Source organism: Phoxinus phoxinus (assembly GCF_949152265.1).
Source record: "Phoxinus phoxinus genome assembly, chromosome: 17".
NCBI classification, from domain to species: domain Eukaryota; kingdom Metazoa; phylum Chordata; class Actinopteri; order Cypriniformes; family Leuciscidae; genus Phoxinus; species Phoxinus phoxinus.
The window spans coordinates 18438621-18692499 of NC_136892.1; the positions used below are offsets into that span (position 1 = coordinate 18438621).

The 253879-nt window shown below is 38.0% G+C and overlaps 1 protein-coding gene across 10 annotated transcripts; it reads left to right on the forward strand.

Annotated features, from left to right (window-relative positions):
- Positions 1-24639: 24639 nt before the first annotated feature.
- On the forward strand, positions 24640-238174 carry ncam1a (neural cell adhesion molecule 1a). 10 transcript variants are annotated; one of them, XM_079586214.1, is made up of 22 exons: positions 24706-24896; positions 165712-165786; positions 167026-167235; positions 168114-168257; positions 169573-169710; positions 170745-170862; positions 171739-171899; positions 173519-173751; positions 185161-185190; positions 191628-191778; positions 194954-195138; positions 196359-196455; positions 198261-198428; positions 202055-202180; positions 205137-205151; positions 212721-212768; positions 218810-218934; positions 219740-219920; positions 227573-227771; positions 229120-229236; positions 229548-230033; positions 235300-237692. In XM_079586214.1, the coding sequence occupies exons 1-22, from the start codon at positions 24845-24847 to the stop codon at positions 235421-235423; spliced, it is 3183 nt and encodes a 1060-aa protein (XP_079442340.1). In that variant the 5' UTR covers positions 24706-24844; the 3' UTR covers positions 235424-237692. The 10 variants fall into 10 exon arrangements, with proteins under 10 accessions (XP_079442349.1, XP_079442341.1, XP_079442346.1 ...); XM_079586219.1 differs by lacking the exons at positions 205137-205151; positions 229548-230033 and having other exon boundaries at positions 24699-24896; positions 173519-173661; positions 235300-238174; XM_079586216.1 differs by lacking the exons at positions 205137-205151; positions 212721-212768 and having other exon boundaries at positions 235300-237686.
- The last annotated feature ends 15705 nt before the right edge of the window (positions 238175-253879 follow it).

Here is a 253879-nt window from a genome sequence, read left to right on the forward strand (position 1 = left end):
ACTCAATTTCTTTGTGGATGGAGCTTAACTGCCATCAGTTTAAAGAATATCTTTTGCCTTTTAACCATGATAGGAAAGTATTAAAAAAAAGCAAAAAACGATGACCCGGGACCTGTCGTCAAAATCCCAAAAGTATGAAAAAACAAAAACATGACCCGGGACTTGAACTCAATTTTTTTGTGGATGGAGCTTAACTGCCATCAGTTTAAAGAATATATTTTGCCTTTTAACCATGATAGGAAAGTATGAAAAAAAAAAAAAAACGATGACCCGGGACCTGTCGTCAAAATCCCAAAAGTATGAAAAAACAAAAAAACAAAAAAAAACATGACCCGGGACCTGTCGTCAAAATCCCAAAAGTATGAAAAAAAAAAAAAAAAAAAAAAACATGACCCGGGACTTGAACTCAATTTCTTTGTGGATGGAGCTTAACTGCCATCAGTTTAAAGAATATCTTTTGCCTTTTAACAATGGTAGGAAAGTATGAAAAAAAAAAAAAAAAAAAAAAAACGATGACCCGGGACTTGTCGTCAAAATCCCAAAATTATGAAAAAAAAAAAAAAAAAAAAAAACATGACCCAGGATTTGAACTCAATTTCTTTTTGGATGGAGCCTAACTGCCATCAGTTTAAAGAATATCTTTTGCCTTTTAACCATGATAGGAAAGTATTAAAAAAAAGCAAAAAACGATGACCCGGGACCTGTCGTCAAAATCCCAAAAGTATGAAAAAACAAAAACATGACCCGGGACTTGAACTCAATTTTTTTGTGGATGGAGCTTAACTGCCATCAGTTTAAAGAATATCTTTTGCCTTTTAACAATGATAGGAAAGTATGAAAAAAAAAAAAAAACGATGACCCGGGACCTGTCGTCAAAATCCCAAAAGTATGAAAAAAAAAAAAAAAACGATGACCCGGGACCTGTCGTCAAAATCCCAAAAGTATGAAAAAACAAAAAAACAAAAAAAAAACATGACCCGGGACTTGAACTCAATTTCTTTGTGGATGGAGCTTAACTGCCATCAGTTTAAAGAATATCTTTTGCCTTTTAACAATGATAGGAAAGTATGAAAAAAAAAAAAAAAACGATGACCCGGGACCTGTCGTCAAAATCCCAAAAGTATGAAAAAACAAAAAACAAAAAAAAACATGACCCGGGACTTGAACTCAATTTCTTTGTGGATGGAGCTTAACTGCCATCAGTTTAAAGAATATCTTTTGCCTTTTAACCTTGATAGGAAAGTATGAAAAAAAAACAAAAAACGATGACCCGGGACCTGTCGTCAAAATCCCAAAAGTATGAAAAAACAAAAACATGACCCGGGACTTGAACTCAATTTCTTTGTGGATGGAGCTTAACTGCCATCAGTTTAAAGAATATCTTTTGCCTTTTAACCATGATAGGAAAGTATGAAAAAAAAAAAAAAACGATGACCCGGGACCTGTCGTCAAAATCCCAAAAGTATGAAAAAACAAAAACATGACCCGGGACTTGAACTCAATTTCTTTGTGGATGGAGCTTAACTGCCATCAGTTTAAAGAATATATTTTGCCTTTTAACCATGATAGGAAAGTATGAAAAAAAAAAAAAAAAACGATGACCCGGGACCTGTCGACAAAATCCCAAAAGTATGAGAAAAAAAAAAAAAAAAAACATGACCCAGGACTTGAACTCAATTTCTTTTTGGATGGAGCTTAACTGCCATCAGTTTAAAGAATATCTTTTGCCTTTTAACCATGATAGGAAAGTATGAAAAAAAAAAAAAAAAACGATGACCCGGGACCTGTCGTCAAAATCCCAAAAGTATGAAAAAACAAAAAAACAAAAAAAAAACATGACCCGGGACTTGGACTCAATTTCTTTGTGGATGGAGCTTAACTGCCATCAGTTTAAAGAATATCTTTTGCCTTTTAACAATGATAGGAAAGTATGAAAAAAAAAAAAAAAAACGATGACCCGGGACCTGTCGTCAAAATCCCAAAAGTATGAAAAAACAAAAAACAAAAAAAAACATGACCCGGGACTTGAACTCAATTTCTTTGTGGATGGAGCTTAACTGCCATCAGTTTAAAGAATATCTTTTGCCTTTTAACCTTGATAGGAAAGTATGAAAAAAAAACAAAAAACGATGACCCGGGACCTGTCGTCAAAATCCCAAAAGTATGAAAAAACAAAAACATGACCCGGGACTTGAACTCAATTTGTTTGTGGATGGAGCTTAACTGCCATCAGTTTAAAGAATATCTTTTGCCTTTTAACAATGATAGGAAAGTATGAAAAAAAAAAAAAAACGATAACCCGGGACCTGTCGTCAAAATCCCAAAAGTATGAGAAAAAAAACAAAAAAAAACATGACCCGGGACTTGAACTCAATTTCTTTTTGGATGGAGCTTAACTGCCATCAGTTTAAAGAATATCTTTTGCCTTTTAACAATGATAGGAAAGTATGAAAAAAAAAAAAAAAACGATGACCCGGGACCTGTCGTCAAAATCCCAAAAGTATGAAAAAACAAAAAAACAAAAAAAAATATGACCCGGGACTTGAACTCAATTTCTTTGTGGATGGAGCTTAACTGCCATCAATTTAAAGAATATCTTTTGCCTTTTAACCATGATAGGAAAGTATGAAAAAAAAAAAAAAAACGATGACCCGGGACCTGTCGTCAAAATCCCAAAAGTATGAAAAAACAAAAACATGACCCGGGACTTGAACTCAATTTCTTTGTGGATGGAGCTTAACTGCCATCAGTTTAAAGAATATCTTTTGCCTTTTAACCATGATAGGAAAGTATGAAAAAAAAAAAAAAAACGATGACCCGGGACCTGTCGTCAAAATCCCAAAAGTATGAAAAAACAAAAACATGACCCGGGACTTGAACTCAATTTTTTTGTGGATGGAGCTTAACTGCCATCAGTTTAAAGAATATCTTTTGCCTTTTAACAATGATAGGAAAGTATGAAAAAAAACAAAAAACGATGACCTGTCGTCAAAATCCCAAAAGTACGAGAAAAAACACACAAAAAAATATGACCCGGGACTTGAACTCAATTTCTTTTTGGATGGAGCTTAACTGCTATTTAAAGTGATGACTGTTGATGCCTAAGTTTCCCTCATTTCTTCCTGATTTGGTCTTTTGAATTGTACAAGTGTTTTGGACATACATACAGTAACTCGTGTATTAAGATTATTTTTGAAAGTTATTCAAGAGTGTGAAACTTTGCATGACAGCGGTGTGTCATACCCCTAACAGAATATGTTGGCGTGTAAAAAATAAACACACACACACACACACACGCACACACACACGCACACACACACACACACACACACATGTTTTGTGTTCTGGCTTCACAAAGATATTTCTTGAGTATTGCATGTTTGCATTGTACCCGAAACTTAGGCATCAACATGTATCCCTTGTGGTTGTTACACACCTCAGGTATAATTTGAAGTGTAGGTTTGTCAAAAGAGAAAAAGGTTCAGTCATACATTAAAAAAATTCTAAGTGAAAATTGTGTTTTACTCGTGCGGAAACTGCGCGGCTAAAGGATGCTGGTCATCAGTCTGTTTTAAAGAATAAAATAAAGTAAAACTTTCCTTACTTTTTGGGTCAAACAAATGTATTAATGTTTGAACGGTTAGAATCACTATGCGTCTTATTTTACTCAGAATTTTAAAAGTAAAATATGTAATTTGTTGTTTTGCAACACACACACACACACACACACACACACACACACACACACACACACACACACACACACACACACACACACACACACTATGGGTTGGGTTAAAAACTAAAACATATTCTTTAAAAAATACTAAAATAACAAAAGTAACGACCAAATTTAAATACACTAAAAAGATGTTTTTGTGTGCAAGCCCAGAGAATCACAAGAAAGCTTTTGATGACGTGTCATTCTTTAAACATCTAGGCTAGCCTAAGCAACTGTCGTAAAACCATTAACAAACCCCATTTAGGAAGCACTCTTCCCCCGCCAGTTCCACTCGCAAACACCTTCACTGTGAGTCAGATAAATGTTCAGATTATTTGTCTTTTTAACACTGATCCTATTGGTGTCGGGAAACAGATAGCCTAGAAAAAACCACCACATTTTCTTGTTGAGAAGAATATAGTACGGGTGTGTGGGTAATTAGGACTCTTTGGCTTGATGAACATGTCTGATTCTTTGTCTTAGGCATTAACATAAACCTAAAGTTCAGGTACCACTGATCCTACTGAGACATAGACACACACACACACACACAGTCTGAGCTCTCTGGCTCTCTCTCACACACACACACACACACACACACACACACACACACACACACACACACACACACACACACACACACACACACAATATGTAGACTAACATTTAACCTGTTAACGTTCAGCCTGAGCGAGGACGCACTGAAGCGTTTTTTTTTAATAGTTCAAAGTTACAATCAGATTTAATGTTATTACCTTGACAAACTATACATCACACCAGTCGCGTCACCTGAAGCGCGCAGATAAACCTTAAGTAACGCGATAGAACAGTGACTCTCATATAAATAAATAACGTTTCTTAATAATATTGCTAAATAATAAAACACACTTACTGTTAAGACAGGCATCCATCTTGCACTCACGTTTCCAACAACACAATTTGCCTTGGAAAATAGTTTGAGAACGATGAAAAAAAAAAAAAAAAAAAAACCCGGGTGCAGTAACTGACATTGCGTTCTACACGAATTCATACACGCAGCTTTTGGTGAAGTGTGAACTCGCGACAGCCCAGCAGACATGATACACACGGACATAACAACCTATCGCTCAGGTACAATGGCAATAAAACACCCAGGAAGCCTACAGACACCTTTCTTTAAAAGTCCCTGGACATCACCTCCGGCCGCGTCACACGTCACGCGGCGCCAAAGTTACTAGACACGCAGGCACCGCTAACCATCATAAATCAGAAACAAATTCTGGAGACACAGATTCCCTGTCAATCATTTGTGACAGGGCAGGGGGTCATAAATCTATCCAAAAGTGACACAAGGTATATGTTATAACTACTTGTAGCATTATAGCGTGACATTTGTGTCAGTAATCGTCAAGCACAGGTGACTCCGCGTGGTAGGAGGGGCCCCCAAAATCAAATTCTGCTTAGGGCCCCCAAAAGGGTCGGGCCGGCTCTGCTGATTTGCCAGAAAACCCACAGTGAAATGTACCAAACAAACAATTAATGCTCAACTGTGCAAGTTTTTACTATTGTTGATGTTAATAAATAAATAACCACATTCCTAGCATGAGAATCCATTGGAAGGTAATGTTACTTTTAGTCCAGTGATCCTGCACTTCTCTCCTCGTCATCTCACTAACACCAGTGGGTCTGGCAAAAGTTGTTGTTGATGATGATGGGGTTGTTGTCTTTCATGTATTCCCTGTGTTTTTGGACTCTTTGGTTATTTCCTGTCTTGTACCATGGTTTGTAGTTCTTTGTAGTTGTTCATGTTGAGTAGTTGTTGTTGTTTCTCCAGGTGTTTCCTATTAGCCACTCCCCCTTGTTAAAGGAGAACTCCGATCAATTTTAACATTGAGCTCATTTTTTTGTAAATTTGGAGTGCTGTCAATACAGAGAACAACGACAAAAATCGGTGTTGCCTACACCGTGTTATCCTCTTTTTAAAATTTGCACCCTGTTGACTTCAATGGGGCACGTTTTAAACCTGCTTTGAGCCTCTTAACACCCTTAATGTGTCATTACAAGTGCCCAGCCATGTTGAGTGATTCCTTAAGAGTGAACACCATGAATCTGACTGCATTAGATGTGAAAGATATAAATAAAAATGATGTTATTTCAGCCAGCGCAAATACCTGTATTTACTTCCTGTTTTCGGTCGAAGTCCAAAGTAGTCGATTGTCGAGTTCACGCGCCTGATCATAGGTAACTAAACCTATGCGCGTGAACTCGACAATCGACTACTTTGGACTTCGACCGAAAACAGGAAGTAAATACAGGTATTTGCACTGGCTGAAATATGATGTTTGTCGTTGTTCTCTGTATTGATAGCACTCCAAATTTACTAAAAAATGAGCTCAATGTTAAAATTGACCGGAGTTCTCCTTTAAGCTTGTTTCCCTGTGTGTATATTATAGCACTTGTGCTCTCTTGTACTTTGTCAGTTGTTGATGGTGTTCGGTCGGGGGTGTTTCGATGTTCTTGTTTTTGCTGTGTGTTCTTTGGATTGCTGCTGTTATTCTCATGTGGACGATTTACCCATTTCCCAGTCTGGATTACCAATCCAGTTTTTGGCTTTTATTATTAAAACTGCGTGCACGTGGATTGTCTTTCTGCTTAATCCCTATGCATCTGTTACAAATAGAATGTAATTTAAAAAAAGTTCATATAATATACATTTTGCTCACTCCTATTTTTTTTCTGTAGCTTGTTGCAGTGCATTACTAGATTCCTTTACCATGAAGATTTCATGCCATAATAAAATGAGGTACTTTAATAGGCAGCTTAATTAAGATGCCTAAGTTTTGGAAGAGTTTTCACACAAGAAGCGGATCTCCATAGGCAGCTCGTGAAATCTAGTAACCGAGCATATGTGTGTTCTACTATAAAAGCAGGAAGTTGAGAAAGTGTCTGGGTGAAATTCTACGAAATGTTGATCAAATCCCAGAGTAGCCCTCCAGCCGGAGAAGGGAAATAAGCAAGATTTTGCCTTGAACCAGCCATCTCTTGAGTAATGACTCTGTCTTATTTGTAGCAGTGGTAAAAAGGATTCGCTGCAGGGCTCACTGTTAGCAGGGCAGAGGTTTTCTGTTGGGAATTTGTGCAAATGAATGTATATTATGATAATTCCTGAAGCTTTACTGTGTGCAGAGTTCTCACAGAAGGCTTGTCATTTGGAGGGATGATATCCAGCTGACTTCAATCGACTCTGTGTCAACTTGCTGAATGTATTGTGAAAAATTTCAATAATCAATGTTTACATGGTTCCAACACTTACTGTTGAGTCATGGGCACAACATGTACTGTATGTGAGGCAGGATTATTCTCATGAAATGTGGGCAGATTAGGTCAGCCCAGGTCAGATGACCTCAAAAATACCCAGCATAACCCATTGCTATACTTGTGGGTTTCTGAGTACCCAAGTGAGCAAAGTGATTGACCTTTCTGAGGCTTTGATAAATTGCTAACCATTATTTTCCAGGAAACCCACCCAGTAAAAACACAATCTGTTGCAGGTGGGCTGCACAAAATCCTAAAATATGTGGACAGCTTCTTGAATGTCAAAAATGACAGATTTACTTGATTTAAACCAAACAATAACCAACAAAGAGATAAAATGAAGTAAGCACCCAGATATGTTGGAGGAATTATTAGATAGTTGGAGATATATTAGATAAGCAAAGGAAGATTTTAGCATAGGAAAATTTATTGGAATATACTGTATTATGGGGGGGGGGGACTCGTAAAAAAATTGAAGACGCATAATGGATAAAAATATGGCATATTGTGTATATATTATTGAAAAGTTTTCACAGTAAACACATGCCATGCATTGCAATTTTCAGAAAATACTTGAGACAGTGAAAGAGAGAATTCTTTGTCTACCTGTATTGCATAATGTATGACGTTTCTAATTCAGTTTAAGTGCACTTGGCTGAATTGGCTGCGTTTTCGGCTCAAACGCCATCTTCTCCTACTTGAATCTCTCACACCTTGACTGCAACAGATTTTTATGACTTATGATTAAGATTTATGTGACCACTGAAGGGAGACGAGCCAATATCGAATCCAAAACCAAGGTCAAGCCTTGCCAATCACACCAAGTTAAGCCAGAGGTTAGAGGTCTGTTTGCTGTTTTTTTTTTTCCTTTTCTTTTTTTTGTGTGTATTGACATCCATAATGTTCAGAACAGTTGCTTTAAATCACTTCATCCAGCTCGAGGAATATTCTGCTTTCGTCGCTCCCATACATTATCTGCTTCTGCGCGAAAAGCTTTATCATGTCTACATGGTGGGTTCTTTGAAGTGAAAACACCTTGGAGAGAATTGTTTGTGATAACTCAGTGTTGAATAGATGTTTCCTTCCAGAATGATCTATTCACATGACCTCCTGAAGTGAGGTTTACCGATGGTTTATCAGGCTCGGCTAGGAACACATCCAATGTCTTTGAATGCGGAAAGGGATACGCGACCACCACAATAAATAAACATGGACATAGTTTCAGACATTTATCTTGCTATGTTAGACTTCATTTCCTAAACTCCCCTCCACTTCTGCAAGAAATATTGTGGAATATTCTACAGTGTCTTTGTCAAAAATGAATGTGAACTTCAAGTAATCTTATCTTGGCTCCGAAGATTTCCGTCCAGTGTTTGCTTTTGCGAGGTGAGATTACTGAATGTACTGGTTCCTTGAAATGCAAACCCGTTTAAACTTTGTATTTCAAAGATCTGGAGGGCAGATATCTTGCGGATCTGGGGTAAATATTCTGCCTCCAGTTACTGTGGCTTTGGACTAACAATATTTTCCTCAATATGTTCACTCAACTTCACTAGCTTGAACAAGAAGAATCATTTTACTTGTAAATAAATATGAATCAGTTTGGCTTGTTTTTGTTAATGCCCTATGCTGATGTCATAACAATAGATTTGGCAGATTTAATATAGTTTGTATTAACAACCCCATTCAAAGACCCTTACTATGATGTATTGATAATGAGATAGTCTACTGTACCTCTTATTTGGTGCAGTTATTAGTTTGTTAACCTTAGTTAATGCATTAAGAATAATGAACACAGAATTTATGGATGCTGAAAATTGCTTTGCCATCAGAGGAATAAATATCATGTACACACACACACACACACACACACACACACACACACACACACACACACACTCACTCACACACTCACTCACGCACATGTAACCTTATTTTGGAGTGTCAACTGTTGTTGTTATTGGTCATGTAATAACTAGATGTTTGAAATGAACCCATTTAATGTTGAAATAATTTGCTACTGGAAGTCTCACTGACATGGATGTACATTATGCTGTTACCATGGTTACACCAGGTCCTTATGTTATCATGGCCATGGGATGCAATGCTCTTTGTGAATTCTGGTGGTCAGTAGTTGACCAGCAGTGAGTTTAATCTAACAGCCCACAGGAGTAGAGCTTGAATGTCATCAAAAACACCTAACTCACCAGATGACAGCAATTGCCCTTCTGTGACCTTTTCCAACATTGATTCCTGCGTAACTTTCTTTAGACAGGTTTTTATCACTCTGGCTTTGAGGCATGTGCTATCTCGCTATACTCTCCCACAAGCTGATCAATACAGAGATATATATTTTTGGTTCAGTGAGTAAAAGACCTTCTGGGCACAAAGAATATGTCAGACAAAGTACCATTTGAATAAGAGAAATGTGCGGTTGCAGTTATAATTTTCCCAAATCCATGATTACACTTAAACATAGTAGATTTGCGCTTTTGGTGGGAAATAAACTATTGTTTCACTTCTTCATGGTTCCATGACAATCACACCCAGTAAACATTTGTTTAGTTGCCAACAAAAAAACATCAGCACCTTTTTTATTTTCACCTCGTCAACCTGCTTACCTTAGTGTCTTTACATATAGAAAATACTTTGTCCAGTTTTCTCCCTGAACGTTGATGTGAGTTGCCCTTAACTCACTAGCAGAAAGGATATAGCGCGATATAAACACGTCGTGACAGTATATTCAGTATAAAAATCGCTCCTCTTCATACCATAAGGATCACATCCAACTTATGTTGTGATTTTCTGTTTATACCTTTCACTTGTAATAGTGTAGCACTGTATACGGACTTTCGCCCATTCTGCTTTTCACTTCCTGCCCTTCAATTTCGTGTGTCCTCAAAATCACATGACTGCAAACAAACTATATGTCACCTGTTCGGGCAAAATGACTCGCAACCAGCACAATTATTTCTCTATTGTACATTCTCTATTAAGAAACCTTCAAAATGATGTATGATTGGTTGCAATCAGACAAAAAACAAACAAGCTGCACCTGTTTGAAGTCGATAGTCAGCAAAGTCAATTTTGAGAAAAATCGAGTTAAAGGTTTTGAAAGTTACCTTAAAATTCCTGGTAATAACACCAAATTTGAAACAGACCAAGTAAAAAACAAATATCCATAGGAAATATATATTCACATTTATTTCCATGATACCACAACTTTAATGAAACCGAGAAGCCTACAGTATATATTGAGACCTACTGAGGCGTCTTTTTGAGCATGCTTCGGATGTGTCAGCATCGTTTTGTTTACATCAGCATTAGTTTGAAAAATGCACATTTCATTGGTTCAGACTCATGCCATAGAGAATGTTAGGATATTAGCACATGTTAGGATTTTCTGATCAACAAACATTCCTTATTATCATCATGGTTGAAAACAGTTGTGCTGCTTAAAATGTATTGTAGAAACCGTTATACACAGTTATAAAAAGTATAAAGTCAAAACAATGTAATAGTCATTATTGTCACGTTTGATCAATTAATGCACCCTTGCTAAATAAAAGGCATAGTTATGTTACCAATAAATGTATAATAACACTGTAATACATTTATAATTACACTATAAAAAATAAATGTATAATTACATTGTAATAATTGTATAGTTACACTGCAACAAATGCATAATTACACTGTAACTAATGTATAATTACACTAACAAATAAATGTGTAATAACACTGTAATAAATACATAATGCGTTTTTGCTGAATAAATAAAATATTTTTTTTAATATATGTATTTTACTGTATATAGACTACTTTTCAAACGTTTATGCATTTGTCAGATGCTTCTATCTAAAGAAAATGAAAAAAAAAATCTTCCAATTGTGATTTTATATCTCATAATACAATGTGAATTTATAATTCTCTTTCTAACTTTCTCTTTCTGATAGTTGTGACAATTTCAACAACATGGTGACCAGCACCACTTTTTCCACCAGCTGGGAATATGTGTGTTGTGAGACAGGCCTTAAACATGTCAAGGTTTCTGCTCATCCTTGGATTGACAGAGTGGCTGTCAGGCGGCTGCATGAGCAGTAATCAAACAGACTGCTGCTCTAGCTTTATAATTCACAGCTTTTTACCATATCTCAATGCCACGCTGTCCTTCCCAACCCTTAAACTGTGTATGTGCCCTTAGGTAAAGAAGATATCAGCTCCTCTCCTCTGTAACATTCTCATAGTCTGCTGTCACAAACACACGCACACACACACATGCAACCTGACTCTTCACCCTCCTCCACTCTCAGAGAGAGATGCTTGTTTACTGCGAGTTGCCAACTTGTCCGTGAAAGACTCTGTTGGGAGTTTGCTGTAAATATGGTGACAGGCTGGAAGCACTTCCCCAAGAACTGCTCTGAATAAAGGGTAAAAGAGGTTGCAGTGGGTGTGGACAGAAAACAAAGTGAAGCCTTCCCTGATGTGATGCCATTTTTAAGGGGTTCATGGAGTGTATCCTTGGATGTTTTGCTATATACTGTTTGTTTGTTTATTTATTTAGCATATTACTCATGTTAAGGAAAGCATAATCATAAGTATTGATTGTCCTGAGGGTATCCTTTCATGTTACTCAAATAGCCTCACAGATGCATTTTAAGTGACCTGAGTTCGAGTCCTGAATCGTCCTTTTTCTACCTGTCACGATTTGGCTTTGTTTCATGTTCTTGTTTCATGTCTGTCATGTGATCCCCTGTTTTAGCCATGTGATCCTGCCATGTGTTCTCATGTTGTCATTGATTCATTGTTCACAGATGTCCCTTGCATTGGTGTAGTATCTTTAAGCCCTCATGTTTGCCATGTTTCTTTGTCAAGTATTGTTACCTGTAACCTCTGTTTGGTGAGAGTTTGCCACGTAATGCCGCGTGCTACGTAATGCTTAGTCAAGTCTTTGTTTTATGTTTGATCTTGTTTTGAATAAACTGCACTTGGGTTCTACAGCTTGCCTTCAGTGGACTAACTTACACCATCCCATCCCTCTCTTTCTCTCCCACATTGCTTCTTGTTCACTCTATTCTCTACTATCTAAATAAATGGTAAATGGACTGCATTTATATAGCGCTTTAACAGACCCATGGCCACCAAATCGCTTTACATATTGCCTCACATTAACCCATTCATACACCGACGGCGGTGTCAGCCATGCAAGGTGCCATCCAGCTCATCGGGAGCAGCTGGGGTTAGGTGTCTTGCTCATAGACACTTGGTCAGATGGAACCGGGGATAGAACCACCAACATTCCGGTTTTTAGACAAACTACATGAACCACTGAGCCACTGCCGCCCCGCTAAATAAAGGTTAAAATGAAAATAAAAAATCATATATATTAAATGATTCAATGCTGTATATACAAAGACATGCAGAAAACAAGATGTATTCTACCAACTGAACTGCCCCGCCAACCACATATAAAAACGATAGCATTGTCGTTTTGCATGGACAAGCCAAGCAACACTCACATTTTTTGTTTTGTTTTAAAAATCTATTTTTTTTTATTACTGTATGATTTCAAATGATGTACATACCTGTTCGTCTCTCATGACTTTAGCATTGGGTAGCAAATGTGCATGTACAGTAATGATTGAAGACAATGACTCTTTCAATCTGCGCTGAATCAGTTTCACTGAGCGCTGAAAACAAATCACAGCAGGTCTGGCAGACACTGGTTTATGAAGAAATGTCTAAAATATGTTTGTGAAATATGCAGGCTCCTAGTGGTAATATTTCACTGACAGTGGATGAGACGGCAGGGAATGTTAATGGAATTTTCGATAGAGAATTGACTATATAGGAAATAGAGAAAAGACAAACACCTCATTGGGCAGGGTGTAGACTGGGCTTATACTGGCAGCTGTAGACTGGGTTTTATAGCTAGATTTGTGATGTTTATTTTAGCCTTTTATTATGTATCTTCATACTTATGTATTTGTTCTGAAACTGTTTTATGCTAAGTTTAAAAATATAGTTTAAAATGTCCAAATGCATGTAACATTTACATTTACATTTATTCATTTAGCTGATATGTAACATAGGAATTTTGATGAATCATTGAATTGTTATAGACCATACTGCTGTATTTACAGAAAAATATATTTCACTAAAACATTATAATGCACATTTTTGAGTGATAACACATTTGAATATTTTATTCAAATGTTTTGAATCAATTCAATGAATACTTTTTGTGGGGGGGGGGGGGGGGGGGGGGTACTTTAGTTTTAACTTTAATTGCATTGTTCACAGTGTTGTTAATTATATCACTAGCAAAATAAGCTCTAGAAGGACAAGGGAGCGGTTTCTGCTTTCTGATTTCACTTATGTATGGCTGTACTCCTTTCTGGGAGATATCCTGCAAACAAAATCAGACACTTGGCCGTAGGACATCTTATATCTCACATTGCTGTGTCTTTATTGCCTCTCAAGTTCACTCATATATCTTGGTCCACTCCTACATGGCTCCACAAGGTATCCATGTCAGTTCAGGACTCATCATGGAATTTAAGTTCCGCATTAATGCTTTAGCTTATAAAGCCATTCTAGATAGAGATAAACATTAGCACAGTTCTTTGTCATATATTTGTCTGTATCTATCACTCAACAACTTAGCGATTCTGAGCATGTAGTTGCCCAACAGTAGATTAGTAAACAAAGTCTTGCCTTCTATTTGTTTACTTGCAGTTTCAGCACACTGTCTGTACTGACCTGTGTCTGAATACTGCACATTTCCACTCCACTAATTTGAAAAATAATGGCATTTTACAGCTTACCCAGTGTACAGCAGATTCAATTCCAACCATATTATGTCATGTAATATGTAATATTTCCTAACATAAATACTGTTTATTGGTAATTGTAAATTCAACATCACATTATGTTTGTTATAATTATAATGATATGCATATAAATGAGACTAAATATGTCCCCGAACGTGATGCATAATCAAGGTGATTCAATTTGGATTTCATCATGGGAGTTTGTGACAGCACAACATTGTCGATTTTTTTTCCTCCAGTGCGGCAGCTTGCGTTCAACTGGCTGTTGGCGGTCAGTGTTGCTCATTATATCAGAGTAAGCAATAACTGTAATGGAGTGGTAAAAACAAACAATTGGCCAAAGCGAAATGTATGTTGGCAGCGAGCATTGCATCCAAAGGCTGCGCAGCTATCATGTTAACTGCATTGCGCCAGACACTGAAAGCTCTGACTGGGCTCAAATTGTACAATTTCAATTTAAAACATCCCGAATGCATGCCAGTAGTTTTATGGAACAATTCCCCAACTATTTTGATCAACCAACCGCTCCTCTTCGCATAAAACAACCACAATCGTCAGCAGGTTTGGTGTAGCTTAAAACTTTATATGCATCAGTGGACTGGTAAAGGCAGAAATAGTCATCTTAATCACTTACATTATCAGTTATTAATTCAGCTAATTGAGCTAGATTGAGTTGATGATATTTTATAGCCTGATGCCCAAGGCCTGACCGCTGAATGTTTACCTCTGCTTCAATGCTAATGCATGATCCCTCGAGAGCTCCTCAGCTCTGCTTAGATCCATCACTCTGCAGGAGCACCACAGACCTGGAGTTGTTCCATGGAAACTCTGTGCTTCATCTACCATGCGCTGCGTCAGTTTTGAAGTCGTTGCAGCAAACAAGGTATTTACGTAATTGTCTCAAATTATAGGCAATTTACCTGTTACTAACTTTTCCCTGTAAATTTCTCTGACTCTGCCTAGACCAGCACCAGATAGAACTTACTCATAGTTCTGACCCAGTCAGTAAAAGGGAAAATGCACTGCAGTGTTTAATTAAGTCTGTCGTTAAATGTTGAGCTCCTCACATAAATCACGGTCTTGTTTCATCAGGACAAAATTTTTGCTTCCTCATGCTTACAACTCATAAATGTTGGGGTCAAATCTCCAAAGTCAAGTCTTCCTTTGCTTTTTTTGAAGCCAGAAATATTTCCCATCGTACGCTATTAAATGTTGCTACGTCGCTACAATTCTTGAATCACAATAGATTTTAAAATTTGCATTAGTTTCATTGTGACATGTTAAACAGCTTTCGGAATTTCATCAGATGTCGTGGGCAGATAAAATGGCTCATTAATCAGTCAATATAAGGAAGATGCAACAAATGAGGCAATATGGAGGCCATGCAAACTCCACTGATTGCTATCCAGCTGAGTCGCATTACAAAAACCCCTGCAGTCTTATTGCAACCTGTTATTAGTTTTGGATGGGGTTTCCCTCTAGCCTCGCGTTGAAATGAATTGGAAAACGATCCAGATGTCTCTCTGAAAATGCTGAGGCTTCTTCTTTGTCTCCTTAAAGGTAAAGTGGGTCATTTTTTGAGCTATCAAGTTAATATGGAAAGACAGCAACAAAGAACCTTTTGTAGGTTGATTTTCCTTGAAGGTTGTAGTCACTAGTGGCCATATAATTGTTTTTTTTGGACAAATAGTGTGAGACTATCAAAGCTCTATTATTTTCATTTTTATGTGGAAAGCACAAAATGAAGATATTTCGAAGAATGTTTTAATTGTTTTTGGTCCATACAAAGAAAGCCAATGGGTCCAATGTTGTTCATCATTTTATAGACAAACACATTCTTCTAAATATCATCTTTGTGTGCCACAGATGCAGGAAAATGTATCTTGTGAAATGTTAGCCATACTGGTTACATGGTTACTCAACAGCAAAGCTAATAAACATTTGCTAATCTGCTATTATATTCATCTAAATATTGTATTTTGGGTTAAAATGTTGTCAAACATGTCTTGGTTCACCTATTCTTTCACTAAAATGAGGACATCTGAGTAACATAAGCAAAACGTGTAGTAATTTATTCTGAAGCGGCTGTATTGAAGAAGCCACACTTCACTGATCTGTACTTCCAGACTATGGAGGGGGTTCCCTGGTGTTCCTGGATGTGCTTCACGTTGAGGATGGGATTACACTCAAGTCTGATGAACGGGCCCACTGGGACCAGGAACTTGAGACATCTGGCGGCGGGGGTGGGGTGGTCGTGTGGAGTAGTCCCACCCCCCATCAGGCACCATGACAGCCCAGTGACAGATAACAGCTGCGGGGAAAGCCTCCCACCGCTTCAAGCTACTGTTCCGTGAGTCTGCAGTGTCATTTCTTCAGCATCAAACTTCCTCTTTTTCAGAAAGCTGTTATCCTGATGCAAGACTAGTCTCAGTACAAAAATACATTTGCTAATTTCTTTCATTGCAGTCATTATGTTGATGACATACGGGTCACTAACAATGATTTTAAAATGCATTTTAATTATTCAATGTGCATTCATTTTGTCATTTTACTATGTTTTGCTGTTAGAGGAGGAAGGGTAGTTTATGGACCAACTTTACATAGGTGAGTTTATGATCTCACTTTATGATGTGATTCTTCAAATTCGATTAGCTTTGTTCCAAGAGTGCTAATATGTAGCATAACAGCACTGGAATGCTTCACTGTTTGGATCACTCTGCTTTTCTGCGTTTGCAGCTTTCCAGAGTATGTGATCAGTGAAGAGTGGATACAGTGCCAAGAATGAGTTTTTTGGAAGTCCGGTGTCTGTTTTTCCCCCTGCAAAGTTTCTCTTACCATTGAAGATAGAGGAAATGGAAAACCTGGAGTGGATATTGAGCGATTGAGTGCTTTGGGTGGAGAGATGAAATGTATATAGAAATATACAAACTAACTAGCCAATTTTTGTCTAATATATATATTTCTTTTTAAAAGGTTAGAGGCTTTTTTTATATATATAATATTTTACCAAGGCAGTAGATTGTTGATTTGATACAGGGAATTTCTATTTCAAATAAATGGTGTTCTTTTGAGATTTCTTTTCATTAACGAATACTAAATAATTGCCAAGATTTCCACAAAAATATTAAGCAGCACAACTTTTTTTTTAACCTTGATGTTTCTTGAGCACCAAATCAGCAAATTGGAATGATTTCTAAAGGATCTGGAGTGTTGGTTGCTGAAAACTTAGCTTTGCCATCACAGGGAAACACAATTACATTCAAAATATATTAAAATAGATAGATAAAATAGATAGCTATAAAACGGTTATAGCTTTAAATTGTTATAATATTTCACATTATTGATGTTTTTACTGTAATTTAATCAAACAGATGCAGCCTTGGTAAGCATAAGAGACTTCTTTCAAAATCATTAAAAAAACTTTTGAACAGTAGTGCAAGTTGCTTGATGATTATGCTTAATCAGTTTATTTAACTGCTGTAAGACTGTTGTACAGTATAAAAGTAAAATCATGTTCTAATCGGGACTTCTGTACTTTTCAATAGAACAGCTGTTATTCAGGTGCAGGCCCAGTAATGCAGGCAGAGTGCTGCAGGTAATCGCAGGCCTACTAATATTAAAGCCTTCTTTCTTGTGTGACACTGCTTCATTATATCTCTTGTTATTCTATTCTAGTCCTATCTGGTTATGGGTGTAGTGCCTTTGGAGATACTGGAGCCTCTGGAGATATAAACCTGTAGCTGCCCAGCTATCTTTTTCCTGCTTTGTAACAAGTGAGTTTTGTTGAATGTGTAGCTAAAATCAACTCTGAAACCACTAAACTGGAAGAAACTCCAAACCTTGAAACCGTATTGCAGTATAGAGCTGTAAAATCTAACAAAGGGACTGGCCAGTTATTGTAAATCCATTCTATTTGTTGTGTTTATTATTCTGTGGTAAGCAGGATGAGGCCGAGGGCCGTGACAGAACGATGCGAGGCCGGTTGATGACAAGGGACACCTGCGCAACGCACCGGTCTCGTATCTCTCATGGAGGAGCGGAAATATAAAAGAAGCAACGACAGTGAAGGACGAGAGAGGAACAGGCCTGGAATATTTAATTTATGTTATGTTTTGTTTATATGTGACGGCAGTCGTCCGTGAGGGGCAGTCACCTTTACTTTAATTTAGTTGTTTGTTCATTTTACATTATTAACGTCTTTAAATGTTTACCGGCCTTCCCACAACAACTAACTTCGTTACACTGGTGCCAAAATCCGGCAGGAAGGAGGAACGCGCTGTCTAAGAACCTTCACCGCAGTGGGGAATCCGTGGTGCCATCGCGCATGGCTGTGCAGAGTCTATCGCCATGGACACTCGAGGCGGTGCGCTGGAGTGAGCTGACTGTTAGTGAACTTGCTGCCAGCCGCCTGGGTTCTGGAGGGGTGGCTGCCATCCGAGAGGAATCGGAGGATTCGCCACCATTTGCCTGAAGCCGGAGCCTGCTGCCGTCCGCCATGATGGGGTGGAGCAGGGAACTCCTGCCGACTGCCCGAACCCCTTGACTGGGTGGAGTAGAGCGCAGTCTCTGGAGTACCCCCTGGCCTGTGAGGGGCTATGGGGGTATGTGGCAAGCAGGGCAAGGCTGAGAGCTGTGAGGACGGCATGAGGCCGGTTGCGTGACGGATGAGCGACACCTGCGCACTGTCTCATATCTCTCACTGAGGAGCTTCGGGAGCATAAAAAGAGGAGCGACAACAGTGAAGGACGAGAGAGGACCAGGCCTGGACTATTTATGTTATGTTTGTTTATATGTGGCGGCAGTCGTCCGTGAAGGGCTGATGCCTTTACTTTCGTTTTGTTGTTTGTTTATTTTACATTATTATTAAAGTCTTTAAATGTTTGCCGGTTCCTGCCTCCTCCTTCCCACAACAACATACCTTGCTATATAATTATTTATCATGAGCGTTTTTAATAGATCTTTTTTTCTTTTTTTTACCTAAATGGGTTTCTTTTGTCTGGTTTCATGGGATTTTATAAAAATAAAATTAAAAAATAAATAAAAAATATCAGAAGATCAAAAATGAGTTAATTATAATACTACTTCTATAACCAGAAAGGGTTGTGTATAGAGAGTATGCAGTATTAATGGTACAGTTCACATCCAGTTTCGATATATTCTGATAATATATTTTTATGAGATGGTCAAATTCATATCTGTCAGGATTCTCAAACTTTAATTTCCTGCTTAGTGAGAGCAATGTGCTAGAGCCTAGACTAAACCAGCCCCCTAAAGTTTATTTATGGATTATGTAAAACATCCTCTCAGCTCCTCCTTAAATTCACTTTAAAGTCTCTGATTTATTCATTTGAGACCCCCAGAATTCCACTCGTGTGCTATGGCCATTGTCCCTCTCCATCCATCTCCTGAGGAAGTTCATTCATTACCTCTGATGATTTGATGTCTTCCAGAATAAAACCAGCATCTGGATTTATGTGCCTGCTGGAAGTGAAGAGTGAGCTTTTTCATCATACCTGCGCTGTGAACGGCTGCAAAAAGTACTATAATTCTAGTTCATTTATTGTTTATGGTCATTATAAATGAATGAGACTGTTCCTCATGCGAGTTCTGCATAACTCTAGACTATGAAATCTGCTATGTGCTTCGGCAGATTATAAAGGCCTCCATTTCCTCGGCGAGACAGCGGCGCTTTCATCAGCGATCGGCCATTTAATAAACATGCCATTCATATTATTTCAGTTAGCTTAACAAGAGGCACGCTCGGTCTGTAGCCTTTTGTCGGACCCGACGGATGTCCACAGAAGCAGAGCTTTATATGAAGCCCAAACTTGTGAACCGCAGTATTATCCCGCAAAGCCAAACACAGTTCACTACACCGAGCGGAAAATTTCAATGCTCAGTTGTACCAGATTACAACAAAACAGACGCCACCAGCCATTCAAGACACAGATAAATGCGTTCATAATTACCGAAGTGACATACAAATGCCACGACGCTCAAGTGTGAGGATTATGGGGTAGAATTCCTGGCAGAGCGTGCTGGGATACAGAACATTAGTGACAGAAAGGAATCGATGGGTATGGGGTAGACACTCTGCAGCCTGGGAATGCAGTCAGATGGCTCTGATTTCACAGCCCAGTGAGCAGGTTCCCAACAAACACACACAAAGTCGGTGTAAGCAGGCTCAGAGAAACTGCTGTCCCCCCATAATTCATTCTAATTACCACCCTGTCAGGGATGGTTACTTATCAGTACAGTGAAAGCTTATTATTGCCTTTCTCTTTTATCTATTTCCCACTGGCATACTGATAGTCTCTAGAACATTTCTAGGAGTTTAGAAGCCTCACTGGCTAACACCCTCTGCTGATTTCTGTGTGACAGGTAATTAGTATATAAAGCGCTTTATTTGAGGGACTGGGTTGTGCTGCATTTTTCATTTTAAATGGGTGTTAATTGGGAAAATTGCCAATGGTCGATTTAAAGCCTGATTAACAGGCTCTTGGTCTAATAGAACGTTTAGTAGAGCTTATTGTGAGTCAGGCCAAGTTGCACCAATATGCTGCATTGTTTTTTTGCTGTGCTTGTAACATGTCTGTGGGTGCAATAACTAAAAATGCTAATCTGAGAGAAAATATAGCTTTTGGTTTGGAAAGAGTTGGTTTTGGATGGATGGAGGAATGAGTATTTACAGATAGACAGACTGATAAATAAGTACTGTATGGTAGATAGGTAGGTACTAGACCGATAGAGAGGTAGATAGATATAGATAGATATCAGATGGATGGATGGATGGATGGATGGATGGATGGATGGATGGATGGATGGATGGCTATTTAATGATAGATGTGTAGGTAGGTATAGGTAGGTAAGCATGTATAGACAGATGGAGAGGTACATATGTATTTGTTGATAGATAGGTAGATATTTATAAGAGATGGAGGAATGGATGAGTATTTATAATTTGTCAAAACATAATTTAGTATTTATCAAAACACCTCAATCCAAACAGATTTTTTGTGTGACTAGTTTTGGGGAAATTCACTTTTAAATTGCAAAAGACAGATCAGGGTAAACATTTTTATACAACTAAAATGGAATTTAGTCATTTTGAAGAGGTGCATGCTTGCAAGGTGGGTCCTTGAGCATTTCTTTTAAGTTTCTACTCGCTGAAACGTTGTTAGTGACTTGCAAGTATAATGATGTTGTCACATGCTGTGTCTTCACATGTTAGTGTTAGACTTTAAAGCAGATTCACTTCTGTATGATGAACAAAAAACAACAAAATGAGATGAGCACATTGTTTTATGGACTGTGATGTGAGTGATGTTACACAAATGGATTTAGGAACATGCGTAAAATCTTTCCATCCATCCATCGATTTGTCTGTCTTTCTGACCATAAATATCTATCTCCGTACGTCTATCTATATTGAGAATTTTTTTTCCCTTGTAAATTCTTCTAAATTTTCTTCTAAAATGTCTTGTAAATTTTGTAAGCCTAATGCTTTTTGGCTTTGGGTTAAACTAACATGTACAGTTATATATTATATATAGCATTCTCAATTCATCAAAGCTACATTTGAGTTCTCGGTGTCACAAAAATAAAGCTGTGTTTGCTCGGTGCCATTTGGCACAGCTCAAGCATTTTAACATTAAGCATTTATGATCATACAGGGACTTGGAGCTCATGCCACAATGGTTTAGTGCATTATTACATGTGTAATTTAGCAGTTCAGAGTAATTAGATGAGCCAGAATATAATGCCTTGCCCCCATCTGCTCAACAGCCTGATAACTTCAGTGCTTAACTCATTTGCTTATGAGTTGGAACTGAGGTATACATATGTTTTCAAGAGCACTGAAATCTGTTACCAGCAACTTTCTGCACAATAATGATGTTAACAAGGATTGTTATTGGTTATGAATAAATGCTTTTATTGACATGAATGAGAAATTAGAAGGAGTTATGGCTGTGATGGAAGGCATGATTAGAAAATCATTTGTTGTGAGACTACTGTACAAGGCTAAACTTTGATTATGCTCAAGTCTATTCAGCTGGTGGGCCATTGTACTTGAGACTCAAGGCCTTGTTAGCTCTGAGAGATGAGCAAAGATTGTGAGAAACAAAAGTGGGGCCATCACTCATTACCAGCCCCTCAGTATAGCTCTATACTGCTGGCTCTCATCTCGAAACGTCCCCTGCAGGATGTGCCTTCAAACACCATGCGCCTTGTTTATTGAGAAAGGGACAAGTTTGAAATGACAAACAGAGGGGAACAAATAGGACCTCAGAGAAGCGCAGAGATTAATCTTTACATCTGTGTTAGAGCACAAAATAAATCGAGCAATGACTTGACGGAGGGAGGCACAAGGAAGTGCATCTGTCAGTCATCTGTCCTGAGCATAGTGGAATCAGTCTCAGGATTAAGCGTGCTGTTAAAAGATATTGTGAATACTCAGACAGTTTCATTGCCTGTCTTTACACTGCTATTAGCTATAAATAAACAGTATACATAGTTCACGGCGTCTTCTAGTGAATGAGATTTGAGGTTAATGAGATTTCCCTTGGGTAGTGGTTTGTTAAATGTCACATTAAGGAATGAGACACGCACATGTAGGCCTACTGTATAAGGTGAGCATGCTGTTTTTGTTCTTTATTTCAGTATCAGAATTTACTAAATAAGTCAAGAGACTTGACAAAATGTCAAGTAAACATCATATAAAAATAAATAAAAAGAGTAACTGAGATGAAGTGCGATGGTTATTCAACAAATATATATGTCTGTCTGTCTGTCTGTCGTCCATCCACCCATCTGTCCATAAATATCTTTCTACCTCTCCATCCATCCATCCATCCATCCATCCATCCATCCATCCATCCATCCATCCATCCATCCATCCATCCATCCATCCATCCATCCATCCATCCATCCATCCATCCATCCATCCATCCATCTATCTATCTATCTATCTATCTATCTATCTATCTATCTATCTATCTATCTATCTATCTATCTATCTATCTATCTATCTATCTATCTATCTATCTATCTATCTATCTCCATCCATCCTTCTGCTTACATGTTTCTCAATAACATATTTAATATTTTTGAAGTCTCTTATGCTTAAAGTATACGTTTATTTGATCAAATATACAGTAAGAACAATAATATTGTGAACTATTAATATGAGTTTGAATTTTATAAAAAAATATGTTTATTCCTGTGATGACAAAGCTGTATTTTCAGCAGCAATATTACTTCAGTCTTCAGTGTCACATGATCCTTCAAATATCATTCTTATATGCTAAATTGTCTTTTCCTCGCTGGGTAGTGTTCTGAAAATGTTGATTCCCCGTCATTTATATAGAGGAACTGTACATCACACTGAAGTATAAACAGTGTGTTTATTTTCTTAAAAACTGTCCTTAATGAGACGTTCTGAAGTTTAAAACATAAACAAATATTTCCACTGAAGAGCTGTAAACTCAGGCTGCCGTTTTCCTCCCCATCACTCTCTGTGATGAAAGAGGCTAACTATGTCTGCATTTTCCTCTTTTCTCTAGCGTGCAGATGGGCAATTTAAGTTCCCTATCCTTAAAAGGCTCATTCCATATATGTTGATCCACCATAGCAGTGTGTGGAAGAATTTGCAATGCTTTCACCTCGCCGGGTAGAGTTCTGATTGAAAACGGAGATGGAGGAGCCCTCTTCTCTCTAACCTCTGACAGTTCATGGAATGCAGTTTCACACTCTGCCACAAATTACTGAGATAAGTCTAAAACAATACTCTCCTCATGCAACTTCTGTCTTGTCTGTAGGGAATTATTGCTATTGACTTTTTCACGGGATAAAATCAGGACATTGGCAAATCACAAACCATCTTTTCTTTCACCTCAAAAGAGATCTGAAACCAACAATAAGAACATTGTTGAGTCTTTAGATTTCTTCAGACTCATGTATTCTATTCACATAAATAAATCAAAAATAAAGAAAGCAGTCAAATTAGATTAAATATTAAAACAAAATAAAGAAAAATAAATGTCATGGTTGAGTTAATCAGTTTTTTTTTTTATCGGCCTCAATAAATAATATAATATTGTATTAATTGTTTAAACATATGCCTACTGTTAATTTTCTTAAGATTCTACTGGCCAGACTATTCAGATTTTTTTTCTTCCAAATATTTTATTTTATGAAATAAGAAAGAAAGTCGTATTAAAAGTAAATTATGCCAGAATTTCCTCTTTTTTAGGGGGGGGGGGGGGGGGGACTATCTCTATATTTCCACATTCAGAATTTAATCCAGTTTAAGCACCATCTTAAAAGTAATTTGTTAAACTTTCACGCAATATTTTGTACGTAGGCAATTTTTTTTACAATTTTTTTATTATTCTTATAAAAACAAAAATGCAGTATGTGCAGTAAATCAAATTTAAGAGCGAAATAGGTTGCATTCTATTTTTTGACCTATTTTTTTCTTGTTGCAGTTGCTTGAGGACGCTTAATAGAACATATTGTGATTAAAAATAGTAGGCTACTACCAAACAGCAGCACACATTCGCTCATTATATCTCATTAAATGAGTATGGTAAGGGGAAACAAAACCTGCATTTGAATACCGTTAACCTAACCATTGTCAAGTTTATAAGAATTCGTAATTCAAATAACCCCAGCAGTCCATGACGAGGTTTTCCGAGCGCACCATCTGCTGTTTGTGATTTGCAGTGGCACCACACCGAATAAAGTGCGCGCACTAGTTTATGCCTGCGCGCTCCATACGCTCGTGCCGGCGGATGAATTCGTGTTGCGTGTGCTGCGGCTCTTGTCACTCATTCGCTGTGCCGCTCGGAGCGCATTCTGTGTCAACGGCTGAGGACCAATTCATGATATCACAGCAACCTGAAACAGGGACAAAGCATCGTAGTCATTTAGATAATTACTGAACCAAACTCTCCTTACATATTCTACACGGAGCCTACCTTTGGAAGAGATTGCAATGCTTCAGATAAGGGATCTCATTTGGACACTGCTTTTCTTTGGTTATGCAGGTAAGATGCACTTGTTTCAGTTGCACTGTTAGACTGTATCCTTTCGCATCCTTGTTTCCCCCCTCGCCGCTATCCTGTGCGTTGTCTCCACAGCACATAACAGTTATAGTGCGCGTAAGGATGAGGATGCAAGGTAGTTCGCGCTGGGTCATTCAGTGATACAGCTTTACGAACTGCCTCGGTTTATATCTAGCCGTCCGTTTAATAAAACAAACTCTGTTATTATCATCCCAGCCAAACTGGTACATGTTTCCAAACTGGCTCCAGTTATGTGGGATATGAAGTCTCGCATCTCTGCGTAAAAAGAATAATACTTTTAAGGGGTGATTCTTGACATCCTAAGTGCGCGAAATCGTGTTGTTTGTATGGTTGTGTGGACATTACTGCGCACTGGCTCTTTTGAGATTTGTGTTGGGGATACTGAAAAAAACACCAACCCGCTGGTGCGTTGTGTAAACATATCACCATCAACCCGTCACAATAGCCGTTCGAAGTGTATTGTTTGGCTTTTTAATGTGCGTTTGTGTGTTCATCCGTGTGTTTATATTCGGGATGGTCGCGGTGGTGCTGAGGCGCAGCTGAGAGCGCTCGTTTTAACTTGTGCGACTTGAACATCTCTGCATTAACCTTGGATGAGTAATAGTTCAATAAAAACATTTTGAAAATTATGTTATTGATTCACCCTCAAGTTGTTCAAAACCTGCTTACTTACCTAGTTGATGGAACCATAAGGAGATATGAGGGAGAGTCACTATTCAATCTTATTGTATGGAAAAATATGCAATGTAAGTGAACAGTATGAGGCTGTCAAGACAAACATTTTTTCCTAACCTCCCCTTTTGTGTCCTAGTGCAGAAAATAAGTAGCCTACTGTAAGTCAAACGGGGTTGAAATAATATGAGGATGAGTAAATGGGTGAACTGTCCCTTTAAAGACTGAAGTTACACTTCTCATGCATGTATTATGAAATATCCATGCTGTTTATAAGAAGGCCAGGCAACCAATTAGAAAACCAAGTGAGAGTTTAATTTATGAGTGCATGCATAAAGAAGAATGAAAATCTGTAAATGATTTGAAAGCATGGATGATAATTTCCAGCCAATCAGACACTAAGGCTTGGGCGGGAATGAATTATATTGTCACCCCTCCCCCTTCCCTCCTCCCCTAACCTCCCCCTCTCTTTCTCATGGCAAAACGAAGCTTTACATTGCCACATGATTGGCATTATGCATATAGATATTTGCACACATACACAGTATTTAATAATAATAATGTGGCAGTCATTTATCATACTATTTGCCCAGATGTTTATAGACATACACAACAACAACATTACACAGTACCTACATAGTGCAGTGGTTTTGTGACAGATATGGAATATAGATTTTACACAATATAGTATAATAATGTACAATGTAAGTCCATTATATATTTAGTCAAGTGCACGGTGAAATGGAATGGGGTTGTACAGTTGCAGCCGTGTTATGATGTGATTTGTATGCATGATGCACAGGGATGATGATATTTTTCAGTCGGTGGTCCTGTCCCACTGGTTGCCCTTTTGTCATGGCAGGACTTCACAAACCTCGCAGCAGGTTTGAGGTCCCTCCTAGCAGCTGCGAGACTTTGTCCTGGTGTGTTTGGCGTGTAATAGAAGGTGTCCCTAATTTGTGTGTAATTAGGGCAGGATGTTAAATGGTGCAGTTCTGTACATGGTTGTACTCTCTTTTATTTAAACCTGTGTCCTATTTGAAGAATGATTGAGTTTATGAATTTACCATTAATGTCTACTGTGTTTTTCCTTTTTAGCGCATGTGTGGGTTTAAACAATGCTGTTTTGAGGTGTAACGGTACTGAACACCTGCATCTGTCATTCTCTTTTTCCTCTCCCTCTACGCCACTCCTTATCTTTATATCACTAAGGGATTGTTGTAGTGTAGACTATATTGTTGAATGGTGCTGACATGTTGATGTTGACAGAGAGCTGTTTGTGTGTGCTGAATACAGATAAATATCCATAAACCCACATCACAAATAACTGTTTCTTCAGGCTGTGCTTCAACATATTAAAAGTATAAAGAGGCAAGGGAGTCTTAAACGTCAGCCTCTGAAGTACTTTAAAAAGAAATAAATGAAGTTTGGTGAGCTTTAAACATTGCACATGCCCCTGACCTCAAGAGGAGGGCAAAGTAGAAGATTAGTTAACACTTGAAGAAAAATAAAGAAACAATTGCAAGATGGTGAACATCTGGAAATCATCCTTCTGTGGCAAGCTAGTATGAAAGTACTGGGAGAGATTAAAATGACTCTGCTCTCCACTTTCCATCTTTTGGCTGAGTTACAGTAACCATGACGAATATATATATAGTGGTTCACAGGCTTACGTAATTAAATCAACTGATTTCAACCCAAGGCCTCAATGTATGCCTGCTGAATGATGATTTGTTATAATATAATTAATGTATCACTCCTCTTAAAAGTCTTATTAAAATTGACCAGATATTTTATCTCTATGGGTAGGGGTCCACCACTGAACCTCTCCTCTCAGAAAAAAGACTCAGAGTCCTTCTGTATGGACATTACAGGGTGGATTTTATAGTGGTATTGCTTTACTAAGATTAAGGCCAATGAAAACATGAGCGTCAAATCAGAGCTGAAAGGAATGGAATCTGGTCCAAAGATTTGCCCCCATGCTGTAGGATCTATGGATGTTTCTCCATTTAAAATCAAATAAAATAACATTTTAATGCTTTCTATACTGTTCACACTGTGACTCCTCGTTGTAAAATGTATTAATTGTATTTTGCGCAAGCTGACTGAAATCCAATCATCCCAAATGTTCTCCAGTTGTTTTCCATTTTTTGCTGTTTGATAAAGATGGGCCGTCTATGCATATTAATCACTCTCTGAAAGGGGCTCAGACTGATTTGCATTGTGTAAGCTCCGAAGGCGTCCTGTAGAGTGTTGGAGGGAAAAAAAGAAGAAAAAAAGGATGGAAATGGGTTTGGTTTTGTCATGCTGAAAAGCCACCCCCTGATCCCTGCAGCCCATCTCTGAAAGGATTTCTCCTAATTCAAGTAGAAGGGCCTCCTAAAGTCGCAGGCTGAGAGGCAACTTTGAGGAGTGTAAACATTGTCTTACACCCCCCACATTTAAACCAGAAACACAACTCTTGCTATTTCTCAAACAAGTACACACACAAAACTCGCTGCATTGGATGAGTCAATAAATGCTTTTAAATTCATTAAATGTATAAATTATAATCGAGCTGCAGTAGGTTTTTGCATTGTTGAGTCTAGATGTGCCGGTATACGGTACAGTAATATGAAATATCATGATAATGCATGATATTATTATCGTGGGAACTTCAAAAAAACTATTCAGATTTTTAGAATGCATTTTAAGAATACTTCTCCCACCAACTGGTTAAAACGACACCGCTGTATTCTGCGTCAAAGAGGCGTTCACACTCTGATGTAAACAAGTGTAACGGAGGCCAGCTAGTAAGAGCTGTGCAGGTAAACCTCACTCCCCTGGCCTGAAGAGGCGCACTAGCGACTGACTGATGACTTCGGGGCGAGTAGAACCGGAGGGGTTACACTGGTGCCGTGACCTGGATGGGAGTGAGGTTTATGGGGGTGAGTGTAACAGAGGCCAGCTACTGTAGTAAGAGCTGTGTGAGTAAACCTCACTTCCCTGGCCTCCAGAGGTGCACTAGTGGCTGATACTAGAGTTAGGGTGCCCGGCTCACACACCGGAGACGGCGGTTCGAGTCCTGCTCGGAGCGGGGCGACTAGAACCGGAGGGGTTAGTCAAGCCCAACACGGATGAGAAGTGGCGGAACAAGTCAATGAGACGCACTGAATGAAACTGCACATTCAGTTTCTGAAAGCAGATGGTGCTTACGGAACAGCAGACATGCAGCAACTTGTAACTTGTTTCAATTTCATGATAATACCGAAAGCTTCAGTAATTATCGCAACATGAAAATTCGATACCGTCACATAGTTGAGACATGGTTGAATTCTGATACATTAAATACAGAACTAAAGTGCCCAGACAGAACTAAGTGCCCATTAGCAAAGATGACCGATTTCAAATCACATACTGTACATTCAGGGGAGCTTGTGCTAGCTGAGAAACTGACATTGAGATGAATGTGAACTCTAATGCATAGCTTTCTCCAATTATTATAGACTTACTTGGCTCAAACAAACAGATTGCAGTTTTGTTTGGTGTCTTCAGGGGCACAGAAATGACACCCTTCACCTTTGAGGTGAAGCTTGAAAATCCCTTAATCCCATTGAATGACTCATCTGTTATGATGTAATGCGTAGCAATGGTCATGACATCATCGAAAAGTGACTGTGTGATAATATAGATAGACTGCTGTATTTGAATGCACCACTGCTGGTTCTTGCATTACGCATTATGATGCATTATTTTTGATTGCTAGAATTTTAGTCCATATATATATAAAAATATATTTGTAATATAACATCATCCATTTTGCTGTAAAAAAAATATATTTGTAATATAATATCATGCATTTTGCTGTAAAAAAATATATTTGTAATATAATATCATGCATTTTGCTGAACTTTAAACATGGTCTCGCTATTCTGTAGGCTTTTGTAATGGTAATAACATTCAGATGTTGCAGCCCAGAGACGTTTGTATCTAAGATTCAACTTTATTGTACCCCAGTTCAAGGAATTTGGAGTAGATTTCCGGTTAAAACCACCAAAAACAAAGTCTGCGCATACTTTGAGTTCCTTACCACACTGTGTTCAAACAAGAGCAGCCCAAAGCACTTTCACAAGGTTACAGTTTCCATCTATTTGCGGTAAGCGGAAAAATGATAGGATTATTTTCACAGCTTTATCCATTCAGAGTCAACCACTTTAGTGAATGTCGAGATGAGATAAAAGTTTTGTTCTAATTTTGTTATGCCAAATGAATGCAAAAAGCAAAGCTTCAAAAGGTTGGGATATCAGAGTGATTTCTGAAGGATCATGTGATGCTAAAGACTAGAGTAATGATGCTGAAAAATCTGTTTTTCCATCACAGGAATACATTACATTTCAACATATATTTAAATAGAAAACAGTTATTTTAAATTGTAATAACCATTTGTATGGTAGATTACATAATATATAGAAATAATGGTTGGAGGCCAAGAGCAAACATAGACAGTAGCTTTGAATTATAGACATGGCTTGAAGTCCAAATAAAGCAGTGTGATATGAATATTTTTAGCACTTTTCGGTCTTGATTTTCAATTTGAAATCTAAAAATATCCTCCTCCTCACTGTGTTTCCAGTTGAGTGTTTTAAGTTTGGACAAGGCTGCTTGTATGTCTCCCACTGCTTATCAAGCGCAGTATTGCATCTGATTCTGCCACAGGCGTGCTCATGTAATCGGACAAACCTGATTCTAATTTAAACTGCAGAGATTTTACAGCCTTCAGACATATGCTTTACTCACAGACCACCATTCATTGCAAATGTGTATGGCATTCTAGTAGTACTGTACCCGCTCTCATTACTAATCGATGTTCCCGAGCTCTAAACTACACGCATCCACATCTTTTCTCTCATAGGCATCAACACAGTGAAAATTATGGGATAGCTGATGAATCCACTTGGAAAAGAGCATTCTGGTCTCCTGGGCATTTTGCAAGAAAGTACCATATTTCAAGCACAAATATTTTCTGCCAAGATGCTTTTTTTTTTTTTGAGTTGTGGTCAGTTTATTGGCAAGCTTGATCCATTGCATTGTTGCCCATGTAGCATGCCAGTTTTCTCCAGGTGGGATGAATCTGCGTTCTCTCAGCTGTGTTGAAAACCTCTGTGTGTTTTGACTTTTAATTTGCATGTTTGTATCCATAAATCTAGTCACAGATTGCAAATGTAGTAATACATGGCCTTGACATTTGATTTGCTACTTGTATGAAATCGTAGAAAGAGACTCGGGGCATTCAGAGTGGTTCCACTGTGCGGTAATTCATTTCCTGCCAACAGTTTCCCAGTACAAAGCCATGTGGCTGTTGACATAATCAATTGCTCCCATAGTAAGCAATTCAGTTGAATATGGAGAGTCTGATGTCGCCACTGTGATTGCCTCCTCACCTTTGATTGCTTTTCCTGTGCTTTCGTTGTTCTCGTCATTCGTCTTTCCTTTCACCTGAATCACAGCCAGACCAAAGTGCTCCTGCTTCAATACCTCTGTTGGGGAAGCTGCTTCGAAACTGTAGTTGGCCAAGCTATAAGCTACACATTATTTAAGAGAGTTATACTACAGTCAAGGACACCCTTTTAGAAAAGTAGATAAATATAGTTAATATAAAAAAAAGTAGCTCAATATATAGAAGCTGTTTAAGAAGGCAATATTTACATTCGCTCAGACATGACAGACAGTCCAGTAAGCGAAGTCCAGCGTTTTATGTGCATAGCAAAATATGCATTAAAACAAATCCTATAATGTGCTTTATTTATATTTACATGTACATTTAAATTCAATATACAAATCAAATGACTCTTAATTTATGGAACTAAATCATAAATATAGCAATAAAAGTAGTATTTAGTATACATTAGCTACATTATGGCCTCAGATTAATTTGTGAATCATGTATTAAACCAGTTCATTTCTGAACGAATCAATGAATCACAATGAAGCAGCGACATGAGTAAAAGAGGACCGTTCAGAAGAGATTTTATTGACTGTATTTGCTTGCAATAGAGCAGTGACAAATTAAAAGTATAGTGTTTTGCCACATTAGTTGTTGAAAAAGTATCTTGTTACTGGCTAAACTACTTCTTTTTTTTACAGTATTGTTACACTACTGAAAAATATAGATGTTTTGCTGCTTTTAAGTCACTTACTCTCCATCAATGTAAAATGTATGGGATTCAGTGTTAGTCTAAGAGGAGAAGAACGTTCAATCTAACAGTAGTTGCTGTTTTTTGAAAAAAATGATCGATAGGTTTGTTTCTTTGATTACAAGGCCACTGAGGTAACAGTCTTGATGTGTGCTGCCAAACATCCATAATATTTAGCCTATTAATCTTGGCCCTGGGCCAAAAACAAGCAAGGTGATTTATTCACCCATCCTTTCATTGTGTCTTCCTGTTTTGAGGGGATGGAGGACTGGGGCCTGTTGATAGTCTTCTCCTAGGAGTTTAGAGGTTTTAGGTGATAAAGAACAAAAACAGTCTTCTCTTCCTTTGACTCGGCTGAACCGTAGTGCTCTGATCAACCAAATTTAAGGATTTAAGCAACGACAAAAAAAGTGTCTGCTCTCTCAACACAGTCATTTTTCTTACTCCCCTTGATCATGGATGTATGAAATTACCTTAGCTGTGTATGGAAACATTACTGCGGATAATGAATTCTGAAAATATGTTTTTATAGCAAGGGTTTACATTCTTGCGTGTATCCTGTGGGTTACAGTAGCTGAAGGGGCATCTGTTAGATCACTAGCACAAGCCCCCTGGTTTTAACATCTGTTTAGGTTTTAAGAACAAAGGAAAGAGAAGCCAGAGATAACCGATATATGTTCTCAGTTCTGGCAGCAATGCATACCAATTCTTGAGCCAGCATTCTCAAGAAGCCAGCATTAGGTTTTCTTTCACTGTATTTTGTATTTTTAAAAGGGTTACACTTACTTCACACAAAATTGAAAATAGCTGTCATTATTTACTCCATCCTGTCATTACAAACCTAATTGACTTAATTTCTGCATCGGAACACAAAAGATGATATTCTGAAGAATGTTGGTAACTAAACCGTTTTGATGATTATTGTCTTCCATTGTATATATAAAATACATATATATTTTATCTTCCACAGAAGAAAGAAAATACAGTTTATTTATGTAACTATCTCTTAATTTTTATTTATCTGCTAATTTGCTAAATAGCCACACACCTTTGAATCACTTTGGTCCAAAATCCTTCTCTGTGTAAATGTATATTATTAAATACCTTCTCATTGACTTAGATTGTGTCATGCCATGATGCAGTTACATTCTATCTGTATCTTTTGTGTTGCAGTAGTTTCAAGTTCACTATGCTTTTTTGTTATGACAGATTAATCATTGATTAATAGGAAAGATTGATAATTTAAAAAGTAAAAAGAAACATTTTATATGTATATGTGACCCCTGTACTCGAATGGTGTTTCCGGCATGGGAGGTGGCGCCATAACAAGGATAATGCCATAACAGTCGCTAGTACACCTTCTGAGGCTAGGGGAGTGAGGTTTACACACACACAGCTCTGACTAGCTGGTTACATATATATGATTAATCTCGAAACTATATATTAATCTTGATTTATATATTATTTATTTGTTTTGGATGGGGAAGGGAAGAATCATGATATTTCCTCTAACCATTTCTGACTTTTAAAAAACATTTTTCTATTTTTTCTATTTCAGTCTGAAAGGTCAGATGCTATAGTAGGTTCTTGCTCTTACTTTAGGACTAACATGATATTTCCATTTTAAAAACTCCCTTTTCAGCTATAAAAGATGTGTCCTATCCAAGCTTAGACAGCACAGAAGGCAGATGGGTTTTAGGGTGTATTGAACTGATTATTTTTTTAAACTTGGTCCAGGTGGGTAGAATCTATGACGATTGAAAACCATTTAGTGCACCATCAATGGATGTGCAGCAGATTGCTGTAAAGGCTGAAGGAGGTGATTGTTGATCTCTGTAGCTAGGAGGCCTCCTCATTTGTTTGTCTGTCTCTGGCTGGGACAGATGGTGTGGAGTGGCTGCGATGTAGAGCCGTGTCAGAAGAGTAACAACTGTGAGTTTAGTGTTATTCACCTCATCTCTGAAGCATGCTGTTGAGAGGAAAGCACAGAGCAACATTCGTTTTAACCTTCCCGTGGTGCATAAACAAGGCCGTCAAACAGGTGCTCGGGTCTAAAATGTATCGCCCATTCAAATTTTTGCACTTCTGCACCTGGTGTATCAGCATACAGACAGAATTAGAAAGGAATAGTTCACCCAAAAATGGACAACATTTTGATTAGGGTCCAAAACTCACCAATAACTAACTATCAACTACAACTTTTGCCTCAGTAAACTCAGTTAGTAAGGTAGTTGGGTATTGAGGGATGTAGAATAAGTTCATGCAAAATAAGACATTAATATGTGCTTTACAAGTACTAATACACAGCCAGTACCCTAGTAATATGCATGCTTGCTAATAAGCAACTGATAGTGAGAATTGGACCCTAAACTGAAGTGTTATGATGGGTTTTGAATTAAAAAGGAACAATATGAGAGTAAGTAAATAATGACAGTTTTGTAAATAAATTAAACTATTTGCTTGTTCATGTTATTTAGTTGTTCATGTTAAATCATTTTAATTTTGGGTAATATATTTCATCAATGACCCAATTTTTGTTTTCCACTTTAAGTTGCTTTACCTGCTACAAAGCAATTATAATATAGTCTGAAGAAAGCATCTTCATTTTGTCTCTATAGATGTGCGACAATTGCGGTGCCATAGCACTGAAACCTAGCCTGGTTTGAGACGGCTGTAATCTCTGTTTTTCGCAATCTCCACATCTAGAAGCCATGTTACCTTCATTAATCATTCTATTAGAACTGCAAGTTACAACCGGAACAATAATTAAACATCATAGAAAAATGATGGCATCCTTAGGAAGTAAGTGAAGTGAGTCTCTCAAAGAGCTTCCGCTAGGTTGATCACACCCGCCGTAACTGGTGAGAATTCAGTGTTTGGCGGGTGTGGCGGCAGATGCGGCATGGCCAGCTTCCCATGGGCAGGCAGTTTTGAAGGCCTCTCATTAGAAGAGCTGCTTCTATTGTTTATGGATCCTAATGAGCATCACAGCGAGCAGCCAGGGAAACAAAGAGGGGAGGCATGGAGAACACAGACCCCGCCGTCAGAACAGAGCATGTCTACTCTTCCAGAGAACCGAATACACAGCTTCACCCTCGCTTTTGTAAAAAATGAAGGCTCCTCATGGCTCCCTAGATCTCTTCGTCTCATTACTGTTATTGGGAAAGACAGTCTCCAGACAGTATTTTTGTCCAAGATGTGGAAAAGCCTCAATTAGTTTCCTTCCTAATGTGCTTATGCACCTCGGTGATGTCCAACAGCGACTTGAAACCCGTGCCTGATATACACAAATATAGTCAAGAGGCGGACACAGTTTCTGCAGTAATTAGTTTGTTTTAAAGCCAACAAACAAGCACTCACATTAAGCTGAAATAAATGTTTAATGTCTTTTGTTCTTCTCTGGAGACAGATTTGGGGAGGCAGTGAGATTCTGGGGACAAGCAAAGACCGATTCAGTCAGATAGAATGCAAGTCATTTGGAGAAGTGACTTTTTGACAGCGATGTTAGAGGTTTGGTTGAGTTTTTTGACTTGAAATTAATTGAGAAATCATAAAACACTGACCTAGGCAGTCATGCATAGTGCGCGACTGATTGATGCTATCAAATATTCTCCAGCCTCTAAGGGACAGTAGCATTACAAGAATTGGAGGGTAGGGAATATATTCTCTAATTTCTTTTTAAATAACAAACAACATTATAAATATTGTGGGGATTTTAATGCACTTATATTAGGCCATAACATTTCCTAAAGAGCGTTTTATTATATTTGTTTTATGATCCGTCTTCATCTTGTGACATGAATGGTGTTAGAGTTGAAAAGTTCAAATTAGTACAAACTATCTATTTCACATTGATACAACTATGATTTATTTGAAAACAAATGTTGAGAAATGTTCCTTGAAGATATTTCTTTCAAAAAGTTTTATAAAAAAAAAAACAATGTATGCTTTTTCAGAGCAAATGCACAAAAAGGAAAATAATAATAATAATTTGATATCTACATTATTATATATATTTAGCTATATCACCCACAGCCTGTTGTTGTATTAGGTTTCAGTGTGATTCATGATATGATCATCATTATTCTATTATTCATGACAGCTTTTCATCCATAAGCCCTTTATGGTGCCAAATGAAATTTAGCCACTAACAAAATTGTTGATTTGGCCGCCTGCCTTCAATGCGTCTGGGAAATCTGTGGACGGCCCAGATGACCTCATGGTCAGAACTGCCTATCTACTGTGAGATTGAAAAGCGTCTGCGTAGGTATTAGGTTTCTGGGCAACAGAGTGACAGCTGTGCATTTCTTTGTAATGGAGGGTATGCAGATAAAAGGCAAGTGTCCAGGGGCGAGTGAGAGAGAGACCAATGGCTCAGGGTATGGATGCAGCTGTGTTTGAACACTCACATTACTGTTTCATCACTGAAAAGACTCCACCAGAAGAAAAGTTCACTTTCCTCGGTGCATTGTTCCTGGGCTCATTTGAAATGCATTGTGAAGTTTTCCAGGAATATAGATATTGGATTTTGAAAAGATCAATCACAAAACTGGGGGCGAAAAAAGATGTCTTCTGTTTAATGGGCTGTTTAAAATCAATTTATTGAAAATGTTAATTTCACAAAACAAAAAAATCATTTCTTTAGTGAGAGAGGGCGACCCAAGCATAGAGAGGTTATACATGAGACCAACATGTATAAAATTCCAGTAATGCAGCCAAAAATCCCAATAATATGGATTCTTTCTTAAAATTCTCTCCCAGCGATTCATGACACTTATTCATGACACTGCAATTATTCAAAACACATTAATCTGTAACGTTTTGCAACATAAAAACTAGTAAATATTGTCAAATAATAAACATGAGATCGTCAGTGATCACATTATAAATTATATGGTACTCCATTATTATATTAGAACAGACCTTTCTGTCATTTTTTTTTTCTTTATAGAGTGTCTTTGTTACATCCAGTATTAATTTTTCCATAAAACGTGATTATAGACTTAGTATTGTAACTATACTGGGCATGTAAGCACTTATTGTCACCAACGGTTGCAGGAAGATCAAGTATAACATCTTTAATAATCCACTTGTAATACAAAACAAGACAAGCAAACAAAACCAACCACTCTGCGGAAACGTGACTGGACAAATGAACACTGAAAAGACTGCAAATTAAATACAAAGCAAATGAGGGAAATAATGACAAACACCTGCGATGATTAATGAATCTCCATAGTAACTAAAAGTGGCGAGAAACTAAACAAAGAAACACGTGACTGAAAATAACAAACTGAAAGTCTATGAAAATGAAACTGAGAACAAAATAACAGTATGTTTGTGACACTTATTTACATTGTTTTTAATTAGATATTTTCACAAACTTTTTTTTATTTGTTTATATATATATATGGTATATATGGTTTTGTTTTACAGAATATCCATCATATATTGGAGATGTACTGATGGGACTATTTTTCATATATCTGCATTAATCCAGGGATGGCCAAACCTGTTTTTGGAGGGCCACTGTTTTCGCGTATTTTAGCTCCAACCTACTTCTAAAGACCTGGGCTGTCACCCCCTATACCCTCATTCACTATTCCCTACATTAGTTCACTAATATAGTTCTCTTGAGGGAGTGAATGAAAATTATTGAGCAAATTCGGAAAATGTGCCGGAAGGGCTACTGCTTTTGCATAGTTTGTACTTGCTTAATAATGATTTGAAACTTAGCAGACTGGCAGCTCCAGTAGTAAGATGAAAATATGTATCTTTAACTGTCATGGAAACTATGTATAAAACTAAATTAAGTTAATTATCAATTAAAAAGGAATTTATACTGTATATTACGCTGTAACCACATTTGACCAGCGATTTGGAAAATGGATGGATGAAGATTCATTTGACATAAAACTCTCATAGTACATTACGGATTTTCTCTAGCCGTTGAACGTACATCGGTTGTACACTCGTGCATTGGTGCATTATGGGATTGAATGAGTACCCTTGTTAATGTTCATATGGTTTCGGACACCACTACAAATTGCTGTCCTCTTCAAATAGTGCCCTATTGAAGGATATAGGAGGCGATTATGGATTGCCCTTGATTACCTGGTTCAGATCTGAACTCAGTTGGCTTCCCAGATTGTGTACACTCATGATCTAATGCAAATAACAAAATATGCAGTAAAGTGAGGATAAACAATGAATATATTGCCAACCATTATTTAGACACAACAAACCCTCGCCAGGAAACTCTCCAGCACCTCCTATGGGAAAACAAGTAACTGCGCTCATTTTTTCCTGTCATTTGCTCTGATTAATTGGCACAAAAAAAAAAAGATATTCATTCATATTGTTTTGCAGTGGCTCCAGTGTAACAACTAGTTTGGGCAGGTTGTTTTAGTGTATGAGAAGGTGATAGCTCTTCCATGATTGATAAGGGGGTTCTTTGTCGATGCCACAGCGCATTGACAGCTCACATTTCATATGAAAGGACAGCATTCCCATTTCAGAGTGATAATCGATGGCTAGGAGATTAAGAATGACTGTCTTGTGCACCTAAGCATAATACTTTTTCTTTGAAAACAAACTGCGTCGTTTGTCAGTAATCTGTCATTAAAGCAGTCCGGTTCTAATGGACTTGGAGAGGGTTGGACTGCAGAGCACACAGGCCTCTCACCACAAATAACCTCATTAATCGTTGACCCTCGATTTATACCGGAGCTGGCAGGGGACTTTAAAGCTTCTCTAGGAGACTCCACGGTTGTCCTTCATTCAACTGTGTCATTAGGCAAACTCCTGGTTTCTAATCGGTATCCAGTGATGCACATGATCTGTTTGCCACTTTACTGTTTGTGTGTAGGTGTGGCTGTGTGTGGGAGTGTGTGGATGCTGCTGTAGGTGTGAGTCTAGGTAACTATAGTAACCATATGGGCATGCTGGCTCCATTGACTTGTGACGTCATTCTTAAATCAGAAGATGCTGATATAAATGGCACAAAATTACAGTAGTTTTCAGCATTGAGTTTGAATGACAAGAAAGCTGTCTTCTAGCACTTCTCCCCTTCTTCACTGTAACCTTCATTGCTTTCTCCCCTGCTTGTGGTTTTAACTCTTTCTCTTCACCCCCGTGTGCCTCCTGTGCCGCGTCACCTTCTGGGAGGTTTTTACTGCGACCATGTAACTCTATCTTGGTCATGAGCCACTTCCTATATTTATATTACTCAACGTCTGTAAAAGGTCTACCTTTATAGATTCAGGAGGAGTCAGGTAGACATAATATTCTCTTTTATGATTATATTATCTCAGGGTCTACTCTGATCACTACCATGCCCCCTAGGCCTACGGTTCAGATAACAACCAGGCCTACTTGGGTGGGGTGGGTTCGCCTTCCGTTCAGTGCACCACATCTGGCTCTTCGCCCTCAGAGGACAGCTTATGCCTGCTCATGCAATCCCACAGCCCACACTATTTCCACTGGTTGGCAACCTTGACTGACTTTGTGAAATCCGTCGGGATATCGCTATACAAATTTATCTTTTTCAGACAGTCATTTCATGATACCCCAAAAGGATTCTTACTCTACAGCAATAAACAGACTGGGATAATACTTTTCAGAGTTTTGAGGGCAGTTCTCTTTCTCAATTTATTATTTCTTGCAGAGGCAATAGCTAAATGCACCACTCTACGCCAGCTAAGCTGGAAGTTCCATTGGCCAGATACAAAATTACATTTTAAGGCTCAATATATATGCGCTCTCTCTAAGAAAATCAGGTGTCTTCTGAAAATCTGAAATCAGATTTACCAAGATATGCAATTCTCTGCTTTTTATTATACATTTTCTTATAATTTAGATATTTTTCTAATGGTTTAGAAGAGAACACTCAATTTCTCTTGACGCCCTTCGTTGACCTTTGTTGTTGTTTACAAACAGTAAGCACATGCACTTAAGTTTCACAGATTTTCCTCTTTTTTTCACACCATAATAAACAAAGGAGGTCAAATGCAGCTGTGCATACCCTACATCTATGCCATGAAGTATTTTAGGTACTTTCCACTCATATAGCATTCAAGCATTTTTATATTTAAGCATATATGTCATTACTTTAAAAGCAAGCAAAATAACATTTCTTTAAAACAGGCAAATAGCAATATCATTATCCAAAACATCATGAATGGCTTTTGTTCCCTCACATTACTATTTATTACATTACATTATGTAAATTGTGGGCCTATTTTCACAATTTAGAAATTAGATAAAAGGTTATTAGTTTGCCTGGTTATTTTTGTCGGTCTTTTAACATTTCTATCCTAAAACAGCTTTAAAATATGAAATGTTTAGTTTAGCTACTTACATCTTATCTCGCTCTTTATGACTGAAGTGCCACAGCTTCTGTGAACATAAGGCCCGTCTACTTTGATTTAATTGGTCTTCTAAAATATTTTGACAATGTCAAGCGGTGATAGGCCGCTGAGGCAGCTCAGATGAAAAGATGTTCAATATACTTGCAGCACTAAAGTAGAGTTAATACTATATTAGTAAATTATTTCACAACCTTTATTATGTACACCGCATAAAAATACTGAGGTCCGGTTCTTGGTGACCTCATAGCTGGCTATATATGGCCATGGGTACAGTACTGTAAAGAGAAAATACAGATCTTTCTACACTCTTTCCAACTGCAAATTCAAAAATGTTCATTGTATTCATTGCGAAGGATGACATAGCTGCTACACACTTATCATAGTCAAGCTAAAAAGAAAGCAAATCAATGTATTCTTCCTTAAATCCCTGTTGCTCTGGAGATAAAAAATACATCATGAATGTATGAAATGCATGATTGGAGAATTCAACTTTACAAGCACCAGCAGAGCTTAATCCACCTGCTTACATTCAAACAAAAACATGCATCACTGTTGACATTTTGCTAGAAAACATATTGTAGACACAGAATGCATTAGGAAAAATATGCAGAGAGATATCGCTTCCCTCAAGGATCAGGTTGCCGGCGCCAACTAACCTGTGCGTTACGCAGAGGTGCTTCTCTGCCAGTGCCTGGAGAGTACACAGACTTATGTGAGGATGAATAATTAACTGTTTTTTTCAGACCATCGACTGGGATGGCGTACAGACAGCGAGTCCTGCTGGGTCTGGGTGTGGCTTTGGGTAGAGGAAGGAACAGCCCTGTGGTTATGATAGTGGCAGGTGAGACTGTGGCATATGGCCTGGCGCCAGACTAGCGGGTGAGATTTACTCTCGGAGAGATTTACTTCGACTGCTCCGCAGGGAGCTCCGCAGTCTGCTAGACCCGAGTCATGACCCCATAGGGCCCAAAGGCTTTCACCAAACCTCACCTGCGACACACTGTCTGTTTGGCACAGTCTGGGATGAGCAAAACACTGAACTTTGACAGAGCGTGCAATAATGAATGAACATTCAAACTGTTTCATTTTTTTTAAGACCATAATATCTCATAAGATTTAAGAAAGCAGAAAATCTAAATAGACACTTTACTTTTAACTTTATTAAATGTTTTTTTATGCATGTTTTATCAGTGAGGGCTTCTGTATTGTAACAAAATAATATAAAGTTGAATTAAAACATAATAATAATAGTAATCATCATCATCATCATTGTCATTATCATAATTATAGTAAAATTACAAATAATCATAGCCATAATAATTATTGTAATCATCATAATTCTATTTATTATTATGATGACGATGATATATATATATATATATATATATATATATATAGACTTTTTTCAGCATTTCAGATTTTCAAAATTAATAGTAATCATAAATGAATTAGTGTGACTATTTAAATATTACACTAAGACAGTCTAGGTTGGGGTAATTAATATTTTGTTTCATAGCTTTCTTTTTGCAGTCCAATCAAACCCCAAGCTTAAAATCAAGTCCTATCCTACATCATTTTCTTAAATATTAATTTCATTATGAAATATGACATATAACAGCTGTTAAATGCATTTAAATGCCATTTCATTTTGTCTTTAACTTTATGTATGATTGATTCCCGTCATCCTAGATGGCTGGCTTTTGGGAGCACCAATGGGGAGCGAGAAAGCTCAGTGGCGGCACAGAGGCTGCCTGGCGCGGGCGGCACATTCTGAGTGTGCATGAGTTGTCTCATAGGGACAGCACACTCTCTCGGGCATTGCTTAGTGGCCTTGTTTGCCCTGGCTTCTCACGCTACCTGTTATTAGAAGATACAATCAGCCCTCAGACTTTGAGCTCCAGCTTTATCGCTCTCTCTTAAGTCCATCTCACAGTGGCAACCTTTCCAGCTTTCTCTACTAAGGGCTGGAAAAAAAGAGGAACAAAACAGAAGATTTGGTGCAGAAAGCAGAAGAGAAAGTCAAAGGGTGAGAAATTGAGCTGTTGGTGGAACAGGGCCATAGAAACGATTTTTTAAGGCAATGTAGAAATATCATATTAGGGCATGGGTATTGATTATCTTCCAACAAAGACGAATATTGACGTTTCTGCGATTTCAGAATAGGTAACAATGTCAGTATCGACTGCTTGGGTAGACAGGGTTGGTCTAATGCAGCTTCTGTTGGAAGCAGATTATATCAGGGCTTATTTTTCTATTTCACCAGCAAAATTCTTTCTGTACCATGTTATAAAAATACTAAACTGATCTTTTCTATTGTACAAAAAAAGTGTTTCAATGTCCAAATGTTCTTGACGTTTGTAAAAAAAAAAAAAGATTGGAACAAGATATTATTCATCATTTCATCATAATTGATCCCTACTAAATGGTACAGGTGAATATAATGATTAAACAATTATTAAAAATACGTATTTGATGATATACGTATGTGATGATTTATTTCTAAATAGATTAGTCTAATCAGGCCAGACAACCATTTCCATGCTGGCCTGGCTTGGATTTTGCTGGTTAGTCCTATTCAAGCAAAAGTTGCTGGTTAAGCTGGTCGACCAGCGTGATCTTTCTCATGGGATGGTTGTGATCAGGAAAGTCTTGATGGTTAACCTAGTTAGCAAGCCTGCTGGGTAAACCATGTCCTTTGATAGAGACCAAGGGATGTGTGTATTACAGAAACTTCCTATCTCAAGCCTTAAGTTAAGAGATGCTTACTGTTTTAAAAGAGATCTTACTTGAAATCACCATGGTTACTAAACAGATAAAGTACGATTCTGAGTTAGCGTGTTTATGTTTCTGTGTTTCTGTTCACTAGATATTTGAAATTGTGTTTGCTATTATGATAGTTAAGCCCCAGTTCCTGGATACATGGTAAGATGGTCATTGAATCAACTGTGCCTGGCATCTCTTGGTGTGGAGATCTGCGGGTCTGAATCACGTCTTATCTAGGTTGATGAGCAGTTTATCCACAAACACTCAATGCGATCTCTGTCTAGACTAATTAAGATGTCTGGCTTAATCAAATGTTTAGCCAATTTTATGTCCTGTATGGCGGATCAGGGTCTTACAGGAAAGCTGAGCACATTAACACTGCTGATAAATCAGATGTACAGCCGAGATACAGTTGTAAGTAATCATTTTTACAGAAAAACCTACTCAGCGGGTCACTGTTTACCTTTTTGAAATGACTCACAATATGCCGTGCAGCATCAGCGGTCTTTGCTGTTTGGAGAGAATGTTGAGATGACTGAGAGAATATCCGAATGGCTAAGAATATCTCCTTTGGCATATTTATGCTGCTTGCATTGTCATGAACGGTGTAAAAATATATTTTAGAGACTCGTGTCTCGCTTATAGTTTCCCTCAGCCTGTTTAGTGAAGATTTCAATTTCCATTCAAAGTTTTGGGTCGGTAAGATTTATTTTTAAGTGCCCCCATTATGCTTTTTCGAATATTACCTCTCCGGCAGTGTGTAATATATAGCTGTTTGTGAATGTAACATTTCTGCCAAGTTTTAAAGATCAAAATGCATATTGTCTTCTAAAAGAAAGGATCGATTCTAAACTGCTGAAATGAGTCGTCATTCCAGTTTCACTTCCTGTTACAAACCTATGCGTAACAATGTCAAAAAATTAGCATAATGCCAGCCTATGGTCTTCATTGATTGCCAGTAAATAATATCTGACCCGCCCTCAAATATTGTAGTTAGCTGAGGCCTGAAAGAGTTTGGTTTGTGGTTTTCGACATTTCGAAAATACACTGTTTTCTGCTAATCCACTTGAAATAATATTACAGTTTAAAATATCTATTTTCCTATTTTAATATATTTAAAATTGTAATGCATTGTAATGTGAAGCCAAAGCTGAATTTTTTTGTGGAAACTGTGATGCATCTTTTTAGGATTCTTTGATGATATAACGATGCAGGGTTGAATCAAAAGTGGAAGCAGGATCCACGTGCAGCGGCTTTATTAGATAAACTCAAAACTAGACAGACAGACTAGGGAACAGGATTCAGGAACCGAACTAACAACATTACAAAGTCAAGAACCCACAAACACTGAAACAAGACACAGGGTTTAAATACAGAGACTAACAAGCTAAACAAGATAACAAGGGGGCGTGGCTAATCAGAAACACCTGGGGAGCTTAATAAACAAGAACAACTACAAGGGAGGGACTACAAAACATGGTACAGGACAGGAAATGACAAAAGTCCACACAAGACAAGGGGAACATAAGATAGGAATCATAACAGATGAAAAGAAAGCATTAATTTAAAATAGATTATTTTTGTAACATTATAAATGTCTGTAGTCACGTGTAATCAATATAATACATCCCTTTCTGGACATCTTTTTTTACATAAAGACCCCATAACTGTTTTTTGTATATGTATTGTATAAACTCTTTAATTCAAGAATGTCCAATCTTGCTTTCCTGCAGGGTTTAGCTTCAACTCTTATTAAACACACCTCGACTAGCTAATCAAGGTCTTCAGGATTACCAAAATCTCCCGGCAGGTGTGTCGGAGCAGGTTGGATCTGAACTCTGCTGGAAAGTGGCCCTCAAGTGAGCTCAGGCCATCTCCAATGATTAATTCTGCATGCTCATTTTCACTACTTTCACATTCAGATTTCCTTTGCCGTCATCTATTTCACTTAAAGTTAATCTTTAAAGACTCGAATACTGTAATAACACCGTTAAATGTAATCTTTAGAAAATCTCACAATGAATATGCATTTTTCATACTGTACATTATAATGTTGTAATGCCTAAATTCACTTGTAGTTGTTTTATTTTTGGGGCGTGAAAACAATTATCGCTAGAATTTGAATATTTGTACAACCCTGGAGTCATGTGATCCATAACTAGTTGGCACAAACCCAGCGTAGCAGAACTAATCTAGTTGGTGCAACCCCCTAGGATGTGATAGAGTAGGTGTGGCTCTGTTCTCTATCTTCTATCCCTCTTTTTTCATCTCTCCCAGGAGTGTTGTACTGCATCAGGTTCTGTCCTAGCTTCTTGCTCCACTCCTAAAATAGCGACAAGGAGAAAACAGGAAAATGTGTCAAGGTTAGAGTGAAACAGCTCACCCCCTCCCCTGCGAGATTAGCATACATGACTCTACTCCACTTTTAGAGGAAGTGATAAGGCATTCACAGCAGAAACAGAGCAGAGAAATTAAATGCTGGAGCTACAGATGAGATTTAACCTGGTTTCGAAGGAATTGAAAAAAGGAAAAGGAAGTGTGAGTCATCAGCACTCAGTGTCTTATTGTCAAGCAGGATAAACAGTATTAGCAAAGGGTTCAGGTGGTTAGCAAGGTCCAGTTAGCCCCTGCTGGTGTTGTAGATGTAGAAACTATGGCACAAAATAACACATTGCAAATGCTCTCTGTGAGAAGAATAGATTGTATTTTGCTCAAGGTGTGCCGATAATGGAGTCCACATAAGTGTGATACTCGCTCCTTGTGTGGTCTTAAGTCCCGCCACAAGTGTTTTGCTCTGGAAAGCGCGCCAAGGGAGTGTATATTCCTGTGGCCAGCCTGTTTGGACTGTGTGGAAAAGTTACAACTGTCAGCCGGATTTATTTTTCATTTGGGATTTTCTGTCGGTCTTGGGAATTACTAGCTGTTTTTGCTTCAATTGCAGCTACGTTTTTAGCTTGACAACGCTTTGTTTTTGAGAGGTGACATTTATTCTCTGTTAGAAAATATACAAAGAAACTAGTGAAGTCTGATTTCCCCACGGTTTCCCTCTGTCTGTCTTTCCCTGATCTCTCTCGCTCTTTCTCTGACTCTCACTTTCTCTGTGTTTGTCTGCCGATGTTAACCGGCATCTCCCTCTGGAAATGGCAGCCTGTTGGTCCTCCTGGGTCACAGTGGGTTGCCCTTACCCGTAATGACATTTTCATGGCTATTGTTCTTTTATGACCAGATGTATTTGGAGTTCTGGTACTTTGGGATTTGAACTTATCCAGTAGATGATAGTCTACAATAGTCTCTGTAATACTGCTCTGAAAATAACTCTAATATTTAACATTTCATGCTCAGAGAAGTAGAATAAACATTATTTATTTATTCTGTGAATGGGATTAAACGCACAGTTTTAAGCATGTACACAAGGAGACAGTGTGCTGTGTGCATAAGCAATGGAGGCTTACAGTAATGACTTTCTTCTGAACTGCTTTCATGTGTAGCGAATGGGGTTGGCTAGATATCAAAATGTTGGCTTTGGTGCAATACCAGCCCCTGGTATCTTGATAACAATAATAAATGGACTCCATTGATTAATCATGATAGATTTGCATATCATGCAGGGAAAATTTTATTCTATGTTTTATCTATTTACAATGTTATATATATATACACGTGCATATGTTTGTGATTGGCTACACAGCTCAACGCTGCAAAAACATGTTGTAAATAGAAACCTTTGACGCTATTTACAGGGCACTTACACAAAGTTTTAAAGCAACTGGCTTTCATCGGTTATACCATTAGTGAAGAACGGCAGGTATTGTCACGATAAATTATCAAATATATCTCCGGCGGGACAAGGATTTATTTCGGTAGCCGCCAAAATATTCTCAGTACAGTAAAAACCCAGCATTGTAATTGGATACTAAGATTTGCTTAATTTTAACCTTATTACCCATCTGTTCAAATGCATTTCACATTAGTACCACACTTTTGTGGGGTTTTTTCCTTCTAATTCATTCTGGTTTTCATTATCCTTGTACTCTACTAAAGCACTTTTATTGATTCTGGGCATCTTTAAGCAATCATATATTTTTAGACCGCTTGAATGGAGTCAATCTTCACGCAAATTACTTCCCTGAGGCGTCAATAAAATTGCTGGGTCAGAGTTACTCACCCGGTTGAATAGGATGGCTTATTTGTCTAGACTTGTGTAAGCAGTCCATATTCTAAAGACGTCACTTAGCAACATTAGTTCGGTGAGATTGTACGACTAGAATGAGAGGAAGGTGGTCTGATTCTCGGCATGTGTTTATGGTCCCGGTGAATGTATACGGGGAGGGCCGTGCTCACAGTTGCGACGGAGGGGATTAAGTTGCTTTTTGGAATGTTTTGGAAAGATTTACGATTATTTGTGCAGCACGTTCAGATAGCTAGTTTAATCACTTTGTCTCTATTTGTTTGACTTTTTTTGCACAGATTTAATTTCCCCCATGGCAGAGGAATTAGCTGCATGTATACTTGTGTTTTATGGACACTATCCATGCACATATACCAAGGTGGGATTTTTCTTACAGTGCAAAAAATGCTGCCAAATGCAATATATAGAAAACGAGGAAAAAATATGTCAGTGCCCACTATCATTACATTATTTAAGAGCAGCCACGGCAGACAGCGACTTTGCGGGAATGCTAATGTCAAGTTATTTTGCGCTCAAAGTAATGGTCCGCTTATCTGTCTTTACCATGCTTACACAGTTTAAATGCATTGTGTAAAAGCACTTGTGATATTCTAAACTCGTTCTCAAATGTCTGTCCACTCCCTCAGCAGTTGTTGTGCTGCTAGAACAGTACATAAGGATGCCTTTGAGGGCCTGGACAACAAGACGACCATTGAAAAGCAATTGGAAAGGACAGTCTTCATGCAGCTGTTGGCGAGACTGCTGGTGGTTGTCAGTGGCAGGCCTTGAACATGCCTCTCCCTGTGTTCACATTTCAGCCATTTTAGCTTTTCATTTCTGTACCTTGACATGGCTGTCAAAACACTGTCACACATTGTCCATTAACAGTCTCACTGGAAGACACAAAGGGTACCTAAGGTCTCAGAAGGACACAATCACTAAACTTTAAGTGAATGTTCTTTGCTCTTCTTTATACTGGAGTGAAACTAGATAGGACTATATTCCCTCGAAATCGGCCAATAGTAAGTGCTCATTAAGCAAAATCTATGGAAAAGAGTAATCACAAATAAGATCTTTTTAATATTTCAAATGTGTTTTCAGAGAGCTGTGAGATTAAGTCGAGAGCAAATGGAGTCTTAAGTTCCTAGATTTTCCTCAGTAATCTCGCATGTCTCTCCTATGGAGATTCTAAAATGTGCATGTGTGTATATGTCTATATATATATATATATATATATATATATATATATATAGTGCTGTCAATCCATTAAAACAGTAATGGATTGACATTAATGGCACATTTTTCTGTAATTAATCGTGATTAATCGCAGCTAACATTAACGTTTTTAATATATTTTTATATTGTAATTTCACATTTAAACTCCAAATCAATATAAAAACAACATAAAGACCCTAGTGAAAATACTGTACCTACACCAAAATGTATTTCGAATCATATTTATTTCATACTAAGTGTGCTACAAATCCATTGACATATTAATTGAGACTTGTACTCACTGGTATGAATATTATAGAACTTTATTTTGAGTACTTCTTTATTGCACAATGCACATTTCTTAATATTAAACCTAAAATGTGTTTTAATATCACTATTAGTAAGGATAGTATGATCTCTGTATAATATCAGTCTTTAAATGCAAGATATATTTAAAGTGTACCTAACGTATACTCGCAATAGTTCCACTTTAGCACAATCAAATACTGTATACTTAAACCATTCAAGTACGATTCGTTCATAAAAATATGCTATTAAACAAATATTTAATGCATTTATTTAATGCCAAGTATACTACTAATACATTTACATATTTATGTACTTTATATAAATACACTGCAATTGTACTTTTAGCATGCTAAATTTGGATATTTAAAGTCTGCTAATTGGAACAACTAATTTTGTACTTAATGCACTTTAGATATCCGTAAATAGTGCTGAGGTCCAACTAAACAACTTTAAGCATTTGCATGAATAACACAACAGTTTGTGTATATTTATACATACACTAATATATGTATATATACACACACACACACACACACACACACACACACACACACACACACACACACACACACACACACACAGTACATATATATAATAACACAAACTTTTATGTTTCACGATAAACTGATTTGACAGCACTCATATATTGTATTATATATTATGTGTATGTGTGTGTTATACATACACTATTATTACTTAAAGCTCCATTCCATGGAATTTATGGAATCCGACTTTTAATGACATATAACTTAATACGCCATTAAGTTGAGCAATACACTTTTCCTGTAGGTCAATATTCAGAATTGCAGTACTAGCAGGTTTTCTGTTTGCTGCATCTGTCATTTTTCTCCAGATTGTTTTTGCTTAGCATTGCATTGCTTTACATTTACGCTCAGTGAATTTTAGTGTTGTTAGAACAATAATTTATCATTTCCCCAGTCAGGCAGGGCAGCCTTTTCATTTGCCAGAATTGTTATCTTCTATCTGATTTTCTCCCAGTGATGGATGTCAAGCCAATACATACATTTGTTTTTGTATACTGTATATTTTTTTCAAATGCTTGAGGAGTTTATATACATATATATTCATAAGCTCGTTGATGATGTTGAGAGCTCTATGCAGCTTGTAGGAACTATATCTGCTCTTTCTAACAGTCAAAAGTTTAGATTGGCTCTGGGTTTCAAGGTTTCCGGGGCTATAAAAAAAATACTCCAGTTCCTGCTGCGTAACCCAAAAAAAATGGTCAGAGGTGATCTACACTTTCCTAGGTGCTGGTGAGATTGATGGCATCCTCTAGTTTTGTCTCAGTTTTCAGCCTTGTGTTTTAGTAAGAATTAATTTATAAAGGCATCTGAACTTTCTTTGCACCACTGTTGATCAGCATGACTTCAGTGTGATAGGACATACAGTGTGTGCAGCACTCTCTGGATGTTAGTGCTCTGCTCTCCACAGGAATCTCAGTGTGAAAGGTGTTATGTAACCTGGCCGCCACAAAGGGTCACATTAGCAGAAGTATTTGCATGATAGGTCATTTATTGCCACAGAATTAGGCACAGATCTTCTTACAGGAGGAAACAGGCACTGGTACTTGTTTTCACTTTCACATATTACAGCATTTTTTATATATAAGATGCCACAATGCTCCAATTCCCTTTCTGCTTTTAAAACTAGTTTATTTTATATTAACAATGCGTTTCCACAGTGTGCTGGAGAACTGTGATAAATGCTGTAGAAGTCCCGGAGTTTAATCAGCACTTTAGAACTCCAGGGGCTGATCGGAGTCATCGGACCCCTGTCAGCCTCTTGCACTAGACCCTCTGTTAAAACGCACTCTGCGTTCAAGAGTGGTGTTCTGAGTCAGAAATGACCCATAAAGGTCCTGAGGGATGCCACATATGAGGTCTATGAACCGGACGGTGATGTGACACTGAGGTCCAGGGGATTCAGTCTGACTGCTTTCTCTTACCCATTGCTGAGTGGGCTACGGTCATGCTATGAGAAAAGGATAAGTGTAGGAGGATTTCTTTTCTGGGTGACTGAAGAGGTAGTTACTTCTTTGGCCTTCTCTTAAACACTGTTTCATTTTCGATGGACTCAGCGCTTCTGCCCATCCAGTGTTCTGGCAAGCCACAATCAGCACTTTTCAAGGACAAGATCTACTGGTCTGTTTAGATGACAGGGGTCAAAGACCTCATTTGACAGCAGGTTTCAAAGCCTTTTCTGTCTGAAGATGTATGTCAGCGTCAGTATCCTCAGCATCACTGTTTTCAATCAAGTTTTCGACACTCCCCCTGTCTCTCATTGGTCAGGAAAACAGACTTCCATCCCAAACTCACAGTCATATAGTCATAGTCATATCTGTATGCATGTGTGTGTGTGTGTACAAATATAAGTTTATATATATATATTGGGGGAAAAACTCACAACATAGTTCAGTTCAAACTAACCAGGTGTTTTTTTAATATATTATATTTAACATTATAAATACAATTATTTTATGTTTATAAATGCAAGTAAAGTTTGATTTTTTTATATATGTGTAAACATTTGCATTATGTATTTATAGCCTACATTGTTTTTAAAAAAATTTTTTTTTATCAATTTATGGAAGCTTCAATAGGAAATGATAGGAAGAAGGGACAGGAACGTCATCAGGACACGATGTGGACCAGATCTGAACCTGCTCAGTGTGTCTGGAGCATGTGTGCTGCTAACCACTAGTTTTGACCCAGCATGCATTTTGAAAGGATGAATTACAATAATTGACAAACTGTTTTTGCATAGTTGCACAATTTGAGCTTTTCACAAAGTGCAGCGTTAATCTATTATTTCTGGCAGTCCTCAAACTCTTAATAGCACTCGACATGTGGACCGGCCTGCTCAGACAGCAACAGAGATCGTCCAATTACGTAAAACAACGGAAGCTCTATTATAGCTCCTCAATTTGATTGAGTCCAGTTGCCATCTCACGCATAGTAATAGGTTAGGAGGCATTACTCCTAGTAGCTGCAAGTCAATAGGTCCAGTGAACTACAGCTTTTGCTGCCGCCCTCCTGGTGTTGAGAATGACAGTGAAGTGTTCTAGCTCATGCTAATCAGTAGTATATTGACGTGCTTTGCTGTGTGACATGACTGCCCTTGCGTTACCCTTCCCCACCTCCCTCTCTACACCTCGTCAGTCTCTCCGAGACTCTAGTTGGCAATTGCTCAGTGATTAATGGCAAAAATCTTCATCCACTCAGGGGCGCCTCATCATTTTCCGGCAAGGATGGGGAAAAAGCCACTAACATGAATAAGTAGTTTTCAGTTAGTTAGTCTAATTATTCCATAAAACCTCTGAGGTTTCAGGGATGCGTATTAAAGAGAGACGCTCGGAACTTATTAAAAATTTAAGCTTACTTATCTCAACAGGAGTGACTTGAGCAGAGTGCTTAATTTGCAGGCCTTAATGAGGAAATGATTCGACTCTTGTCACTTAAAGTGCCTGTCAGCCTTCTTAATGGCCTTGTTTTCCGGAGGGCTTGAAGAGGACTCAAATTAAACGATGGGACCATCATGGTTCTTTACCTTTTAATGAAATGGTGGCGGGTTGCTTTGCACAGCCAGCTTGCATTCAAGGATTTCTGTTCATGCTAAAAATGTGCGCTTGTTGTATTTAAGTAGTATCACATGAGTGTTACTAAAAGCGAATGTTTTTAAGTGTGTTATTAATATCAAGTAACTTTTTAGATGAATTCGGAAAATTTAGTGTCATTAAAATCTCTTCGAAAATACGCAAAAGCATCATTGTGTCCTCGAGAGAACCCTTAAAAGACTCCACGAAAGAATACAATAAAAATCTCCATACAAAGTCAATCAACTGTGTTCAGTGTTGTTTTGGACCCCATTGACTTTCATTGTTTGCACAAAAACAGATGAAATATTCTTCAGAATATCATCTTTTATGTTCCATAGAAAAAAAAGTCCACCATAGGTTTAGAACGACCTGAGGGAAGATACTTTATGTGACCTGTCCCTTTAACTCTACCAAATTCTCTAAGTGTGTATTATGGCTCCTAAATCAACATCCCAGCGTGTTCTGCACTGCATGGCCAGGTTTGTCCCTCTGTAAATAACCTTTCAAAACATTATATCCTTCCTGATTGGTTATTATTAGTCTGGAACTCGTAACATGCCAGCTCCTCTGTAATGAAATATAGCAGGCAAACAGAAAAGGATATTAACTTGTATTGAAATTTTTATTTGCGGTCTGGAGTTCCCCCCACCAACGCTGCGTCAGATTTGAATGACTGACCTCAACATCTGGAAGCTTTTATGAATCTATTTTTTTCCATTCGTTTTTTGTTATTTAGAAATGTACTGAACTGTACAAGTGTAAAAGATGTGGAATATCTGAATCGATGGCATTCTCCAGTGGTTTGTTGTAAAGCTGGCTGCATGTGCAGAATCAAATGCAATATTTTTCGCTGTAGTCTCTTTGCGTCTCAGAGGATATCACAGGATCAGTAGTCTGTGTTTCGGTTTTACTGGCTTCTGCTCTGCAGGCTCTCATATTTATTTTCGGAGTGGATCAGAGGAAAAAACATCTGCGAGTCATTGAGACAAAATCGAGAGAGCCCTTTAAGTCCTTCAGACATTACACACACCATAGCTTCTGCTTTACTGCAGGAGCATGCATTTAAATATAGGCTAGTTCGTCCCAAGCTGATGCTAATGACCCTTACATTTTTTGAAGACTACAACCATTGTGGCACTGAAATTATTACTCTATTTTGCACAAATGGTTTCTTATTTTCTGAAACCAGAGCTCGTTGACAGGTGCTATTTAAGGGACGTTTGGAGGAATCTAGAGAAAGTGCATTGACTTGGCATTGGGCTGTGTGGACCACATAAGCAGACATGTTCACCCCAAAAATGAAAATGGTTCATTCCTTGGTGAAAGCATGAATTGTGTTAGAATATCCTTGGGGATTTTTTTTTAATAAATGGGGACCAATACTATCGAGCTCCAAACATGGCAAAAAAAGCAATATAAAAGTATCATAAAAGTCATCAATTTGAGTCGTACACTATATTTCAAGTCTTCTTAAGACACTCAGTAGCTTTAAGTGAAGACATTAATTCTAAAAGAAAACGTTCTATGTGGTGCATGTAGTTCACAAATCAAATCGGACACCGATGACATTTTGTCACAAGACACTAGACCAAAGATATTAGATGTTGATTGTGTATGTTTTTTGTCCATACAACTTTAGTTAGCAAGAGCTTCAGAGAGGAAGGTAATCAATGAATCACATATAAATGTAATTAATTGCAGACTGTCTGGTCATGTCAACCACATTTATTATGTTTTTTTTTGTCATTTTGGAGCCTGATAGACCCAGTCCTCATTTTATTTCATTATACTGAAAAGAGCTAGGATAATCCTCGGAAAATAACCTTTTTTGTTCCACAAAACAGTGAGTCATTCAGGTTTGGAACAAATGAGTGAGTGAATCGATGTTGAGAATGTGCAATGTGAGCTTATTTGGTGTCGAATCGTGTCTCAGCAAAAATGACTGTCCGACGAGTGACCTTACTGTACTAAAGATTTCACAGATATGCTACCAGGGGATAATAGACAACAGGAAATCTAAAGTTTGTGTGGATACATTGTGATACATTGTGTGAATGTATAATACACAATGTTATAATACACAATGTTTTTTGCAGAAGCGCTATTAGGACACAGGGCATAAAGCTTTCTCTTTTAGTCATAGGCATCCCTGTCTCAACACAAGCGGGATAACAGACACTCAACACCTTTATTTTATTTAAAAAAATAATAATAATGTATTGCCAGAATGCTCACCAATGGCCAATTAATTTCCATAAGTCTCCAACGAATTTCTGACAGTGAAATTTGGACTGTCTGCCTTGGCTTTTACCCAAGATCTCACTGGGATCGTATCATGCAATCTGTTAAGCAACAGTCTTAAAAGGCAGAAAACAATCACACAGTGTACACACGGCTAAAGTCGGCATGAACTCCCTCCCGTAGGCTAGCAGCAGGGTGTTGTGCATGTTTGTCCATCACTTTGTAAAACAGTCTTCTCTCTTTCTGTTGACTTAAATTGCATCAGTGTACAAGTTCTTCAACTAAATAAACTTTAGAAGTGCGGTGAGCATGTTTGCTTTCATCCACCGAAGAAACAAATGTTTCATTTAGCTTCCTCTAAAATATTCAGCAAATTTAAAACTGTGTTCTCAAGTGATACAGTTCTTGCACATGATTTACAGCAGAGTTGACATGCTGACCACATGAGGTATTTTTACATTTGGAAGAAAGTTGAACTGTTTTTGTCAATACAGTTTAAGTCCAAAACCATAGTTGACCCCAAAGACTTTCATTCTATGGACAAACAAACAAAAAAACTTTTTTTTTTTTTTTTTAATTATCCTCTTCTGTGTTCCACAGAACAAAGAAAGTCATACAGGTTTGGGACAACATTTTTGGGTGAACTATTATTTAAAATATGAGCATTGACAGCACTTAATAATGTAGAATGTCTTTTTTAAAAATATGACACAACTTTGATTGGACTTCAATAAGTTAGATCGATTGTCTGTTTTTGGTGCTTGATGTCGTGGTGGATAACTTTTTCAAAGATCATTGACCTTGTATACATTATACAATATATACATTTCAAAGTGACCAGATTTGCCCATATCTGCATAATAAAAAGATAAACATTTACTATAGCTGGGATATTGAAGTGTGAGAAGGATTTTTACCAAGATAAGTAAGACAGAGCGTGTCCATTAGGCCGTTGGCAGTCTGTTGAATATATTGTTTTGGGTAAGTGACTTGAAGAATTATATTCATTGGCACAGGCCTGTTTAAAGAACCTCCATTACCCTTATCAGAGAGGAATGATTGCAATGTCTTTTCAAATGATTTAATTGAGTGATTCTTGTTGGACGGCGACAGAGCGATAATGATTAAAAGTTTACGATTATGAATTAAAGAAATCCCTTTAATTAACTTAATCATAAAGAGGATAGTGTGCCTCTGTAAAGTTTGTCTTCAAACATCCATTAATTTTCACTGTCCAGGGACATTTTTTTGTTAATAAAAGTGCTCATATTTCAGAAGATCATTTATTTTCACTTTGGCATTCATGAACTTTTTATTTTGGCACCCACAGTTCATTAATTATTGAGATGCTGGAGCACCAGCATGGCACAGTTCGATCAAAAGCACTCTGGACTGAAATCAGAAGAGCACCACCGATATCTTGCCGTCCCTTCCCCCTGTTCATTTACAGAGCTGATTATTAATCGTGATAACTAATTAGCGGCTCTCTCCCGTCTCGTTTCTCTGAAATCTGGCATCTTGTGTGGTGTCAGACCTCCAAATGAGGTCGGCTAAAGCAGACGGGCTTGTTTAGCTCTTTATTGACCACTGATTTAAAAGAACAAGATTATCCACTACCGAGATTTGACTGCGTCGACAGCGGATCTCGCGGAATCCATGCAAAGTTTATCATGGCGAGAGACTGGAGTCAAAAGAACACAGACTGTTTGTTCTTACAATATGGAGTCAAGAATAATTGGGTAATTAGAAAATGTAGCCGTTTTGTACGTTTGGACATTGTAAGAACTGGCACCACTTCAAAACAGCGTCTGATGCAAACAGAGAGGAAGTTTACCCAGTTTGGTGCGCGGGTACATATCGCTTTTGTTGACATCAAAAACATTGTGTTTCATTCCAGATATACAGGCCGCATGTTCCAAAGCTCTCATAAAACACTACCTCTGCGGTTTTCATTGTTTGCTGTTTCAATAAACCTCCTGGTACTGTGTGATATGAGCGTTGTGGTATTACTATGGCAAAGCAGCTATTCTGTTTATTCCTTGTAGGTTGACTAAAATGGCATTAATGGTACATTTTATTGCGGTGTAAAACCCTTCACTTCCTAGCTTTGGAGCCTATAGCGGCTTTGAATCATATTTGTTCATCCATTTTCAATGCTACACCTGTGAAGTATTTTTCTTCCTCCCTACTTAGGGTTTTCTGCCAAAATCTCCCATTTTCCCAGGCACTTTTTCTTAGAGACAAATAATCACCCAGACTCCCGAGATGCACAATTATTCAGACCCCGGTGTTGAAGAAGCTACATTGAAACTGTGCTTTGCCAAGCTAGAAAGCTAATCATAATTCACAGGTGCTCTCTTAAAAAAATAATTTACTACACTATGAGGGTTCTGAGTGAATGAACGATCTAGGTGACTTATTTAACTTGACAAATACATTTTTAACTATTTTTTTATTGAAAACCTACTGTATTAGTATGTAAGCATGTGTAGTGTATACACAGCAGAGTAACACAAAAGTAATTTTGACTCTATAATTTGACTTAATTTTCCATAATTGCATATTTATATCTCACAATGTGACTTCATATCTCATAATAGCAACTTGATTTCTTTTGACTGAGCTTTTATTTCTCACAGTACAATCTCATAGTGAGTGTTTGACCTCACAATTATGTTTTTTTTATAATATTTTTTTAGGTGGAAATGAGCCTAAACAAGTGTTATAAATCTGAAGTGCTGGATGTCTAATTATTTTAAAAGATGATGTAGATGACACACAAGAAGCCAAATCAGTGATTTTTTTTCTGAGAACACAAAATAACATATTTTGAAGAATATGGGTAACAAAACAGTTGATGTTACCCATTGACTTCCATGTATTATTATTTTCATACTATTAAAGTCAGTGGGGCATGTCAACTGTTTGGTTACCGCCATTCTTTTGTGCTCAGCAGAAGAGAAAGAATCATACAGGTTTGGAACAACCTGAGGGTGAGTAAATGATGACATCATTGGTGAACTATCCCTTTAAAGACACTTAATACAAAGTGGGACCACAATCCCTAATCCCAGTTGTAACACTCCAGTTTGTGCTCAACATATGGTAGCCTACTTTAAGAAAAAAGGTTCTAGCAGGCATCACGGATGGATACTTGTGGTCCAAGTCACTGCTGTGCAGCTGTCACAATGAACTATCAAAGTGAAGCACGTCTTGTGTCTCGACCAACGGGGCATCTGCATCCGCTCCATGAGGTCGCACAGAACCTGAGTGCGCACACAGAGCTAGGGTTAGAGATGCTTGAGGACGGCTTTCATCCCGATTCAGTGTCCTCATCTCGCTCTTCTTTTGAATTGAGAGTTTCTCTTAGCTCCAGTGGGGCCACGCTCCTGAATTACAATTGAAATCTCTTAAAGCACTGGGTTTTTTTAAAAGACCCTTTATCTATATCCAGCCGTTTTTATAATGAAGAAAGATATGAATAACAAAAGCAGAAAGTGTTATTTATTTCCAGCGTCCTTTCAGAGTCGATAGTTGAGTTGGTTCTCCATATGTCACGACACACAACAGGAAATTCTTCATATCAAATAAAATGTTTAATTGAAGTGCTTTGCCGACTTTTCCGCGGTCGCAGATTATGTTGTGTAATTTCCCCGAATCTCGAACCTCTTTTAAATTTCCCTGATAAAATTGTTGTTACTTTATGCACATTGCTTTGTTAACAACTAGGTTTGTTAGACTGGTACAAAAAATAAGGGGAGCCAAAGATTTAAAACGCCACAAATTTTGCACATTTCTGCATCTGTATCTGAATCTGATTTCTATTCAACACACTTCACCAGTTAGAAAATGTTAATTAAGGGCACCGGTGCTTAATTTGAGAATAATAATGTAATGCTTTGATCAAGGAATTTATATATTTATTGAATGTACAAGATTTAGAATTAATGTATTTCATGAATTTAATTTATGTGACTAATATTTAATTAATTGGATGAATATTTCGATCTACTGTGTAATGAATGATTTAGCATTTCTATTTAATAGATCAAATATTTGTGTTACAGAGGCCATCTCAGATTCTCAGATGCATCTGATGCTGAGCGTGTGAGACTACAAAATATTAAGAAAGCGCTTTTTGAACTGAAGTGTCATTATTCATATTCACATATCTATTTGAGCAACATATTTTAGTTGTTATTTTCCTGTTCATTTATGATGTTTTTGGAGAATTTATTTGTAAATGCATTGTGTGAAAACTTGTACATGCCGTTAGATGGTTAGTTGTTGTTACTTGTTGATTGAAGTTATATCTGTCTGTAGGCTACATGATTGATTTTGTGCATATTTCAGTTATAAGTTAGGTAAATGTTCCTGTTACAAGTTATGCACAATTATTATGCATATTCGATGGTCAAACTATCATCTGTGTGTATTGAAGTATTCATTTAGTGTCAGTGCAAGGTATCAATGCATTTTTTATTATGTATAAATGGCAACATGTGTTGTCGGAAACTCTTTCAGGTCATGTTTTTCCCATACAGGCCAACTTTCTCCCCTGCCCTTTTGCACTGCACATATTCACCAATGCTGTACTAATTACAGCTTGTGCACTGGGTCACATGTATGACATTCTCACAGGGACCTGTTCACCCCTCACATTTATTATGACCTGCTGCTCTGAAAATGTCCCTTGATGGACTAACTGTGCTTTCTTTCCCCCCTTCTGTTTTCTGCCTGGTTACCCCCATCGCTCCTCCATTCATTCTGACTTCATTAGATGAATGAGGAAGTGTTCTGTGCTGTTGTCGGTTGGAATTCTCTGTGTGGTCCGTGATTGGTTTTGGGGCTCTGTATTATTGTGGCATCCTCACCACGTACTTGGCCCTTGTGTTCGATTGTGTTTTTTTTACTCATTCGATTGTTCAGCACACATATTGTTGAAATATGAAAAAATATCAAATATTAAAAATATTAGAGAGACTTGAAGGGACAGTCTGGTCACAGCAAAGAACACAAAGAATTTAATCTATTTCTATGCTCATAGGCCTGATAATTGTGTGACCTTTGTGCAGAAAGGTTGAGATGTAAGCTGAGATAGTGATAATCTTTTAAGCCAACACAAATTTAATTACTGACGGGCAAACAGCCTGGTTCTTCTCCTGACAATGTTCCGAATGCCTGCTGACAATAAAAACATAACGATACCCTTGAAACTTAAAAAAAAAAAAAAAACTTTTATTTCGTCTGTCATGGTTGATCAGGCCGTCCTTTTCATCAGGATGGCGATGAATGTGATTATATGATTACTTTGCTTGAAAACCATATGTCTTGTTTTCACTCCTGTTCTCGTTGAGAGTGATTTATTGCCATGGATTACACATGAAAGATATCTCCTTGGGGTACCTCTGAGTGCAAGATCAAGACAACTGTTTAATTTCCTGTAGGCTAAGGTTTTGTCTAGAGTCATTTCTGGTTATGTGAGGATTAGGAAACATAGCATGTTATTTTCGCTGTATAATGTTTCATGTGGCGGCATATCAATTAATGTTTTCGTTCTTTCTTTGTCTCTTTTTCTTTTTCCGGCCTGGCCTCCCCCTGTGAAACACCTCTTCGGTGACTTCCCTCTTTTAAGGTAAGGTATTAAAGTTCTCAATAATTGTACAAAAGCTGAATTATCACCATGTTTCTGTTGCTACTAGATAAAATATGAATGTATTAAATCTTTAAATGCATCCAAAAAATATAACTCTTTTGGCTCTACAATCAAAATAAATACAATTTTATTTGACATTTTGGGATGAAATGTGACCTGGACGTGTGAGATTCACTCGCGTGCTGCACTTTTTTTCAGTGCTCATGAAATTGGTTATGGATTTTTAATTTAATTTAATTTGAAAAAGATTTATGGAATTAACATCACAATGGCCACATTGTGACATATTCTCTCACACACAGACGAACAGAGACAGACAGATCCGAGTAGCATAAAGTTTACGAACTCCCAGAGTTTTGTTTCTGTTTTAATGCTGCAAATCTGGTTGTGATTAACCAGCTCAGTGAGTATCTTGGATGCTGTCCATTAGCTGCTTGTCTTTCTAAACACAAGCATCTGCAAGTTGCATGGCCAGAGCCCTGCTCCCCTAGAGAGCAAGAGCAGAGGTCCACCACGCTGTCTGCTGACCGGGGTCAAGGCCAGGCCTGGAAAACAGTGGCAGCTACCTGTCATTCCCCTGATATGTCACATTAGGCAGGAGCTGATGCATTAGAGTGAAGCAAAAGGCCTAATGAGAGAGAAACATGACCTTTAGTACACTCTCTTTACTCTGGAGGTTTCACAGGGGAGTTGGCGTCTTTTTCCAGCGCTGTATGGCTTGAGGGAAATGCTGATTTGCTGTTGAAACCATTTATTTATTGGTATTATATATTTAGTTATATCTGAAACCTAGTTAAAAAAAACAGAAAGGAGACAAATAGGTGAATATCCTGTTAGCTAGTTCATGTCAGTGATGATCTATCTATCTATCTATCTATCTATCTATCTATCTATCTATCTATCTATCTATCTATCTATCTATCTATCTAATCTATCTATCTATCTATCTATCTATCTATCTATCTATCTATCTATCTATCTATCTATCTATCTATCTATCTATCTATCTATCTATCTATCTATCTATCTATCTATCTATCTATCTATCTATCTATCTATCTATCTATCTATCTATCTATCTATCTATCTATCTATCTATCTATCTATCTATCTATCTATCTATCTATCTATCTATCTATCTATCTATCTATCTATCTATCTATCTATCTATCTATCTATCTATCTATCTATCTATCTATCTATCTATCTATCTATCTATCTATCTATCTATCTATCTATCTATCTATCTATCTATCTATCTATCTATCTATCTATCTATCTATCTAGTAATGGGACCGAATAATACTGTATGCATTTCTCTCTTTTTTGTTAACAATCCTCTTCAGACTGTGATGCCCAGATTGCTCTGAAGCATCCTACTCACTGTTAGACAGTAATGGATAGGTTGGACTAGAGCCTTATATGTTGAACTTGTTCCAGAGCTGTAGAGGTGCTTGTTTTCGATAGTGTTTTTTACCACAGGTTGAAGCACAGTGTCAGAGAGTCGTCCTCAGTGTAAGATACCACCTGAAAACGGCCGCCAAGATCAGGAACAAACAACTGCACTAACGGCACAGAGCCAGACAAGCGCTGATTTGTCATCAACACACACCTGTCTACGAGCCACGCTGGCTGATGCTGGCTCTTCTGTATGTCACATTTGATAAAAATGCATTTTAAGCCGCTTGCCATCAGCTGCCACTTGCAGCTACCATCGAACCCTTGTTTTTTTTTTCTGTTTTTTCCCCCTACTGTATCAGTGTTCATTCAAATGCACCTAAAAAGTACTACAACATTGAGTGGCCCTTGCAAAAGCTCTCTAAGCTGCATGAATTTGTTTAATGATACATGATGGCAAATCCTGTCTGCTAGCTGTTATTATTGTAGGCCAAATTGAGGAAAACTAAATAAGGCTACATAGGAAATGCAATAGCGTTTCTTATCCTATCCTGCACCTTTGAGCATTAAGTTTGCTGAAATGAGAGTCATTTGCTAAAAGTAAAAAACAAAACAAAAACAGACCTAGCATTTGAATTGTGTGTTTTTGTAGACCAAACGCTTAGTGGCATGTGACATATTGATCTCACATTTTCAAAAAGCTCACAGATGCATTTCCCTGTGGCAGATGCCTGTGGGTGTCTGGCAGCCATGTTATCAAGCACTTTCAGCAGCGAGAGTTCTCTAATTGGTATAGACATTTTAATTTGGCTTGTGACAGAACGTGAAAGCTACGGCATGGTCATTGGAGTTGTCACTGTTTGTACTGTGGTCTCTGTCAGTAAATCACTTACAAAATGAACACTTGTGTACCTTATAATATCACAAACCAGTGTCTGTAGTCAAGTCTGTAAGCGTATGGGACTATAACAAATGAGGGTGATCAAGGTCATTTGATTGGAGAGTGACTGTTTGAAAGAAGGTGACTCTGCCGATGTAAACGCATCTGTTAACAATGTACTCAACTCAAGTGTCAGGATATTGTTTATTTCAACTCCAATTGTGTTTGGCTAAAAGAAGAAAGTCATATACACCTAGAATAGCTTAAGGATGAGTACATTATAGGATCATTTTTGGGTGAACTAACCCTTTAATTAATGCATATTATCAATACATTTAAATAAATACACTAACATACACAACCCCTAAGAATTGTATTCAGCTAGCTAACCCAAACCAGTTTAATTGGTTTTGGTGGATTAGTCGACTAGTTCTTCAGGCAGACAAGAATCTAGTTGATTTTACAAAGATGTCGTTTTGCACATCACTGGTCTATTCCTTACACTTTCCACCTTGACAAGGCTCAGAAATGAGAGGTCCCTTGCGTGGTTGTTGTCTGCCATAGCCTACGCTCTTCTCTACCAGTGTTGGTCAAGTTACTTGGAAATAGTAATTAGTTACTGATTACTGATTACTTCTCCAAGAAAGTAATCCAGTTACTTTACTGATTACTTATTTTCAAAAGTAATTAGTTACTTTACTAGTTACTTTACTAAGTTACTTTTCAAAAACATGATGCACGACCTGAATACGCTATAAAGCAATAGACATTTCACCCTAATTCTATTCTTTCTGCATATTCCATCATCTAAAATTGAATCACATGAAACATTCTCTTTTTTAAAACTTGTTTTATTAGTTTCAATATTTTAACTTTAAGCAAAAATTTAATAAAATGCAACAGTCTCAGACTTTTGAAAATTGTTGAACATTTAAACCTATTTTCTGCACATTCCACCATATTTTAATAAAATAAAGTCATTCTTCTGTTAACTAATATTTCTGCATATTCCAGCATATAAAATACAAATATTTTGTAAAATCCTTAATTCGAATAGATGTAAATAAAATAACAGTAAAGTAAATATTTTAACAGTACAGTGCAGAGAGGAGTAAAAATGAGTTTACCAAAACAGAAAATGCTGTTGCATGCCACATTTAGGCTTTTAGTCCAGTCTCATTTTATGGCTACCCTGACAAGGCCCTATGTTTTTTTGTTTTCTTTCGGAGTGAAACGGTGGTTATATCGCATCAGCAGAAGCTTCTCAAACCTCCTATCACACAGTCTGTTCCTTTTCGGGGAAAGCACCAATCCACCTAAACTGAACAGCCGTTCCACTGGTGCACTGGATGGAGTTGGAGTGTTATATTTCATGTACATCTTTTTGAGGTTTGGGAACTGATTCAGAATCTCAAGCTCATACCCTGACCTTAAATAGTCAGTTACTTCTTTTTCTGCGGAGAAGCTTTCTGTGGGCTGGTTCTCAAAATCAAAAAAGTCAATTTCAGCTGGGCTGGCTGCCAGTTGGGACACATTAGCATTGTCAGCTGCAGGAGCAGCTTTACGACACTCTGTTGTCAGAAGCTCCTTCAAATGCTCTCTCCTACGCTCATCTCTCAGCCATCGAAGTTTGAACTTGGGACAAGTGGCCGCCGCAAGAAGTCCTTCTCGGCTATCCAGTACAGCATCAAAACGAATCTTGATGGCCTGTAAAATACAATATGGTGTAACTAAGAATATATTTATTTTACTATATAAATTGGCTATTTTAACTTTTGTGGGCTCTACTGTCCTAAACCATCTCATGTGCTTTCAATACTGTATGATATTTAATTTTGGTTGAGGCTGTTTTGACCTCTTTATTTCAATCTTCTATTGATGTTAAGAATAAGATTAATATTCATGATTAATGGTGATCAATATCCCTGATATTGAACAGGGGATGAATAATTTATCTTTTATTATATTCTATCATTTTAATAATTGTACTCACTGCTTAAAACAAACAAAGTGTAAGATCTGCCCACCATTAATGGTATAATAAATTCAACAGATCTACCCAAATCAATTATCAAATAATAATCTTACCTTTACAATAACATCTGGAAGGCTGGCTGTCATTCTAGAGAGGTCATCTTTCAGGGCAAGTGTCTTTGACATCAGGCTTGTGAGTGTTGGTAGTAAAGCCCCATAGGTGCACTCATCCCCTTGTAAGATGTCCAGTGCTACGGTCAGGGGCTTCATCACGGTGCAGTACTCTTGTAAGAATAGGTACTCCCTTTCATTAAGGCACTTGATTCCCAGTTTTACGCACAGGGGACTCAGCTCATTCATCGGAATTGTGATGATTCTGGAAATGGCCTCGTACAGGGAATTCCACCTTGTGGATGTGGGTACCATTAGTTTCCTGCGGCTGACTTCCTCCACCTGTTCAGAGGCTAATGTTGATCGACTTGCTTTAGTCCAAAGAGCAGAGCATTTTGCAATGCTACTCCTATATACAGCCTTGGTGTCTGTACATGAATTTAGATGTTTGTCAACATCACTTGTTGAAATGAGGTTAATTGTGTGTGACGCACACCTGTAGTGTGGAGGGAGGCTAAACTGTCCATCACCAGATGTGGTTGAAAGAGCTTCTATGACATCTGTAAAAGTCGGTTCCTCATCATCATCATCACCTTCTATTTCATTTTCAGATTCAGACTCCAAATTACTGGGCTGACACACTCTGAATGCTTTGGCAAAATTAGATGCATTATCAGTTACAGTGGCAACAACTTTACCATGCAGTCCATATGATGAATGGATTTCTTCAATCTCTGCTCCAATTACATCATAGGTGTGCCTGCCTCTAATTCTCTTACATGCTAGGGCGGCCTTGTTGCGCTGTAAAGTGGAATTAATCCAGTGAACTGTTACACCCATAAAACTTTTGTTATTCACCGTCCAGATGTCAGCAGTGGTGGAAACAAAGTCTACATCTCCGAGTGCAGCCTTCAAATTAGCGTCCATTATGTCGTATTCTCTCTCAAGGTATCCTGCAAATGACTTTCTATTCAGCAGGTTGACACCGCGTTGGGTCGGTATTTTTTCTACCATGCGTCGGAACGATTTAGAGTCAACAGTGGAAATTGGCAGCATGTCCTCGACAATATAGCCAGCGACGAGCTTATTCAGTTCAGCGGCACTGAGTAGTCCTCCTGTCGCTTTTAAGTCTATTTTCACCTGTTTAGCAGGAGAGGGGCCCTCGCAGGTTCGCCCGGTGGAATTGGATGTAGCCGCAGCGGTCACGTCAGTTCGGGGTTCAGGGTTTTTTTCAGTAAGTTTCACATTCCTGTGCTGGCTTGCTAGGTGCTTTCTCAGATTTGAGGTGGAATTTTTCGCTGTAGATAAAAGTTTTCTTCCCACGCAGAGTGTACAGCGGACGCTGATGTTTTTGTCACCTTTAACAGAGTCAAACTCAAAGTAATGTCGGTACTTCCAAGCATTAAACGCTGCATGATCCTGCTCTCTCCCGCGCTCCATGTTGTCTCTTGTTCAACACTACACACCACTGATGTCGCGGGCGCGGCGCTCATACGTCATCACTGTCAGTCACTCACTAGACTCGCGGCGCTATACGTCATTGTCACTCACGACAACACAAGACAGTCTCACGGAAAACATTACGGCTAAGTAACGCAGTAACGCAGCCTGCTTACGGGGAAGTAACAGTAATCTAATTACTGCTTTTGCTATTGTAATCCCTTACTTTACTCGTTACTTGAAAAAAGTAATCGGATTACAGTAACGCGTTACTTCTAACGCGTTACTGCCCATCACTGTTCTCTACTGATGACTATTATTTCACACTGTGCTCTGTGGAACTTCCAAATTGTCTCACTGAATACAAATAGAGAAATTTCGGAGAGCTCCAAATAGTTGACTTAAGTGTCAGCGCTACCCGGTTCTCTAATTTGGCGTGTCAAAAGGATCGCAATTGGTTGTGTAGAACGTCAGAGAGAGTGAAGGACGAGAATATTTAATGGCTCTGTCTGCTCGCAGAAGGATCCGCAGCACTGACATCCATCTATTTTTACAAGCTGTCCTCCAATTGGCCGCTGGGGGCTCAGTATCGGCTGGTTGGGACTTGTGCTAGTGTATGCCATATGTCGAGCAATTTTTGAAAGCAGGGTGACCTCTTTACAGCGAACAGAGCTAATGACTCTTCTCCCTTACGGTGTGACACTTTCATACATTTATTGCGGCCCTATTCCCACCCTTTTATACCCTGCCCTAGCTCAGCTGCCATTGAGAGCCCTGAGATGGAGGTCAGACATATAAAGAGTCTGTAGTGTCCGCAAAACACAGCCTCACTGACATATATAAGCAGAGCTTTGGTTCAAAGACGACCACACTCGTGTTCCCAAAAACAAGAACCATAGTCCTACCCTCGAAATTACACAACAGCCCACAATTACAACCCTGAGAAAGCTCGAGTTTTAAAAAGAGTTATGGGCGGAGTACTGCGTGAGGGAAGGAGTCCAGTAAAATCTGCTTGAGTCACGGATTTCACTAGCCTCGATTTGGCTTTCATCTCCATGCCATTTTTAGATCATGTTATTACTGGGGCAGTTCATAAGTTGCGCTCGCAGAAGACTGGCTTGAAGAAAATTAATATTCACCACAAGGTTTTGTCGCATTTTACCGCACAGGAATAAAAACAACCTGCGCCTTTTCCATAGGACTGCCATTGGTGTCTCAGAAATCAAATTAATTATAACAAAGATGTGATTTATCGGACCATTTGATGTTGTGGCATCTATTTCATATTGTGGAACAGTGTTCCTAAGTACAGAATGTGATTAAATGGTGGGGGGATAAAATGTAATTGTTTTACACATGGAGTATTAATATCTCGGCTTTAGCTCCGCCAGTGTTTTAATCTTCTTGCCGTTATAATATACTTAATGTAAGCCTGTACACTGTACATTATAGCATAGCTTATGAAAGGCCAGCATCCCAGACCCCCTTTATATTTGACATTAGCATATGTTTTTGGATTATAATCGGATAACATTTGATCATATTAGAAGCCAGATGTAAATGCACCCCCAGACGCATTGTGATTGGCTCACTGAAAGCACATTCAAATAAGGTATACATACTAATGCATTGTTATATATTTGCATACAACTAGGCAATATGTAATACAGAGAATGTACTGTGCTACAAATAACTATTATCTGGGACTTTTAATGCAATGGATAGTAAGTTACTTGGACTCTATTTTTATGCATCAAAATGATTGTAACTAAAGACAACAGACATTGATAAACATTTTACACGTGGTCTGTTTTCACCAGGTGCTTAAAAAAAATCTCCTCTTTTTCTGTATTTTTAGTCCTATTAGAAAGATTAGATATATAGAGTATAATTTACTGTGGGGATTTTTACTAAGAGACACAATACACCAGATGCATTCCTTCAATCTTTTCCTCTATCCTTCTACTTAAAGAAGGCAGTTGTTCTGCTAATATGCATCGACTTTTGTAAAAAGAAAAAGTTAAATAGTGTACAATATTGATGATTGAGCACTTTGTACATGTATTCCTCCTTATTTCTGGTGTTAATCACCTCTCCCTTTTGATTTTGTTTTAAAACCAAGGAAGCAGCTTTAATTTTTTTTCCCTGACTTATTTTTTTAAACATCTGTATAGTTATTTTGTATTTTTTGGATATTTACATTTAGCAGATGCATTTACAGTAAGCGATACATTATGTTAACGTAGTCTCTATGTACAGTAAGTGTTGTTTTTCATTTTGCGTGAGTAAGTGCAATCGAATCTCCATCCTGTTTGACTGTTTGAGCCATTTATACCCTGACCAGAAACATTGAATTGTGTCTCTGCCTTTAAATAGCTGCGGTTCAGCCTATTCCCGGCGTGTCTGGGAGCTTCACGTTTAAGCCTTTAGCTAGACCTGTTCAACCTGCCTTTATATTGTAGCAGCATGTCAAATTATTATTTCTAAACTCTCCACACTCTTAGTTTTATGATACATGGTGTTTTTCTGATATTGTTATTTGTGGGTAATGTTTTCCCTGGTTGCACACATGGATATTTTTCAGTTCTAATAGGTTTTGCCTCCTTAAACACTGACAGCCGACTTGATGACAGCGCAGCACTGATGACTGATTTCACTGCCGCCGTTTTTTCAGCATAATCATATATGCACATGTTTAATGCGTTTTTAACTAGAGGCCAGCTCGATACGAGAGGTGGAGAGAGTGGTTTCGAACATACGTGCTAGTGCACACCAAAGAGAGTGCAGCTTGGTTTAATTGCATCAAGGCTTTTATCAGACTAATAGAAAGCAGCTGCCTACAGGCTTGACAGGCAGAAAACTGTTTGACATTAACTGCTTGGTTGCCTGACATGGAAAGCTTAGACTGCTACGGGCTAGGTTATTCAGCACTGCGGTTTGTCATTGCTCAGGCAAAGAGCATTACTCCGGAAAGATCTCCAGAACAGCATCCAAAGAAAGCTGGACATTTTTAGTTCTTTATGTGTTACTGTGTGAAATCATTCGAAGTTCACATTTTTGGGTATTGAAAGGGTTCTGTCATATTCTGTCATAATTTTTTTCACCCTCACGTTGTTTTTTAACCTCTGTGACTTTGTTTCTTGTGTGGAACACAAAAGAAGATATTTTGTAAAATGTTTGTGGTACATGTTGTTTTGGACCCCACTGACTTTTATTGTTTGGACAAAAACAGTTCTTCAAAATATCCTATTTTATCATTTACATTTTTTGAGTTAACAATACTTTAAGGCAAGCAGTTTGTACGTTGATTCCTGTGGACACCTGTGGACACTGAGTGTTTTAACTCACTTGAAGAACTTTGGCTTTACACTTGCATGAGAATGAATGGTCTGAGCTAATTTTTCAGCACATTTCTTAGGAAACTGCTGGTCTAGTTGATGGTTCATGTAAACATATGGTTCTTGACTGAGGTGTCTGGGATCAGTCATCACAGATTAGCCCTTTCAGTAATGGTTTGAGAGGCTTCCACTCCTTTCATATCAAAACAAGACCTGTCGATGAATGGCTGGATGCTTCGGTGAACACTCAAATAAAGATGCGCACATGGGTTAGACTGAAAGAGGAGGAGAAATCGAAGGAGAATGAGGTGGATGCTGGAGGTCCTGAGGGGTCTGCAGCCGTATGGTTTGAGCTAGGTAATGGTAGAGATCAATGTGTTGAAGGAGAGTCTGTTCTACCATTTTGCACAGTGCTGAGAGGAAGTGGGAGAGACCGCCTCATCCATCACAGCTCTCCCCTCTGCACCTAATCAGATCCCCCCATCCCAATCCTGCTGAAACTCAATTACACTTCTGACAGAGGCTTTTACTGGTTCTCTCACACTCCCCTGCTTTGCTTTTGTCTGCTCCTGGAACACTATCCTTTACCGTAATGTTTATTCATGCATTTATTGTCGATACTTTGATCCATTAAGCCTTGGATATGCACCTGCACCCCCTCTTTTATGATATTGTCATAAACAGATTTGCCATTAGCACCTTACAGACAGTATACTGAGAAAGATAACATTACACTGTGTCCTAACTACTAGACGTGAAGCGATAAACAAGAGATAAAATCTAGTTATTTTATTTAAATATGTCATTTTTTTCAAAAAACAATTTTATGTCAGTTAGATGCAAGGCAACATATACATTTTTTAAGTTTAAGTTAAAGTTTTACGTCTAATATTTGTTTTATTTTATTCTAACTTTATTTCAATGTTTAGCTGTTTTTCTTTCTCAATAAGCCTGGTGAAATGTCTCATTTGCTAGACATTTAAGAACCGTTACCAGCATGTTCCTTACAAATAATGGCCATTTTTGTTCTGTCACAATTTAGCTTGCAATATTGAGCAACATTTATCTTCCTTTCAAAGTGTTTTTTCGAACCTCAGTTTTTCGAACCTCAGCGAAGACATTGTTTTGAGGGGACAAAGAAACAGACATGTGGTTACTGATTGTCAGAGTGACTGTGGAAAGCTATACATTTTCATTTGAAGGCAAAACAAGATCAGAATTTAGCTTTTCACAGCCTCCCACCAACAAACCACAACATAAAACTGATGTTTGCAGAATCAGTAAAGTCAAACAATGGAGAATAGGGAGTCAACACAACCAAACACGCAATGTTATAAGCAGCGTCAACTCAGGATTCTTACCAAACTATGACTTTTTAAGTATATTTCTAAGTATACTTTTGTGGCTAACAGTGTCACTGTATTTTTCAGAGTGAATAACAATGCTTTTATGTGGAAATGGAGTAATTCGATAAACAAGTAAGAACAAGAAAAACTCCCACAAGTAGAAAATCATTCTCACTTTAATTTTCACCCTACATCAAGTTGCCTTATTCTAATAGTCTCAATTAATCTCTCGAACGGTAATCCACCATCTATTGTCAGCACTCGCTAAACCTGCTTATTCAAGAGGAACGTTTTGCATGACTTCCATTGACTTTGTACCATTAATACTCACAGGGAGCAAATGCATTTTTTAAAACAGCAGTTTATTTATTTCCAGTACGATGAATAGAGCTGGAGCTCAGGGTGGGAAGGCATTTGCATGGAGTAAGATTAGGTTAAGCCACAAAATTGTGTTCGTGAAGAAAAACTGAAAGCTGTTCCATTACTGAGTGAGATTTCATTAGCGTGATTCACACTCGCTACATCACATGCTGAGAATCCAAGAAAATGGAGAACTTTCAGAGGTTCAAAATACAGGTTCTCAAGTGAGATGCCTGCAAACATGTAATTAGACTTTCAGCTTTTAAAAGTACAGAGAATAAACCAGAAAAATGTGTAACTTAGAGCACCTTCCTTCTTCAGACCTACAAGGAGAAAGCCTACAATAGACGATTACCTCATTCAGCTCCCTGTGGTTTCAGTGAGAATTCGCTAATGTGAAATGCAGACGTGCAATAATGAAAGAATGACTATTTGAGGATGTATATTAGACGTTTTTCATATGCTTAGTACATCTCAGGAACATAGTTTTGACAGGTGCAGTGATTATAGCAGAAAATCGTGCGTATCGAGCATGTAGATCATTTAAAGCACAAAACAGTAGAGCATTCCTTTATCCTGAATCATTCTGCTCCTTGGAGAACACATGGATCACTTTCCTGGATGCGGCTCAACAAATACACATCAGCCTATTTTAGCATCGACGTTCCACTTATAGTGGTCATCTGCGTTGTGTTTTTTTCCAGCTGTGGTCTTGACCATGGCACTGTGTCAGTTTTCCTACTCTTGTGCACGGTTAAAACATTCTTGTGCTCTTTTTTATCATCTTTTTGTTGGCTTGGAGAACAAAGCACTGAAATCTCAGATTACGGACCTTAAGGTAACCCAAGCGGCGGTGCCCTCCCTTTTTTTGTGTGTGTCTAAAGAAATTATACAAATACAAAGGCAACCTTTTGTCCTGGACAAATGTTAATTCTGTGGTCGACTATGTGCTACATGTACTTTTTAATATAAATTACAGATTAATATAACAATGCATATGTAGACAGGCTTCAAAATGGACACCCTCTAAACTTCTAAGCTAAGCACCCTTTACTTTTTTTAGGAACAGCAGCATAATTTAAATAGTCTGACTGGTTTTTTTTTACCTGACATAAGTGAACAAATCAAATGAAGACATGTTAGCACTTTACATCTAATATTTATGGAAGTGTTTGTTACTAAGAGTTCTTCTCCTCAGTTTTTTTCATTCTGTCATAAGCCCATCATGTAAATGTCAGAAATTATGTTTTCTAAAAGCATTTAACCTACCTCAGAGGAAATTTAACCATCAGAAGTTTATCAAGTGTGAGTAACTTTTTTATAGTTGTAAACTAATCACATTAGCAACCAGAATATGTCAAAACTCATGTTTTATGCGAGGTAATGTTTCACATAGATTAAAATTTGTATTTAAAAAATAGAAAAATATTGATTCAACTAATTAATTAATTATTTTAAGAATTAGCCATTCTATTATGCTAAATGTTATTGTTTATTATCATTATATTTAGCTAGTAAAAATGGTCAAATCACCTGCACAAGTTTGTATGTGTTCATTTATGGCTGTAACCACCTTTTGTAAATTTCATTGGGCCAAGTACAGACACTTGAGCCACTCCATTAATAAAGAGACATTTCCTGCCAGCAGCTTGGAAGACGTTACCTCAGATGGATCACTCATCAATGACTTAAAACAGATTGGTGGGGTTTAGTGCAAGACTAATCTAATAAAAGTCATGTAAGTGCATTATTGACCCCTGACCATTTTACTGATTTCCATTGTCTCTGACCAGAACACCATGGCCAATCTAATTACAGAGGAAGCGTAATGGACTTACATGCAGGGATTACCCTCTTAACACGATCAGCAGTATGGATTACCTTTTCTACATCTGTGCATCCTTGAAATTGTATACTGAATGGAACTGGATCTACCAGCATTTCAATTACCATTGCAGAGCGTCAAGGTGTCCAGTCACTCAAATGTGAGCCATATTTGTGGTAAAAAGGTAAATTCAATACTTCTAAGTGGCTCGCCAGCTGTACAACGGTCCAGTCACTTTTCTGAACACAGCACGGATAAATCTGCTGTTGTTGGCTTCTTTTGAGCAATTGTTTTGCGTTAGTTTGGTTTTAGTAGAGCAATCATTAAGCATGAGTACAACTATTCTCTTGTCCTCATTTGCTGTCCTCTCAGATGGGTCTCTCATATTTATTAACGTTGGAGGCTGAACTGTAACCCTTAAATGCACAGGCAACACCAATTAATCCCAGCCTCTGGCTGTTTTGTTGCTCTATAAAATACAGCCAAAGTCAGATTTACTCTGACTCATGGAGACTGTCACCAAACTCCTATTTGTACTGTAGGCTACTCTTCTTTTTACCCATACATTTCTAAGCTGAGAGCATCTATAGCGTTCACTTTTCCTCTAATTGCCTCCCTCTCTCTTATTTCCCGCTTTTTTCTTCTGGTTTCTGGACAGCTGTATGCAGCGGGTCTCTTTGTGTTTTTGCCAAGCACAAAACGTTAGTCTGCAGAGAGTCAGACAGACCATCATATCCGACCAGCTGTCAGGTACATTGCTCAAGCTATTGTGGGGGTATAAAGGCAGAATCTGAAGCCTTTGGTGAGTATAGCAGTCTCAGCAGCCTTATGAAGCGGCCTTATGACACTTTGAGTTTTTCCAAAAATTGTGCGTGACTGTTCCAAATGTTGAAAAAAACTCCTCTCTGTTTTTGCACAAAGATTTTTTTTCTGTCATTTGATGATCTTTAATAGTAAAATAGTACAGTATTTCATACTTCATACGATTCATGAGTAATGACTTCATATTTTTTCAACTTTCCATTTGGGTTTGATTTTATAGATCAATTACAGAATGAAACTGTTATATTGTCAAATTCTGTAAATCTGTTAAATATATTTAATTGAATCTCACACGTCAACACATTATGCTTCAGATCACACTACTTGGGCAGCAACCAAAATTGGCAAAATCATCAAATTTTGTTGTGGTACTTAGTCCTGGTATAATACATATATACAGGGGTGCACATAACTTTTTCAGTGAGTTACTCAGATGAGGACCAGGAGATGGTGTTTGGTACTCACCCCATATGTAGCGTTACCACAGCTGTCAATCATGACGTCACATTTCCGTTTTTATAGCATAAAATAACTAACTAAAACCAAACTTATAAAAAAAAAAAAAAAAACGAACACTTAAATTTACATCAGCGTGAAAAGAACGACCTAAAATGATTGAAAACACCTTTGGAAAAAATTTATTTGAAGTGTTATTTGATTGTTCAGATATATTTATTTGTATAAATTAAATATAATTAATCCTTATTAAAGATAATAAAGAGCAGTGAATTTTCTCTTTTTATTTTGTTGTTTGATCAATATTAAGTGTACAGAAGGCATTAGGTTTATTACGCACTGTCACTTTAAGAGTGTGCAGATCCAATTGCACTGATGCACGGTACGTTCTGTAAAGACATAACCGACTGTGTTTACGTGAATACTCTCCAAAACGGACATTTAGACATAATGTTGTGTGCATTTGTCCATTCAGACGCGAAAGAGAGCTCGATTCAGTCCTTGCGCGCAGCGCGCTGTGTCTATGTGCAGGACTGCACGCTTCGCGGTCGTGTGTGTGTGTGTGTGTTCGCACAGAAAAACATACCGAATAAAGCTGTCTTTCGCGTCGTCACTCTTATTCAGATATATCCATATGTCTGCTCTTCTCTTTCTCCCAGACGTTTACATTTTTTAACAATTTGAGACATGCATGAAGCGCATGCCGACTCGGTAGATCTGCACGTTACAATTCAAATGTGCGCATCTTCCACAAACGCAAATCAGTTCTGACTGGATCACTTCCCCAATCGTCCCTCCCTTACATTTCCGTCTAGTTTTTATTCGTCATAGTGGTCGTCATTTAAAACAAGGTTTTTATTTAGTTATCGTCTCGTTTTCATCTGTGAAAAAATTAAATGAACACTGCCTAGGTTGCATTTTGGCGACAGTACGCAAAGGCGCGTAGTAACACAAGTGGCATTACGCATTCCTGATTTTTGTCGCGCATGCGTACCTGCGTACCAGTTATGTGCACCCCTGCATATATACATTCTTGTGTTGTAATTGACAGAACTTGGTGCTCCCGATGTGTAAAACATTTACGCTCTACCGCGACTAACGTACATTTAATTTAGAAACGTTTAGGGCTTGGCTCATAACTATTGCAGTAGTTTGTGTCTCGTGCTGTCTGTCAATTCTTTTCTCCTTTAAATGCTTCCGTCTTTTCAGAAGCACAAAGACATGTCTTTATTTATGGGTCCGGGTGGGCTGTTTAACTGAGGCAGTGATTGGAAGTCTTACTAGAGAGGGGAGTTAACCATGACTCTCTCTCCCTGGGCACATGCTGTCTGCTTTCTACAATCTTGAGAGCTGCTGAGTGCCTGGTCAGCTCAGTATATAGCAGAGAAAGCTGTCTCAGACATTTTTCCGTCATTTATTTACACCCCAGAAGATATCAGATTAGAAGTTATGCCTTTGCATATTTCATGACCTCACAGCTTTTTCTAGGTTAGATTCAAGATTGAATTACCCTGCTTTTCCCTCAGTTTATTACCAAAATAATGCAAAATGTCAGGGAAGATACTGTATAAGACGTAAGACAATCCCAGTGTGCATCTCATTGTCATGCTAATGTCCAGCATTGTCCGGCTGTGGCCCCGGTAATTTCGAGGCTTCCTTGGCAACAGGCTGGAATCCAAAAACAAACCGTTAAGAGAGGATAATTGAAAATGCTGAATATGCACATTTATGTCAAATGTGGTAACCTTTAATATTCCAGACAAAGCGTGGATTAGCATAAACTGATTAACACAGACACAGTACATTATTGAAACTGAATGATCGTTACAGTCTTTGAGTTGATAATGACTGCTTTTAAAGCGGAAGATATTTTCTATGTCCCGCAGTGATTATGTATTTAGAGAAACATTTGAAACATTTGCTGATGTTAATACATTAGTCAACAAAGTGCTCATATTTTTTTCTAAATATCAAATATGTCTTATAAAAGAAACCATTTACCCAAAATAAAACACCTTTCCCTCTGCCATAGCTTCTAAATTGTATTTGCTTTTGCACATATTGCCACATAAAGACATGTCACACACTTGTCACGTCTGTGATAACTCCAATGAATTGATCCCAACTGATTGTGATGCGCCACGTTTTAATATGTGGAACTGTGAGTGCTGTTTGACTTTTTATTGAATCATTTTTTAGTCTGTTCCTCACACAACGTTCCCATGAGGATTCAGAAGAATGTAGTACAATATAGTAGAATACAGTGCATAAAGATAACTATTATGATGCTTTTGTTTTGGTTTAATAGCCCCATATAGTTGTTTTTATGTTGTTATATTTTATATATTTTAAAATCATTTATTTTGTGTTCACACTAGAACGTCATGCAGGTTTGGAACAGCATGAGGATGAGTGAATTATTTTCTTTTCTTTTTTCACTTTTGAAATAGTTTTTTTATATGGAGGACAGCATTATAGCCCTAAAATATGGCAAGATGTCTTGCAATGATTCCAACTATTCTGACTTTTTCCAAATGTGAGAATTTGTTACCTTAGACTTTCCTAGGTTCGACAGCTTTGCAGCCCAGACTCTACTTGGGAATGGGTTTGATTCAAGCTGTCTGCCAGCAGCAGACAGAATACTGAGACTGAGTCTATTTCATCTTTGACTGCAAGGATACTGTTGAGTTTTTTTTATGAGTTTCCGCTGTCGTTTCAACTTTACAGCTGCAGATACTTACCCGTTTCAGCGTCACCCAGATGTGGGTTATATGACGGAAGAATCCAACTGGAATAAACGTGTCAGGTCTAGAGTAGTATGAGGATTTTAGCAGATGACACATGGAAATAAAATATGTGTCTGCTGCTGTGGTCTGGGAACTTGAAATGAGACGTTCCTAATCATTTCTCCAGCACATGAGCAGAGCGACCAGCCACTGCGTGGGCAGCTCTGAGTGCTTACCCTACGGGAACCCAGGCATATGAATGAAGTGGCATAGACTAGGCTGGTATCGAGGACTCGGGGAGACAGGAAGTCACCCGAAGAGACTTGAAAACCCAGAGTCTCTTAACATCTGTCTAGACAGCATTAACATTCCTGGGTGCTAGCCTGATATAAGAGTGTCATCTGAAATACACACAGACATGCTCACTCTTCATCTAATTGGAATTTGGAGGTTCTAGATCTAGATATAGGTCGATTTAACTGGATAAAATAGAATAGTTCAGTTGAAAATGAAAATGATTTACTCACTCATGATGTTCCAAACCTGTATGACATTATTTTTGTTCAGTGGTATACAAAAGGAGAAACATTATTTTCCAAGCTCTATTCCATCCAATTACTGTGAATTGGGACTCAAGCTTTCATGCTCCAGAAATGGGGCAAAAGCATCATAAAAGTGGCCCATATGACTCTTCTGAAGTGATATGATAGCTTTGTGTGGGGAACAGACTGAAATTGAAGTAATTGAATAAAAAAAAATATTGTGTCTGCTCTCCTTGGCAGAGTATGTAGCAAGAAAGTGGCTTAGTCTGATTTACAAACAAATCATTCTTTTCAACTAATTTGTTTATCTGTTTCCCCACACAAAATACCCCTCCCCATAAATGATTCGGCCACAAATCAGATTGACGCTTTTGCATGAACTGGGGCTCGAGCATTCAAGCTTCAAAAATTGGGCAAAAACTTCATAAAAATGGCCCACATGACTCTTCAGGAGACGGACATAATGGGCCCTATTTTAACGATCTGAAACTCAAGTGTCAAAGCGCAAAGCGCAAGTAACTTTGTGGGCGAATCCCGGCGCTGTTGCTATTTTCCCGGCGGGATAAATGACTATTGCGCCTGGCGCAAATCTAAAAGGGGTTGGTCTGAAGTAGCTTCATTATTCATAGGTGTGGTTTGGGCGTAACGTGAAATAAACCAATCAGAGCGTCCTCTCACATTCCCTTTAAGAGCCGGCGCGCTTGTTCCATGGCGGATCGCTATTATAACGGCGGATTTGCCAGCGCACGCCAGGAGCAGTTCACAGCCGAGGAGGCCGACTTTCTTGTCAGGACCATAAAACACAGAGAAGTGACATTGGGGATGATGGGAGAAACCCACCCAAATTAGCTTCGGTTTAACAGGCGTATAATTTGGGTAAATGTGTAGCCTAATCTAGATTTTTTTTTTTTAAATCTAGATAGATCTTTTTCCACATCTTCACGGACACAACAATGATTTCCCTCGTGTGTTAATATTTTTCCTTGTCATAATGTATGATTTGCAAAAATGAAAACTGCTGCGTCTGTTTATAATTATTAGAGAATCAAAGTGGATGCGCGTTAACATGCTACATTATGGCCAAGCACGCGCCGTTAAAATACCATATCACTAACGCGCAACGCGCCACTGTCTTTAGACTGTTTTTTTCCTGGTCAATGGCGCAATTGCTTTCTAAAACTGGAAAATAGCACCAGGGCAGTTTTGCGCCGGAACACGCCTCCTCTTTGCGCTGAACCGCCCCCGCGAGCGCAAGTTCATTCCCTAATTTACCGACGTGCGTCTGTGGAGGGAAAAGTCCGCTGTGCGCGGGTGCAAAATAGGAATGATACATGCGTCGGTGTACAAAGTCAATTGCGCTGGGTGCAAGATAGGGCCCAATATCTTTGTGTGAGGAACAGACTGAGATTTAAGTAATTAAAGGGATAGTTCACTTTAAAATTTAAATTCTGTCATCATTTACTCACCCTCAAGTTGTTTCAAACCTGTATTAATTTATTTCTTCTGCTGAACACAAAGAAAGATATTTTGAAGAATGTCGGTAACCAAACAGTAGTCTGTACCCATTTACTTCCATAGTATTTTTTTTTCCTACTATGGAAGTCAATGGGTACAGACTACTGTTTGGTTACTGACATTCTTCTAAATATATTTATTTGTGTTCAGCAGAAGAAATAAATTAATACAGGTTTGAAACAACTTGAGGGTGAGTAAATGATGACAGAATTTAAATTTTAAAGTGAACTATCCCTTTAAGACCCGGTTTCACGGAGGGGGCTTAGACTAAGCCACGATTAGGACTGCGTTCAATTAGGGCATTTAAGTAGCTTTTATAAACATGCCATAGAAAGAAAGAAAACCATTACTGGTGTGCATCTTGAGACAAAACAATGGCAGTGACATATTTTAAGATATGTCAGTGCTAGTTGCTTTCAGTTAAAACATCTCAAACATGCATTTTAGTCTGGGTCTAGGCTTAAGCCTTGTCTGTGAAACTGGGGGTAAAAATCTGTGGCAAAGTAGGCAATGTATAATTTATGAATGAATCATTCTTTTGAGTCGGAATGAATCTGTTTATCTGATAAATGATTCTTTCACAAAACATTCTGGTTCATTAGTTCAGCTCACTTGCAGGGGTTAAATACTCAGTGATTATTGTCAGTCTTTTAGTAAAATTTCAGTCTGAAAGTTATTGTATGATTTTAGAAGGCTTGGAATATAGTGCACAAGTCATGTTGACCCCTTTTATGGTGCTTTTATTGAGCTTTTTTTAAGCTTTGAAAGCTTTAATCCACGTTCATTGCAATTGCGTGGAAAAGAATAACCAGAAAGTTTGCCAACTATGGTCGCAAGTTCCGTTGTTATCAGCATAGTTCAACAAATCGGTGTTTCCCGAAACCATATTTCCAACGCACACTAGCAAACAGCATCACAGAGTTGTGTGGTTGGAAAAACAGATCTTGACCTGGTTAGAAGCAGAGAAAAAGCCTACGATTGAATCTTGAAAAAAAGCTAAATAACTGAGAAAAATTTTGAATTAGTCATCAGATGCCATGTCCTAGATTATAGCAAAACATCTAGCATTAATTAAATCTCAAACTGATTCATTAAAAGAAGTTATTACTCCACCACCTGCGTGACATCATTAACCAACGTGGATGAACAACAAATTTGCGACAATGAGGTTTAGGGAAACAGTCGTGACTAGCTAGTTGATTTCTTCAACGATGCGTCGTACTATAGTTAAGCAGCGAGTTATGTCGTTGTACAGGAAACACACCCCAATTCAGTTTTCAGAATGTCCTTTTGTATTTTGAAAAAAAATATGAGATTAAGTAAATGATAAACAAATTAGCATTTTTGTGTGTACTGTTCTTTTGCCTTGCGTTCCGAACATTCTTTCTCTTGCTGCCTTCTAGTCTAGCCAGCTTGAATTTGGATCACATCTTGTGGCCACTGCATCTGCAGTTTGTGTTTTGTTGCTCTGCAATTTGTCAGCTAGCTTTCTTTGATAGTATCACCTGATAATCATTTACAGCATGAAAGCAACGTGTCCTTCCTTTCCACTGAAGGACCCAAAGAGCTTGATCCCTAAACTGCAGAATAATTTACATTTTTGCAACACACCTACAGTGTAGCACATCGTTCATTTTCTCAGAAGATAACAGCACAGAGGACTTAGATCGTTACATTCCTCGCCCTGAATTTGATGTGTCTCCTTCAGGAGGACTTTATCGTACGACAACAGATAAAGAGGTCAGACAGATCCCAGAAGCACGCAGCGTACAATTTTTGACCTTCAAGTGTAGCATTTTGCCAGAGCGCTGTGTTAAATGAAAGTGTATAGGTGAGTGTGTGTGTTTGTACGGCTGTGGGCGCTGCTTCTGCTCCTGGACATTTCTTTTGTCTGTGTGGTACAGAAAAGGGGAAGGCATCTTCAAAAGCTCTCAGAGAAACCATTAGCTGGGTCATCTAAGGGTCAATAAACCCAGGACGCCCAGGAACCCCTCTGAATAAGGGAGTCATACTTGAACTAGAAAAAAGGGAGTAGTGATGGTAAAAACATAACAGCTATGAATTATTTTTGACCTGGCGCGATTCCATTTTCACTTGCTGTTTTCGTTGGCCTTCTTCTCTAGCGGTCAGAGTAAACTGTTTTCATTCTCAAGCGGAGATATCATACAACGTTCTTCTTGAATGGGCAATTTGGCATCATGAGCGTCTTTTGATTTTGCACTGCCATGCTTCCCGCAAAGGTTTTTGAAGCATGGCGTGTTCAGATTATACAAACTGAATAAAAAGCCTCATGAATTGTTAGTGCAGTTTGCAGGCAAAGCATCACTGAATACACTGGGACCAAAGTGTTCTTCGACTCTCGGCTTACATTGTCCAGTATGAAAAGCCCAAAGCCGGTGTAACGGCTATTAAATATTAAATAGAGACACCCTAGATCAGAGTAACGCCACAGAGCATGCTTGACCAATTTGCTACATGTCTGGTTACATATGTAGCCATGGAATCATGGATTCTTCTTTTGCTAATCCATTGGAATGGCCATTTCCTTTATATGGTTGTTAAACCCGGAAAATCATACAGACTGGCACATGTGAATACAGATTCTGTACAGCAGGGCCAGCTGACGAGTGGACAGCATGTTCAGCCTCAGAGCAGACACGAGACACAAAGTAGGCCAATTCTCTGTGGAAAAGCTCTGTCTATCTGAAGCCTTGCTGACCATTTCATCTGCGTCGACAAGAGTCTTGAAGTGTCCACTGTATTTCCATTAACATGAAGAAGCTAGCCCATCTGATTTCTTCTTGTTATTTCAGTTTTTAAACAGAGTTTAAAACTTTTCATTTTTATTCCATCAAAAGTGAATTGAACTGTATTCACACCACTTCAGTAAAAAAAATGGACTGGAAATTACCTACTGTTTATATATAATTTTGTTGAATTAATGAGAACTAAATTTATTGTGTTGTCTTATACATCTTCATTTTGGATAACATTTTATTGTATTTTATTTTTAACATTTGATTGTATCCATATAATTAGTTAATGCAAGAACTAACAGTGACCAATACCTTAATTGCATTTATTAATATAGGCTAATATTGATTTTCTACATGTGCTAAATCATTTTTACATTTAGTTTATAAATAAAATTCTATTTACTTTTTTAATTTGTAGCAATATTACATATAGGCCTAACTGTTTTATTAGTTCATAATACCTAATGAATTTATCTTAACATATTGAACTTAAAGTGCTATACAATGTACCAATAAAATAAATAAAATAAAAAGGGCTCCAATCTGTGAATGCTCATAACAGCATATATAATCATCACATATAATCATATTAAACGATTAAATTGCCTTTATATGCATAATTATACAATCAGTTACATATATAGGTTGCATATTAGTACCTTAAAGGTACATATATGATTAACTAAAGTGTACATATTAGTACTTAAATGGCAGATATTATTACCTTTTGAAAGGGTACTACCTCAGTGAATAACAAAAATTCTGCCAACATTTGCTCACCTCATCCTCTTGATGTTCTTTTATGAGAAACTTGTAATCTCGGTGGAACACAAAAGAACATATTTTGTGATTTTTTTTTTTTACATAAGCAAATTTTTTCCCCAAAATATCTTCTTTTGTATTTCACAGAAGAGATTCATACAGGTTTTGAACAACACGAGGGAGAGAAAATGATGACAATTTGTATTATTAGATTAACTATCCCTTAAAATAAACTTTAAATATAAAATAAAAGTTGTTGCTTTCACTATATTTAAGTCTGGACATTGGCCCATTTATAACAGTTTGTGGTTCACATTTCCATGTGTTCGAGTAAACAAATAATGTCTACTAGATATCATCAGCACCTGCCTCTGAGGTTTCCATGGACCTTTTAATCAACATGGAAAAATAAATGGTCTCAATAGTCTTAGTATGATATATCAGAAACCACAATGGGGGAAAAAGCTGCCCAAAGAAACGATTTGCACAAAGTATAGCTCACAGCTATTGGCTATTTTCCAGGAAAGCTCAGACAACTGCTTGTGTCTTAGTCAGCGTGTATCTTGTGGATCTGACTGTGCTCTATACTTTTTTGTTTCATTATTTCAGAGACTGAACATTGTGTTTGCCTACCATCACAAATGTGCAAACAACACTTACTGAAACTTTAGACAGAGGTCGTGGCAGTTCTCAGGCTTATGACTTGACATTCTGATCCATGAATTCAGATCAGATCTCAACTGTGCTCAGATGAACAATATGCCGATCACAGGGATCCACTTTAAAATCCTGCGTAGAATTCAAATAGGAAATGTCATTAGTAATTGGGTATGCCGTGACCTTTTTGATCGGCAAGGTGTGCCATGGTTCTCTCCTTTTGCTGCATCTCTAATTGCCTTCTGGATAATTTTTTTTTTCTTCCTGAACACCCACTCCAGAACAAGACAGTTAGAGATACCCGTTGAAGAAGCTGCTCAATGGATTTGGATTTTCCCAGGTTTCTTGTTATTCATCGTATAGTCGCCATTCCCAGATTCTACAGGGCTAGGGAATGGATGACACCCTGCTGCTTTATAAATTGTAATGTTAGCTGGAGGTATGAATAATGCTTGACACGGATGCTGTGTTTCAGCACACTGGTAGTGCATTATGGACTAGCAGTGATGTTGAAAGAGAACTTGAAGACAGATCCATCTTTACTGACAGGTCGGATCTGGATGGGTGAACCGTGATGGAGGCTTTGGGCTTAAGCTCACAGTCCTGTCTGGGTTGGATGATGGCCAGTTAATACATTTACATTCAGAGAGTCTTTGAGTGAGATTGAGTCTGAAATCTTGAATTTTCAGCCGTTTATCATCAATGTTTTTTTAGTGTTGCTTTTATTATTTCTCTCCATTATTTGTACTGTTTGCCAATTTGCACCTGATGCCACATATAGATTTTTTTGTATGAGCATTCAGAAAAAAAATTGGTGTATCAGTGTGCAAATTGTGTGCAAGTCAAATACAATATACAATACAAATTCAAATACCCAACATTAACCAATAATGTAATTATTGATACATAATAGAACGACTAGTAACTGTGAATTATCTAAAATATCTCTGTATTGGCAAAGCTTATATCCACGCTGTACACACAATTGCTTACAAATCTGGATATGGGAGCATTTGTAAGTTTGACATTTTGTGGATCCACCACTTTTATTCATCTCAGGCTGCCTAGGGGTCATGATGCCCTTTCTGACATTGCTGAACCATTGACCTCTGCTAACCAGTGACCTCCATAAAACCTCATATTCGGCCTTACTTGTTGGCTTTCACAATATTTCTATGTGTCCTCCCTGTTAATTTGAAAGAAATCAATGTTTAGATACTTTCAATGTCTTGCTGTATTCACCATTTATCATGTACTTGGTAAACAAAGTCTGTTTCTGAGTTCAAGGAACCTGTCTCATTTATATTTGAAAGATAAAAAAGCACTATTTATGCACATTCCTAAATCTAATAGCATAAAAATCGCCAGATGTAATCAGTAACCCTTGGACAGCCATTAAAATAACTGAGGTTGGAAACTTGAGCTGAAGAAAGCTTCTTTTCTTTTTTTTAATACTAAACATTTTATCTCAGGAATGCATAAAAATAATAATAACTTCAACTTTCTTAAAATAATAGTGTAATCAGTTGGTAATGAGGTGAGTCTGTAATTACGAGACCCCTGTTCTAACTCACTGAATTACAAACAATAGTATTAAATTAGTCTCATTTATTTTGGTTTTCATCCAAGCATTATTTGAGGCCTTAATTGCCAAAAGAGAAAGCAAATCTTGAGAAATACTGCTTTTTCACTTTAATTCTGCAGATGCTCAAAGGAATCTGCATTTTTGCTATTTAAATGGTGTGTAGATTGAATCTCCATAGTTTCAGATTATGATTTTGTGAAATGTTGTGTTATTGTACACTAAGGGACCAACAACACCTCCGTGTCTCTTTGAGGGCTGATAATATACTATGAATAAGAGCAGATTGGCCAATCACAGTTTGTGTCATTGTGTCTTGGATGTAATTATCTGTGACAGTGGCAGCAGTGTCTCTGTCTCTCTGGCTGTGTCTGAAACCTGAAAAATACTGTTTTCTCAGACTGGAGGATGGATGAGATCAGTGCACATCCGAATCCAATGTTTGTGAAAACACCCTGTCTCCTGTCATCTGGTTGATTTTTGCTGCCGTTATGTTTCTGAAATACCTAGAAATAAGTAGTAGTCATTAAATATTGGCTTGTTTTTCTTCTAAAAATTTAATTATTTTCCTTCAGATCATTAGATATATGTTATGATATAGTGCCTTGTAAATTAGTCTAAAATAGCTTTTTGAGTAAGACCATTAACACTTAAAGAAGAAGATTGTGACCCTTAAAGCTTTTCTTTCTACACCACTCCCTTTGTATATTGGTAGGAACGGAAGTGCTCTGTATTTCAAAAGGGCACCTCACAGTAGTTATGGTCCTGTCCAATCTTTAAATCAGTAAACAACTGTATATGTGTCAATAGATGAGTTTCATTTCTACATCAGAATTTGAGGTTCTTCATGGCCTGATGTACTTCAGCATCTCCATTCAGTGCATATCACTTAGAGTGGTGTTTCTTATTCAGTTAAGCCAGTCAGTCGAGTATTTGCTCTGTAATAAAACACATGCCAGTGTTAATAAAGGTGCGTGTTGGAGACATGCTGTGGGAAGTTGTTTTGGTTGCTGACTGAGCGCCATGAACAGAGCAGATGGAGCGTATCTGTAAAGCAGATGAATGCGTCATATCGACAGTAGTAGATGTGTCTTCATTACAGTATTAAAACGTTGAAACGTCATTAAATCATTTCCCCAAAACAAGTCAGGTTGAATGGGAGGAGGTGATCATGTCTGTTTCTGGTGGACCATTTCTCCAGTCAATTGCAAATATTATGACTACTTTATTGTGCGTGTGTGTCCTTTTTATAGCTTTAAAGTAGGGATGGACCATTATCAAAATTGTCTTCCACACAGATAAGATAATAGCTGTTATACATGTTATGGCAAATAACAGATAAACAGAATAAATGGCCAGTATTAACTTGTGTACTATTATGTCTAAATAAAACAATACAAATAAATTGTTTAAAATTTACACATCACAAAAGTATGAACATACAGATTGTAATACATGAGAAAAATAAAAATTAATTAGAAAACGTTCTCCAGTAATTGTTATTAAAGATTAACTTGCGTGAGTCTTAGAAGAAAGAAAGAAAGAAAGAAAGAAAGAAAGAAAGAAAGAAAGAAAGAAAGAAAGAAAGAAAGAAAGAAAGAAAGAAAGAAAGAAAGAAAGAAAGAAAGAAAGAAAGATAATGACACGAGAGTGACCCTTGCCTGAACATCGGCCTGTTCTGTTTTTGTTACTTTGAGAGGGTGCATTTCAATCCGATCCATTAAAGCAAACAAACAAGAGACCAGATAATGAGAAACAGAAGATAGAGACAAACACTCAGGACACATTTGTCTGTCCTTGATAGCGATCATGTCGTTTCGAAAAGTCTGTACCTCTGAGAAAATGGGTGTTGAATTAAAGTGTAACCTGGAGAGCAGGCTGTGACCCTGGGGTCAAAGTAAAGGAAACACATTAGTAAGGGTCTGTTCTCTTTCACTGTTCCTAAACACAAAACATGTCCTTGGAATTAGTAACCTGATGGTTTGTGTTGACATTTTGACACTCAACGTTTGCGTTTAAGCGTTGTTTGGGGTCTAGCAGTTGCTGCTGAGCAGTACAAGCTGTGCGGGATGCGCTGCAATTGTACCTTATTAAAGTAATTGAATACGAGGTAAAAGGGTGGCTGGTTTTACCTCAGCAAATCTGTGAGAATCCTTCTGGTGGTCTGCAGATGCGCAAATGATTGTAAGGACAAAAAGCCTTTAACAGATTTTGTGGAGACATTGAATATTACTTAACTCACTCCCTTTTGACTTAACTAATTTCACACTCAGTTGCCCAAAGTAAGAACATGGGATCTAATCTTTAGACTCAGCTGTTTGTATCAATGACTGCCACTGGGGTTTTCTTTTTCTGTGAAAGTATAGTAAAATGTTGAGTGGTGAAGGTGTCATGTATGAGTGAATATCCTTACCAAAAAGAACTGATGACTGAATATTGTTGATGTATTTCAATATGATTTCTTAAAAAAAAAAATACTAACTGTCATTTTTCATTTCTCTTTTCTTTGATCATGCACTTGCTGTCATCTGAACCTTTGTTTGCTTCACACAAAGGTAAGACTCCCTTCCTCTCATATTGCAGTTTGTGATGCAAAATACACTGGGGGCCGTATCAATATATTGTTTTTTCTATCTATCTCTATCTATCTATCTATCTATCTATCTATCTATCTATCTATCTATCTATCTATCTATCTATCTATCTATCTATCTATCTATCTATCTATCTATCTATCTATCTATCTATCTATCTATCTATCTATCTATATCTGAAGCGTAGTTGTTTTTTAAACCCCCAATATGTTTGTACATTCATAATTGTATACTATTCAGCTACGGGGTGGCAAAACGGCAGTATTAAAGATATTAAACTCTGTCAATGTGAAGGTCTAGAATTCTTTTGATCATTAGAAGAAAAATTCCACAGAAATCCCACAGGAGCCTTTGATTTAAAGATCAGGTAGGTGTGAGGTATTGTTTGGGTTGGATTTTTCTTTTTATTCTTGAGGAAGTGCCAGGTAATGATAGAAGAATTGCTTTCTACAGCTCCCCTGGAGCTTGACAAGCTGGATATTGGGTGGGTGTTTGGTGTTCAAAACATCCATCACACATTATATGGTTCTAGTAATAATCTTCCTCTGTACTCTCTCCTGTGTCAGACACTGTTGTTTCAGTTTATCAGCACCGTAAAATAGACAGAAGAATTTTCTTTCTAGATTGCGTGCATTTGAGTGTGTGTAAATGTATTCGTGTTTGAAATATTTTTGAGACGCTGATAGAACTGTTTTGTCCAAGCATCGACTGCCTTGATCGGTTTTAATTGGGCCTGACGTTTATGTCAGGAAAACAATTAAAATAACAAATCAGCCTTTAAAAGCTGATTGTAGATATTACTGTAAAGGGATAGTTCACCAAAAAATAATAATTTCGTCATTACTTACTCACCCTCATGCTGTTCCAAACCTGTAAGATATTTTAAAGAATGTTGGTAAACAGACAGTTGACGGCACCCATTGACTTCCATAGTAGGACAAAAAAAATACCGTGGAAGTCAATGGGCGCCATCAAATGTCTGGCTACCAACATTCATTAAAATATCTTCTTTTGTGTTCAACAGAAGAAAGAAACTCTTACAGGTTTGGGAAAACATGAGGGTGCATAAATGAGGACAACATTTTGGGGTGAACTATCACTTTAAAGTGAATAGGGTCTAAAACAACATCTGACCCCTTTGACTTTCATTGTATGAGCTAAAACATTTCAACATATCTTATTTTGAGCTCCACAGAAGAAAGTCATATAGGTTTAGAAAAACTTGAGGGCGAGTAAATGACCTGAATTTAAATTTGTGGATGAACTATCCCTTTAACATGAGGGACATATGCATGACAGCTATATGGATGGATCTTACGCATATTCTACGTGCTTTAGGCCAAGACTTAGTGAAGCAACTCACGTCCCGCTGGCCGATAGAGCAGAAAGCCGCTGGTGCTTTATTTATTTATTTCTGCAGCTTTTTAGTCTTGAAGATTTATGACAGGACATTTGCAACATTACTGAGGCTGTTTACACAGGCCAACACGAGTGCTGAGAAGATGATATTAGTGATGAAAGGCCTGAGGTTTTCTCATTATAGCACCGTGGTGCAGGTCCGTGCTCGTGGGATCTCTATGAGGAGTCTGCCGCCTACGACGTGCCCTCACAGGTGCCTGAGAGGGGGTGGGACTTTGGCTGCCACTGCTCTGTGATTGGCCAGAGCAGATCACCATCTGATGTTCTCGAAGGGTCAGTACGCAATAGTGTGGGTGTGATCACGAGTGTGTGACAAAGCAAATGTTACAAATGCACTCTCAAGGTCGGACAGACAGCATTCAGCGCATTCATCCCCGACATGCTTATCATTTACTCTAATGCTCACAAAGCATATCGTTCCACAGGTGCTGAGCGGTTCATATTCACCAATTCAGTATTTGGGATAGCTGGGGTTACGAAGGGGTGTGACTCTCAAATCGTCCTGTTCCTACATGAGAAACAGGATTTGAGTCAAGTAAAAGTCAAGTCCCTAGGTTGTATAAACCCTAGGTTGTATATATATAAAATATTTGTAAAAAAATTAATAAAAAACTTCAATCGCGTGCCATTATGTGTAATAAGTTGGCTGATTAATGTTTTGTGCTTCAGAACTTCCGTAAAGAGAACATAGTAAGCATCGAGGGCCGTAAAAGACAGAGAGGTGACATTGGGGATGGGAGAAACCCACCCAAATTAGCTTCGGATAAACAGGCGTATAATAATTTGGGTAAATGTGTAAGCTACATTTTATAGATTACATAGATTACATAGATTTATTTTTTTCACGTTCATGGACACAACAATGATTTCCCTCTTGTGTTAATATTTTTCCTTGTAATAATTTATGATTTGCATAAATGAAAACTGATGCGTCTGTGTAGATGAGAGAATCAAAGTGTATGCGGGTTGTGCACACGCTACATTATGGCCAAGCATGCACCCTTAAAATATCATATGACTAACGCACTACGCGCCACTGACTTTTGACTAGGTTTTTCCTGGTCAGTGGAATTGTGAGTGAACAGTATTTAGCACTCCAAACAGACTGTCTCAGAGTTTTTCTAGATTCCCCAATACAAAACCTTCTATTGCTCTAGCAGCTATTGGTCCCCCCTTTTGTGCAAGACAAAGGGCCGCTCAGTGCGTGACACGGCCAGGCTTTGTCTTACTAGAAAAAGTGCATCCCATGAGCGGTCTCAGTGCATGAAGGCCTCCCGGCGCAGATGTTAGGAGTCTATTGTTGATCGTGATGTAGTGCTTGCTGAAGAGACGGGTGAAGACCAGCGCCAGCCAGACGTGGAGGACGAGGGTGGGGGGCGTGCTGAGATGATAGAGACAGCATTACCTCATCCCAATGCTGACCTCAGGGCATGAAGACATGGCTGTTCAAGGCACATAAAGTAACCCCCCCGCGTCCCTCTGTGCATCATAACACCCCAGGGGGTCTGGGTATGGAAAAATCCATTAGATGATACAATGAGGAGGACTATAATAAAGACATCACTTAATCTAATAATAACACGTGAAATGCCTTTCCCTGTCTCCTACCTGCACCCTAGCAGCAACACTTCTGTTTAATTTCGTAAACGCGGAGGCTTCTAGCTATGCATATGTTCTTTTATATTGTGAAATAGCAGTGGAGTCACATTAGAATAATTTCTGCAAAATTTCAATGCGCAAAAAGGCCCATTGTCTGTAGCAATGTACGAAACAGCTCAGACAGAATTCAATAACAAACCAAGCATGTTTCTGTTGGTCAACAGCAGCGAAATAGCACAACTAAACTATTTTATTTAGGAAAAATTAAAAAAACGCTTAAAAATGGTTATAATGAATAGAACATTAAGTACATATTTATTTATTGGTTTCTCTTGTTTTGATGAAATTTGTATTTAACCAGGAAAATGTGACAATATTAAGTGTAACTGGGACATGAACACATACATACTGTGTTGATTTATTAAACAAACCGAGGTCTTTGCCTGTTCATTTCAGAACACCACTGCACACCACAAGTTCTAATACTAAATAGCTGATTTGAACTGATGGTATATGGTAATCTCAGTATTCAGACAAGAATATATCCATAACATTTTGCTGGGGTACAGCTATACAGTATTTCACTAGGGCTCATGTGTCTAGTGATGCCCATGAGGAAAATTGAAAGGTATCATAGTATGCAGTACTGCAAAATTCTTATTATTTTATTAAGACACAATGCTAATAACCAAACAAACTTTTGTTTTAAAATCTCAGAATCACTAATTTAACAGCTTTATAACTTATAAACTAAACTAAAAACATTCAGCAACTCAATGACATTATATAAAAGTAACAGATGTTGATGTACAGAGAATTACAGAAAGCCTGACGGGGTAAATAAAAAATGTAGTGTTTGAAACAGTGTTTGAGGCTGAAACAGTGGGAACCTTTTAGTTTTGTTTTATTCATAAAATATTTTATTCATAAAAATGAAACCTTGCAGATCCATTTCAACATTTATTTTTAAGTATAACATTTTCCCATATTTAATCAAAGGACAGTGTCGTGTATATCCACAGAGGCCTGAAAATCTGCGGATCTTAGAACTGTGCCTGACTGCCACAGTAGAAGCGCTTGTGTAATGCGGCGGCCTAGCATTCACATCTACATTTGTGCACTTGTATAGGGTATGTCTCTGGAGTAAACAACATGTGGAACAGGTATATGACTGCGTTTAAAGCCCAAATCGCATCATCACTGTAATGACGGGGCTGTGCCTTGCCACACAAGTGTTCCCCAGATACTGATACTAATAACAGCACAGCACACCCATCTGAGCCTGTCTTTTAGGGTTGGGCAACAGAAGTACATACTTGATATTCAAAGCACAAGTGGCTGGTTGCCTGTGATCGTCTTTGACTGAACAGTTTTTACAGCTTCAACTGTCGATTATCATTACGGGTGGGGAGCCATGGGATGCATCGTAAGCACCGTGTCAAAAATGATTATGTTCATGAAATAAGTTACAAGTCCAGGTGGCCGGGACTTTTTATTAAAGTTTATCAATGCGTTAATGGGACTTCCACGTAGAAATATTATTTTATTAATTTAAGGTTAATAGACATAATTAACCTCCAAACCCCTTAAACTGATGTGTGTTTTTAATGAATTAAGGCACCCTTTTTTAGCATCCCTGATATACCGAAGGCCTTTAAGCGAGAGTGAAATGTTTTGTGGAGAGTAAAATGGAAAAATCTATCATTTATTTTAGGATGGATGTACTACACAGCAGGGATGGTGTGATAAGTACAACAGAGAGAGAATGGAGAGAATGGAATATTATGTCAGATGCTCTATCTATCTATCTATCTATCTATCTATCTATCTCTCTATGGTGTCTGTCTGTCTGTCTGTCTGTCTATCTTCTCGTTACAATTGAAGTTATACGAATTCAGTTTACTTTAATGCAAATTGGAACATCATTTGGAATTTAAAAGGCATTCTTAATCCAATTCTAAATGCGACCAACTCTAGAAGTTGTATGTTAGCAGGTTCTACGAGTAGGTTTTCGCTCCTGTACCGCAGTCGTATATAAAGAGACTTGCGCCACAGACAGTAGGAGGGCTTCCGGACATGGCTGCCTGTCTCAACAGTCGTCAGTCCTCCATGATAGATCGTCTAGTAGACTCGAGCCTGGAATGTTCCCCAGATTAATGGCCGCCTAAGTTTAGCGTGAACAAATGGAGGAGGCTGCACAGTGTGAACTAGAAGTCACTTAGACTTCCTCACCTCCCAGACACAACACCGCCCTGTCATGGCATCCAAATTCACAGCATGGTCCAAATGCTGTCACTCTCTTGTTTGGTGTCGAGCTCTGTGCAGCAGATTAAATTGTAAGCTGAGTGGAATCTTGCAGCATTTGAGTGGCCGCCATAGCCTCTTAATAGCCTGACGGTCTAATCTTTCCTTTAAAGCCGTCTCAGAGGAGACAGGAAGTTCGTTTGTCAGGTCATAAATGAAAACCCAAGCACACTGGATTCATTTCCAGCACCAAGGCCAAGTTCCTTCCCTTCCCCTCCCCCCTTCCCTCCTGCTGCATGTGGCCATGGAGAGAAAGAAAGTATTTGTAAAAGTCTCCAAGCAGCTTTGATGGGCACAGTGGCGGCACAGCGGAAAGAGAGAGAGAGGGAGAGATGAGCTGACATGTCTGTCTTTCTCTCGGGAGCTTTCTGGAGAGCTGTTGAGTGGCCACACTGGTCCCATCTCTCATTGCGTAGGAGAGGTTTCAAGAGAAGAAAAAATAGGGTGAAGTAGATTTGTCCTCACTAGTGCTGTCATGTCCTCCCTGGGCCTGACACCTTGAAGTTCTGAGTAGGACGGTGCATAAAAGTGCAGGGGGAAAAAACAGCATTGTTGGAGAGTGGGCGATCCCATCAGCCACATGATGTGATTTATTGCTGTCACAGTGAGGACTCATGCAGCTTTGTTTATGCACATTATTAGTTAGATCAGTTTCAAAGTTTGTTTCAAAGGGATAGTTCTTACAAAAATTCAAATTCTGTCATCGTTCCTCATGTTGTTCCAAACCTGTATGTCTTTCTACTGTAGAGCAGAAAAGAAGATATTTTGAATATTGTACTGGTCGCTCTTACTAGTAAGATGAAAAGAAACTGGAGCTTCCAAGCTTCAAGAAGTACTCTGCATTTAAATCTTAATCTTTAGGTGTACATATTATAATGTCATAAATGTTAAACATTAAAGGTACACTTAGAGGTGGGCGATGTACCGGTGGACATGATTAACTGGTAGAAATTTGTCAAATGGTAGAGATTTTGGATTATCTCTTTCGTGGTTACACTCACGTGACGTTGCTGTGCTACACTGTCATGAAAGCTTATCGTTTGCATGTGTTTTTAAGTATTGTGGTTTAAAAACAAGTGATTTTAAACCATTGAAGCACAGACAACTAATTTCGCTATAAATGCGTGCAGTCAGAGAGACTTCTCAGCACTGTATGAAAGACGCACGCACATGAAGCCGCGGCTCATAAAGCACTTGAGAACTGAACTAGGCTTGAACACTTAAATACACATACTTATGTGTCAAAATGACCCTGTCTTTGCGATTAAACGGTCATTTATGTCTAAAGGAAACGTAAACAGTTGAGAAAGAAATTGAGAATGTAATAGTTCGTAATAAAACAAGAATCAACATCGGCTTGGCTTTTAGGAGATGGCGAGAACTAAGGGATTTGAAATGTTGTAAAGGGGCTGCCAATGAAAACTAGCCTTGGGGCTAATTTGGGTAACATCACAATAATAATAAACATAAACAACTTACAGAGCTCTGGGTAGAACGTCACGGTTTGCAGTCTCTGAATTACGGTTACGACATGGCGTGAATACAGCATAAACTCCTTTCAGGGGGCGTGGAGGTAGACATGCGCTGACAGGCATCTGATTCGATGATGCAATGATTTGATGAACATTTTTTGGTCATGAGACTTGCACAGACAATATATGTGCATTTATTTATATTAAGACCACTTATATTATTGATTGCTATCAGGATGTGAAGAGAGTTTAAACCAGAAGAAATTAAAAGTGTTAAAAAATAATAATAAAAAAAAAAAATATATATATATATATATATATATATATATATATATTAGGGCTGTAACGATTAATCGCGATTAATCAAAATTCAAAATAAAAGTTTGTGTTTACATAATAAATGTGTGTGTATTGTGTATAATTATTTTGTATATATAAATACACACACATGCATGTATATATTTAATAAAAATGTGTTATTTATATATAAAATAGTTCTATTTATATATAATATAAATCATATAAAAATATATATGCAGTATATAAATGCAAATATTTCTCAAATATATACATGCATGTGTATGTATTTATATATACAAAATAATTATACACAATACACACACATATATTATGTAAACACAAACTTTTATTTTGAATTTTGATTAATCGCGATTAATCGCGATTAATCGTTACAGCCCTAATATATATATATTTAAATGACATTTTCACTTTCATTATATTGAACATTTTTGCCAGGAAACAGATTCATAAACAGATTTAAAACAACTTGAGGGTGACTAAGTGATGACAGAACTATTCCTTTAAGCTACGACCCATTTCTATAGGCATAGCTTCCACTTCCCACCAAAGATTTTATTTAACTCCTTTACGTTATTTTAAAGCCCCATTGAACTTAAAACATTTTTTCAACACACCTCAATAGCAGGGTTGAAAAATGAAGGCTGTCCCTCCCCCCGGTGAGTTGGGAAGGTGTTGAAAGGGCCGATGAATGTATGGGAAAAGTCTTAACCTTGTTAGTGTAAGGATAAAAGAGGCTGGAGTGGGAACTGGCGCTACACTCTTTCACAGGCCTCTCTGTTGATTCTTGACCCGCTGCCTCCTCGCTCAGTTTGGCAGGCACACTAGTCCCACTACTCTCTGTGTGAGCGTGAGGGGTACATCATCTTGTCGACATCGACTCGTCTCCCTATGGTAAGTTCACAGGTTCATATTAAGTGCTGTCATTTCCCTGGACAAGGCCTGATAATTATGTCTGCTAGCGTTGTTGTTCCTCATAACAACCGCGTCTCAATTATTGCATACGGTTGCGTACTTACACATTTTTCACATATTGTTTTCCAGAACCTACTATGAAATAAGACTTATTTGTTGAATTTTATATATATGCATACTGATATATATATTCATATATTCATTATGATATATATATATATATATATATATATATATATATATATATATATATATATATATCTTTTAAAGTCTGCAAAATGTAATCATAATTTTTAAGTGAAAACACAGGTTTTTTTCGTACACACTTTTCTTACTTTTGAGTCCCGTCCCGTCCCGTTCTGTCCCGTCCCCCCCTTTTCCCCAAGGGAAACAAACGATTTAAAAACATTTTAAGATGAAAAGCCAGAGAGGTGGTAAAATTAGAATCATTAATTTTAACGAGTCCACGTTTGTTTTTAAAGGGGTGGGGAAAGTGGCCTATGGTTTATGATGGTGGCTCGCATCTTGTTCAAACAAGACATATCTGTTGTACCATCGAAGCAGCAGACCGGCAAAACAGAGTCTCATTCTCAGCCTTGTGAGAAATCGTATTAACCTAAGTGCTACCTGTCGGCACATCTCCCTGCGTCTGCTGTGATGTTAAGAACCTCTCAAGCCCAACTCCTCCTAACGTCACAGTCCGACGCGCCTCCATTTGGCCCTGCTCGCAAGATTCATTACAGTGTCGCTCGCATTTACACACTCTGCTTCATTGCTACGTTCAGCAAAAGACAGGAACTGTCACATCATTTTTCCCTGCTGCTGCTAAAAACGCTCAGGATACCGCTACAAGCCATTTGATCTCATAACAACAGTTGAAACAAGAGAGCAATTTCCTTGTGTGTCTGTTTTTATGTTCTAGAAAATATTTACGCTAGCAGCGGCGGATTTTCTCGTTTCGCTCTGACCTTTTCCAAAGCCCTGCGATTCTGTCAGCGGCCCGAGAGGTTTGCGACGCCTTGTTTCATTTGATCTCTTTTTAATCACTTTAATATAAATTGTGTCAACACGAACACTAGCGCACTAATGTAACACACTAGGGGAGTGAAGGAGATCAGAGAAGGGAACATAAAAACGTCCAAGTTAAGAAACGAGCGCTCTAAACTTTCTCTCAGAAGTCGTATATATCTTTTCCTTAAAGCGCCCATTTAAACTTTGCTGATGATTTGTTAGTCTGTTGAAAAATGGCCGGCTATTTTTTTTTCTTAAGTCAACGGCGGGGCCATTGTTATTCAATACGCGTGTTCCCGGCACTCTCAGCTGCAGAATATGTTGTCATGACAACCGGTTGGCCTCCTGTTGCTGATGTTGATCAAGACCTATGTGTGTGAGTGAGTGAGGGAGTGTGTGTGTGTGTGTGTGTGTGTGTGTGTGTGTGTGTGTGTGTGTGTGTGTGTGTGTGTGTGTGTGTGTGTGTGTGTGTGTGTGTGTGTGTGTGTGTGTGTGTGTGTGTGTGTGAGGTGAGAGCAGAGAAGAGCTTTCATTTTGTTAAAGCAAGGCAAAGCCTGTGGGAGGGCCATCCGTGCCGCTTTTATGGGTGATGACCTGAGACAATTGCCGGTCTCGAATAAAGCTGGATTTGGTTCCATAACAAAAGCGATGACGGCAAGAGAAATAGATTATTACCACTTTAAAGAGACACAGATCTGAGACTCTGAACTTTTACACTTCAGCTAAAGCAACTTGTCTGAAACTCAGCTTAGAGTATTTTATATCCGTAGTCCGTACCGAGGGTTTTTGTATGTTGCAGCTGCAGGGTATGTGTAACACAGTATGTTGCTCAGGGAAGAGGGAGGTGGGAACCGGCGAACATTTCACAGACTTTAATAATCATAAAACACCAAACCGGAAGTAAAAGCGGCAGCCCCTCATGGACGACTGTATTGTTTTATTATTTTTAATATTGATTCATTGAAACTTAGCATTTCATATCCCTACCAAACACTTCAAATATTTTGCAGGGTATGATTTATCAGTTTTGCTGGTGCATTTCAACATTTACATTTATTCATTTAGCAGCCGCTTTTATCCACAGCGACTTAGAAACGAGGAAAACTAGGACTAGCATTTCATCATACAGGCGTCAACAGTTTACAGAACTGAATTGAATTTGCTCCTTGTGTGTAATTCAGACCCTGATGTGGTGAATTTAAACAGGATTTACCCAGACAGAGACATTTGCAGAATTAATCTCTGATGTTTGTCCTCATTAACAGTGACAAACAGACTGTCTTCTACAACAAGAGCTAATGTGTGTGATTTATGTCACGTCAGTGGATTCAGACCAGACCACAGGGCTTAGGAAAGTGGGACTTTCTGTTGCAGGAGGAAACTGCAAATAATTATTTCCCCCTCTCTCTTAATGCCCAATTGAAATGTTCTAGAAATGATGATGAGTTGTTTCCTGGCCTGGAGTTATAAGTCTGAGCTGCAAAATGTTCAAATAATCCAAATCTAATCAACGGCACATTTGCTTTACTGTCAGTGCAGCCAATTAATCATCTCCACTCACTTTTCACACAATATATGCACAAGAATATCGAATGGAAATGAGATAATTTGATTTGTCTTCCAGTTCACTGATGGTCTCTGCTGTCAGTGAGCTTCAGAATTGAGGAAGAGCTAAAAAAAAAAAAAAAATGCCAAAAGTTAAATATTGGAGCATATGGAGATTTTAAATAGACAATAAATGGGTCGGATGTGAATGTACAGGGGCTTTAGGGTATGATCAATATGCAATATGCTAATGGTTCAGGGGTGACTTGCTTCTCTTCTTTCATCACTGGTGCTACAGTTGGATGCTTTATTTATTCGTTCTGTCAGAACGATCAATAAGATCTCATTCCACCAAAGGCACAGAAGCAGATCATCTCTCCACTCTATTGTGAGCTCCTCATTTATTTCAGCAAAGAACCAAATCTGATGAAAAACCCACTCAAACTAGCACCAGTGATGAGCAGAATGCTTCTGCCAAAGCTCAAGTTTGTACACCCCTCTCAGGAATTCCTCCTGAATGGAAGGACATACATTTTGCAACAAAAAAAGAAAGAAAAAAAGTATTGTTTAGTATTTTAAATTAAACATAATTTTACATTATTTAAATATACTTCTTTATTTAAATCAGGTATATATTTTTTTACTTTTTTTATCAGGGGGCTCAAACTGCATCTGAAAAGATTAGAAGGGCTCCAAAACGTGTCTGTTAATCAATTTTCACGTTTGGTTTTGTTGGGAATGCATTATATATTGGTTATTGGCTTATTTGCTATCAGATGATATTAGATTTTTCTTTTTAATTAAGTGGTAATATTGGTAGTATTGTCAATATTGGATATAAATTACCTGATATATTTGATATGTAATTGTACATCCCAATTTCCCCAATTTTTTTTACATTTTATCATCTTTGTCATCTAACACTTTAAAAACACAATTTAATAACACTGTTTAACATAACCTTTGGCAAATCTCAAAATGATTTAAAATGGTTCATACTGTAGCCTACATTATAATGTTGTGATATCTAAATTCATTAGAGGTATTTAAAATGGCTTATTTTAGTGTCTAATGTTTGATTTTTAATTTACTTAGACAAGTTAGTATAGAATTTTAATATTGGCCATTTATCCGTTGACTATAGGATATCATACAATACAGTATAAATAAATAAAAAAATACTTAATGGTAACAGACAGAATTTAGTTGATTTTTTTTTTCATATTTCCTATGATTCATATTTACTTCAGCCAGAAGAGAGAAAAAAAAAACATATCACTCTCATAACGAACTGGGACTAAATAACTAAAAATCTGTGTCAATAACTGTAATAGTTCAAATGCATGGTTGTTAAAACAATTGTAGCCTATTTGTTTACTCCTGATGGAGAGCAACACCTGGCTAGTGGCCTCAATGTAATTTGAGACCGTTGATTTAAATACTGTATTTTTCTACAGTGGGGTGTGAGTTAACAGCTCAGGGTTAAGCATTATTAATGGACACTTTGTGTTACTTCATAATGGAAGTTACAACACCGTGAGCTTGGCAGGATAATAAAAAGGAGGTATGTTAAAGAGAGACAAAGTGCAATGACACCAATAACATTGACACTTAACACAGTTGTAGAAGCCACGTATTGAACACCTACTCACACATTATTTCACCAGCCAAAAACCAACACAGAAGAATCAGAACAGAAGTTTTAAAACTGTGCCTAAAGGTCCAACAACTCTGTTCTTTCCATTACTGTGACAATCGCTCAGGGAGGTTTTTATAGCTCTCACTTGAGTGTTTCATTCACGCTTGTGTGGAAGGTATATAATGTCTTTCCTGTTGAGCTTTTGGCCTTTTTATCGATCTGTCCACTGCTCACGCGTTTAGAGATACTTGTCAGGGAGGCTATGGCAAACGCACCACCAGAGGAAGGTCCAGAGGGCGGTCAGAAAATACACAAGATCCTCTGAGATGTCAGAAGATGAGTTTTTGTGGAGTTTTAGTAAGTCTGCTCAAGGTTAAAGTTTGAAGATGAATGTAAGCAGCTGTTCGTTCTTCGTTTCGTCTCTGCTGTCTTCTCACCACTCGCCCACAGAATGCAGTGGAGCAAAAGTAGAGGAGCTCATGGCAGCTCTTATGGAGCGTGACCGAATGTCCCCGAATCTCTGCAGAGAAACTCACACAGCTTTGAGAAGAGCTTTTTAATCGGTATCGGTTATCTTATAATGGCAAATTCAAGTTCATTATACTATGAAACTACACTGGGGGAATATTTGCCCAGAAGTCCCAGTTCTGTTTGAGCATCACATTTCTGCATGAATTGTTTTGTGAATCTATCACACTGTAGACAGGCTTTTGCATAGAGGCTGTTATTGAAGTATATATTTATATATGTATAAATCAGAGACCTTAGGAGGGGACATGAAGTGTACTCTCATTTATTTTATTTGGCACAGACAGACCAAACATAGAGAAGAACTTTTGTTAGCATGCTGTACTTCTAATTCTGCCAGGCAAATAGCGCTGACATGTCTGACTAAAGCTCAATTTATAAAAAGTTTAATTCACAAAGAAACCAGGTGTGTTTGTTTTGGGGAGATGACAATGCAATGACAGCGCTTTTTCTGCAAATCTCGTGCCTGCTTAAACTGGATTGCACGTGCATAGTGAATATGACAGGTTTTCACGCTGGAATAATACGCTAAATTGGTGCCACTTTTTAGTTAATTCGCCCCATGGTCTCTTTGAAAAGCTTGAAGGCTATGCTAAATAAGATCCTCTACAGCGCTTCCCGAGCTTCTTCCTCAGTCTTCTCTTGCTTTTCATCTGTGTTTCTTATCGCTTAATCATATCTCATTACAGTAGAAGAAGAAAAGCTTTGAAGTCTAACACTGTGCCGCATTTTAAGCAGCCATGACACTTACTCCGTAGCGCAGCACATGTGGCCATGTTAGCGTGAAGCGACAATGGTGGTATGTAGCGCTACCACACAGAGGGAGTTCAGTGAGCGCACTTCCCCTCTCTGCCTGTTTTTCTCACTTCAGACATGGGCCCAGCGGATCAATACTTTCCATTAGCAGCAATGTGATGATTGTGTGGGTTCAGTCCACAAAGGCATCGGCTTTAGCCTCTTTATTAATTACGAAACAGGCCGCTGCTGCCTCAACTGAGCGGTCCCTGCACTGGGTGCCACACTGATGTTTTGTGCACTCCCACAAACCATTGTTGTGGGTCAATTGGTTTTGTTAGTTAGGGTGGAAAATATAAAGAAAATAAGAGTTTCCTTGCTCTCTTTTTTTCCCCTCCACGGTAGAAACTCTTTGCTCTATTACATGCTCTCAGATTGACTTCTGGTTAGATAAGCAGGCCATTCCACGGCTGAGATTGTCTATATAAGCAACATGAGTTGTGGAGCTTCCTGCAGAGCAGAAGATGCCTCTGTTCTTATGTGCGTTCTCTCTGCACTACATTCCTTTTAGAATTTACATCTCAGTTATGCCCGTTTTACCTTTCTCTAATGCAGAACCGCAGAAGGTGCTCTTTCAAAGTGCATAATGATCTTAATTAAACAACAGTCGCCCAAGGTTATAAAACTGCTGAGCAGCAAATGAACAGGGGAAGCTTGCAATCAGCAAAACCTCCTGCAAAATCACAATGAATTTACAGTGTACCGAGAGGGCAGAGTTAGTCTGAAGTGCAATTGTTGGAAAGAAATGAATAGTCACGTGGGTCGGTGCCTTTATGAATTGTTCAGGAAGAGGCACCATCTCACTTGTCGTTTCCCTCCCTTCCATTCATACGCATTTGCATGCAGATAAGTTTTGAGGTCCAGAAAGTTCAAGTTTGTTGAACTCTGACCTGTGAATTCATTTGCTGAGAGACATGTGAGCAACAGAGAATCTAAATGTCACAGATTGAAGACAAAATTCTGAACTGCAGTTTTGTAGTGTTGCAGTAAGTTGTACAGTATATTTTATTTTTTTAAACCTGTTATTATTTAGTTTATGTGATTTGTTTAAACCAAAGCTCTAGAGTTTGAAATCATGTTTGTTTCTGAAGAAATTTTTCGTTTTTGCCTTTGTGACTGAAATCACAAAGTCCATTTTAATAAACGGTGGCCAATATTATCAAACAGTACTCTTAAAAATAACGGTTGCTAGCATTTCATTTCATTGATATTGAACAGTATAATGCCCACCCCTACATTTAAAGATTGGTTGCCAGTTGGTCAGAGACTTTCTAAACTCAAATCTCACCCCATCAATAAATGAGTGTGCACTCCAGCTGAAATGGAGAGCAAGCAATCCTTTATCTGACATGAAATCTCTGCACAGTGATGAAACAGTTTGGATAAAGGAAGAACAACGATTGTACAAGTTCACTTCAAAATTCACACCTGCTGAATGGGGAAGATGGACTGTAAAGCATACTTTTTTTTTTCTCCAACATCTTGCACTTATCCCGACTCTTTGTTTAATCACCACTTCCAGATCGGTCTGTACTTGCCTTACTGCCTTGTGTCTGAAGGTTCTGTGTATTTTCTGCTGAATGTATGAGAAAGACCAGAAAGTGCTGGGTTGAGCATTGCATTTCTTTTTGACTGTACATTGAAAAGTATGTAGTATGTAGGGACTGCTGAAGTCTGCTTGTTTAACTTTGGGGAAAATAGGAAGCGGTTGCAGCATGATTCCTGTAGAATTTCAGCGAGAGATGAAAGCTTAGATATGCAGCTTGAAACTTGTTTGTCTGCACAGACCTGAAGTGGGAATATTTTCCAGCTCGCTGTGAAGTATATTGCTTTGATCAGTTGGTCTCTCATCCATGTAGTTCCTCGTGGTTGGGAATCACCTCTTAGGTACATCCGTGAGACCCAAAACTGTAGGGAACTATTGAAAGATCCTCATAGCAATGGAATGAGTTGAATGAACGAGTCCAGGACCCTTTCAGAAGCACTCTGCTGATGCAAATGAATGATGACATCTGCTGACAATGGAAAAATCACCTCCTAATGTCGGCAAAATGGGCCGTCCTGGGAAAAGAGAGCAATTTGGAGACAGCCGTGCGAGCGGTGACAACGACTCCTGCTGAGTAACGCATTGTATGTTCCCATTCGTTCGGCCACCATCCATTTATTGTCTCTTATGTCAACGTTAGATTGCATGTTAGATTTCTTATTCAAGAATACAGTTGGTTTGAAAACAGAGACGTGCTCTTTTAGTTCTCACATTTCAGTGCCAGTATGCCCAGGTTTGCCGCCACATGGTTAACACCTCCATCTGTTAAAATACAGTTCCCTAACTTATTGTGTTTTCACTGCGCTCGTTTGTTGTTATAATTCCCGCTTACAGAAAGCAGATGGGCATAATTAAAAACAAACCAGTGAAACTATTGAGGTATAGAGCGCTAATCCAGCAGACATAGAAAACCATAATCCAGAGACAAAGAATGTCTTTTATCGCTTCAGGTAGGCAAGGGATAATAGCTTCTGTTTGTTTACGTTTACTGTCCGTCTTCATCTCCGGCTCCCCACATCCATTTATTTTTCATACTGAGCAGGTTTAGCTTTCTTCGGCTCGCAGATCCACACTGAGCCTGTGCCGTAGACGCTGTTTATTCACAACATCTGGAGCCGCAAAATCTTCACAGGCTGCCTTTCTCATTCATCACCCAACGGTCACGTTCCCCTTAGAAATCCCCTCAGAGCCCTGAGTTTTCCCAATATTGATTAAATGATGTTTAGAAGTCGCTCGACAAGGTCTGATTGCTTGCGGACCACTGTGATTTGGATGGCTTTCTCGATCTTTAATCGAAAGAAATTGGACTGAAGCAGGATTCTACAGAAGGTGACCACGTTAATCTAGTCAATGAAATTCCTTTAAATGTGAAAATTTAATTATGCTCTGTGAAAAGGTTGTTTTTAAATGGCCCGATTGTAAAACCACAACTAAGGGTGTTTTGTATTCTTCCAGTAGTGGTTTCAAAATGCAAAATTGTGCATTCAAAATGATGGCTTCTTTTTTTAAAGGTCAACGCTCAAAGAGCATTGTATTCTGATTACAATCATTTAAAAAGTCCAATCTGAATGAAAATTCTCAATGGAAACACTTCAATCGCAATAAAAATGCCTAGGTTTGAAAAGGGCGTGATAAACTTTTTCCAATCCATTTGATAGGACATGTAAACACTTGATCGGATTGAAAACCAAAACTGGAATGTTTTGCGCATGTGCATTGTGCAGTGACGTAGAAATGGCGTAATGATGTAATGACGCATGGAACGAGCGGATGTTGCTGTTGGATATGTCGTGTCAATCTAAAATTATCTTTCCACCCATCGTGAAGTTGCCCTTATGAAAAGAAAATATATTTCCCATAAATGAATTATCAATATATATAATGGTTTATCAGATTATTTAAAAAAATATACAGAATAATATATTGGGTTAATATATTACAATATATTAAATAATACATAAGTAATTGCAGCTTTTCATATATTTAAAAATATGTGACAATATGTTTACTAATAAAATCATAATGTATGTAATTTTATAATCAGTAATACACTTCATAATATATATAGTAGATCTATATGTGATCAGATATGGAACTGCATGTGTAATACATTGCAGATATATTTACTCATGCAACATAAACATACATATATAGAGAAATATAAAGTAATGTAATCTATCTTATATTATTTTAATTATTTACATTATAAATGTTTCATATTTTCAAGCTAGTTAACAAAAGTGCAAGCACACCTGCATGTACTAAAGTATTTAGCCTAGAGACTACCATTGTGCTGAGGAGTGCACAGCCATTACTTTTTAAAATATAGTAATTATAGTCTTAATTGTGTTCGGCCAATCGTCAACCTAACCACAGGCTCTACTCTTCAGCACATGGTAACCCCAAAAATTCACACATACCAGAAACATACATTCACATTTATATGGGAACATATATGTCCAATATATGTAAACAATAAAGCATAAAACATTCATGCACATGAATGCTAGTTGCTAGAGCTAGTTTGTTTGTACTTATTCTGCAATCTGTTGTTTAATCATTTTACTGTGTCCAAACTATTATCACAGTCATGATTCATGAACATTGAATGTGATTGTCTTCCCTATTGGTTCATTTTTGGGTCGGTAGTTTAAATTTTAACTGACCCTGAGGCAGAACAGCAATTCTGCAAGCACACATACCGATTTGACAACATAAATGCAGCATAAGCCTGACTTTCAAGTGACGGTTGCATCCTTAAGAAGTCCCTGTTTCCATCCGCTAGATTTGCCAGACCTGTCATGGACTTCCTCTATGTGGAGTCATTTGTAGCCGTGTTGAATGAGGCCTAACATTTTTCACTGGACCGTGTCCTGCTCCTGTTTTATGTTCAGATTCAAAACAGAGTCAAATTACCCATTTCCCCAGGACAGACATTACCCACGCCACTAGAGAGTGGAAGGAGACTGTTCGCCAAGCTGCCTTCTCGGTCTCACAGTATGCAGAGAACTCACTTTACTGTATTCACATCGGCTCAGTGGCATCAGGATACTTACATTGCAGTTTTACACCCTAAAGCTGGGTGTATTTTCCCTTCTGTCTTGCACAATTGTTGTGTCAGATTATATGTTGTGTCCCCAGTGCGATCTTGGGTAAATCAACGTCAGATTGAACAAACTCAAGGTAATTTGTATTGTATAGCTAGAAGGAAACGCTAAATTGAAAGACATACAGTATATGTCACATATCATATATAATCTCACTATGTTTCTATGTTCCTATAGACCCCTTTTCAATTAGTAAACATGGTGACGTTTTTTGTGGGTGGAGCTTAGGTGGTTGCAGAACGATCTCGCTGGCCGCTTCACTAATTTTAGTTTGCTAGTTTTGTTAGCTTGTTTTTTTAACAATGACTGGAGAAAATCCGATTTTATCTTAATGTGCAAGGTCACTCACTGTCCAGGACCACGATTATTATTTGCAAAAGTTAATATTAACGGACGGAACCAGATTGGCTGACCCGTACACGCTCAGGCAATGGATGGACGATCTGACAGGATTTACATTAACACTACCTCCGGTTGAGTGGCCTGACTTCTACACCTACCCGATAGAGAAACTGAGGGCATATCAATCTTTAGATGCCTATAACTATGTGCTAAATGGCCAAATACAAGACTTGTGTGGCACAATCCGAAGTTCTGCCTAGTCAGCACCAAGGCCAGAAGAAGACAATATAAAGAGTGACATTACGGTGCAATTTTAATGATGTGAATATTTTCTAGAAATACAGCATATTCCAGATACAGCATATACATTTTTTAACTATGTATTTGATTACCATTTCTTACCAGGTTCTGCAAAAAGTCTTGTCACAATCAATTAAAACAATGTATATTCATAGAATGTTTAATTGGACCCTGTACTCTGTCGATTCTTGCACCCAACAGCACAACAAGATGAAATTTAATAATAATTTAAGGTCCTTATTATGTAGTGGAATATGTGCTGGTTTGTATTGGCCACCTCCAGTTTTCACTTTGTTTTGCTACCAGCTAGCGCCGTGACGTAATTGTGACTTTGGCGCAAAAGGGGTTTATTGGTTCTTTATTAGACAGTTCAATGCAGGACAGCCTTTTCTCACGCTATCAGAACTTTATAGGATGCTAATAATCATTGTTAATTGGCCATTTGTGAGCGTGTCACACAAAGTGATCCAGGATTTTGCCTTATGGCGAAATATGTCTTACGATCCTCTAAATTTGTCTCTGAGGCAAAATCATGGCGCACAGTGTGCATCCAGCTTTACTTGATCAATCAACTCTGATCTCTGGGAGTAATCTGCTGAAAAACTGTTTGGATTGTACAGTGAGATAAATGACTGTGCCTCTGTTCAGTGATGATACAGGCCGGTACAGTGCCTGCAATCTAATCAGACATGTTTGAGGATGTTTGCTCTTTTCTGACAGCACTTCAGGGCTGTCAAGATGCACACTGTGAGCTGTCTTCTAATTAGTTTTTGCCTTAATTTATTTATAAACATATCTGCAATTTAAATGAGCTTAAAGTATAACCAATAACCAGTGTGTGAGCATGACTTTGAAAAGTCCTTTCTGCTTTGCCAAATTTATCGTATTTCCCAGCCAAGGATGACTAGAAAATTCAGTATGTATTTTCCTGAAGCACTGCTTGTTTGGATGTAACAAAAAAGCTTTATTTGTTTTTTAAATGAAATGCAGTGGCTAGGCATCACAGGAACCAAGATATATATATAGTCAGAGTCATTTAGTCGTTTGCATGTCAACCGAATTCTTATAAAAAACACTCTTAATCATAATAATTCTTATTCAAGTGGGTCATTTTTATTTGCAATGCTGGTTTTTAGTTTTCTTCTCCATCAATTTGAATTCCAGGTATTGTGGATTTAACTGAAGAATTTTTTTTTTTTAGATGAACGAATGAGAGTTATGTCAGAGATGAAAGTGTCACATGCTTTAACAACTGTTAGTTTGTGCTCTCTTTATAATTAAAGAAAACTATAGAGATATCTCAGGAAATGTGTTGGGAGAGATCAATTAACAACGGAAAGATTTGGCAAAGACTGTAGTGCAATTAGTGCCACGTAATGGGCATTTAATAAGCACCATGCCAACTGAAAGTAGGCTAATGCTATAATTGAACTGTGCTTCAAAACACAGTTCGATATCATAGTCTTCACAAAGCTGACTAAACATGTCTATAAACATTCCTCATATAACAACATGAGATAAAACGTGAGAAGAGAAGTCAACAGAAACTGGTTTTAGCAGTTGAAATGGTAGCGAGTACACCATCCACAGTAAAATAGCCACTTTCAGCATTCAGGCCTGAACATATTGTGCGACTGAGCCATTTGTTTTCACAGCATGCATTTAACTTTTCAGTAAATGCCGTTGTGTGATGCCGGTACTGCAGGAGTGTTAGAAACATTATGGTACTTAGGTAAGGAGTCTAGAGTGCACGCTTCTTTTTGTTAAGAAATTTGGATTGCATCCTATCAAGGGTTATATTATAGCATGCCACTTTATACCGGTATTAAGATATGTATTAAGTATTTCTACATACGTGTATGTTATTTGTAGAATAACATAATATTCTTAAACATTGGTCAATAATGATTTGTCATGATTTGATGAATATTATTAAATATATAAAACCTATAATATATGAATATGTGTAATAATATTCATCAAATCATATTTCATAAAAATATGTGACTCATTGTGTAAATGAGTCAGAGGATGATTCTGTAAGCATTTTGTCTGAATCAGGGAGTTCATTCAGTGAAGGGTTCTTCAAACTGATTCAATTAACTCCTTAGTTTGTGAGTCATTTCGATTGATTCATTAAAATAACTGGGTAAGAGTCATTCGTTGTAATTCAGACTACACATTCAATTTAACCTGCAAAATCATATGATTTTCTTTTCTTTATTTCTATGGTTCTGAGTATCTAGCAGCACAGGAAACACTGCCGTGATCTCGACAGACACAATATGGAGGGGGAAAAAAGAATCCTTTCGTGACTTTTTTTAAAATGACAATGCAAAATATTAAGAAAATTTGAATGAAAATACTTTTTAATATATTAACTGGATGCCATTTTTTAAACAATACAGGTTACAGTATATGTTAACTAGCATACTACTGTTCAAAACATCTTAGCATAATGCTTTCTTTTTCACATAATCTTACCTAATAATAGGCTGTGTACAGTATATACTGCTCAGTATTCTGTGAGAAGCAAAGTTTTCTATTCAGAACACAGCCACAGTCATATTAGAATATCTGACACACAGTGTGTCATACTGTAAGATGACTCACAATATGTCAGAAAAACATTGTCATGAATAGGAGTATATATTTGAGTGATATTGTCGCATATAGTGAGTACTGAACTCTTCAATTCTTCACTTAATCTGCCTGTTCTGCAATAATCCCCTTGTGAGCTTGTGTAGCACTTTAATAATGTGCGCACATTTCCAGACATTGCATGTAAGTGTTCGCTTTCATATGGGAGGTCGTCTTTGCGAATGCTCGGTTCTTCTAACCAGAGGCCATCCAAAGATGCTCCACTAAAAAGGCTGGAGCGTTTGTTTAAGCACCCTACCCTGATTTCACAAGAATAATTAGCTCTGTTGCCATGGTGCATTGTAGGGCCCTGTCGTTTTGTGACCGAATAAGCACAATGACATCAGCCATCCGTGTCCCAGGGGAGCAGAGGTCCAATGAAAGGCCTTTGTTTTCCCAGTGTTCATTAGTGTGGTGGGCGACACTTGAGGTCCCTGAAGGACTCGCTAAATTGCCTCTGACTCATCAGAAACATGGAAAGGCCTTGTGTTTTCTAACCGCCACCTCGTGCCACAGCGAAGAGCGAGTTTTTCTTCGAATGTAGGGGACGAGAGACAGCTGCCTACTTGTTATCTCTAAGATGTTGCAATTTTTTGCTTACGCTTCAAACACAAGATGGTGTGTTGCCCCATATAAATAGCTCGCTGTGATTCGTCACTTCGTGCAGACATCAGACCATCTCCTGTTGATAAATTGCCTCTGCAATAAACAGATTATTTTTAGATGCGCTGCATCCTTCTTTACCCTTGCGTACTGGACTTCACATCTTTTTCATCTGCTCTGATGGTTTTGATTCATCTAATCATTACTGACTCAATCAGTAAATCTTTCTGTCAAATTGAATCTTTCCCTGCTGTGAAGCTTGATAAACACTCACCATTCTGTGATTCAGTCTGCACCTGTTTTAGGGTTTTGCTGATAGAACAAGCACTCGAAGGGTGGGTGTGTGTGTGTGGGGGGGGGGGGGGGGGGGGGGTTAAGGGAATGTCACAGGCTTGCTGAGACAAAGGGATGTAAATAATTGTCTGGTGCCCGGCTGAGGAAATAGGGAATACGGATTCAGTAGGCCGGTGTTTGTGCCAAGTACATTGTCCCAAAGGATCACTTCCACAGCAGATGCGAGAGCTTGACACTTGTCATCATGTAATGTGTGTGCACTAGCATGTTTTATTGAGAGTATATGATTAATTGCATAAAGACGCCTAAATTCTAGAGAAAGAGAGCTTTCTGGATAGGAATATATGTTTTGAATGTTTAAATATTCCCTAAAACTGTTAGGTTGCTTAGTGTGTTACTTTTGCAAATATTTGCGGGAGTTTTTTTTACCATTCTATGGAAGCCTGATTCAAGTTTGTAAGATAAAAGAGGTAAGATAAAGTTGCATTGTGAGATGTAAAGACAAAATTTTAAAAAACATAAGATATCCCTTGCAACTACACTCTTTAAAATGAGGGCTCCAAAAGGGGTTTCTCCATGCCATAGAAGAACCATTTTTGGTTCCCCAAAGAACCATTCAGTGAAGAACATTTTAAACAACCTAAAGAACATTTTCCCACTATGAAGAACCTTTTGATCCATAGATGTGAAAGGTTCTTCAACCATATGCCAATAAAGAACCTTTATTTTAAGACTGTTCAATAAATAAAGTTGCATTTGTGAGATGTAAGGTTAAGATAAAGTAACATCACAATGTGAGATCTCTCTCTGGAGCTATGATAAATAAACAACTTGCAAGTTGTGGTTGTGAGATGTTTATTTATTCATTCATTTTTGTATTTTAAGGTATAAACATCCACACCATTCTCACTGAAATCAATGGATTGGCAGCATTCTGTGATGCAGCGTAAACTGTGTAAAAAGTGCATGAGAGAGAGAGAGGTTGGATTCTGGCCAGAAAAGCTGATTTGTGTCTTGTTAACATATGAGGTGAATTGATGGGGGAAGGGAGGAAACTGTGTGTGTGTGCTGGTCTACAATTCTTGTTTATGGTGTGTGGAAATCCCACCTCTGAAAAATAGTGTCCTGGGTACAGAGAGGCTAATGAGATGCAGATGAGGGCGGCTTTAAACTCAGTGTCTGGAAATAAAGTAATCGTATCGGAAGCTGTGGAAGTTGCCCGACCACAGACTGACTCTACACACTTCCCTAAGCAGTCATCAAGTGCGTTCTGGTGTACCATATTTCACAATATCAACTTTACTCAAATGCCAATGCAGCCCACATGATTGAAACGTACTGAAGACAAAACCAATCATGTGATCTTAGTCCTGCATTTTTGTCAGTGTAAATTATTCATAAGTTCTTAGTGCAGTGTAGGTTTTTAATTAAAAATCAGATAAACGATCACTGTTTACATACGTTTTCTCATTTTTTCTTTTGTTGAGTCAGTCTGCCTCGGTCGGACTTTGAATAAGCTATCTTAAGAACAAAATGACGAAGCTTGTTATTTTTCCATTGATTTGGGCTTATAATCTTATCTTGAATAAAGCTGACTGTGAAGAGGGTTTAGCTTTATTGTGAGGATAATCAGGCCGCTTACTCCAAATCTGCTCTCTTTAACACTGTGGGGTGAAAAAAAGGCCCTCACGTCTGGGTTGCCCAGATTTACTAAGGGTTTTAGGGCTGTATTAAGTTGCTGTTGAGAGTGTTTCTTCAAGTACAGGCACTTGTAAGTCCCAGAGGTTTGTTTTTACTTTTTCTTTTCAGGCTTTTTTTTTTTTTTTTTTTGCACTTAAGGTGACTTTTTTTTTTTTTACAATGCCTTCTCGATTAATTTTACTACTTTTATGTAGTTATAGTTATGTATAATTAATTTTTATATATTTTAAAGGGGTGGTATAATGCCCTTTTCACAAGATGTAAAATAAGTCTCTGATATCCCCAGAGTGTGTATGTAAAGTTTTAGCTCAAAATACCCCACAGATATTTTTATATAGCATGTTAAAATTGTCACTTTTTGAAGGTGAACAAAAACGCACCGTTTTGTGTCTGTCCCTTTAAATGCAAATGAACTGTTGCTGACGGCACAGGGGGCGGAGCTTCAACAGCTTGCACTCACACACACATGCACTGAACATTTCAAAAACTTTTAGCCTTTTATGTTCAAACCGGATTCAGACAATGATGGAGAGACTCAAGAAGAAGTGACAACATGTAGAATGCAACTGGACATTTCTGAATGGTTAGTAGATTAATTTATGTAGCTTACGTGTAGTCTAGTCATTGATTAGCATATTCGGTCATGATAATCTATAAATCATGTTCAGGATGCGGATTTATGTAAATTCTAGGGTTGGTGATGTCACTAACCCGGGAGGAATGTCGTGTAGTCCCTGCCAGCCGTTTGTTGTAGTAATTTCTTTAAAAGCAAATATCTCCCTTTGCTTTGAACTTTGAGCGTTGTAACTTTGCAGATTTTGTTTATGCTCAAACAGCAAAATTACACACTAACTAAAGTTAAAAAAGTTAAATCATGATCAACCACCCCTTTAAAAATGTAATTTATTCCTGTGATGGCAAAGCTGAATTTTCAGCGTCATCACGCCAGTCTTCAGTGTCACAAGATTCTTCAGAAATCATTATAATATGATGATTTTCTGCTCAAGAAACATTTCTTATTATCAATGTTGAAAACAGTTTTGCTGTGTCGTATTTTGGTTGAAACCTTGATAAAAAAAATTCATGATTATTTAATGAATAGAAATTTCTAAAGTGCAGCATATATTTGAAATAAACATATTTTATAACATTAGAAATGTCTTTACATTATAAACGTGCTACTTATTCTACTGCAGAATTGCTGGTATAAATGTGAGGTTAAGCAACTACAAAAGCTAGTTGTTTACCTCCAGTACTCACCATCTATAAACTCACAACGGTAAGTTTATGCCACCCTATGTAGAAATGAACTTTTACAAGCAGTGAGACACAAAGGTTTGTACCCCTATTTTGGTGGTGTTTTGATGAATTCTCTTAGACTTGCTATTGTTACTCACAGTGGGGTTTGTTCCCTCTTCGTGACAATTGACGGAGCACAAATGGAGAAGAAGAATAGGAATTAGGTATAATGGAAGAGTGGCGCCCAATTCTGCCGCCCATTATGATGGTTCACGAAGGGCTGAACTCTTCCTAGTGCTGCTGTGTGTGAAGCAGCTGCTGTTGTGTGTCTGTTCTCTTTTTCTACTCTACCAAGCATCCTTCATCCTTCTTGAGACTTAAGCTTTGCTCACACCACAAGCATCCAATGCCCCACCCCCCATCAACCCATTCGCTACACCTGCCTCCTTCCTGCTCCATCCTAACATCCCTATTCAGTAAACGCAGGACTGCCAGTACTTGGAAAATGGCAGGATTTGCATTCGCCAGATAGAGCAGGCGGTGGGCATTGTCACATGCAACAATTCCTTTGATGCAGAGATGCAGAAGCTATACCTTGAAGCTTGTCTGAGATTATCACGTTCTTCTGTTTTCATAGAGAGAACAGCATGATCAAATTAATTTGTTATTTCATGTCTGTTTGAAAACGACTTTGTTTTCAAACCAATTTCCAGCATGAAGTGCTTGCTAATTACAATATCAATGACTTGAAATTAAAATTACGCTGATATTTCACACCTTATTTAGGAGTGTAATCAGACACATCTAATTGAATCAAATCAATAATTTGGTCTAATTCACTTGCAATAAGGTTTACAATATATAAAACTTTAAATATGTAATACACTTTTATAGCTCTGAAACATGAAATCCCCAAGCAGCACTATAAGATGCTGTGATATATTAAATGTTGAATAATGTACAAGGGCAGTTTGAATCTAAAGCGACCGGCAGAAATGCACAATTACAACATACAGCATAACTGCATAAAAAGAGGGGTCTAAAAGAGCTTTCTATTATTTAGGTGAAGTAAATTTAAGGGAAAAAAATAAAATGTCTTAAAAGTTGATTAGTCATTATTTTGCTTTAACAGGGGTAATTTAGTTTCTGCAAAACTTGCTAAACCTGATTGTCCTACAACTGTTTATTTCCAGGTTTAAATAAGATCTGTAATCCCATTTTCTGTGTGCGCTCAGTTTTGGACCCCCTGTGTGTGTTAATCGTATCCCGCCTTATGCAATTCACACAATTAGAGTTTCCAAATTAAGAGAAATCATTAAAAGCTTCGTCTGTATTTCTTGAAACACAATAGCTTGAATAAAGATGACTGGGCTTCTCGACTGCATTAAAAGCAAATGCCACCAAAAGGGGACACCTGAGACCAAATCTTTTAAATGAGACTTTAACCATGGTATGAAAGCTGCACTGCACACAGCTGGTGAGCAGCAGAGATGAGATACTGGATAGATGTAGCAGTAGCACAGTAGGAGATGTTATTCAGCGTAAGGGCTTTACTGAAGTGGAGGTTTGATATACCCGCGGCAAAGCAGCTGCGTCCCAGTACCGCACTGAAATGTCCTCCACCGTTTGCTGTGGTAGTGACGCTCAGAGTGGCAGACTAGTGCATATTTCCTTCTGTTGCTGCAAGGATGGAATTGTTGAGGATATCAGGTAGCACAATTCTGCACCAGATTGGCATGAAGAACTTAGACAGCTAATGCAGTCTGTTACCTGTAGTTGATTAAATGGTTCAGGAGACTGAAAATTAATTGCGAGAATGCAAAGTGAACCTGCTGTTTCTAATCTTGCTGATTAATCATTATTTAATTATCGCCCCAAAAGAGGTGCTTAGCGATGGAGGACCAGGAAGCACAGTTTAATAAAAACAACAAAAAAGCATGGAACAAGCAGTGTCTAATTAACCAAGCAAATCTACCATCATCCCTCGGTCAAAAGTACTGGAGCTTTAAAGTTCAGACAGGTTATTATATGTCATCTGCAGATGTGTATACGAAATACAAAATGAAAATGCAATGTCAAATAATACCATTGCTTGGAATTTTCTATTCATCAAAGAATCCTGGATTTTTTTTAGCACGGTTTCCAAAAAATATTGTTTCCAAAATACAACATTGATACAAATGTGAAAGAAAAATCTAGTGCCATATTTTATATATACCAGTGTATATATTTTACATTATATTAATAGTTGGAGTGACAAGGTGGTTAGATAGTGTCAGAATTATAGTTTAAAGGGCACCTATTATGACATTTAAAATGTTCCTAATGTTGTTTAGGGAGTCCCCAACAACAGTTTTACGTGCATGCAATGTCAAAAAACACTTTTGTTTTCGTATAATATGCATTTATTTTTACCTGATTTGCTCACCGACTCCCAAATGATTCGTTCAACGACTCATTTTTCCAAACCCCTCCTTTGCGCGACGCTAATCTGCGATTGGTCAGATGACCCAGCAGTGTTTACAGAGATAATACTTATTGTTTAACACGGAGTACAATGATGCTTTTATCAATTAAATCGTGTTATAATAATGATTATAGTCCACTGCTTTGTAGTTTGTAGTAAAAAACTAAAAATAAGATAAAGAATTGAATGTTATGTTAGCGAGCATAGCCCAGAGTTCATATTGTAAAAGCACAATCAGTCTTTGTTTGCATTAGCCCGATGCATTTTACAAAAAAAAAATTCAGTTACGTTACTACGAGGTATTACTCTGTTCTTTAAGACAACTCCGAAAACAACGACAAACACTTCACATATCTCAATACAATTGCCATTGAAGACCTAGAAGCTAAACGGTGCTTACACAACAAACAAAATAATAATTAAGCATGCTACATAAAACATAAAAGCAACAATTATTAATAACACTTACAGGTTGTGATACGGAGGAGGAAGCTGATGCAAATACACTTAGAAATGAACCTTCCTTCAATATCAGCCGGCTCGCGAATCCAAGTTTGAGTGCATTTAAAAAGCAATCGTCTTCAAAATGGCGCGAACAAAGCACAAGGCTCGGACTATACTTCTGTGGTATAGTTGTAGATGAATTGTAGCCACTTAGTCTTCAAATGCTCCTCCTTGGGCAGATGAAAAAAGTTGGCTTTTGAGTCGCACTTCAGAACACAGCGTCTCGTCGCCATGATATTTTCCCTGGCCTTGGAGCGCAATAAGTTGGCGTATCGTATTCAAATATAACTTGACAAGTTGACGTCATCTAGTCAGAGAAAAAGCTTCGGCCTTCTAACGATTCATAAAAATGACTCCGAGTCGACTCTTACTTTTGAAAGACAATAACTTTATATACGGTGCACTTTCATATTTCAAACTTTGCAGGATGTTTTTGTTCACTTAGGTCTATGTTACACACTACATGAAAGGTACATTTCAAAATTCCATAATAGGTGCCCTTTAAAATGAAAAAGAATTTAATGTAAGATCTGCAGTAGGTGTGACTAACTTGGATTAACCAAATTTAGACAGTGTGATGTCTGCCACAGAGTTTAAAGACTTTATAACTTAATTGTGTAACTTAAAGGTGGGATAAGCGATATTTGAAAAACGGTGTTTGTAAACAACAACAAATGTGTACAGCTAATCAGCATTAGGTGGCGTATATGGCGGTGGAGGAGAAAGAACGAGCAAGAGGGAGATTTGAAGAAAGACTGCAGAAATAAAGATGAGACAATAAAAAAGAGAAAAGCTCAGAAGAAATCACTGGAAAATGAAGGGTTATGACTGGGCACGAGCTTTAGGACCCGCGTTAATATTAGAAAAGCTTTCCAGCGCTGGAGAGACCCTAGCGAGAAGGCCTGAAAACTGACACGGAGGTTGCTTTGGTTCTGCTCCACACACTGGGTTTGAGTAATATTGTTTGACTGGAGCTAATGTGCTGGTGGCAACTAACAACGAACTCTTGTTTGTAATTACTATTGTGTACTGTACCTTCATTTTTTTTTGTGCTTCCTTGTCATTCGTTCATCATCTGCGCTTTATTTTCCATGAAGCATTATTTTGTTGCGCTTCTTCTATGATAAACAGACATCCACTCTTAGATTGCATGCATGACGGAGGCCAGTTAGTAAGAGTCGCCTTGGCGATTGTTAGTGAATGCAGTGTTTTGGGTCATTGTTAGTGGATTAACTTAATTTAGACATGTCAAGGTGTGATTTCGGCTACAGAGTTGTAGATAAAGAATTTAGATGCCTTAATTGTGCAACTTAATAATCAAATATGTGACCCTGGACCACAAAGCTGAATAAATAAGCTTTCCATTGATGTATGGTTTGTTAGGATTTGACTATATTTGGCCGAGATATGATTTGAAAATCTGGAATCTTAGGGTGTAAAAAAATCTAAACATTGGGAAAATCGCCTTTAAAGTTGTCCATATATGTTTGCGATTGTGCTGCATTCACTCACAAAAATAAATGTTTTATATATTTACGATAGGAAATTTACAAAATATCTTCTTGGAACATGATCTTTATTTAATATCCTAATGATTTTTGGCATAAAAGAAAAATCAATAATTTTGACCCAAATAACCTATTGTTTGCTATTGCCTCAAATATACCCATGCGACTTGTGACTTGGTTTTGAGATCCAGGGTCACATATATATTATTTAAATTTGTATTTGGAATCCACTGAGTGGCCACACTCAGTATGAATGGCCATGACTGTTCTGGTTCCACATTTAGATTGAGCTGTGTTTTTGCCGGCGCACTGCTGTGCAATGTCGTGCATTTGCTCTTTGCACTCACCTTGTTGCAGAGTCTGCGAGCCATCAACAAAATGACTGATTTGTGTCGGGACTTACAGGCTTCATGCAGGCATCAGTGGCGCACTAACACGGTAGGGTGAAAGCGAGAATAGAGATTAGTAAAAGAATTCATCCACTTCTCTGAGTCAGTGGGGTGAGGATTTTCACAGCAGCCGCTTTTTCAGCCTACAGTTTGAAGCGAATGATGGATATTGTAGGGCTTGACGAGGCCATTTCCCCCAGTTATGAGTTATTTCATGAAGAAATGAAATATTTTCTTCTCTTCACATGTGTTGGAAACTCATGCGGTGATCAGGGGCGTAGGACTGATTTGAAAAGTGGAGAGAGACCGTAGCAGCCTGACTCATGAATATTAATTAGCTGATATTGTTCAACCAATAGTGGAATCTACAGTACTTTACCACACTAAATATATGGGTTAACATGCAACTGTTTGGTTTTTTTTCAACCGCAATTTTGGTATCGTCACTAGGTCCTGAACTATAACTAGTCGAGAACCACAGAAGTAGCCATAGTAGTCATTGATCAGTGAAGCATCTGTCATTGAAGCAAATCTCTGGTGTTTATGATGAATAATATCCCCCTCTTCCTTCCTGGAATGACTCTGACTAAATGAAAATGCCTTTAGATTTCGAGGTAGTTTAAAACCCCTTACACCGAAAGAAACAGGAAACATCAAAGAAGGCCTGGGTTGAGTTAAAAGACCAATCAGCCAGTCAATCTGTGAATTGCAAATTCAATAATTCAGAGGGAAATTACTCCAGCAGAGGGAATGTGAATAATTTAGAATATTATGACTTAAAAGTTCCTCCATGCGAGTGGTTAGGATGATTAATTCAACATCTGGACTAATAGAGATTCAGTCAGAGCTTGATTTACGCGGCACAGTGCTTCTGCTCTCACATGGCGTCTTTGTGTCATACATCCTTAGTCAGAGCGCCTCACTGTAGGCTATGAGCCACTGAATATGCTTCAGTGGCAGTTTAAAGAAAACAGTGGGTAATCTCCGTTCCTCAGCATTCATGCACCATTCAGGGCTTTAACATGCAATACAAGTCACTCTGCTTAGCTTAATGCTCTATGACGGAATGATCTGATCCTATGATAATTATAGGCAACATATGCTGTCCTGTGGTTGCTGAATGATGGGATGCTATGCTAATTATGTTCCCTAGAATGGCTTTAGATCCTTAAGCTCATTAAGTCATGGTCTATAGCGGTGGTTTTGTATCAGAAACCAGATTGTTCATGATTACATTATCATCACATACTACCAAAAATGTTTATTGTTCAGAAGTAGCCTATACAAAATGGTTAAAAAATCACAATGAATAAAATTAACACAGCATTAAATAACATATTATATATAATATGCATTGTTATTATACTAATGTTGTTGGGGGTTTTATGAATTACTGTATATATTTATTTCATATTTTGTTTAACAGTGTTAATTGTGAATTGTTATATTTTAATTATTAATTTTAATACTTTTTAAATAATTGTTATGTTTAATATCATTATATTTTTGATTTTCATTTTAATTAAATTTGATAAAATATTCATTAATAATAATTATTAATAATAATATTATTGTTTATTTTTATTTAGTTAATTTTTAATAAACATTCTAAGAATTCTTAATTGTTGTCGTCTTTATCATCATCTTCTTCGTCATCATCTTCAACTTTTCGTTGTCTTCTTCATATATACTGTATGTATGTATATATATATATATATATATATATATATATATATATATATATATATAGTCCAAGAGTCATGTAACCTATTGTTTACTTTGCATAATTTTGTTCGTGCATATATCGAACCTATCCATGTTGATGTTTTATTATTATTTAGTTTTGTATTATTGTTAGCATTTACATTTTTTTGCATGTAGCATAATATTCCACACAAAAAAATTAATTAAATGGTGAAATAGTAGTATAGTGCTGCCCTTGGGTTTAACTTTTTACTGAGTTTGACTAAGTATTACTTTCAATGTTTTGTCCACTACAGCTTTGAAATGGGGTTTTTTTTCTCAATAACAATGATGTCTGACCTCAGGCCTACAGTATCATAATAGTGCCAGGTTTTATCCAGTCATGGCTGATTCCATCAATATCCTGCTGAAAATATTTCTTGTGTTGAATGTAGGCAAGCACATTCAGAGAAATCAAGACATTTTCAGGCAAAACATGTATTGATTCTGCTTCATTTAGAGGATATTACAGAGCAACAGTGAAATGAATGAAGGTTACAGTTGGCCAGACACACATTATGGCTCCGATTGATGGGATTTTTTTTCACGACTAGAGAAATCGATGGCTCACTCGTCTCAGAGTGAATGTGTGATCTGTCATGTAGAGAGAATGCAGCAGTGATGTAGCGCTTTCCCACGCTTTATACGGACCAGTCACCTGCCTTATAGAAGCAAAGGTCATTGTATGACAGAGTTGTCTGCCTGAACTAACTATACTTTATAAAGTGAAAATGTGCAGCTTTTACCTGATCTGACCCTTAAAGTCATACCAAATCATTACAACAATTACAAAATTTGTAGGTTAGTTTTTTGTAGTGTATACATCAAGATGTATCACTCTCTAACAACATTTAATACACATAACATCACATACACAAATAACAAGACAGCACTACAGAGTGTTGAGGTAATGACATTTTTTGGCCAACCCAAAAATGTACATCACCCTGGTGTCCTTTGATAAAAACCCAACAGGATTTTTCCATTGGCTTTTAGATTGCGGAAAATAATCTCTGTGGCCAACAAAAGTTCCCGATTCATAGACGTTTTTTTCCATCGTGATAATTGTCACCTAAATAGAATTGTAATACATTAATAATTTTTTACATTTATATAGCGCTTTTCTGGCTACTCAAAGCGCTTTACACAGAAGGGGGGAATCTCCTCAACCACACTACCAATGTGCAGCATGCACCTGGATGATGCGACGGCAGCCATATTGCTCCAAAACTCCCACCACACACCAGCTTACTGGTGGAGAGGAGACAGGGATGAAGCTAATCAGTATATGGGGATGATTAGGAGGCCATGATAGACAGAGGCCAAGGGACAAATTTGGCCAGGATGTTGGGGTTACACCCCTTCTCTTTTTCTAAGGTCATCCTGGAATTTTTAATAACCACAGAGTGTCAGGACCTCAGTTTAACGTCTCATCCGAAGGTTGGTGCTCTTTGACAGTATAGTGTCCCCGTCACTATTGGGGCGTTAAGACCCACACAGACCACAGGGTGAGCGCCCCCTGCTGGCCTCACTAACACCTCCTCCAGCAGCAACCTGGGCATGGTTTCCCAAAAGCATCGTAAGCTTAAGTTGATCGTAGAACAATTGCCACCAATGGTCTCTACGATCAACTTAGGCTTACGATGCTTTTGGGAAACGCAGCCCTGGTTTTCTCAGGAGCTCTCCCATCCAGGTACTAACCAGGTTCAGCCCTGCTTAGCTTCAGTGGGCAACCAGTCTTGGGCTACATGATATGGCTGCTGAAAGCAGACAAGTAGATAAATGTACCTGTTTAGTGTAATGACGTTTAATGGCCTGACAACCTATGTAGTGCTTTTTTCCCCATTTAGTCGCCTTTTTCAAGACTATTTTTTAAGCTTTTACTTAATTTTTTACTCATTCAAAACACCCACTGACTTAAAAGATGTGTCAGCCCTGCAGCACTTCACCATTAAGAATAATGGGCTGTGTCCAAAAACGTAAAAATGCTGCCTTCAGGGGACGCATTCCAAGGTAGGAACTATGTAAAAAAAAATTTGCTTTTAATTTGTAAGTGCAATCAACTTGGATGATTAAGTCATTTCAAATTAAATGACTTTAAACTGACTTTAAAAAAAAGTTTAATCTTGTATAACTTCACTTTTTGTCTCCTGAGATACCTTCATTTGATCGATTTATGATCTGTGCGTTCAATTCTGTGACAGTTGTACTAAAAAAGAAAGATGGCGACAAAGTTGCGGTTTCTGGTCAGTTTTTATGACCAACATTTTCCACTTCTGATGTAATTTGTGAAAAGTTACCATAGTTATAACCAAAAGCTATAACCAAAGCTCACTCTATTCTTCTGTAGATCATTAAACCATTACACTGCCTTAGAAGTCTGTCCAAAATCAGTTTCATGAGGTACCTTTGTGCGCAAACGTTGCCTGCAAAATCATTGCCTGATAGGGCAGTGAGCCAACAAGTATGCTGCCTAGATTTTCGGATGCAGCCGTAGTGTCCACTTTGATCCCTATAGATGCCAATTTCACATTACACCATGTTGTGTCGCCCCGGTGTGCAGGGTTAAAAAAAGCCAATTTACTGGTAAAGTCTATAGGCTAGACACAGTACCCTAACAGAGACTTTTTAGTTTGATCTCAAAGAAGACACAACAGTTGTTTCAGAAGTATGCTACTGTCAGGAAATCTTTCTAATGTGTGTGCCGCAACAGCCGCCAGCCCCTTTTAGAGGTGAGTGGGTGTATAGTGCATTGACTGGACCCTGTTAGGGCGCCGACACAAAGAAGCAAGCGCGCGTGGAGCCCGAGGCGTCCGTTCTAAAGTTAACCGGGGCTCTTTCTGTTTCTGGTGTTCAGCGCAGCGCCGGGAGATGTTCCAGATAAGGAAATGAATGAGTTTGTCTTGCCCTGTGTTTCATCAGTATGTTGTCTATTGTTCCTGGTAGATCTGTCATCTCGCTATCGTTCCCCCCGGAGACTTTCTCTTTATTCCTCAGTCTCAGACCAGATTTTCTCTTAGCCGAGGCCGCGTCTTTCAATACGATTGCGCGCCTGTACTGAAGTCAGCGGAGACTGGATGGGACTCTGATAAGTTGATTGTTGCATTTTGCGAAGGATGTTGCTGACTTTTAATTCTCAGCCTTGCTGTGCTCGCTGATTACATAAAAATAGATTGTATTACAGGTATTGCTTTTCCATGCCGTGGCTGAATTATTTACAGCTGACCTCATTGGTTAGATACAATGCAGCAGGTGTGGGAACTACACTGTGTGGTTTTATGTGCACTCTTACACCTGAAGAAGTTTAAGTGTAAACGTAATTCAAAACAATCACACGTTTTGAAGTTGAGAATGCATGTGACCACATTGCATTTGTATTCTAAGCACTAATCTATGCTAATGCGTCTCTGGATAGCAGTGAAAGACTGCTTACTCATCTGTCAATCAACCATTAGTCAACCACAGCTGCTTGTCGTAAATAACAATGAGCGTTCTGCTTGAAACATCACATTTTGAAGCAACAGCTTTTCTTTTTTTCTTTTGGTTTAGTGTATTTGTGTTTTGTCTTTTTGTTTCATTTAATTATTTGATCTTATTATTTATTAATTCATTTATTATTTATTATTTACTTATTTATTATTTGTTTTAAATATATTAAATATATTAAAAAAAAATATATATATATATATATATATATATTTGTTTTTTGGTCTTTATGTTAAACATGTTTAAACTTGCAGTAACACTGATGTAGTGACAGACGGGCATATGTAGTCGTATAATCAGAGACTGTCACTGTCCCCTCGAAATCCGATCACAGGTCACAGGAGGCACATTTGATATGCATGTACCAGGATGATGTATCTCGTCTGGCCACTCATGATCAAATCCCCTGAGATGAATCTAAATACAGGTGCAACAGGGCTTTAGGTCAATTATTTGAAGACAACATGAGCTCAGCTGCTCTGTACTGCAGATTCTTGATTTTGCTCACATAGTCGAACAGACAACCAAAAACCTGAACAACGTCTGCCGACCACACGGGAATTCATTGTTTGGTTATAATTCTTTGAATAAAAGTAAACAATTATTATGCTATGTCTAACAAATAGCTTTTTTCTCATAGTATCAAATACAGTATGCAGCCTGAGGGTAAGAAGATGGTTGAAATGAATGTGATGGAATTGTAAACCTAAGGTTCCTCAGAGAGTCAAAACAAACATTTTTAAAGCTTCAGTTAATTTTGTAGTCTTATCTGGATGTTTATCACTATTCTCAATGTAAAGTCACGAAATGTGTCTATTTGGAAAACACTGTTCGCGTAATTCTTTCTTTTCACAAATGTTTCCCTTTTAACAAAACCGACCACTCAATAACAGATCCATATTGATGCTTCACTATCAACTGTTTGCTTGCGATATAATACTGCTTAAAGTGTGCAAAACCTCACTCTTTGACATATTTGATTGTGATTGTCAAATTATTATGCCGTGATAAACCATATAATTGACTGTTGTCCAGACAACAGATTTCCTACAGTAGCTGTGCTAGTTTCATGTCTCTCATATTACTCTGTGGTCGCTGTCTTCCCACATAATGAAATAATTTCACTCAAATCAATATTTCATATCTCTGTATGTATTATTTGATAAGTAGCTGGATAATAAGGGGGTAATGCACAGTCAGCCAACCATTTTTACACAATAAAAATGTTGGGGTGATAGAAGAGCAATCACCCCTTTTTGGGTGACTCAATCACTTCAATCCCTTAATTATTGTCATGCTTCAGTCGTATTATTGTGGGTATAAATATAACAAAAGAAATCAAACCCACTATTGAGTCAAATTTACAGTCACCCATAGAGACCCCCTTGCAGCAGTGTTTACTATGAAGCCACTGCAAAATTTATCGTTACATATTACATTGTTATTTTATAATGCTATCATATTCTGTGCCGGCAATTAGCTTACTGCGCTGTAAATAGAAAAGCCTGACAAGCTAAAGAGACTCACAATGTTGTTTGGAAGTTGTATATCGATATCAGCACCACGATATATTGATGTATCAATATTGAATATCAGCACCACGACTGCATAATCACAAGTGGCACTCGCTCTACAGCATCGTACGATTCGTACCTATGTGATTAGTCCAACTCGCACTGCTCCAGCGTCACTGGCACACTAACAAGAGCGCTAAAGACCAGAGCCTCTAGCATGTGGCTAGTGTGCTTCTTGAGGCCAGGGGAGTGAGGTTTACTTGCACAGATATTTCACTACACTCATCTGGGACACGGCACCAATGTGACTGGTCCTACTCGCATCGCTATGACTGGTCACTGGCATTGGGAAGCCTATCTAAAACCACACTGAAAAATGAAATATTTAATATAACATCAACATATTATTTATTTTAAAGAATTTTTTTTAAGCAAAACGTTTCACAAAAGGACACTTGTTTCACATTTTATAACTATAAAGTGTAACACATTTTGTGACTGCATGTGTGTAGTTCCTCTGCTAGGACAACTGTGTGATTCCACTATACTGTGTATATTTTTAAGTTGGAAACCAACCTTAAAAGATTTATGGTGTGGTATTAAATGTAGAGACTGTACAGTAGCTTTTTGAGCTTCAGCTGCTGTGGCTCACTGACCTTGAGTTCATCTCCTGCGATCTACATGGATCACTTATGCCTTTTCACTCGCCTCTTGTTCTGACGTAGTGAAATGGGCTGTAATGTTTTATATGGGGAGGAATCTTATTCTGCACCTTTACAAAGACTTTTGTTAGAGTGATGTTATACTCTCATACACTAATTATTATCTCTCTCTCCCTCTCTCTCTCTCTCTTGCTTTCTCTCTCCTAATGGATCCTGCACCTGATTTATATCTTCCCCCTTTGGCTGGTTAAAGGTAAGTCCCAGTTTCACCAATCTTTTACTTATGAGAATAAGTGTCATATTCAAATGCTGCACTGATCACACAAGGGAAGGTAAACAAAACGCTGCAGTAGGGGAAATAAATACTTTTTTTCTGAACATAGTATCAAATACAAAATATTATAATATTTTTTTCCATAAAAATGCATATGAAAACATATAAAAATGCGCTTTTGTCAATGTGAAGAAATAGCGCACTGCAAAAAAAAAAATGCTTTACTTACTTAGTATTTTGTCTTGTTTCCAGTCCAAATATCCAAAAATTCTTAAATCTTGCTTTTACTATATAAGTAAGATATTATGTCTTGTTTTCTCATAAAAAAGGTGTTTGTTTTTTTCCCTTAAAACAAACAAAATGATCTGCCAATGGGGTATGACAAAAAATCTTGTTTCCTTCTGAATTGTTATTGGATATCCGGTGGCATTCATAAATGTGCCACATAGAAAGTAATAAATTCATAAATAACCATCAGTCTTCTGCGTTTGCCAAACAGTCCGCTGTTGGCTGTGCACAAGTGCTAAAGCTTTGTCACAAAAACAACACAGCAACTTCATTTTCAGCCCTGGCTCTGTTTGTTCACATGCTTGTCAGGTCTTCTCGCTCTCATCATACAAAAAATAAACAATATTATACTGACACAAAGGCAGGACTCAATTAGTTCTGATGCAAGCGAACAGAAAAGATGAGAGGAGAATGTGAGAAGGGAAATATGGCTCACTCTTTGTTCTTTATCTCCCAAATGCTTGCCATAGCGGCCCTGTCTCTAATCTCCTCTTTGTTTCTCCCTTTTTGTCCCTCCATTCATTCTCTCTCTTTATCTACAGTTTAGGAAAATCTGTGCAAAAAGAGAGCACATTGCAACTGTGAAATTCAAACTAAAAAAGCAAACACAAGGTTTTGCCCACAGGGATATTCCAGTCTCTACGTATTTGAGCCTATTTCAGGCAACAGCTCACGATGGAGTAGGTGTCTGTTTTTGAAGTCAGGTAAAGAAAAAGCCATAGCCAAAGAAAAGCTCCCCTCCTCAAGCCTTTTGTTTCTCCATCATGACTTGCGTTGATGAGCACTTTGTTCGCCCACAGTCTGTGATGCAGAATGCTTTTGTAGTAACTAAACCACGTCAGCCTTTACTGTACTGGCTGAGAAACCCAAGACGTTCTCCAAGCTTTTCACAGTGCAATGCCATCATTCTTGGCATCAGTCAGCGAGTTTCCAGCATTAAAGGCATAGTTCACCCAAACATGTAAATGTTGTCATCATTTACTCATCCTTGTGTTTTTTTTTAGACCTGTATGACTTGCTTTCTTATGTGGAACACAAAAGAAGATCTTTTTTTGTCCATACAATCAAAGTTTATGATTTCAAGAGTATATGGGCATCAGGTCAGTTTTTCTGTTTGGCCAGTAAGTGAAAAAACGCACATATTCCATGCATGACGGTCCGTCCATGCAAATGATCCAAGCAATGTGAATTGAATGCTGACATGAGAGTTTGACTTCAAAATATGCAGGTCCATATGTAGTTTTCCTGTGTTTGTCAGAATCGTTCTCATGTATTGTCTCTCACATTCACTGTCTACTGTATGTACAGTTGCCTGGTCTTTATTTGTGAGGATATGATTTCCAGTGTGCACAGATTTACCAGATATTAAGTACTGTTATCTTTTAAATGAAATAGTGTGATTGTATATATGTTGGCCATTTACCTCCCTGGTCCGTAAGAAATTAGCATTGACTACTAGTCAAACGCAGTTTAAACATTCTTCAAATTATCTTTTGTGTTCCACAAGAAGAAAATAAGTCTGGGTTTCATTTCTGGATTTCCTTTTCCTTTCGGACTATTGGACTACATGAGATTGGGTCCAGCTTTATATCTTAATGACATTTATGAGAATGAGAAATTTGTGAGAAAGCTACTTGAATTTGCATTTTCACATTAATAGAGTGTTTCTACACCGTAATGACTGCACGAAAGGTGCATTTGTACTAGTCATTTCAAAAACAAGAGACGCTGACGGTGCTCAACTGAATAAGCAGATACGGACCACAGCAGGCAGAGACTGCGGAGCATTTGAAGTTTATTGAATCCCTGGATCGCCTTTGATGTGTAGGCTTTGAACACAATTCCAATCTGTATTACATAAATGGTTATTTGGTGAAATATATTTCAGGGAGCAGCTGGAACGATAGCAACTCTTGACCCAGACGTGACCCCTGTGGGTGTTAGTATTGCCTTTGTAAGGCAGAAATCATCTGATATCATTGAGCAATTCCCTAGTTGTTTTTGCCGGGGGGTTCTTTCCCCCGGATTGGTGTCAATTGTTAGCTTGATACCCATAATTTCAGAGGATACTTGTTAGATGATGAAACTGTGGAAAATACTACAATCAAAAAATGCAATAAATAAAAATTTTTGTAAAAAAATACCAGTAGTCTCCTCCTCCACATTCCAAGCATTTATATTGTGGTGGGAGAATAAACACAAAGCTGTAATGTATTGTAATAATGAGATACTGAACAGAATATGACATTCCTCAGCTGGTTGTCTTCAACCTCCGCCACGTTAAGCTGTTTTTCCCAAAGCTGTGCTCTCGCATCCTATTCATAGTAGGATTACAGACGTGCAGGAGGGACGGCACAGGAGGGAATGTGAGAGGGGGGAGGGGGGGCTAGTGTTGCCATAGAAACGCTCCGGCAGGGATGGATGGGATGAGGATGGGTGGGGGTCGGTGGGCGTGACCGTCATAGCAGCCACTCTGTCATCGAGCTGACAGCGCGAGGTCCTTTTTTTAAGCTAACCACTGCATGTGGAGCAAAGCTTCTCTTGTTCTACCTTTTCTGCTTTCTCTTGATTCACCCCGACCCCACCTCCTCCCATTCTGCCCCTTACATTTCAGACGAGGGCAAACCGACCTCCGAGCCATGAAGAAAATAGAAAATAGGTAGAGATATTAAAAACAGATGGCATTCACATGTGCACGGGGCTGGCTGAGCGACTGCTGCCTGAAAAGCTGTGATTGACAGCTCTTCATGCTAGGTTGGGCCATATGTGTGTGTATGTGTTTGTGATTTGTCAGGATAATCTGTTTAGTATTGCACAGGCCTCATGTGCCATGTAAGGTGTCTCCTAGATCAGCCTACGCAGAGTAGAGGCAATTTCAAAAACTGCCTCTATGGAACAGAGGAAACAGAGGAATTAGCAATCCTGGAAAATTGGTCTGAGAAAATCAATTAGGATTTTTAGACTCCTGGCAAGACTATAAGACGGTTTTGGAGACCAAACCACCCCAGTACAGTTAATGCATCGCCTGCCGGGGCTCTGGAATATTTTCTAGAATTGCCAGTCGCTCAATATGCAACAAAAGTTTTAAGTGTGCTCGAGAGTGATTTTGGCTGCAATTGCAGCTTCTTGTGTATTCTCATCAGACCATAATCATAAAAAATAAAAGCCGGTGGGTCTGAAGCTCATCACAGAGTAGACAAACTGTTCTCTGCGAGACAGATGAGATGCCTGGTTTGCAATATCAGATAGTATCTCTCCAACTGGTAGGCATGCTTTATTTTACGTTCTCTGAAATTGCAAGAAGAGTAAACAGAACCAAAATGGTTTCCGATAGGAGAGCGGATAAAAACAGAATTGGGGATTTGAGGACTGTACCTTCTAATCATTAAAAATAAAACGTTTTGGATGGATAATGGCAGGTATCCCGTAAGTCTTGCCAACCTATGTTTTTTTTTTGTCTTTTTTTTTTTTCATTTTGAGCTTTCAGTTACAGTACAAATCTATGATTGCACCAGACTTTGTAAAAATATAAATAAATAAAAATACAGCTTAACTGTTTTGTGCCTCAAAAAAAAAACACTTTGACAGTTGGAGTCATTGGCTGTCTCATTCATTGACAGGATACAAACTGAGACAAACCAACCCCAGATTTGAGGTTAGAGACAGGGCACCGTAATATTTTAGCTCCCTTCTGCAAATATTAGACATTTTGTTTAGTGTTGACATACATTATAATGCCCCAGTTTACAACCCTATAACTGAAACAGTTATAGAGTAATTTCGTAATGCATTGACTTTTTGTAATCCTACTGTATATGCATTTGACTCTTAAAGGAACACTTCACCCATTTGCATTAGACTTTGTATCTTTAGAAACCCAGTCACATTTTCGAATGGTCATGGTTTATTCCCTTATTTTCCCCTGAGATGGGAGAAATAAGGATTTAAGTGTTCCACTTCCTGCTTTTTATGACGCAAAAATCGTCAATTTGCGTCATAAAAAGCAGGAAGTCAAATTTCTTTGAATAAGGGTAAGACTACAAACACTAGCTCATCATTTATCCAGTAGAAGGCGCTGTTCCGCATGTTTTCAACCCGCCCATAGAGGGATCTCACTCACAGAATGTACATATAGTGTCAGCCATTCTTTATTTGGAAGGTAAGCTAACAGTTTCTTATTCTGTGGAGAAAGCTGAGTAGTAGCGGTGACCATCCTCTTTTTCCCGGACATGTCCGGCCGTCGAGATCGTCCAAATTGTCCGGGATTCGGCTTTTGCTTTCTGCAGTCGCATTCATAGTTTACATGCACACCTTTTGTTTCAATCTAACTGAACTCATTCCGATCGGTGAATCTGAATGTAGTGTTTACATGAACGCTAAACAAGTGATCGTTTGATGTGCGTTTTAACATTGCTAAGAAAATCCCCGCTCCTCCGTGAGAGATACGAGACCGGTGCGTCTCACAGGCGCCGGCGCCACTCATCAGTTATCACGCCACCGGGCTCGCGCCGTTCTCCGCGGCCGTCAGTCTCGTTCCTGCTCGTCACAGTAAACATGAGGAATGGCGACTGAAGAACGCAAAAACCGAATCCTGGACATTTTGGTCGACATCAAAATACTGGGCAGACTCACGGAGACTCACTAGTAGCATAGCCTTGTTGTTTACTGCGATCTCTTACCGGTAGGCGTGGCCTCCTAGGGCAGCGAAGCAAGTGCATTCTGGGAGTTGTTGTCTTTCATCCCCATAAGCCAAAAATACATTTTCTGGCTTTTCTCAGTCTAGAAGGCTCCAAATTCAAAAATAATTTCACATTTCTTCTACATAAATGACCCATTTTAAATACACATTCATCTTTCCAGAGGTGAAGTGTTCCTTTAACCCTCAGAGACCGACAACAGCAAAATGCTGATGTGGGTCCAAATAAATGTAGCTTTATGGGGCTGATCTTTTTGTTATTAATATAACAAGACTCATATCTTAGATAAACTATTCACAAATGATAAAAACAAGACATCGACAGCCTAATGAAATGTCATAGAGTGTGTTTGAGGAATGCTTTGAGGTGAACATACTAAAGTTTCAACCTTCCACCCAAAATAAAACACGCATAAACATCATGATTTTTATAACCAGTCACTTCCTATAAACACGTTCAAGGGGGCTAGAATAACACATCAGCAATATCAATGCGTGTGTCTCTGAGGGTAACGATGTTTTATGTCTCTCACTTTTTCAGCTTTCTTTTTCATATAGCTCTTTGAGTAAACAGACCCTACTTCTTTGTGGATCAAAGAGAAGAGCCGCTTGGCGCGAGTGCAAAGTTCTTGGTTTATGGCAAAGAAACTTGAAAACAAAAACAAACAAGTGAATCTCTCCTCCACCCCCCACTTAATTTACAATGATGGAGAATATTCCAGTTTCGAGGACTTCTTCTTCATACCCCGTTTTTTCAATTACATATGCAGATTTGCCTAATTGGTGTAGAAGGTTGCCTTGGCAGTTCTGACCCAAAGTAATTCCTGACTGGCACAGAGTTGCATAAATGGCTTTGGGAGTTAGGGAGTGCTCCACATATCCATGAAAAGGGGTTAAATTTAGCAGATATAGGAAGGAGAGAGAGAGAGCAGAGAGAGAGTATTTTAACATAAATGGTTCTATAATGCAGACCACAAGGTACTGTATGCTCTTTAAACTGGTTCCTATATAGGAACACGCTAGCAGAAAGAAGACATCCTTATAAAAAATGACCTTTTTACTTCAGCTCGCCTCGCATGGCCTTCCACTGGCGTTTCTGATTCTCAAGGCTCCTTATCTCATGGACATTGTAATCTGACACACACATGCACTGCCTGCAGAGGAACTGATGAAGACACTAGAGTCCAGCACTGCTATGAATCTCAATCTGCTATTGCTATTATGTGAGCTTGTGGTCCGAGGTGAATGTAATAGACCTTATTCACATCATCTTTGATTTTTTTTTACGGGAATTAAAACGAGGCTGTGAGGGATTAAGTGGGTTGTACTGTTATTTAATGTGTTTTTGAATTATTCTGTTGACGAAACACTGCAAAAATGTCTTTCCAAGAAATTTCAGCAGACAAAAAACTCTAGACAACATGAGCTGTGATCTAGGAGCTGTATACAGCTTTTTGCAGCGGCCGCCATTGAAAACATGGTACAGTAAGTCTATCCCTCAGCCTCGCTTTCATACCTCTCATGGCGCTGCTCCGAATAAGGTCTATATGGTTTAAGACGACTTTACTGCTAAATAATAATATATAAATAAAACATGTTTCTTTCATGAGTGTAGTCTGACTCACACCAAATGACCCTTATTGATGGGTTCTTTCTTTAAAGTCACCGCACTGTCAAACATCCCTGCAGGAGTCCACCCGCAAATATCTTATTTCAATATTATGTATATTTATAACCTGGTTGGTGTTTCTTTGTATTCAATTTATAATTATGCATTCCGAAGACGCTGGTTAAAATGTGAGCCTTGTGCACTCCTGTCAGCATTGCACTTTTCCTGTATGTCATATCAGCACAATGCTTTCGTCAGGAAGCGGCATATCATCCAGCCACATAGCAGTCGGCATTTCCATCATCTTTTGTTTATATTGAATAGAAATGGGAAACACATTTTGGACTGCGAAAGCTGTCTGGGGCAGATGAAAGGAAGATGAGAGAGTCTGATCTAGGTGTGTGCAGTGACTCGTTTTGGGACAGATGAGAAGTTCCAGTCCCAGAGAGACAGAAGTGTTTGATGAAAGTTTGTAGGATATGTGTGCTTGGTTTCATATGTATGTCTATAGGATAGCTGTGCCCCCACTGTTCCCTAGCTCGGAGACGACAGTAGGCAGTAGCTTAAAAACTGCCCCATGGGCTCTTTGTTACCATGACAATGCCGAGGGCAAGGAGAAGTCACAGCAGAAGCCTTTGCCTGTGTCTGCCAGCGAAAAACCTCTTTTCAACACATTTCACTGAAAGCCCTAGATAACCACAAATATTCCGCACAATAAAGGATTTGGAGAAACAGCATGTTTTGGGAACTCACTTCTGATTAGCAACAGATGCTAGATGACAAACTCACGAACATAAACAAGAGGGAAAAGAGCAAACCTTGTATACAAACTTTCTTCGAACTCTTGAAATGGTTACATTCTTTTTTAGCACTATTTCTGAGTTTCTGCAGCAATTGGGCCAGATTTCTTTTGAGAAGTTTTCTTGTCCTTTTGTTGCTGTTGTTTTTTTTCTTTGTATACTGTCTTGTATGTATAGATTTACTAGCTTCATTGATGATGAATGGGCCACATTTACTAACATCTTGATCCAGCGCAAACCCTCTTTTTGCGTTAAAAAACTACTGCCAGGATTTACTAGAGACATGCAGTGTACAATTAGCTCTGAAAAGAGTTGTTTTGCAGCTGACATTATTGCATAGGGGAGAGCGGGGCACAACCTAACGCATTTTGGTTTTGGCTCAATTATTTAAAAAATAATTAGGTTAGATTAATCTTTTTTTTACACAAGAAACATACACATCTCTGCTACAAATAAACACTTAAAGTTTTTTTCTAGGACCTTCCATTTACGTACAGTTGCACTGAAAGTGACAGAAGTGCAAATGTTGCAACTTACCCCATATGCGGGGTTAGTTGTAACACTTGTGTGTAACACACATAATTCAGTACTATTTTATCTGTATAGTTTGATATTGTTTGTACATCTGTATAGATAGATATCCATCCATCCCTCATCCAATCATCCTTCTATTATGGATCAATATCATGGATAGAGATATAGGAAAGGGCTGCACAGTTTTGCATGCAAAATTATTATTATTATTAATAGTAACAGTAATAATAAAAACAAGCTTAAAATCACATTTTAAAGTGTTTATTACATGAAAACAGGCAATATTTTTAATAAATAAACAAGTGATCAATATAGTAAACAAATCCCATAGCCTACAATATTGTGAACACTTGGCGGCTTAGTTGTAACACTGTGCTACAACTAACCCCGCTGTGTAAAAAATATTTTAAACCTAGCTAACAGTTGCTAGGAGTTGCTGACATGTTTCAAAATGGTGCCATGTTTTAGCCAACAAGACAGTGATTAAGGCAATATAAAGTTAGATTTGGTGACGTACACACAACTCAGAAACAGAAAAATACATATGATGAAAAAAAATACTTAGATGGTGTCAAAACACTCTTTGTCCCGTATCTTCACAAAATATTACCAAAACTTTTCACAAATCCACGGGAGACCGTCTTCTGGCAGCGAGAGAAAAAGAGTGTAAACACAACCCGCGTGACCCTGAGTAACTACGTAAAAGGTCCGTGTTACATTTAGCCCCGCGTTAGGTTGTGCCCCGCGCTCCCCTATGCAATTGCAGGAGTTTCCCTTTTAGACGCAGAATTTATGGGAGTGAAAATTTTAGGGAATGTATCGTGATTATTTAAAGGTGTGTAATCAATAATGAATGACTGAAAAATTCAGGGCCTTTTAAAGATTGATAAATTGAGTCGTTCAGCCCACCACCTAGTCCCTATTGGTGACTGATGCTGTCTCTTGCATTCAGTTAGGAACATAAATGAAGAAAATCGTCCTCCTGCCTCTTGGAGAACTGTTCAGGCTTTTTCATTTCTTTCTTTTTTATTGCACTCAAGCTCTTTGAATGTTAAATCCGCCACGTCTTCATGGAGACTAACTTGTCTCATTTGTCTCTTTTTGAGTGCAGCATTAAAACACTCATTTCAAAGACCAGTAGACAGAACTGAGCTGAATGCTACCGTCCTGCCTTTTTATTTTCTCCGTTCTCTCCCAATTCCTCTCCCTCTCTTTCTTTTGCATTCTCTCCCTCTCGTCTCATCCTTCTCCAGCTCCCCCTATCTGAATTTCCACTTCTATCCAGGGAGGTTAACAGCATGAGGAATTCAACATAGTCAACCCGTATCTCTAAACACATAAATCAGAAGTCTTCACTCTTAAATGGATTACTGAATCCGGGGACAATTTTAGCTTCTGGGCTCTCTTTCTGCTAGACTCAAACCCTGTCCCCTTTGAGGCAGAGACGTTTGACTGACAGACTCAATCTGGACCGGCACATTTCCTCACCTCTGCTCCCAGCCCGTGTTCTTCTGAATAAGCTTTCCACTGGCCCAATTTCCAAAGCTCTCCATTAAAATGCTCCAAGTGCAGTCTCACTATTACTTACCCGGGATGAAATGATAATCATGGCGTCTTGTTTACATGGGTCTCTGCCCTTGGATGACATCCATGACTGCACAGAGACAGCTCAGGGCTTGCCAGGCAATTGGTGAGTTTGTGAGATCTGATGGCCTTTTCTTTCTAAATGACGCCATCTGTTCTTATCATCAGCCTGCTATTGTTTGATAAATTATCCTCCCTTAGGGGCTCCTGTGGTAATGAAGTAATCTTGCTGGAGGACCAAGTGGAGTGGCCGATGTAGAGCAACAATTTTGTTGGGAGAAAGGTTTTGTGCTGTCTGAGAAGGTGTGATGATGTGTGTATAGTAGAGATGACATCTTAGTTTTCACACACTGTTCTACAACAGTGAGACGTGCTTTAACACAGGTCGCAGGAACTGGAATATCCAACTTCACAGCTCAGCTCTTTATGTTTAGATATTTCTTCCAGGGTCTGAGGATGGAAATAGCTCACATGCAGCCAAATAATAGTCTGTCTCTGGAAAATGGAGGTGGGGTTTAGACCAAGTCATGTGACCCTACTCGGAATGAAAGCCTTATTTCTAATTTTTTTTTAAAAAAATAACTCATTGGAGGAAGGTACAGCGGTTTGTGCCTGATATGTCAAATTTTATTATCCCATAGGGGAAATTTGATTTGCAGGAAGAATTTAAAACAGGACACCATAGATAAATGCATAAAAAATATGTAAATTATGACATTAACTTGATTACAACCACAGATTTACTACACATTTAAGTAATTGAAACAGAGATAAAGAAATAAACGTGGGTGAAAGAAGATCAAAACCACTTTCTGTCTGTCCTCCAGATTCAGTATTGTAATTGCTGTGGGAATCAAAGAGTTTCCTGATCTTTCAGTTCACGGTTCAGTTCTCTAAAACGTCATCCAGAGGGCATCAATTCAAACTGGTAGCCAGGGAAGTAGATGAGGCTGTTGGCCTTCCTGAGGACAAGCCTCCCAGATTCACACTATTTTTTGGTTATTAAAACCAGTTTCTTTAAAATGAGTCAGTTGCAAAGACTCAATTGCTACAATACAAAAAAAGATGCAGTAAAACTGCCATCAGCCAATTAGTCTTTTTTTTTTAAATTGATAACCAACATAAATGAACACATTACAATTTTCAACTGCCCATTTTTATTTATTTTATTTTTTTCTATGTATTTGATTTACAATAATGTTACTGAAGTGATTTTTATTTAGTTTTATTATCATTGTGGCAAATATATATATAATCCCTGGATCGCCTTTGATGTGTAGGCTTTGAACACAATTCCAATCTGTATTACATAAATGGTTATTTGGTGAAATATATTTCAGGGAGCAGCTGGAACGATAGCAACTCTTGACCCAGACGTGACCCCTGTGGGTGTTAGTATTGCCTTTGTATGGCAGAAATCATCTTATATCATTGAACAATTCCCTAGTTGTTTTTGCCGGGGTGTTCTTTCACCCGGATTGGTGCCAATTGTTAGCTTGATAAACCTAACCCTAACCCTAACCCTAACCCTAACTCTTAAATAAAAAAAAAATTTTTTGTAAAAAATACCAGTAGTCTCCTCCTCCATATATATATATATATATATATATATATCCAGATTAGAGAAACTTTTATTAGATTAATGCCAAATTAGTTTTTTGGAGGCTCTTAAAATCTTGGCATTGACATTTGAATCTCAGGATCATTAAGGATTTAAAATTGCATGAGTTCTTGTGATGCCATTAGCTAAGATCATTACATTTTCGTATACATGGAGAAATAACAGATCTCTCCAGGTATAATAGACCTCCTCAGTCAAACCCTTATGAGTCTGTAAGGCTGATCAACCTGTTAGGCACTAGGAAATGCTTTGTATATTAGTATGCCCCCTACAGAAGTTCAGGGGAACTGTTATTTTCTACAGTATTACAGTATGTTCTCTGAACTAACTAGATCTCAATATGAAACACAGTATGACTTGGATATTAATCCACAGGGTGGAAAATAGAATTAAATGCATTTTAAACTGTATCATGCTTTTATTGCCCTTTATTTTATTGACAGAAAGGCAAACTCAATGCCATTAATCGTGACAAGTCATGGTGGTGTACTGTGAGATGGGAAATAAAGTTGGCAGTTCATCAGAGATCATGTTCATTCCATGGAGCCAGTCTTGGCTACGCCTTCCCCTGATGTCCTACGATTTCAAGGGCATGACACCACGTAAACAGTTGTGTGTGTTCTGCAGCTGTTGTCAGGAAGCCCCTGTGTCTCCTCCCACCTACTGTCCTCGTTCCTTACAGCAAGAAGCCTTCCTATGTCATCCATTATTTAACAATCAAATATCCTGCACCTCACTAACAAGCAGCTTACTGTATTCAGAGATTCTCTCATTACATGTCCCTGCCTGTCATCATAGATTTATTCCAACGCAGGGATGGAACATGGATACCCCTAACAAACGTACACGTGTGTATAGAGTTTAGAATGGACAATGTCTTCTGGGAGGAGATTAGGAAATGTCGGTGAGGATTTTCCGACATCTGCTCGCTGAGGCGCTCTGGCACCCTCTCTTCTCCGGTTGTCACGTGACCGTCGTCACTGATGGCATCCTGTTGGTCCCTCCGGTGAGACGCAAGAGTCGGAGTGAATAATACAAACATGCAGCTCCCCCCAAAACAATTTTTTCATCAAGTTACAGTTTTTCTCAGTCGCTTTGGTGCATTTCTCACATCACTATTTACATTTGCACAACAGTTAATGCAGTTCTCAAAACAATTAGTACAAACTGCAAAACCTAGTTGATAACCTGCAAAAGCGTGTCACTTGCTCAAAATGGATAGCTCATTCCTCAAAAGCAAGTATTCATGTCAATGAAAGTGTCAGTGTCATCAAGATGAAAAGTCTTGACACCATTGCTTATGAACAAGATAGTCAAATGACTTAGTCATGTTTTCATTATGACAGTTTACTCTGTAAATGTTTTCCAATGCAAAAAAGTCAGATATTGGTGACACTACCTGAAAATGCTCAAGACAGCACTATATACTATTTGCACAGCCATTTGAAAAATACAGTAAAGTTACACATTACTGTATTTAGTGAGGTAACTACAAGACACTGAATGTTTCACATTTTTACTGCATATGCTCTTTGCAATTCTAATTTGTTCACAGCATTGTGCAAAAGAAAAAATACACCCTTATTTACAACAAACATAAACTCCCTTTGGGTAGAGCTGTGCACAACTGTAAACAATATTGCAGTACATATTGGAACTGAACATACAACATACATAGTACTGTAATCATTCATGCACATCCAGACGTTCCTCTCTGTCTGGCCACATAATTTCATCCGCATCACAGCGAATATCATCTCTTGCAATGCAATCCAAAACAACAACATGCTTGCTCAGATGGTCTTGCAGCAGATGTTTCATTGTGAGGCCGTGACAACATTTGTACCCCTGTTGTACCCCTAACATTTGTACCACAATTGTACCCCTGATTTCATCAGGGATCCGCCTATGTACTTATCCTCTTCTTCCCCTTCCCCTGCCCCGTCCCCGTCCTGCACCCGCACCCTCACTCTCACCCTCACCCCTCTTCCACGAGGCTGGCCTTCCATTTCTGTGTCACAGTATTGTAGAAATGGTACACACTATGTCCTGCTTGGTTCATATATGCTTGTAAAGTGGGGGTTTATGGGATTCAGCTCTGACAGTGATTGTAGAGAAGTGGCTTATCATTGGTTGCAACTAGTAATGCTTCACACACCCCTTCACATCAGTGAAAGTTGAGATTCACCTAAGATAAATTGTTCAATTTAGGAGACATTTTCAGGGAAAAAAAAGATTAAATGTTTTTTGTAAAATTTGCTTGACAGATTTTGACAACTAGTTCAACATTTTTGTATGTAATGACTCAAGCAATGAAAGGAGGACTATTAGTTTTATATGGAATGACTATTCAGCATTCACAAGTATAGTTAATTTTGACTGACATGACATAAGTAAATGATAATGTTAGAAAACAGCAGAGAGTTGTATGAAAGCAATTGATGCATGTCCAAAAGCATTTGCAATTTGTTCGAAGGAATGAGAAACTGCTACTATGATGTGCACAAATGACTAAATGATGTGGAGGTTGAACTAACTGTTGTGCAAATGTAAATAGTGATGTGAGAAATGCACCAAAGCGACTGAGAAAAACTGTAAATGATAAAAAGTGACTTTTTTTCTGTTAAACTCAATTATTTTTCATACGTGATGATACAATGTCACTTGCTGTCAAGTTCAGTGGCAATTCATATATATTTTTAATAATTAAAAAATGTCATGTATTGTGTAGTTTTATATATTGATAACATTTAAACATTTGTAACATATTTAAAATACCAAATGTTCTTTTCTGAAATAGATAGATAGATAGATAGATAGATAGATAGATAGATAGATAGATAGATAGATAGATAGATAGATAGATAGATAGATAGATAGATAGATAGATAGATAGATAGATAGATAGATATGGATAGATAGATATGGATAGATAGATAGATAGATAGATAGATAGATAGATAGATAGATAGATAGATAGATAGATAGATAGATAGACAGACAGACAGACAGACAGACAGACAGACAGACAGACAGACAGACAGACAGACAGACAGATAGATAGATAGATAGATAGATAGATAGATAGATAGACAGACAGACAGACAGACAGACAGACAGACAGACAGACAGACAGACAGACAGACAGACAGACAGACAGACAGACAGACAGACAGACAGACAGACAGACAGACAGACAGACAGATAGATAGATAGATAGATAGATAGATAGATAGATAGATAGATAGATAGATAGATAGATAGATAGATAGATAGATAGATAGATAGATAGATAGATAGATAGATAGATAAATGGATGACAGGGAGCCTTTGTGGAGTTATATACTGAATTCATGTGCCTGGATTTTATGGTGCCAGCTTCCCTCCTTGACATGATAAATCAGATCATGATTACACTCCTTCACAAGGAAGGATAAGCTTTTAGATATGGTTTTTTTGCCACAAATAGCTGCAATAAATGCAGATGCAATAATCTTCCACGGTAGTGGCGAGAAAATCATAAGGTCATTGCAAATGGCAGATTCCCCCAGTACCCAGTTATTCTGCGGTAATCTGTGAATGCAGATGGTCGGGCACGAACCGGTTGTGATGCTCTGGTTCACACAGGTAACATTTGATGCATTTATATGGAGATTGCTGAACCAGCCACAAGAAAAATAGTAAAAAATTATGAATCAAACCAGCACTCAGAACAAACCAAAGGCTTTTTAGCTCAGTTATATGGGCTCCCTGACTGCATTCTGTCAAACCTGTTTATGATACAGCGTAAAAGACAGTCTGTAGTAGTGTGTTCTATTGATAGTAATGAGACCGGGTGCATTTTACGGCTTGCACATTTTCAATACTTTTACAGCCTCATTAAGTTTAAGAATGTGACAAATGGTACATCTCAGCTGTCTCAGACCCAATTGGCGCTCTTGTTGGGACTGATGGTGCATTGTTGTCACATAGGTGATTAGGTGGTTCGTTATCAGTTGCGTGCGCACGCTCAATCGCGTCCATGATTCAGTGCCGAAAAGCTCATGCTTACGGTGAGAAATTCTCAGGACGTAGATTCGCACATTAACATGTTGTTTGTCACACATGGTGAATAAACCAACTGGAGTGATGACTCTATTGTCTTTGGGTTGTTGTCATTTTTATGGCCAGGATGGGAAATCAAGCTAAATGAACTTCATAACTGTGAGTGCAATCAACGCAATTATCCATTTTGATTGTCACCAGACACCCTCAAATTAGATTAGAAAATATGCAAGTTGCTCACAGTGGTCGCCTGAGTTAATTTGCCAGTAATTTAACAATCTTGCCATTTTAGTGCTCTGATCATTACTGTAAGTTAACCGACGCGACCTCTAGCTATGCAGAGACGCTGCAAAGCCATAGGAATAATCAGGCAGTGTGCATCCATCGCTCGTGGACTATTAGTCAAATATAATTTGCTCTCCACATTTATTTCACTTACGCTGGTGTGCGTTTTTCCACAGTGGCATTAAATGCTCTCCAAAAGTCCTCGATTTTATCAGTTCTCCAAAGCGTTACACAAAGGGCACCGCTCTGTTCAATTTATTTTGAATGGGAGATGAAAAATGTCTTTCTAAGAGATCAGTGACAAGATTAAATTTGGAGGGATATCTTCTTGACTTGTTGGCTGACTAGCATATCCATGAAAATGCCTCACAGACGGACCATCTATTTCAATTCAACCCAGCTGAAAGCTTTCACTCACTGAGCTGTCTGATGTAGACAAGGGTTGAGTGAAAAGCAGTGCGCCATTCTAAATAACTAAGTTAGTGCAGAAGCAAATGAAAACGTACTAGTGTGAAGATATGCAGTCTTACAAAGCGTTTGGACCTGAATTTGATACAAACAAACTGACACTGGCAAACCACTGATACTAAAGCTTTTCTCAAAACTAATTTCACTTTCAGAATAAATAGCAATTGAATATAATAGTTTGGACTCTGTTGTTGATATTCTAGTAATGTACCTGTATAGTTTCCGGTTATAGCGCAAGCTTTATAGCACAAGCATTTGACAGCATAAGAAAAATACAATCGTATAGCACAAAAGGTAAGAGACAACCACCAAACTATCTGTATCGGCATTGAGAGATCTCATTCTGAAGAATCGGTATTGGGGCAGGAATTATGTAGCGGTGCACCTTTATAATATTGCTGGACATTTTAATTTACATGTGTATGTTTTAATATGGAGACTGGGGATATCATGGTTTGTTTGTAAAACCTCTACATTGAGCCTATATGTTTTTGTGCCTGTACTGTACCTGTTTTATGGTGGCAGTCTCAAGGCTGTCTGGTACCCGAATCAGTGGAGGTCTACAGGTTTGTGTGTCCTTATCAGCAAGAGAAAAGCTTTGGGACTGCGACTGGCATGTCTGCCGCAAATAAACAGCTCTCAAATCCATTTTACGCAGAACAACAAAAGCCTATGGCACCTATTTCCTAGTCCAAGAATAAACTGCTCAATGTGTTTGCAGTGAGATAGTAATTAAGCAGCTTCCTTCGAAAAACTCAAACGGAGGAAAAAATGCAAAGGTGACAAGACACATTTGGTTATGTTATTTTGTTTCTGCCCGCACATTCCCATCCATATACGTCTAACCTTCAGATAACCGTCGATTCGGATAACCACATTCATTTGTGCATGAAAAATCACCTTACAAGACAGAAGGCAGCATGATTGAAGAACAGTGAGAGGTTGTGAGATCAATACTGTTAATATTTTCTCATTTCCATGACCAATTTAAGAATCTTTTCATTCCGCCATGGCCTTTGGTAATGGTTTTATCTGATGGAGTTTGTTTACAGCAATTCGTTCAGAAATTGCACCGCAACAGTCTTGCGCTTAATGAAAAGCAAAGAACCTGCAGGGGCTCATCATCCGCTTAGTAAGCAAAGATTTGTTTTCTTCATTGTCCCATTTTGAAGAACAGTATGCATTTATTTGAGAACTGTAAACAGACTCATATTTATTTTATTTAGAACGGTTGTGCCTAAATTATTAAATTTAGAAGTTTAGTTCTCCCAAAAAATATACTAAAGTCAGTGGGGTCCAGTGTTATGGACTCATGACTTTCATTGTATGGATTTAAAAACATTCTTCAAAGTATCTTTGTGTTGCGTAGAAGAAAGTCAGTCATACAGGTTTGGATTGACAAATTTGTTGGTGAACTATCGCTTTAAGCCTACCAAAACACAAAACTAGTGGATGATAGACCCCCATTGGACAACAAAGTTAGAACAAGTGGCCCATTCTTTCTCTATTATGATTTGAAAACCATCAGGGAAGCGCCTTAGCGGAGGCGCTTCAGGCCTGAAGAAATGTGGTGGATAAAAAAACACAAGTTAAAGCGAAAATTTCCAGGGGGCCAAATGTAAACACGGAGCACACCTACAATCACCTTTCACTTGCAGCAGGAGCGCTGCTCTCTTCACCTTTTAATGACATGGACATCTGCCAAAGTACTCACTCTCCACATTCACTGCGGTTGATTGATGACATCTGGGCTAGACTGGCGGAAGCAATCATTCTGAGGAGCGACCCCACAAATCACGGATTGGAGTGCTGCAGAGGAAGTTCAAGATGCTCCTTATCCCACCACTAACCGGGAGCTCCACAAATCTCAGGCACAAAGGAAAATAGAAAGTGAGGAGGCTGACTTTTTAATGCTTCCCTTAAATGTCAGAGGCAATCCTGTGGTGCATGAGGGAGGCAGGAGAAATATAATGCTGCTTGAAGATTATATTGCTGCTGTTCTCTGTGGTGTTCTAGACACTCAATGAGTCAGTCACAACATGTCGGATGTCTGGCCAGGTAAACATAAGGTTATGGGTTTGAACCAACAAGGGGTGATCTCTGAGTTATCACCTGTACTGGCCAAAAAAGTATGTCACTTTACGAATTCATGCTGTCTGTGTTTACTCTGTTGTTTTTATTGAATCGGCATCGACAGATCTCATTCTGGAGAATCGGTATTGGTGCATAACATTGGAGGAAATTTGTATTGACATTTGTATGTTTTAATATGGAGACTGAGGATATAATAGTTTGTTTTTAAAACCTCTACATTGTGCCAATATGTTTGCCTGTACTGTACCTGTTTTATGATGGCAGTCTCAAGTCTCTCTGGTTCCCGAATCAGTGGAGGTCTACAAGTTTGTGTGTCCTTATCAAAAGAGATTCAGAGTAGGACATAGTGTGATAAGGTGTGAACTATACTGTGCGACAGCAGAAATTATAACTAAATAAAATTAACAAAATAATAATTATAATAATGAAGGCATGTTTATGTAGAAACATTTTTTTTATCTGCTATAGAAAAAAGTTTTTAAAAATAAAATAATAAGTTATTTTTAATAATAAAAGAGAGACGTCTGGAACCCTGATTTGCTAGTCCTTGAAAATCTGAAAGAGCTCAGAGATATAACCAATGGGTCTGAATAGTTTGGTATTGTTGAGTTTAGTGCACGTTACAAAGTAACATTAATAATGATTTATTCCATAATTGGTACTGTGCATGTGCACAGCAACTCTTTAGGGGAAAATGCATTTCAAAAGTGTTAGTATAACTATCCCTTTAATTTGAACTAATTTTAACCTTTAAAATAAGCGAAAATAATTGGCTGTTGTTGATGCTATAGACTTCATTCATTACAAAAATGTTACTTTTATTGTTTATCAAGTCCCATGTTAAAAGGGGTTTATTTTGGATTGTTATATACTTAATTATTTTTACAAGTGCTTTTCTTAAATAAGTTCTACATGCTTCTGATGTATATATACTATCTTAAAATTATATATATATTTCCAGCAATATATCAAATATATACTGGTATTGTGATATAAAAGTTTTAGCCATGATTTTAGCCATACCATCCCAGCCCTATTTCAAAAGCAAAGTATTTCAATAATGTCAGCGGTGGGTCATCTGTTTTATTTAGCTGGAAGTGTCACTGTTGCGAGACTGTGACACATGGCTGAATCATAATAGACTGTAGAAGGGGAATCAATGATTGGATTTGTATTTGTGACGTTCAGATGAAGTTTGTTTAGACTGGTATTCTGAAGCCCAGCAGCTGTCCAAAGTCACTCATGCGGTAGCTTCCATTCTCAGCCATTCCAGTTGGATACGGCCCAAAATCTTTCAGTCTTAGAATAGAGCAGAATCTCACTGCCTGCGGTATCCAGGAATGCCAGGAAAACCCTTGACTGAGAACGTCAACGCCCATATGTTGAGAGACGCCATTAGTCATCCCCCTCTCTCTCTCATTAGCTGAACAGAAGTCTTTGAAGTCATTAGGAAAATTAGAGGCTTACTCTGGTCAAGAGTCTTTGTTGAAAAGATTCTTGATGTTTAGGATATATTAGTGGTATTTTACTTTCATACAATTTTAAAGTATTTACTTTCTTCAACTATGGGCACTTTTGGCCTTTTGGAATTTTGTTGTGTTCAAAATTAGGAACAAAATATCCTTGTGAGAATTGAGATGTGCTGCAATCTTGTTGTTCAACTGACCGTAGAAGTGGTAGGTTTAAGGGATGTAGAATTTGGTCATGCAGAATAAGGCATTAATATGTACTTTATAAGAACCAATGAACAGCCAATATCCTAGTAATATACATGCAACTTAAAGGTATAGCGGAGGATCTTTCCTAATTTTAGAAAAGACCCGCCCTCTCCATTTTTTTTAAAAATGCACATGCGCAACACTCCATTTGCTCCCGACTTGTGCCAGGGCTAGCATCGCTAATCATAGCTTACATTAACTTTTACTAGCAGTGGTTTTAAATGTATTTCTCCAAATAGCATGACAAACTTTACCTGTCTAGTAGAATTTTCGCGACTGCGGCATCAGTGTGAAGCCCAACCTGTGCTTTTAGCGCACCCCAGCGTGTGAAATATTCACCCAAAAACACTCTGGTCTTGTTTCTATATTCTGCGGCCTTTCTCTTCTTATCATACACTTCGTATAAATTTTTTCTCTTTCGACCCTCAGCCATTTTCAAAGGAATGGCTGAAACCGTAACTCATCACACATAATACACCTGAAAGTGCGCATGCGCAGAAAGCGAAAACATAGGAACGAGCACGTACGACGGCCTTACGTAAACATATCACCAGAATGATTGACACTTAGGTGGACCAATAGTATAGGCTACCCACCCGGAAAAAGAAAATCCTCCGCTATACCTTTAATAGAGAGAGTTGGACCCTAAACTAAAGTTTTACCCATTTTATTTTACTGTATGTATTTGTAAAAAGGAGTATGTATGTTTAATGTTACCTACGCTTTGTCAGTGTTCAGATTATTTTTAATATGCCAATAAAATACTGCTGGCTTTCATCAGGTCTTTATTACCTCAAGTTTGATGCATCCTCGATATCAAGAACAAACCTGGGTACTTTTATGCGTCCTCGTTCTTGTGTATTGGAATTGAACTTCGACGGGTGATGATGACGTAGTACGAGAACACAAGGGCGCAAGATCGCTTAAAAACACATTGAGAAACTGCCTTTTTATTTTTGTATGAGTATTGAGAGTAGACCAATCATTTTCTGATTTAATGCTAAATTCCCAGTTCATTAGGGCCCAAATAGCATTTTCTGTAAAGCTGCTTTGAATGTTTATATTGTGAAAAGCACTATACAAACGTGAACTGAATAACCTCAAATTGTCAAATTACTAACAAGCCTACAAAAAACATGTATTTTCGCCCACAGTAATGTCGGAGACATAGTGTACTTAACCTATTAGCTGTACATTTGTAATTAGTAGAGGTTCCTGCTCTCTTTGGTGGCCTTTTTTGTAATTCTAGGTCTTAATTGCTTGCATGTATTTCTGTGAACACATATCAAAGGGAAATCTTGTTTGTTGGTCTCATCCCCTTCCTCTCTGGGAATAGAGGTCCTCTTTTCATCTCTGCACGGAAGCTTGTGTGCACGGATATGCACATAAACGCACATCTGACTGCAGCTCTCGGATGATACAGGTTATTACACATTTGATTGGTATCTAAAGCTTTTTGTATTGTTGAGTGGCACAAGTATTATTTGTCTGTCTAATTTAATGATAGGCTATTTACTCTTTATGGATTCTTCTTACCCGGTAATCGATTAGTACATTTGGGAAGATTTGGAGAGCTTCCTCTCTTTGTAGCATCCATAAGTTTTTGCTCATGGTTAATGGATGGAGACTGAGTTAAGAGCAGCAAAAAACAAGGTTTCCCGAGGCTTTGCGCTATCTCGGTTATTCAGAACGGACTGTGTAAATAATGATATGGCATTATGCATTCATCGGGTCTCAGTGGCAGACTTTCATTTCTTGTTTGCTCTTTGAAGGAATGTATCCTTAGAGGGCCGGCACGACACGTGATGTAGATGTTCCTGAAACTCACTCGCTCTTCGATCTACCCTCAAGTCCCTGAAGCATATGGGTTTGTTTTACTAAGTGTCACCGTGAAACCTTGAGAAACATATTTGAACTAGAGAAAGAGGCAGGAGGCAGCAGAAAGTGACAGAAAGTAGATTTTCTGTTCGCTACATTAAAGAAATATTATGTGTTCAGTTCAAGTTAAGCACAATACATAGCAGTAGTGGCATAATGTTGACTACCAGAAAATGTATTTTCACTTGTCCCTGCTTTTCTATAAAAATGCATATCTGGGTTATAGTGAGTCGCCTACAATGGAAGTTAATGGGACCATCCGTAAACATTCCACTGTTTACTAAAAAACTATGGTCAAATGTTGTATCTGTTAACATTAGTTAATGCACTGTGAACTGCAGAAGCCCTGAACCACAACTTAAAAAAGAAAATCCTATTAAAAAAGCAAATCTAAAATTACGGGAATAAAGTCGTAATATTTTGAGAATAAAGTCAAAATTACGAGAATACAGTCTTTCATAGAAGTTTTATTTTTTTAAATTTTTTAAGAAATGCGCTTATGAAGTCGAAATGCCTTGGACATGGATCTAAACATAATAGTAGCTTTTTACTTTTATCTGGGCTTTCAACAAAAGACAATTCTACAGGTGCTATTTACCATTTGTCTTAGGACGTTACAAAATATACTGCGCCGAAATGGACTTTACAGGCAAAAAACACTTTTCAAACTGGATGGAGTTATCCAGCTTTACATCTGAGGAAATCACAGGATCCGGACAAATGATTGGATACAGAATGTCCCGCACTTAAAATGTATCCAGAAAGGATTTACGGTGAAGAGGGAGGCAGTACGGTTACTGTTAGGGATACTTCAGGATTTAGCATTAAGCTTTGTATCAAAACCTGTAGTATTTTCGAATTACCATGCTTTCCTCCCTCATATCCCCCTGAGATGAGAGATTTATGTATTTTTTGTCTGGAAAAAATCCTCCGATGACGCAAAAATTGTCATTTTGCGTCATCTGAGGATTATTTGACCAGAGGCTAAAAACTACAGCCAGTAGAAGGAGCTGTATCGCATGTTTTCAACCCACCCATAGAGCTCACTCACAGAATGTACAAACAGTGTCAGCCATCTTTTATTTGGAAGCTAAAATAACGGGTTCTTATTCTGTGGAGAAAGCTGAGTAGTAGGGGTTACCATACATCCTCTTTTTCCCGGACATGTCCTGCCATCGAGATCGTCCAAAATGTCCTAGATTCAGTTTTTGCTTTCTGCAGTCGCCATTCATTGTTTACATGCACACCTTTTGTTTCAATCTAGCTGAATTGATTCTGATTGGTGAATCTGAATGTAGTGTTTACATGAACGTAAAACAAGTGTTACATGAACATGAAACAAGTGATCGGTTGATGTGCGTTTTACAATTGCTAAGAAAATTCCAGCTCCTCCGTGAGAGATTAGACCGGTGCGTCTCACAGGTGCCGCTCATCAGTAATCACGCCACCAGCCTCGCGTCGTTCTCCCCGTTCGCCCTAGCCTCGTCCCGCTCGCCACAGTGATGAATGGCGACTGTAGAACGCAAAAGCCGAATCCTGGACATTTTGGGCGATCTCAAATTCCCAGGCAGACTCGTCATGGAGACTCACTAGTAGCCTAGACTTGTTTAACTGCGCTCTCTTACCGGTAGGCATGGCTTGGGAGTGGCCTTCTAGGGCAGCGAAGCAAGTGCATTCTGGGAGTTGTTGTCTTTCATCCCCATAAGCCAAAAATATATTTTCTGGCTTTTCTCAGTCTAGAAGGCTCCAAATTCAAAAATAATTTCACATTTCTACTACATAAATGACACATTTTAAATATCCCTTTAAGTGTTCTCGACCCAGATGCCGCTGCCTATAGATGAGTACGAAGACTCCGTCAGAGGTACCACAATCCTGATCCAAACTTTATGTGGTTCATTGACTTGTACTGAAGACTTCTATGCAAAACTGTATTCTCGTAATTTTGACTTTATTCTCTGAATATTTCGACTTTATTCTCGGAATATTTCGACTTTATTGACGCTCCTGACGCAGCAGCTCCTGAGAGAGCAGCTACACTCAACTTACGTTTTCCAAGCCAAATAGGAAACAAAAGCCTGCCTTTGCCTCAGGCAGTGGGCTAGTTGGTAGAACAGCTTTCATAACACTGCATTTGCAGATCAGGAGCATTTATCAAAATGTCAATATGCAAATTGAGGGCCTTTTGCTGTGGCTAATGAATACAGCAGAGGTGGGTCTGAGTCTCCGCTTCCCTAGATAGAGCCTAGATCTACAATTAAAGACCCATCGGCCTTGTCTCTTCCTCCATCAATACATGCTTTGACTGGACCTGCACACACGCGAACCACGGTACTTTATGGCCTGTTGCCAGGCAACGGAAGAGAGGAAATGGGCTCCTAGACCTGATAGGTCACTGTTGAAGAGGAGGGCATCCAAAGCAAGGATCTATCTGCTCGATAATGGACCAATCTCTCCATCCCTGATACCCGAGCCAAGAAAGATAAATTGTGCACAGCTCACATTATTTCTATATAATTATGGTTTTAGATATTATCATTATGGCTGTAGATTAAACACAGTAATTTTGTGCAATTATTTAAAAACAAATCAATAATGCAGTAAAATAATTTTTTCTTTTTATTCTTTATTTGCACAAAAAAGACAACAACCAAAAAACACCTCGCCAAACCAGAATGAGAGTGGGCAGCACAGAATGAATATCTTTTTAACTTTTTACGTTTCTGACACAATGTTTTTTAATATATTTAAATTTTTATTGCTACTTTTTTTTGCAATTTATTATATGTTGATATATGTATGTGATTAATTTATTTGCATATCATATAATTCAATGTGAATGTATTTAGTATGATTATTTGAACAAAGTAAAACAGCGCTGTGTTACCCCACATACACAACGAAAAGAGTGGAAGCGGCCAACTGCTGCATAAGCATAATAAAAGCTCCGCTGGACTCCCGCGGCTCTTGGCCCGCTCAGCTTCATACCACAGTAACGTTAATAAAACTTAAATACATTAGCTCATCCATGAACATGACTTCTGCCCGAGTCCGTCGGATTCCTTTCCATCTGCTGTGGAGGTGAAGACAAGAACTCCCATGATCCCATGGCATCGTCAAGCTACGTTTTGTTTTGAATAAGCGACCTCTAGTGGCGAAAATTACATATCGTGCCTTTAAAAGTAGTGATGGATTGGACAACAAAAACCACTATATCTTGATTTACCCAAATCAGCTGTGGCTGCAGTTTTTTTCCCATCAAATCAATATCACCATGATATGAAACACTATTTACACAATAATTCAGGGCCTTTCCCAGGGCCTTTATCTATCTTAACTTTACCGTTCGGCTCCTGTGATCAGGCACACAGAGAAAAATGAGTCAGTTCACATTAAATGAAATAGATGAGGGGAAAAATGCTTCTGTTGGGCTTAATTGTACTTTTGTACTGTATAGCAAAGAGATTGGTCTAAGTTCAAGTGCTCTCAACTGCAGTTAAAACACACTAGATGGTGTTAGCAGTGCTCAGAGAGGTGAGAATTACTGTCAGCAGTGACCTACTCAAACACAAACACATGGAGCTTAATAATGATACTCGTTTGCTCTGTCACACACATCTTTTGGCAACAATTAGCATTACTATTAGAGGCCTGGACCATAAAAAGAACAGCGTCTCTGTGTCTCTCTTTATCCATTTATCTCTCTGGGAAATATTGAATTTAGTTATGTGTGAGCATACTGTATGAGGTAAGGTCAGGCTTCTTCTTTTTTACGTTGGTCTGTGGATTTTTTTTTTCTTCTTCTTTCTGCATTTGCTGTTGAGATAGGACACACTTGAACCACTTATCCGAGTCAGATTAAGCCAATAAAAATGATGGTTTGTGCTTACCTGCGTAAAATGATGAAAAACTGCCTTGTGCATGCGTTTCTTTCCATGAGCCCTTATCAGTTTAAAATTGATAATGATTAGGTGTGTTTTGTTGCTTAGAAACATATGGATCTCCACCAGTAAGCAAGAACACAATGCAGGGTTGCAGTAATGTTGTGAATAAGATGCAGTGCAGAATAAGTTTAGTGCATGCTTTTAGATTGCTGCAAGGAAAAGTTAACAGGTTCGGTCACTGGGGACGTTGCAGCCAAACACATAAATCTTATCAGACAAGTCCATGACCCAAAAAATGCCACCATTGCGGGAGTTGATCAATGCCAGGCTTTATATCTTGCTCTAAAATGGTTTGACTATTCAGAGAGTCTGTGTGTAGTTTCCACTGAAAGGGACTATCTCATGCTAAAAGGGGCAGCTCTTTTTGTGCACTTCATTAGTTAATTAGAATACAGGCACACTGGCTCTATTGTGCTCACCATCCAGAGGGACAGGCAGAAAGAGAGGGAAAGAGACAGACCCCTGCACTTCTATTCTCATAAATGCACCTCCAAGCTTTGAGAATTCAGTGACCGGAAAGACTAAATCATAAAATTCATTACGCTTAGTCATTCTTAGGTATATTGACCTAAAATGGAACATACTCTAGGCAAAAACGCGAATGCAGAAACTTCTAGCTAAGCTAACTCAATTTTGTGTGCTGTTGTGATTTGAAATCTGTCAGACTGCAATTCATGACGCAGCACAAGTACACATTGCATTCTCATCTACACCACAAGGGGCGCTGTAGCAGTTATGCACGTAAATATTTGCGTTTACTATCAATTAGTTTTTTTTTTTTGTTACCTACCATTTACTACCAAATAGTGAATTTTGTGTGTGTGTGTGTGTGTGTGTGTGTGTGTGTGTGTGTGTGTGTGTGTGTGTGTGTGTGTGTGTGTGTGTGTGTGTGTGTGTGTGTGTGTGTGTGTGTGTGTGTGTGTGTGTGCGTGCGTGCGTATATACACACACACACAAAATGCATTATGTTGACACGTAAAGTGTCAAATTAAATAATTGAATGTAACCGTTCCTCTCATTTTTCATACTGTACATTATGTTGCCTAAATTAACTTTTTGCATTCAAAATTAACGTTTAAATTTTTTTGTGTTTAATTTTTGTATTTGTTTAGACAAAATGGTTTTTTTAAATTATTCATTTTTCAATTCATTTTAATTTAATTATCTACAATATAAAACGGCATGAAAGTACATTTCTGTATATATAATTTTATATAAATCTCTGTGTATAAATAGCTTTTATAAACACATTTATATGCACATCTATTGTCAATTCAAATTGGCCTGAATAACCCATGTGGGGTTTTTTTCTGAAAAAAAGGGAAAAAAAGAGTAAGACTTTTTAAATGAGAACTCCCTTAATTGTGTTTTTAGAATTCTACCATAATCAATTTTCAATGATGATTTAAATCTTTAATGGTGCACGTTTTCTAGCTCAGCTGATGCCTCAGGCAGATTGTCAGATAGAGAAAGATGTTGTTGAAAGCTGGAGTAACTCTGGCAAACATAATGAAAGCCTTTGAAAATGACCCAAGTGCTCTTCACAGATGAAGCCTCTGACAGACTGCTCTGCATGCATGAACCTGGCTGCCGCTCCGCAGCTTGTGTCAGATGTGTGTGTTTTTTTTTACCCAGAGGCAGCCAGAGGTTCTTTACCTGCGTTTTATCTGTTCTGAACCCTTTCAGGCTCTCTAAACACACCGCCTTGCTCAGAGGCTCTGTACACTCTGTCCTGTAAACCCAGCCTAGGTAAACCCAGTCCTGTGCTCTGCCTCATTAGTAACCCATTAGAAGGACACTCTCAGGCCAAGGGATTTATGGGCTATTCTCCGTAAGTGAAATTGCAGCCGCATGCGTCAGCGGTGAGCGCAGACATGGTGGTGGAATGTCTGAGTTCGATCCCCACAGCCTGACAAAGGAGAAGGGCATCAGTATTCCAGGTGTCTGCCCACATCAAAGGGAATTCAGCAGAGCAGGGAGCTGTTTGATTAGCCGGCATCGATACAGCTTAAGATTTTAGGCTGCTTAAGACAGCTGACAGCGAAACAGGATTTCTTGTCTCCTTCTTAGTGTTTTACTAGTCTTCTCATGTCTTGAGTTTGCAGCGGTTTGTGCCTGCTGAAATTTTTACGGATAGGAAGAGTGCTCCCAATATAGTGTGGAACGCTTACCCGTTTAGATCATGGAATGGATTCAACTTTTGTCTTCAGATAGAAACCTATAAATCCCTTATATGGACTAGGAGCGGCACCCAAAAAAAGTAGCATTTAAATGAATAAAAAACATTTCCAAATAGATGAAAAAAAATGTTTTATTGTAGTTAAATAGCAATAAAAGAATACATTTATAGGCATATTTAAAACAATATTTAATTTTCTTAAAATATTAATGTAACAATAACATTATACAATAATAAAACATTCTAATGCAATTTTAAAAAGCAATTGTTTTTTCTTTCAATTGTTAAAAATTAAAAAGTTCATTGTCTGCTCTAATGTGTTTAGCGGTTAGTTCACCCAAAAATGAAAATGCTGTCATCCTTTACTCATCGTCATGTCGCTCCAAACCTAATGCCCGGTTCAGACTTCACGATTTTGGCACAATCCGAATTCGTAGGGATTCGTAAATGACAATGGGCGTTGGGACACAAAAATTTATTGTTTTATCTCGTATAGTATGTCATACTGGATGCTTCACAACGTCACAACAGAAAGACTAGCATTTTTCAATTTTCCACAACGGGTTCTGTCACAGTGACACCATAGGAGCACAGAAGCTCCATACACAGCTTTCAAACATGGCGAAACGAAAGAGAGACGATGGTATTATTGGTGCAATGGAGGAAAGATTTGTGCTATGGCAGCTACTCCTGCCTTTATGATGTTTTCTCGAGGGACCATGACAGAGTGAAAGATAAATGCTGGTGAATGATATCGGAGGCACTTTAGCAACCCAGTGAGTCCATTTATTTTTACTACTGGTTAAAAATGAAAATAGAAAATAATATTTTACCTCAAGATCTCTATGGAGGATTCAAAACTGTCCTCTTTGTTTCAACTGTCAGGTTTTCTTTCTTTTTGGGGCTTTTCTGACGACAAGACATCCAGTGTAAAACACAGTAGCCATTGTTTGTTTATGCTCACAACACCTGTCAGTCGATAGTTCGGCCTTCTCAATGACATCACACACGTCGTTATAAGAACCGGTAGGGAAGCAACGTGTAGTCTTATTTAAAATCTGAGAGATTTCTGTCTCTCTGTTGAAAGATTTAATTTAGGGTTTTATACACATAAACATTGATCAATGAGTATGCATAGAGCACTCAAATTTGGTCAACAGAAGCTCAAGCGTGCTTGCTTGATGTGTGAGAACCAATGAGGTTCATTCTCGCTATTCATTCGCACTTTGCGCTTCCGCAAAAACCAATGAGGTTTGTTTTCGCACGTAAAGAAAGGACATGTTTCCATTTACCATATTTGATTTAATATGTATGTTCACTATGTTTGTTCGGTTATTATATGTGAATAGAAGCCTAAATTAAATCTGTATGTCATATAAAGTGATAGTGTCTCTTCAGAAGACTTGAATTAAACCAAACAATTCATATGGCTTTATTCTACAATCATTTTATTAATGTTGTAAAGCGTCAGAGTTTTGGGTGAATAGACTTTCAATGGAGGGACAGAAATCTCTCAGAATTCCTTGAAAATATCTTAATTTATGTTTTGAAGATTTATGAAAGTCTTATGGAATGACATGAGAGTGAGAAATTGATGATAATTTTCATTTTGGGTTAAACTAACCCTTTAACTGTTCAATGGCATTTTTTAACTTGATTGGTAAATAGATAGATAAGCAGTTGACAAACTATTAAACAAAAGCAATTAGGAATTGTTTTTAAGAATACATTGGCAATTTTGTCAATTTATCCATCAGAGCAATATCCTTGTGGGAAGTGCTCTGACATAGCGGCTCAAGTCCATTGCCTGTTCTGTTTCCTGTCTCATCTATGCTGCCCCAATCTAATCTAATATATGGGAAAAACATTTATTTTTTTACATTTAATTAAATTAAGTTTTTACGGAAGAGGATTAGGGCCAAGCAATAATAAAAAAATAAAACCATCTCGAGATTAAAGTCATTATAATGCGAGATTAAACTCGTTAAATTTCGAGAAAAAAAGTCGAAATACAATCTTGAGAATAAACTCATTAAATATCCAAAATAACGTTGTTGTGTTTCAAGAAAAAAATCATTAAATTTCGAGAAAAAAAGCCTAAATAAAATCTTGAGAATAAACTCATTACATTTCGAGAATAAAGTTGTTGAATTTCGAGAAAAAAGTCGAAATACAATCTTGAGAATAAATTTTTCTCAATTTCTTTTTGTGTGTTTGTTTTGTTATTGAGAAGAAAGCGCGCAGCACATATTAACATAATTATCTCTCGGCTATTTCGCTGCTCATGTATTTCAAACTTTGTTTACCCCTAAAAGAAGAACGAAAAAAAGAACTTCGCAGTGAGTATATCGGAGCCTTAACGCGGGTCTCATAGCCCTCAGAGGAAATCAAACTGGGGCAGGTTTACTGGTACCAGACATGGATGCCCCCAGACAGCCATGAGAATGAAACTCAACTAGCATTCTCTTCCACTCGCAGCACCAATCATAAAGAATAAAGCTCAAATGTGTTTTCCCTGGCTCATCATTAAGAGACCTGAGTGGGGTTGAGGACAGAATGGGAGCTAAAAATTCTTAGGTCTAGCGGTGCTCTAACTCCAAGCAGAGACCCTCAGGAGGGTTTGGTATTTTAAAAACAGACATTTCTGTCCAGCCTTTTGTGAGATTCTTAATCTGCACTGTTGCTCCATAAGCAAAATGAAGACCAGCAGCCACATAATTGCTTTCACATTTAAATGAGAGTCATTTATTTTTGTATTATCCTTTGAAAAATAAACTGCTGCCTTACCGGAGTGGTTCTACCAAAATTTTGTTTTTACATCCAAATCTAAAGCTAGATCATGCTTACAGAACAGCAAAATGACTTCATAACATCCTGTCTAGTTTTGAATGATTGAAATAATCAGATACACATTTCCCGATTCCGATTCACAGGCTCTTGGTTGTTCGATGAGACTTTTTTTGAATGATTCTTTAAAAGCCCCTGCTCAAAATAGTCATGTGTTCATGAATCAGACATTGCACTCCATGTTGTTGATTAATTAAAAAGAACTGAATCAAAATGACTACACTGGTTGAAAAGTATGATTCCGATTTAGTAAAAAGAACCCAAAGCGTCATTTGTTTTTGTGATTCTGACTAGACTGGTTGCTCTGTATGTTTATGATTTTGTTTTAAAAAAAAAAACTAGACACAAAGAGCCGTTTGTTTGTGAGCATCCCTGAAATGCAGGTCGCGATTAATTGGAAAATCAATATTTTTACACAGCCTTTTTTTTTTTGTCTTTCTATATAATCATAGTAGCATGCGTATGGGGGTCAGAGTGGGATTGCAGTGTGCTTACAGTTGTTGGCTGGTTTCCATACACCATGTCTGGTCTGAAAACAGGATGGTAATTAGCCCGAGACAGGCACAGCTGACAGACTGCAGCGTCAGATACCCCAGCACCCTTCAATCCCCCACCAAACGGCTTAGTCAGGATTACCGGACATACCATCACTCTGCCTGGTGTCTTCATCGGCGCTGAGGGACATGGAGAGACCACGGTCCACAGCGCAAACAAATTACACGCTCAGCTAAATGGCATGCTGAGTATTTATTTGGAGGAGAGACACTCTCAACGGGGTTTACTTGGAGTTTAGTTTGGAGGAACCGTTGAATTCTGAATCCAGACAGACGATCGTTTTGTTGGTTAAAGTTGTAGTTAGCTTCTCAAACTGACGTTATGAGACCAGACATGTGCTGCTGGCTATAGAAGTGGTACTGGAGGATGGGAATTGGTCTGCATGGGCTGATCTCTGAGGGAGGAGTTTTCTGCCTCAACTGGCTCGATGCGATGAGCTCGCTCAGAACATTGCAATTGTCTTTGTGCAGATCAAAGCCTTTTCAATCTGACAGGAACATTTTCTAGCTCCTTGGCATCATTCCTGTTCGAATTAAATTTGATATTAAGTAGCAAATCCTTGCTAATGTGGACCTACTGTACACGACGAGCAGGTTTGGGAGGTTCATAATCTTCCTCTAGTGCTGCAACAGAGCACCTGTTCTCAGTGACTTTCAACAGTAAGTCAATTAACTCTGATTACAACTTGTGGCTCAAGGCCCCACAGCGAGAGGAAAGACATCAGGACGATCTACAGCCACACGCTGAACCCTGAGACATTGTCTTCTTCCCAGCAACCTGCCTGCAACCACCCACCTCATAAACATTATCATCCGCTTCTGTTTAATTAGGACTGCTCCTACTGATATCACACCGCGAGCACACTGCGTCTGGCTTGCTCATTCACAGACAGAAGTGTGCTGTACATCTTTCTTTGGGTAAACTGCTGCTTAACTCTTTCCATGCCAGACTAAAAAATAATAATTGCCAAACAGGGCACGCATTTTTGATAATTTTCAAAAAATGTAATGGCCCCCAGAATATTTTGTTGCATGAATATCTGAACATACAATAGATTTATAAAAAATAAAAAGAACCGAGCCTCTGCCTTTTTATTCTAGTTTCATGCATTCGTTTTGATCAACACTTGAATGTGGGTAAGTTTAATAAAAAAGTTAAATTTTGAACAAAAATTAGTTTTTGTCAAAGTCTACGTCTAGATCAGATTCGGAACTGTGATCAAAACATAGATTGTGTCCATCAACACCCCCATAGCTTCACAGTCCTATACCTCATCCTGGGTTGACATTTTATTTGACATTTTTTAAAGTGATTATTCTATCGCTTGTTTCTGCTTCTTCTTCGCTTGTGTTTTGGACCAGGAGTTCTACACTCTTTCAGAAGATGTGTAATAGCGACCCCTACCGTATAACAGTGAAAACGTGGATTGTCGGAAATTTCCATCGGTGGCTGGGATAGAGTTAAAAGAAAAATGGAGAGAGTGAGAGAGATTTCCTCAGCCCTGTAATTGATATGTCTGATCGCCAGTCAGAGAGCGAGTTCTATCTCCCTGATATTTAGTCACCCATTTCTGCATTAAATACAATTAGTATCCTGCAGGCAGTGCTCAGTCTCTGTGTGGTGGGAGGTGCCCCTCAAGTTTCAAGCTGACACTGCAGACCGTGGGGCATCTGCACCATTAGAGGTAATAACATATGTAAATGAAATGAACTTGTTTTTGGCAAGGGATATTCAAGTCATTTGAATTTGTGTTAGTCACACGTCGTGGCAGCCTCTGAGCGAGTGGTCTAATTTATCATCACGGAGACGTGCCATGCTTTTAAAGAACACATTTTACTTCACTCTTAGCTGGAGAAACCAACTAAGCACTTTAGTAGTTTTAAGAGGTTTAGGGGTTAGCTTTCCGACTGGAAGATACAACAATGGAAGATACAACTGGATTGACAAAAACACTTCTTAATAGGTGTAAACTGTCGAGATGATAATCCACAACATGACCATTGCTGATGGCAGCTGATGTTTTAGCAGGAAGTTAAGGCACGCCATGATTAGGCATGAATACTAGTTAGAACTGACAGTTCAAATTAGCTTAAGTTAGTTAGCTGGTTGGTTAAACTGTTCGGCCAGCTGGTCTCCCAGTCTGACCAGATGATTAGTGCCTAAAACTCCTTTACAACCATTAAAACAGACCAGCCTAAACAACTTTGAGGAACCAGCTAAGCACTTTAAGTAGTTTTAAGAGGTTTAGGGATTAGCTTTCCGACAGGAAGATACGACAATTTTTTCTTTAAAGCAATAGTTCTCAATCAGGGGACCTCAGAAATTTTTCAAGGGGGCCTCAAGAGGACTTCAAATAATTTTAAGGAATAACAATGAGACACGATGAATTCAAAAAGATTGAGAACCACTGCTCTAAAGCCAAATCTCATCATTCCCACAATCACGTAGTTCCTTGTAAGTGTCCTGCCTGTTTATCTGTAAAGCTTAAAAGTATCAAAGTCAATCTTCAAGTGAGAGCAGTAGGTCAATAGCAGGGGGCCTTGTTTTGCTGCGTGGGTCTTGAAACAGACACTTTGCTCTTGTTCTGCAGTCATGCACTTTGGTTGCTGCTTTGCCGCATGCCATCACCTCTGGAAGAGCATTTTCACATACTTCTGAGGCGAAGGTCGACAATACTACTTATTTTCTAGATCACAGCTGTTTTATTTATGCTGCCCTCTGGTGTACTAGCGTTTTGATCCTGGGATAAACACAGAATATATCTTCGAGAGGAGACATTTGATATGTAGCCCTCTTAGACATAAATGAAGCATTTTTGGTGTGGATTATATATGTCACTTCCTTTGTCAACATGTATACTCTCATACTTATGTTGGCTTTACGCTGTCTGCTTGTGTTTGTGTGTGCATGCCTATAATCCTATTAGCTTTATGGATTTTGGCATTACATATAAGCTTTCTCATCAACACTTGTTGAACTTCTCAAAGTAAAGCATAACATCACAAATAATTTGTTTCATGTGAGAGGCTTTGTTTATACAATTGTCTGTCTCACACGTCTCTTTAATCAGTGTTAATGGACATCTGTTGGTTCTCCATAGTGTGGACCTGGAGTGTAATTTCTGTCAACGGTCTCCTTTACGTTCGGGCTTCTGCTTTGATTCAGGGCTTAATTATTCAGAGATAGTTTGGATGGTGCAAATGTGTGTTGTGGGCGTTTGTAATTGTTTTTGAATGTTGTTGTTGTTCATTGTTTTTGCTCTTAGTAAGTTAGTGCAAGGAAGCCAATGTTTTGCGAAACTTTGAGGGATGGAACTGCCCTAAATATAAGAAAAGTGAGTTTACTTATAGTCACTTAAATCCTGCATTTTTTCGGATCACAGAGTGTTAAAATAGAACCTCAGAGCTATTCTCCCATCTGTTCTTACAATATGGTGCCGTGTAACCTTGAGAAAATCGCAAAACAGTTGGCCATGCCTTTTTTCCCTAAGCTATTACTTTTTGTAATTGCCTTCAAGTCAGACTGCTTTAAAATATAAATAAAGTACAAGCTTTTAAGTTAATAGGAGGTTTCACAATCTTTTTTTTTTCAGTGTGAAACAGTATAACGACTACAGATTCATTATCACAGCTTTTTAGTCTTTTTTTTTTCTTGTCTAAAGACAAAGTTAATGCTGCATCCTCTGCACATCATGCATGCATAGACTGAGACAAATACTGGAACCGAAATAGTCGGCGCAATCGGACCGGATGATCAGTGGTAATGAGGCCATCCAATAACTTTCTCTCACCCTGAACGCCCTCTGTGTTGGCATCTATTGGAAGAGTTCCATCTAGAGGGTATCTCAGGACCTCCAGTTTCCATAGTAACTTGTGAAAGGGCCCCACGGTGTGGTGCATGAAGTTTTCGGAGTTCAAAGTTGACATGCCACCCTAGAGATACTGGTTTCCTTCAATGGCTGGTTGGGTAAGAAGTGAAAGCAGCTGTTCTCTGTGGAGTTTCTCTGTTTCATTTACTGCCAACTTCAAATTAACCACAAAAGCTTCACTGTATTAGAAGGAATACATGCTCATAAATGTAGTTTATGTTACAAAAAGTGTTAAAATAGTGTCTAAAAAAATAAAAAATGCAGTTTTTTTCTTCAAAGAATACCTAATATTCATCAAAGAATCCTGAAAAACATACATCATGCTTTCCACAAAAATATTAATCAGCACAACTGTTTTCAACATTGATAATACGAAATGTTTCTTAAGCACCAAGTCAGCATATAGAAAGATTTCTGAAAGATCATGTGACACTGAAGACTGGAGTAATGATTCTGAAAAGTTATCTTTTCATTACAGGAATAAATTACATTTTAAAATATATTAAAATAGGAAACAGTTATATTATATTATATTTTAAAAAATGCAGTTCTAAAATAATGTATTGCAAAAAATAAAAACTCTTTCAAATATATATCTGTCATTTGAACAATTTGTAATTCAGTAAGTGCTCTGGCGGATTCAGCGAGTTCATTCAGTGAAATATTTGACAGACCAGACCTGAGTCAAACCAGTCATGCTTGAGTTGTTCGTCATTTTTTAATGATTCATTAAAAGACTCATTAGTTTATGACTGAACTGGACTAGAGTCACATTCTGTTCCAGCTGTCATCTTATGTGATGAAATGGTTAATTTTGATTATGTAGTTGTCATATTGAGCTTTGTGTTTAACTAAACGTAAACTATGGGATGTGTAGAGGCTAAAACAGACACTTAACAGGTTTATGAAGATTACCAAATCATTAATTACTGACAACCTGAGAAATGGGAAAGTAGATTCATATTCAGAATCTCAGATGCACCTCACCTAGAGGCATGTCATATAAAATCATGTCTTGAAATGTGTTGAGGTTGAACTCAGCAATTCCATGCTTTATACCAGGTGTGTGAATGTGTTTGAGTTAGCCTTAAATCTGCTGAGAAGGAATGACGTTGTACATATCGGAGTTTGCCCATGCTCTTTCATCTTCCCTTCATAGCTCGCTTGACGTGGCATTTCAAAGCACCTTATACAGAATGGTAAAAATAAACTTACTGTCAGGAAAGTTTGTCAGTGGGAGAATCTTTTTAATCTGGCCCACTGAAATTTAAGCTCTCCCCGAGTTGACACCCAACGTCAGGCACACGTCAACGTGCGGGCAGCTCATCTCCTCGAAGTCTCCGCGAAGCCTCTGTGATTAATAGTCGTGTGTTTTGCCAACATCAGTGTCTCTGCCTCCGTTACACAAGAATTAATACACCATGTTTGCTGGCATGTTTCGCCAGAGTACGGAGATGAATTGCTGCAGCTGTGTATTTGCATGAATATAGTGATTTAATGTAGAGGATGCAGCTTTGTGTCAGACACAAACACATGGATTGGTAACACATCAATGAACTTGGGAAAATGCAGAGCTGTTTTCATTAGCCGTCAAAGACTAATACATACATTTCATAGAAAACTTGACATCTAATAAATGCGGGATTTTACTAGCAGAAATACGTGATCGTAAGTCAAGGGAAAATATGATTGGATGTAGATATACAATGTATTATATATTCCTCATTTGAAAGAAAGCATTGTAAGAGAGCTATAGCCCATATTCAAGATGTTACGTTTGATATGTTCAGGCTTTGTGGGGACAGTTTGAAAAATAAAGCTCTTTCTTGCTTCTTATTGCTTTATAATGATGCTCTTTATTTGACTCAGAAAGGTCTATAATACATGTAGAAAGCTATCTGTTAGCATTCCCATTCATCTCAATGGCAGCTTGACAGGGCCATGCTAACCAGCCAAGCCTTTACAGCTCGGTTGGACAGAATACTGTAAATACTGACAGTTTAGCATATTAACTCACTCTCCTCATTTGGTGGCTAGTTCATTTTCATTTGTATTGTTGTGCTATATTCTATAAGACAAGATGATATGCTGATTTGCTAAGTGAGTTCTCTATGAAGATTAGGAGTGAAAGTGCACTGAGCATGCTAGAGGATCGTGCTGGCAACACAGCGAGTTGCCACCTATAAGGCTGAGCTGTTTCAGATTTATTTTGTAATTAGGCTTATCGATTTGCCGTCCTATTGTGTTTTATGTGTTCATTTGCCTTCCTTTTGCTCCCAACAAGGACACAGCGCTGCATTTTTGCTGTATTGACACTCGCTACACAAAGACTGCAAACATTTGGCTTCATTCAATATACAGCCTCAAGACTGCATTACCAAGTCAAAGAAGTTCAAATAACAATATCATCACTGTACCGGATTTCTCATGGTCTGCGTTTATTTATTTTGTTGAGTTGTTCAAGGCGCTCTAGTGTTTTTCAATGGAAATTGGACTATTTCTTAAGCGGAAATGCTTTCAGTGAACAAACAACTTAAGTCGAAGGCAAATTTAATATGTTGGCCTTTTCCCTCTTGCATATATATATATATATTTTTTTTTGTCTGCTTTTGTACTTTTTACACAATACACGGATAAGGAATTGGATTACAGTGTTTTACTCAGATTAAGTATACAGAGACTTTTCAATCTCAAGGATCAACTAATATAGCTGGGGTACTGCACGCACTTAATTCTTGATTTGGTTTTAAAGACATTTTTCCTTTTACAATACGCTGAAAGTGTAAGCGTGCTGTCTGGAAACTCATTTTGAGCAAACAAGACAGAACCACTGTTTCCTCCCACAGTACTTTAACGTCAGTGGATATCTCTAGGTGCATTTCATTTACAGACACAAACAAACAGGGATGGTCGTTGCTTGACTGCAGATACTAGAGCAAATATTCACACAACCACACATGACACTTTATCTTGGAGCATGATGATGAAATACTGGTCTGTAGGACTGTGTTCACGGTTGTCGGGGTTGGCAGATGTTTGCATTGTCCTTGTTCTACTACTGAAATACCCCGTTTCATTTAAAGCCTGACATATTAAATATAAATGTAATACACATATACACTTCAAATGTTTAGAGCCAGAAGACTTTTTGCAAGATACTCACCAAGGCTGCATTTTTTGATCAAAAGATTACAGTAAAATGGTAATATTGTACATTAAGTACATTTGTACTTTGTTCCTGTGATGGCAAAGCTGAATTTTCAGTCTTCAGTGTCACATGATCCATCATAAATCATAAATTCTTCATAGATCCTTCATAAATCACAAAGACGCTGACTTTGTGCTCAAGAAACATGTTGAAAACAGTTGCGGTTGTGCTGCTTAATGTTTTTTTATAAACAAACATATTTCTATTGATTAAAAAAATAATAACTTTTGAAGAGTTTCAATGTCAATAAAGGTTGTGTATACAATGTTCTTGCTATATTAAATACATGTTATTTATTTGACTTATTATTCATATGAATGTATTATTTATATGTATTAGTAGTCATATTCATAATAAATTATGAATAATAAGTCAAATAATGTAATTATAGAATATTGTTACAGTGAAACTCAAAGAGATTTTAAAATGATAATGTAGGTTGCAGATTAAACAAAATGTCCCACTCTAAATGTATCTTAGTTAAGTCGTATAGCTCAATGTAAATTCAAAAGTCTTCCTGGACTTTTAGCAGGGTAGAAGAATCAGATGTAGAGCAAAATCTTTGGGTAAAATCTGATTTATTAAATGCAACATTTTTCTAATTAGCCATGATTGCAGTGTATAAGCGAGCTCTGTGTCGCAGAATGCCGCTGTTCAGATCGATCTCGTGTGGTTTGGTTCTTGGTCAATTCCTCTCTTTTTGCAAACATCAGGAAACAAAACATTCTTCTAATTTCTTGATAGATTATAGTGTTTATGATTGACACGCTCAATGGCACTGCATGCCTGCAGTGATTCTTCTGACAAGAAACAATCAGATGTTTGTCGGCAGGTACAGTTTCACTTGAGATGAGAGAGCGGTTTGCCTTCATCTCTTTTTCTTGCGACGTGATGGCATCTATCGCTCGTGGAGCTAGCGGCTGCTTGCTGCCTGGGCTCATCTCATTCACCGCTGTTGATGCAGGAAGATGAAATGTATCAGCCTCATATCGGGAAACTAATATGCCATAATTTACCGCATTACGGACCCCAACCGCACACGAAAAAGAAATGTCCAGGGAGCTCCATCAAGTGCCTTCCATTAAACTGGAAAATTGAAGCTTGACGTACCATTATGAAATATCAGTGTAGTTCAGAACCCCCAGGTAAATGTGGGTGGAAAATGAGTTTGTGAGAGACCTATATTTCACTGTATTTCTGATACTGATGCATAGCCCTAATTGTCATATTTAGTCCAAGCATCAGCCTGCCTAGCACAGAGGTTTTTCAAGAAGCGCTTGTGACAGTTCTTGGGGTTACCATGGCTACGGTTTATTGCACATTGCTCTTGTATGCCAACACCCCGTGCACCCATTTCTGTACCGCGGTAAATACTCCTCTCCGCCTGACACATTAACAGAGCTGGAAAAGAGCCAGCGCTATTGACGTGTTGTTATCTTCAGGTCCAAAAATGCACGGCCCTGCGCTCCTCGTACACCCACTGACAACATCCTTCCCAGGAGTGTGTTTTAATTGGTTGGCAGGCCCAGTCACTGGGGATGTACAGCATATGCTGCTGCTTTTAGCTTCAAAACAGAAACTGTGATTTTATGTAAACTACCTTAGTAATTAGATAACAAAGAAAAGCTTTCTGCTGAAATACTTCGGTTAGGATGTGTAGGAGGAACATGTACAAGTGGGTTTCATTTAAGAATGGGTCATGATGAATGATTACCAATTACACTAGGTTCCATAGACCAAATATCAGGGGATTTTAATTGATGGGTAATACACTACCATTCAATAGTTTGGGGCCAGTAAGATTTTATGGTCACACTTTAGTTTAGATATATTTTATATATCAAATATATTTCAAATAAATGCTGTTAAACTTTCTATGCATCAAGGAATGCTAAAACAACATGTCATGGTTTCCACAAAAATATTGAGAAGCAAAATTGTTTTCAAAATTGGTAATAATATGAAAAATTGTTAATATGTTTCTTGAGCACCAAATCAGCATATTAGAAGGATATCTGATGGATCATGTGACACTGAAGACTGAAGAGTAAAGGCTGCTAAAATATATTTGAAAAGTTTTTTTTTTTTTTACATTACTGTTTTGCTGTATTTTCAAATAAATGCAGCTTTGGTGCGTATAAGAGACTTCTTTCAAAAACATAAAAATCATATCAACCCCAAACTTTTGAAATGTGTACATTTTTCAAGTTCTGCTTTTAAACTTCTGCTCAAAAATGTATTATACATTTATTGATGTAGTACATCTGATGAAAGGATAACAAAGGATTTTTGATTCATAATTCAGGCAACCGACTAACTAGATAATTTAAAAAAATCCATAGTTTTGCCCATCCCTTGTATGATTGGTGTAAAGTATGTGGGTTATTTCTAAAATATATATTCACTCTGTCTCTCTGCCTCCCCAGCTGCTTTACAAGTGGATATCACTCCGGCCCAGGGAGAAATCAGCGTGGGAGAGTCCAAATTCTTTTTGTGTGAAGGTAGGAGGATGACCCTCCTGTGATGAAACATATCGGGGGTCACGTCACATTTAACCTTCATGAAGTGCTTTTGATTTCAAAACTGCCGTCACTGCTTTGTTCAATGCATTTAAACAAGCCCTTTCGTTCTGATGGGTGAGCAAGGTTGACTAAAGCTTTGATGTGCCTATTTACAGCAGATACATTCATTGACCTGCCTGACTTTTGCAGTGAATCAATTTGTGAAATTTAGTCCTTGATTTGCGGTACAAAGCGAAATGTAATGTCAAGGAATGATGGTAGATGAAAAACTAAAACAACTTCTATTATAAATAAGGAACACCTGAAATATTCAGAGGGCGAAAAAAAAGTAAATGTGACTTATTTACAGCTATATCATTTTTGGTTGTATTATTTATGTACACTCTTAAAAATGCTGTGTTGTTTCAACCCAGTTTTGGGTAAAATATGGACAAACCCAAATGTTGGGTTAAAAATGTAATGTAAAAATTTAACCCAATGGCTGGGTTTGTCCATATTTTACCCAAAATTGGGTTAAAACAACCCAGCATTTTTTAGAGTGTATTTTCATAAGATTTGCGAAATATTTAACTGCACATTAACCATCTAGAGTGTGTCCTTCAGGAGCACTGGATGATATATCAAACATTGTGAATATATTGTAAATATTTTTGTTGCCGATATAAAATTAAGCAACATCATTAATGTTGACGTTTTTATTGTGCTTTTTATTTATAAAGAGCATGATTCATGATTGGGCAGTTTGATTCAAACTGTCTGTCAATTAATAGATTAAAAATTAGTAATTCAACTCTAACTATGTGATTTCGTTCATATATTCAAATGTTAAATTCATTGTAAAATCATGCTAAATATATGAAATTTTAAAATATTCAATGTAAATATGAACATGTTGTAGAGTAAGTAAGTAGGTACATTTGTTTTAAGTAAAGTGTTTTGTTATATTTGTGCATGTTAATGATTAAATATCATTCTTAAACATATAATACATGCAAAATATGGAAATGTAATATAATAATGTGATTTTAGCTACTAACAGTCAAATTATCTGTTTTGTGGAGGATGAATTTTGCATATGCTAATGCCACACAGATTAAGATTAATTGAGTAGACAGGCCGTTTAAATGCATTTAAGGCAAAAGTGCACTTTGCCTCGCAGCTGAAGAGCTGACGGTCGGTCACAGTGTCTTCTCTCTCTCTGTCTGTCTCTGGTTTCAGTTGTTGGAGATGCTAAGGAAATAGACTGGTTTGCACCCAATGGGGAGAAGCTCGTGCCAGGGAGAGCAGACATCAGCGTCAGCAAGAGTGATGAGTCCTCGTCGACACTCACAATCTACAATGCTAACATCGACCATGCGGGCATGTACAAGTGTGTGGCCAAAAGCGGAGACAAGGAGTCTCAGGGCACTGTCATCGTGAAAATTTTCCGTAAGTAAAATGTTTGTGTTTTCATTTCAAGAGGTCACATGGGATCGTGAGAAATAAGGAATCGAATAGTATTGGACTCATCAGCAACCCCCAAAGACAATAAGTCGTCTGACATTTACAACAATATTTAATAACAAAACAACAATACAAAAATAATGAAAGCATAAAGTTGCTACACGTCAATTTCACATCAACCACACATCTGGTATAAAGACGATCAAAACTGAGGATTGTTATTTGCTTTTGCTTGGAAGAGTCTTGACCGATGCTGAAATACGTTTTTATGTCTTCATCATTATTTCAAGCACAAAATGTTTGTAGCTTCAATAAAATGAGTTTTTGCTGTTTTTGGCAAATTATCTAATTGAATTACTATAATAAAATGTATATAAATATAATTATGTTTAATTATTAAAAATTACATTTAATTATGCATGTTACAAAATATATAAACATGTATTTATAAATATATCTTGTTAAATAAAATATTCTATAAATGTTACATATTGTAAATATTTTTTTTATTTTTATAATTGAAGTTTTGAAAAACTTATTTCATGGATAGTTTACCTTTCTATGCAATGCTAAAAATGTTTTTCTTAGTATTCTGTCTAGTTTTCCATTCAAATGTGTAAACATACTCAAAAGAATATATTTCAGAGAAATCTTTATTAATTAGGTTTCTTTTTTAAAACCAGGAATAAACCTTAAAACTAGGTATGCACATTTTCTTTCTGAAAACAATATTTATATATTATGCATCTTTTCTTTTCAAGCTTTTACTAGAAAACAAGACAAAAATAGAGATTAAGAAGAGGATATTTGTAATAGTGGCTTCAAAGATGATCTATGAAGTGCATTTCAAATGTCTTTTTCAGAGAAACTCACTTTCCAAAACGCACCATCGCCTCAAGAGTTCAACGAGGGGGATGATGCTGACATCATCTGTGACGTCATCAGCTCTCCACCCCCATCTATCATCTGGAAGTATAAAAAGACAAGAATCCAGCCTGAGACTGATGGTAAGACGTACAGTACCACAAGCATATCTCTTTCAATCTCTCTCTTTCATTCCCCTTATGTCACCCTAATATTTCTCTATCTTTGTATCTGACATGTTTTAAAGAAACACACCAACTTTTTGGGACTTTAGCTTATTCCCCGTATCCCCCAGAGTTAGATAAGTCCATACATACCATTTTCATCTCCATGCGTGCCGTAACTCTGTCTGACGCGCCCACCGCTAGCCTAGCTTAGCACAAAGACTGGAGGTAAACGGCTCCAGCTAGCATAGGCCTACTGCTCCCAATAAGTGACAAAATAACGCCAACATTTTCCTATTTACATGTTGTGATTTGTATAGTCACAGTGTGTACAAATAAAAAGGACACAGTCATCTTCTAACCATATATACATACTGGGAACTATATTCTCAGAAGGCGAAGCATTGCTACTTGGGCGGAGCAGCAGTTCCTTTAAGGATCTCTCATCCTTACTTTCATATTTCCAGTCAAAAATCAGGTGTGAGCCCTCTTATCACTGTGACAATACAGCGATAATCTGAGAGAACTCAAGTACTCAAAGTTTGATGCTGTTTTCATCTGCTCTGTTTTGTTTGTCGAGTCAAGCCTCATTTGGATGAAACTATTTTAACCTCGGAGGGCTCCTCCCTCAGAGACCGCTGGAAGAAACAGTGACCGCAGTTCTCTGCTGTGAGACGTGAACTCACAGGCCTCGTTTCACTTTTCACTGCAAAACCACTAATTGTAGCGAAGCTTGAAAACCAAACTGCTCTATGTAAATAACACATTTTCCACATTTCTCTCATTAACCTCTTCCGTGCTCTTCTTTTGTTTGACTGATGTTCCTTTTAGTTTGGATGAAGTACAACACAAAACACTTTATCTATGTAACACTATTACTGCAGTATAATATTTAAAACCAAAAAAGTGGTCATTGTCCACAGTATACTGTGAAAAGTGCACTAAATAGTAAGCAAGTATTCAATTTACAACATGTCTATGCTAGAAAGCTGTGCTTTATCTTGCTGAATTTGTGTTTTTCATCATTTTTAATATATCAGTACTTTTTACTGTCTCCATGGAGTTGAAATATTATATGCACCTTTACTGTGGGTCTTGAATACAGATAGCACTGCAGAAAAGCCCATAAAGATGATTTTATGTGGGAGAAGATGTGCAGCGAGTCATTTTGCTGCCCAGCATGTAATGAGAGGCTCGTTAACATGGTCTCCTTATCTTACTCAAGAGTAATTACAGTCTCATTTTGCTTCCTCTCTCACTTTTTCCTCTCTCTGTTTCTATCTCACACCTACAGTCCGTTTCAAGGTCTTAAACAACAACCACCTCCTGATCCGCGGCATCAAAAAGACAGATGAGGGTGACTACACCTGCGAGGGCCGCATCATGGCCCGAGGAGAAATCGACCTTAGGCTCATTAAGGTCATCGTCAATGGTGAGGACTCAATCTCAGAGCCACCTGCTCTTTTACCTCACATGGACACGGGAGCAGAGAGTCTATACACATTTACACCAATTGGACGGTTCTGATTTGGCAGTTGCATTTGAAAGCAGTACATATTAAATAAATAAATGAAGTGAAAAATGTATGCCAAAAAAAAGAAGAAAAAAATACAACATTTTGAAAAATAAACTTAATTCAATATTTTTCCATTGATTATAATCTTATTTTGCTTAAGTACATTTATTTTATAAGATTTTTAGATATTTGTTTTCTAGAAAACAATACATAAATGCTGTGTGTAATGGAATATGTTCTCCCAAAAAGAAGAATCTTTGATCTCCTTCAAGTCGTGCTGAGCACGTTAAAAAATAAATACGACCTCACGTTATGTCAATCATGCTTACACACTGCCTCCGAAACTTTCGTCCGTCATAAAAAAATTCAGAGCGGGTTAGATTTTCTGCGTTTTTCGCATCTTTAACAAGCATTTGAATGGTGTTTTGACAATTCATAGCCACCAAATGATGGATACGAAAAAACGCATGCGAATATTTCGGACTCAGTGTGCAAGGACCTTAAGAAAAAAGAGAAAGAGCTCCAAAATTGACAACGAACTACTATTAAAGTAGTCTAAATGCACTGTATTCCAAGAGTTCTGAAGCCAACCAATCACTTTATGTGACATACTGAAATTTTACTTTGTTATTTAGTGATGACTTGCTTCAGAAAACGTTATAATTTGTTATATATTTATAGTTTATGTACAGTTTATAAAAGCAGAGTACTCTTTTATCCAAAGCAAGCAAAGAAACAGAGCAATTCGTCAAGGAGCAAACAATATTCCTACTATGCAATGCCAGATTTATTTGGATTATTGGATTTATTTTGGATGGAGCTCCACAATAAAGGGAAATGAGCTCCACCAGAAAAAAAGAAGCATGTTTTTTTGTCAATTTTAGGTCATCTATATCTTTAAAGTCAGTATTTACCAGAATGTTCTTTTCACCTTTCTTGTTTTCTCCCAGTTCTGCCAAGTATCAGGACCCGCTACACTGAGCTTAATGCCACTGCAGACATCAACCAGGGCGTGACGTTGGCCTGTTACGCAGATGGCTACCCAGAACCCACCGTCACGTGGGCACGGTACGTGTCATTTCTCACCCACTCCTTTTTAGCAGCCCCTTTATCTGTCTTTGCCAAAACAGCACCGAAAAAGTTCAGCCAAATCTCTGTATTGAAAGCTAAGCTTTTCCTTGAATCCAGGGTTGGAGAGGGATCAGAGTTATTGGAGCTTGTAAACTAAAAGTGCTGTGAATGGCAGAGGCACCATTTCATCCTTTCAGCTGCCGTTAGCCGTGGCAGCTCAGGCAGCTGGCAGCTTTCAGTATGTCTTTAACTCAAAACTCCAGTGACTTCTTTAACCAAGTCGTGACTGGTGCGGGAATGAGAGGACAAGATTGCATCAGGTCTGAGCTTCGCCTCGGGAGAAGGAGGGATAAGAGCGCTCACCACAAACTCATTTATTTCAACTCCTTCACTGACAGTGCTGTCATTCGGGGGCCATTTGAAAATGTCGCTCAATTGCTGCTGTTACAAGCAAAAAGAACAGGTATTTGGATCCAAACTTTGCATGACTGATTTAGTGTCACATGGAAACATCGCACACAGCATTCTTCCAAGTAAAAAAGCCCATCAGCTTGATGTTTATGGCCTTCAGACATTATTTACAGCTTTTATATTGGCTCCGGGACAGGGACGTGTCAAGAAACCGAAGATGACAAAGCAGATCTGCTTATATTTTTCCAGCTTCTTCCTGGACTATCAGCATCATGAGAAGCTGTGCACTGCAGGATGAAGAATTCATTTCATGGGCAGGCACACTTTCTCTCTGTATTTTCTGGTGTGTGTGGAGATGCGGCATCATGTATTCATGACTTTGCTGGGCAAGTAACAGCTCGAAGGCCAAACAGTAAACCTATCCTCTCTTTCTTTCTCTCTCAATCTCTCTCTGTCCTGCAGAGGTAATATCGTGCTGGAATCCAATGAGAAGTACAGTCTGAATGAAGATGGGTCGGAGTTGACCATCAAAGACGTCAATAAGCTTGATGAAGGAGATTACCAGTGCATCGCTAGAAACAAGGCTGGAGAGAAGAGTGACGAAGTCGCACTCAGTGTGTTTGGTAAGTGAAAGAACTCTGCCATTACCGTTGGAGCTGAACTGAAAACAAGTGTTTACATACGAGTTACCAGGGAAATTTTCTCTTCATTAGGACCGTACAATAAATCAATTTAAAATCAAAATCGTGTTATGGCCTTGTGCGTTTATTGAGCCGTGAAATGTTGCAATATTCTTAAATGAATATCTAAACACTGTATGCACTGCGTGTTTCAAATTTGTGTCATCTATAATGTCGTCTACTACACTATGCATGCATTGGGCTCATGGTGTAGAGTTTTCAGCATCGCAGAGCAACTCTGCAAGTTACTATGCTAATCAAATGTAATGAAATGACACAGGCATTTTGTAGCATTTCATCAGAGAACAAGCAGCATATTAAAAACTATAGTGAACTTCACACTGAAAGGTCTTCCTTCAGTTTTATTCCAAAAAAAGGCTATACTTTGTGATAATTAAATATATTTTCTGTGTATGTTGTATAGTCAAATTTTAGTTGTTGCTGTTATTATTATTAGTAGTAGTACTACTAGTAGTAGTAGAAGTAGTAGTATTCTAATAGGATTAATAATAATTATTATTATAATTGTGTGTACAGTATATAAATAGTAAACTATAATACAGCATTATATATACATATATATATAGAGTGTATATATAAATGTACATCTTTATGTATAGTTCTGTATAATAGTTTACTATTTTATCATTATTATTATTATTAATCACTTATATAATTATTATTTATACTTATTATAATTATTTATATAAAGTGGTTTTACGATATTGCAGGGGGGCACCATTTACTATTAATAAAAAATAAAAAATAAAAATGTTAATATAAATTTGTGCCAAGCACTCTCAAATGAAAGCAAGAGTTTAAAGCTGTAATAATAGGAAACTGGCTAAACAGATTTGGCGAACGTTCCAGTGCGTATTTGTGCTCTGGGAAGTGTAAAATGTTTCCATTTAAAGCGTGCTTTTGCAGTGTTGTGCGATGTAGCCAATCATAGACATATCTGTTGATTTCTTGAATGCGATGGCCAATCAGACGTCTTTAAGTTAGTTAGAATCCTGAATATTGATGATGAATGTTGTTCATGTTAACTAGTTAACTAATGTTTAGTAGCTTCCTAGTTTATAGTTTAAGCACTGTTGAACCTGAGAGCTGATTTCAAGGCATCGTATGTTATCATTGATATCATATTTAAATGAATACAAGTTCTGAAATGTTTATGTCGCAGTTCAAAATGCAATCACAATATTTTTATTCCCCATCGTATAGACGTTTTCTCCAGCCACCATGGGCACTGCTTCAGAGCGCTTTGATTAGAGCCAATAAATAAATAAATTTAAAAATTAAGTAAATCAAAGTGCTACTCGACCGCATTCATTAAACAAAAGATCTTCTTTTGAATTATAAAAATAAAGCAATGTGTTGATTAAATATTGAAAATGCCCAGCTAGTGCGGCACTCTCATCTCATCAACTTAAGAGCACAGTTGTGGTATTACGACCATTGTAAAGGCTCAGTAATTGCACAAGAGAAAAATCATTGTTTGTTTTCCTTTAGGAGAGTCTCTGTAGTCTGTTTTGAGTTGTTGTTGTGTGTGTGTTCAACAGTGCAACCCAAGATCACATTCCTAGAAAACCAGACGGCCTCTGAATTGGAGGAGCAGATCACACTAACTTGCGAGGCCACAGGTGACCCCACTCCCAACATCATCTGGAGCTTCGGTCGTCGGGTCTTCACCGAGAATGAGCAGGTGCTGAGGTTGAGGGATCAGGGGTCAGTGGGCAAAAGGCTTGGTACTAAAGGTCTACGGCTCGAATATACCAGTTGGAACGATATAACGGTAGAAATTTGAATACATTTGACTATTATTTCTCTCATGGTTTATTTATGCTTTTGAGATTTTCTTATGGGGATTTATAATGGGGGTTTTCAAGTTATGAGTAAAATAAAGCCTGTGGTAAACAAAACTTGATGGTACTTTGACGGTTTTGTTAACACCTGCCAATGGTCAAATTCACCAGCCAAAAATATTTTTTACCAGCCGTGACAAAAACAGGCAGAAGTTATAAAATTGTAGATACAAGTGAAAATTCACAATCCTCTATTACATTTTTTGATATCACAGCTAAAACTACTAGCTTAACTAATATAAATTAAATAGCCTACATTTTTAAAGACAAGTAAACGGTCAGTAATAAAATAAGAACAAACAATCAAATTACAAGCAGTAGCACAAATAAATACAATAGGCTACAACAAAGATACAAATTAAATAAACAGTGCTCTTCAGGCAGGTTTAAAAGTTTTCAGGTACCAAAATTTAATAAATTAGGCTAATCAAATAAATAACACACCACTGCATAGTCTTCATATCCTTTTTAAAGTTCAAGAGTAGTGAGTGATTTATTTCTTTGTCCTGTGTTATTAGGATGCTGTCGCTTTAATTCAGACCGAATGCACGCACGGATTATGCGTTGTGTATAAAACCGACTATGTTTGCTAGGATCGCCTAGGCGGCTGTTTTTTGTTTTTGTTTTTACACATTGTTGAGTGAATTTGTCCATTTAAGTGCTGGAAGGCATGAGAGAGCTCAACTTTGCACGCTGTCTCACACGGCTTCCAGGGCGCGCGCTTTGGATCGGATGTTTAAACTTCAAACACAGCGCGTGAGTAACGAATTCCCTTTCGCGTGTTCCAGCGCTTATTTACATTGGCTGAAACTTTCGTGATGGTGCATATATGACCATGTACAGAGTGTTGTTCACGTTCACGTTGTTACAACATTGCATTGTTATAATTAAAAAAAAATGTTACTGGCCAACTGGTGAGAGTGACACACTGACACCGTTTCATTTAGGCCTACTGTACTCGCCAACGCTGATTTTAACACGCATGTGGCGCTTGGCGAGTGTTAATTTTAGGTCTTATCTATTTACTTATTTAAAACGTAGGCCTACATTTTAAAAAATTAACATTACTGCTTCGGAATTCTTCTCTATGGGTGTGTGTAATTTACGTTGTAGAACAAAACGTCAAAGTATGTTTACCACAGGCTTTTATTTTACACAAAAAAAAAACATTATAAAACCTCATAGGGAAATTTTGAAGGAGCCTCCTGTGAATTGGACATCTGGTTAATGACGTCTTTTTGATTTACCTCAGGAATTATTAAGTAACACCTGCAGCAACCATGCATTTATATCTATTAATCAAATATGGTTGCCAAAAAGGTTTCTAGTAAGCCATGGAAGCTGTACTGAAATGCCAAATGAAAGGCTTGTTTCAGAATAAAAGCAAACGTTTATCATGTTCGGTTAACAGAGAGAACTTTTTTTTTTTGCTTCATTTAAAATGAGTAATTCTGAGCAGCTAAATTATCTGATGAATATCATTTTTATAGCATCACCATTATTGATACGGTTCCATTAGTTATACACTACCTTTCAGAGGTTTGAGGTCAGTACAGATTATTTAAGATAATAATAGTTTTATTCAGCAAGGACATATTAAGATAATCAAAAGTGACAGTGAAGACATATAGGCTACCGGTATAATGTTACAAAAGATGCATTGGTGAGCATAAGAGACTTTTTACAAAATATATATATAAAATGTCTTACTCCACACTTTTGATCAGTGGTATTAGTTGTTTGTTTATTGATTATTATTCATGACTGTTAAGAAGAGTTTTTCAATAAAAATCTGTTTAGTGTATGTTTTCCACTAAAGTACAGATTGTGTGTAGCATATTGCTAATGACCAAAATGTAAAAAAAAAAAAAAAAAATCACCCCGATCAAAAGATGCAGCATTTTCTCTAAAGGTTCTACTACACATTTTTAGGAGTTCTCCTGATTTCTGTAGGCCTATGTTAGTGAGTAAAAGACTTTTGTCTCTCAGAAGCAGCAGGCTCACCAGTGCTCGGTCTCTCTGCCACTCCGCTCTGCTGGAGTCTGAACTTCTCTGATTTAGTCAAGCAGGCTATCTAATTAACAGCCTCAAAATACTCCATTTCAGTTCATATTTCATCATAGTACAGCGAGCAGGATTCATCGACAGCTGCTAAAAGCTCTTACTGCTTGATAGGGAGCCCCCCACCACTTCAAAATGTATTTCCTCTTCCCCTCTCTCAGAAAAACCTATCCTACATATCCAGTCTTAGCTAGGGAAATGCGAGGTCGTTTTTTAGTGGGTTTCGGCCGGCCTGTCACAGATCTCAGTAGGCAGGTGTGAAGTCCAGGCATGTTTACAAGTCTCTGAAGCCTCAAATCTTATTTTTTTTTGGTAATACTTTACATTAAGTGCAAATAGCCCGCCTTGTTGGCAGAGGCTATTTACACTAATTCCACACACTGACGTCTGGTTAAGCCACACAAAATTACGGAAGACGCTGCATTGTCAACACTCGCGTATAGGGAAAGGTGTGTGGCAGAACGTTTTGATGCAAATCGATCTGAGTTCGAATCCGCCTTTTGCTCGCTCTCGCTCTACTCCCTTTTCCCATCACATAGACCGGAAAGGCATTTATTTTCAATAGAAAATTTAGAAAATATTCGCAAAGTGGAAATATAGTGTCTAACGTGTGTTTAATAATAAAGTGTTTAGGGGTACTGGTGTAGGGAGGGCTTTATTGTCCATTTAATAAGTTGAATAAATATAATTTACACTCTAGGCCTAAAATATAATTTACACTCTAGGCCTATGTTATTATTGCATATCGTGTAATGTACAGTATCTGGCACTATTTATAAGTATAAACAGCATCTAACTATTTACACTTTTGCAATGAAAATACTGCTATTTTTACATAGTGTAAATATAATCGATTACTTTCGCACTTAGTGTAAATAGAATCTATTGCTATTTAAACTTAGTATAAATATCATACAGTATATAGGCTAGCTAAGAAAATATGCTGTTTTCACTTAGTGTATAGTGAAGTCATACTTTAATTATGCATCAAATCCACAAGGCATCATGGGAATTAATCCTTACATAAAATCCTGGTCACCCTTTTTTTATGCCAGCTGTACTTGGGAAGCGACCAGTTTTCTCTCCTCCTGCTGGTGGGCTATGTTGTGTAGGTGGACTATGAAAAATAACCTTATGTTTACGTGTACATCTGGCTCACTATGAAGATGATATTTGCGTTACAATAGCCCCCCAGATTGCATCCTTTCTTGTGTTTGCATTGTATTATCTCGGGCTAGTCAAGCCAATATTCATAGCTGTCAAAGAAAAACATTTCAGCTGTACAATGAAGGCTTTTTTAGTTTATGATCATTTTTATTGTTGGTCCTCCACTCAGAATGCCAGATGGATATGCTTTTTAAGGAATGATCATAGTCTTGCTGCTCTGAATTGATATTTGACTCTTGTGTGACTGATACTTCTCATGAGGGTTTTGCACTTGTAAGCAACTTGGTTACAAAAGTGGTTACATCCATTTGTGAATGTCCACTTAAAGGCTTTGTTTGATTATGTGATTTAGTTAATTTTGATGTTAGGACAGGACTTAAACTGTGTTTAAACAACCAAACACACTTAACCTTTTATTTTAGTACATATTATCTGGTATTTTAACTGGTCTAAGCAGGCCATTAGCTGATCCAAGGTTGTCGTCAGTACGTGGATCAGCAAATATGTTCCAAAAAAAAAAAAACTTAATCAAGTTGGTACTAGCTAGTATTTTGGTAAACCATCTTGACCAGCTCTTTGACTAGCTAATATCCAGCTTAGACCATCTAGAATCCAGCTACCATGTTCAAACTATATCAACCTGTATTTTCCGGCAGGGTTGTAGCATTCATTAGCGCTGATATTGTTGATATGCACTCGTCTCTCACCTCATCTCGTCACCTCTACAGGATGCAGTGAATTGATGCTTTTATTTTCCATTTCCTCACTTTCCTCCCAAGTATGATTCTTCCAGAAGAATTAAGTGTTAACACTCACAAAAAACAATGTTGATTAGGTACTAGCACGACAATTTGCATCAGAAAAGATTGTATGAATGTTCACACATATATGGTGTAAACAGGTTCTAAAATTAAAGTTGACGTAGTCTTTTCTTCTCTATTGGGACATACAGTATATTAGAGTCAAACGGCTTCTTGAACAAGAAAGAATGTAGGGCGGGACTTGATTTTGTCCATCAGGAATTGATTGGATCGTTGTGGTTTGCTATTGTGATGTCATGCGAGTCATCAGAGAAGAGATATCATTTCAGAAGGGAGAAGTTATTTTGAATAAATATGATGTGCATTTGAGTACATATGAATTAAAAAAAATGATGTGCACAGATACATTGTTTATAATAAATACAACAATATTCCATTCAAAATAATAATTGTCAATTTTGATGTTATGGTGACTTTAACAGTAACTGAAAATGTAAAACCAACATTAAAACGCATAATTAACAAAAAATTAATTCCATAGCTGTTCAAAAACGTCAACTGTCAAAAAAACGTATGTAAATATTTATAATTTAGTCTCATTTGCATTAAAAATATTTTCAGCAGTAAAAATATCTATGACCAGTAAATTTTGATCTTTGGCTGATAAGGATCAAAAAACGATACATTTGGAGCCTGTGTATGTAAGGGATAATCTACTGCTAGGTGTGCATTACATGATTTTATAATTTAGCTATTAAGTAGTGAAGCTATAGTATTGACAAAAGTTGCGGGGCAACATTGTCAATGAGTTTCATTCCTTCTGTATTTGTCTGTGTGTTCGCTGACTGCAACTACCTGTGCATTCAACAATTCCAACCAATGAGAATATGCTTATATATTTAGATGGCCACCCGAGGATTGCCTTAAGGTGAAATGCGCAGGTAGTGTGTAATGGGGTGTACATTAAGTCAATGGGGTCTCATCACCGCTCAATAAATGAAATGCGTGATATTTAATAGTAAGTGTGATCTGTGGTTATGGTCATGTAATGCAGAGTCCGAATAGCTTATATAACAGGAACACCACCTATGTAAAATCATTTCCATTGATTTTTTTTTTCTATATCTAAATAGGTCCTCGGATAGGCAAGAGAGCATGAGGGGTTCTCAATGTGAACAGCCTGTAATCTGTGAATGCGTTCAAGCTAGAGTGAACACATCATGTATACGCACAAATGATCGATCTGTGTCACTCCAGAGAACTCGTCCACATTCATGGTACTAGTAATGTGTATTATATGTAGCTAGTTTTATATTGCTATCCTTAATATTGGAAACAACCCAATAATTTCATTAAACATCTTACTTTTGTGTATTTTAGACAGGTTGGAGGTTATCTTAACTTTGAGACGTTTTTTTTTACAATTATTTTTAAGAACATTCCTTTCAGGAATACTTCTTAAATTGTGTCTTAAGCACATCTTAAGAAAAAAAGATAAGAACATTCTAAAGAAAAGATTTTGGGAATACAAAATACTCTCATATTTGTTCTTAAGTTAGAAAATAAGAAGAAAATAGCAGTTAAGAAGAATTTTATTCTCAAGAATGCTTCGTGAATCTTGCCCCAGGGCCTTTAGTAGGTGAGCTGGTGTATTAATACGGATGTGATGAATCCGGAGCATGTCAGCAGTCTACCTAAATCCTCTGTCTCTAATACGTGTCCTGTATTCCTAACCACAAATTTCCAGCATCTGAATGAGTCAGAAATGCACATAAACCTCAGAGAAGTCAGAAAGCTGTGACTACCAAATGAGCAATGTCTGAGTCGGACTGGAACAGATTGGTCTCCCCTGAACTCTACATGAAACTACATTATGGAAGATTCTCTGTCTGCTTTTTGTTCTGCCTGTTGGATGAAAAAGCCATGAGACTTCTAGCATGAGAGGTGGCACGTTCTGACATAAGAGGCACGTTTTTGATTATTCATCCAGAAGGAAAGGCCATTAAAAGTATAGCTAAATAAAAATAAAAAATGATGTTATTATTTGCTCCCCCTCACGTTGTTCCAAACCTTTACACTGTTTGGTTTTTCAACTGAACGCAAAATTAAAACTTTGATTCATTTTTCCATACATTGAGAGTTCATAGTGACCAATAGTGATCTGCCAAGCTCCTAAACAGACCAAATATACAATAAAATGATGACTGAAATTGCTATAAGCATACCTCAGTGCAAGTCATTATCCACTGATAATTTTCATATTCACTGCACCTAGAGAGCAGCTTTTAATACAAATATGGCACCAACACTGTAAACTATGTTTCTTAGGATTTTAGAATGGTTTCTGAAGGATCACATGACACTGATGACTGCTGAAAATTCAGCTTTGCCAGCACAGGAAAAGATTACATTTTAAAATATTTCACAATATTACTGTTTTTACTCTATTTTACTGTAATTTTGGACATAATACCCTAATATCTATAGAAGCTAGTTAAACATAATCTTGTAAAAAAAAAATACAGCTGTAGTCACTAGTCACTATGAACTGCCATTTTATGTGGAAAAATGTGTAAGAATGTGTTGAAAATTCTTTGTTTGTGTTGTACAGAAATAAGCAACAGCATATGGGTTTGGAACGACATGAGAGTGAGTAAAAAAAAGACAAAATTTGAATTTGGATGAGCTATCCCTTAAAAACAATAGTTACTCAGTGTTATGCATTAAAAATCACATGAGTCAAGGGACTTAACATTAAATGAAGATGAGGACGCTTCTGTGGAGTCGCTGTCCCTTCATTTATCATTTAAGCCGCTCTCTCTGGGACCTAGTGAGCTGTCCTTGACACTGTATGAATCATACAATCAAAAGAGGCATTTCAGGGCTGCTAGCTTATTGTGGAATCCAGTGCCAAGCTGGCCTTTCTCTAAGGATAGTCTGTTAATGGCACCCCTGCTGATCTGAGGTCAGCACGGTCCATGCTATGCTCTGCTAATGCTTTAAGCAGACTACACTGTGTCTATGCACTCAGAACCATTAACACGCACCCTGCCGGGATAACCATGTTGCACAGGCACCTGCAAAAAAAAACCTTTTAAGATTTGTTATTTCTCTCATATGACTGTAAAAGTTTATTTTCATGGACAGATAATCTCGCTGCTCTTTACAGATCAGTGTCATCCCGGGGCTGTTTATATGCATGCAGGGAGTAATAAGACAGAGGTTCTGTTTTAAAGGTCAACAGGAGAGTTCGTAACCAGGATTGTGTTTTAAGCGTAGAGGGTCGACCTGCCAAGATAGCAGAAGCAGGTGCCAAACACAAGGTTTTAACCCCTGTAACCTTTTGACAAGGTGTCAGTGGGCAAGTGATTAAATCAATAGTGGAATAAAGGATGTCAAGCCACTGTAAAACAAGAGTGCATTTCCGTGCAAAACTAAGGGGTATGGGGAAGGGGGAAGGCAGAGAAATTGGGATTCACCCTTAGTTGTCTAACAACATGTCAGTTATATTTTTTAAGTGTCATTTCCTGATGATATGCTACTGTCTGGTGCATATTTTGACAAAAAAATGGCTAGCACTTACTCCATCTCGCAAGTTATCTTGTTATTTTCTTTACAGTTTTCTATGCAAGCCTGTTACCACCTCATAATAAATACAAAAGGTGATAATGAGATACATTTTAAAATATTAAATCAAGTCACAGTAGTGAAACATAGGGGCAGATTTACTAACAGCTTGCTCCATTGCAAACCCTCTTTTGGTGTTAAAAAACTACTGTCAGGATTTACTAAAGACACACAGTGAAAAATTAGCGCTGAAAAGGCTATTTTTGCGGCTGACCTTATTGAATATGCATTTATAAGAGTTTCTCTTTCAGACACTCAATTTATGGAAGGATAGTATTTAAATTAATCGTGCAAGGTTATTTACTAAGGTTTGTGCTAGTCAATTGATTGATATTTGTGCTATTATTTACCACCCAAAAAAAGCATTTCTTAAACCAGGTGCTAATTTGCGCTGCTTTTGGTATTGCACCGGTCTTCTTGGGATTCATTATGGATCATTATGGAAATTAACTTTCCACTCCCATTTTTTCTGTGCTCTCATGCTAATTTGCCCTGTTTAGTCAATTTGGTCCAAAAAAAGACACATTGTGAAAAATAAAGTCACAATTGACCGTTCGCAAAACCCCGCCCTCGAACGGTTCTCGTCCAATCCTAGCTCAGCAACTGTAACTAAGGAGAAGGACCTCCGTCAAACATTCCGATTTCAGCAAGATAGTGAAACGATGCGCCTATGGCAGTGAGGTCTGCACGGGCTTAAAACTTGCTGTATTTTATGATTGCTTGCAACTATTATTAAAAAATAGGCTACATGTACAAACACCGCTTCACTATGGTTTCAGCGCGTCCTCTGATTGCAGTGTTGTGAGCGCGCGGGGGAGCACATGCGCAAAACAGTTTTGTAAAATGATATATGATCAAATAAAAATTATTGATATGTAATTTTACAAAACTGTTTTGTGGATGTGCTCCCGTGCGCTATTCTGTCTATACTTTCTGTCGTGCCCTGGAGAATATGTCAGCTGCATTACTCCAAAACCAATCACTTAATGTATGGATCTCAACCTAGCCATGGCTATGGTTCTCAATTGTTTGACTGGCGTAGTAACAATAACTAAGGGGCGTGGCTTTTGCGAACGGTCAATTAGAGCACAAATTCTGAGCATGGGACACCATACTTGGCTACACGCCACTTCACTTTCCCTTTAACTTTCAATTAGGATAAATAGTTAATAAGTAAAATTTTACTCTGAGGTGGAAACAGGCTTTCATAGTTTTTCATGCATTTATGCAAATTTCCTGTCAACTGTGAACCCTTCAGATATCAATCAAACTATTTAATCCTGTCTAAGTGGGCAGTATTTTGTCAGAATAAGCTGCAAAGTTGACCAGACAGATGCAGTTATTCAAAGTCTGGCTACATGAGACTACTTTAACTGTCATCCGACAAGCGACTCAATTGATTCACTCAGAGACAAAGACCTTGGTTTAAAAAATGCTGTGCTTTGTTCAAGTGAACCAAATGGTTTTAAATATTTAGCTGGAACTCAGCAGACTACAGTAGTTTCTTTAATCACAAATTATTCTGCTTGATCAGTGTCAGATTCCATAATGGATCCTGAAATCCCACTTATCTGCGACAGATTCCCAAACTGTGATTAGCGGTCGAAATAATAGAATGGTGCCTTCATGACGAGCAAGCTTTCATGGAATCGTTGTCATTCTGTCATAAGTCAAATGGGTAGGTTGTCTGCTATTCATGTCTGTTTGATTTATCAGTGGTTGGAGTCACGTCCTCAACAGCCTCTATTGTGAGTCATGCAAATTCTCTGCGATGCAATTCCAGATGGCAACGTCATTGATTGATTTCTGGTTAACAAATGAGTGGAAGGTATAAAAACCTTCGCTGAAAACTACTCATCACTGTCCCGTTCAAAGAATACAGGGATCTATGTTGTCAAATGGAAGAATGGCTCTCGTTAAGGCTCAAAGCTGCTGCCTGTGACTTATGGGACATAGACGAAATGAATGAGGTGATCACAGTTAGCATCACAGGCAGTAGATCTTGGACATATTGCTTTGGTGTACATCATTTCAAATGTATTCCTATTGTGTTATTAATTATTGATTGACTGCCATTATTGCTGTGGCATTTTGATGGATTGTGGGGTGGGGTGGGGGGTGGTCTGACCTTTCTCATCATTAGCAAGATCATATGCATGTCACCTGGATGTCTGAGCATCCACTCATGTTTGAGTCATATGATTTACTAGCCTGCAAATATCCTATATGTGTCCTTTTCCACCCAGTATGATTGTTGTTCAGGTTAAAAAATAAATTGTCACACTTGTTTTGACGATGTGCCTCTCGTCGTGTGTGACACAAGGTTAGTTCAAGGTCATATATATACATGGGTGACAATAAATGCATTGAGGGCAAGAAAAAAAATCAAGAGTTTTTTGTACATGCATCAGCAAATTATTCGCCGAAACTTTTAGAAAACGAGTTTGAGTTTGCTTGTTACTTGTTTATTTACCACCTTGTTTATTTACTCATTTAATTATTTAATTAAAGACCCCTGTGGTGAAAATCAAGTTTTTAATGTTGTTTATGTGTATGTGGTGTTGTTAATATGCTTTAAGGCAAATCATGTGCAAATTCATGTCAACACTATTGCTAAGTATTTTCTCCTTAAAACTGTAGTGAACCAAAGACAGTCTCAAAATTGCGGTGTGAAATCGCTGGTGTTTCTCAGATCAGAAACAAGAGGCGGGGCTAATTTGCATGTTTATAGAACCACATATACTTAATGAGGCAAGGGTGTAGAGTTACATTTAAGCTATTTTAAGGCATGAAGAAAACATTTTCAAGGAAAACACATTTAAATATGTAATTTTGGTGATCAAATTTAGTTTTAAGGGATACAATGATTGACTACAGGGGGGCTTTAATTTATTATCTCGGGAAATGACGCACACAAAATGTGAATCATTGTCCATCGTTTTGCGAGCAATTGGTGATAAAGAAAAATGGCATGTCGCAATATAAAAAATATTTTTCCATTTTAAACAATGATGGCGAGCCAGTCAAATAATCATGCATGCCCGTCCACTACGCCACTGTGAAGGGCTATACGGCATCAACGGCACCACCTGGCCCGGCATCAAAGCGGTTGACTGTTTTTTTTATCCAAATCCACATGAATGGCCCGTTCAATGTTCAGTAGCCTACTGCAATCTCCTGTCTCATGGTGTTTCTCATGTGTGTTTTCAGGCGGTGCAAGCAAGAAAAATTTCTTTCACACGATGCAGGGTTCATCGGCACAGTCAGGATTAACATAAAGAGGGTTCAGACGTTTACTAGACAGTAGACTAGCTTTGAACGGGCCATTCATGTGGATTTGGATCTCACTAAGGACGTGCGCTGTCTGTGAAGGCCTGACTAGCTGATGGCTCACATCAGGAAACTCCATGACAATAAATATGTAGCCCATGTATATACTGTATATTATATATACACACACACACACACACACACACACACACACACATAAACAAATACAAAATAAAAGTCAGTTTAATATTTAGAAGTATATTGCCTATGGGTATGGAACAATTACTAAAAATAAATTTGATTTGATTAAAGTCAAGTTGTCTTTGGAGCTTCACAAGCTGTCTGCTCTGAATAACGCGCATGTGTGATGCCTGTCTAATTGAGCGCTTGCTGATTTTTACGGCTTTTTCTCATTTCTGTCATGTTTTGCTTTACATGTATCTATCCTCCCAGGCTTCATGGACTCGACCTGAGAAACACAAGGTAGGGCTGCTTCAAACGTAGCCAGGATGCTCACTAATCCTAGCGAAGCCCTTTATCACTCTAGAACATCAAGTGTTGGCTCTCTTTCACCCTCGAAATCCTGTAGACACACACACCCACACACATCACATCTGATGAAATGGCATCCCTCGTCTACAATGGTTGTCATGTCATTTCTTTTCTTTATAGGCAGCATATTGCTCTTTTTTGGATAGCTTCTGTAAACAGAAATTGTGACAATCCTATTAGGTCTTTCTAAGCTGTGAAGTTTTTATTTCTTCTCATTTCTCAATAGAATAGCTGAGCCCTTTTTTTCCTTTACGAATTCCCCTCGGACAAACTTTCTCAAGGGACTGAGGAAGAGAATAAAGAGAGGGTGTTAAAGCAAGGGCTTCAAGCCTTGAAACATGCCAGGTACTTCTTTAGAGTATGAGCCAACACTCAGTGTTCTCCCATAGACTCAGACAGGGGAATGTAGCAGCACTAAAGGAGACACTAACACAGCTATAACCAACTCCAGCTTCAGACAGCACACGCTTCTGTTAACATAAATATACTAACCCTCACTTATGCCATACTAAAACTCATACGCCACATGTCAGAGATGAATACAATCATTTAAAAAGTCAACGTGAAACCCAATTTACTTCTGTAATGTGGCGCATTTGTGTTAAACAGGATGCATTTTGTAGACTGTATTTTATACATTCGTAGTTGGGAAAAGAAGACCAAATGTTTTGGTTATTGGTGAACATCGTCCAAAAGCTTGCATGGCCTAAGTGAGATCAGTGGAAAGGGTAAATACAATAGACCTTGCATTAAAAAGAAAGTAAATGGGTTCGTTTTTAATTCATGTTGACTTAAGCTAGCAGATGCACAGTATGAGCAAGTGATTGCATGCTTGAATCTGAAATGTCACTCTTTTACTTGCTTTATTCATCTGTCAGAGAGAGAATTCATCTGTGTTCTGCACTGCTGATTAAGAATGATTCAGATGCATATGGATTGTGTGGGAAGGACTGTTTATCTGATCTGCTGAGATGAAAGGCCGCAGTTATGGGATTGCCCACACATCACTTCATGTTTTTAATCCTCAGGAGTACAGATAAAAAGCACCATGGTTCTTTAAACATGCGCTTTTCAAAGTCAAAGACAAGGAAATTACTGCATCAAGAGTTTTGGAATAGTTAAGAGTTTGCGAGTTAAAGACTCAAAATTCAGTAGTACAATCGCTTTACATTATAAGCAGTACTGACTCGAGTGTTGCGTGACTGACAGGCGGCTGCCTTTTTGAATGCTCATTGCTCACACATACTGTGCGCGTGCGCTGTGAAGTGCATTCATGCCTCCATGCAACGCTTCATGCACGAACGGTCAAACGCACTTCTTGTTCAAAATGCCCATCATGCCGAGGCGTTAATGTAAACACAGTTGTTGGATATATCTTTAGTGAATGCAAACCAAAAAATGAATGTGTGATGTGCCAGAATATCAAATACTTCTGCCTTGAAATGTAAATGGACCTGACACACTCTTAGTATTTTTCTACTATTAATCAGTCACGACCATTAACTGGAAAAAGAGAAAACCACTGCCTGCTCACAGCTGGATAACTTTAGTGGCTTTAATAAACCCTCTACAATCAAACATGAGCACAAAGTTAAGCCTAAAAAAGAAACTGTACTGTTCATTTTTATTACAGGCCTGCTTTTCAGACATACTCAAATGGCAGTGAATCAGTTTTAATGTGTTATCTAATAATCATGCAAGATTATGCACCATATATATATAATGTACCGGTATGTGAATCATGAATAATTTCACTTCCATTGACTTCTGCAATTCTGATATTTTGACAGCCCTTCTAGAAATTAATATATAATTTCCTCTCTCTAATAGTAACGATGTCAGTAACCGGTATGTATGTACTACATATATGACCTTTTTCAAATGTAATTTTCATTCAATCTTGGAATGTCCGTCCTGCTCACTGTCTAGACTTTTACTCCTGCTGACCACCTCAGGGCAACTATTTCTCAACATGTCTTGTATCAAATCAAGCTAGGCCATCTTTATCAAAAGTTCAGATTTATTTTCATCCGCATTTGGACACACTGTGATCCATCTTGTCTGTGCTAGAGTGCTAGCGTGAAATGTGAAGTGCAGGACACCGTTTGACTCGCTTTCCTCACAGAGAGTCAGCAACACCTTTTTTAGCGTTGTCTCTATGTCAGTGCAGTCATACAAATATGATTGCCATCACCTACTATTTTCTCCTAAGGGAAAATAAAAAAATCCCTTTTTTTTCACACAAAAGACCTTGTATGTGAGCTCTGGTTTTGATCCACCTTTGGTTGTCTGCCCTTTCAGGGGAAACGGATGGGCAGAATGGGGCTTCCTGCGTTCTCTATTAGGCGAGATAAGATACGCACCGGCCCGCGATTGCATTTCTGTGCCGAAACGTTCTCTCTCTCCTCGCTTCTGCTACATTTGACAACCGACGAGGAGGTAGAGGCACAAAGCGATTTGCCGGAAGCATTCAAGGTTAACGTTCAAAGAAATCGTGAAGGTTTATATGCGACCAGCCCTACGTACACACATAAAACAGGAGAGACGCTGCGTATGCTGGCTTACTGTCAATTACTATGCAACGGGAGGGGACTCGCTCGACAGACCTGCATGCTAACAGCCCTCTGAACGTGAGGCACAAGCAGGATGGAATTTATGGTCGAGACCCTGGTTGTTACTTAAAGCACTCAATCCCTCCGATCGTGACTAAGCCACCACACCTTAAATCAAGTTCGGGAATTGATTGGATTTCAGCGCCACGCACACTCCATTCCGCTCGCAGTCAAATTTCTCACTGACCATTGAACAGGCACTTTATAAATGAAGTGCCACTGCAGGTTTCAGAAACGTCTTATTTCCCGGCTGTCTTTTTCATGCTGTCAGGGGCACTGATGAAAGGTGCACGCTAATGTTCACATTTTGCAGTAGCTTCACTTAAAGAAAAATGTGAATCATACGCTGAGCTGCTTGCAGTCGATGCTCAAAACAGCATTCCATTTCAATTCTGTACGCATGTACATCCAATAACAACGTCGTAGCGTGGGTAAAACAAAGTACGCTCCGCTAAGCACGAAAAATGCAGAGCGCATCCGGCTCTCACAGGCTTATTTTATTCATTCTGCTGCATTGAATACTGCTTATGAATGTCAACAATGCGTATTGTTAATATCAAGGTGTGACAGCTACACATTTCTCTCCCTAAATGTCCTGTAGCTAATGAACGGGATTGAGTATCCATGCGATTATCGTGGCTGTTGGCTTCAGCACAGGAGCAACTCATGTTTGTTAACTGAGTAATATGGTGTCAGCTGGCATGACTAATAAATCTATTTAAACGTGTCATGGAAGAGACTGCACTCTCTGATTAACATGGGTCACATTATGCAAGTCAGATGCACTCAGTCAATTAATTTTCTTGTAAATTACATCAGTGTCATTAATCTGTGGATTTCCATTTGATTTCTTCTTTTGAAGTTTACAACGTGGAACCAACATGTCACTAATGTACAGTATGGGTGTGGTTAGTTGACGCATAACATGTCCATGGACTTTTTCTCAGTCCCATTCACAAGGTGCTTAAAGGATAATTCCGGTATTTAACACCTTGAGTCTATATTGTAGTTTGTTTTGGATGAACAAGAGTGGTGGACAACATTTTTTTGACAATGGTTCCTCTCTCGAGTTTTTGACTATAAAAGAATTGGCCATGGACCCATTTAACATTGGAGTCAATGGGCATGTCCGAAAATGTAATTAAAACAACCTTTAACATTATTTTTCAAAACTGTGCAACTCACCGAGTGATTAGTGATGTTAGTTGATGTTCCAGAACCAAAAAGTGTTTGCGAAATACAGTTTCTGTCGTGTTTTATTCGTCATTTTGTAAAATCCCATTGTTGAAAAAATAGTTCCACTATAGCAAAATAAACGGATTGGAATCATATATTGCGACGATATATTGTTTATAATCATCAACGAACACCACTAACCACTCGGTGAGTTTAACAGTTTTGTAAACGAACATTATTGGCTGTTTTAATGACATTTTCGGACATGCACATTGACTCCAATGTTAAATGGGTCCATGGCCAATTCTTTTATAGTCAAAAACTCGAGAGAGGAACCATTGTCAAAAAAATGTTGTCCACCACTCTTGTTCATCCAAAACAAACTACAATATAGACTCAAGGTGTTAAATACCGGAATTATCCTTTAACTGTAAATGTGTAGCCAATTAAATCAAAAGCCAAAATAAATATTATATAATTTATAATGGTAACACTTTATTTTGCATTGTCCTTGTTACATACATGTACTTACCATAGTAATAACAGTAAAGTATGCATAATTACATGCAACTAACCCTCAACCAAATACTAATCCTAGCATAACCTTGTAAATACATGTTGTTAAATAATATTACACAGTACTTAAATGTATAATTACACTGTAACAATGACACCTTAAAATAAAGTGTAACCAAATACTGAGATCTCACAAAATGTTGAGGTCTATTCACTTTAAGACACGGTGAACATCATGATTTCACCAATACAAAATGTTCCTGGAACAACGTTCCTATCAACCAATCAGATTTGAGGGACATGTTTACAGTGAATGTCTAGTTTAGGCTTATAACCAGGGTTAGGTGCTGTGTTATTCATCTATCATTCCCCCTGGATTTTAGGGATAATTTATGGGTAGGGTTAGGTTAGGTTAGGTTAGGTTAGGTTAGGTTAGGTTAGGTTAGGTTAGGTTAGGTTAGGTTAGGGATAAATTTTCAGACACCAATGTTTTCACCAGGATCAACAAAATATGCTGATCCAGGAACATGTCTGTCTTGGCAAAATCATGGTGACCGAAATACACATTTCTTGATTAAATGAATGTTTGTGAGAGCTCTATTTTAACTTTGTGGTGCAAAAGAAGAAACAGATCGACTCTCCTTATTTAAAATGTCTCCTTATTTATTTTTCACCTGTCAAGACAATGTCATGTTCTTGAGAAAACAACAAATGTAATGTTCTTTTTCATTTGTACATAAATGTACATTTCACTTTAAAAAAAAAAAAATAATAATAATGTGTGGCATCTTAGGGCTTTAGTTGGAAACTGTACATCTTAAAGTAGGTCCGTTAACTTGTCACCATTTACTTTTTAAACACTTTTTTTGCCTTCACCTCATTTTAAATGGTTATGTGGTGTGACAAAAGAAAAGTACAAATATTCCATGTGGTTCTCAATAAGCATGAGGTCATAAAAGCTGCATGTTTAATAAGTATGAAAGAATTAGCGGGGTAAAGATGTGAATTAGCTCCGTTTGGAAGCTGATCTGAAGGGCCTTTTAAGTTGCTTTTAAAATCTAGCGAAACTACCAAGAAAGCTTTGAAATGCAAACAACACAGAGCCGCGATGAAGCGCATGCCGGGTTTTCATTGTAACAGCTGGATCTACTATTGATTGCTGAATTCAAAGCCCCTTCAACCATAGGATCTCAGATCACCATAGTAACCAGAGATGGGCAGCAGAGTAAATGCAGAACGAGCTAAAGAGCATGCGCTCGTGTGCGGGATGGAGCCGAGGAGGAAAACTGTTAGCAGATTGTCCCAGCTGTGCTGTTTAAATAGGCTTCGAGGAGAAAATGCTTTAAAGTGGCCCCTGCTGTGTGGTCCACTTCATTATTGATCCCTGCCTCACTGTCTCCCAAAATACCCCCCTGAGCCCAAAGACAGAGGCTGAAACAAAGAAATACCGTCCCTCTTCCATTCAACTGGCGTCTGTAGTTGTGTGAAGGAATGATATAAAGAATCTGGATCGTTTTTCACTGAAGAAATTAAAAAATGTCATCATGCTCTCTCCCTCTTGTCTTTCCAAACCTGTATGACAGATCTAAAGTTGTTATTCGCTGGAACACCTTTCCTTGGTTTGATTGAATCAATTTGATTGAGTCGGATCTTTTCAGTGAATCAGTCGAATGATTTCTGCTTGTTTCATTAAGAGGTAAATGTCAAGGTTTGATTTAAAATTATTACATTTAATCGGTTTCTCATCTCATTAGAATATATAGAAGTTAAATGGACTACTTTTATGGTTCTGTTGTGAAGCCTCAGTATGTTGTCTTTTGTGTCTCATGCTGTATAAGAATGTCACAGGTTTGGAGGGTGAGAAACATGAGGCTGAGAAAATGATAACATGAGGGTGAGAAAATGATGACATTTTTCATTTTCATTTCATTTTTTGGTGAACGATCACTTTAAAGCCCCCCTTGTGCCTCTAGCACTGCCATTTAGGTTTAACTTTGACTAATTTCCTTCTGTTTTACATATCATTTTCTTACTCTCACTCTCTCTTTTCCTTTTTCCCCCTAGAGTCTGGATGGTAACGTGATTGTACGCAGTGATGCCCGTGTGTCCTCTCTGACTCTGAAGTACGTGCAGTTCACCGATGCCGGCCAGTACCTCTGCACTGCCCGCAACTCCATTGGTCAGGACATCCAGAGCATGTACCTGGAAGTGCGCTGTAAGCTAAACACTTAACTTCTCTCTTTGTCCTTTGTAGATTATTTGGCAAATGTGTCAAAGCTCAAAAAGTGGACATATTGTGTTTTTTTTTTTATGTTCCTTTGGTATTTCTTGTTCTTGGCTACTGTCCTGCTGAAAACACAAGCAAAACTGTGTTTTGGGTGCTGGATCTATAGCCTCGTTTTGTCCAAATCCGATTTTTGTGCATATCCGATTGGAATCCGATCATATTTAGCAAGTGTGAACGGCGAAAAAATCACATGAATTGCGCTTTTTACAAATCCGTTTTTAGCTACATTCATATGTTGTTCGAAATCCTATTCAATTTGCATTTCTGGAAATCCGTTTTAGTCTGACCGCTCTTATCGGATTTCTCGTGATTTATGTGACTTTCTCACGCCACGTAAAACGTAAACATGTCAGACGAGGAAACGTGCTGAAAGTCGCTGCAGAAGTTTTACATTAGAAAACAAACAAGGTTGTGTTGCAGAGCAGGTCGAGCAAAAAATGACATTATAATGGAGACATGTTGAATTTTAAGACCAGCCTGCTACATTTATCCGCTGGCTCAGAAGACTCAGGGCCAGATGTATTTATGCTTTTGCGCCCACTTCAGGCGTATTTGTTTCGCAAAGTGCGAATAAAACCATGGCGAGGTATGTACAAACGGGACGCACCGAGATGTCGCGGGAACTGAAAATGGCAAAATGCGCTTTTCGTGTCATGCATATGCATTCATGGGATGGTCAAGGGGAAAGTGGGAGTGTCACACAAAGAGATGGGAGGGGAAGTGTAAACTGCGCCTAATTATGTATTCCGCGTTATGTACAGAAAAAAACGGTGAAAGCGTGCCTCTATTTTGCGCTGAAAATTCTCTGCCTCATAAAAGTAGGTGTAACTTAGGAAGCGGGTTTCCTGGCATATGCCTCCTGGTGAAATGGCAGCAGTAATCCGAGCAAGACGAAGACATAGGCTAAGGAGACGAGCTGAAAAGATTTTTGCCACAAGAATCACACTTTTTCAGTTGAGTGAAAACTAAATCATTAATCGTTACAGATTAAGCAGCTACGCAATATTACAGTTACTGGAAGGAATCAAAGATGACATCGAATCTCCGACTCAGCGTTCACATTCCATTCCAGCAGTTGTTAAACTCCTCGCTACATTACAATTATTGGCATCAGGATCATTTCAAACAGTCATAGCATGATGGAAAGAGAAGAGGAGGCCCATTTAATTTAATGGTTTAAATTAAAGTTTAAATACGCATAATTTACAGTATAGTGGGTGGGGACAGGCGCTGATTACCTGATGAACTGCAGGTTTGGTACATAACACACACACTGCGGTTTCACATCAAACGCGTTCTGCGTCTTGGCCATGGCGCTATTAACGCTGCGTTCGCAGATGTACGTACATCTGGCCCTCAGTGGACATGTCATGTTTTTTTGCACATTGTCATGTTGTAAAAAAGACAACATCTGTATTGAAAACCCCTCCACATTGTTGTTGTTGTTGTTGTTTTTGACGTATACCTACTAACGTAATTTCCATAGAAACGAATGCAGATATTCCAGAAAACAAAAGAGTGTCACAGGACACACAAATCCGATCCGAACAGTTGCGATACAGTGTGGACAGTCAGTAATTTAGATCAGATTCCAATAGGATACACAAATAATCAGATCTGGACTGACAGTGTGAACAACCTATGAGGGTCTTAACTATAACTAACTTTTTAACCAACAGTAGATCCACCAGCTAAACCCACCCCAGACCAGCATAAACCAGCTTAAACCGCATGGAACTGGTGTTTTTAGCAGAGTATTCAAAGATGCTATTCAGTGAATTTTTATTATATGAAACAAAAGAAACTGATAGGAATAGATGGGTTGAGGTCTTTTTTTATATGTCTGTTTCAAACAATTAAAGTCGGTTCCCAGGCTTATTTCTTACAGTTAGAGCTCTTCATATGAAATGAAATACTGCCATCTTCACATTCTTAAAACTCAATTTTCAGAGCAAACGCTTATTTTTATCAGATTATGTTTACTGCAGTTGGCTGAGTGCACTTTTGTGCCATTTTGCCAGGTAGAGAATTACAGTAAAGCTAGCTTTAAAGTTATTTTCATCTGCTTGTGCATTTTAAAGCATTCCCACAATCTAATTCAGAAAAGTGGGAGGGAGGGAGTGAAGCTTGAAGTGCAATGAAAGCCTAATTGGATAAATTTTTCTTGCCCCAAAAAATCTTCTCCCGTTCCTGAGATAGCATCACAATGTGCAATTGATAGAAATTGTGTGGAAATGCAGTTTGCCACAGCGCGGTTTGTGAGTAATCAGCTTCTTGGTTGAGTGCATGGAGCGTTTCGCAGTAATTAGTGATAAGAAAAGGTGCTTTGTCTGCTTCAAATGATCCTAGATGAGATTGTTCACTGCCATACTCAGACACTTTCGGTCTGAGCTGGAGTCTCTTGTTCTGTGTTTTATTTCCCACTTTTTACTTCAAGTTTTTATTTTAAAGAGTTTTTTTTTTCTTGCTTGGTTTTGTATGTGGTTTTATTGAAATAGAGCTCAGCCTCGCAGTAAAAATGGAGTCTCGGGCTGGCAGCCAATAGGAAAGACATGCCGATTTCTAGCCATGTCGAATCAGTAAGCATCTTTATGCAAAGTTTTGCCGTTTACTTACATACACAATAAAAACGTGTTCCACTAAAATTGCACATGAAATCATTTCGAGCCTTACGTTTCCCAATATTCATTTCAGCCACTGTTGTGATAAGATTTCATTGCCTGTTTCATCCAAAGAGAGACATTGGGGTGTCCAGATTATCTAAGTAGCGGTGTTGCAGCCTGTGGTCCTGAGATAGCGATAAGATTTGAGTGGATATGTGTCTTATCACAACAGCTTTATGGGAAATGTGATTACTCAACTGCATGTATCAATCCTGGAGTGGAAAGTCTAGTTAGCCAAGGTGAGCTACACTCACAACAGACAATAGACTTCATGCTAGAGCTACCGCCTGGTCTGTAATAGCAGATATCAGAAATCGCAATTCTGAGGGGATGATGGTTAATATATGCCAGCTGGAAGCCATCATATTTTTGCCCCAAGGTCTTTCTCTATAACAGTCCTTGTGTTGGTTGCACTTTGCTGACAATGTGTATAATTACAGATGCTCCAAAGATCCAGGGCACTGTGGCGGTGTACACCTGGGAGGGTAATCCGGCTAACCTCACCTGTCAGGCCCTCGCTCACCCGGGCGCCTCTATTTCGTGGTTCCGTGACGGCCAGATGCTGCCTAACGCTAATACCACCAACGTCAAGATCTACAACACTTCCACAGTCAGCTTCCTAGAGGTACTGTCTGCATCACCACTCAAGCCCATCAGCCTTTAGATGCCCCCTCATTAAAGTTTCAACACTAAAGACATGTTTGACACTAATAATTGCTTTCTGAGCTCATTTTCAGTATATTTCAGCACTCTGTAGCATTTGATATTAAATCATAGCAATGCTGCCTGCCGATACTGCATTGAGCAAACACAATAATTATTGTTTTTTCTGTTCTTTGTTTTATGTACAAAATAGTGCACAGCCATATCTGCCCACAAGTGCTGAGAATATAATGACTTGTTTTTATTGTGTGGCAGAATAATTCATGTCATTTCTTTTCTTCATAGCTTCACTTTTTGATTTTGGTTTCGGATTACTGGCCGATAACATTAATTACAATAATTACGTTTATGAGACATTGTGAATGACCAGCCTAATGTTTTTAGAGTCTTGCAAAGCACAGATTCTAATATTTAATCTGGTCCATCTAAATACATAAAAATATTACATTTTATGATTTTTTTTTTTCTGTAGAGGCCTTTTGAGATCAGATCACAGCATTACGAGCCGATATTATATTAGTTAAATTTACATTTAAGCAGCAAATATAAAGTTTACTTTTTAATGCTGCACACAGTCTGCATAAAACTTTTTGCATAGGAATCGCAGTCACTGGAAACTATGTATCTTGAAGTTTGATTGGCAAGTACAGCGAATCAATTACACCGAATATGCAGATTTACATGTTGTAGCAGCAGTGTAAAAATGTTGAAGGAGCCAATTTCAGTTTAACAGTTTTTAGACAGTTTTAGGAACAGTTTTAGATCAAACCCCCATTCTAGAAATGTTAAACCTACCAACATCCGTTTTGTAATTACTTTTGTAAAATGTTTCAGTCGCATAACATCGGTTAATGGAAACGCCGTCATTTTTATCGACATTTAGAAAATATCGCAAAAGTTTTGCGCAAATCTGTAATGGAAACGTGCTACTGTCTCTGTTCCCATCGCACCTTTTGCTCTGTCTCTCTCTCTGTCTCTCTCTGTCTCTCTCTCTCTCTCTCTCTCTCTCTCTCTCTCTCTCTCTCTCTCTCTCTCTCTCTCTCTCTCTCTCTGTCACTCAATAATTACTATTAATTATTACTGCTAATTATTGAGCTTCCCTCAACCAGCTAATGTCTATGTCATGCTAGCTGAAGTCAGAAGAGAGGTGGTGCCTTGACGTGTCTTTTTTTTCTCTGACAGGTCACTCCAGTGTCCCAGAACGACTTTGGCGATTACAACTGTACGGCTACTAATGTCATCGGCACAGAGTCAAAGGATTTTATTTTGATTCAAGCAGGTTTGTGAATGTTTAGAGGATGATGAACAAAATGAGTAACTGTTTTACACTTATGAATCACTTTCAAACACCAATTGTTGTCATTCTTGAGGTTCTAATTAGCTGTTCACAAATCATTTCTCACAAAGGGTGTCTTAACACAGGAAAACCACTTCTAAAATCCCCCTTGGTACCCATTCATAATACACAAGGTACGCGAGAGGTAAATCTCCCCCAGACTGAGATGTTTTAGCTTTAGATCAGAGCCTGTGCTCGTATTTTTTAGGCTGAGACTCTTGGGTAATAAAAACAGCAGGGTATAATTTTCAGGCTGCAGATTCGACGGTTAAATGCGACGCTACCTCTGATATTTTTGGTGCTCTGTAAAGTGGGGCAGATGTGAAATGGTGTGGAAGGCAGTGAGGTGATTATTTAGTCTCAATGCGATGAGGCAGTGCAGGAGTGACGCTTCTTTTCTACCTCACATGTTTTAGAGCCACCACACTCCCACAGCCATAGTTTTTATTGTGCGATAAAACCACATTTCTCTAAAAGTGTGTTTTACTGAGTAAATGTGTTCTGTGAGGGAAGGAGATTCATTTTAAAAGGCATGTATAGGTTGAGTTATATTGTTAGTAAATCATTTTGTTGAGGGAAAGTAATCGGTTTTATGCAGGGCTAAAAAACAATAAATAAAATTCAAGCAGTTGTTTAGTTCACTCTAAGCAGAATCAGTATTTTACCTTTCTTTTTATGCATTCCCTCTGTAATATTATCGCTCCGAAAATGGTTTGATTAGGGGAAAAACCGGCTAGTAAGGTTTTTTTTATATATATTTGCCTCGGTGTGAGGGCAGGACAACAATATGCCACTGCAAATGGGAGAAGTTATTTTAATTAAAGATTTCGAGGGCACATGAATGTAAGAAAAATAATGATCTGCATGAATAAATCATTTGTTATAAATATTGCAAAATTTTCCACAAAAAAAGTTAGTTTCGATTTCATGGTGACTTTAAGACTTCCATGTAAATACCTTTTTACATGAGAAATGAATTTGCTGTGGATTTGCTTTTTGCATCCAATATAGTTTATAAATGATTTGTCCTTCAAAAACAGCTTCTTTGTAAATCCTGCATTACATTCTGACAGCATTATATAAAACAATCTACACTAAAACGTGACCCTCAAATTGTAAAGATCTTAGCGGCTTAAATGATCAGGGAGCTGATCACAAAAAAAAATAATTATCAGATTGATGTTTCTAACTTTGGGATTCTTGGAGAGGATATGCAGAGCATCAGACACAGCCAGTCCCAGCTCAAGGTTTGGCAAGCTTCCCCACATTTAAAGAGGAGCGTGTCTAATTTCAGCGAATAAGCGGAATTGCAATCTGTTTTGGGCAGTGTTTGAAACTTGTTTGAAAACAGTAGTTTGCCCATTTATGTTCCCGTCCAATGTTCGAAGGTTGCAGAAGTTCAAAACAAGCCTTTTTATAGCTTAGTTGTTTTTTTAAAAGTTACAGTACAGTTTTCATAGTACATCAAACTCTTCAGAAGTTCAAAGGAAATTTGATTCTTCATGATATGACCACTTTAAACAATATTTTGGTGTGTCTGAAAGATATTTTACTCGTGCTTCAGGGGAAAACTGGCCACTGCAATAACAGTTCCCTTGGTGAACCGTTCCCCAAGCTCATAACAATTTTTCATTGTTTCAGTTTGTCTATTGCCTCACTCACGTTTTTGTGGTGCGCTGCTTGTGTGTGCAGAGAAGTACACTAGTTATATTCCAGTGTGTGCTTATAAGTGTGTGTGTGTTCTCTAGATGTGCCTTCGGCCCCCTCTATCGAGCGCTTGGAACCTTATTCCAGCACAGCAATGGTGGAGTTTGATGAGCCTAAATCCGATGGAGGAGTGCCTATCCTTAAGTACAAGGCTAAATGGAGGATAGCAGGCCAAGACTGGAGGGACAGAGAGTATGAGGTTGAGGATGGTAAGTATCCAACACACACAGACACACACACATGCCCTGTAATAACATTTATCCAGAACTGGAGGCAATGAAGAGAGAAAAACAAGATAGATGAGGCTTTTGGGAGCCTCATAAAAGCTTTTACTCATTTGTATGAAGGTCAAGCTCTTGATTCTATAGCATTGTTTTGTACCGAAATGACCACAGCTTCTCAGATGATTGTATTAAGACAGGGATTTAACTGGGTTACATTGTTTTTAAAAACTTTGTCCTAAAGCAGACGTGATGTGGCACGATTTAAGCGACAAGCAATTTTTCAGTCTGTGCTGAAAGCAAAAATGCTGTGAAATAAAACCACAGCCAATCAGAACAATGTGTGTTGGCACACTTTCTCGCACTCCGTAGTGTACTCCTGATGGCTCTTTTGTGGTTTTCCTTGAGCAATTGGAACCGAAGCTTGATTCTGCCTAAATAAAATGGGGAATTGTGAGATTTAAAATAAGACATTTTGAAATAAGTACATTGTGAGATATGAAGTCACGTTGCTAAATACAAAGTCACAAGTATGATTAATAAAAGTTGCAATTGTGAGATTTAAAAAAAAATCACTTTATGAGATATAGTCACAATTATGAGTAACACAGTTGCAAAGAGAGACAAAGACACTGTGAAATACAAAATCACAGTTATAAGTGAGTCACAATTTCGAAATAAATTCACATTGCAAAATGCAAAGTCACAGATATAGTAACAAGTCACAATTGCTAGATATAAAATCACATGGCGAAAAAGTCACAATGGCCAAATATTGTGGTAACATTGTAAGAAATGAAGGAATAATTGCAATACAGTTGCATTTACATTAAAGTCCTCAATAAAGACAAATGAAGTCGCAATTGTGAGATGTCTGGTTGCAAATTAACTTGACTCTCAGATTGAAATGGGCTTTCATAGATTTGTCTATGTGTGATATCTGATGTTCCTCACGGGCTGTTAACACGACACTGTTTTCAACTAAATTTAAAACTTGTAATGCGTTTTGGCCGTTCATTTACACGACAAAGGCGTTTTGGGTAACGCAAACTTTTGAAAACAGATTTCAAAGTGGACGTTTTTGAAAATGGTCTCGGTGTAAACAACAAAACCGTGAATCTCTGAAAACAATGACGTCATGCACATGCGTGTTACGTGTTCAATCTATAATGTTTCAGCGCCATCTAACGGCCTGGCAGCAGAATACAGAATTTTTTGTCGTTTTCGTGGATCCGTGAGAATGGGGATTGTTTTGACAATGTTGACGTCTGTACATGGAAAAATCAAAGGAAAAACTTCTACTTATATTATATCGTTGTCGTGTAAACGTCCCCTTAAATGCCTCAATCAATCTCTCTGAGGTTTGTTCATGTTTGAGGTTTAACATTCATGAGGAGCTGGATTTTGGTCCAGTGAGGTTTCATTGTGAACAGATACATTTACATCTGGCAAAATGTAGTGTTGCTTGTTTCAACTGCAGCTGGTTAGGACAGACATTTGGATTAACAAGGAAGAGCTTTTACTACTTGTGAATTTGTCGCTTTGCGCTCAGTTAAGATGCTGTGTTACACTTAGAAAAGAAAACAGCGGCTTCTATGACGCACAAACAGCCATCCTGCTTCAATATAATAACTAAACACTTTCCACAGCTGCTAGCCATTTCAAATTGTAGCAAAATAACCTTCCCCGCTGCCATAAAAAACCCTTTCATTGACGATATTGCTTGGCAAGCATAAAACGCAATGCAGAGTTGACCAAAAATAGAATGCGCAAATGTGAGAAAGGGACAGGGTTCACTTGAATGCTAAATAAGAGTGCTCAGAGCAGTTGTCACAGCCTGACATGTGCTCTGTTTGTCTGTGGGTACTGTCTGTCTCTCGGGGTGACGGGGGGGGGAGATGTCAGTTTGCTCACTGCTGACAGCCTGCTCGCTCTGCCAGACCTCCTTGGGACATGCGTCAGAAACAAGCCTCACACACACAAGCGCAGCCTTTCACGAATCAGTCTACAAGCCTCCTACACACACACAAACCCCAGCTCAGCCAATGTCTTTTTGATCACTCAACCTTTTGTCAGTCAGTCTCTAATGCATTAGACTGGCATATGATACAGGCATGAAACGCTCTCAAACACGAGCTACCAGGTTGAATGAGTAAAAAGAACATTTCTGGTCATTATTGATGAATGATTGATGTATGATACCAATAACAAATTACTTTGAAATGGTTCTTTTTAGTGATTTAGTCTGATCACTCAAATGGAGAACTTTTGAAGTTAAATTGTGGGTGATATTATGAAAAACTATAAACCACATTTCATATTTTATAACATAACTAAAAACATAGTGATGAACAGCGAATATGACAAGCAAGTTTCTTCATTTCCCATGTTTCTTTAAACAGTTACCATTAAAAAGTTTGGGGTCGTAAAAAAAAATGTGTGTGTGTGTGGGGGGTGTTTGAATTATTCAAACTTTTGTTCCACAAGGACACATTAAATTGATCAAACGTGACAGTAAAGACATTTAAAATCTTATAAAATATTCAAATAAATGCTGTTCTTTTAGGCTTTCATGAAAGAATCCTGAAAAATATTTATCATGGTTTCCACAAAAACATAAGCAGCACAAACATTTTTAGCTGTTATAAGAAACGTAAAATGAGCAGCAAATCAGCATTTTAGAATAATTTATGAAGGATTGTGTGACATTGAAGACTAGATAAATGGATGCTAAAAATTCAGCTTTGCCATCACAGAAATAAATTACATTTAAAATATATTCAAATAGAACATTTATTTTCAATTTTGATTATAGTACACTGTAGTACCATTTTACTTATTTTTTGATCAAATAAATGCAGCGTTTGTGATCATAAGATACTTTCCTTTTTTTTCAAAACCCCAAACTTTTGAATGTTAGTATAAGGTCATATCTGGATATTTATATTTATATAAATGTGGCCAGTTATTTTGTTTACTTTCGTTCCAATAAGGATTGTCCAATCTAATTACAGGACAAGAACTAATGGCTGTATTTTACAAAAATGAAATTTAATTTGCTGCACAGAAAACCTCTGAGTAATGACTAATTGAAGAATTAGTTTTTTGTTTTTTTTAACTGAATTTTTTTTTAACTTTAACTTTGAGTGAAACTCAAAATGCTTTGCAGGGTCTTCTGGGAAAATGATGGGAAAGTGATGATTTGACCCAGTATCTTTGCCTACAGATCTACCCACGAAAAATGTCCCGCAGACTTTCTCAAAATTAGAAAACTCATTATTCATTAACTCACCACTTGCCCCATGTGTATTTGTTTAGCCCATATTTACGCTTATCGGTTATACTTTTTTCTCACTGTATCTAAATCTATTCTGCCCGTTTTCCCTTAAAATCAGGATTTTTAAAATGTAGTTATTTGAGCCTGTCGACAAACCATTCAAATGAATCAGTTCTCTATAATGCTTCATGTCATGTGCTGGGGTAATATGTGCCATTTGATAAGGCATGTCATATAGGTTTACGATATGCTTTGTTAAAACTAGACATATTTAATCATCTTATTCTATGTTTTGATGTCCTATATTTCATTGGAGCTCTAAATCTGTCCAAATCAGGTCTCAACTTGATCACTATTGTTGGGCTGAAGCCAGAGACCACATACGAGGTCAAGATATCAGCCATCAACGGCAAGGGTGAAGGAGAGATCAGCGCCCTGGAAATCTTCAAAACACAACCTGTCCGTAAGTGCCTCTGTCTTTCTCTCTCTCACTCCCTCTTTATCATAAGACCCTAGCACCCTCTTTACCCATCAACCCCCCTTCTCAGCGCAGCAGCAGACCTCACTACCCACAATGCATTTCAGCCCTGGACCCTGCTGGATCTCACTCCCAGGAGATGCATAGCTTGTCCTGCGTGTACTTTTTGTATTTATATGTGGATGTGCGTGTTCATTTTAGTGTGTGTCCAATAGTGTGTCTTAACTATTTCCTGAAGACCATTGTGTCACTGCAGCTTCTCACCTCAGCAGTGCTTCCCTGTGATGTGGTTCTCCTCCCTGTCTGTACGGCTGCCAGCATGTGCCGGGCAACAGCTGTGTCTCGTGTCTGTCGAGAGCTGTGTGCTCTGTTAAGTGTCGTCCATGTTGATTGGGCACTCTTCTGTAGAGCAGATAATGAAACCCTCTTTAACCTCATATCCACGATCAGATCAGGATCAGACTCTCAGGGATTTTATTATCAATGATAAGATGTAATCTCAAAGAATCTGCGATATTTTGCATACAGTAGATATTTTGCATTTGTACAGCAGTAGGCTGTAATAAGTAACAGTTGAAAATATTTCCAGATGGTATTTCTCATGTTTCACTAGTTTAACGGTTCTGCTCTAAATATTCACTAGATGAGCTATGGATCTAAGCCTGTTTCTGCCTCAGATAAAAACAGTCATTTATTTTAATGACTCTATTTCTAACATTTGTGCTATTTCTAACATTTGTGATTCTATCATAACTTTAGATCTCATAATTGTGACTACATGTCATAATTGCAACATTTTATCTCATACGATTTTTCATAATTGTAAAATTGAACCTCAGTTTTGCTTATAACTCACAATCATGACTGTTTCTCATAATTGCAACTTTATCTCATAATTGTGCCTTTGTACAGTAACTCACAATACAGACTACAGTAGCTCACAATTGACCGTTCGCAAAAGCCACGCCCCTTAGTTATTGTTACTACGCCCGTCAAACAATTGAGAACCATAGCCATGGCTGGGTTGAGATCCATACGTGATTGGTTTTGGAGTAATGCAGCAGACATATCCTCCAGGGCACGACAGAAATATAGACAGAATAGCGCACGGGAGCACATGCACTAAACAGTTTTGTAAAATTATATATCAATCATTTTTATTTGATCATATATCATTTTACAAAACTGTTTTGCGCATGTGCTCCCGCGCGCGCTATTTCACAACACTGCGATCAGAGGACGCGCTGACATCAACTCTCGATGCGTTCTCTTCATTCATAACTCAGCCGACTGAGAAGGATATATTTGTGTAAATAGTTGTGCAACTGCGCGAACTTTGTTTTGAAGTTTAATGTTTGAGTTCCAGAGGAATTTGTGACTGTGTACCTGTTCAACCACATCAAAGTTTCGTAATTAGTAAGTCCGTGCTTTTTCTCTTTTTTCCTCTTGTTTGCTGACTGATGAGGGGCCGCAGTGAAACGGTGTTTGTACATGTAGCCTATTTTTTTAATAATAGTTGCAAGCAATCATAAAATACAGCAAGTTTTAAGCCCGTGCAGACCTCACTGCCACAGGCGCATCGTTGCACTATCTGCTGGAATCGGAATGTTTGACGGAGGTCCTTCTCCTTAGTTACAGTTGCTGAGCTAGGATTGGACGAGAACCGTTAGAGGGCGGGGTTTTGCGAACGGTCAATTGCAAATATTTAAATTGCAACTTTATTGCTTGGATTCACAGATCACAGACATTCACAGTCATGGTTTAAGATGCATGTTTGTCTTACCACAAAGGAACTTGCTATGACATATTAAACATTTCAGTGCTATTGTTTGTCTCAAGATGCACACCTGTAATGTTTTTTTCTAAGGCACATAAAAGATATTACTTAAATGCCCTAATTGAACTAAGGCCTTAATCTAAGTCCTGTCTGTGAAACCAGGCCATGTCACAATGTCACTTTTTTATTATTTTAAATGTAATCTCACAATTTACCTGTTTGAGGTGGAAACAGGCTTCTATAGCTATATAAAAATGAAGTGCGGTGAAATTTGACGTTGGTTTGCAGAGCTTGATTGTAGAGCTCTCCACATTAATGGAACATCATCCTTATTTAGATTTTGCAATGAAGTTTTCAAAATTCCTACAAATCTACTGGTTTAATTACTGCATGTCGCACGGAGCCGTTGGATCAGAATGTTCCACTCAGAAGCAGATTAGAAAAAGTCAGTTTGCAAGAAATGTGGGATGAGCAGAAAGAAACACAGTTACTTTGATTATTCAATTTCCTCTTGCACTCGCACGGATTAAGTGACTAAAGTTTAAATTGCAGAAATAGTTTTTTTCCTTGTCGCTTTATTAATCCAATTTATTGATCCAATTCAGTTGATCCATCTAAAAAGCACTGTGTATAACATTACAAAAAAGGATTCCTGCAGCAATAAGCTTGATTTCCATTTCAATACCCAGAAGCTTTGGAGGGAATCTTACAAAAATGGGTAAAAAGTTAAAATAACACAAAACAAGACTTGTTTATTCTTCTATTGCGAGTACCATAGCTCATGGCAGGAGTGAATTGCTCCATTGATATAAGTCAGAGACAGGCTGGCATTAATTCCCATATTATTTTTCTTATCATATTTCATTATTGAACACCCCCTGTTTTCACAGTCTCACATTCACTCTAATGCCTGCTCTCATTTCACAACAGCTAATTGGGTCACCCAGTTTTGCCATTTTGGGACTTAGCAAGCATAGTTCACATAGTTTAGCCTGGCGAAATGTGAGTCAGCAAGGTGATTTTATCACTGCTTTATAAGATGAACCTAAAATGGCAAATTGTATTTGGCCTCCTCTCCATCTTATACATTCCTGTTCTTATGTTCATGATTTTTTTATGGTTCTTTTCATGTTTTCCATCTTGTTTTGTTCCACTGGACATCAGGCTTCCCTTTCAAAAGTAAGTGTTCCATCTCTCTGCTCTCTTTCTTTCACATTTATGTTTGTTTTTTCCATTTGCTTCTATTTCAGCCATTGCAACACTCCTGCCAAATTTACTAGCAAGCCTTTAAAGAAGGTTGTAAAAGCTTGATAGAAAGTTTAAGACTCCATGAAATGTGTTATAGATTGCAGTCTTCTTTTCTGCTTTTGAACAAAGGTTTGGATATGGAAACCTTTTTAAATAGCTAATAGGCCGTTACCTCTGTCATGAACCTTGATTTGACCTTTAGTCAAATGGTCATTTTAATTTACTGAGAGGGGACATTCTCCTTCTAGAAAGCATTTGATTGGACAAAAAATTGTAAGTCGTTGGATGACGCAGTCATATTTTTATGTGTGTATCTGCTAAAAGTCAATTTTATCAACTATAGGATATAGCTGTGGACATGGACTAGACGATTCATGAATTTCATGGGATTTTTAAGAATGTATTGAGGATTAAATTAGTCTATTTGCCTAAAGTGGACTCTCATATCTCAGTGCAAATTAATTTAAACTTTCTGAGGGGTTTTCACTGAATTTAAAGAACTTCGTAATAGGTTTTGATTATAGTCTGTGCTTTAGAGAACTATGACAGCTTACTTTATATCTGTTGTTGTACTTTCCAGACGGAATTCCTTTCTATTACTCAAACCAGGATAAAGGTTTGCTATGAGATCATTTAGACCAGTCCTGAAGGCTTAATTGAGAAAATTACCCTTTTTTTCCCCCAAAACCTACTGTAAATATGCACCTGGTTCAACTCCATTATGCTACATGGAGGAATTAACATTTGATTAATTGAATCAGGTGTGTTAGGTCATGCCTTGAAACCAAATTTGTATGGGCTCCCTCGGGTCTGTTGATTAAAATCCTTACATGCTAGCACATTATAAAAGATTGCTGTTGGTATGTAGATTTCCCTCTAGTCAAAGTCTGTTCCCAGTTATCCCTCCATTTCCCTTCGTAGTACTTCACATAAATCCCACAGATGTCTCAAAACTAGCTATTTATTTCACACTCGTAGGATAGGCGTGACCTTGTTGTCTAATGTTGGTGTTTATTTGGTCTTTAATAAATGGCTTTGGATTTTTTCATTTTTTATTTTTTTTGGATAATAACTCAATACATAGTTTGTGTGATGAGGGTGATTGTTTTGCAAGAGGCAATTGTAAAACATTCAAACTGTAGAATGACTATCGTTTGTTTATGCAACCAAAAGCAAAAAAAAAAAAAAACAGGGATGAAGCTGTTGCTAATTTAATTGACAGTATTTTCTTGTTGTGGCTCATTGTTCTCATTATTTGACTGTGGAATCATTCTTATGATAATTACACAGTGGAATAAAAAAAAGTCGATGGGGGAGGCAGAGACCGTATTTCGTAATGGTAGTGGGATGTGGTCGTGTTCAGATGAGATTGATGGTGTTGTCCGCTCTTTCTCCGGAACTATACCTGCGTGAATTTAAGAGGTGATTGGCGGCACAATGATCCAGGCACTCCAAACACTTACTAATAATTCATCAATTTGTACATGACAAACCGAGACCGCCGGCAGCATCGACACTTGTCAAGTTATAACTACACACATCTGGTGACAGTCCAGATTGGGTTTATTTGTCACAAGTTTCCAAACCAAAGCGAAAATCACTTCGGAAGCAAATCTTCTGAAGAAATCCTAACAATAGCGGAATGTTTTTGCAAGCTTTCTTTTTTCTCTTTGAATATGAACAATTATAATCAAGTTGTTTATCTCGGAAACAATGAGTCTAGCTATATCTAGGGGAGACAATGACTTCTTGAAGCAATAATTCACCCTAAAATTCTATCATGTACTCATCCGCAGGTCTTTTCAAACATCTATGCTGTTATTTTCTCTATGTCCCTGCTTAAAAAAGCAAAGAAAAAGCTTTCACCAGTCTAAATTGGTTTGCTGGTCTTAGATGGTCACCCAGTTTTGCCCGGTTGGTTTCTTGGTTACTTCTTTCTTTGGGCACTTTTCAACAACTAAACCAGCCAATCACAGATTGGCCAGACTGGGAGACCAACTTAGACTGGTTTAAGATGAGGGTTTTTTTTAGGATTTGCAAATATTCTTCTCTATACTATGACAGTTTATAGTAACTACTTGCCTAAAAAGTGGCATAAACATAATTCTGAATGACTTCTGAAGCTGTAGCTTTGTTTTACAAACAGATCAACATGTAAGTTATTCACTCTTAAGTTGGCCATTTAACTGACATTGCAAACAGCAAGTTGAAAATTATTTAGAATAGCTCCTTTTGTGTTCCAAAAAAAAAAAAACATGCATGTTGGAGCAACGCAAAGGTGAGTAAATAATGACCAAATTTAAATTATTTGGGTGAACTATTGCTTTAACAGTTATGGAAGTATGGCAGATTGACTCTATCCATTATAAAGCGGCAGCATGTCTGCAGAGAGTGGCATAACTTGACGTAGATGGAGCTTCAAGTAAGATGTACGGTAGCGCTCGCAGGTGCTTGTCAGAGATTTATCACCAGTGGCCATCCTGCAGTCTCAGCCAATAGAGTGCCCAGAGCGCTGAAGGAAGAGGGGGACGACACAAAAGACTATGTTGCCAGTAGCGTGAGTGAGTCTTTCTCTCCTCCAGAGCAAAGATCCATGCCTCTTGCCTCCACAACCTGTAGAAATTGTAAAAGAGGACTATAAAATTCACATTACTGCGGTATGTGCTGCAGGGACTTGCGATTCAAAGCAAGAGAGTTCCCTCTCCATTTTATATGCTATGAGCGTGAATAAAGAGGCTGGAATTGTGTATGGAGTTGGAGTGATGACAAAGCTAGCTAGGCCTGTCACGTAAGCGATAGAGGCAGGAGTGATGGACACCTATGGGAGTTTTCTGATGGATAATGCCACCTCTGCAGCTCACTGCAGTAGGGTCATCTTGGGTGACAGCTAAAATATTCACCGAGACAAATAGGGACTCTTTCCATGACTGTGTGCCAGGCTTTCTGATTGCTAGCCTGTGTGCGGGTCACCCCGCTCCCAGAGGGCAGGTAGACTCCACTGAGCCTTATTTGATATGAATGTGATCGCCACAGACCGCAAAGGATCAGAGAGCACCGCAGCAGGGACTACACCTTTGGAGACCTAAAGTGGAAATAGCCTCTGATAAGAAAATGGTAGATTACACAAAGTTAAAGGAGATCAGCTCAGAACCCAATGCTAAATTCAAAGGCAAATTTAGGCATTTAAACTGCTGTGTAACAAAAAAGAAAGAACATTGTCCCGCTGTGATTTGTCAGATGGGAATGTTTAGAGGTAATCTTCTTGTCTTCATTATTGGTTTTTATGTAAATGTTATATTTAATTGGGTAGCCGTTCTTTAACATTGGGCCTTTAATAAATGGCAATGGAGAACATCTCAACTTTGTAAATAACTGCCATTTATTCTCTAGTTAAAATGGTTTAACTCATCAGCCCAAAACATAGATGGAATATTATTGTATTTGTGTTAATTATGATCTTTATGAATGTTTATTAATAATAATACAAATATGAATAGTGCATTAATTCTCATTGTTTTACAATCTAAAACATTTAAATTAGCACTAAAAACAATAATACTTATTTCATACAAACCCAGCTGCTGCCATTTTGCGACTATTGATAAAAACAAGTAGGATTTTAAAATCGTTTCCTCTCAAATCAATATCTCTTATCCCCATAATTTTGTATGTGGTGAAATGCTGTTTAATAAGTGGTATGACTGTACAGTATCTCTTAAATGCCCGTCTAGTTTGAATTTCCGCACTAGCAACTGCTCTCTCCGTGGAAGCTTTGCGCTTAAAGACCTAATAAAATATTTCGGGTCTAATTATTTACTTGCAGTTTGTGGCAAGTAGGCTAGCCGTGAAATAAGCAGGATAATGTACATCCAGCCGGTTGTTATCTCAGAATAAACCCCTTCAGGCTGATGCAAGACCTGATCACCCTGTCTGTGTTTATTCTGAGATAACGACCGGCTGGATGTACATTATCCCTTACTTGTACTGTATCAGTTCTGTCTCAAATACAATCCAACTTGTAGAAGCAAACCTCTTTAATAACACTTAATGCAGTCAGAATGGGCATTAGAAAGTAGACGGTAAAACAGTTTACGCGGTGGCACTTCATCAGATTGTACTCAGTAATTTAGTACCCCTGAGAAATGCATTACATTAGGTCTATTGCCTAGCACATCTGGTGGTTCTCAGTAGTTTCTCTGCATCAGTGCCTGTGAATACAGCTCTCACAGATAGAGACACAGGCCAGCGACCTAGCAGATGGTCCACGTCCTCAGGTGAAGTTCTGGAGTGCTTTAATTGTGATCACCACTGCAACGGCATTAACACCCCCTTCCTTCCCCTTGACATAAAACACTTACGATATGATAATCCTTATTATTCTGCAGAGCAATTTTCTTCTCTGTCTGAGACTCTCTGCGTGCTTTGAACCTCACCCTCTGCTCTGTGATATCTACAAAGCATTACACAATGTTACTGGCCCTCAGCGTTTCATCAGACCACAGCGGATTATACAGTCCCATTTTACCATGCATTTTCTCATCTGCAGAGCTGTAGACCGAACTGAAGAAAGGAGTAGTGTTTTGTGAGATCAATAAGGCTGCAGTAATTAGTTTTGTGCAATTCAAAACACTGGAAATCAGGGAGAAGAAAGAGTTGATCTCCAAATATTGTCTTGAAGCTAAAATAAATTGTGTTTTATTTTATTTTTTTATTGATGTGGTATTAAAGGGATAGTTCACCCCAAAATGTAAATTCTGTAATAATATATTCTCCCCTCATGTTGTTCCAAACATGTTTGTACCTTTATTTTTTCTGCGTCAATTAAATGATTTTGTAAAAAATAATAATAATAATATTGATCAATCCTTTCAGTGCAATTACAATGATTGTGAACTGGAGCTTTTAAACTTCAAAAAGGTGCAAAAGCCTCATAAAAGTGGGTCATGTGACTTCTGAAATTGTACAGGGTGAAATTGAAGCTATTATTCATTTAAAATATATTGACTTCCAGTCTAGCTTTCCTCATGAGAGAAGTGATTGGTGAATTATTCGTTCTTTTGAGTCGGATCTTTTCATGATCCGTTCTCAAGTTCCGCTCACTGAATCAGTTATTTTGTTGCCGTATTTAACAACTCCTATGGTTTTAAGATTTTCAGTGACATTTTGTCACAAAGTTGACTTTGCATATAGCACACAAGCAGGGCTTGACATTCACTTTTTTGCTCACTAGCCACTGTGGCTAGTAGTTTTCAAAAGTTACTAGCCACTCAGCATTTTCTCTGGCCATAATTTTGACATCGATACCAATTACTGCCATATAGATATTTTTAATATTATCTCATAATTTGGCAGCAGTTATATTAGGCTGCTGTCACTTTAAGACCTGACGCACGGATCCATTATACTGTTAAACATGCGTTTTCTTTCTCAACTGTTTACATTCACTTAAAACATAACAGACTGTGTTTACATGAATACTCGCCAAGACCTTTAATTTTGACGTTATCGTGTGTGTATTTGACTGTTTAATAAGCAGCGAAGCGAAAACAGTGAAAAAGAACTCCATTTATTACTGAGAGGTGGCTTTATGTGCGCTTACTTTGGATGTGAGCAAAAACTTTGTGGGAATAAGTAAAATTTTGCGCAATACGCATAATCCCACGCCGATATTTAAGCCGTGTAATTTCCAGTATTGGAAGCGTTTCAGATATTTCAGTATCGATGTGTATAGAAAAATCTATATTTTTGACACCACTACATTGTACTTAATTTATTATTTCAGATGATATTGAATTTATATACATGTATATATTGAAATATAAAATTTAACCCGCCAAATGGGCTAGTAGGAGTGACTGCGTTACACGCCACTGCTGAAATACTGTATACCCACATTTGGCAGATTGACGGGTGTTCATGTCAAGCCATGCACAGTCATATCGACTTTTTCTGAGGCTTTTATGGTGTTTTACGTAATTTTGGCAACTTTTAAGCTCCAGCTTCCATCTGAAAAGAGCAGTCAGTACTTTATTAAAATTTCCTCCTTTGTGTTACAATTTTGTGTTTTGTGAATCAACAGTAGGGCGAGTGAAGTACATGACAAAAATGTTCATATTCGAGTGAACTGATCCTTTAATCCTACTAGGACTAACTCATGATGCTGTTAGCACTTCAGACTCTTTTTGTCACCAAGTATCTACAAGTTCCTTGAAATAAATTCACAACTTGCACAGAAAGAAAGAGATTAAAAGACAGAAGCCCTGCACTCTTTAGTCAAACAGTCTTTGAAACTCTTACATAGTCTGTCATCTGTCAGACACTCAGTTTACAAACAGGCTGTGCCACTACCTAATTGCGTTAAGCTTAAAAGAGGAAACAGGGGATATTTCGCCCCCATCATATCATTACCTTCCACTCAAAGTACTTATCGTTTAACTCCAAGGCTCTGAGGTTCAGCTCGATGAAAGCCAACCTTCTCTCTCAGATTATATGGATGAGAGTATATTGAAGGTGATGATGTCTGAGTAACTGCCACTAATGGACTTTCAGGAAAATATCGCACTTTGAATCGAGCTGTGTCTCCGGCTTGAGATGGCTGTACTGTCATGGCTCAGATCGGCCATGACATTTAAATACAGGTTGTTATGCGTCTCGATCCCGGTAGTATGAGGAATGTTAGTCCTGACTAGCCCGACAGACACCCACCATCGGCCCTTTAGTGTCATGTGATCATTCAAATCCTTCTTATTAATATAAATGTTTCTCAATGCTTCTTTTTTTTTAAACAGTGATATTTTTTCAAGATAATTTGATGAATAGAAATAGAAAAAAATGTGAATAGAATTTTTTGTAACAAATGTCTTTATTCTAATTTTTTATTATTTTAACGCACCCTTGCTGAATAAAAGTAGAAATTTCTTTACCAAAAAATATTTCTGACAATAATCTTATAAAGTGTACATGTGATTCGTTAAAAAGAAATTACTTCTAAACCAACAGAGAATAATTGTGTTTTATTTATATTTTATAAGTATATTTCAAATGTTGTATTTCATTCCTTTTAAAACTAAGTAATGACATATTCCAGTACATGTTTCAGCATTGTGATGCCTGTTTTGTACAATTAAAATGACATCTATTTGGCATAAACATTTTTAGTTGCCCACCTCACATATCCAACTGGACAACTAAAGTTTAATCAGATTAATCAGATTAAATAATTTTAAATAAAATTGTGCCATGCACATACATTTGGTCATTGCTGGGATCCAGATGGCATCCCAATAAAGCCGCTGGTGTTCCATTTACACATCATTTTGGCCATATAGTTGTGTCTCTATACTGATGCACTTTAATTTGGGTCGCATGCACTTCTGCCTGGACTGGTTAAATGTTGCTGTGATTTACACTGATAGTAGAGCCACTGTTGCAACAGCTTCATGGCAACTAACTAGTGCGGCAAATGAAAGCACATCTCACCATGTTCTCACCATCTTCCAGTGTCTTCAGAGACTCCGACTTCTATTCCTCCAACCACTGCCAACCTTAGTGAGTATGCCGACTGTGTGCAGTGTCGTTTGCCACTCTTTATCCGCCTGCTACACGTTTGTTAGCCTCACCTACTGTAGACCATTGTTCCTGAAGTCAACACCGCTGATGTTCGCAGTAGAACGATCTGTGATAGAGAAGAGAGACTGTATAGATGTTAGTTGAGGGCGGGGGAAGTGAGACACTGAGATTGTGCTCATGACCCTCAAGCCTTTGTAGAGAACCATCACTAACTTCCGCTTGTAGACCAGCTCACCTGTCTAACATGTCACTGCATGGTAGACATACAGAAGTATGACATGCTTTTTTGTGCTAATGGTTATTGGTTTATAAACTCAATGATGTGTGCTGATGTTTTGATGATATTGGATGTGCAGAAAGTTGCATAAACAGCATGAAACATGCAGTTCTCTGAGATATTAATTAGATGTGTTGCATACTTCTTGAATGTGGAAACTAATGGAGCTGTCTTCCCAACATTAATCAAACTGGTCAACATTAGCATTCTTAGGAGTACACATCTTCCCTTAGAGATGCAAGAACAGTCATTTAGCAAATGTGTTTATCTGAAGAGACTTGCGGTACAGGAACTATCATCCTGTGTTTAAGTGCCCAATAGTGATGGCTTATGGATCACATTGGACTGGGTTCAAATTTACACATCAAAGTACATCTTACTGTATATTTATACAGTATACTGCTTTATGTTTGCTTGTCTGTTTCTATACAAGCGAATTTTGATCCTAAACACTAAAACATGCTCTCTCACACTTCACACAATCCTGTGAGAGATGCTACTAAGTGTTTGTCTGAAAATAGAGTTACCATGACAGCACGGATTACACCTGACCTCCCAACAAACAGACCGCAAATTGGGAGGGTCTGAAAAGGTTTTTTTCCGGGAGACAGCTATTTCGTCTCATTCAGCCAGAGAAATGACAAGGTCTTTATCTTAGGAGTAGGCAGTTGTTTGACTATTGTCTGCTCGGTTGGCATTGAGTGGCAGGTTTAAGATTGCACCAAACTAAAACTTTCTTTGGATGTCAAAGAAATTAAAATATAATAGTGTTTTTAGGTTTTTAGGGTTGTATGAGTAGATAAGCAAACAAAAGATCTGTTCTTTTGTATGATAATGAGTCATAATCAGCCTGGAGATTTCAGACTTTCTGAATTGCTTGACAGCTACAGTATGTAAGGAACCCTGGTGGGTTTACAGATACTCGTTTCAGAGGGCTTCAAAGTTAATGTGTGGGGCTTTTGCTGAGTCTTGGTGCGTATGTTTATGTGTAATGTGCCAATTTGTTCTTTTTAATTGGTATTGTTATCTGTCTCAGATTGCAAACTTAAACACACCAAGTTTGCAATTAGCCATTTAATTTCCAAAATGTTTGATGTAAAAAAAATCCTAAACATGATCACTACCTTCCTAAAATATAAGATAAGAAGACTTCAGATGCAAAAGCCATCTGAAATTTTCTTCTAGAATGATAATTTCTATCAAGCTTGTATGTTTATGTTCAGTTATTTCACTTTAATGGTAATGAAAATTACCTATTAGTTGTCATTAAAGTGAAATTACTGAACTTAAATATATACGAGCTTGATAAAAATGGCAATTTTAGAAGAAAATTTCAGATGGCACTTACAAGGCTTTTGCATCTGAAGTCTTCATATATAGTATGTTATATGTATACAGAAAATGTGCAAAATTATGATTAGCTTTTATTTGTTCTAAACACAAAATAGATTAGTTAAATTTGATCTTTTTCAGTTAGCAAAAGGCAATAGTGGTGAGAGGAATTCTTTAGAAAGCTATACCACGTATATAACTACTCTTGAAAATGTGTGCATTGCAAGAAAGGTGAAAATGTATTTATTTGTTTATTTTTCTTTTAACATATCATGCTTAAAGTTTTCTAGAGTGTTTGCAGTATTACTCTCTCTCTCTCTCTCTCTCTCTTTCTCTCTCTCTCTCTCTCTCTCTCTCTTTCTCTCTCTCTCTCTCACACACACAAATTTTCTGTAACGGAAACCTATTTTAGCAGATGCTCTTCCGTGAGACTTCCATTCATGCATTTTTACATGCAACTTAAGTGTCTGAAGGTGTACATTCAGCATCATATCTAGTTAGTTTAGTTTTTCCTCTGCCCTTCTCAGCTGCAGTCCTGAGCTCATATATGCAAACTTCTCAGGCTGAAAGTGCTGATCTGGATTCAGTTTTTGTGTTTTTATATCTTTATGACTAATCCTAGATCAACATTTTATAGTATTGTCTGGGACTATACACATGGGCAGTCTCTTCCTCATCTAATGTCCATTAGATGATGTACTGTAGGTTTCTCTCTGTACTGTCTACATCACAGAGATTCCTCTGCCTTTGGCTGGCCTGCTCTGTCTCAGCTGTTTTTTACAGTACCATTGATGCCATTCAATCTGCACAAGCATTTATAGTTCGATGTACACTGCAAGAGAGCTGTATTTGAATCCTCTTATCGAAAGTACCTCTCGCAGTCAGGAGAAAGACTGCTCCTGCTGAAGTGGATTCATAAAGCAATTTGGACCCTGTTCTTACCCTGAATAATTTCAATGGGATTCAAGAGAGATGATATTTTTAGTACTTTGATTTGAATTTTCATTCCAAAAAAATCACCGTCCGGGAATTGTTTTATGGATCTACAGACACTGTATCTAATGTTATAGAGAAGTATTTATGTTTATAATTTGTTTTCTTTTTGTTGTTTGTGTTCCTGTTTGTACTTTTTGGTCTTAACACGTTCCATGTTTGTATAATTTTTTTCAATGTTTTGTATTTTCCATGTGACCCCTCCCCCTTCCACTTTCCTTTCCACCAATCATGTGCGTGCGTATCATGTGACTTTGTCATATGACTCTTGCATGGTGCTGATGATGTCGTCTTCGCTGGTGAACAGAAGGTAATTTTTTTTTGTTGATTTATGTTTTTGTTTTGTTTTTTGCTTTTCATTTTGGTCCGATTCCCATTAAGAGTGAGAATATAGACAAGTTAATGACGGGAAGATAAAGGGAACACCCACCCAGTACCATCAGGGTTGCCATTTCATTTTTGAGTCATTCATCCTTCAGAAACCTCACACCACCTACTTTATTTGGCTTTTTGAAAACTATCAGCCTAGACAGTAATACCAGAGCTTAGTCTCCTACACATGCTGCTAAGTGTTCTACTTTTTATTGATTTTCAATTTATATCTTAATCTATTGACTTTAATTTTTACCCTCCCTCTCTTTAAAAAATAAAATAAAACTATAAAGACTGAAAAAAAACGTTGTTTTTGACATCTGACAAACTCATTTATTTAAAAAAACATCTTTTTTATTTGTACAAATTAGCATAAAGAACATCAGTCATCGTCCTCTCTTTCATTTGCACATCATGTGCTTTATATGATAAATTTGCAGTGTGTGCCTAAAATGTGCATACCACAGACTAACAGAAGCACTGACGTTCTGCTATTGCATGAATACATTCACACGCACTTCTGTTCTCTGTCTCTCGTCTGTATACTTAAAGCCTCTCATGCATGTCCTAATTGTACGTCTTTGTCTAATGAATGTACACTGTCCCTGTACGCTGTTCTTGGCAATGCAAAAGAGGAACAGCTTCACTTCCTTGTATTTGAAGACAATAATTTTTTCACCCAAACGTTTTTAACGACACACTTGATTTGAAATGAGATGCTGTCTCTGTCATTTCTCTGTAGTATATTTCAGTTTCTATTCCTGTAATGTGTCAAGCTAGGATAGCAGAGGTTATTATTAGTCATGATCGAGTGGCACAATAATCCATGACCCTTGAAACTAAACTAATCCGCCTTCAGCATGGTAGAGCATGTTTGCCTTCTTTCTCTCTGTAACCCTAATCTATCCCTCTTTGTCCTCTTAGCATCTGGGAATCCTTCAGCTAACTGGAAATGATGACTGGATCTCAGATAACTTGTTTAAATGCCATCACTCCTGCACTGCTTGTCTTAAATTAACTTGTCTTCATTTAAATTGCAGCATCCAATTACAACTTTAATCAAGCTTCAATTCATCATGAGGGAAACACCTTAGGCCTCTACTTTCATGCATGCTTAACTAACTGCCTGATGGTCTGAAATGTTCAAAAATGCCTCTATCTTAAATTAAACTTAATTACAGAAGACTACAAAGAGATTTATCATGATATGAGGCCATAACAAACGACTAGAGGTTTACGGTTTCGAGTTTACATACTTCACGTAACTCTTTGCAGAATCTGTTTTTGTATTCTATGTATACTGTGCATACATGTTTACATAGATTCCACAACATGAAATGGTAACTTAATTTACACACATTATCCGGTTTACAGGTTCTTTATGTCATGTATTGCCTTCTTTGAGCCATATGGCTGTTTGAAGTTTTTTGTGATAGTTTGGTTTTGTCCTAAGAGGTCAAACTGAATCTCAACATCATGAAGCCACTGTGAAGAAGAACTCAAATATGCAGAGCATGCTGGGAAACCAAAGAACTTACAGGACATGGCGAACAGTGGGCAGCTTCACTTCACAAACCTTAAGACTTAAACCCTGCTATCACAAAAGACTACAAAATTATTTGGATTATATTAGCCTATATTATATTATATTATGTTATGTTATATTATATTATGTTATAACGGTTCAAAGCTTTTATATAATTATGTTGACCTAAAAATCATGCTGGTTTCAACACTGGCAATAATAAGAAATGTGTCTTGTGAACCAAATCAGCATATTAAAATGATTTTATTGTGATAATATTTCACACTTATAATTGCATTATGTGTTTTACTGTCACTTTTGATCAGTGTATTGAATCCTCGCCGATTAAAATATATTTTATTATATATTTAAAAAACACTTACTGACCCCATTATAATATATTATTTGAAAAAAAGTCAAACCAAACATAAATTTTATGATCCATGTTATTTTGCGCAATAAAATGATAAACATCTTGCAGATTCTGCCAGGAGAATGTAAACTCATGAACAGAACTGAATCCAAACCATCAAATTTAACGTATGCATTATATTTCTTAGGTCAAGCATTCAGATATCTTATTGCCTTGATCTAAAAATCCATCTCATTTGTCATGTTTTGTATATTTGGTGGTGTATACAGTGTCACCGTCACGTCAGTTCCTAATAGGGACTCTTGTCTAGCAGCTATTTATGATGATTAATGGGAGCAGGGCACTGTGGCCTCCTCCCAGGCTCCTCTAGTGACACAGGTAGACAGCTAACATTCCAAACAAGCGCCCACACATGCGCATTTCCCTCTCCCTTTGGCCCGCTGATATTATTAAATGTAATGGCTGAGAATCTCCAATCAAAGCATGGAGGATAATTAAGGGAGTTCTGTCATTAAGTAGTGGGCAAGTGGAGATAACAAGCTCCTCCAGAGACTGCATTACAGCAGCGCTCTCTCCCTCCATCACTGCCACCAACACAGGTCCAGCTCTCATTACAGCCCTCCACATGCCCAAGCGACTCAGCTCCATGTTTAAAAGAGCCAAGCACTTTCATTAATGTTCCACATTTGGAAGGATAGGAGGCGGAAGTCATCATTATACTGCCAAAAAAAAACTCTAGGATGAGATGTCTCAACAGTTTAGCCAAAATTGAGAACAGAGGAATTGAGACTTTTAAAAGGACTCAACTATAAAGTGTTACATCTCACCCTTTGATCTTTAATGTGACTTTTTTCTTTCTTTTTTTGCATAGTTTAGACCTTGCACAGCCATATAAAATCCTTTTGAATTCTCTTAGCTGGGTCAACACTGTAAATTAATTGTAAGCTAAAATTAGCCATGAGTTTAATTAGCTAACCTATATCTGCAATTCATATTCAGAGATAAAGAATACCTTGTGGATTACAAAGTCAGCTGTTAATATATAAGAGGACGTTCACCTGTGGAAATGCACCTGGGTTAAGGGCACATTTTGAATTTGTGCTGGGGTTTTCTAACAGCTTTTTTTTTTCTGGCCATTTTCTCCTCAGGGGAACCTAATCCTCCTAAACTGGAGGCTAAGCCACTGGTCACAGGCAACGAGATAAAGGTCTACTGGATCAAGCAGGATGATGGGGGCTCTCCTATCAAACACTATTTAGTGCGCTACAGAGCTGTGAGTATGATTGGACATGAGGGGACATACAGTACTTGACTTGTCCAGTCATCTGAATTATTTATACCGCCATTGCAACAGTGACTTGCCTTTAGGTAGGTAGCAAAGTTCACTGGTCAGTGATGTATAAGAGTGTCCACAACAAAGAATGGGGGGGGGACTTAAAATCTTAAAATCAACATAATATTTTATAACCTGAGCTAATCTTACCTTGGCCAAACTACCGTATGTGATATTTTAAGTAATTATTATATTCCAAAAGAAAGCGTTTACAAAAATTTACACCACATGATGAATAACAGGGAATTTTATAATAGTAATTTTTCAGAAATTAGACATCCTCGATGACGTATGACACATGATTTCTGAAAAGTGACCATATGACAAATGCGACCTCAAGCTACAGCCTCTGAAATGAGACACAGCAACCGTGATGAGTTCCTCTCTATGATATAATTTCCTGTTTATTATATGTTTTTGTTGTTTGCATGTCGGTGGAACCATATGACTTTAATTTGGCGGACATTTTCAAATATTATTAAGGTGTTTTGTTAATATTTTCAATATTTATATTATTTTCAATTATATACATTGTTTTCTTCATTATGAAATCAGGAGAATTATATCCCTCCAAAAATATTCAATTAATTCTTACTTGAGAAAATAATCGGGTGAATTTCAAATCAATGTAAATGTGAATTGTATTTTTGAAGAAATTAGATCCAGACAAAAAAATAAATGCCATTATGCCATTGACCTTTATGTACCATCTGTCCTTAAAATATGTCCACATTTATGTTCGTAGAAAAACCGGCAGGAATGGAAGCCAGAGATCCGCGTGCCCCACAACAGCGAGTACATGGTGCTGCGGGGTCTGGAGTGGAACACGGAATACGAGGTCTACGTTGTGGCCGAAAACCAGCGAGGACGATCTGATCCCGGCATCCTCTCCTTCAGGACCTTGCCAGAACCCACCGCCATCCCAGGTACGGCCCACCCCCCTAACCCTGAACCACAGCCACTGCCAGCCAGAGCAGCCAACAGCCCGACCGCCTCACCCCCAACCCCTGTTAACCCCCATCCTACTAGCAGGTCTTGTTGTGGATTACACAGGCCACCCTTGTGTCAATTCAGGTTGTGGCCTGGCCTCCCCTAGAGAGTGATTTGACACCATCTAAGAGTAATAAGAGTGCAGAGGGATAAATGTCTGCGAGAGGTGAAGCCTGGAGACCTTTAGCTCCTCTCCAGAGCCCTGAATCCATCTGGCAACCTCCCCCTAACTCTTGCAGCCAGCGTTATTGCTCGTCTCAGAACGATTGCAGATGATATCAGTGGAGATGAGATTTTCTATTTGGCACTCGGGAGGCGAAAAAGCCACAGCAGGTCCGTTAAAACCACCCACCCCCTCCAACCGGGCTCGTTTGGTCTGCGCTCCAATGGCAGTGCTGTGTTTTTGTTTTCTTGTGAGCTGCTTCCCCACTGATAAAAATTGGGCCTTAGATCATCCCTCTCTCTCTCTTTCTCTCTCTCTGTTCCTCCGTCTCTTTTTCTCGGGGCTGAACTGAGGCTCAGTTCAGGCTCATTGCGGCAGGCCGATTGAATTGGGCTGACTATCTGCCCGCTCTCAGTGGGGATGCATCCTCTGGTTTTGCATGATGACGCCTCAACAGGATTAATGGTTTAATGCTTTACTGAGGACCTAACAGGCATCTGCCGGTGCATGGCCAAGAGACCTGCTTTTTCTCATCCGCTTAGTGGGAAGCAGCCATATAGCAGTGGGAGCTTTGGATCTCGGAGCACTTGTGCAAGACAGGTTCAGATGGATAGAAAAGCCTTCCTTTGTCCTCTTTCCCATCTCGCCACACTTACACATTGCAGAGTTGTTAACCTCAATGTGTAACATGTGGGAGTTTAAAAAGCGGCTTTATTTTTAGCCTAACATCTGCATTGCTTCAGATGGAGCAGCTGCCGTTAGAAAAGCTGGTCCAAAAACAGCTGCTCAGACAGCGATTCATGCGTCTCTATCGTCTTATATTCGGACCAGTGTGCGTGAGGCAGGATAGAAGCACGTGGGACAATCTGGGACGCTGTTATCACATGAGTTTGTCAAGAATTAAAATAGGGAGGCAGTGGATTTTGGTGCATGGTACAGGGAGCGGGTTGAGCTCAACCTTGGCCGCTAGACAAATGCTGAATCTCTACTTCCTGTAATCCAAATCTCCCCAGCTACAGTTGACATGGAGTAAAAGCTGTTCTAATACAATGCCCGTTAACGTTTGTGCAGTTTAAGTAACATCAAGAAAACTCGTTCAGTCATCCAGAACAGTATTACACTGTATTGCATCATAACCTGTTTGTTTCACCTTGTTTTCCGACTGGGCAACATTTCCCTGGTGTTTGCAACTCAAAAAGATGAAAGCCTGTTTGTTTCCTAATTTCATGTGGAATATTTATTCTTGATTACATTTTTTAAAATTAATTATAATTTCTGGAAGCACTTGTTTAAAGTTGAAGTGTGTATTTTTTATTTAAAATAATATTACAATACTCCTCTATCACTGCTCAATATGCAGAGACAACTATAAATAAGCCATTCGTAGCTGGATTTTCCCCAAAAAGTGTAAACACAATCTCTGTGGCAGTTTCAAAACATTGCACCAACATTGACCGACCGCAGATGGGAGTTTGCAATTCAGTTTTGGTGGCGCTACTAGCTCAGAAACGAGACACTTCACCTTTAAAGAAATATGTACCAAATTTTGTGGTAAAGTTTATATGTACAGGTAATGTCAAATACCAGGAAAGTTGTCTGATCCGTGTTTCTTGGTTGTGTGTGTCTTCGTGTCCCTTATCATTCCATATTTCCCATCACCTGGCTATCGTTGTCCTCTCATTCTCGTCTTTGCTGTCATTTGCTGTGCTTTTAACACGCTACGGCCTTCTTACTTTTTTTTTTTTTTTAACTAACTTGCTTGAACTTTCCTTTGATATTCTTTTCTAATCTTGATTAACCTTTCAAACTTATTTTTCTGTATTTGACCTATTCTCTGTCTCTCTCTTTTTTCTCTCTCCCTGTTTTTTCCTTCCCTCCCTCTTTCCCTTTTTCTGTCTCCATGTGTAAAATCGGACATCACCGGACCATCGCATTTTCAAACATGCACTCAAAATGTTTTTGTTTCGTTTCCATATTGGCCTCTGTTTTATTTTTATTTTCCTGTGCACTGTCCCTGGTGTCTTTTTTATTTTATTTTTGGTGGTGTGGGATGTGTGGTCTCAGCGACCCTTGGCTGCTCCTCTGTGACGTACGCTCTCGTCACTCTCATGTTCTCCATGCTGACTGTGCTAGTGCTCTCATAAAGTGTGGCTCGCCAGAGGAGAGGAGACCCGTCCACTCTTCAGCCGCACCCTTCAGTTTTCTACGCCTTCTGATCCTCTCGCAGGCTAAACAAACAAACAAAAAAGAATACCAGTTACATGTTATCGGAATTAAGCAGAGTGTTCGGTGCTTGTATCATTCTGTTTTCTTTTTTGTTTCTTGTCATTTTCAGTTTCTTGTTAGTTTTATGTTTAAGCAAGGCAGCGTTGGTGGGTTTGAAAAATGTGTTTTTCAGACCATGGACTTTTGGGAATGTTGTAGAAAATCTTTCCCTATGAAGAAGATTGATGTTAATCTCGATATAATCATTCTAGGGCCCATTTAGGAGAAGTCCTTTCTGATCACCTTCATTAATTTTAAGTTTCTTATGTTTTTTTGTTATTTTTATTATTAAGATATTAACTCATTTTGGAAGGGTGTTTTAAGGAATAGGCACCAAGTGTGTGTGTGTGTGTTGACATGCAAAACGTGTATTTTGTGACAAAAATGTACATAATTTTAGATGATTCAGAAAATATATACTTTCTGTAATGGACTTTTATTTACATTTCCTTCTCTGCTTCTTACTTGAAAAGACCATTCAAAACTAATGCTACTGCTGTTAAACTCATTCACGTCAATAAGTGTCATTTTCAACAGTGTAATTTAATTATGTTCTGTAATACATTTTTTTGTATACACATACCAGTATGGTGTCATGCAGTAATCATTGTAGGTTTTAAGAAAATACGGTAAGCTAGATGGATTGTTTTTAACAAACACAAGATGGTTTCGAAATCTCGCGGCAGCGGGTTGCATGGGACCGTTTCATGTGTATGTCCCATGATGACATGGTGCTCAATGTCAGTTCAGAGGGACCCACAGAGCCTTTTACTTTTAAAGGGCAGGAGTGTTCTTCAGTACTTCTGATTGACCATCTCTTCTCTGAAATGCTAAATTCCTTAAGGCTGTTTTTTCTTGCTTAGCCGGGATTTAACATAAACGACCCCCAGACTGAATCTTAATGCGAAACCCACAAGCGTTCTTGTGTGCATGGCACCACCTCCGTTATAACCGTATAAATCAGTTTCGAACATTAGCGATGGACGAACACAGGCATGGATGCCGATTGACGTATTAAAGAAGGTGGTGGTCAGTTTACATGTCAAAGGCTGCCGTATGCCATCGAGAGCTGAGATATGAGTGCCATTATTATGCAAGACCTATGCAGGCATTTTCTGGGAGGGTGTCGAGTAAAGTGCAACTAATGTAATTAAGTGTCTTACATTAAAAAAAAAGCTCATATATAAGGCAGGGCTATGAAAATAAATGGGGGTTGTTTGTTCAATAAAATGGAGTAGCATTTGTTTCCCATTTTGGAATGGATTCTCATGGTAATAAAGTGATGCGCCCCGGAGTTTTGACTCCTGGAAACGCATGTGCCAATCAGTTTGTCGGGCTCATCATTCATACCCAGGTGCGTTTCTGTCCTTAATCATTGTGTGTTGGTGCTAGGTGACATTTCATCAGAAAAGCAGCACCCCGTTTGGCCCGTCTGGAATGTTTAATGCCACCCTTGGATGGATCATCAGCTTCATTCAGACTAACAGAACCAGAGGCAAAATGAGTTGCGAATCCGAAACTTGGCACAGGCAGAAGTGCTGCTTGTTCGCACTTATCACTGAGAGTGACTGGAGACGGAGGCAAGTGTCAAGTCTGGAGGTGAATAACCTGAGTCCTCGGAACAGACTGAACATTTGTAATGACCGTGCCGCGAAGGTTAAAGCGGGCTGCTAGCGATAAGTCACATTCAGCCGATGCCTCTGGAGCATTGAAACAGTATTTAGTGATATGTTGTAGATTTTCACAAATTGTTAAAGCTGCACATTTCGATTTCAATCCCGCTGTCTCTTTTTTTTATTATTGAACTCATTTATATGTAAAATTCAATCTAGGGGGGTCAAAGTTTGGCAAATTAGCATGAGCTAGCATCTAGCCCCTGCTGGTAGGTGCCATAACTACACAATTCAGAGGACAAAAGCCTATTTTCCCATTGATGGCCATTCAAAAGTTGCCACAAACTTACATATGTTATATTACATATAATTAAGTTGTATTAGGCCTATATTATATACAATTATTTTTCCTGTTTTCCATCAGCCAATCAGCATTGTAATACATAATATATTTCCTGTGGTTCTAGTGTGATTAGTCACATGACATTTACAGTACAGCTCAGGCGATTGGCTTTAAAAAATATGTCTAGAATTGAGTGCATGTGATGAAGGTTGAATGCTAACAAATAACTTTGCCCAGGTATTCCAGAGCTCCTTGATTCAATCCAACGCTCAACTGTAACATGCACTTTTTTTGTTCAGGAACACACCAATTTTCAGTATTCAGAATGGGATAAGGTTTGGAATATGTGGAAACGGCTGGAGCATCCAGAAGACCTTTTATGCACAGTGCCGAGTCAGCAGAGCAGGGTGTTTTTGGCCGGTGTGGGAGCTCAGTGTGCCTTTGTGCTCAGATGTGTGCCGTGATTTATCGCACTTGTTAAAATGCAGGCTGAAGCTCAGGAAAACAACTGCGGCCCACTCCGCGCCCCAAGCTAGGAGAAGTGTTTTTGGCCCTCTCCTGGCTGGCCGGTAGATTAAATCTGTCAGCTCTACCTCCCGTTGCCCAGCCTCCGATACCCTTCCTCAGTGTGGTGACTGCTGCCATGGCTAGATTTCATCACAACGTCTACAGCACCAGATTACCCATCATACATGTTTATTGGTTAAAGTTCACATTACATTTTGGTTTATTGTAAAAACTATATTGTGTAACTACTAAAACTATAACTATTAATGTCTTGAGCTGAGTTTTCTGAGAGCAGTACATCATGTTTTGGTTTTGTTTTTTTGTAGCCGAGGTGAGGTGGGGTTTTTTTTCTTCTTAGAACAGTTTTGTCTAATGTATTTTTCCTCCAGGTCTCTGATAAGTGCATCCATAATTCATGATCTCCTTGATACATGTAGATGTGTTTTAGGTCTTTTGGGTGTTTTATATGGTTCCATCAATGATTTAGAAGGACATCTCATTAGAGACAATTCATACGAAGGTGCCTAGAACTCGATATAAGCCTAATTGCAAATTCACTCAGTTTGTTCATCTTAATTCATGGTATAATCTATGGCTGTATAGTATACTCAATACTTGAATAAAGTGCCAAATGGAGTGTTAAGCTAACAATACACTAAGTTAGCAAAATTTTTGCAGCCCGAAAATATTCATCATCATACATCATCAAAGCTGTGTGTGTGTATATATATATATATATAACTGCCTTTTTAACGGTAGATTTTAGCTTTTTACTTATCTCAGTTGTTTATATACACATATATTTAATTTATTTGATTGGATTTTACTGTTATAATCTGTCAAAAAAAAATTGTTTTCGTTTTGTATTGGCCTCTTGAAAAATCGTCATCTTCATAACATCAAAGTTCTCTTCCCATATCTGAATCAAATATTTCATAGAATGATTTAATAGAGCATAGTGAAAGCATAGAAGAAGACTGAATCAATATGAATTACCACGTTTACCCATGTAGCATAAAGATCCATATAGTCGATGTTTAATAAACCGTTTTCATTGTGCGTGTTGTTTACTGATACAGAACATAGGCCTATGTGTCCGTTCTAGTAGATCCTGTATTTATTTAGCATTTTCATGGTGTAGCTTGTCATTCCTGGTAAGTAGTCTGTGTTTCCATGACCTGAAAACACAGTTCTGCTTGTCTCATCTGATCCTTGTTCCTTTAACATGGTGTTTTCTTTATTTTCATCAGTATGACTGTGTTTGTAAATGTTTACACAGAAGTTACCCCGTAAGTGATGGCTCTGAATATTAAGATTATCTTCACCATTACATGTCAGTGCAATTTCTCTGTTGAAATATGTGCATGAATATGAACAGAACAAGCATTGTAGTTAATGTTCTTAACAAGACTGCTGAAGTTCGGAACGAAGAGACTTAATTATGTCTCTGAATAAGCATGCTGGGTTCATTTCCATGTGAGTAATGAATGCCCTGCTTCAGAATGACACTGTATGTGATGTTATGTTGTATACTGTGTTTGGATAACACGTGGAATTGACAATCTGTCACAACCTAAACATCATGGGGGGGGATTCACTAAGAATGAAGTGGTAGCGCTGTTTGTTTGCACACGCTTGTTGCTTTAGTGATTCTGATTCTGTGAAGGAATTATGCAAATCAGGTAACGGTGCAAACATGCCCTCATAATCTGTGCTATTTGCATTGCGCAGTTCCTGATCTTACTAGGTTGTGAAGGACGTATCAGACAACCCTGATCTGGCATTCTTTTCTGGAACTCCACAGCACGGTTTTACCACTGTGATCCAAGCACCGCTTTAAAGTGTGAAATGGACTCATTTACATGCATTTGGACATACGCCCGGTTATATTGCTCTTCTGCGTCGCTCGATTCTTTGATGAATTACTGCTGCTTTGATTAATAGAAAATGTACACAAACACATACAATTCTGTTTATTGCTCATGGAAGGCGTGACATTTACCTTTTGTGAGGTTAAATCTAAAAATAATTCCTAATTTACATAGAAAGGAGGGCGTGTTTTCACTAAAAACAATGACTTGAAGGGGAAGTTCACCCAAAAAAAAAATCTATCATCATTTACTCACCCTCATGCCATTTTAAACCTGTATGTATTTCTTTTGTCTGGACTAAATAAAAAATGTCTCCTTTTTGTCCACATAATGAATGTCAATGGGGTCCAGTCACAGTTGCTTGTTCAACAGTTGAAACATTCCTCAAAATATTTTCTTTAATCTTCCTCAGATTAAAGACAGTTGTTTAGAACGACATGAGGGTGAGTAAATGATGATGACAGAATATAATTTTTTTGGTGAATTATCCCTATTTAAATACAAAGCAGCATATTTAGTACCTGGTTAACTGGATTGCTGGTGGTTAGTGAAATAAATGCAGGTTTAAATATTGTCAAATTAGTGAATTCGCCCTTATGTGGTTTCTATTGGTGTGTGCTGGCTTTATTCTTAACTGCCTTCAACAAACCAATCTCTACAATTCACTTAGAAGTAGTAAAACCTATGTACAAAATAGATTGTATATAAATGTAATGTTTTTCTAGATTGCGTAGATCACTATGGCATTGTGGAAACTCACAATTTAAAGCCTGGCCTGGAATGACATCATTTCGATTTGAATTTCTCCTCTTCCTCCTTCCCAAAGAAACCAGCTCAGGTTTGGGCACCGGTGCTATCGTGGGCATCCTCATCGTGGTCTTCATCCTGCTCCTGTTCGGCGTGGATGTCACATGCTACTTCCTCAACAAGTGCGGGCTCCTCATGTGCATCGCTGTCAACTTCTGCGGCAAGTCTGGGCCCTCTGCCAAGGGCAAGGATATCGAGGAGGGAAAAGCCGCTTTCACGTGAGCCTGTCTTTTCCTTCCCCTCTCATCTGTGTGTGTTCCCTTGTCCGATAACGCCATCCATAACCACTCTCCCATCATTATCGCCCCCATCAGCTCTACAGGAGGGCTTGAGGCAGGGCTGATTGTGACATATCTGACTCCATGAATGAGAATGATGTGAATATTGGCTCATGGCAGCAGTGTTAAGATAAGGGGAGAGGAGGAGAGGTGCATGCTGGTTAGGAATGAGAAGATGCCGCTGGTTGTCTCTGTTTTATAGCCATTGAAAATGTTGTTTCAAGAGAACATAGTCCACACTTTTATGTAATTTTATTGCACTAAAGGGCTCACCCATACATTTATAACACTGTTTTATGTGTCAGAAATATAACAGTGTAATCTAAGTATATTTATGTTTAATTAAATATTTTTTTACTTGCCCTGCCAGCAGTTTTATAAAAAAACGTTGGTTTTTTTTGCATTTTCTGTTAGAATAAAATATATTTATATTTTGTTAATCATTGTTGTTAAATTATGATTTTTCTTTACTTTAACTGGCAAGAGTTTCACAAATATGATAAATAAATATAAAACATATGATGCTAAAAGTAGCTATTATCATGGGTCAGAATAAATCAAATTTTTTCATGAAATAATTATTCTTTATTTGCACTTACAAAAATTAGCAATTTTAAGTAAAAATGACAATAGCCGTTTTAGCCTGTTTTTAATATAAAAACATGGTTCCAAAACCTCTGTTTATCATGTATTCAAATAAAATAAATTTAAATATTCCATATTATATATTTTTTTCTTTACCTGGCCTGCCAAAAAATTTACAAAAATGCTACATTTAAAATAAATATGATAATAGCTTAAGCACCATATGTATTTTGAAAAAAGGCGTCCTTACATTTCGTATTTTAACTCTTTCCCCACCATTGACAGAATTGTCCGTCATTCGTGAGAAACCGCTTCCCAGCTATTGACAGAATATTTCGGCTTTCCGTGTTTTCACTGTTATACGGTAGGGGGCGCTATTAGGCATCTTCTGAAAAGAGTGCAGAATCTCCAGATCAAAATTTATTATCAAAAATGCTGGTGCTGGCTTTCAACTTAAAAAAAAAATGCTGGCAGGGAAGGAGTTAACTCTATGACAGCTATAAATTAATATAAATACACTTTTGCCAGAAAATGATGCCATGTGGTGTGAGACACTGATTTGTTTATAATTATCAACCCATTTAACTGATGCTGCTAATTTAAACAAATCCTGATCTGATGTTAGCCAACAATGTTCAGTGCATGTTTGTGAGCCATAATACCTCCGCTGTTCGTCAAACCCCCGCTGTGTCATCTTTTACAGTAAGGACGAGTCTAAGGAACCCATTGTGGAGGTAAGGACCGAGGAAGAGCGCACACCGAACCATGAGGGAGGAGGCCCCACTGAACCCAATGAGACCACCCCTCTGACGGACCCCGAGTGAGTCCCTAAAAACACACACTCAATCCATGTCCGATCTTTTCTTCAGGTTTTTAACATCCCTTTCAATGGTCTCTCAGTAGTAGTTTAATTCTTTAGATACTACACACCCCTCACTTTTTTTGCGATGACCTAACATGGTATGTTTCATTTTGATATGCATGTTGGACTTACTTATGTATGTGTATTTTGCCTTGGCTTTCCTTCCCTCCCTCATCTCCCCCACCTTTTTCTTTGTGTGGATCTCTTTTTCCCCCGTCTCTCCTCTCTCTCTCTCTCTCTCTCTCTCTCTCTTCCCGTTGTCCTCACAGGCACGCTGCTGACACCACAGCAACAGTAGTGGACTTGCTTCCCTCTGTAACCACTAACTCAGACCCTGGCACTGACAGTCCTGCTAGCGATAGCACCACCCTTACCTCGAGCACCGCACCTGCGGCCGACCCTAAAGCGGCCCCTAAACCTACTCCCCAATCCAGCACCCCCAAACCTAGCGTCACGTCTCCCACCTCCCCGCAAGCTGCTCCTGCAGCCGTGGCCCCTCTGGTGGACCTGAGCGAAACGCCTTCCAGTCAAACCTCAAAGTCCTTAGAAGCCCCCCAGCCGTCTGATTCAACCCCTGCAGATCTGGCCAAAGCTGATGGCCAGAGCCCGGCTGAGATGGCCAATCCCCCCCAAAGTAAGGACTCTCAGGTACAGGGAGGAGCCCACCAGACCACAGATAGTGACCTTGCCAAGGATGCGCTGGTCAAGCCCTCCAGCGACTCCTCCAGCACACCGTCCGCACCCAACCAGGACGAGTATGGCCACCTCTAGATGTTTAGTTGTGTTTGTGTCCCTGTCCTTAACCATCTCCAACTTCCTCATCTGTTTTCTTCGTCATACCCCCCCTTCCTCCTCGTATAACTCACTCAGTTTCTTCTCACTTCTTAATGTCTTATCAGAATTTCATCAGGTTCCTCTTGCGTCTTCAATCTTGCCGTATTCCCTTTGGTATTCAAATGAGAGACGACTTGGTACGCTGAGACAGTTTGCGCGGGTTTATTTGCACCTCAGTTAAAAACAGTTCAGGGACGGCGCTTCAAAACACACCAGCATTATGAATGTGTAAAACCGTTCTTTTTGGTTGTGTTTTTCAGAGCGAGATAATTGATTCCTCCATTATCGCTGGCAGAGCCTCACAATGAGCCACGCAATCGCAAATGGCACAATTCCACAGCTGATGATTTTAAATGATGGCTTTCAAAAGCTGAAAAGGACAGTGAGAAATAAATTAGCAGCATTAATGGTGCTATTGAAAAAAAGAGAGTCTTAGGGAAGGCTAATGTATGATCATTGTAATTACATTAACACAGCAGACGAGGTGCAGTGCCATTTGTGGCTCTGTGGGTGAAATGGCCAACTTCAAATGGCCAGCTGATGCACAAATCTAGTCATCAAAGTTATTATTTGTAACAAACAACAGGAGGGAAAAAACAGCCGTGAAAAATATTTTCATTAAAGGTGCACTATGGAGCTAAAATAACACTGTTACAAAACTACTGTACCTATTTTAAGATTGGAAGTTTGTAAAGAACAAAATAAAAAACAAAACTACAATGTTATGTTTAATTATAGAGAAAATTACTATTACTTCATTTTTCGATTTTATATTCCCAGATGAATAGATTTTAGAACAATCTCCAAATTGGTTTATTCTGTCCAAAATAATCACTGAGTTGGACAGGAAAAAAGTGTGTCTGATTGTCGTGTAAACATCAATCACAGTTCAGTTCACTTTTTGCATGTGATATTTAAAAGTTTGGGGGGAGTAAGATCTTTCTATTTATTAAAAAAACTTGAAAAAATGTTTTGCACAGTTTCACAAAAATATTAAGAATAAAAAAAATGTTTCTTAAAGGGGTGGTTGATCATGTTTTCACTTTTCTAACCTTAATAATTATGTAATTTTGCTGTTTGAGCATAAACAACATCTGAAAAAGGTAAAACGCTCAAAGTTCAAAGCAAAGGGAGATATTTGCTTTTAAAGAAATTGCTTTTTAAGGACTACAACAAACGGCTGGTTGGGACCACACGACATTCCTCCCGGGATAGTGACATCACTAACCCTAAAATGTACATAAGCCCCGCCCCCGGGAACACGATTTATAGATTATCAAGACAGAATATGCTAATCAATAACTAGAAGATAACTACACATAAGCTACATAAATTCGTCAACTAACCATTCAGAAATTTCCTGTTGCATTCTACATGTTGTCACTTCTTCTTGAGTCTCTCCATCATTGTCTGACTCCGGTTTGAACATAAAAGGATAAACGTTTTAGAAATTTTCAGTGCATGTGTGTGAGGTAAAAGGACACAAGCTGTTGTAGCTCCGCCCCCTGTGCCAATTTTAACACGCTATATAAAAAAAATATCTGTGGAGTAATTTGAGCTAAAATTTCACATAGGCCTACACACTCTGGGGACATCAAAGACTTATTTGACATCTTGTGAAAATGGCATTATACCACCCCTTTAAGCAGCAAATCAGCATATTAGAATGATTTCTGAAGGATCATGTGACACTGAAGACTGGATTAATGATGCTGAAAATTCAGCTTTGCCACCACATGAATATTATTATTATTATATAAAATCTGAATATGAAATATATTCATATAAAAAATTATACATATTAAAATAGAAAATAGTTATTTTAAATTTTAATAATATTTCACATTACTTTTTTTTTACTTTTTTATCAAATAAATGCAGCATTTGTGAGCACATGAGACTTCTTTCAAAAACGTCCTTACCCACCCTAAACCTTTGATTTACTAGTGTAAATATGCAATCGCCTCCACCACAATAATAAACCAGCATTCTTTTGTTACTGAAAACGATGTCTTTGTGAAACATTGTGAAGACGACCCAAATGAAATTAGAGTTTTGTTTTGTTGATCCAAAGAGCCTCAAACAAATCTCTTGAATACATTCCAAAGATTCTCTGCCATGAACTTTGGCACATCCAACCTGGACTTGTTCTCCATCTGACACAACATCTGTGTGGATTTGGTGCATGCATCTGGATGCGCCAGAAACGCCAGAGTGAAAGTAGGCTACTTACAACTCACCACAAAATGTAGCAACATTTGCATCATATCAGTCCCTCTAAATAGCAGAGGTTTCATTCTTTCATTGGTGCATATTACAAAACCAAACGAACATTTCACATCTGACAGACTCAGTCCTGCTAGCTTTTGTGGAAGTGCCTAATGGAGCCAGAACTAGCGGCGTCTCCAGACTCGCGCGAATCAGCCTCCTCAGAAGCAGAACGAGGAGCAAAACTCTCTCGCTCGGTTGCGGAGTACAGAGAAAATCGGCTGTTAAACAGTCAGCCAAGACTTCCAGCAGGGAATTAACGGGAGCATGGCGTTTGTTAAATATTTACCAGAGACTATGTTTTCCCCACTTCCATTTGTGCTCTGTAGTTTGCACGTTCTATGTATGGCCCAGCTGTCCCAGTCAGCACGTCGGGCTCTCTCTCTCTCAGCTCGGCTCACTTGTCTAATTTGAGCCGGAACACTCCAGGGAAGCTGCCTCTCATTGGCTGCCACCTGGGCTTATTGGCTCCATCTGTAGGTATTCAACTACCTGAGCTCTTCCCTGGTTTTCACAGAACCTGCAGAATATCAATGGAACTCTTTCAAGAATGAGTTTGCACTTTTTAAAGATGTTTCAGTGGATGAAATCTGACGAATGACAGATCGCGCTTGTCCCGTTCTCCTAAGGTTTGCTTGAAACGCCAGCTCACTCAGAAGGAATGATGATGCTTTGTGTCGTTCGGCGGGACTCTTCACACTTGGCCGCTCTTCATAAGAGCCCAGAATATGATCAGATAGCTTTATTGTGATGAGCGTAATGACACGCGGCCGGGCGGACAAAGAGCGCAGACCTCGGACGCGGTCAAAGCAGCCTGCTCTTGTGTCGCACCACCAAGATCGTGTAGATTGTAACGCGAGACACCCTCACTCCGCTACACCCATTCTCTTTTGCACAAAGCCTCTCTGAGACTTTGCCGTATCCGAGAGAGCTCGACACCGCCACCGGTGGTCCCACGCCACTGCGTGAAAGAAGCTGCCGGCTGTCCGGGCATGTTTGACGAATATAATGAACAGTCATTCACAGCTGATATCAGCCCTACAGCAGGGCAGGTGTATTAAAATAGGACTGAAGGGAACGTGTTGAAATGCGACGGGGACTGTCCCTCACGATTCCCCGCCAGCAAAGCTCATCTTTAATTTCCGTGGTTCATTATGCATTTATGAATGATTTGGCTCACCAGTACAGTCAATTCCATTACAGGAATTATCAGCCCTCGGAAAGAATCAGCCTACTGCGAAATAATTTAAGTAAACTTCCTTTTTTTCCAAGAACCCAGTATGTGCTCTGTCAGCTCCCTCGAGAACAAATGTCTATGTGCCAGTAAAATATTCAGTAATAGGCTGTTTGCGGCTGATGATTTTCATTTATTTATGATTTATTATTTATTATTATGCATTTTGCTCCAGCCCGACCCCAAGAGACAAGCGCTCTGTGTATCAACAAACTATTACACAGGCAATAAGCGCAGAGGGAGAGGTTAACATTTGTCGTTTATGAGGATTGTCTCTGCAGCAGAAGGCCAGCGCTCTGCACCAATGTCCTGCTGTTACTGTCCCAGCCAGATTTATCTTACTCTATATTATGAATCATACCTGCATGCACTGTTCCTCTGTCTTCATACATGCTCATGAATAATATTTGATGTTAGCGTAAGATAACCACGCTGATCCTGTGAGCTGTGAAATCGATTGGCTACACTGAAGCCTTTTCCCTCAAATCTTAAAGGGCCAGTTCACCCAAAATGAACATTTGTTATCATTTATTCACCCTCATGTATGTATGAATGTATAAAGAAGGTGTTTAGCCTAATCATGCACTTATTGCTCTTTTCTATACAGTTACATTGACTGGAGAATGCAGCTTTTTAAAGCTTAAAAACAGAAGCATCATAAAAGTGATCCATATGACTATATACATTATATACACTCTACTGTTCAAAAGCTTGGTGTGAGTAGCGATATTTAAATAAAAAAATACGAAATTCATACTTTCATTCAACAAGGATGCATTTAATTGATCAAAAGTGACTGTAAAGACTTACATTGTTACAAAATATTTCTATTTCAAGCTAATTCAATTCTTTAAAGAATCCTGGGGGGGAAATGTATCATATATCTGTTGATTCAACGTTGATTCTAATAATAAGAAATGTTTTTTGAGCATCTAATCAGCATATTAGAATGATTTCTGAAGGATCATGTGACCGACTGGAGTAATGATGCTAAAAAATCCGCTCTGTCATCTTAGATTTAAGTACACTCTAAAAAATGCTGAGTTGTTTATATGGTAAAATATGGACAAACCCAAATGTTGGGTTAAAAATGTAATGTAAAAATGTAACCCAATGGCTGGGTTTGTCCATATTTTACCCAAAATTGGGTTGAAACAACCCAGCATTTTTTAGAGTGTATATTAAAATAGAAAAGATTTATTGACTGTGTTTTTGTTCAAATCAATGCAGCTTTGGAGAGCATAAGAGACTTCTTTCAAAAACATTAGAACAGTTTTATTCATTGAACTGATTCATCTGCAAGATTTGAATCATACCTTCTCAAATCAAGATTTCTCATAAACATACCAAGGAAACCCAATGTCAAGATTTTCATCACACAGTGTTACCATGTAACATTGACAATAAACATGAGTCATGTGGACCACTTTTATGATGCTTTTATGGCGTGGAACATGAAAGCAGTCTTTCATTATATTGTATAGAAGGCCTAGGATATTTTTCCAAAATCCATCTTTCCACTGAAGAAAGAAAGAAACTCATTCAGGTTTGGAAGAACATGAGGGTGAATAAATCATGACAGAACAGAGTCGATTTTTGGAAATATTATAAAGAGAGGAAACAGCCGAACAGAGGAATGAAAGACACTGCTGATGAACCTCTCTTTTCTGTTCCCCCCCCTCCAGTGGAAAAATCATTGTAGATGACAAAAGCAAAGCGCCGGAGACAGAGGTAAAGAAAACTCCGGCGGAGGTGAAGACAGTCCCCAATGAAGCCCCTCAGACGAACGGCAACGAGAGCAAAGCGTGATCCGGAATGGGACAGACAGAACCACACCACCATCACCACCACCACCACCACGTCTCAAATACAAGGGGTTCTTTTCTTCAGTGTCTTCTTTGAGTTCACAGAACAAAACACGTCTGTAGATGTATAGAGCGCCTAAAGAGTTTGCGCACATGCCTTTTATTTTGTACTTTTCCTTTGTTATTAGTATTGAAACGTGTCTTTCATGAACGCAAGAAGGAAAGATTCTTCAGCTCTAGCCTCAGTCTCCTCGACCTCAGTGTCTTTCAAAAGATGTTCAGTCTGAGAAGTTAATGGAACCGTAGATTTTGCCTTCACACATTCAAACCACAGTGCTGTTTCAGTTATGTTTCGTCTTATTACATGCAGTATTGCCATCTTATTGTCTGCCACATAGTAATATTTTTTGGGGAACAGTTTTAATGTTTTACTTGTGGTTAAGTAATGTACAAAAGCAACCGCTATTTTATTTTTCACATTGTTTTTTTTGAGTTAGCGATAGATTTCTAGCATGCTTGCTTTGCCGAATTATTTTTCTACATGTCCTTTTTTGTTTGTTTTATTCCAGCCCTGAGTGTTTACAGCATTTTACTCTGATATCCCGCATTAACACGCCGTTTGCTTCTCAGTAAAGCCGACACAAAAGATTACGCAGTGTAGAGGTCTGAACTAGTTTTACAAATCGCCATACTCTTTCCTTATGCGTTCTTTCATATTACAACGCATCCCATTTCCCCTGAACTAGTGTTTCTTCCATTTACTTCAGGTCTTTAAAGCAAGATTAGAGAGTCAAAGAGGACTCCCGCAGTGATCCTTGCTTCAAAATGTCCCGCAAAGTCCTTTAAAAAAACATTAGGAACAACCCGGAGCACTTGGATATGGATCGAACGGCTCCTTTAGAGAATTCAGTGCAAGCATTGCTGTTACATGCAGATACAGCTGTTGCACTCATGGCCTAACCAAAACATGTAACACTCACGGGACGTCCCGTAAGATGTCTGCAGGTTTCTCCTCTGGCATTTGCCCACATAATTGATAAACAATGCATTAAAATGAACCCGTGCCCCTATGATACTGATTTTATTTTAATTTTATTTTTGTCATGTCTTAAATAGCCAAATTCTTGTTTTTATTCTTTATTTAAGCCATAGTACTCCGGTGTGGATCGTAGCATAAAGAATATTCAGCCTGACTTTTTTTTGTACAGTGTTTCTCATTCTTTAGGCTGCAAGCTTGTGCACTGTGAATGCGTGAAAATCCTAGTGTGAATACAGTGTGTTCTTTGTAATAGAATAAATTAAAAAAACGTTTCCATAGGTTGTGAAAGCCGTAGCTGTTAGTTCAAATGATGTTCATCATGATAAGAATTTAAAAAAAAAGATGTAAAAAAACAACAACAAAAACCACAATGGCAGCAGAAGTGAAATACGGACACAAAAGGAGTTGGTGCCTTCAATATAAACATCCTCTCGTATGCAGGCCTGCGGTCTCTGTGACAACTTACCCCGACGCTGTCAAATGGTCCAGATCTGTAAACTGTGAAAATAATAGTTTTTTTTTTTTTTTTTTTTTGCTCAAATGTGTCGTCACTTGGTCTGAGGGTGTAAATGGATCGTGGATTTCTTAAAACTCGAGTTCTCAAATTCTCAACAACTTGCCTCTATCTAACTGATGCAAAACGTATATATATATATACATTTATAAATATAAATATATTCACAACTGTCTCTCATAGGTGCCCGAGGGTTTGCCTGCTCACCCGCCATTTAATTACAAAATCACTTGTTCATCCCATTCGGTCAAATGCCTATTTTTAAATCTGAAATAAGCATGCGATGTATTCTGAACTGGATGTCATTGGTGTTAAGGTTACCGATTGAATTGCTAACTAATTGAAAATGTCAAAGCGTTATTTTGTAGGCTACATTTTTCTGAATGTCAGTGAACTTGTCATTCATAGGCCTACGTTCACTGTTGTCACTTTTGCTTTTACATGAAGTGCTTTCATGCCGTTGGACGGTAACACGTTTTAATAACTTTCCTCATTAAGTCGTTTGACATTATGTAACAAATCCGTAAGTTCATGAGCAGATATATAAATAATCGTTTCATGGCATTTCAAACTCTTTGAATGTACGTTTGTGTTCTGTTAAGCATTTGTAATGTAATTATTAATAATGAAAGTTGTTCGAACGTGTTTCCAGTTTAATAAGAATCTGAGAGGCTTGTAGAAACTGGACCGGGATGCATAAGCTCTTCCTTGTGATCTCTCAAAAAAATAAAAATAAAAAAAAAAACAAGCTTTTGATTCATACTGCCATTTAACATGGGACCAATTTTTTTGTACGTTTACACAGTTTACCGCCGCAATCATGCCACTTTAAAGACAAAAGTCTGTTCAAACGATTGTTTCCGAAAGCATTTAAAGCTCATCATCTGAGCAAATTACACCTGTTTCTCTCATCATCTCGCTGTCATCTCAGACCTTTATAAGACATCCATCTCTTCATACCCTACGAGAGGCCCTTCTCACAGCTGTATACAGATTTTTACAAATCAAATGTCACTTCCACCTCTCTCTCTCTCTCTCTCTCTCTCTCTCTCTCTCTCTCTCTCTCTCTCTCTCTCTCTCTCTCTCTCTCTCTCTCTCTCTCTCTCTCTCTCTCTCTCCCACACTGCCACTGCTGTAAATACTAACCGACAACAATATCTGACTTCATTCTGTCAAACAATTCTTGTGTTCAATAAAATGAGAAAAATATGTGTCTGTTTCCATTGTTTTCTTTCACATGCAAATCTGTTCTGGGCAGGAAAATGGCCATTGAAACTTTAGGACATAATGAGACTATTATCACTGTTTTCATAAGCGTGTTTCATAAAAGCATGTTAATTAATAGTTTTCTAATTTGGTAGAAGTGTTATTTTAGCATTGATACTAATCTAGTATTTATTCATATTTTGCAGTAGCTTTCAATTTTTATATATATTGTAGCTTTTCATGTTATAGTTTTAGTATTCTTATGTTGTTGTTGTCATTTTTTATATATATATTTCTTTTTAGCCTTATTTGTATTTCTATTTTAGTAATGTCAGTACTTTAGTTGCCAAGGCAACATTTCAAGTTTTTCATCTAAAATGTCCCTTTTATTTTGTTTCAGTTAACAAATGTTTTTTAATAGTTTTAACAACTCTATATACATTTGTTGGCTGTTTTTATAAACAGAAGTGGTAAAAATGCTTTAATATGTATCTGTTTGGCTGAAAATCCTAAAATAGGCTTGTTTATTGTCAGTTTTTATTGTGACTACTTATCCCCTATTGTGTGACCTTGGGGCACGTTGTCACAAAGGTCAACATAATAAACTCTATCTGTCCTGGGCAATTACATAGGAAATGTTACTTTTCACATTTCCGGATTTCTCAGAAGTGGATAAACTTCTATAACGGTGAATTATAGAAATGATTACATATATTTTTTTGTGTTCCCATTTGCTCAAATAGCAACAACAAAAAAAATAGGGGGGGGGGATAGAGAGAGACTGATAATGGCAGTCAGAAGAGAGGAAGATGTCAATTTGACCACAGCCGCTGTACTAACACCCTCACAGCAGCGTTTATTATTTTTTGTCATTTGATGCAAAGGTAGGCTAAAATAATACAAAGTATAGTGTTATTAATGTCCATAGGCCTACATAAATATATATATATATATATATATATATATATATATATATATATATATATATATATACTATATATATATAAACAAGATTTACGATGCTGACCATTAAAAGGAGTCATCACAGTCTGTGAAAGGGTTCATTATTATTATTTGTATCCAAGACTTTAATGGTAGATATGATATACAGAAACTGACTTTTAAAAAAAACCCACAAAGAAAAATATTCACTGGAGTAAAAAGTGTGACAACTAGCCCATTAGTCTCCTTTACATAATGATGACCACCTTGTCTTTTCAAAAAAGAACGTGAAATGTTAGTGTTATAATATTCTGGTGTAGGCTAGCTACCAGAAAAATAAGCAATAAAATAAGCTATGAATATTTGAAATGCTGTTTAGGAATCTTTTTCTCAGAGTAAAAGAATAAGGCAGGCACGTGCGCCTCATCGCCACCAGATGGCGCACAAGACCACGTTACTTTGAATTCCAACACATTTCAAGAAGCTCTTGATCTGAATTCTTGATCTGTCAACAGTCAGCTGTAGTACCTGCGAATACACTGCAGTAAAAGTAGTTCATAATTTGCAATTTGCGTCTGGAAAGCCAAATTTCTCAGTCAATGTAGCTACAATCAATGGTGTATTGTGTGGTTCTCTGATAATCTGGTAAATAAAATAAAAAATCATAAAGTACACTGCTTTTTATGTGGATTTATTGTGAAATCGCTGTTAATCTCCGTCAAGAGTCCACATTTGTAGCCTACTGGGTTGAGCGTATTCGATATGATTCTGCATTGAGCATTTGCACTTTGTTGTCCACTGGGTGGCACTAAAGCATCGCGCTAAATCATGTGTCACATGCAGACAGCCTTTGACTCACAACAGGCTAATTAAATTAAAACATAAAAGCACATATTTGACACATATTTTGTGTATGTTTACCATATTCGAACAGCAGGTCTGTTTCACCTTGGATCCAGTCAAAATGTGACAGTAAAATAGGAACTGGATGTAACATCACTTTCCTCTGTGGTTAGTCCAGAAATCTGCTTCTAATTCAGAATGGCTTTGATTAGTTGCCTGTTTATGTAACATAAACAAAGTTAAAGGCTAGAGTCCAAGATCCATAAAGAGTTAGGTAGGCTACACACTTTTATCAAATATCATGCTGTTCCTAACTATGGAACATCATAGGCTATATGTCATTAGCATTAACTTTCACTGCTTGGTTTCTCATTACAGTACTTTGTTGTTGTTTTTGCAGCTAAATTTAGCACTTGCATCATCACAGTGCTCACAAATCGAGCTCCTCTGTGACTCAGGAGTTTCTGAGGTCCTGAAGGCCTGGTCATCATGCTGGGAGGTACTCCAGAAAGCAGGTTATGTGACACACCCGTATATTTAAGGGTAAGCAAGCAGATAACCCAAGTTTTTCAGTTGCTCATTAACACAAATATCTAACCAGCCAATCACATGGCAGCAACTCGCTCTGCTGAAGTTCAAACTGAGCATCAGAATGGGGAAGAAAGGTGACTTTGAACATGGCGTGGTTGTTGGTGCCAGATGGGCTGGTCTGAGTATTTCGGAAAGTGATCTCTGCTGGATTTTCAAGCAATAGGGTTTACAGAGAATGGTCAGGAAAAGTGAAAATATCCAGTGAGCAGCAGTTCTGCGGGTGAAATGCCTTGTTGATGCCAGAGGTCAGAGCGCTCAACATGTTGAACCTTGAAGCAGAAGGCCTACAGCAGCAGAAGACACACCAAGTGTCACGTCTGTCAGCTAAGAACAGCAAACTGAGGCTACGATTCGCACAGACTCACCAAAATTGAACAAGAGCAGATTGGAAAAACGTAGCCTGATCTAATGAGTCTTGATTTCTGCTGCAAAATTCAGATGGTAGGTATTAGAATTTGGCCTAAAAAAAACATTAAAGCATGGATCCATCCTGCCTTGTTTCAACGGTTCAGGCTGGTGGTGTAATGGTGTGGGGGATATTTTCTTGGCAGCGTTTAAATCAGCCTACCTGAGATGACCATGTCCATCCATTTATAAGCACAATGTACCCGTCTTCTGATAAATACTTCCAGGATAACGCGTCATGTCACAACGCTCAAATCATCTCAAACTGGTTTCTTGAACATGACAATGAGTTCACTATATACAGTAAGGCCTACACAGTCACAGATCTCAATCCATTAGAGCAACATTGGCATGTGCTGGAACAGGAGATTCGCATCATGGATGTGCAGCCGACAAATCTGCAGTAACTTCGTGATGCGATCATGTCAATATGGACCAAACTTTCTGAGGAATGTTTTCCGCACATTGTTGAATCTAAGAATTCAGGCAGTTTTGAAGGCCAAAGGGGCTCCAAACCTGCTACTAGCAAGGTGTCCCTAATAATGTGGCCAGTGAGTGTCTAATTTGAGTCTAATTTCTGAGTTAAATTCTTATTCACCTCATAAAAGGCTTAATTCCATTCATTTATGTAAATGATCCTGGCAGGTTCCACTGAATGCTGTGTTATAGAAACAGACTCAACGGGGGAGCAGAGACCCCCATCGATCGGGTATGATCTGCGGACCTGGAACCTGTGTTAGTTGTCATTATCTAAAGTGCCATTCGGGTATTTGCAATGAGTTTTTAAATCTGAGACCCGTTCATATCCAGTGGACAGAGGAGGCGGATGAAACTTCCTTATACAGTACAGATTATCTGTGTAAGAGTTTTATTTGATTAGTATTCACATTTTGTGAATCAAAGTCAGTAAGAATACACTGGTTGTAGGAACATCCCGTTCTGGAAGAACTTGCTTGACATTGTTTAAAGGAGTAATATGAGGCATGCTTGTGTTACAGCAGCTCTTCTGGTCCTGGCTCACCTATTTACTGAAATCCTTGCAGTAACAACCCAATTTGAAGAAATAGATTTCCATTAGGAGTAAAGATTCTTCTGATTTTGACACAAATGAAGTATCCAATAATTGTGTATATTTTGCATATGATATTACATTGCACTAACATTGATTAAAAAAAAAAAAAAAAAAAAAAAGCTCCAAAATATGCACAAAAAAAATGTAATAGTGGATATTTTGGAGCTTTGGTGTGCTGACTTTTTTCACTTTTTTATTATTTCTTTTGTTGAGCAACCAACCCGGAGCATATGTTTGCCGGTGCTGTGAATGCGTGCTTTGGTCTTGTTTTTTCCTAACATTGGTTGACAAATTGATTTGACAAATTATAAGTGATTTAACAAAGATTTACTAATGATCGCACACAAAAAAAAACCTATAAATGTGCTTTCCTGCATGTCAGCTGAAACCCCTGAGCTGCTCGTGAATCAATGTACCAGCCTGTTGCTTTTTGCCATCCTACTGTATACATAAACATGTACAGTACAAACATTCCAACATTTATCCATCATATAAACAACTCAATCTCTGCTTTCCACAATACTTGTGCTACTGTCGTTGCTAAATCAAGCTCGAGGCTCTTAGTTTATTTATGCTTTAAGGATTTCCATTTCATCCTTGAAAGCAGCTCCTTTATTCTAATCTCTAATAGTCTCAAACTACTATAATTTTCATTCTGAGTTCTGTTCAATATGTCTTTGGTTATCATTTATATTGTAAAGTGTACTCAGATATAGTGTATTTTTATTTTATTTATTTTTTAGTATATCATCTTCAGTTTATTACTTTATTTCACCATGACTTTCCTGTTAGTCACATGCCTTATTGGGAAATAAACTCCTAAATCGAGCACTGCTCCTCCTTCCTCTTCTACCTGGCCCATACAAGTTCTTCTTGTTCTCATAGAAGAATGCTGTTGTCCCATCAGATTAAGCATGAGCCGCAGTCGTGGCAAGTCCCGTCCCTCTCTGGCAGTCGGCACACAAGATTATATAATGCTGGTCCCTTAAATGGTTTGGCAATTGCCAAACACATGACATATGGTCTATCAAAAGGCTGATTTTAATATTTCCTGTTTAGATGTGCTCACTCTAAACTCCTCAAGATGTTGATGCAATGAAAAAAAAGTGGCTTTCGAACATTTATTTTGGTTGAATCCACTGCCATATGGTTTAACAAGGCTTTCTTCTGGACCGGGGCCATACGCGGAAACATTGGCATCACTTTTATCTCACTCTCACTCTCTTTCTTCTTCAATAACAGCCAACACATACCAGCAGATTAGAGGCCCCTATAGTCCTCCCAACCCCCGGTACTTAACAATGGTGTTAGCTGGAGCCATACAGCTGGTCCGGTCCTGGGTGGATCTCACACACAGCCTCAATCTGAGCAACATGCTTCCTGTTACTGGAATTATACTGTAAACACTTGCTGTTTATGGCTGGATAAATCTGACGTTTGATCAAATCAACACTTGGACGGTTACCACTCATTTACATAACACAAAAATGAGAGGGTCCTTGTTTAAACAAATTATAGACTGAATAACACTTTTAAATGACATATTTTAGTCGGACCTGTGTGTTGGAAGTAACTCTGCTTGCTTGCTTGGAGTTCTCCGTTTGGTTTTGACTGCTTGCCCAGGCCCACGCTGTGAAAGCCAATGTGCATTCCAGCTGAGAACATTCTGCTTCGTATCCTCCTCCTTCTCTTAAATCATTCTCCTGTCATTGCGTTCGGAATTATTTGCTTCTATTTTTCATTCCAGTTCATCCACGTCAATGGACCTCAAAGTCATCCTCGTTGCTCTGGCTCTCAGAGGGATCTGAGAACGGCCATCACCTTTTGACCCGAAGAACTGAAGAAGATCTAGATGAGAAATACATGTCGGCCTTTTGTAATTCAGAGTTTTAAAGTCCAGTTTGACAAATCAGCTATTATAAATCAGCGTGGTATATATATGCGGTCAATCATTACAGCTTGCAATTCATTGACAGCGATGCAGAAGTCGTAACTCAAACGGAAACGAGAGACAGTCCAGTGCTTTGATATATAGCATCTCCATTAAATGGTGTGTTCAACATCTGTTAGAAGACCAGCTGGTACCCAGGAAAAATAGCAAGCCAGAGGTTTCTTTTAAATTAGCCTCTGTTCTCTTTACATGAGCCCAGCTGGATTTGTTAGCCCCTTTTATCTCTCTCTCCAGGTGTAACTTTAAAATAAAGTTCTAAAAGTGTTTTATTGTTATAATTGTCATTTGCATCAAATTTACTATTTCAAAGTTTTCTGGGGAAGAGTATTTGGGGAACAGCAAATAACCTGTTAGAGTGTTACCTGTTCACCATAACTAGCAATAGCAAGTAAGGTCCTTTCTCACGGTTATGGCCGACAGAAGTCACAGCTTTCATATATACAACAGTTCACTAAGCAAGACGTTAATATTCAATAACTTAATATCATAACACTTTAGTTTAGGGTCCAATTCTCACTATTAACTAGTTGCTTATTAACATGTATATTGCTAGGATTTTATTGCTTATAATTATAAAGCAATAAATGGCCTTATTCTGCATCCCTTAATCCTACTCAATACCTAAACTTAACAACTGCCTTACTAACTTCTAATTAGCAATTAGAAGTTTATTGAGGCAAAAGTCGTAGTTAAGGGTTATTTATTTTAATAGTGAGAATTGGACCCTAAACTAAAGTGTGACCCTAGCCTGGAAAAACCCAGACCACTTCCGGCAAATTTAGATTTGCTCTGCAAGTGGGTCTGGCAAAGAGCCCATTGAAACCCATTTTCAATCCGTCGAAATCGCGGCACCAATCAGAAACGTTGGGGCGGGCTTTACACGATGACGACAGAGCAGAGACGGTGACGCAGATTTTGTACATTACAAAGATGGATGCCGCCGTGGAACATCACTCGTTCGAATCAGCTATTGCGTCTGTTTCAAGCGATTTAAAATGGTAATTTTCGTTAAAACCCGAGCAAAAAACAGCACTCGAAGCCTTCATATCTAAAAAAGATGTGTTTGCTGTCTTACCAACTGGATTCGGAAAAATATACCAGCTTGCCCCGTTGGTGGCTAAACAAATGGGCTCTGCATACGTCATGTCCTTCATCGCTCTGATTGGTTTTAGATCTATCCAATTGCGCCCAGAGCCATTTGAGCGACGTCCGTTGGTGACGCCCCTGTGGAAATTAATTGTCTATGGAGCTTTGCCAGACCCTAACTCAGTTACAACTGAGAGTGGTCTGGGTTTTCCCAGGCTAGTGTGATCCACAATATTGCCAGTTACTTGTTCTGTTTTTGCTACGCCAAAGAAAATGGTTTTAAATGAATTTCTGTTGAGCGTCTCTGAGCAACACACAGTGGTGCGATTTCGTTCCTGAACGAATCACGATATCGATTGAACGAATTATTAAAATGATCCACTTTTAAGGACCGTCACTTCTTTGGTCTGTTTATGAAAGCGAAAACACAGGATTTAGCAAGTAACTAAGTTTACTTTTAAATTTACAGCAAAATATCTGAGTTACTTTTTTAAATAAGTAGCGTAAGTTACTTTGTTTTTCCATTTGACTAGCATCTCTTCAGTCCCCAAGTTGAGAAAACATTTTCTCGTCTTACTACAAAAACAGATTCAGTATTCCTCAAAACTAATAAAAACAGTAAAATCCAAACTCAGAATATTAAAAAAAACGTGCAATAATTAAATATGTTAAAGTCCCCCTGTGGTGAAAATCAAGCTATTAAACGTAATTTTGGTGATAAAATTATTGACTTTAGTGGGACTTTAAATTAGCCTACACAAATTTACTTTAATTATTTAATCTCACTTTATTAACAGTTTGTGCTGCTGACCTTTGACGATCCAATTCAAGCATACTAATAAGCAAAAATGACTTTAGATAAACACCACATTTGTGTTTTATTTTGTTGTTGTTGTTGTTCTTATTGATGTAACAGTGCTGAACTGACCTCAGCTGAACAACAGCCGAAAAGCATACTTTTACTTTTTTTCATTGTAAAGCTGCTTTGAAATTGAAATAAATAAAGGTGACAAGTTGGCTTGACTTGTTGAACTTTCTTCTCCTGCATCCTGCCCCTGAAAGGTGTGTTTGAGCTGCGCCCATACTGTACAGGTGTCAATTTGTTTTTCTTCAGCCTGAGGCTTATTCGTTTCGCTTTTGGTGTGAAAGGACTTTTACATTTGACAGAAAAAGAAAAAAATTGTTTAGATCAAGCAAGCCCAGTTCAGGCAAGAGAAAGTAATGCAAAAGTAGTAAAAGTAATTAACTTATGGGATATGTTATATAATATATTATTAAAATATGGAAAGCGGATTACTTACCATAAAAAGTTAAACAGCAAAGGTGATTTGTTCCAGAAACATTTTTTGTTATGCTGTTTGAAAGTCTCTACTCATCCTGATAGCAATCACTAAGTTCAGGGGTTTATATCGTCTGTGGAAGGCGTAGGATCATAAAATGTTCGTCCAATCATTGATGTCCTACTACGTATGTATTTCCATACCTACGTCCGCAACCCAAACAGCAGCCAACTTTTACAGTTCCTTCTAAACCAAAACAACCACCTTATGCTGCATTCATGCCGTAACTACTGTAATTTGTAAGAGATGAAAACCCGGGATGTTTTCCTCGGAGCGGTTTGTAACTCGAATTTATGCGTTTCAATGGCAACACTTGAACACTATCAACGGCGAAATGAATCAGCAGCAGTCAGGTGGTACAGGTCAGTGCTTTTTAAGTTGTTTATGTTCATTATTATTGTAATGTTATGTGCTTTGAGACGTGAGGTGTTTCGTTTGCTCCCTGCTGTACACGTTCATGTTTGGAGGAGGGTGGGATCTTATGCTTTCAAAGCTAGCTTGCTACTGTATTGCTAGCCTCTCCAAAAATTTATTTTTCTCCCCAAAAAACTTACCCTACTTTTAAATGCCTCAGGACTCTTTCGTACCTGAATGAATCAGTGTTTTGAATTATTCAGTTGAGTGAATGATTCAAATGACTCACTTGTAAGAACAACCACTTATTTAGTTCCTTAATGAATCAGTGTGTTTTTAAAATAATTGGTTGAGTGAATTAACTTATTAGGACATGAACTTAAAAAACTTTTTTTTAAACATCCCCTCGCTCTTGCATCTTTACAAGATGAAAGATGTGTCTTACATCTTTTGATGACGTGTTTACTGGCGTGAGGGCGGGACAACCTGTCACTCACATGACATCACAACAATAGCAAACCACAACGATCCAATTCATTCCTAATGGACAAAATCAAGTCCCACCTTACATTTTTCCTCTTTCAGTCTGATAGTCACAAGGGGAGAAAAGACTATCGCAACTTACATTTCATGCCAAGTTTAATCAAAATAACTTCCCCTCTTGCAACAACATCTCTTCTTCTCTCTGATGATGTGTTTCCTGACAACCTGTCACTCACATGAGATAGCAGTCCACTTAGTGTTATATTGTTGTAACCTGCATAAAGAGTCACTGAAAAATCCCCACCATTAACAAGATACTAACAGTCTTTCTGGAACAGGAAAACACAAACAGTCGAAGTGAACCAAACAGCGCCATTGGACAACATCACTGTTCTTGGAACGCCATTCAGCCAATCAAATTAGAGTACTGGAACTAGCTGTTGCATAATAAGATTTACAGTTTTTATTTTTTAGCTGAGCAGATAATGATTTTCTTTGCAGACCTACAGCGTAAATTAAAGTGAATGCTAATCATGTTAATTCTAAATTATGCTCAAATGCTCCCATGAGCAGGCAGCAGAATTACTGTACAGTGAGAAATGTTTATAGTGCATCTATTTGCATTATTGATGGGAATGAGGCTCATTTGAATATCACTGGACACAGACCCAGCCTAGTAAATCTACAAGACTCCGCTGACTAATATGTTTAATTAGAGGTGATATATTACAGCTTATTAATTATTTACAGAAACAGCAATCATGTCTGCAGTCATAGGGACAAAGAAAATGAGGATCCGTGGAATAAAGAAGGTGGTGGGGTAATGAAGGTACCAAAATAAAATGGAACAAAATGAGAAACGACGAGCTGGTGTGCAATGCCGAGTATTCCACTCTCTGTCCTTTCTGCCTTGACGTTTCTCGGTATGAGCCGTAGATCTGAAGGGAACGCAGGAGGAGAGACGTGAATCCGATATCCTTGAGCGGTTAAAGGCCTGTGTGCCTCCGAAACCGCTGTGAAAGGTGGACTCGGCACTGGAGAAGAAAAGCAGCGGCCTCGCAGGGATTAGCCACAGGAGATTCCCTGTGGATAGCTGTCCCTTTTTTCCCAGGGACACTGTAATATGATTACTCTGTTGTTTGCGCCCGGTCCAGTGGTTAAGCACTATGGAGAGGAGGGTTCGGCCACCTCCAGGATGGACAATGAGAGAATTTTTTGGAGGGAAAGTTGGAATTCTGCTTGACTGAGGACAGCTGGGGTCTTACACTTAGAGAGGAGAGATGAGAAAAAAGTGCCCTTTTCTTTAGCTGAATGAAAGGCAGCTGTATGGTTGCTCTGTACCACTGCGATCAGCAGAGGTGCACCAGGCAGGGTCAGCAGGGCTCTTTGGATCTCTACAGAGGCCCCGGGCTCCCCTCCTGCACCCCTACTGTTACACAGAGGAAAGGCATTCTCCGACAGACGTCATCGCAAATGTTTATCTGTACAAATAACAAACAGTTTTCCTTGTTGCCCTTTTTGAAAAGCTCCGGGACGTGTTGTTTGCGAAAAATAAATACTGTCGAATTTCGTCACATGTGTTTCATTTCATTCCAATTAGTGAGTGTAAGCACACACACTCCAAGGCAGCAACCAAATGTAATAGTTTAAGAATCGGGGGGCCCTGATCGAAGCTGGTTAGAGCTCTATCATGCTACTATATATTTAACCTCTTATCTGAGGCCTTGAATGATGGAGTGTGTGTGATTTTTAACAAGATTGCTGTGAGCGCAACGTTAGTCAGCGCGGTTTGTTTGACATGCCTGTCATTAATCATCATTGGCATTGTTTAAACTGTATTGAGTGTCCAGGTCTTGTTCAACAGGGGGACAATGGTTTCTCAAAGCTGCTTCAGACCTGAAAGAAAGTTTATAAAACTTCCACCCAATTGAAACTGCAGGGAAGCTTCTTTTAAAAGGGGTTAGTATTCATTAGAACACTCTGGTTAAGGGCCCGGGCCGCTCCCATAAAAGGAAGCAAACCACCCACAACCCTGATGGAAAAGTGCACCTACTGTATGATGGACAGCACATTCTCATCACTTCTGATCATTTTGAAGCAGCACAAAGGTGCTTTCTTTCCTTTCATTTAAGTGATGATGGCCTGACCAGTGCTAAATTTAATCAGAGTTTTACTACCAATTTTTAAATGACAGTAATCAAGAGACGTTTTTCTATTTAAAGCTCTTGTGATTAATGACGACACAGTGTATGAAATATTGAGATGACCCCCTTCAGAACCTCGCAGATTCAGATCATTTGGTATTATCAGTCATTAGGATCAGATGAGCCCGTTATGAGGAAGAAAAGAAGATTGAAGATTAGGTGTATGGGACAGAGGTCAGTAACGAAGAGACGTCGAGTACACTTGAATCGACATATGATGTGAAAGAATGACTGTATCTGTAACTCAGTTATGATAGATGTCAGATAGAGCCTGGTGTACATATGTACAGTCATTGTAACTGTAAAGGGGTATGTGATATTTGTATAATAAATTATTTAATTTTTTTCTGTTATGTAAATTTAAATCATTTATGTTCATGTTAAATGGATAACAGCATCAGGGAACTACAACAGCCGTTTAAAATCATCTCTCAATATTAATAGTTATGGCAAGCGTATGTTTGGTCCTCTTTGTATTTTTCATGCATTAAAAGATGTTACATTCATGCAGACAGGATTCATGTTGACAGGAACAACACAAAACATACATAACTTTTGAATGAGCAAAATTATTTGTATATGATTTTAATTATAGTAAATAAAACTGAAAACCTTGCATGTACAAAGAAGTGTGTGTGTGTGTGTGTGTGTGTGTGTGTGTGTGTGTGTGTGTGTGTGTGTGTGTGTGTGTGTGTGTGTGTGTGTGTGTGTGTGTGTGTGTGTGTGTGTGTGTGTGTGTGTGTGTGTGTGTGTGTGTGTGTGTGTGTGTGTGTGTGTGTGTGTGTGTGTGTGTGTGTGTGTGTGTGTGTGTGTGTGTGATTTATGAGGACACAAATTTGTATAATGACATGTGTATTACACTGGTATTACAACTTAAACGTGGTTTATGAGGACATTTCATGAGTCCTCGTAATTTAAAAAACATAAAAAACAATGTTTTACTAAAAATGTACAAATGCAGAATGTTTCCTGTGATGGGTATGTGTAGGGATAGGGGCAGTGTAAGGGGATAGAATATACAGTTTGTACAGTATAAAAAACATTACGCCTATGGAGAGTCCTCATAATGTTGCACCAACATGTGTGTGTGCGTGTGTGTGTTTGTAAACTGTTGCTGAAACTTTCCAATATTCTGGGAAGAGATAGAGAATCATGTGTACGGGCCTGATACATGTTATCACACTGTACAAAAAAATATATAGTAATTTTAACTGTAAAAGACTGAAATGTGACAGTAAAAACCTGTTAAATGGTTAACAGTAAGTTCCTTTACTCTATACAGAAAAACTGTAAAATATCTAACCTTACATAAAGTGTAAAGTTTTACCATACCTTTTTTTAAGTAAAAAGAGCAAATCATTTTAAATTTAAAGTGAAAAGTGGTAAAGTGACATTCCCAGAATTCCCTGTGTGACGCTTCAACATTTGAAGGTTTTTAATTGTATTTATTGTTTCTTCTTAGTTTTTTGTTATGTACATTAGGGTTTTATCTTACATCTTATGTTGTTAAATTAATGTTTTTTGTATTATTTGAGTGTCATGATGTGTTACCATGATGGTGTTTCTTAACTTCAGATTGAGGAAAGGCTACTTGTGATTCATCGCGTGTCTTTCTCTTTACCTCCAGTGTTATTATGGTGGATGCAAGTATGTTAAAAGTACAAAACAGATTAAAGTAGCAACATGGCCTTGTTAGTTCAGCAGAAAATATACGGTTAATAATGTTTTTTATTTGTCTTTTTATAAATTACAGGTTCAAACTATAAAATGCACTGGGTTTTTTTCAGTAATATCTTTACATTTCACCACATTTTTACTGAAGTATTCTGGCAACAACTGTTTTTTTTTTTTTTTTCTGTAAAAATTACATATTTATTGAGTATTACAATTATCCCTGCTCTCCTCCAAGTCTGCATCCCATCTTGCAAATACAAAATAGTAATCAGTGTCTGGAATGTGTCTGTCCAAATACATAGAGCAGTCAGAGATTGTGAAATCTGTGACCTCTGAGAATAATGAGATTCTTGTCACTTGAAACCAGTAAAGGTTTACCAGCACAGTTCTATTGTTCGGCCTGCTGATACCACATCAGTATTGATCAAGGGATCACCTTGTCATCTAACCAAACAGGTATGAGGCTGGAGGGAGAGTGGTGGCAAATATGCACTCAGTAGAGTAAACGCCTCTGTCAACGTGACTATTTCAAGCCATTAACAAAGAGAATGCCACCCATCCTTCTTAATGAAAACAACACTTAATGCTGTAAAAAGTGTGATTAAGTGGTGTTTCTAAAAATATTTAAGATTTAAAGTACCAAAAATGTACAAATAAATAAATAAAATCAATTGCTCTGTCCCACACACTACTTATATGGGTCAATGAACCTATGTAATTTGGAATGTCTTCAATGTAAGCCCAACTCTGAACATGCAGTTGGCTCAGATATGTTAGCCTTTATGCATGATAGCATACCTACGGGATGAAAGGTCTCAGAAGGAATTTTTTAGCCATGCACAGGGAGGGGCATTTTGTACAGGAGAAAATCCAGCCAAGGTCAGAGGTAGGGGTCAGAGGTCATTGGGAGCAGGCCCCCAAAGCATAAGACACCCCCAGGATTAAACAAGTGTAAAAAAGAGCCTATTCAGTCAAAGCCTTGAGTGAGATTCACAAAGATCCACTGTTAGCTCATATACCTCTCATGAGCAAAACCTTTAGGGCATGTCAGTACCACACCCCACTTCACTAATGATCATTTATATACGTGAATATGAACTATGTGGATAAATAGGCAGCAAACATCACTCTTAGTCCATTTATAACCATTTAAATGGTGTTATGCATATGTGTATGCGTAAAGGCCAATGAATTGCACATAAATACAATTATTTCAGAAGAGAACATCATCTCATGAATGTTTATAATGTGTAACTTGCCCATGGGGTTAAGTTTTAGAGTTAGATTTCTAAATATGATTTTTTTTTTTTTGTGTGTGCTACATATAAACATATGCGATTTATACATTCTTGGAATTACTTTACAGATTTCGCTATTTTCAAACCTGTGTTGGCTTGTGCTTTCCACTTTTGATTATAAAAAATGTCAGTGTATAATTTCAGTCTTATCCAGTGAAATGTGGATTAGATGGAGATTAGGGCAGTGTCTTTGTATTTATCCTCAAGTAAGCCAGCACAGCATGCAGCTCAAAGGTGATGGCACTCTATGATCTCCCATCCCTCGCGCAGATTCCCTCCATTTTCAGGCTGTCATGCTCTGCAGACAGGCGGGATACATTGCACTGAAAATATGAGTGACAAATAGCTGATGGCAGTTGGAAATGACTGATAACATTCAGTTTGCCAGCATTTTTGACTGAAAGGTATAGTCTGCATTTATCATGCCTAATACTATAATTTAGTCTACTTTTAATTAAATTCAGAATCATTATATTCTACCAAGAAATGTTGTTTGACTATAAAAACTGTTAATTAAACATTTTAAAATACATGTAAGATTCTGAATGAATACGTAATTTACAATCAAATGAGTGATATTGCCTGTATCTATTAAATTAGTTTGAATCATTTCTCTAATGATCAATTTCTTTTCTCGAAGAGGATAAAAGACTTTTAAATAGAAAAGAGCTTGTCTTTAAGTAATTTCACAAAAAGGAACCGAGTTAATAGCTGGCTGTCATTCTAAATACTGTTTTATGGATATTTGTTTTTTTATTATGTTCTTATTGGTAACACTTTACAATAAGGTTTCAATACCATTAGTTTAACATGAACTAAGAATTAACAATACTTCTACAGCATTTATTATCTTAGTTAATGTTAATTTCGACATTTACTACATTATTAAAATCACACGTTGTATTTATTAACATTGGTTATGCACAAACAACGAACATCTGGATTTGTATTAACTAACATTAAAACAAAGTTAATAAATACTGCACTTTAAAAAATATTTTCATGATTTGTTTTTCTTTTATCAAATCAGCTTAGATAATTCACGTGGTTCAGATAACATAATATTTTAAGTTTCTGTTGATAGGATACAAACCAATTTCCATTGTATTAACTAAAATTTTTTAAGGCAGCCCGTACTTACTTTTTTGAGCTTCACCAACAATAATTTTCTACTGTGTGTAACAAATGTGTTGCTCATTGTTAGTTCATAATGCATTAGCTAATGTTAAGACCTTGTTGTTAAGTATTACCTTATTATTATTATTAGTAGTAGTAGTAGTTAGGTCTATTTATTTATTCTGAACAAAATTAGAATCAAGTGTTTTATTGGCTCAAGCACACAAGAAGAAATTTGGCATGGTAACAAAAGCTTCTGGTAGCCTAAAATCTTATAAATAAAGGTTATTTATTTGCATATATGGCTCCATGAAGAACATTATTTTGGAACCTTTATTTTTA

Bases quoted from the DNA above. Each gene is read 5' to 3' on its own strand.
- ncam1a (XM_079586214.1), top strand. From the start codon at position 24,845: ATGCTTCAGATAAGGGATCTCATTTGGACACTGCTTTTCTTTGGTTAT. The intron at 170,863-171,738 runs GTACGTGTCATT...TCTGTCCTGCAG, and splicing joins CCCACCGTCACGTGGGCACG to AGGTAATATCGTGCTGGAAT. The intron at 230,034-235,299 runs GTATGGCCACCT...CCCCCCCTCCAG, and splicing joins TCCGCACCCAACCAGGACGA to TGGAAAAATCATTGTAGATG.